Source organism: Pongo pygmaeus, chromosome 17, assembly GCF_028885625.2.
Source record: "Pongo pygmaeus isolate AG05252 chromosome 17, NHGRI_mPonPyg2-v2.0_pri, whole genome shotgun sequence".
Lineage (NCBI taxonomy): Eukaryota > Metazoa > Chordata > Mammalia > Primates > Hominidae > Pongo > Pongo pygmaeus.
This window is the reverse complement of record NC_072390.2, coordinates 26,326,353-26,614,710: the sequence shown is the minus strand read 5'-3', so window position 1 is coordinate 26,614,710 and position 288,358 is coordinate 26,326,353. Positions and strand designations below refer to the sequence as shown.

At 44.3% G+C, this 288,358-nt stretch overlaps 2 protein-coding genes and 1 pseudogene across 10 annotated transcripts; 2 read left to right on the top strand and 1 right to left on the bottom strand.

The window, feature by feature from the left end:
• The first annotated feature begins 39,532 nt into the window (after positions 1–39,532).
• On the top strand, positions 39,533–69,392 carry RAB12 (RAB12, member RAS oncogene family). Its single transcript, XM_054460843.2, has 6 exons — positions 39,533–40,064; positions 55,010–55,070; positions 63,229–63,367; positions 65,563–65,652; positions 66,277–66,381; positions 68,184–69,392. Exons 1-6 carry the CDS (start codon positions 39,551–39,553, stop codon positions 68,295–68,297), a joined length of 1,023 nt encoding a protein of 340 aa, XP_054316818.2. The 5' UTR covers positions 39,533–39,550; the 3' UTR covers positions 68,298–69,392.
• Positions 69,393–118,149: 48,757 nt separating this feature from the next.
• On the bottom strand, positions 118,150–123,029 carry LOC129019171 (mitochondrial import receptor subunit TOM20 homolog; annotated as a pseudogene).
• An 11,177-nt stretch (positions 123,030–134,206) lies between these two features.
• On the top strand, positions 134,207–269,343 carry MTCL1 (microtubule crosslinking factor 1). Of its 9 annotated transcripts, none has more exons than XM_063653914.1 (16): positions 134,207–135,539; positions 145,886–146,110; positions 148,108–148,266; positions 174,774–174,863; positions 214,817–214,876; positions 220,508–221,821; positions 222,924–223,079; positions 229,977–230,099; positions 233,208–233,438; positions 235,076–235,270; positions 243,874–244,041; positions 250,235–250,489; positions 255,610–255,822; positions 258,031–258,062; positions 261,262–262,795; positions 268,171–269,343. In XM_063653914.1, exons 1-16 carry the CDS (start codon positions 134,487–134,489, stop codon positions 268,402–268,404), a joined length of 6,042 nt encoding a protein of 2,013 aa, XP_063509984.1. In that variant the 5' UTR covers positions 134,207–134,486; the 3' UTR covers positions 268,405–269,343. The 9 variants fall into 9 exon arrangements, with proteins under 9 accessions (XP_063509984.1, XP_054316596.1, XP_054316597.1 ...); XM_054460621.2 differs by lacking the exon at positions 174,774–174,863 and adding an exon at positions 265,470–265,526 and having other exon boundaries at positions 255,526–255,822; positions 268,171–268,258; XM_063653913.1 differs by having other exon boundaries at positions 134,351–135,539; positions 255,526–255,822.
• The last annotated feature ends 19,015 nt before the right edge of the window (positions 269,344–288,358 follow it).

Sequence of the window (288,358 nt, the reverse complement as noted above, 5' to 3'; positions counted from 1 at the left end):
GGGTGACAGAGCAAGACCTGTCTCAAAAAGAAAAGCAAAAAAAAGAGAAGATATTTGCTAAGCATAAATTTGAAAATGTTAAATCTCAATAGGAAGGCAAGGTTGATGACATCAGGCCTCAGATTAACCCACATACAAATTTTGGAAAATATAAATAAAGATGCATATTCTAGAATGCAAGCAAAAGTTATGCTTTTTAAAAATACCAACTTTCAGTTGTATTTGCTCAGTACTTATTTGGAATTATGGTTTAAGTAAAATTAATGTTATAGGCAAAGTGATGCAGTAACAAAAATTTAATGTACTAATGACCATGAAAGCATCAAAGGAATTGACAAGTTCTTTGAAGAAAAAATGCGGTAATATTTATTTTGAAAAATATGTTATTTAGGTGAAACAAATTGCAGAGTTTTCTGACACTGAAACCAACTTTTCAAAAGTAGAAAATACTAGAAAAAGGAGGAAGAGCACTCATTTTGATTACAGGTTGCACAATTTATGACCCAACATTAGATTTCAAAATTAATTATTTTTGCCGTATTAAATACAATAATATCCTTAAAAGAAAGTTGTATAATATCATAAAGCTAAATTATAGTCTTATAATTTTAAATCATACATAATTTGAAGATTATAATAAGCATTAATTTCTGCAACTAAAGTTAAGTTTACAGTTGAAATTGGTGGATAAACATGGCAAGGAATGTTAAATTAATAGAATATCAACATGAAGAACTAATTAACGTGGGCAATTTTCTTCTCTTTTTGTTTTGTTTTTTTTGTTTTGTTTTTTTTTTTTTGAGATGGAATCTCACTCTGTTGCCCAGACTAAAGGGCAGTGGTGTGATCTTGGCTCACTGCAACCTCCACCTCCTGGGTTCAAGCAATTCTCCTGCCTCAGCCTCCCGAATTGTTGGGATTTCAGGTGTGTGCCACCACACCCAGCTAATTTTTTGTATTTTTAGTAGAGATGGGGTTTCACTATGTTAGCCATGCTGGTCTCGAACTCCTGACCTCAAGTGATCCACCAGCCTCGGCCTCCCAAAATGCTGGGATTACAGGCATGAGCCACCTTGCTTGGCTGTGATTTTCCAATACTATGAACCCTGTTGAAGAATTACAATATATTTGCAGCAATAACTTACCAGGCACATTTCTGAGCATTTTTGTTTTGTTTTTAAATTTTGAAAAGTTGGACTTTACTTAAAAATAATGTATCATCATTGATTCATCCATTGTAACAAATGTGCCATATACTACTGTAAGATGTTAATGACAGAAAAGTTGGGTTTGAAGGATACCGGAAGCCAAACCAGCTTCATGACTTTTCTGTAAATCTAAAATTATTCTCACATAGAACATTTATTGAAAAGAAAAAAATAGAGAAATAGGCATGAATCCATGTTATTCTAGCACAAAATTTCCACTATTTAAACTTTTTGGTCTATTTTCTTTTCTTTTAATTGTTTTAAATGCCTCTACACACTCAAACCCATATATGTACATAATTGGGAAATTATTCTATATACAACGTTGTTTCATCATTTTGCATGTGATACTATTTTGTAAATATTTTCTTATTTTATCAATAAATCTATTAGAATATGCATATTTTATTTTAATTTAGGTGGATCTACAGGCTGGGACATGGAAATGGTATTAAGTAAAAAAGGCAAATTGAACTTTCACATCATACATTTCAGCAGTTTATGATTTATTTTTATTTTTTTTTTGAGATGGAGTCTCACTCTCTCACTCAGGCTGGAGTCAGTGATGTCATCTCTACTTACTGCAACCTCCACCTCCTGGGTTCAAGCGATTCTCCTGCCTCAGCCTCCCTAGTAGCAGGGACTACATGTGCACGCCACCACGCCCAGCTAACTTTTTGTATTTTTAGTAGAGGCGGGGTTTCACCATGTTGGTTAGGCTGCTCTAAAACTCCTGACCTCAAGTGATCCACCTACCTCGGCCTCCCAAAGTGCTGGGATTACAGGCGTGAGCCATCACACCCAGCTAGCAATGTATGATTTTTTAAACTCAACAATGTGCAGGCATTGCTTTCACATCCATTCCCGGCCCATGATGGACACTGTGGCCAGCTGTCTAGACTCCCCTTCAGGGATGAAGGCATTTCTCCCTCAGCTGCTGGGCATGGTCCCCTACAGGGATTGCCGCAGCTGAAGACAGCCACCTTGACCAAAGTCTCACTTCCTTCCTGGGATAGTCTGTTCCCTCTTGGACCACTCTAGAGGGCCTGATGCTAGTTTAAGAAGCTCCAGAGAGCTGGTGTGGCCTCCAATAAGCATTGCATCCAGTAAGCATAGCAGCTTACCTTCACCCCCTGCACAGTCCTACTTCCTTGCCTTCCTGCCACAGGTGCTGATCTCAAAAGCATACTCTAATAAAACCCCAGGCATACTCGTCTCCATTTCCCAGTCTGTTTCCTAAGAAACTCCACCTGTGTCACTGCCTTTCCCCTAATCTGCCAGCTCAGAGAAATGACTTTGGCTACTGCATTTCCCAGGCTCCCTGACTCAGGAATCTGGCCAGAATAAGCCAATGGGAAACGACGACAGAAGGCTGGAGGGCGGGAAGAAGAGAGAAATCCAAATCCAGCTCCCCTGTCCTCCCTGCCCCAGGTGGGACCCATGTGGTGGCCGCATCTCCCCAGGTTCCAGCCTCCACAGGGAAGCCCTGGCTCCCAAGCTCTGATTTCACTGTCTTTTTCTTTTGCCCTTCCTGCCCTCTTGAGCATTTTTGTAATTCACAAAATATATTTAACCCTGCCATTTTCAGTCACCTGTGGAGAACACAGCTTCTCAAAATTAAAATTTGTAAAAGATTGCTCAAAGTCTACACTGTCACTACAAAATCTAGTGAGCATTTCTAGAAATTGGTATCTCGGAGTGATTATGCATTGGAAACGCTACGCAGATTTTCAATGCAGAGATTTTTCAACCAACTCTGACTTGAAGAACCTAATTATTGTTACTGACCATTTACATTTTATGTTATCTTACGTTCATTCATTTGATGTGGATAACTTTTTTCACTTTTATTTTTCATAAAAATTATGTACTTAAGGTGGACACTATGGTGTTTGATATACATATACAGTGAGTGAATTACTACAGCTGGGGAAGCTGCCCAAAGACTGTGTGCATTAGTCCTGTCACTGAGTTGCAGCACAAATTATGCAGATTTAGGGGTCCATTGGGAGTTTACCCAAATTTTTTTTTTTTTTTTTTTTTGAGATGGAGTCTCGCTCTGTCATCCAGGCTGGAGTGCAGCAGTGTGATCTTGGCTCACTGCAACCTTCGCCTCCCAAGTTCAAGTGATTCTCTGCCTCAGTCTCTCTAGTAGCTGAGATTACAGGCACCCACCACCATGGCCAGCTAATTTTTGTATTTTTGGTAAAGATGGGGTTTCACCAAATTGGCCAGGCTGGTCTCGAACTCCTGGCCTCAAGTAATCCACCCGCCTCGGCCTCCCAAAGTGCTGGGATTACAGTCATGAGCCACCGCACCCAGCCTTTACCTAGATTTTATTAACCAGTGAGAGCCAAGGTAGCAGCCAGCCAGCAAGAAGAGATGGTCGACGCTTTCTGGAAGCATCTCTTAGGCCAAAAGAATGGTACAGATTCTTTCCCCATGGATTTCAGCACCAGAGGCCCCCAAAGACCCAAGGTATCCCTCTGCAAAGAAGCGACAGTGAGCTCCTCCCCTAACACAGATGCTCTTGCAGGAGGAGAAATTGGGTGTGGGGAGAGCCTCTGAAACTGAGTATATTACAGAGAACAAATAAACATTTCCTAAGTCGACTGGATGGAACTGAATGAAATTTTGACTCCCTCCCCTAGTACGAAAATGATGAGCTACAAACAAAATAAATGTTTATGATGGACACCTGAATGGTGGTGTGAACAGGTCTGCACCCTCTCTACACTTCCATGGACAAGGGACGCCCCACTTTCTCTGAATCAGCCTAGAAGGAGGGTCCTCCTGAGACTGACCAGTGTCCACCCTGAGAGCCACCATCAGTCAACCTGGCTGATTCATATGTCTTGATTTTCTCCCAAATATACTGAGGGATCGTGAAGATTTTCGCCACATGGGGCTGAAATAAGAAAACAGCAATGACAGAAAACTTGACTAAAAATCGATAAAACCATTTATTATTGTGAAGCTCTTTGCATTCTGTTGACCAGGACAAACTGAGTCAGCGGCTCCATATTATGATTTTTTTAATTATACTTTAAGTTTTAGGGTACATGTGCAGTGCACAACGTGCAGGTTAGTTACGTATGTATACATGTGCCATGTTGCTGTGCTGCACCCATTAACTTGTCATTTAACATTAGGTATCTCTCCTAATGCTATCCCTTCCCCCTCCCCCCACCCCACAACAGGCCCCGGTGTGTGATGTTCCCCTTCCTGTGTCCATGTGTTCTCATTGCTCAATTCCCACCTATGAGTGAGAACATGCAGTGTATGGTTTTTTGTCCTTGCGATAGTTTGCTGAGATGATGGTTTCCAGCTTCATCCATGTCCCTACAAAGGACATGAACTCATCCTTTTTTATGGCTGCATAGTATTCCATGGTGTATATGTGCCACATTTTCTTAATCCAGTCTATCATTGTTGGACATTTGGGTTGGTTCCAAGTCTTTGCTATTGTGAATATTGCCATAATAAACATGTGTGTGCACGTGTCTTTACAGCAGCATGATTTATAATCCTTTGGGTATATACCCAGTAATGGGATGGCTGGGTCAAATGGTATTTCTAGTTCTAGATCCCTGAGGAATCGCCACACTGACTTCCACAATGGTTGAACTAGTTTACAGTCCCACCAACAGTGTAAAAGTGTTCCTATTTCTGCACATCCTCTCCAGCACCTGTTGTTTCCTGACTTTTTAATGATCGCCATTGTAACTGGTGTGAGATGGTATCTCATTGTAGTTTTGATTTGCATTTCTCTGATGGCCAGTGATGATGAGCATTTTTTCATGTGTCTTTTGGCTGCATAAATGTCTTCTTTTGAGAAGTGTCTGTTCATATCCTTCACCCACTTGTTGATGGGGTTGTTTGGTTTTTTTCTTGTAAATTTGAGTTCATTGTAGATTCTGGATATTAGCCCTTTGTCAGATGAGTAGATTGCAAAAATTTTCTCCCATTCTGTAGGTTGCCTGCTCACTCTGATGGTAGTTTCTTTTGCTGTGCAGAAGCTCTTTAGTTTAATTAGATCCCATTTGTCAATTTTGGCTTTTGTTGCCATTGCTTTTGGTGTTTTAGACGTGAAGTCCTTGCCCATGCCTATGTCCTGAATGGTATTGCCTAGGTTTTCTTCTAGGGTTTTCATGGTTTTAGGTCTAACATTTAAGTCTTCAATCCATCTTGAATTAATTTTTGTATAAGGTGTAAGAAAGGGATCCAGTTTCAGCTTTCTACACATGGCTAGCCAGTTTTCCCAGCACCATTTATTAAATAGGGAATCCTTTCCCCGTTTCTTGTTTTTCTCAGGTTTGTCAAAGATCAGATAGTTGTAGATATGTGGCATTATTTCTGAGGGCTCTGTTCTGTTCCATTGGTCTATATCTCTGCTTTGGTACCAGTACCATGCTGTTTTGGTTACTGTAACCTTGTAGTATAGTTTGAAGTCAGGTAGCGGGATTCCTCCAGCTTTGTTTTTTTGGCTTAGGATTGACTTGGCAACGCGGGCTCTTTTTTGGTTCCATATGAACTTTAAAGTATTTTTTTCCAATTCTGTGAAGAAAGTCATTGGTAGCTTGATGGGGATGGCATTGAATCTATAAATTACCTTGGGCAGCATGGCCATTTTCATGATATTGATTCTTCCTACCCATGAGCATGGAATGTTCTTCCATTTGTTTGTATCCTCTTTTATTTCACTGAGCAGTGGTTTGTAGTTCTCCTTGAAGAGGTCCTTCACTTCCCTTGTAAGTTGGATTCCTAGGTGTTTTATTCTCTTTGAAGCAATTGTGAATGGGAGTTCACTCATGATTTGGCTCTCTGTTTGTCTGTTATTGGTGTATAAGAATGCTTGTGATTTTTGTACATTGATTTTGTATCCTGAGACTTTGCTGAAGTTGCTTATCAGCTTAAGGAGATTTTGGGCTGAGACGATGGGGTTTTCTATATATACAATCATGTCATCTGCAAACAGGGACAATTTGACTTCCTCTTTTCCTAATTGAATACACTTTATTTCCTTCTTCTGCCTGATTGCCCTAGCCAGAACTTCCAACACTATGTTGAATAGGAGTGGTGAGAGAGGGCATCCCTGCCTTGTGCCAGTTTTCAAATGGAATGCTTCCAGTTTTTGCCCATTCATTATGTTATTGGCTGTGGGTTTGTCATAGATAGCACTTATTATTTTGAGATATGTCCCATCAATGCCTAATTTATTGAGAGTTTTTAGCATGAAGGGTTGTTGAATTTTGTCAAAGGCCTTTTCTGCATCTATTGAGATAATCATGTGGTTTTTGTTGTTGGTTCTCTTTATATGCTGGATTACGTTTATTGATTTGCATATGTTGAACCAGCCTTGCATCCCAGGGATGAAACCCACTTGATCCTGTTGGATATGCTTTTTTGATGTGCGGCTGGATTCAGTTTCCCAGTATTTTATTGAGGATTTTTGCATCGATGTTCATCAGAGATATTTGTCTAAAATTCTCTTTTTTTATTGTGTCTCTGCCAGTCTTTGGTATCAGGATGATGCTGGTCTCATAAAATGAGTTAGGGAGGATTCCCTCTTTTTCTATTGATTGGAATCGTTTCAGAAGGAATGGTACCAGCTCCTCCTTGCACCTCTGGTAGAATTCGGCTGTGAATCCATCTGGTCCTGGACTTTTTTTGGTTGGTAAGCTATTAATTATTGCCTCAATTTCAGAGCCTGTTATTGGTCTATTCAGAGATTTAACTTCTTCCTGGTTTAGTCTTGGGAGTTTGTATGTGTCGAGGAATTTATCCATTTCTCCTAGATTTTCTAGTTTATTTGCATAGAGGTGTTTATAGTATTCTCTGATGGTAGTTTGTATTTCTGTGGGATTGGTGGTGATACCCCCTTTATCATTTTTTATTGTGTCTATTTGATTCTTCTCTCTTTTCTTCTTTATTAGTCTTGCAAGCGGTCTATCAATTTTGTTGATCTTTTCAAAAAACCAGCTCCTGGATTCATTGATTTTTTGAAGGGTTTTCTGTGTCTCTATCTCCTTCAGTTCTGCTCTGATCTTAGTTATTTCTTGCCTTCTGCTAGCTTTTGAATTTGTTTGCTCTTGCTTCTCTAGTTCTTTTAATTGTGATGTTAGGGTGTCAATTTTAGATCTTTCCTGCTTTCTCTTGCGGGCATTTAGTGCTATAAATTTCCCTCTACACATGGCTTTGAATGTGTCCCAGAGCATCTGGTATGTTGTGTCTTTGTTCTCATTGGTTTCAAAGAACATCTTTATTTCTGCCTTCATTTTGTTATGTATCCAGTAGTCATTCAGGAGCAGGTTGTTCAGTTTCCATGTAGTTGAGCGGTTTTGAGTGAGTTTCTTAATCCTGAGTTCTAGTTTGATTGCACTGTGGTCTGAGAGACAGTTTGTTATAACTTCTGTTCTTTTATATTTGCTGAGGAGTGCTTTACTTCCAACTATGTGGTCAATTTTGGAATAGGTGTGGTGTGGTGCTGAAAAAAATGTATATTCTGTTGATTTGGGGTGGAGAGTTCTGTAGATGTCTATTAGGTCTGCTTGGTGCAGAGCCGAGTTCAATTCCTGGATACCCTTGTTAACTTTCTGTCTCGTTGATCTGTCTAATGTTGACAGTGGGGTATTAAAGTCTCCCACTATTGTGTGGGAGTCTAAGTGTCTTTGTAGGTCACTGAGGACTTGCTTTATGAATCTGGGTGCTCCTGTATTGGGTGCATATATATTTAGGATAGTTAGCTCTTCTTGTTGAATTGATCCCTTTACCATTATGTAATGGCCTTCTTTGTCTCTTTTGATCTTTATTGGTTTAAAGTCTGTTTTATCCGAGACTAGGATTGCAACCCCTGCCTTTTTTGATTTCCATTTGCTTGGTAGGTCTTCCTCCATCCCTCCATCCCCTTATTTTGAGTCTACGTGTATCTCTGCAGGTGAGATGGGTTTCCTGAATACAGCACACTGATGGGTCTTGACTCTTTATCCAATTTGCCAGTCTGTGTCTTTTAATTGGAGCATTTAGCCCATTTACATTTAAGGTTAATATTGTTATGTGTGAATTTGATCCTGTCATTATGATGTTAGCTGGTTATTTTGCTCATTAGTTGATGCAGTTTCTTCCTAGCATTGATGGTCTTTACAATTTGGCATGTTTTTGCAGTGGCTGGTACCGGCTCTTCCTTTCCATGTTTAGTGCTTCCTTCAGGAGCTCTTTTAGGGCAGGCCTGGTGGTGACAAAATCTCTCAGCATTTGCTTGTCTGTAAAGGATTTTTTTTCTCCTTCACTTATGAAGCTTAGTTTGGCTGGATATGAAATTCTGGGTTGAAAATTCTTTTCTTTAAGAATGTTGAATATTGGCCCCCACTCTCTTCTGGCTAGTAGAGTTTCTGCTGAGATATCAGTTGTTAGTCTGATGGGCTTCCCTTTGTGGGTAACCCGACCTTTCTCTCTGGCTGCCCTTAACATTTTTTCCTTCATTTCAACTTTGGTGAATCTGACAATTACGTGTCTTGGAGTTGCTCTTCTCGAGGAGTATCTTTGTGGCATTCTCTGTATTTCCTGAATTTGAATGTTGGCCTGCCTTGCTAGATTAGGGAAGTTCTCCTAGATAATATCCTGCAGAGTGTTTTCCAACTTGGTTCCATTCTCCCTGTCACTTTCAGGTACACCAATCAGACATAGATTTGGTCTTTTCACATAGTCCCATATTTCTTGGAGGCTTTGTTCATTTCTTTTTATTCTTTTTTCTCTAAACTTCTCTTCTCACTTCATTTCATTCATTTGATCTTCCATCACTGATACCCTTTCTTCTAGTTGATTGAATCAGCTACTGAGGCTTGTGCATTCATTACGTAGTTCTTGTGCCATGGTTTTCAGCTCCATCAGGTCCTTTAAGGACTTCTCTGCATTGGTTATTCTAGTTAGCCATTCGTCTAATCTTTTTTCAAGGTTTTTAACTTCTTTGCCATGGGTTCAAACTTCCTCCTTTACCTCAGAGTAGTTTGATCGTCCTTCTTCTCTCAACTTGTCAAAGTCCTTCTCCATCTAGCTTTGTTCCATTGCTGGTGAGGAGCTGCGTTCCTTTGGAAGAGGAGAGGTGCTCTGATTTTTAGAATTTTCAGTTTTTCTGCTTTGTTTTTTCCCCATCTTTGTGGTTTCATCTACCTTTGGTCTTTGATGATGGTGACGTACAGATGGGGTTTTGGTGTGGATGTCCTTTCTGTTTGTTAGTTTTCCTTCTAACAGTCAGGCCCCTCAGCTGCAGGTCTGTTGGAGTTTGCTAGAGGTCCACTCCAGACCCTGTTTGCCTGGGTATCAGCAGCAGAGGCTGCAGAACAGTAGATATTGGTGAACAGCAAATGTTGCTGCCTGATTGTTCCTCTGCAAGTTTTGTCTCAGAGGAGTACCCGGGCGTGTGAGGTGTCAGTCTGCCCCTACTGGGGGGTGCCTCCCAGTTAGGCTACTTGGGGGTCAGGGACCCACTTGAGGAGGCAGTCTGTCCATTCTCAGATCCGCAGCTGCGTGCTGGGAGAACCACTACTCTCTTCAAAGCTGTCAGACAGGGACATTTAAGTCTGCACAGGTTTCTGCTGCCTTTTGTTTGGCTATGCCCTGCCCCCAGAGGTGGAGTCTACAGAGGCAGGCAGGCCACCTTGAGCTGCGGTGGGCTCCACCCAGTTCGAGTTTCCTGGCCGCTTTGTTTACCTACTCAAGCCTGGGCAATGGCAGGCGCCCCTCCCCCAGCCTCACTGCTGCCTTGCAGTTTGATCTCAGACTGCTGTGGTAGCAATGAGTGAGGCTCTGTGGGCGTAGGACCCTCTGAGCCAGGCGCGGGATACAGTCTCCTGGTGTGCCATTTGCTAAGACCATTGGAAAAGTGCAGTATTAAGGTAGGAGTGACCCGATTTTCCAGGTGCTATCTGTCACCCCTTTCCTTGGCTAGGAAAGGGAATTCCCTAACCCCTTGCACTTCCCAGGTGAGGCAATGCCTCGCTGTGCTTTGGCTCATGCTTGGTGCACTGCACCCACTGTCCTGCACCCACTTTCCAACACTCCCCAGTGAGATGAACCCAGTACCTCAGTTGGAAATGCAGAAATCATTTGTCTTCTGCATCGCTCACGCTGGGAGCTGTAGACTGGAGCTGTTCCTATACGGCCATCTTGGCTCCACCCCTCTATGATTTTTATTAAACTTATTTTAGAAACATTTATCTAAATAACATTTATTCAGAGACAGGAAATTAATCTGCGCACATTTGAAGACATACTCTTCCTCCTGAAATCCCACTAAGATGATAATAATGGGCTTGGGTTTGTTTTTAAAGAAAATAATCCCACAAGGATGGAAAAGGAGACACCAACATTTACATACTAGAAGCAGATGGAAGAGTTATACACGACCCAGTAAACCCAAGGAAATTTACTTAAGCCAGCCATAGAGAAAGCTGAGAAGCAACATGATAGACAGCATAAAAGCCACCAAAGGACCCAGGAATTGCAGCCCAGATACTGCTAGAAGCAAGAGATAAATAGGAGAATTGGTTGTTGTATGTTTCATTAAAAAAAAAAAAAAAAAAATCCCAACCTTTCTCCTGATTTTATGCAGTAGATACTCCCCCTCTTCCATCTCAACATAAGACAGGGGTTTACTCTCTAAGCTGGTAAAACGGAGGGTCTCTAAAACAGAATTGAGTGTCCAGAAGTAGAGATGTGTGTATTTGAATTTATGACAGAGGCAGCATTGGAGTACAAGCCCACTTTTTCCCATCTGATCACTGTAAAGTTGTATTTCATTGGAGGTTGAGCAGCTTTTCGTCAGATAACTGACATTTGGAATTCCTCTTTTGTAAAATGCTTGTTCAAGTATTTTGCCCATTTTTTTAGAAACTGGGTGGTCTTTTTCTTACTAATTTATGATCATTCTTTATATATTCTAGAGGGACAGAAATTCGTCATTTTAAATGTAGTCAACTTATTGCACTTTTCTGTATGACTAAAGCTCTTTGTGTCTTGTACAACAAATCATGAAGATTTTTTTCAAACAAACTTGTAAATCTTTTATAGTTTTGTCTTTTCATATAAGCCTTAATCCACCTGGAATTTATTCTGATGGATGGCGTGAGATGGGGGCCTAATTTCATTTTGTGGCCATATGGATGCCCAATTCTCCTAGAGCTGTTCTTTAAAAATATAGCCTTTGTGGCAATATTTTATATACTCTCATATTTTACTAGGGCATCTAGAGTTCTTGCCTCACTGTTGTATGGTAGACCTCTGCCACAAAACAAACGTCCACATCTATGTTTCTGGGAACTTTTTCCTGTCCTGTTTGTTAATTTATTCCTGTATCAGTACTGCACTGTTGTAATTAGTTTTAATAATTAGTTGTCTGTTATAATAATAACTTTGGTATTTGTGCAGATCAGGTCCAGGACCCTAACCCATGCCCAGTTGCTTGTGTTGCAAGCTTCCTAAGCTAATGTGGGCAAGCAGAATGCTTAGGTAAATAATGGTAGCCACCAAAATATTTGAGGTGAGTCAAGATTGCCTACAGTTAGTGCTAAACTATCATGAAAATACGTCTCACTGGGTGTGGTGGCTCACGCCTGTAATCCCAACACCTTGGGAGGCTTGAGGCAGGTGGATCATGTAAGGTCAGGAGTTTGAGACCAGCCTGGGCCAACATGGTGAAACCCCATCTCTATTAAAAATACAAAAATTATCTGGGCGTGGTGGCACATACCTGTAATCCCAGCTATTAGGGAGGCTAAGGCAAGAGAATCGCTTGAACCTAGGAGGCGGAGGTTACCGTGAGCCAAGATCGCACCATTGCACTCGAGCCTGGGTGACAAGAGTAAAACTCCATCTCAAAAAAAAAGAAAGAAAGGAAAAAAAGAAAATATGTCTCAAAAGGGATTCTTTCACATGCATAAATATTGAATAAATAAATATTTATTAATAGGCAGTTACAAAGCAGAAAATAAAATCTCTTTTGTAAGCTCTATGAAATCCCAAGTTGACAACCACCCTACAGAAAAGTGTTCCCTTGAGGCAGATGCAACAATTCTTCAGGGGCAGGAATCCGTTTTCCTGACAGTAGATATTAAGCAGCCAAATTTTCTGCTAACACACAGGCAGTTATGGCACAGGACTGTTTACAGATCAAGCCCTGGATCTCATCTCTAAGTATGCAGACCTCACCAGCTCTTATATCCTCTTTGTGCAAGTGTAAGGTATCGCTGCAATACTTTAGCCCATCTATGTATCTTGCACTTAATTTCATTAATTACATGGAGTTCAAGTCTACCAGTCACATCCCTGTCTGGCCAAGCCATTTGCCACTGCCCAGGAATCTATGGACACTTGTAACTCTGACCACTTTCCACATAGGGGAACAACTGAGAATACCACTTGCAGCTCCGCCCACTGGAAGAGTTTCTTTCAGTACCGTTTTTGTTGTTGTTGTTGTTGTTGTTGTTTGTTTTGTTTTGTTTTGTTTTTGAGACGGAGTCTCTTTCTGTTGCCCAGACTGGAGTGCAGTGGCGCTCTCTCGGCTCACTGCAAGCTCCGCCTCCTGGGTTCACACCATTCTCCTGCCTCAGTCTCCCGAGTAGCTGGGACTACAGGCACCCACCACCATACCCAGCTAATTTTTTTTGGTATTCTTAGTAGAGACAGGGTTTCATCGTGTTAGCCAGGATGGTCTCGATCTCCTCACCTCGTGATCCGCCCGCCTTGGCCTCCCAAAGTGCTGGGATTACAGTTGTGAGCCACCACACCTGCCCTTTCTTTTAGTACTGTTTTTAAGGCTACTTCAAACAGTGGCAGCAATCCATTGATGGCTAGCACCAAAATATGATAAACCATCTGTGAACCAGTCCTGAATTTTGTCTACCTCTCCCAGCTCATGAGGAACCTCTCCTCCCTCCACCAACCCCAATCCCCAATGAAGCCCCAGGGTTGAGTTGAAGCAGGGACATCATTGCCACAGAGATTGTTTCCTTGGGATTCAGGGCTGCCTGTCTATGTAATACTCAGCTCCTCTTGGCCTGCTCACGGCTAACCTCGAACACAGCATTACCTTCCCATGGCACAGCTGCATATTTCCAGCTCACGGAGGTCAGCTCTATCACAGAGGTACTTGGTGTCTCTGGAAAGGAAGTCAGTCCCTACTAGTGCCAGGAGCACACCAGGAGTTGTTCTTCAAAGGGCAAATAGTTCTCTGCTGCAGGACGGCATTACTTCAGAACACTAAGGACTTGCCATACAGCCTCCTCACCACCAAAGATACCTCCAACAGCATCACTTCTGCTTGGTAATATCACCTGAATGGAAGGGTAGTCTGGACCCACTGCAGAGCCTTCTCTTGATCTGAACCCCACTTAAAACTGGTGGCCCTAGGCTGGGCAGCGGCTTATGCCTATAACCCCAATACTTTGGGAGGCTGAGGTGGGAGAATCACTTGAACCCAGGAGTTCAAGATGAGACTGGAAAACATAGTGGGATCCCATCTCTACAAAAAGTTTTAAAAATTAACCAGGTGTGCTGGCATGCACCTGTGGTCCCAGCTACCTGGGAGGCTGAGGTGAGAGGATTGTTTGTGCCTGGGAGGTCCAGGCTGCAGTAAGCCATGATCAAGCCACTGTACTCCAGCCTGGGTGACAGAGCCAGACCCTGTCTCAAAACAAAAACAGAAACAGGAAGAGCTGGTGGCCTCAAGCCACCCTACAAATGGATGAGAGTGGCATTTCCAAGTGTCTGCACAACCCAAAGAGCCTCATGAAGTGCCTCGTCTTTTTTTTAACTGGTAGAGGATGTGAGGTGGTGCGACCATTTCCCCTTTCCCAAGGCAGCTTTCTCTTCTTTGCCCAGACCACTTGATCCCTAAAATCTTTACCAAAGTAAAGGATTCTTATATCTTCATGGTATTTATCTCTCACCCTCAGTCACTCTCATATTTTACTAGGGCATCTAGAGTTCTTGCCAGTTTATATTCAGCAAGTCCACTAAGCATGATATCATCAATAAAGTAAACTGGCATGGCGGTTGTGGAATGTCTAGATAATCAATGTTCCAATAGATTTTATGATGACAAAGAATAGGAGAGTTGACAAAGTCCTGGAGTACTTCCCTGTAAAAGCAAGCTGCTTTTGATACTTTTATTGATGACAATTTAAAAAAATGCATTTGCCAGATCAATAGCTGCATGCCTTATGCCAAAACAGGAGCCGACGTGCTCCCATAAGGACATCACATCCAGCACAGCTGGAGCCACTGGCTACCAATTGTTTATGTTTGTGTAATCCACTGGCCTCTGCCATGGTCCATCTGAGGTGTGCAGGGACCAGCCAGAGAATTTACGAGGATATGATGGGGCTCACACCCCCTACATCCTTCATCTTTGATGGTGCTGATCACTGCAGTGTCTCCCAGGATGTGGTATTACTTCTGATTTACTGTCCTGACAAAGCAATGAAAAAAGGAAGCTCTTGTCACCCACTGGCCAAGGGTGCCCCACAGGAGTTAACTCCTTCATGTGTAGGTTACACATGCACAGGTGCTAAGCAGGTGCCATGGATGGCATCCAGGAAGCCCTGGGGAGGGGAGTGAGAGGTGCTTGGCATGGGCCTGTTGGGACTCAAGGCATCACCAGGCTGCACCTTCACAAAGCCATCAGAGCCCGCACTATCTGGTGGCTGCAACTGTAGTTGGACAATGTGTGAGTGAGGCTGAGAGGATCTGAATAAGCACCAGAGTCATCTCGTACACTGAATCCTTAGCAGGCCAGTAGGCAGAGACAGAAGGAGACACATGGGATCTTCTGTGAGATTGACAGGTCTCTAAAGGCTGGAACCCTTTCCTAGGCCCCCTCTAGCAGCTGGCACAGGACTCAAAGCAGTAGAAGCACTCAACAAACATTTTTTGGATGCAAAAATTAAGAAAATAATTAAATAATAAGTCAACAATTATTGAAAGATCCAGGTCACATTAAAAGATGTGGCAAACAGGGATTTCACCATACCTTCCAAGCCTGAAATGAAAAGTGTCCCTGGGAAGCCAGGTGAGCCTGAATATACCTGGGCACGGACTGGGGGCTGTGATGGACAGCGAGAATGTCCCCCAACGCAGACCAGGAAGCAGCACAGCACTGTGGCTGAGGGGCTCTGGGTCTAAGAGGGTTCGACAGGCCCCATGTTACTCAGAGGGAAACCCATTTGCTCTGATCAAATATCTTACAGAGGTAGACAGAGCTAAGAGATGAGGTCATCAGGAGACAGGGTCTAAGGTTAGCCCACTTCCTCTTAAAGGCTGGGTGACTCCCTGGCTCTCTGCGCCTTACGCCCAGGTACAAGGAAGAACTTGGTATGGGCGGAGGAGGACTTTGGTTTCTGACTGCCAATACTTTCTCCCCAGTGGGGAAAACAGAGAGATTCAGTTGCCAGGCAAGTGCTAAGATGTCTCCTGCGCTAGTAAAGTTGGAGAGGAAGGTTTAAGTAGAGAACAAAACAGAGAGGGACGGAGGGAGAAGAGGAGAGAGGGGAAGAGGGGAAGGGGAGAGGGAGGGAGGACAGAAGGAGGAGCACCAGCAGGAGGAGCAGGAAGTGGAGAGGATTTTTAAAGTTGTCTTTTATTTTTGTGATGGAAAGCAGTAGTTCCATCATTAACAAGCCTTTATTCCGAATAAAAGGACTAGCACCAGTGTGGAGCAGTCCCGTCCCGCTCTGCAGATGAAATTAAGGCAGCAAGTCAAAAAGCAAGCGTGCATTGTCTGGGTAATGCAGTGGCTTAGGCACTGACATTCTCTGCAAATCTCTACTTGGAGAGCCCGACCTGGTCTTGGGGCTGCCTGTGGAAAGCACTGGAGAGCAGTCATTTCACACCATTCACACCAGCGAGCATAGGTTAAATCTTCCCAAGCTTGAATGCCTCTTTCCAGGGAAGAACAAGAAAAATCCAAAATGTTTTAAATAGTATGACCATCAATGAGGAAGAACATTTGAGATGAATAATAAAGCTGTCATCTTGATCGAGGTACAAATCTTCTTCCAAAGTTTTAAAATCCTTTGTGTGCTTCCTCACTTGCTTATGGATTTGGGGTAGACACAAAGGCATGCCTTATTTGTCTTATTTGTAGCTCCATTTTTTCTTAACAGTTCTTTCATGTCTCCTCATTTTGAACAATCAAGTGGTGAAATAAGCAATTTGAATGCACTCCTTTTTAAACTCTAAAGTGCTATATAAATGAAAAGTATTATCATTTCCAGTTTTAACTCTAAAGCAGTGATGTAACCCCTCCAATGCGTAATTTCTTTAAATGGATGGACTGAGAAAAAAGTACAATTGCATTGTTTAATTTTCCAAACAAAAAACAGTTTTCAAAGATGAAGTAATATTATTTTATTTAACATTAATGTATTAATAAATACAAAAATATGTATTGTATAGTAATAATTATTGCTGGGTGGGGCTGTGGGTGGCTTTCTGGGAGGCATTATATAGTACCTAATAGAATATAAAAATGGAAGTTTTGAGCCGTGTAAAGTGGCTCATGCCTGTAACCCCAGCACTTTGGGGGCCCAATGCAGGAGGATCATTTGAGCCTAGGAGCTCGAGACGAGCCTGGGCAACATAGTGAGATACGATCTCTACAAAAAATTAAACACCTAGCTGGGTATGGTGGTGCATGCCTGTGGTCCCAGCTACTCAGGAGGCTGAAGCAGGAGGATCACTTGGGTCCGGGAGTTTGAGGCTGCAGTCACAACTGTGGCAATGCACTCCAGCCTGAGCAACAGAATGAGACCCTGCGTCTACAAAAAAATAAATAAAAATAAACTTTTTTAAAATGGAAGGTTTGGCTGAGACCCCAAGATGAGAAAGATCATGTGCCAACCTGAGGTTCCAAGTAAGGAGTCCAGCTTTTAGGGTCTTTGGTGAGAAGCTTTAACCCTCACCTATATCAAAGGCCAGAATGTGTGGAGATGGGAGGGATTTGTGCAGAGACTTTTTAAGGAAAGCTGTTGATCTGTTCTAAGTCCCAGCTCCCAAGGAGGAAAAATGGAGAGGTTTGTCCTCAAGCTGCTAAGAGGAAAACTGATGGTGCCACATGGAGAGCTGCTGTGTGTCCCATGTGGTAGGGGGCCCAGGAGGCTGGTGTGTGACTCCCACTTGAGAAATCTAAAGTGAGCCATGTGGCAGCTCTGCCGATAGCTGAAGGCAGGATGCCTGCAACCCCAGGATGCTGGGGCAGAGGTGATGGGGTCATGCCTGTGAGAAAGCCATTGTGGCTTACTTTAGGTTTTGTCCAAGAGGGCCAGCTGGAGGGGCACAGAGCTGCAGGTGTTGCTGGATTCCCATGGCCATGGGGAAACCACAGTGAACCACAGGAGAAGCATCCCCCCGAGTTAGGGAACTTCCAGCGGGAAGTGCCCACCTTCGTGGGTGGCTGGAGGAAGGGCTCTGAGGAACCCACACAAACCTCCACAGGAGAAGGCATTGGCCCTGAATGTCTGTCAGGAACAGAGAGCAAGAAGGCAATTGGTGACAGCGACAGTTCCATCCTGTCAGCCCTCTCTTGTCTCCCAGTCACTCCCTATGAAACCAGCAACCCCACAGGCATCGGAAACCATGATGAGCAAACTGGAGGGTGTGTGGGAGGCGGAGAACATTGGATGGGGAGACAGAGAAGGACCCATCGTCTAGCCCCCTGGCTCACAGCAGCCTCCCCACCTGCAGCTGCCCTCGATGATGGAAGAGAGACGCCTCTTCTTACCCCAGCCTTGAGTTTAGAATATTGCAGGGGACTGGAAATGCCCATTTCTATGTGGAGACACTTCGTATCACACATCAGTGACCTGAAATGTTAAAGGACTGTCTGAGATCTTATCCAGGGACAGGGAAGAACTAGCCCTGCTGAATACATTCAAAAGAATAGTGACAGATAAAATACAATGATTTCAGGATGGCAGCCCATAAATCATGTCTGCCCAATGCACATGTTATGAGTGTTCAGAAAACAGAAATAAAACTTTGAAAACCTGATGTCTCCTGAAATTACCTCTATTTGTTTTTAAATATACGTTATTTTTTTTCAAATGATAAAAGCAGATTCATAGTAGACAATTTAGAAAACACGTTAAAATATTAAAAGGAAAACTTCAAAAATGTTCACACAATCCTACCACTATTTCTTTCTTAAAGTATAAAATCCTTCCTCCTGGGGTAAAAAGATATTCAGATATTCCAAGTGTTCTCTTTAAAGTTACAATTATGGGTTATGCCCTCTTTTCTGCCTATATGTGGAAACAGACAGTTCTTTTTATTTTTTATTTTTTATTTTTTTTTTAGAGTTTCTTTTTTTTATTTTATTATTATTATACTTTTAGTTTTAGGGTACATGTGCACAACGTGCAGGTTCGTTACATATGTATACATGTGCCATGCTGGTGTGCTGCACCCATTAACTCGTCATTTAGCATTAGGTATATCTCCTAATGCTATCCCTCCCCCCTCCCCCCCACCCCACAACAGTCCCCAGAGTGTGATGTTCCCCTTCCTGTGTCCATGTGTTCTCATTGTTCAATTCCTACCTATGAGTGAGAACATGCAGTGTTTGGTTTTTTGTCCTTGCGATAGTTTACTGAGAATGATGATTTCCAATTTCATCCATGTCCCTATAAAGGACATGAACTCATCATTTTTTATGGCTGCATAGTATTCCATGGTGTATATGTGCCACATTTTCTTAATCCAGTCTATCATTGTTGGACATTTGGGTTGGTTCCAAGTCTTTGCTATTGTGAATAGTGCTGCAATAAACATACGTGTGCATGTGTCTTTACAGCAGCATGATTTACAGTCCTAGAAGCAGACAGTTCTAATTTTGTCTCTTTGGCTCACACCCACAACCTCTCGACCACCCCTCTCCACTTTTCTGGATTCACTCCCCACATCTACTCCACCCCACCCATTAAACTGGTTAAATCAGAGCTGCCATGTTCTTTTTTTTTGAGACGGAGTTTAGCTGGGGTGCAATGGTGCAATCTTGGCTTACTGCAACCTCCAGCTCCTGGGTTCAAGCTATTCTCCTGCCTCAGCCTCCTTAGTAGCTGGGACTACAGGCGCCCACCCTCACACCCAGCTAATTTTTGTTTTTGTAGTAGAGGCAGGGTTTCACCATGTTGGCTGGGCTGGTCTTGAACTCCTGACCTCAGGTGATCCACCCGCCTCGGCCTCCCAAAGTGCTGGGATTACAGGCATGAGACACCGTGCCCAGCCTAATTTTTCCTTTTTTAAAAAAGCATATTTACTTGCTTGACTAACTTTTTTTTTCTTTGAAACTGAGTCTCGTTCTGTCTCCCAGGCTGGAGGGCAGTGGCACGATCTCGACTCACTGCAACCTCCACCTCCTAGGTTCAAGCGATTCCCCTGCCTCAGCCTCCAAGTAGCTTGTATTACAGGCACCCATCACCATGCCAACTAGTTTTTGTATTTTTAGTAGAGACGGGGTTTCACCATGTTAACCAGACTGGTCTCTAACCCCTGACCTCAAGTGATCCACCCGCCTTGGCCTCCCAAAGTGCTGGGATTACAGGCGTGAGCCTCCACGCATGGCCTAAACTTTTCCAAAGACATCAGATTAACCTTATTTCTGTGTGGGATCTGTGTCCACTCTTAGGGGACAAAGGCAGAAAAAAGTACAGTGGATATTTCCTTTTCAGTCTATTCCTATGTGTGTGCATTTTGCATGGGTTTTAAATAAATAACAGTATTAAAGAGGGAAGAAAAATCACAAAACAACAGCTGAGGATTGTGTGTGAGACACTCATTCCTCCTCTTTCCCACTGTGGTTAAAGTTATCACCGGCTTCTTAGTTGTCTAGTGGTCTCTTCACCTTTTGGAATAAGCTGCTGGAGCCTTTTCCTCCCTCTGTTACATTCTGCTATCTATTAACCAACGAAAAGGAAGAAGATACAAGAAGTTTGGTCCTGCCCAAACAGGCCATATTGTGTTAGCTTTGTCTGAGATATACTTTCTTCTTTAAGGTTTTGCTGAAAATAACTGTAGTATATCACCCCTCAAGATGCCTGCCTAGTCCCAACCTCCAGATGTGAGTCACTCATTACCAGTATCTCCTGCAGATCCAGGAGGCCAGGTCTCCATGTTTCCACCTTGGGACGCTCCTCTACCAACTGCCACAGGTCTTGTTATATCAGGAAGTCCATTTGACCCAACTGAGTTGGTCTGATTCTCTCTTCTGGGAAACTCCTACAGTAAGTTTGAGGCACTGGAGCTGACAGAGGTCACCTAGACTCAAGGCTGGAGAGACCATTTTTGTCATATGTGTTCCATGTCAGAGAAAGCTAGTTTTTAGAGAGATAGACAAATGAGCCAAGAAAGGCAGAAAAGAAGGGTCCTGGCTGCACAGAGGTAGACTTGTCATCTTGTGACCTCTGTGTACTAGTTTGCTAGGACTGCCATAACAAAGTACCACTGATATGGCAGCTTAAGCAACAGACATTTATTTTCTCATAGTGCTGAAAGCTGGAAGTCTGAGATGAAGGTGTCAACAGGGTTTCTTTCTACTGAGGCCTGTCTCCTTGGCTTGCAGGTGGCTACCTTCTCCCTGGGTGCTTATATGGTCTTCCCTCTGTGCATGTCTCTCTCCTAACCTGCCAGTCACACTGGATTAGGGCCCACCTATACGACCTCATTCTACCTTAATCAGCTCTTTAAAGGCCCACCCTCCGAATACAGTCACATTCTGAGGTTCTGCAGTTAGGACTTCAACATATGAATCTAAGGGGGCATAGCTCAGCCCATAACACTCTTCTTCTGACTCTCCAGGTCCTGATTGTTACCCCTCCTGGGGCCTGGTTACACTTCCCATCCTTGGGATATAAGATCAGTTCTATCTTTGACTTGTGATAACTTAAGCAGGTTTCCACTCCAGCCAGTCAAACAATTCCTCACAAAGATAATTACCCTTTTAGCAAAAGCTGCTCTGTGATTTTTCCAGAATATGAGGATCAGAGATGTTAATACTGTCTTTATATATATGAATGTTAAACAGCAACAGTTTCCAGCTATCTCTCGATGTTTTCATTTTGAACTGATCTCAAATTTCTCAAAGCTTCCTCTTCTTCGGTTGAAATCCATATTCAGGCTCCCATGTCACATGCCAAATTCAAAATGCTATCATTAGCATTCCCGCTCTCATGGAGGCCATCCTCACAGGTGTTTGAGGACCACCCTCTGGTTCACATTTTCTAAATTGTATGATGTTAGATGTATTTTCCTGGAAAGATACCTGACTTTTCAAGGAAAAATAGAGGATAACATTTGGATAGAAAAAAATGGACACATCTAGCAGGCAGAAAATAAATAAGGGCTTGGTTAACTCAACACCATCATCAATGAACTGGATACTATGGACATGTACAGACTACCTCATCCAGCATTAGGAGAATATATATTCTCCTTAAGCTCACACAGAACAGTCAGCAAGACAGACCACACCTGAGCCATAAAACACACCTTAATCAATTTCAAAGAATAGATATGATACAATGTCTGTTCTCAGACCACAGTGGAATTAAACTAGAAATCAGTAACAAAGATAGCTGGGAGATCTTAAAATACTTGGAGGTTAAACAGCACACTTCTAAATAATACATGGGTCAAAGAAGAAATTTCAAGAGAAATTTTAAAATAGTTTGAATTAAATGAAGATGAAAGCACAACCTACCAAAATCTGTGGGATGCAGCAGAAGCAGTGTTTAGAGGGAAATTTATAGCATTGAATACATAGATTAGAAAAGAGGAAAGATCTAAAATCAATTCTCTAAGCTTCCACCTTAGGAAACTAAGAAAAGAAGAGCAAACAAAATCCAAAGTAAATAGAAGAAAATAAATAATAAAAATTAGAGCAGAAATCAATGATATTGAAACAGAAAATCAATGGCAAAAATCAATGAAACCAAAAGCTGGTTCTTTGAAAAGATCAATAAAAATAATAAGCAGGCTAACTAAGAAAATAAGAGACAATACAAATTACTATTATAAGAAATGTAAGAGGGGAAATCACTATGAATCCCCTAGATATTAAAAGGATAACCAAGGAATACTATGAACAACTCTGTGTCCACAAATTTGATAACCTAAATGAAATAGAGCAATTCCTTGAAAGTCACAATCTGCCAAAACTCACACAAGAAGAATCTGAATAGGACTATATTTATTTTAAAAATTGAATCAATAAGTAATAACCTTCCAAAACAGAAAGCACCAGGCCTAGATGGCTGGTGAATTCTAAACACTGAAGAAAGAAATTATACCAATTCTCTACAATCTTTTTCAGAAGAGAGAACCAAAGAGAATACCTCCTACCTTATTCCCTGAGTCCAGCATTACACTAATACCAAAACCAGATAAAGACATAACAAGAATGGAAAACTACAGGCTAATATGTCTCATGAACACAGATATAAAAATGCCCAACGGCCAGGTGCGATGGCTCATGCCTGTAATCCCAGCACTTTGGGGGGCCGAGGTGGGCAGAAAACTTGAAGTCAGGAGTGCGAGACCAGCCTAACCAACATGGTGAAACCCCATCTCTACTAAAAATACAACAATTAGCCGGGCTTGATGGCGCATGCTTGTAATCTCAGCTACTCAGGAGGCTGAGGCAGGAGAATCACTTGAACCCAAGATAGCACCACTGAACTCCAGCCTGGGTGACAGAGTAGACTTTGTCTCAAAAAAAAAAAAAAATGCTCAACAAAATATTAGCAATTCAAATCCAACAATGTCTAAAAAGAATTATATCCCACAACAAAGTGGAATTTACTCCATGCATGCATAGCAACATTAAAAAATCAATTAAATGTAATCTATCACATCAACAAGCTAAAGAAGAAAAATCACATGATCATATCAAAAGATGCAGAGAAAGCATTGACAAAATCCAACACCCATTCTTGATAAAAACTGTCAGTAAACTAGATATGACATGGTGCCTATAGTTCATAACAATGTATTATATTCTTGAAAAGTACCAAGAGATTTTAAGTGTTCTCACCACAAAAAAAAAAAAATAAGTATATGAGGCAATGTTAATCAGTTAGATTCAGCCATTCCACAATTATACATATTTTACAATATGTTGTACATGAGTGTACATTATAAATATATGTAGTTTTTATTGGTCTATTTAAATACATGAATGCATACATAATAAATATATAAATAAATAACTCAATCTCAGTAAATTAGGAATAGAAGGGAACCTTCTTCAACCTGATAAAGCATATCTGCAAAAACCTTATAGCTAACATCATGGTGAGAAGCTCAAAGTTTTCCCACTGAGATCAGGAACAAGGCAAGGATGTTCCCCTCTCACCACTGCTTTTCAACTTTGTACTAGAGGTCCCAGCTAACACAGTAAGACAAGAAAGGGAAACAAAAGGCATGCTTGATTGGGAAGAAAGAAATAAAACTGCTCGTGTTCACAGATGACATAATCATCTCTACAAAATATCTGAAAGAATCAACAAAAAATAAAAACTACTGGTACTAATCAGCAATGATAGCAACATTGCAGGATATAAGTTTCATGAATTGCTTTCCTATATACCAGCAAAGAACAAGTAGAATTTGAAATTAAAAACAAGTACCATTTACATTAGCATTCCCTCCAAAAAATGAAATACTTAGATATAAATCTAACAAAATATGGATAAGATCTATATGAGGAAAACCATAAAACTCTGATGAATGAAATCAAATATTAAATTTTAAAATGGAGACATATTTCATGTTCCTGGGTAGGAAGGCTCGATATTGTCAAGACGTCAGTTCTTCCCAACTTGATCTATCAGTTCAATGCAATCCCAATCAAAATCACAGCAAGTTATTTTGTGGATATTGACAAACTGATTATAAAGTTTATAGAGAGAGGCAAATGATCCAGGATAGCCACACAGTATTAAAGGAAAACAAGGTTGGAGGACTGAAGCTACCCAATTTCAAGACTTATTATAATGCTGCAGTAATCAAGGAGTGTGGTATCAGCAAATGAATAGGCAAATAGATAAATGAACAAAACAAAGAGCCCGGAAGTAGACCCACATAAATATAGTCAACTGATCTTTAACAAAGGAGCAAAGGCAATACCATAGGAAAAGATAGTCTTTTAAACAAACGCTGCTAAAACAACTGGACATCCACATGCAAAAAAATAAATATAGACACAGGCCTTATACACTTCACAAAAATTAATTCATAATGAATCACAGACCTAAAGGTAAAATGCAAAACTATAAAAACCTTAGAAGACAGTAAAGGAGAAAAGTCTGGATGGCCTTAGATTTGGCTTTTTAGATCCAACACCAAAGGCATAATCCATGAAGATTAAAGAACGAATTGATAACCGGACTTCATTAAAATTAAAAATTCCTGCTCTGTGATATCTTATAGAATTCAAATAACCAATAACTATATGACTCACTAAAACTCACTTAAAAATCAAAGTGCAATGTCATCCTTCAGCTATCAAATTGGCAAGAATTTTCTCTTTTTTTGAGATGGAGTCTGTTGAGTGCAGTGGCGTGATCTTGGCTCACGGCAACCTCTGCCTCCCAGGTTCAAGTGATTCTCCTGCCTCAGCCTCCCAAGTAGCTGGGATTCTAGGTGCCTGCCACCATGCCCGGCTAATTTTTGTATTTTTTGTAGAGACTGGGTTTTACCATGTTGTCTTGGCAGGTCTTGAGCTCCTAAACTCAGGTGATCTGCCCACCTCGGCCTCCCAAAGTGCTGGGATTACAGGCGTGAGCCACTGCGCCCGGCCAGATTTTTTCTTATAATTCTTAGTGTTATGAGAATTGAGGAATACAGAAAATTTCGTATACACTGGTAGAATATGAATTGGTTCACTCTTAGGTAATATTTAACATGCCTTTAAAAGGTATGTAACCAAGGATTTTTAGGGCAGTGAAACTACTCTGCGGTATCCATGATACTACACTGATAGATACATGTCATTATATGTTTGTCCAAACCCATAGAAAGTACAACAGCAAGAGCAAATCCCAATGTGATAATGATGTGTTAAGGCAGGTTCATCAGTTTCAAGAAATGTTGCACTCTGATGGGGGATGCTGCTAATGGGGGAGGTTGCCCATGTGTGAGGGTGTGTGCCTTCTGCTCGGTTTTGCTGTGAACCTAAGACTGCTCTAAAATATAAAGCCTGTGGCAGGCCAGTCCTCCCTGACAATCACACAGACACGCCTGCATGACAGTCAACGCAGACAGGCCTGCGTAGCACTTCAGTTACACAGACAGATTTCCACAGAATCGCCTTAACATTGAGCAAATAGTTAAACCTAGAGAAATCAGTGCCCAGACATCAAAGCTAGAAATGAAACACATGGTCAGCAGGCACTTTTCATGGGCTTCTCTCTAACCTGGAGCAAGTCAAACAGCTGCCTCTGTTACCTCTGTTACCTTGACTTGGATTCTGACGACCTGAGATGGGTCCTGGCACGGGTCCTGGCACTTCAGTCTCTCCTCTGCCTCTGTCATCATCACGTGATGTTCTCTCCCGTGTCTCTAGGTCTCCTCCTTCTTACAAGGATGCCACTCACACTGGATTAGGGGCCCACCCTGCTGTAGTATGACCTCGTCCTAATTTAATTATATCTTCGGCAATCCTACCTTCAAATGAGGTTGCATTCTGAAGAGCCAGGGGTAAGGACTTTAACATATATTTTGAAGGACACAATTCAACCCCTAACACCCTTCTCACATTTATATTGAATTCTGCTGTCTCTTCTTTGGAATGACACATAGGGGAGGTAGCAGTGGAGGACATCCTCTTCACGACTTAGGGCTTCTCGAGGTCTTGGGTCACCCTGGGACTTCACAGACATGATAACACGATGGCTGTTGGGGGGCTTTGAGTAACCTTGACATACTCAAGGTTACTCAAGGGACCAAGGGACACACCTTGTCCCCCTTCCTTCCTTGCAAACTTACTGACAACCACCCACCACCCCTCTTTCCTCTGAGGAAAGGGGCAGCTGTCTATTTGCTCAGAGCCCTTCCATCTCTTCCAGGGTTTTGCTCTCTCAGTTCTTCCCTCAGTAGGTTTCAAACTCTTTTTCTCGCCCACATTTTTTTTTTTTTTGAGACAGGATCTCACTCTGTCACCCAGGCTGGAGTGCAGTGGTGTGGTCTCAGCTCACTGCAACCTTGACCATCCAGGCTCAGGTGGGTTTCCCACCTCAGCCTCCTAAGTAGCTGGGACTACATGGGCATATCACCATGCCCAGCTAATTTTTCCATTTTTAGTAGAGATAGGGTTTTCCCATTTTGCCCAGGCTGATCTCGAACTCCTGGGCTCAAATGATCCTCCTGCCTCGGCCTCCCAAACACAAATTCTTCTTCTTTCTTTTTTTTTTTTTTTTTTGAGATGGCATTTTGCTCTTGTTCCCAGGCTGCAGTGCAATGGTGCAATCTCAGCTCACCGCAAACTCCGCCTCCCAGGTTCAAGCGATTCTCCTGCCTCAGCCTCCCAAGTAGCTGGGATTACAAGTACGCACTACCACACCTGGCTAATTTTATATTTTGGGTTTCACCATGTTGGTCAGGCTGGTCTCAAACTCCTGACCTCAGGTGATCTGCCCATCTTGGCCTCCCAAAGTGCTGGGATTACAGGCGTGAGCCACAGTGCCCGGCCTTTTTTCTTTTTTACTTGCCCATCAAGTTTCCAACAAACATGAATTCTTATATAGATTCCCCAAATACAAAACACATTTTTTCTTAAGTATAAATACATTTTATACACTCATATTTGAAATATTTATTCACCTTAATTGTCATGAGGAGAAAAAGTTATTTTGATTTGGAATAATATACAACTGAGCTTGGCTCTATGCAGATTTATCATAAGCCATGAAGCATAAGTATCAGAGCCTTTCATTTGCAGAGGCCCCTCCAAGGCCTGGGAAAGGTCCTAGCACTGTGTCCCTGTGGTCAAGTGTTTTTGTAACATTTGGGCCAGGTGTGGTGGCTCACGCCTGTAATCCCAATACTTTCGGAGGCAAAGGCAGGTGGATCACTTGAGACCGGGAGTTTGAGACCAGCCTGGCCAACATGGTGAAACCCCGTCTCTACTAAAAATACAAAAAAATTAGCAGGCAGGCACCTGTAATCCCAGCTACTCAGGAGGCTGACGCAGGATAATTGCTTGAACCCGGGAGGCTGAGGTTGCAGTGAGCCGAGATTGCACCACTGCACTCCAGCCTGGGTAACAGAGCGAGACTCTGTCAAAAAAAGAAAGATCAAGAAAGAAAGAAGGAAGAAAGAAAGAAAAAGAAAGAAAGAAAGAAAGAAAGAGAGAGGGAGAGACAGAGAAAAGAGAGAGAGAGAAAGAAAGAGAGAAAAGAAAAGAGAGAGAAAGAGAGAGAGAGAGAGAGAGAGAGAGAGGGAGGGAGGGAGGAAGGGAGGAAGGAATTGCAGGAAAGTACCTTGACTGTGATTTGTTCAGGCCACTGTCTCATCTCATGCCTTCTCTGTCCATCACACTTCCCCTTGTGTCAGGTGGTATTTGAGTGGCCAGACCTAGGGGGAAATTAAACTGCAGGTACTTTTAGTTCAGGCTTAACGGGATCTATTTATGTGGTTCACAGTCACTTCTATGGATAGCCAAATTACTGCTAACAATTCCAGGTAAGAATGAGCTTTCTGCCCATGGTGCCAACTAACCCAAGGCCATGACACAAAGGGTCATGGTCAGAAGCTGCACTGCGATTGGAACATGTCCTACAGGTGTGCAGGCAATGGGGAAGCAGCATATGGACCTGGAAACTCATCTGTAAAATATTCTTCCAGTCACCAGACAGGAAAATGAAAGTTCAAGTGGAGAACCAGTCTTCATCAATGTCTAAGCGAAGTGGGGTTCTTCCTGGTAAGGGATGTTCTTCATGATGAAGCACAGGCAATGGTACATTTTGTTGTCTTTTGGGATGAAAATGGTGTGAAAAAAACATCTGTCATAATTCCCATAGTTGTAGACACAAGCCTAAGGCAGAGGTAATAAACAGGGAATATGTCTGAATAGGAAGTCACATAATTTACGCATTTCAACACTCAATCACACACACAAAACCCAGTCAACAATTCTAAAACAAAGACTGCATTTCAGTTATCTCTATAAAAGATTATATTACAAAATCATTGTCATATGATTAAATGCATACAGCCAATAAATGTAGTAAAAAAAATTATAGAAATGGGCTGGGCGCAATGGCTCACACCTGTAATCCTAGCATTTTGCGAGGCCAAGACAGGCAGACCACCTGAGGTCAGGAGTTTGAGACCAGCCTGGCCAACATGATGAAACCCCATCTCTACTAAAAATACAAAAATTAGCCAGGTATGGTGGCATGCACGTGTAATCACAGCACTTTGGGAGGCTGAGGCGGGTGGATCACCTGAGGTCAGGAGTTCGGATGAGTCTGGCCAACATGGTGAAACCTCATCTCTGCTAAAAATACAAAAATAAATGAGGATGGTGGCTGGTGCCTGTAATCCCAGCTACTTGGGAGGCTGAGGCAAGAGAATTGCTTGAACCCAAGAGGTGGAGGTTGCAATGAGTCAAGATCACGCCATTGCACTCCAGCCTAGGCAACAAGAGCGAAACTCCGTCTCAAAAAAAAAAAAATTATAGAAATTATCCAGGCAATTAATACAACTACCGAGTTTAAAAATTATGTTTACGGTGGCTCACGCCTGTAATCCCAGCACTTTGGGAGGCCGAGGTGGGCGGATCATGAGGCCAGGAGATCGAGACCATCCTGGCTAACACGGTGAAACCTCGTCTCTACTAAAAATACAAAAATAAGCCGGGCATGGTGGCGGGCACCTGTAGTCCCGGCTACTTGGGATGCTGAGGCAGGAGAATGGCATGAACCCAGCAGGCGGAGCTTGCAGTGAGCCGAGATCGCGCCACTGCACTCCAGCCTGGGCGACAAAGTGAGACTCTGTCTCAAAAAAAAAAAAAAAATGTGTATATATATATACGTTTAGAGCTTTTATCAGCTCTTCTAAATGTACAAATTGTTATTTACTTTATCATTTGAAATAAATATTTGCTGTATACCTAATTTTTGTTGGGAGACAATCCTCCATGGATCTCTCATGTTTCTGCACATCTTGTGAGCAGGGGCACTGACCGCTTTTGTTCCAGAGTATCTTTTTAGGAATGTTTGCATAGTAAACAACTTTGGAAGACAGAGATTGTGTCTCCATCCAGGATGGAGGGAGGAGTTGCCTGCTGAGCTGTATAATAATGTCTCCCTCTTGGGCAGTTTGGGCAAGTTAGCTGCAGTCCCTTTAAAAACTGGGGTTTCCTAAGCTTGAGGTTCCTCTGCTGTGATACAAACCTACTGTGTGTACAACATTCACCTGGGTGTAGCCCTGTGTCACTGCATGGGACTTGGGGACAAAAGGAACTGAGGCAAATATGAAGCTCATGTGGTTTGCTGTACTGTAATAAGGTAACCAGCTAAAGTAATAAACTGCATCCTGGTAAAAACGGATTGAGAGCTGCTTGCTTCCCTATGTCTCTATCTCTGACCCAGGGGTCTCATGTCTTCCGCCAGCATCTATGAAACTTTGAGAGCCTATTTAGCTTGTGGGTACAGCAAAATCTCAGATCCTTCACAGTTTTTGGCTGTTTTGCATTTGTATGTTGAAATTCCTTTCCTTGAAGAGGAACCCCCAAATTGCAAAGGCTTCAAGCCCCACAAACCTGGATCCACCCTAAGTTTATAGATGATGCTTTTTGATATCAGTTGCCATATTCACTAGATTTACTTTGACTTCCAATATTGGGAGATATATTGAACTCAGCATTCTCTAGCTGCTCCTATCTGTTGCCTTTCCCCATAACTAGTATGTAGTACAGTTTTCAACTACAGTACCATCAAACACTTGATCAGACGTAAGGCACGGCACAAGTGATTTGTTACTGATCACTAAAGTAACGACATTTGTCAATTATCTTCTTTTTAATAGATCGGGGTGATTCAAGCTTACCTCTATAACGTCATTATACTTGTAAGGATGCATTCATATATTTGTTAGAACACTTTGAGCTCCAAATAATGAAAAAGCCTAACTCAAATGCTTATCTAGGAAGAGAATTTATTATCTTGCATGGTAAGAATGTCTCTAGATGGGAGTCTTCATGGTTGATGAATTCAGTGACTTCACAACTACATCAAAATTTGAGGGCTTTTTATCTTCTTACTCTGCTGTCTACAATCTATCAACTAGTTCTCAAGATTGCAAATGGCAACAGCAACTGTAATGGTTACACCCTTCCACACAAAGATTCTGAGGCAAAAAAAAAAAAAAAAAAGGTTGGGGGTGGTGACTCTCTCTCCCTTCGGTCATTTTTCTTTGTTTTCGTTTTTTGGTTTTTTTGAAACAGGGTCTCACTCTATTGCCCAGGCTGGAGTGCACTGGTACAATAACGGCTCACTGCAGCTTCATCCACCTGGGCTCAAGTGATCCTTCCACCTCAGTCTCCCAAGTAGCTGGGACCACAGATGCATGCCACCATGCCTGGCTAATTTTTTAATTATTTGTAGAGACAAGGTCTCACTATGTTGCCCAGGCTGGTCTCAAACTCTTGGGCTCAAGGAATCCTCCTGCCTTGGCCTCCCAAAGTGCTGGGATTACAGATGTGAGCCCCTGTGCCCAGCATGGTAGTTTTAAAACTATTATTATTATTACTTTGAGATGGGGTCTTACCTGTTATCCAGGCTGTAGTGCAGTAGTGTAAACATGGCTCACTGCGGCCTCAAGCTCCCAGGCTCAGGTGATACTCCCGCTTCAGCCTCCAGAGCTGGGAGTACAGGTGTATGTAGCTGGGAGTACAGGTGTAGGATCACACTCAGCCAATTATTTTTTTTTATTTTTTGTAGAGACAGAGTCTCACTATGTTGCCCAGGTTGGTCTCAAGCGCTTGTGCTCAAGTGAGCCTCCTGTCTTGGCCTTACAAAATGGTCATTTTTAAAGAGCTAACAACATTTTATCAGAAGTCTCTAGTCTCCTAAAAATTCCCTTCATGTCTCACTAACCAGAGTGTGGTCATATGCCATTTCCTAAGCCACACTCTGGAGAACAGAATCAGAATGACTGACTTAGAAAATCAACATTCAACTTCCAGTTCTGATGCTTGAGCAAGCTCTGGCCGAAACACTTGATTTCACAGAGCAGTGTGGGTATCCGAACAAAAGTCGTGGTTCCGTTAGCACTGAAAAGAAAGAGGAAGTGGTTGTTGCGTGGATAACCAACAGTGATTGCTGTAGTTGCTCACTGGCATTCTGATGTGCTTTCTTGAGGAAGAACAAAGGGATTAAGGTATAATTAGAGCAATAGGAATGGCACATAATGCAGTATGTCTCTATGGGAATGTGTGATGAAAATGGCTAAAATGCATCTCGGCTGGAACCAGATTAAGACCTGCTTGCTTCTCTGTATCTCTGATCTTCACTTTGCATGTGTTACTCAGTCTAGTGCAATCTCACTCCCACGCTCATTGCAATGAATGCTTTAAATATGGACAGTCCTCTTTGCATGGTAGAAATTTCAGTTACCACATCTTAGTTAAATAACACCAGTTCCCCAGCATTTCAGATTTCAGTTACCATGGTATATTAACTATGAGTAATTGCAGGAAGTACAAAATTCACAGCTAGCTCTTTAGTTTACAGATCACTACATAAATAAACAACACGTACATCATAATCAGTGATCAATGATGTCTGTTGTGGACACTTTGAAGAATAGGATGAACTCCCATCAAAATTTTTGGTTTGGATGTCAAGACTGATGACACCACATACACACACCAAGAAGGTGTATGTGTTCTTTACATTGGTTTATTTTGGGAAGAATAGGGCAGCCCTCCCAAGCTGGTTTGAAAATGGCTTGAACAGAGGAAGGGAAACTGGCTGGGGGTATTTATTGTGCTCTGGGGAGTGGACTAGGATGAGGGTTCTACATGTAAGCAGGGACTTGCATGGTTTGAATCTGTCACCAAAGGAGGGAGCACACAGGCTTTCTTTTCAGCTTGCCCAGATGTGGGGCAGAAGGTGAAGAGGGTGAGGCGAGACTTCAGCTGTCAGACATCAAAAAATGGAGTTAGGCCGGGCATGGTGGCTCATGCCTGCAATCCCAGCACTTTGGGAGGCCGAAGCAAGCAGATCACAAGGTCAAGAGCTCAAGACCAGCCTGGCTAACATAGCGAAACCCTATCTCTACTAAAAATACAAAAAATTAGCTGAGTGTGGTGGCGGTCACCTGTAATTCTGGCTACTCGGGAGGCTGAGGCAGGAGAATCACTTGAACCCAGGAGGTGGAGGTTGTAGTGAGTGGAGATCACGCCACCACACTCCAGCCTGGGAGACAGTGGGAGACTCCATCTCAAAAAAAAAAAAAAAAAAATGGAGTTAGATTCTTTACTACAACACCACTTTTATCAAAATCTCTTGGTGACTGATTTCTGTGTAAGTCATTCGGTTCATACACAGACAGCAAATCATGTAGCAGTGATGCCTCCTTGTCTTTCAGTGGTAAGCCCATGTGACATTTCACAAAAATAGGCAATCAAAAGAAGAAACTGGCCAACAAAGATCAAAGTGCAGCAGCAAAGAAACAAAATGTGCCACACAGCAGCCATGGATGGAGATGCTGGTGGGGGGCTGTGCACTGGGGCCTGTGCACTAGCCCATGGTGGACAGGATTGTACTCCATTCCTAAGAAGGACAGAAACTGGAGAACCCAGGCTAGCCCATCCTAGAAGACTTTTTTGGAGTTGTGCTGAAGGGAGGAGAAAGTTCTTTAAAGGAAGCTCCAGGGCAGAAGGAGAGGAAAGAGAGAATGAGGCAGAAAAAATAGTTGAAGAACTAATGGCTGAACATTTCCCAACTTTGGTGAAAGACATATTTTCAGATTCAAGAAGCACAGTAAAACTCAAAGCAGAACTGGAAATAAAAAAACAAAAATGGTATCCCTTGGTACATCATAGTCAAACTGCTAAAAAAAGAAAGAGAAAGAGAAAATTTTGAAAGCAGCCAGAGAAAAAGAACACACTGCATACACAGAACAACATTTTCAGTGTCACTGTTTTCTCATGAAAAACAATATAGGCCAGAAGACAGTAGAACATTTTTAAAATGCTGAAAGAAAAAGTCAACTCAGAAATGCTTTTCCTGGCTGGGCACGGTGGCTCACGCCTGTAATCCCAGCACTTTTGAAGGCTGAGGTGGGCGGATTGCTTGAGCTCAGGAGTTTGAGTCCACCCTGAGCAACACAGTGAGACCCCATCTCTACAAAAAATACAAAAATTAGCCAGGCATGGTGGTGTGTGCCTGTAATCCCAGCTACTTGGGAGACTGAGGCGGGAAGATCACTTGAGCCTAGGAGGCGGAGATTGCAGTGAGCCAAGATCATGATGCACTGCGCTCCAGCCTGGGTGACAGAGCAAGACCTTGTCCTGAAAATAAATAAATAAATAAATAAACAAACAAATAGAAAAGCTTTTCCAGTGAAAGCGTTCTTCCAGAATGAAAATGAAATAAAGCTATTTTCAGATAAAAGAAAACAGATTTCGTTATCAGCAGACCTACACTATAAGAAGTCCTAAAAAAAAGTTCTTCAGAGAAAAGGGAAATGAAACCAGATGGAAGAACAGAGCTATGGGCTGGAATAAAGAGAATGGTAAATTTGTAGGTAAATACAAAATGTATTTTTCTTTTTAATGTCTTTAAAATACATCAAACTGTTTAAGGCAAAAATGGTTGTATTGTGGGGTTGGTAACATATGTAGATGTAACATATACGAAAGCTACAGCATGAAGGATGAGGGGGTAGACTCATACAGTCACAAGCGTCCTTCATGTTACCGGCAGTGCTACAATATAAACTCGGAAAGACTCAAGAGTTCAGGATGCAGACTGTAATCCCTAGAGCAACAGGTCTCCATGTGTGGTCTAGGATGACCCAGAGTCCCTAAGATCCTTTCAGGGGGTCTGTGAGTTCAAAATTATTTTCATAACAATAAAAAAAGAAACAAAAAGTGATAATGCTGGAAGTGAAACCTGAATCTACTGTAAGTGGAGTAATAAAGGAAATAGCTGACTGTGGGAAAGGTGATTTTGCTGCCACTCGGGAGGCTGTAGATGTGCGATCAGGAGTTCTGTAACAGCAAGCTCGTCGTTGTCACAAGGAGGAAAGTGGCTGTGACAAAAAGGACAAAGGTGGCCCTGAGGAAGTCACACGGGCAAAAAACCTAACATTAAAGAAATTCTCAGAGCTATTTCATGACATTGAAAGCTCAAAGGATGAAAAGTTAGAGGCCGGGTGCAGTGATTCATGCCTGTGATCTCAGCACTTTGGGAGGCCGAGGTGGACAGATCACTTGAGGTCAGGAGCTTGAGACCAGCCTGGCCAACATGGTGAAACCCCGTCTCTACTAAAAATACAAAAATTAGCTGGGCATGGTGGCACATCCCTGTAATCCCAGCTACTCAGGAGGCTGAGGTGGGAGAATCGCTTGAACCCGAGAGGCAGAGGTTGCAGTGAGACGAGATCGTGCCACTGCACTTCAGCCTGGGTGACAGAGCAAAACTCCATCTCAAAAAAAGAAAAAAAGAAAAATTAGAAGCTGATCCAGACAGAATGGAGTATGACAATTCAGCAAGGCATAAAAAAGATGTTAACTCCTTATAGTAAGTTATATGGGCTGGACACAATGGCTCGTGCCTGTAATCTCAACACTTTGAGAGGCGGAGGCAGGTGGATGGCTTGAGCTCAGGAGTTCGAGACCAGCCTGGGCAACATGATGAAACCCTGTCTCTACTAAAAACACAAAAATTAGCTAGGTGTGGTGGTGCGTTCCTGTAATCCCAGCTACTTGGGGGACTGAGGTGGAAGGATTGCTTGAGCCTGGGAGGTCGAGGCTTCAGTGAGCTGAGATCACACTATCGCACTCCAGCCTGGGAAACAGAGTGAGACCCTGTCTCAAAAAAAAATAAAGAAAGAAAAAATTAAGTTATATGGCAAGAAGAAGACAAGCACTGTTCAAACAATTATTTATAGTTTTTTTATTATAATAGAGACGAAGTCTCACTTTTTTGCCCAGGCTGGTCTCGAACTCCTGAGCTCAAGTGCCCCTCCCACCTCAGCCTCCCAAAGTGCTAGGATTATGGGTATGAGCCACCATGCATGGCCCAAACTATTCCTGATAAGTATTTAAAAAAAAAAAAACAAAACAAAAAACAAAACACTTAATTCTCAATGTTTCTGGCATTTTAAATTTCAGTGTCCTAAATAAATACTAATTTTACAATTTTTTCTTCATGTCTTTATACACATATAGCAATAGTTGGAGTGTTCGCAATGTTTTGACAAAAATTTTAAAGGCCATAAAATTATAATAATAATTTTCCCATTAGTTATTAAGATCACTTTGTACTATTCAAGCTTAAACAATGATTTTTATGGTGTCTGACTACCTTGCAAATCTGTGACTGCCTGTACTTATTTTATGTGACCATTCTGTGACACGGGGCTCTTTTGATCATTCCTGCCTTTGTGAAACACAATTGTGCCCTGTTTTTCCATGACCCCACTATCTCCAGTATCCCCTCCCTCCCACCCCAGGTTTCTTTTTAGCTTCTCTTCTCTTGCTTATCTTTTGGATGTTAGTGATCCTGGAGCTCTGTTCTTGACCTTTTGTTTCTTACTCTACATACTCTTCTGGTTCTGGCCTTTGTTATACTCGAAACTCCTTCCCTGTATTAGCCCGTTTTCATGCTGCTGATAAAGACATAACTGAGACTGGGTAATTTATAAAGAAAAAGAGGTTTAGTGGACTCACAGTTCAAAGTGGCTGGGGAGGCCTCACAATCATGGCAGAAGGCAAAAGGCACGTCTTACATGGCACCGGGCAAAAGGGAAAAATGAGAGGCAAGTGAAAGGGGAAACCCATTATAAAACCATCAGATATTGTGAGACTTATTCACTACCATGAGAACAGTGTGGGGGAAACCACCCACAGGATTCAATTATCTCCCACTGGGTCCCTCCCGCAACATGTGGGAATTATGGGCGCTACAATACAAGATGAGAACTGGGTGGGGATACAGCCAAACCACATCATCCACCTCAGGTGGTGATGATGTTGTTAAAGTGAAGACAGTGAATAAAGGGGACTTTACCAAATGATAAGAAGGAAGTTTTTTTGGGGGAAAAAGCAGGATACGGGGTGTCTAGGTTTAAGACAGAGCCCAAGGAGCCAATGAAGTTTATGGATAAACTATGAAATGTTCTATATGGATATCTATGAAAATGGATATCTATGTGTATAGATAGCTATAAAAATTTCATTATTTCATTCGCTTCACCAATATTTACTAACTTGTACCATGTGTCAGGCACAGTTCCAGGTGCTGGAGCACTGTGGACCGATACCATGTGCAGTACAATTTGATACTTTGCAAGAGAAAGAGACCACGTTCACATAACTGTTATTACAGTGTATATCTTCATAGTAATCCTACAGTTGGCTCTTGAACAATGTGATTGGTAGGAGTGCCGACAGCATGCAGTCAAAAATTTGTGTATAATTTTGACTCCCCCAAACCTTAACTACTAATAGTCTACTGTTGACCAGAAGCCTTACTGATAACATAAACAGTCGATCAAGACATATTTTGTATGCTATACACATTACTGTATTCTAATAAGAATATTATATTGTAAGTTACAAAATATGTAAGTTAGAGAAAAGAACATGTTATTAAGAAAATCATAAGGAAGAGAAAATGCATTTACTATTCACTAAGTGGAAGTGGATCATCATAAAGGTCTTCATCCTTGTCATCTTCACATTGAGTAGCTGAGCAGGAGGAGGAGGAAGCGGAGGGGTAGGTCTTACTGTCAGGGGTGGCAGAGGCAGATGAAAATCTGCATATAAACAAACCCATACAGTTCAAACCCATGTTGTTCTAGGGTCAACTGAATTTTATTATTAGTTATTGTTAATCTCTTACTGTGCCTAATTTTTAAATTAAACTTTGTCATAGGTATGTATGTATAGAAAAAAACATAGTATATAGAGGGCTCTATACTCTCTGAGGTTTCAGGTATCCACTGTGGGTCTTGGGACATATTCCCAGGGGATTAGGGGCATTATCATTATTGATTTAAAATAGTGAATATGCACTTACCTGTCCTCCAGAAGCACTGCTCAACCTCTGTCATTTAGTTCATTAATTATTCTAGTGGCAGAAACTACAGATCTACCTTATGGGGAAGAGATTTTATTTTGGGCAAGAAGGTCTTCAGCCCCACAAGCCATGCCATATGCATCTACCTATTAGGACAGGCAGTGCTATTAATCAGAATGGACCAAATTAAAAATCTTGAGATTACCTTTGCAGATGTGTCTTGTTTTGTAAAATCACAGTATTCCTGAAAAGCCATGCATAAATCAGTTTCTTTAATTCCTTACATTTATATAGTGCCTTATGGTTGCAGCAGACTGCAGAGATTGTTAGTTGTTTTTTTCCTAACAATGCTAGAGGAAAGGAGGGGTCACTACTCTCATTCTCATAGAACAGAAGAAAAACCCACAGCTAAGAAATGTTCTGCGGGGGAGCACAGCGGCTCATGCCTGTAATCACAGCACTTTGGAAGGCTGAGGTGGGAGGATCACTTGAGGCCAGTTCAGGTTCTCACACCGTTGACTAGCCTGGTTAACAAACCAAAACCCCAACTCTACAAAAAAATTTAAATTAGCCAGGCGTGGTGGCACGTGCCTGTGGTCTCAGCAGCTCAGGAGGCTAAGGAAGGAGAATCACTTGGGCCCAGGAGTTCCAGGGTGCCCTGAGCTGTGATCGCACCACTGCACTCCAGCCTGGGCAACAGAGCAAGGCTGTCTCCAAAGCAAAACAAAACAAAATGAAAGAAAAAGAAAGAAAGAAGGAAAGAAAGAAAGTAAATTCCGTGATGGTAAGTGATGGATCTGTGTTTCAAATAATATAGAGGGATCATATTTTACATATTCTCAGAATTCATATTATAAAGATCCCTACAGTGATTGCATAGTTAAGAATGCTCTCATAGATGTAAACTTCCAATCTACACTGTGGGCAACGTTAGATTTTTACAAATCAGGTTTGCTGTGTAACATACGCGTGTACTGTGCATTACTAAACCTAGTTCTAAATACAGTACAGCTGAAATTTGGTGGGTAACGTGATCATTCGGCAAACGTTGCCAGCCCCTATCATATTCAGAACCCTGTGTTCTGAGGTGCTCAAGTTCAAGCTGAGGAATTTGCTAAACAAATCTCTGGCAAGGAATCAGCAGTGATTTTCTGTATCTTTAAATCTTTCCAAATAGAAATGGCAAAACATACGACCCGAGTCCATAATTCCTAAAGTTTCAATCTTCTCGCACTCTTTGAGTTTTAACTCGCTTATTCCCCCAAAGGAGTATGCCATTTACTTAATTTAAAAATTAAACAGCATAAAAACTTCTGAACTCTGAGTGACACAGCAATCACAGTTAAAAATAACTGATTTCGCGCGTTTCCGTGGAAAATGGGAGACAGACGTGACGGAGAGAGACCAAGCAGTGCCACGGCCCGGTAGAGGGTGCGGGGGCTTGCACCCGCTGGTGTTTGTGCGAGAGCGCGGGTGTAGACGCGAACGCAGCGCAGGCGGCCGGGCGGCGTGGCCTGAGGTCGGGGCCTTTCCAGCGTTCCAGCTACACCGAGCGCGCGGGGGCGAAAAGATGTGCATGGTGTTTGGGGACTGTGCGCATGGGAGTGTTTTCACTGTCAACCAGGGTTCTTTTTCTTATTTTGAACCCATTTTCATGATGCACTGGAATGCTGAAGTTTAAAATTGCCTACGGAGAATTTTAAGACTAAAACCACACTAAGTTTCTTGTGTTAATTATAAATGCGGGTCAGAGTGAAAGCCGAGTAGGGAGGAGTGAAAAGGGGGAAAAGGGAAGAGGTAAGAGGAAGAAAAGATGAAAGAGCCGGCGGAAGAGGGAGGGAAGCGGAGGTGGGCAGGCGAGCAGAGGCAGGAAAAGAGCAGCGCCGGTTGCGGGAAAGCTCCGCGCGCAGCACCCAGCCGAGGCCTGGGCGCGCGGTCCTCCCGCCGGCAGGGGGCGCCCACCCGCCCGCCCGCCTCCGGCCCCTCGCGGCCCGCCGCCCCGCCCGCGCCTGCGCTTCCTGCCCCTCCTCGTCCGGGATGCTGCTGCCGCTACTGCGGAGTAGCTGCTTCCCTTCCTCCTCTCCCGGCGGCGGCGGCGGCAGCGGCGGAGGAGGAGGAGGAGGGGACCCGGGCGCAGAGAGCCGGCCGGCGGCGCAGTTGCAGCGCGGAGCCCACGGGCCGCCGGGGCCGCTCGAGCGGGCGGAAGCCGAGCCTGGGCCCGACCCCCCGCGCGCGGCGGAGGCCAAGGGGGCGCCGGGGCCCGGGGCGCGCAGCCGGGGGGCGGGCGGCGGCGGGCGGCGGGCCGAGCGGGAGCCGCATGCGTGCATGGATCCGGGCGCCGCGCTGCAGAGGCGGGCCGGGGGCGGCGGCGGTCTGGGCGCGGGCTCCCCGGCGCTGTCGGGCGGTCAGGGCCGCCGGAGGAAGCAGCCCCCCAGGCCGGCCGACTTCAAGTTGCAGGTCATCATTATCGGCTCCCGCGGCGTGGGCAAGACCAGCCTGATGGAGCGCTTCACCGACGACACCTTCTGCGAGGCCTGCAAGTCCACCGTGGGTAAGGGCGCCACGGCGACCCTGGGCCGGGCCTCCTGGCGCCCAGGCCGGTGCCCTTCGCCCCGTGGGCTTCGAGTCTCATCGAGCCTGGGAGTCTTTCGGGGATGGGCTTCTCGGTGAAACTAGGGGCGGGGGTCTCCGTGGAGCGCCCTGCATCCCAATCCCAAAGCCTGGCAGAGGTTTTCGTGCCGCCTCCGGGCAGACCTGCGCTTGGCCCCCGGCCCTGCCTCAGAGGTTCTGGCAGCCCCCGGGGCCTGTGGGGGCGGCTCTCCACGGAAACTTCGGCCCTTAGCATACTCGCCCAAGAAAAAGCTGGGTTCGAGTGGGGCGCAGGCAGGCAGGAGAGTGAACGCCGAAGGCCGCTGTCGCCCGGGCCGCCCCGGCCCGCCAAGGCCAGCGCGCGCCGTCTGCTGCGGGTGTGATCCCTGCGCAACCAGGGCAGTTTTCTTATTTTGAACCCATTTTCAAGAAATGAAGAAGTTTAAAGTCACCTTTGGAGAATGTTAAAACTAAAACTACAGTAAGTTTCTCGTGCTAGCCGTACGTACGGGGCAGAGGAACTTCAGCTGTATTTATCCATGACCTCAAACAACCCGGTGACTGGCGGGCGTGGGGTTGATTCCTCCAGTACGGCTCTTTTCGGTGAAGGACAGGAGTGAAGTAAATACAGGAACGCTCCAGGGTCAAGGAGGAAAATAGCCGCGGATCTGAAATGGAAACTGCGGGGGAAATTTTTTTAATGAAGTCATGCTTAGAGGACTTGACATTGAGATTTGTCAGTTGGATGTGGGTAGCAGTTGTTTCTATGGAAAAACCCCTTAAAAGATGTCCAAACTAGGAGAACCCCGTTCTTTAAAATAAAGGGCAGTCACTTCCGTGATAGGAAGTGAGAGATTTCCCCAGGGGCGGTCCAAGAAACTGAGTAGTCAGGAGATTTGATAGAATTAAAGACATAATTTAACGTAATTCTATTAATAGTGTTATAACCAGTGGTAGTTCCAAGGCTGTCGGTACGATTTTGAGATGACTTGGTTTGAAATTGTCATGTAACAAAACAGTACTACATTTAAAGTGTCTTATCGGAAAATGAAACCTCCAATTTTTGTATTGTGTTTCTTGGTTTGTTTTCAAGAACTTACTTCCCTTAATGCTTTTTTGGAATAGATCATTTTGGAAATATTTGTGATGTCTGTACCATATGTGTTTAAAATGTTGTCGTTGGGGACATTATATTAAAATGAGTAGCGTAACTATACCTGTTTCAAGTATCCAGTCTTGGATCATACAGAGTACAGGGAGTTGTTAAACCATCAAATGAGGGTTAGGCTGTTGTTTTAGTACCTGACATAAATAAAGTAGGGTTAAATTCAATTCAGAATTGTCAATATTTTATGGCTCTGTACTTCAGTATATAAAAATGAGGGATAATAGAGTTGCACTGTGTGATGAAGAGAAATCAGGTACCCATAGGTGGGTAACTGAGGGCTTGAGTGGATGGAGGGTGAGATGGATGAGCAAAGGTGTGCTTTAGAATGCAGAAGAGGAGAGAGGAAGAAGGATTTTCTAAGCCTGGCAGCAGTGGAGAAGCCCCCACCTCTGGGGAGGGTTCCTTAGGGGACTTAGGAATGGATGCTGCGAGACCTTGACCGCCATGCTAAGGAGAGTGGACCCTATCCTATGGGCACCTGGAACCAAAAGACTCCTTAGTAAGGCATTGGCACGAAAACAGTGAAACTAGTTTGGCAGAGTTGCATAGGATGTTTGGGAATAAGGAAGAAACCAGGAGGCAAGGAGGCGAAGCAGTTTGTTTCTGTGTCCCTTAACAAACATGCACTTACCCGAGCACATACTCCCTACTCTGAGTGTGGTTGAATTTCTGTCCTGCTCATTTTTGTTTGCTTCACATGTAGCCTATAATACTTGGAGTACTGGAGTACTTTAGTACTCAGTGCATGCTTCTAACTGTGGGATGTTCAGAGAATGATCATGGCCCCTGGCCTGCTGCAGAGCGCGAAGACACTGTGAGAAAGCCAGCCAGCTCCACTTCAGTTTCTGCTTCAGAGTTGCTTTTCCCCTCCACTCATCAGATCGTTTGTTGAGCACCTACTGTGTGTTGGGTGTTATGCTACCCAGTGGGGATTCAGTGGTAAACAGGACATGCGCTCTGTCCAGAAGTGGATCGGAGCTTCTGGGAGCTGCATGACTGCTTGTCAGGGCAGTGACAGATGTGTATGGGTATTTGGGAGCACAGTGAAAGCGCCTCCAGTCGAGGCTAGTGATGAGGCCTGGTCAGAGAAGGCTTCCTCGTCATTGGAATGTTTGAAGATAAGTTTGTTCCTCTAGTTCCTTTAGAAAAATGCAAATTAAATATGGTACTGGGTGTGGTGTAGAATTGTGGTTGCCTTACCTGAACGGTTACCATTTGAGCAGTTAGCTCACGGGGTTCTTCCCAGGCTGGTTTTTCTAGTTTCATCTTCATGTAGTGCAGTGAATTCCATATAGAGCAAGAGTCTCTTTCACAGTAGGAGTTTTTCCCTACCCTGTCAGGACTTATGGATGTGTGCTGCTCACAACAGCCGTCAGGGAAAGATCGTGAGCCTCACAGCATGGCCCAGGGAAGAGTCCCTGAGTGTGCCTGGACCAAGATGGGTCACTAGAGTGGCAGTATTGTGTAATTCCGAGGCTAGGAGAGTGTTTCCATTAAGAGCCTTTTCATTTTTATTTATTTATTTATTTTTGAGACAGGGTCTTGCTCTGTCACCCAGGCTGGAGTGCAGTGGTACCATCATGGCTCACTGCAGCCTCGACCTGCCAGGCTCACACAGTCGTCCTGCTGCAGCCTCCTGAGTAGCTGGGACTGCAGGTGCACGCCACCAAGCCCTTTTTTGATTTTTAGTAGAGACAAAGTCTTGCTGTGTTGTCCAGGCTGGTCTCAAACTCCTAGTCTCAAGCACTTGGCCTCCCAAAGTGCTCAGATTACAGGCATAAGCCACTGCTTCTGACCAGTAAGTTCCCTTTTAAAGTAAATGGGATTCACTTGAACTTTCTATAAAACATCCGTAGTGGAAGTCCTTAGGATTTGAGATGGTGAACTATTATGTAAAATTATAAATAAGCAAAATGTTAATTTTTTTGTATTGTTAATCACATCAGAAACTGGTTTAAAAGATACACAAAATTCACAAGGATATGAAAAACTTGAGAGGTTGTATTTACTAATTGGTCTGTTTAATGGAAATTGTCTAATGGAATTGTCTCATATTTTCAAATGGGATTTTGTTTTCATGGAATTTAGTTAGTCTGGTTATAATTTACAAGTTCTTTTAAAAAGTACAGGAGCAGCTTTTTAAAGTTTGAGAAACAGAAAAAAGTAATTGACTAAAAAAATTTACAACTAACACGCCTGGTCCACTATTTTTCTCATAGCAGTGCCTGTATCACAAGCATACTTATCCACCATGAATCTGTGCGTGCTTTTGCAAGTTGACGTTATTACTTCCTGAGTGAAGCTGTAGAAACCATTTCTATCTAGCAATGCCGAATTCTTGATCTTGGTTCCTTCTGTTTGACTCTTACTAGTTTTAGCATAAACAGGTAAATGTGCTTTTTTAAAAGTATATTTCAAAAAACTACTCCATAAAATTACATATCTGTCAATCTTTGTTTTATTTTTATGTTACTGTTGGAAGCTAGCTGTTAATTTTGTTTAGGTTGAAATGGTTTTACCTTTTAAAAACCTACCCCCGCCCTTGCTCCAACAGCATTGCATGCTGGAAAAAACACTAGAGTAAGAATAAGAAATGTGGGTTCTTGCTCCAGGCTCTGCGACTAACTAGTTTGTGACTTTGGATAAGTAATGTAGTTGTCTGTGCCTATAAATAGAAGAAGTAGTAGTAGTAGTAGTAGTCACTGCTATATGGTGAGCACTTACTACACCAGCAGAAGGCCTCATCACAGCCCTGAAAGTTATCCCCGTTTTACAGAGAGGATGCGAAGTCTCAGAGAGGTAGAAATTTACCTGCTGCGGCACAGCTGCTCAGCAAGTGGTCAGGGCCAGGGCTGCAAGTGAATTCTTTTTAACTATCTTTCTGTCTGTTCCTTAGCTTACTTTCAGGTTTAGATTGACTTTGCTTTCTTGAAAATACTAATGGCTCACACACATAAAGGTCAGACATGATGGAGCCCTTTCCTCATTTTAGAATTTGGTCCTTGTTACAGCCCTGTGAAGATAGTGACATAATTATCCTATGGTATTAGTGAAACTGATTTTCTTTAAGTGTGTCCCTGTCATTACTTGTCACTTGCCTTTTGGATTAAAATAATGCTACAAGAACTGCTTTTTAATCTATATATTCCATCATTCAAATTCAAATGTCTTAAGCCTTTTACATACCAAAATAGGTATATTTGAATACAGGGGAAGTCAAAGAAAGGCAATCTGGACCAGAATTCTGATTTTTCTGGGTAGTAAAGTTTCCTTCAAAATGCTGGAGGCCAGCATAGGATTGCCAGTTCTTTATTTTGCCAAGTAAGAACATTAAAAAAAAAAAAAAAAGAAAAGAAAGACTTAAAAAAATTAGGGAAGATACCACAGTTTAAAAGTTTTTTTATTTTATTTTTTATTTTTATTTTTGAGACAGAGTCTCACCCTGTCACCCAGGCTGGAGTGCAGTGGTGCGATCTCTGCTCACTGCAAACCTCCGCCTCCCAGGTTCAAGCAGTTCTCCTGCCTCAGCCTCCCAAGCAGCTGGGGTTACAGGCACTCACCACCACGCCTGGCTAATTTTTGTATTTTTAGTAGAGACAGGGTTTCACCATGTTGGCCAGGCTGGTCTCGAAATCCTGACCTCGTGATCCACCCTCCTCAGCCTCCCAAAGAGCTAGGATTACAGGTGTGAGCCATCACCCCCAGCCAAAAGTTCTTTAAATTTATCTTCATTTTTCTCATTGTGCAGCAGTGCTCTAAACTTCACAGCCTGGCCCCCTTAAAGGATGGCAGCCCTTTGGTGAAGCTCTTTAACTCCGCAGCAGGCCGCAGTCCTGTGTGCTTTCTGCCTGACTCCCCTCTAGCCTGTGTTGACATAGCGCTGCACTCAGGATACTCACTGGTGGGGCCTCGGCCTGAGACTGCTTACGCTGGGGAAGTAGGGTAGTGCGAGTGACTCCATTTCTTTGGACCTGCGGTTGAGCTGGCAACAGAATGGAGGGGTCCGAGAAACGGGTGAGTGTGAATCCCCTGCAGAAATGCTCTCTGGGGGTCTGCCCTTGAATGTTAGGAGGCATGACAAGTCAAATGCAGTCCACCAGGGTCTTCACCTGGAAATTGACTACTGTACTTTATTCTGGAAACTTAGGGCAGAGATTTTTGTTAGAAAACCCAGAATGAGCATCTCATACTGGATTTAAATGCTTAACTGTGTATTTTATTTTGCTATGCTGTATTTGTACGCAGTCTTCTAAGCCATGACCGATCTGCCCGTGTTTCACTTAAGAGAGAATTAAGGGAAATCATCCAGAATTCCCACTGCAAAAGCCCAAGCTCTGCAGCCCTGCAGTGTGGTTTCACTCCATCTGGAGAGAACCTCACACAGACTCCCCTGCCAAAATGATGTAACATGATGACTCAGGGATGTGAGCGTGAGAGGAACCAACATTTAGTTCTTATACCCACATATGCTGTGTGTTGTGTGATTAGGTTTATTTAATGAACTTAATGCAAGCTGAGAGGCTTGACAAAACGTCCCCTTTTGTGGACTAAAGTAGCTATCTTTCAGAGAAAGCATGCAGATTTAGTTGGTGTTAGGTTGTTTATGTTGAATAAAAATCTATTTAAAGACCTGGCTGAAGTGCATTCAGCCTTTCTCTCACTGTCTGCACTTACACTAAAGAAGAAAGATTTTATTATGCATGACAGAGATCCAGATTCTTAGAGATTGCCTCTTTCCCTCTGGTCTGTGGAATCTGCCAGAAGCCATCTGTTAATGGATCTTGGAACTGGCTGTAGAAGGCAGAGTAGGTTCCTTTGAGAACTGATAGGTCCAAATTATTCTCTATCCTTGGGTGCCAGATACATTGTTCCAAATAAGCATTAGTTTGAATTTGTAAAGAAAACAGCTTTGTACAGTAGTCATTCTACAAATAGTTTTAAGAAGCATTTTCTATTTATGTGAGACACCATCCTGCTCGACCTCCCCCTGGGCACAAAGCTCACACCTGGTTTACCCTTTTCAGAGAGGAGGTGAGTCACCGAGGTAGCCATAATAAGTGTTAGAAAAGAGTGCCTCCTGCTTCAGCTGAGGAAGACATTTATCATCCTCCTTTTGTCCTTTAATTCACATCTTTAACATTTGGAAAGTATTTGGAAAGCCAAAACTACAGACCAAAAATTGTGCCCTTAATTGAGTGTGATTGTTAAAGAAAAAAAAAAAACAACTTTTGAAACTTGGAAGCACAGCACAAGCTGAACAGAGCACTGGATTCCATAGAAAACGTTTTCCCTCCAACTCTGACAAACTCCACCCTTTGGTTTCTGGTGCCTAGTTAACAAAACAACCTGCAATTCCAACTCCACGTCAGCACTTGGGTGAAGGGATAGGCCCCTGTAAGTGAGGAGCTGTGTGTTTTTCACGTGCCTCCTCTCACCTCTTCAAGCCTTGTGTGTGGTAGGGCCTCAACACACCTGTCGAGTGGCTAAAGAATCACACACCTGCAGTCAGATTTTCACTTTTAATTTTTTACTTAAAAAGAAAAAACAGCAGCCTGGGCTACATGGCGAAACCCCATCTCCAGAAAAAAAAATACAAAAATTAGCCTGGCGTGGTGGTGCACACCTGTGGTCCCAGCTACTTGGGAGGCTGAGGCGGGAGGATCACTGGAGCCAGGGAGATCTAGGCTGCAGTGAGCAGTGATGGTGCCACTGTACTCCAGCCTGGGTGACAGAGTGAGACCTTGTCTCAAAAAGGAAGAAACACTCCACCTTCTCCTTGGCCACCACTATCTTCCCAAGCCGTGGTGTTAGTGGAAAGAGATTTTGGAGGCAGGCATACAGTCCTGCATGTAAGTTTCAGCTCCACGACAGGCTGCCAGCTGTCCTTAGGCAAGCAACTTACCTCAGTGTCTTCACTCATAAGAAGAAAAACAAAGCGGGATTTACACTTTCTTCACATCTCACAGTATAGGCATAAATGAAGTTAAAATATCTTACATGTCTGGCATAGAAAAGACAATTTATAATTCTCTTTTCCTAATTTATCCTGTAGATCCGAAAACTCTGAAACACTCCATAAAAAAATCCTTACCCTTTAATGATACACACTGATATATACAGATGATATAAATTTCAAAATGTAATCACATGTCCTGGGTAAAAGATAATCTGTTTGACAGTCCCTGTGTTTTCATGGATCCATTCTGAGTAGTAGTGAAGTTCAATTTTTTTGCATATGAAGAAAATGTTAATAATCCACTGTTTGATCATGGGTTTTGTTTTTTTTTTTCTCTTTAAATATTCTCCTCCTCTTTTGACCAGGAACTCAAAATAACATGGTAGCATTTCAGATGGGGGTTTGTCTGAAGCCAAGGAGTAGAGAAGGCCTCCTGGTGCAGGGATGGAGTCTGTCCCAGCCAACCAGCCATCCGCCCTGTCTTATTGTTAATTTTATATACTTGCCTAGCAATGCAAAGCTCTTTTTCAGCCTTAAATATATGTTCTTAGCTCCCTTCCAGCCTCTGCCTTTTGTTCATCAGGTGGGGCTGTACAGTGCACAGGGAGGAGCACAGCCGGGAGCCAGGCAGCCCAGGTTCAAATCTGTGCCCTCATGCTCACCAGCTTGGTTACCTTAGGCAGTCTACCAGCTTCCCTGACTTCTGTTTTTTCATCTATAAAATATAGACAGTAATATCTACCTCATAATATTGTTAATGAATATACACTGCAATAAGTTAATGTAGATAAGGCCCTTAGAATATTATCTGAAATATAGCAAACACCACAAAAGTTAGTTCTTAATCTTTTCATTTGTGAAGAGAACATACACCTTTCTGTGGAATTCTCATACGTGTATACTTCCATGAGAGGAACTGTCCACTCACTCTGCTGGGCTCCAGCCACACCTCTCCTTGGAGGCCCAGGACCTCCAACTGTCCCTCTGTCCTCCCCTCCCTGATGGAGTCCGTGGTATCATTGTTTGTTCCAGTCAAGTGCAAGGCTGTCTTCTTGTGCTTCTGTGTACAGGGTGGGCTTTATTTTCTGGGTGGGAGCATGCCAACCTTGGAGTGCAAGCGAGGACAGGTCTTATACCTGGATGCAATTTGACATCCTCTGGCCTGGATAAACATTTTTTTAATGACGCATAGTAACATTAGGATTTTAATAGTACCTGCTTCTGAGTTGATCAAAATATTTTATAGTTATAGTACTTAGTTTCTGTTTAAATCCTTACCACACAGGTTAGATAGGAAAAGCCAGATAATATTAAATAGTAGGATGTCACAAGACAGGTCTACTAGCAGTGAGTTTGCATCCCCTTTTCCTCTTTTTTTTTGAGACAGAGCCTTGCTCTGTCCCCCAGGCTGGAATACAGTGGCGCGATATTGGCTCACTGCAAGCTCCGCCTCCCGGGTTCACGCCATTCTCCTGCCTCAGCCTCCCAAGCAGCTGGGACCACAGGCACCCACCACCACACCCGGCTAATTTTTTGTATTTTTGGTAGAGACGCGGTTTCACCATGTTAGCCAGAATGATCTTGATCTCCTGATCTCGTGATCCGCCTGCCTTGGCCTCCCAAAGTGCTGGGATTACAGGCGTAAGCCACCGCGCCCAGCCACATTCTCTTTTCCTTATATGGGACGAGAATTCATTTTGAACTGTTCCCTGGTAGGTGGTAGAGTTTGGGCAGAAGACTGGCCTTATGCCCACATGACTTGATTTTAATGCTAGATTTGCCTCTCTCTGTAACCTTACCATGTTCCTTAATTTATTTTCTCACAACTCACTGAAAATGCTTACAATCCAATCCCTTAGTAGAATATTATATCCAATTTTAGATAACATTATGTAAGATACATCCTTGGAAGAAAAGCCACTATATAAAACTTAAGGTCATTATTATAAATTGGCAGTGACATCACAACCACTGTTTGTATTGAGACTTACTTCCAAGTCTATGGAAATTCTTCAACTTCTTGAAAGTATTAAGTAAAATCTATGGTCTGGTCCAAACTCCAGATCTTTGGTGGAATGAGGAGAAGTGACCTGGGCATGGAAGAAGAGGGCACGGTCTGCTCAGCCATAGTCCTAGATTTGGACCACAGTGGTGGTTAGTCTTTTTCCTGGAAAGGATTGTAAAGAAGAAGTTTCCGTGTGTTTTTGCTGTTTTCACTTTTGTAACTTCTTATGGCCCAGCAAAAAGAAACAGTAATGTGCAAATGTTTTGCTTTAAGGGGAACATAGAAATCTTACAAGCACTAAGTCCAGGGATTCCTCCTGCTGTTGCTAAGACATGTGAAAGACAGCCAGCAAGAAAGCAGAGCGCAGAGTCAGGCCTTGTCTTAACAGCTTGGCTGTGGGAGCTGTGAGCCACTTTAGAACATCTCACGATTTTCTCTTTTTTTCACCCATCTGACTTTTATTATAATAACCTTTCATTGTGGGCAGTGGTGTAAATTTGAGTCTTGGTTCTGCTGCTTCTCTGTCCTGTGGTTTGACTGTAGGCAAATTACCCTGTCCTCTCTCTGCTCATCATGATGTCTTCCTTTATAAAATGGGGGTAATAGTTTCCCCGTCACTGGGCTGCTGTGAGGCTTGGATGTGTTGGGTATTAGACATGGAGTATTTGACAGATGTCCACTGTCATTAGGACTAAAGGAAATTAAGGTCAAGAATAAGACACCGGCACAGTTGCTCATGCCTATAAACCCAGCACTTTGAGAGGCTGAGGTAGGAGGATCACTTGAGTTTGAGACCAGCCTGGGCAACATAGTGAGATGCTATCTCTACAAAAACCAAAATCAGTTAGTGACAGTGGTGCACTTCTGTAGACCCAGGTACTCGGGAGGCTGAGGTGGGAGGATCACCCAGGAGTTGGAGGCTGTAGTGAGCTATGATCCTGCCACGGCGTTCCAGCCTGGGTGACAAAGCCTTCTTTTTTTTTTTGCTTCAAAAAAAAGAAAAGACTGACTTAAATAGAGCAGTCTTAAGACTTTTGATAATACTGTATCTCTGTAGCCTACGTGCTTTTTGAAAGCATTGTTAAAATACTTTTAGAAAGACTTCCACAAAATTGGTAAGCCTAAAGAAAAGCAAGCTCCTCTCACCAGAATAATTCACCTGGTAGACCAGTTCTCTATCGAAGGGACTGGATGGAGAAACTGTTACTGTAATCCTCTGAGATTAGTGTGTGTAGGGAGAGGCTGTGAGCAAGGACGGCTGCCCCATCCTGTGAGGAACTAGGAGAAATGAGAGGTTATGTTGCTGCACACACTCATATTTCTCCTGTGTGCTGGGCACCCCTGCGTTCACTGCTTCCATTCCACACCTGCTACTCAGATGCCTTTTTTTTTTTTTAACTAATCAGTCCTGAATTTCCCTATTTTTTTCCAAAAATAATTCGCATTTCTTCTTACACATACAGCATTTGATGGAGAAGAGGGAGCAGTTTCCAGCCATCAAATTTATTGAGTTGCTGTTGTATGCCAGGCAGTGTCCTAGACTTTAGGGGGCTGAAGATGACTACATCCTCAGAGGGCAGGCACATAGCCTGTCGGGGAGGCCAGCAAAGAAGGAACGATATGATATGGGCTAGAAGAGAGTTCAGGGCCAAGAACTGGAACATAGATAAAGACAAGGGTAAAGGCGGGTGCAGTCAGAAGAGTTCAGATGGGAAATCTAGGGCTTCAAAGTGTTCTGGGCAGACAAGGAGGTTCTCTAAGAAGAGACAACAGCAAAGACAGACGCTTTGCCAAGTGCATGATGTGTTAATTTAGGTCAGTATGACTGAGGTTTTCAAAGGCAGGGACTGTCCCCATCAACTGAGTGGTGGGGGCTCGTTACTTCCTCCCTTAGTCAAGATAACCTGTAGGAAACCGGTTTTCAACAGGGTTGTAGACAGTAGTGAAGTCGCCACCCTCTTTGTCCCTTGGTTGTTTGTAAACATTTCCTCTTCTGTGACAGGAACACTGTTGACTTTTCCTAAATAATCTGCCAGATATTTGAGGTTATTCATGACTTTTTTCCTTTTATTGAGGATCATTATCACTTCTATGACATCCCAGTATTAAAAATAGACAACATTAAGGGATATTTTTGACTTTTAATATAAGAAAGTTTTTAGAAATGTTTAGTTGTGTACTTTGATACAGGTATATGTTTCTAAGCCAAAAATTGGATTAAGTTTCCAGTCATTGCAGGCTACTTAATGGCTGTTAGATATGGTATGGGTATAGGATATTTTGTTTAAGAACGAGGACTGTTTTAAGGAACTGATTTTACTCATGGAACCGTAGATCTGGCCACTGGGTATTTTTCTGTTGTGTTGTTAATTGTCATTCATCTACTCACTATAAGATAGTCTTCATTTTGGCTAAACAGATTCTTTTTTTCTTTTGTTTTTTTCCTTTCCAACTTTTATTTTAGGTTCAGGGGGTACATGTGCAGGTTTGTTACATGGGTGAATTGCGTGTCATGGGGGTTTGGTGTACAGATGATTTTGTCACCCAGGCAGTGAGCATACGACCCAATAGGTAGTTTTTCAGTCCTCTCCTTCCTCCTGCCCATCACCCTCAGGTAGGCCCCAGTGTCTGTTCCCTTCTTTTTGTCTGTGAGTACCCAATGCTAAAACAGGTTCTTAGCCCTGTTTACTGTCAGGTAATCTTTGCTTTGTTTTCCTATTAGAACTAATAATGTGTTTATAATTACATAGTGATAATGTTACCACTTATTTCCTGATTTTGAATATTAATATCCTAGCCTTTTATTTTTATTCATTAAATGTTGTGGTTACAAAATAGTCCTAGTGTAGGACTGCTGGAGTTGGGTAAGTTGTTCAAGTTGGTTGGGAAAGGCAGTCTGACATATTCAGACTCCATTGTTAGCAGAGAAAACTGGAGTCAAAACAAAGATTATCTGCTCTAGCTGTTTCAGGGACTCTTAATCAATTTGAAGCAGAGCTCAAAAGAAATATCATCTGCCAGTTCTTTTCAATAAAGTCGCAGCCACTGCCACAAGGTTTACAAAAGTTACAGCTCCTTTAATTACATTTTAAAAACAAACTTACTTGAAGAAATTGGAAACAAAAGTAAAATAGAATATTGGGGAACCTGCCCCAATAGTCACGTAGGTTCTTTTCTATTTTCCCTAAGCGTCGGCCGGTTTGAGAAATAAAGGGACAGAGTACAAAAGAGAGAAATTTTAAAGTTGGGCGTCCGGGGGAGACGTCACATGTCGGTAGGTTCCGTGATGCCCCACAAGCCACAAAACCAGCAAGTTTTTGTTAGGGATTTTCAAAAGGGGAGGGAGTGTGCGAATAGGTGTGGGTCACAGACATCACGTACTTCACAAGGTAATGGAATATCACAGGGCAAATGGAGGCAGGGCGAGATCACAGGACCACAGGACCGGGGCGAAATTAAAATTGCTAATGAAGTTTCAGGCACCGTTGTCATTGATAACATCTTATCAGGAGACAGGGTTTTGAGAGCAACCGGTCTGACCAAAATTTATTAGGCGGGAATTTCCTCTTCCTAATAAGCCTGGGAGTGCTATGGGAGACTGGGGTCTATTCCACCCCTACAGCCTCGACCGTAGAAGACGGCCACGCCCAGGGGGGCCGTCTGTAGACCTACCCCCAGGCGCATATTCTCTTTCCCAGGGATGTTCCTTGCTGAGAAAAGGAATTCAGCGATATTTCTCCCATTTGCTTTTGAAGGAGGAGAAATATGGCTCTGTTCCGCCTGGCTCACCGGCGGTCAGAGTTTAAGGTGATCTCTCTTGTTTCCTAAACATTGCTGTTATCCTGTTCTTTTTTCAAGGTGCCCAGATTTCATATTGTTTAAACACACATGCTCTACAATTTGTGCAGTTAACACAATTATCACATGGTCCTGACGCGACATACATCCTCCTTGGCTTAGGAGATGACAGGATTAAGAGATTAAAGTAAAGACAGACATAGGAAATCACAAGGGTATTGATTGGGGAAGTGATAAGTGTCCATGAAATCTTCACAATTTATGTTTAGAGATTGCAGTAAAGACAGGCATAAGAAATTATAAAAGTATTAATTTGGGGAACTAATAAATGTCCATGAAATCTTCACAATCCACGTTCTTCTGCCATGGCTTCAGCTGGTCCCTCCGTTTGGGGTCCCTGACTTCCCGCAACAATAGAAGTTGCGGGAATACAATACAATAGTAGTCATCACAGATTATGCATTTGATTAGTAAATTCCATCACAGAGTAGCATGGCAGCAGTGAAATCCTAACTCTACATTAATATGAAGACAGCGTTTTGTCATTAAACTGTGCTGCTTTAAACCAGATAGCAAATATCTGCGCTATTTTGTGTGTCTTGTGTAGTATCACTTGAAATTGCGGTTTCCTTGCAGCTGAGTGGTAAGCCACTCTCTTCAAGGTTCTCCATCATGCAGAATCTGCTTCCTGGGTCAAGGCAGTGTCTAAGCTTCCTTTGACTTTGGAAAGCAAATCATTTCCAGAACTGAAAGTGAAATTGAATTAAGTAGCTTTCCTTCAGGGACATCTGAAATTATGTGTTATGTGAGAGGTTAAGAATTGACATGGAGTAGTGCTCTCTAGCTTTGTTTTCTTGTGACATTTTATATTCATGCAACTTCTCTCCTAGGGCAGGAGGGCTGCCTCCCTGGCCACACCCTGCCCCAGAGCTGTAAACGTGCCTTTTGTGTGGCATTGGTGTCCACAGTGTTACTAATTATAAAAATCGGTCACATGTCTTCCACTTCCCCTCAAGAGCCTCATCTGACTGCAGCATCTCATCAGTGCCCAGAGATGGGCAGTCAGGGGCATGGCCAGGGCCTTGTCCTCTGTGGCCACCATACCACTCACAAACGTGGGCACCTGCTGGCCCAGGGAGCTGGGATCGTCTACACCCTGGGTCCCAAGGAAGCTGTCAGGAAGTCGTTCCTGTAGGGAAGGTGCCTCTAGTTCTAAATTCAGCCAGCATCCCTTTTGTTTCCCTTGGTTATGAAAATTGTGTAATATTGTTGTGAAATATTTACATTTTGTATAACTGGAAGGCATATAAGGTAGCATACAGAAATGAAAACTTGGTTTTAAAAATATATCTGAAGCTTTACAGGCTAAATTGAAAAGGAAATATATGTGATGGTTTGCTTAGTAATATTAAAATGAATAAAAATTAAAGTTGGGTATGTTAATTGTGTAAATTTTAAAATCTTCTCACTGTTGATAATATAATGTTATGTTTATATTTACCTAAAATTTTCATGAGTACTGAAATTTTTAGTACAATAATTTCTAAATTCAGGCTAAGGCTATTTGACTAAAGTTGATTGTTTGATTAAGTTTCCAGTGTTCCATATAAGAATTTTCCCTGAGAAAACATCATTTTAAAGCCACTTATTTGTTGATGTAGTTATTAAATGTAATTTTAAACTGGTTTCTGTGCTGAACTGTGGTAGTTATAAGTTGTGTTATGAACAGCAAATACTAGACCGATCACTCAGGATAAGACATAACATGGGCTGACCTTCCCAGTGTGGACTGAAGCGTGAGAGATGGGAGGTTATACATACCGGTGCAGATATTGCTTTTCCTTGGAATTAAGTGATGTCAGGTTTTGTGGGGTTTTCTTTTTTTCTGATAATGATAACAAAATACACAAATAGGATTATTTTGTATGACAGATTGCATCTTTGTTGTTTTTGCTTCACATTTATTTGTTTTATTTACAGGTGTTGACTTCAAAATCAAAACTGTAGAGCTAAGAGGAAAGAAAATTAGATTACAGATCTGGTAAGTGGGAGAGTGTGCACCCAGTAATGTGCTGTGTGTGTTTAACAGTCCATGTACTTGTCTAATAAAATGAACTGTTTGAGCTGATTTGCCTCTCCTACTTTTCTCCTCTTTTGCTCATTTTAAAATTAAATGGACAGTGTTTCCATCAAGAGAGAGAATTTAGATAAGGCTGTTATGTTATATGCCACTTGCACATGGGGAGTAGTTGTGGACAGAAGAATGTTACTTTAATGGTAGCTAGTTTGGAACCTTTTTGCCTCTATTTTCAAATCATTTACGTGATATCAAAACTGTCACCACTAAAATGATTGCTCAAATGTTTGTCTTCATGTCTTTATTTTGTATGATAGTATTCAAAGAAAGCCCAATATGTTCATAACCAGATTTGCACAATCTGAAGGCAGGTCCCCTGCAGACAGTTCCAGAGCTTCTTGGTGGCACAGTGTGACTATTACTGCGGGTGGGCATACTCCTTCCGGCTGTACTGCTGATTCCACGGGATGTGAGCCCCCACTAATGCCTACTAGAAATGAATCCAGGCCCCTTTCTCAAATCACAATTGGAATGAAAGACTCAACCAGCTGTGTTATAACTGCACTCAGCACTAAGAGCTTTCTGTTAGCTATTAACCTGTTAACAGCCCACAGGTGCTAGCGACCTATCTGTGGAAGAAGGGATAAGATCTGGTCTGGTGGTCTGGTGGTGGCTTAAAAGAGCCCCATTGAGGTGCTCTGAGAATGCCGTTTTGTTTTGAATGCTACAGCTGCGGTGTACTCAGCTTACTAACTCCTCTTGGCAGGTCACCCTCAGCTCTGATTGTTTGTCCACCATATGTGTGTTTGCTTTCATCTGCGTTAATTGCTGCTTCATCTGTGGCATCATCGGTCACCTAATGCTTGAATGTTAGTGCCATGTCTTCATTCTTCATCCGTGTCCCTGTCTGGGCCACAGCTGCAGCCAAGCCGCAGTGCCTGCCTTCTGGAGGTGTCTGAGGTAATATCTTCATTTGGTCACGCTTCACTGTATAACACACTTCAGAGATTTTTTTATTTGGGTTTTTGTTCGTTTTCTGTTGTGCATTTGGTCAGCATATTTTCGTTTTTGGCTTGATTATGAAACATTGTCTTGTCTAAATACTTGAATAAACAACAAATAGATATTTCTTCCTGTACTAGTCCTGCAGACTTTTTGTGCATTGTTGCCCAGCTTTTAAACGCTGGAAATGACAACAAAGTGTTTGGCACACAAGCTGCTGTTTCTAATTATAAGCTCTATAAGGTAAAGACCATCTTCAAAAGGATTTGGGATATGCCTCTTTCTGTTCCTAGTACCTGTGTGAGGTACTTTCTGATGAGAATATTGCCCCACAAAAGTGATGTAAACATTATTAGAATGTGTGACACCTGCCTTAGTGGGTGACAGCCATGCCTGATGACTGTGGCACGTCTTAATTAATGCATTAATACTTCCATCTTCATCTTTGGCGGCAGTATTCTGATTTATAAAGTATGTCCAAATATCCTGGTGCCTCCCGGGAGCTCTGCCCACTAAGTCTGTGCCGGTGACATTGGACACTCCTGGAATCTGACTACAATGTCCTTGACTCTGAGCTAAGAGGGCCCTACCTGATGGAATCCCCCCCCAAGGAGAAAGTGAGGTACTGTGGCTCCGCGAAGAGCAGCGGGCACTCAGAAACCATTTTTCTCTTGTATATAAAAGCATTCTCCAAATGACCCCTCTCCCTCTCCTGATTCTCTCTTGACTCTTTACTGCTTTTTCATTCTCTAAATCTGTGCAGCTGTACAGCACGGGCAAAGAGCGTAACTAAGGGAGGAAGAATGAAATGGATTGGACTATGGAATGGTTGATTGCAAGTTTTCTACATGGAATATTCCAGTGACTCTTTTCCTGCAGGAAGGTTTTGAACAGTGACTCATATATCTACTACAGGCCAGCCATTTTGTTGATCACATAATACTCAAAATAAGATTTTTATCTTCTGAAATATTTTATTTAAAAGATGAAAACCTTTTCCTTCATTATTGCTATGCAGCAGGTAAAAAGGAAGTGTTAGAATCATGATTGTAATTTGTATTACTGTTTTAAAGTAATGCGTGGCTTCTTTAGAAGTGAGGCGCAGCTCTTGTGCTACTGCTGTTGTAATCTGCTTTGTTGTGGGCGTGTTGTCGTCGTTTCACTCTCATCCATTGAGGGCATAGAAGGCGCCTGTGTAGCTGGAAACGGTCCCTCAAGGAGGCGCAGTGGATTGTGCTATGCTAATAATAGATAGCTCTCCTCCGATTTTCTAGACTGGCATGAAAGCATTACCATTCGGTTTTCATAGGAGGATCTTGTTGGAAGAAGTGCATTATTTACTATAGATTCCTAAAAGCTAAAAGTACCAAAAGCTGCAGGTGTCTGTTACATTTTTACGTCACGTTTTATGTCATTGCCACATATTTCAGTTCGTTGATTACCTGTGGTCAGAAAAAGGACCATTTTTCTCTTCTCTGTACTTTATAAAGTATTTCTACATGAATGTTAGAACTTTATGTAAGTAGCTAAAATAAAACGTGTTGACCAGGATGTAGTTTGATGAATTTATATCCAAATGGTGTCCTGGAAATTATTTACAATGAACTTGGAGTTGTGTTGAAATGGACTTGAAGCCATGAAATTTGCCTCTTACCTTTAGGCAAAGACAGAATTGAAATGCTTCATATAAGGGCCCTTTGTTCTGCCTGTCGGACCAGTCCACTGTTGGGGGACTTTGTTTTAACCAGCCTTCTTAGGTTGGCATCATTCCTTTTGTTCTCTGCTTGGAAGGGGGGAATATTTCATACCCTAAATTGGTGTATGCCCTGAAAATTAGTAATTAAATAATTTAAGTGGCTATATTAAATACAGCAAATAAGAGGCTTTGAATTCTCCAAGCATTGTTGTATTACCAAACTGGGAAAACAGAATTGCAGGAATTTTTCAATTGCACAAAAAGCAGATGGAAAAATCAGAATAAGGTGGCATGCTAACTGTAGTAAACGATGATTGAGCTGACGTTCATAACTTGCAAACCTCTAGAAATCCGCACCTTATCATTACAGTGACAACTCAAGTTCATGGGGAAAAAGAGGAAAATATTAGGATTCTGCCTTTTCATAGAAAGGTGAAAGCATGATCAGTGCACTGATGTAATCTAATTTTCTGAAAAGTAGAGATTTGTGTTGGATTTTTATGGTGCTGGCACATAGTAGATATTTAAGAAATACTTGCTGAATGGAATCAACATTTCATTTATTATTCTTTGGCCGTACATGATAGCAGATAATTTAGTATGTAAGGGAAATAAATCAAGCAAAGGCACTTTTGAGAGGAATAGAAAATAAAAGCTTTCTCAACCCAAATATTTTGGGAGTGTGGAATCGCCTCTCAAAGAAACATGCTTTTCTACCCCCAGCCTTCAGAGCCAGGCCCAAACAGTGGCATTTAAGGAATGGGCTTAAATGGGGAGTGCTGAACTAGTTCATGTTTCCTCATTGGGATTTTTGTCAGCTAAATCAGTTTGCTCATTTGCGTTAGAACGATTGCCTCAGGTTTTGAATTTTGAGGTTTCTATCCTCTTTCTTTACATTGGACTTAAAGTCAGTAGAGGCAGCTAACTTCTTAATGGTGAGCTTCTTAATGTTTCTAAGATTCCTAAGTATGCTATTCATGCAAAAACATTTTAAGCTACATCAAAATTGCCTTTTACTATCCCTGTTCTTTGATTGTTTTTATTAAGACTTCTATTATCTGCAATTTCTCTGGTTTTGTGCCTCCAGTTTCTGGATTCTTAAGTCATTGAATGTGTCTGGAAGTGCATGTGAGTTGACTTATACTGAAAACCAGATGAAAATTACCTAGAATAAAAGTTTATTGAAGTATGTAATTCCTAAAATGCTTATCGAAGACCTTAAATCTGATTGTTATTTAAATTTGTGGTTCAGCGATATTGTGTTAACCACTGATTTCAGAGTAGAAAAAATGCTTATTATTTTTAACTTTTTAAAGAAATGCGGTGTTTCGTAACAGTACTCAAATAGCACAGAATGTTTTTCAACATTAAAAGCATTTGATCGAATCCTAATTTAGACAAGCCATAACTTGTGAGGATGGTAAACCATCCTCTGAAAGATTTAACTCTTTATTGGTTTGGAAGTAGTAAAGTATACCCTAAATGTCTAGGATTAGAGAAATAATTTTATTCATTGACTCTTTATGGAAACCAAATGGTATCTAACTCTGTTCCTTCTCAGCCACCTTGAAGATGACTATTAGTGCGGTCTTTAAGTTGCTTTTAGAAATCCTGAAGAATTCAGTCTCCGTCTATCATATTCTTCAGATTTCCTTTTTTGTTTTTGCAGTTCTGAGGCCAAAATGTGAAGTTTCTTTGCCTTGCCTGACATGGCATCAACTGTCTAATTTTTAAACATGTTACCAGCACATGTCTACTGATGGTGTACTGCAGGACCTGGGTGGACAGAAACATACCCACCTCTGCCCTCCTCACCTTCCACTCAGGGCAGCAGGGGATCCTCATATCCTCTCAGGCAAAGCAAATGGCTTTGCTTTATGTGGAAATGAATTTGCCAGTGAGCTTTTCTGCTTGTTTGACAATAAGACATCACTGATGTGAACTAATTTGGTGGCAGCTCTCCTCTGAAGGAAGCCATAAATTATAACAACATAGCCAAGGGGTGTTTTTAGGGACCCAGTCCCACAGGTGCCTAAGGGAAGTGTTCTCCTCCCCTTTGAGGAACTCCCTGCTGTGTGGTGAGAGGCTCTGATGGCCTTGCATGGAAGAGCCTGTTGCCCGCCAGCTTACTCCACTGTGGCGCACTTGGTTGGGGTTCTTTCGGTAAAGCTAAATCATAGATGGTCTTTAAAGAAATCGCTTTGCAAGTGTTAGTCCTTCCTGATTGGAATCCTTCTCCATTGAGCCTTATTGGAATTAGAAATTTGCAGAGGTTCTCAAACAGTTTCTAAGCTTATCATAATACAAGATATAAACCAAAAAGTATCTGAGACAGGTCTCAGTCAATTTAGAGAGTTTATTTTGCCAGGGCTAAGGACACATCTATGACACAGCATCAGGTGGTCCTGACAACCTGTGCCCAAAGTGGTCAAGAGTACAGCTTGCTTTTGTACATTTTAGGGAGACATAATACATTAATCAATACATGTAAGATTTACACTGGTTTGATCTGGACAGGTGAGACAGCTCAAAGGGGCTGGGGCTTCCAGGTCATAGGTAGATTTAAACATATTCTGATTAGCAGTTGGTTGAAAGAGTTATTATCTATAGAAAGCAATGTCTGGGTTACTATAAGGGGTTGTGGAGACCTAGGTTTTATCATGTAGATGAAGCCTCTAAGTAGCTGGCTTCAGAGAGAAGAGACTAAACGTTTCTTACCAGACTTAAAGTATGTGTTCATGTTCATGCTGGAGGGTAGAGTGAGGAATGTCTGACCCCCACTGCCCATCATGGCCAGCACCAGCCTTTCAGGTTAAATTTTAGAGTGCCCTGGCCGAAGGGGAGGTCCGTTCAGATGGTTGTGGGAGGCCTTCAAATTTTATATTTGGTTTAAAAAGGAGAAACAGGGCTCAGCTGGCATCCGTACTGATTGATGTGCTTACGTTCTTCTTGTGGATGTGGCAAGTGTCAGCCTGGAAAAAAAAGAATGCTTTTAGATTTCAAATGAGCAGTTGGGTATTAATGAACTTTACTGTATTTGCAAACCTATCTGGTATTTCTCCTCCCTTTTCCTTTGACCACCTATTCTGTCTAGGGTTAAGAAAATAACAAAGCCAATTCTGGTTTGTTTTTTGTTTTTGTTTTTGTTTTTTTGATATGGAGTCTTGCTCTCTGTCCCCTAGGCTGGAGTGCAGTGGTGCAATCGCAGTTAACTGCAACCTCTGCCTCCTGGGCTCAAGCAATTCTCCTGCCTCAGGCTTGTGAGTAGCTGGGATTACAGGCATCTGCCATCGTGCCCAGCTAAGTTTTATATTTTTAGTAGAGACGGGGGTTTCACCATGTTGGCCAGGCTGGTCTTGAACTCATGGCCTCAGGTGACTTGCCCACCTCAACCTCACAAATTGCTGGGATTACAGGCATGAGCCACCGCACCCGGCCTAACAAGGCTAATTCTACAGCATTTTTCATCAGTGTGGGACTATTGGTCATCTTTTCAACAAAACCAGATATTAACAATCCATGTCAGTTAAAGGAGAGTTGTAGACTTAAGTAGTGTCAATTGTTCTACATTTTCATGTTGTTGATAACTGCCTACCATAGAGGTGTTACAGCTTCCACCATTTTACACAGGAGGAAACAGAGCTCAGCTCAGAGAGGTTGAGTTTTCCAAGAAGCCAAGTCATGGGGCCAAGAATAGTGCCTGGGTGCCATGAGACTCTGCCCACTCCTGCCCTGCTGACAGCAGAGCGACTCAGATACGGCTGTCATCCAAGCCAGGGAGCCTTTGAGCCAGTGCTGCTGAGAAAATTGGGAAAAAGCAGCCTACTGCCCAGTTCCCAGCACATCTTCACTGTTCCTCGGGCTCCCTCCATGTCCATTTCCCTCTGAGTGTAGTAGATTGGGGACTCAGAACCTTCTAGAACAGAAGTTATGGTTTTGTAAGGGGAAGAAATATGGTCAAGTGCACATCTATAATTTAGAGTATTAAATTTCCTTGTACCCTTATGATTTATTCTAGAAGGTCAGCACATTGATTACAAAGCTAATGTTGGCTAACATTAATCCTTCAGGTATGAGGTAAGAAATTAAAAATTACTTTTATGCTTCATTTCTGCACAAAATTTCACTCTGGAAAGATATTTCATTTGAAAAAAAATTAGAAGTTTTACTTCGTACAGGATTTTTGGATCTTTTTTGCTATGAAAATTCTTGTTTTCTAATTTTCAAAATCTTGGTTTGAAAGTAATTGGAGGCTGGGCTGGTAGCTTACACCTATAATTCCAGCACTTTGGGAGGCCAAGGCAGGTGGATCAGGAGTTTGAGACCAGCCTGGCCGACATGGTGAAACCCCGTCTCTACTAAAAATACAGTATCAGCCAGGCGTGGTGGTGCATGCCTGTAATCCCAGCTTGTCAGGAGGCTGAGGCAGGAGAATCGCTTGAACTTGGGAGACGGAGGTTGCAGTGAACCAAGATCATGTCATTGCACTCCAGCCTGGGTGACAGAGCTAGACTCTGTCTCCAAAAAAAAAAAAAAAAAGTAATTGGGACTTATTGATGTTTTGTTTGAGTGTAACTTGTTCAGAAAAGCTACTGTGGCTGACAGTAGTGGCTGTGCACAGTTGTCAGTGCAGACTTGAGGAGCTTCCAGTTGCCAGACCCAGATAGAGGCGTTCTCAAGAGCTGGCCCTGCTTGTCTCCACAGACTCAGTGCTGCTGGCCTGACTGTGCCTGCTAGGGTTGTAACTGTGGATCTTCTTTTCTCATCTGAAGTGGTCATCGTAAGCTGCCACATGTGCCCCACACCTGCCCCCAGCACTCTAGGTGGTGGTTAGTGAGCTCTGAGAAATGAATTCTTTGTGGCTTGGAGGGCATTCATTTTCACAATCCTAGGATGCCCACCATTTATTGTGTGTGTGAGCTTGGAGTGGGTCATGCATGTGTATCAAGTGTGTGTTTCTTGTGTGGCATTATTGCTCTTGGGTATGACAAATGGTTTTGTAAATCACCTACAATGTGAATTCTTAGGGATTGATTGTTTGGAAATTCTGTATTTTAAAAACTTTTCCCCCATTTTATTTTAGAAAAACATCATATATTTTGATGTTATATTAGCATTCCTGTTGCTGATTTTCTGTCTCGAGGGAAAAAGTTATTCAGGAGAGTATGTTGATCTTGGTTCATAATCCATCTCCATTAATCTAATTTAGTTGTTAAATACAAAGGTAATTTTCTATGTCATAGTTTTAGTCAACCTAAATTTTTCCTACTTTCTTTAAGTGTGGTCATCAGGTCTAAGAGAAATAGGGGTTACTCTCGTTCCTTTTTCGCAGAAAAACTGCCGCATAATCTATGTTTGCATTGGAATGTGGTGGTGCTCACTTCGGGCATTGTTTGGGAACTGACTTTGGCTGCTTTTTCTTAGGGACACAGCAGGTCAGGAGAGATTCAACAGCATTACCTCAGCTTATTACAGAAGTGCCAAGGGGATCATATTAGTATATGATATCACTAAGAAGGAGACGTTTGATGATTTGCCGAAATGGATGAAGATGATTGATAAGGTAAATGTTGCATTTTTCTGTCCAGTGTGAACTCTCTGCTTGTGAGTCTTAATCATTATTAAAAGAAGGAGGGGAAACACATGTATTGAGCATGTTTTCATACAGACTAAACATCATTTAGCCCACATATAGCCTTCGGGATAGGGATGTAGTCCTGTATTGTGGATGAGGCAAAGAAGAATTAAATTTATCCAGAATCAGGATTTTTCTTCTGGTAGCATGGACTGTCTCGACTACAGAGGCCAAACATGCTCATTCCACTACATCCAGCTGCTTTCATGGAATAGATATAAGACATTTCATTTCTGCAGAAAGGTCACTTGGACACTCATCTCATGCACGTCCCCTGAGTGACAACCTTGAGGAGATGGCCTTCTCCACGGTGCCTGTGGATGTCCCACATGCCTCCATCACCCACTGGACATCTGTCCTCACAATTATAGATGCCCTTTAGCTCCTCATTTTGAACAAGAGGAGCTTAAGTTCTCCTTTGGCTCGTGATTGAATCATACAGATAGGCTTGTGTCCCTGTGGTTAATGTAAACCGTGGGTTCTCCTCTAAGAAACATGTTCCCAAATACACATTTAGAAGGCAGAGCAGTTGGGAGTGGGATGTGATGATATACCATTGACCACATTTTGAGTTTTCTTCCCCTCGTGCAGTAATTTCATGTTTAGTTCTTCTGCATAACAAGCATATGCAATATAAATTGGATTTTATCTACACATTGTATTTAAACCTGTCTGCTAGATAACATTGGAGAATGTTTGCCAGCTTTACCAAGCATGTCATTGATGATGTATGCCTCTTTAAAATGTGTTAGGATTGGTGGCCGGGCATGGTGACTCACACCTGTAATCCCAGCACTTTGGGAGGCCAAAGCAAGAGGATCACTTGAACCCAGGAGGTCGAGACCAGCCTGGGCAACATAGTGGGACTCCATCTCTCTCTCTCTCTTTTTTTTTTTTTTTTTAATTAAAAAAAAAATTGTTAGGATCAGGGTTGCAAGATTGGATCAGACCTGAGGCGGGGCCCCTGCCCCGGCCTGCTCTGCACTGGGCATCAGTCATACCAGGCCCTCCATTGGCACATCAGTGGATACTGATGTTCCCTGATATGGAAGTCACAGAGTGCAATCCTGTGGAAATTAGAAGCGGACAGTCCTCATAGTCTAAAACCTTTAGAACTAATAGGATGAATACAAAATCAAAAGAAATGGCCTAAATCCTACCCCATTTGGTACTTGAGTTTGTGAGTCTGTGCCCAGGTCTTGAGGTCTGATGCTGTCTTCCTTTTGTCATCAACTGCTGCTTTTCACCTTACTTGAGTGAGAGCATCATTTCCTGAGTGCGGGGCCCATTGCCCCAGCCCTGCAGCGGGTGCTGTCACTATTACCCACACCTCCCTGATAAGGGGCCAGCACTCCTCACCTGGCTGCATGACTGGCCCACGGCCACACCATTCAGGTTCCTTTTGTTGCAATCTGTTTCAAATAACTTTTTAGAACAAGTTAGTTGCTCAAGAGATTTTAACCTCATTTTTAAAGAGAAATCTTATTGTGCCTATATGTATTTTTAAACTTAGAAATGTAGCTTAACTTTTTTCCTGGTTATAAAATTAATGATACCTTCATTATAGAAATTTGGAAAATGAAGAAAAGCACAAAAGTAAATAAGAAATCTGTACCTCTGGCATCCTGAAAAACCAAATTGGCTTCACTGTATTTAGCTTTACATCTTGCTTATTTTGTGAATATTCTGTCACGGAGTCCTTCCTGTGTCACTCTGTGTTCTTCTGAAGCGTGTGTTTTTTTAAATGCCTGTGTTTTTAAAATAACTTGATTCTTGAGCCATTTTGTTTGACTTGTAGGTTTTATTCAGTTGATAACCATTTTGAGTGTGGAGCTTTGCCTGTATGTTCAATCATTTCCTTAGAAAGAGGTCTTGGGAATTGTTGGGTCAACAGCCAAGAGCATTGTGGTTCTTAATGCCTGTGCCCCAGTTCTTCCTAAGACGCAGTGAGCCCTGCCTCGCACCACTGCCCAGTCCTGCCTGGGACCTGGTAGAACCTCAAAGACAGTGGAAGTGAATGGACAAATGTAAATTAGCGAAAAATACTGTATCGGTTTATATTTCCGCTGTCAGTATATGGCGATGCCCATCTTTGAAATGTGGCTTCTTTTAAAATTCCACAGTATGCTTCAGAAGATGCAGAGCTTCTCTTAGTTGGAAATAAGTTGGACTGTGAAACGGACAGAGAAATCACCAGGCAGCAGGGGGAAAAGGTGAGAGGGCGTGGGAGGCACGGTTGCTACACACTGTGCTTAGCGCTTGAGGTACTGTTTCTTTTAATAAATTACTTATTTCAAAGATTACAAAGAAATTATCAATACAGTGATAACTCAGTCACATCCTCCTAATTTGTTTGCACTTTTTTGACTTCCTGCTCCTTTAAATTCATTCTGAAATGGAGGGAGAAAAAAACACATTAGTGTATACAGCATTATTATCTAACCTGACATTTTATACAGAGAAACATATTTTAAGCCATAAAGTTGCTTTTATAATTTACTTTAACGTACTTTAAACTTCCTTGGTTTTTGCTAAGGATTGAATCATGGAGAAACGATGCTATTCACATTTTAAATGTCAGATATGTTACACTTTTAGAAACTTAGGCAACTGATTTCACTGGAAGGTCCTGGCATCACCTTAAGGATTTTTATTGTCTTTTGTTTTGCTTATAATGTAAGAATTTGCTACACTTGTGAACCTTATCTTTGAGCATCAGTGGGACTTTCTACCCCTTAATCCCAGCCCTTCCTTTGAAGCTGAGCCCAGAGGCCTCATGCTCACACGCTGGTCTGTGAGGCCCCACACAGAGGAAATAGGTGTGTGTTTCTTCTCAGTTTGCACAGCAAATCACTGGGATGCGGTTCTGTGAAGCAAGTGCCAAGGATAACTTCAATGTGGATGAGATATTTCTGAAACTTGTCGATGACATTCTGAAAAAGGTAAAAAAAAAAAAAAGAATCTACATTATGAAAGTACATCATCTGAAACCTGTTGTTTCTTTTATTGCTTTTTTATTGAGAATTTTGTATTTAGAACCCAAAATACAGTAGTCGTGCTCAGGTGCAAGAACCAGGTATGGTTGTTAACTCGGCCACAGGCACCCGGCCTGCTGTAGTCGTTTCCCACCCATGGGCTTCTGCTGTCCTTGGGGTTGGTATATGGCATACTCGCTTCACCTTAAGGTACGGCAGGGTAGACTTCACAGGGTATAGCAATGTGCTGTGTTTATTTGACATTTGCTCTTTTTCCCACCCCCATTTTTCTGTGAGAATTCAGATGGAGACCTAGCCAAGTCTGCAGGTGTCTTAGCGGAAAAGAGAGCCCTGTGGTGCTGCGCTTGCATCCCTTCCTATTCTGCTCCCTGGTGGGAGCCACTTCCTTACAGAGACCTTTCCATGATGCTGAGTTGCAAGAAAATTGCTAGACAGCTTCATTGAGCAGCAGCAGTGTCTTCAGGCATCTTTAGGCTTACATTCAAAAATTGTAAATAAGAACTGAAGTTTATGTTATTAAGTGAAATTTGCTCAGTTCAAACATAATTCAAAAGCTTCTAATAAAGTAATTGTTTAGGCTGGGTGTGGTGGCTCACACCTATAATCCCAGCACTTTGGAAGGTCAAGGTGGGAAGATCACTTGAGGCCAGGAGTTCAAGACCAGACTGGGCAACATAGTGAAACCCCATCTCTGCAAAAAAAAATAAAAAATTAGCCAGGTGTAGTGGCATGTAACTGGTTGTAGTAGTCCCAGCTACCCAGGCTGATGCAGGAGGATTGCTTGAGCCCAGGAATTTGAGGAATTTGATACAGTGAGCTATGATCGTATCTGCACTCCAGCCTGGGTGACAGAATGAGACACTGTCTCTATTTAAAAAAAAAAAAAAAAAAAGTTTATATAATTGCCAAGGTAGGTTATGTCTTTCTTTAGTAAGTATACAACTCCTTGGAATGCAGACCATTTAAAAAATTTATTAATGTATTTTTATTTTACCTGGTTCTGTGAAAATATATGTTTATGAGGTTGATCTGGTCTCTTCTACCATAGGGTATTAAGTAGGCTGGGCATTGTTCATGTTGTGATATGAAGTGTCTTGAACATGGCTTTTTTTTGGCTTAATATTTTAATGTCTAATTGATCTTTAATGATCAGAGACTTTCAATAACAATACTTTGTTTTTTTGTATAATTGTGTAATTTGGAAAGCATTTACAGTTGACCCTTGAACAACAAGGGGGCTAGAGGTGCTGAGCCCCTAAACAGTCAGAAATCTGAGTATAACTTGACTCCCTAAAAACTTAACGACGAAAGGCCCATCATTGACTGGAAGCCTGACTGATAACATAAACAGTCACTTAACACATAGGTTGTATGTTATATGTATTTTATACCATATTCTTAAAGTAAGCTAGAGAAAAGAAAATGTTATTAAGAAAATCATAAGGAAGAGAAAATATATTTACCATTCGTTAAGTGGGAGTGGATCATCATAAAGGTCTTCATCTGTGTCATCTTCACATTGAGTAGGTTGAGGAGGAGGAGGAGGAGGAGGGTTGGTCTTGCTGTCTCTTCCGGGTGGCAGAGGCAGAGGAGAACGCGAGTGGGGAGGCAGGAGAGGCAGGTGAAACTTGTATTGAAAAGCAGCCATGTATGAGTGGATCTGTGCAGTTGAAACCCATGTTCAAGGGTCAGCTGTATGTGTACCTTGTAAGGTTAAAATGGATTTGTCTTTTTTGTTTATCCTTTAGATGCCTCTGGATATTTTAAGGAATGAGTTGTCCAATAGTATCCTCTCGTTACAACCAGAGCCTGAGATACCGCCAGAACTGCCTCCACCAAGACCACATGTCCGATGCTGTTGATTTCCTACTTTGGAGACAAAGTGGAAATGATTCCTGGAAAGGGGAAAAAACGTTCTATTCTGCACTACAATCATTTTGACAATTTCCTTTCGCACTTTGTAATCCAAGTCAGAGCTATACACTAACTTGTAAATATGCATATATGCAATCCTGGGTAAGTTTTGGTTATAAGTTACCTATTTCCCTCCAAATTATTATATTTCATTCATTGCCCCAGTGTCTAGTGTACATACACTGGGAAACCTAGTACTTCTAATATGAAGAATGGGAGAAATGAAAGGTATAATGTTTCTTGAAATAAATAATATAATTGTCCTTGTTAATTATATTATGAGGACAGAAGATATTCTGATAAGAAGAGAGAATGTGGTGCTTTGCTTACTGTTTTAAAGAAAATTTGTAAAACTAAAGACTTTTTGAAAAAAAGCTATCTTAAGTGCTTTTTCTTTATTTACAAGACATTTCCCCCAGTGGTAGCATCTGCAGTATTGGAGTGTTTCTGCCACGAAGCAAAGCTCCATTCATGGCCGTCATTGAAGGTTATTTATTAATGTTACATAACGGTAGAGTGTTACTAGTTAGAGGGTTGGATTTGACTTGGTCCTAAGGCCGCAGAATCTCTCTCATGGCTTCCTAAGGGACGTACCTTTATGCTTTTAAGAACTACAAAGATTCAATAAAGAAAGAAATGTTTTTGAAACTATAGAAAAAGATTTTAAAACACGCTGCTGTCCTAAACAAATCCTGTTTAAAGGAATTTTAAAGAGATGCATTTTACTATATCAAAGAACATATGTGTATTTGCCTAAACACTCTGTACCTTTGTAATGATAAAACTTCCCCCTTTACGGTGAAGCTTATTCCGATTAAGCCTAGACTGTGTTCTTTTTTTTTTTTTTTTTTTGGTCTGATAATGAATTTGTGAACTCTATCTTTGGTATATCTTTTATTAAACTGCACTGTTTTGTTTAGTCAAGGTAAATAAGTAATTATGTATTTGAATAACTTGGTGTGTCTTGAGTGTTGTGGTATGAAAAGCATTGTGGTCTTTCTACACTAATGAAGTGCAAATAAAATTTTGTATTTATGAATGAAGTTGAGTTGCCATATTTATTTATCCAATTATAAATTGGGTACATGACAGTATTCTCCATGAGCTCCACAGCTTAATCCGTGTTTAAACAGGAAAAGCATAGTCCTCCACTGGGGAAAAGAGTTTGATGGTTTCTCAAAGGGCTGAACATAGAGCTACCATATGACCCAGCAATTTTTATATCCAAAAGATCGAAAGCAGAGACTCAAACAGGTACTTGTACACCAGTGCCCACGGCAGCATTGTTCACAAGAGCCGAAAGGTGGAAACCGCCCCAATGTCCATCAGCAAAATAATGGATAAACAAAATGTGTGTTTTACAAACAATGGGATAGTCATCCTTAAAAAGGAAGGAAATCCTGTCACATGTGCAGCGCGGATGAACCTTGAAGACATTATGCTGAGTGAAATAAGCAGGCCCAGAAGGACTGATACTGCCTGATTCCACTTACATAAGGTATATGGAGCACCCAGATTCATAGAGATGACGTGGGGCGGGAGAGGGGATGAGGCATTGTTTCTGGGTGCAGAGTTTCAGCTGGGGAAGATGGACAGTGGCGATGGCAGCACAGCAGTGTGCAGGGACTTTAGTGCCACTGAACTGTAGCAAACTGTGGATTGTCGTGTCCTCCAGAAGAGATTTTTAGTTCGTGTATATGCCTTTATCAGCCACAGTTGATTACGACTGCTGGTGATTTACCTACCCTCACCTCCCAGCCTGCCCTTCTGTGTTCTGCTCTGTGATGCTGGGGTTGGGGGTCCCAACTATATTTGCCAAACCCTCTTGCTCTTCCTGTTAAAATCTGCTGGTGGAGAGCTAGAAGTTGGCAGGAGGGAAGAAGGGGCTTGCTTGCCATTTTTCCGTTCGCATCAGCCTCCCTGGAGCAACAACAGACCACTGGCTCTAGCCTCCAGCTTCCTGCGGGACCCCTGGCTCCAACCTCACTATGCCCTGTCAGAGGTACCAGTGGCATCTGGGCTTCTCGGTGTCCTGCCAGCTGGGTCATTCCAGCCCCTGCTGGACTGTACCCTCAGCAGTCCCTCTGCCCCCCAGGGTCCTGCTCCTCCAAGTCTGCACTCCCCTCCTCAGAAGCTTGGACCCAGTCTTGCAGGGGTCTTTCCTCTGAGCTCCTGAGTTGTGGCAGTGCCCTTCCCTTTTTGCCCCCAGGGCCCTAGGGTTGGTAGCTGCTTCCTTCACTTCTTCATTGGTTTAGCATTTGAACAACCATGTAGTCCCCCGTATTAAATCCTTCTGTTTAGATATCCCGCATTGGTGTCTGTCTTCCTGACTGATAGAGGACCTGGAACCAGGAGTGATCTCAAGAAACAGATCCTCAAAGACAAGTTCAACAAAAAAAGAGGTGGTGTTTGGCATGGGCATTTGTAGCTAATTTAGCAATCTGTGGTCTATTTTATGTTTACAACTCAATCTTAGTTTCTGCATTTTCAGTCTGTCAACTGTAGTATTAACAAAAGTGCTATCCTTGTTTAGTCGGATAGTTTGGGGATTAAAGTTGGACTTTGCAGGAAGGCAGTGTGGTTTATAGCTCTTGAGTTTAATTTTTTTTTCTGAGTTTCGCTCTTGTTGCCCAGGCTGGAGTGCAATGGCGTGATGTCAGCTCACTGCAACCTCCACCTCCCAGGTTCAAGCAATTCTCCTGCCTCAGCCTCCCAAGTAGCTGGGATTACAGGTGCACGCCACGACACCCAGCTAATTTTGTATTTTTAGTAGAGACAGGGTTTCACCATGTTGACCAGGCTGGTCTCAAACTCCTGACCTCAGGTGATCCACCCACCTTGGCCTCTCAAATTACTGGGATTACAGGTGTGAACCACTGGCCCAGACTGATTAAATTTTTATTCTTAGGTTTTCCAGTAAGTATACTTTTGGGTTTTTCTTCCAATGAATACGATTTGTGAGCGTGGGACTAGGGCTAAATTTTCTAGACTGTTAATCCCCACATTGTCTTAGGGGCTGGTTATTCAGTATCTGTTTGGCTAGTGGTTCTCATGCTGTCAGTGGCCTGTCTCACCTTTGGACAGTCCAACAGTCCGTTGTCTGATCAGCTGAAACGCAGTTTGATCCCTCTAGATTTTTGTTTTGTTTTTTGAGACACACTCTCATCCAGGCTGGTGCAGTGGTGCGATCTCCGCTGACTGCAACCTCTTCCTCCCAGGTTCAAGCAGTGCTTCACCCTCAGCCACTCAAGTAGCTGGGATTGTAGGTGCCTTCCACCACGACCGGCTAATTTTTGTATTTTTAGTGGAGACGGGTTTCACCATGTTGGCCAGGCTGGTTTTGAACTCCTGACCTCAAGTGATCTGTCTGCCTTGGCCTCCCAAAGTGCTGGGATTACAGGTGTGAGCTACTGTGCCCAGCCATTCCTCTAGATTTTTTAAGGGAACTGTCCTATTTTTTTTTTTTTTTTTTTTTGAGAGAAGGTCTCTGTCACCCAGGCTGGAGCGCACTCGTGTGATCATGGCTCACTGTAGCCTCGACCTTCCCAGGCTCAGGTGAGCCTCCCGTCTCAGCCTCCTGAGTAGCTGGGACTACAGGTGCATGCACACCACCGTGCCCAGCTAACTTTTCTATTTTTTGTAGAGATGGGGGTCTCACTATGTTGCCCAGGCTGGTCTCAAACTCAGGCTCAAGCAATCTGCCTGCCTCCACCTCCCAGAGTGCTGGGATTACAGGTATGAGCCACCATGCCCAGCTAGGAACTGTCTTTTTGTGGAACAGTCGCAAGTAATATTTTATACGTTTATAGCTCATTGTCCTAGGTTAGTGTCTTATTTGGTTCTCACAGAGACTCTGAAGTAAATAGAGCCAGATATATATAAAAGGAATTTTCAGTCATCCATGTAGATGGAGAGGAACATAATCTAAGAAAGAACAAAAACCATCCAAGACCACAAGATCTGCAGATTTTGTTATGGCCACAAAGTTGTATTTCTGGTCTGTGAACTGGATGCTAAACATCCTGGAGTTGAGCGGCTTTGTGGAGAATTACAGTGGATTTCTTGTAAAGCAGTGGGGAAACAACAGGTTCATTCTCTGTACACTCATCTCCAGCTGGTTCTCTTTCTATCTCCTGGGGCTTCAAAATGGAGTCACTAGTGGGCAGCTGGTTTAATTTAACTAATTGCTTAAAGTCTTTAAAATGAAATGTGAGGGGTGAATATTAGTTGATGACAACAGAAGAGATTTGCCTCGCGTGTCTCCAGCTCTCAAACAAGCTTCCTCAAATTAGTCTTTTTCCATAAGTGACTTACGTTACCAGGGAGAGGGAAAGTCCTTGTGTATAGATAACGCATTGCCTAGAATTTGTAACTCGACTTACAAGCTGCATAAGAGTGATAACAGTGGGTCAGGATGTGATAGAAGGAACCCATTATTTCTGTTGTGACACTGTAGTAACAGTTGAAATTTGCTGTGAGGTTGCTTTGCACAAGGCCTAGATCAATACAACGACCCTTGAGTTTCAGGTGCAAGGGATGGCAGATCCATAACTAGAACACGTGGCAGAGCAGCCTCTGTGAATCCACGGAAGACACACCAAGTCCTGGGGAAGCTCAGAGTAGAGAGAGGTCAGGGCCCAACTGTCAGTGTACAGTGGCCCAGCCTCTACCCGTACACCGATGACTTCCAAGACGAGTGAAGACTACTCCTGAACTCCAAATACACCCATCAAACTACCTACTGGCATCTCCGCCTTGGTTTTATGGACACCTCTAAATCAACTGACATTAAAACTGATATTACCTTCTATTTATAAACCAGCCCCCTCCAACTTGTCCTCTTATATTTCATACCTCAGTGAAAGTAACCACTATTTACCTAGCTTCCCAAATCTGAAACTTGGGAGTGGTCCTTGACTTCTTTTCTATTCCCTACATCCGATTGGTCTTCAAGCCCCATTGAATTAAATCCTCTTCTCCAACCTTCTGCATTAGTTGAAGTCCCTAGTTTCTCATTTGCATCCTTGCAGCAGTCAGTGGTCTATACATATATTCTAATTATTCTCCCTGTACACAAAAATACTCCCAAGCTTACTGTGACAAGTCATCAAACAGATTCAGAAATTCCATTTGTCATCCAGATTCAGAAATTCCATTTTCTCTGGACTTTCCCAAATGGAGAGATTTTTTTTAGCTCAACTGCACCCAAGATTTAGAGATAGTTCCTCTAATTGCTTGTAGACGGTATTGTTTTGTCTATTTAACTGAGTCTCAGGAAGATTAGGCAACTTGCCCAGATCTCTATAGCTAGCAAGGGGTAGAGCCGGGTCAGAGCCCCAGGTCTTTAGACTCCTTGCTGTCTTCTCACAGTCTAAACAGATTTACTAACGTTTTGGCTTAAGTATATAGTAGCATGTTCCTTATTTATTTGTAATAACCATCCAAGCAGGCTTTTGACTTCCCACCAACTAGAAGATGGCCCAAATGGCTTATGTTCTTAGTGTCATTTTAATTTGCTAGAAATCACTATACGCACAAATCATTACAAGATGAGCACTGACTTTAAATGTCTATAGAAAACAACTAGCAACATGCTGATTTTTTCTTTTCTCCTTTTTTAAGACAGGGTCTCGCTCTGTTGCTGAGGCTGGAGTGCAGTGGCATGATCACAGCTCACTGCAACCTTGACCTCTCTGGTCTCTGGTGATTCTCCCACCTTAGCCTCTCGAGTAGCTAGGACTATAAGCATGTGCCACCATGCCCAGCTTTTTTTTTTTTTTTTTTCCTGTAGAAATGGGGTTTCACCATGTTGCCTAGGCTGGTCTTGAACTGGGCTCAAGTGATCTGCCCACCTTGGCCTCCCAAGTGCTGGGATTATAGGCATGAGCTGCCACACCCAGCCAAGATGGTGAATTTAATCCAACTATATTAACAATTACATTAACTATAAACAGTTTAAACTTACAAATTGAAAGAAGAAATTTGTTATACAGTTTTGTTGGTTTTGTTTTGTTTTTGTTTTTTTGAGAAAGAGTCTTGCTCTGTCACCCAAGCTGGAGTGCGGTGGCATGATCTCATCTCACTGCAACCTCCGCCTCCTGGGTTCAAGCCATTCTCCTGGCTCAGCTGCCCCAGTAACTGGGATTACAGGCGCACACCACCATGCCCAGCTAATTTTTGTATTTTTAGTAGAGACGGGGTTCACCATATTGGCCAGTCCGGTCTCGAACTCCTGACCTCGTGATCCACCCGCCTCAGCCTCCCAAAGTGCTGGGATTACAGATGGGAACCACTGCGCCTGGCTGTATTTTTTTTTTTTTTTTAAAGACCTAATTATTTGCTGTCTACAATAAACCCACTTTAAGGATGAGTTAAAAGGATGGAAAAAGAAGTATCATGAAAACACTAATCAAAAGAAAGCTGAAGTGGTTCTATTGCTATCAGACAAAGTAGACCTTAGAACAGGAAATATTTCCAGGAAAAAGTGGAGCATTATATAATAATAAAGGAGTCAATTCACTAATACGACAGTAATCTTAAATGTACATGCACCTAACAGAGTTTCAAAAGACATGAAACAAAAATTGATAAAACTACAAGTAATCGACAGATTCAGAATTACAGTTGGAGATTTCAATGCTCCTTTCTCAGTCAACAGAACAAGTCAATAGAAAATCAGTGAGGCTATAGAAGACCTATTTGACATATGTGGCCTAATTAAACTCAACCTAATTGAACACTATCAAAAGAAAAATTTGTATTTTCAAATATACATGAAACATTCACCAAGATAGATTATATTCTGGGCCATAAATTTTTTAAAAAAAATATAAAGTATGTATTATGCCACAGCTGAATTAAACTGGAATAATAATAACAAAATATTTGGAAAATCTCCAAATATGTGGAAGATAAACAATACACTTTCAAATAATCCATATGTAAAAAAGAAGTCAAAAGGGAAATTTTAAAGTATTTCTAATGGAACAAAAACACAAATTCAATATATTAAAATTTGTATGATGACCAGCCTGGCCAACAAGGTGAAACTCAGTCTCTACTAAAAATACAAAAATTAGCTGGGAATGGTGGCAGGCACCTGTAATTCCAGCTACTTGGGAAGCTAAGGCAGGAGAATCGCTTGAACCCAGGAGGCAGAGGTTTCAGTGAGCCGAGATTGCGCCACTGCACTCCAGCTGGGCGATAAGAGTGAAACTCTGTCTCAAAAAAAAAAAAAAAAAAAAATTTGTATGATGTAGCTGAAGTCGTGCACAGAGGAAATTTATAACATTAAGTGCTTATATTAGAAAAGAAAAAAGTCTTGGATAACTTATCTAAATTTTCACTTTAAGAAACTAGGAAAAGAAGCAGTAATTAAACCCAATGCAAGCCGAAGAAAAGAAATAATAAAGATGAAGCATAACTCAATGAAATTAAGAACATAATAATAGAGAAAAAGCAAAACTATCCAAAGAACTCAACAGCAACAAAAACCCCAATTAACGAATGTGCAAGGACTTGATAGACATTTCTCCGAAGAAAATATGCAAATAGCCAACAGCACATGGAAAGATGCTCAATGTCACTCATCATTAGGAAAATGCAGATTGAAACCACAAGATTCCACTTCACACCCATTAGGATGGCTATTATATGTGAAAAAATAACAAGTGTTGGTGAAGATGTAGAGAATTTGGAACTCTTACGTATTGCTAAGTGGGATATAAAATAGTGTAGCCACTGTGGAAATTGTATGGTGATTCCTCAAAAAATGAGGTATAGAATTACCATATGACCCAGCAATGCCACTTCTGGATATATACCGAAAAGAACTGAAAACAGGTACTCAAACAGATATTTATACATTCATGTTCATAGCAGCATTGTTCAAAATAGCCAAAAGGTGGAAACAAAGAAAGTGTCGATTGGTGGATGAATGGGTAAACAAAATCTGGCATGTACATACATGTACGATAATTAATGGAATATTAATTATTCAGCCTTAAAAAGAAGAAACTTTTCTTTTTTTTTTTTAATTTTATTTATTGGGTGGCTCACGAGATGGCTGAATAGGAACAGCTCCAGTCTGCAGCTATGAATGAGATCAATGCAGGAGGCAGGTGATATCTGCATTTCCATCTGAGGAACCCGGCTCATCTCACTGGGACTGGTTAGACAGTGGGTGCAGCCCCTGGAGGGCAAGCAGAAGCAGGGTGGGGTGTTGCCTCACTCTGGAAGCACAAGGGGTCGGGGAGCTCCCTCCCCTAGCCAAGGGAAGCCATGAGGGACTCTGCCGTGAGGAACAGTGCATTCCGGCCCAGATACTATGCTATTCCCATGGTCTTTGCAACCCGCAGACCAGGAGATTCCCTTGGGTGCCTACACCACCGGGGCCCTGGGTTTCAAGCGCAAAACTGGGTGGCTGTTTGGGCAGACACTGAGCTAGCTGCAGTTTTCTTTCATACTCCGGGGGAGCCTGGAATGCCAGTGAGACACAACCGTTCACTCCTGTGGAAAGGGGGCTGAAGCCAGGGAGCCAAGTGGTCTAGCTCAGCAGATCCCACCCCCACGGAGCCCAGCAAGCTAAGATCCGCTGGCTTGAAATTCTTGCTGCCAGCGCAGCAGTCTGAAGTCGACCTGGGGCATTAGAGCTTGGTGGGGGGAGGGGTGTCCACCATTACTGAGGCTTGAGTAGGCGGTTTTCCCCTCACAGTGTAAACAAAGCCGCTGGGACGTTTGGACTGGGCGGAGCCCACCACAGCGCTGCAAAGTCACTGTAGCCAGACTGCCTCTCTAGATTCCTCCTCAATGGGCAGGGCATCTCTGAAAGAAAGGCAGCAGCCCCAGTCAGGGGCTTATAGATAAAACTCTCATCTCCCTGGGACAGAGCACCTGGGAGAAGGGGCGGCTGTGGGCTCATCTTCAGCAGACTTAAACGTTCCTGCCTGCTGGCTCTGAAAAGAGCAGCAGATCTCCCAGCACAGTGCTCAAGATTTGCTAAGGGACAGACTACCTCCTCAAGTGAGTCCCTGACCCCCATGACTCCTGACTGGGAGACACCTCCCAGCAGGAGTTGACAGACACCTTATACAAGAGAGTTCCAGCTAGCATCTGGCAGGTGCCCCTCTGGGAGGAAGCTTCCAGAAGAAGGAACATGCAGCAATCTTTGCTGTTCTGCAGCCTCTGCTAGTGATACTCAGGCAAACAGGGTCTGGAGTTGAGCTCTAGCAAACTCCAGCAGACCTGTAGCAGCGGGGCCTGTTAGAAGGAAAACCAACAAACAGAAAGGAATAGCATCAACAGCAACAAAAAGGACATCCACAAAAAAAACCCATCCAGAGGTCACCAGCATCAAAGACCAAAGGTAGATAAATCCACGAAGATGAGGAAAAACCAGCGCAAAAAGGCTGAAAATTTCAAACACAAGAATACCTCTTCTCCAAAGGATCACAACTCCTCACCAGCAAAGGAACAAAACTGGATGGAGAATGAGTTTGATGAATTGACAGAAGTAGGCTTCAGAAGGTGGGTAATAACAAACTCCTCCGAGCTAAAGGAGCATGTTCTAACCCAATGCAACGAAGCTAAGAACCTTGGAAAAAGGTTAAAAGAATTGCTAACTAGAATAACCAGTTTAGAGAAGAACATAAATGACCTGATGGAGCTGAAAAATACAGCACAAGAACTTTGTGAAGCATACACAAGTATCAATAGCCAAATCAATCAAGCAGAAGAAAGGATATCAGAGATTGAAGATTGACTTAATGGAGTAAAGCATGAAGACAGATTAGAGAAAAAAGAATGAAAAGGAACAAACAAAGCCTCCAAGAAATATGGGACTATGTGAAAAGACCAAACCTACGTTTGATTGGTGTAGCTGAAAGTGACAGGGAGAATGGAACCAAGTTGCAAAATGCTCTTCAGGATATCTAGGAGAACTTCCCCAACCTAGCAAGAGAGGCCAACATTCAAATTCAGGAAATACAGAGAACGCCACAAAGATACTCCTCGAGAAGAGCAACCCCAAGACACATAATCATCAGATTCAGCAAGGTTGAAATGAAGGAAAAAATGTTAAGGGCAGCCAGAGAGAAAGGTCGGGTTACCCACAAAGGGAAGCCCATCAGACTAACAGCAGATCTCTCTGCAGAAACCATACAAGCCAGAAGAAAGTGGGGGCCAATATTCAACATTCTTAAAGAATTTTCAACTCAGAATTTCATATCCAGCCAAACTAAGCTTCATAAGCGAAGGAGAAATAAAATCCTTTACAGACAAGGAAATGCTGAGAGATTTTGTCACCACCAGGCCTGCCTTACAAGAGCTCCTGCAGGAAGCACTAAATATGGAAAAGAAAAACTGGTACCAGCCACTGCAAAAACATTCCAAATTGTAAAGACCATCAACACTATGAAGAAACTGCATCAATTAATGGGCAAAATAACCAGCTAGCATCATAATGATAGGATCAAATTCACACATAACAATATTAACCTTAAATGTAAATGGGCTAAATGCCCCAATTAAAAGACACAGAGTGGGCCAGGCACAGTGGCTCACACCTGTAATCCCAGCACTTTGGGAGGCTGAGGTGGGTGAATCATCTGAGTTCAGGAGTTCGAGACCACCCTGGGCAATATGGCGAAACCCCGTCTCACTAAAAATACAAAAAATTAGCTGGGCGTGGTGGCAGGCACCTGTAATCCCAGCTACTCGGGAGGCTGAGGCAGGAGAATCACTTGAACCTGGGAGGCAGAGGTTGCAGTGAGCCAAGATCACACCACTGTACTCCAGCCTGGTGACAGAGCAAGACTCCATCTCAAAAAAAAAAAAAAAAAAAGCAAACAAGCAAGCAAGCAGTGGGGAAGAGCCCCACAGGCAGCAACCCCAACAATAGGTGAGAGGAGGTGAGGGCTATGGGCTGGGAGACAAGAGCGAAACTCCGTCTAAAAAAAAAAAAAAGACACACACTGGCAAATTGGATAAACAGTCAAGACTCATCAGTGTGCTGTATTCAGGAGACCCATCTCATGTGCAAAGACACACATAGGCTCAAAATAAAGGGATGGAGGAATATTTACTAAGCAAATGGAAAGCCAAAAAAAAGCAAGGGTTGTGATCCTAGTCTCTGATAAAAAGACTTTAAACCAACAAAGATCAAAAAGATAAAGAAGGGCATTACATAATGGTAAAGGGATCAATGCAACAAGAAAAGCTACCTATCCTGAATATATATGCACCCAACACAGGATTACCTAGATTCATAAAGCAAGTTCTCAGAGACCTACAAAGAGACTTAGACTCCCACACAATAATAGTGGGAGACTTTAACACCCCACTGTCAATATTAGACAGATCAACAAGACAGAAAATTAACAAGAACCAATGACAAAAACCACATGATTATCTCAATAGATGCAGAAAAGGCCTTCGATAAAATTCAACACCACTTCATGCTAAAAACTCTCAATAAACTAGGTATTGATGGAACATATCTCAAAATAATAAGAACTATTTATGACACACCCACAGCCAATATCATACTGAATGGGCAAAAGCTGGAAGCATTCCTTTTGAAAACCGGCACAAGACAAGGGTGCCCTCTCTCACCACTCCTATTCAACATAGCATTGGAAGTTCTGGCCAGGGCAATCAGGCAAGAGAAATAAATAAAGGGTATTCAATTAAGAAAAGAGGAAGTCAAATTGTCTGTTGTATATTTAGAAAACCCCATCACCTCAGCCCAAAATCTCCTTAAGCTGATAAGCAACTTCAGCAAAGTCTCAGGATACAAAATCAATGTGCAAAAACCACAAGCATTCCTATACACCAATAATAGACAAACAGAGCCAAATCATGAGTGAACTCCCATTCACAATTGCTACAAAGTGAATAAAATACCTAGGAATCCAACTTACAATGGATGTGAAGGACCTCTTCAAGGAGAACTACAAACCACTGTTCAAAGAAATAAGAGAAGACACAAACAAATGGAAAAATATTCCATGCTCATGGATAGGAAGAATCAATATCGTGAAAATGGCCATACTGCCCAAAGTAATTTATAGATTCAATGCTATCCCCATCAAGCTACCATTGACTTTCTTCACAGAATTAGAAAAAACTACTTTAAATTTCATATGAACCAAAAAAGGGCCCGTATAGGCAAGACAATCCTAAGCAAAAAGAACAAATCTGGAGGCATCACACTACCTGACTTCAAACTATACTACAAGCCTGCAGTAACCAAAACAGCATGGTACTGGTACCAAAACAGATATATAGATTGGTGGAACAGAACAGAGGTCTCAGAAATAACACCACACATATACAACCATCTTATCTTTGACAAACCTGACAAAAACAAGCAACGGGGAAAGGATTCCCTATTTAATAAATGGTGTTCGGAAAACTGGCTAGCCAAATGCAGAAAACTGAAACTGGACCCCTTCCTTGCACCTTATACAAAAATTGGATGGATTAAAGACTTAAACATAAGACTTAAAGCCAAAAAACCCTAGAAGAAAACCTAGGCAATACCATTCAGGACATAGGCATGGGCAAAGACTTCATGACTAAAACACCAAAAGCAATGTCAACAAGAGCCAAAATTGACAAATGAGATCTAATTAAATTAATGAGCTTCTGCACAGCAAAAGAAACTATCATCAGAGTGAACAGGCAACCTACAGAATGGAAGAAAATTTTTGCAATCTACCCATCTGACAAAGGGCTATTATCCAGAATCTACAAGGAACTTAAACAAATTTACAAGAAAAAAACAACCCCATCAAAAATAGGTGAAGGATATGAATAGACACTTCTCAAAAGAAGACAATTTATGTGATCAACAAACACATGAAAAAAATAGCTCACCATCACTAGTCATTAGAAAAATGCAAATCAAAACCACAATGAAATATCATCTCATGCCAGTTAGAAGGGTGATCATTAAAAAGTCAGGAAACAACAGATGCTGGAGAGGATGTGAAGGAATAGAAATGCTTTTACACTGTTTGTAGGAGTGTAAATTAGTTCAACCATTGTGGAAGACAGTGTGGTGATTCCTCGAGGATCTAGAACCAGAAATACCATTTTACCCAGCAATCCCATTATTGGGTATATACCCAAAGGATTGTAAATCATTCTACTATAAAGACACATGCACATATATGTTTATTGCAGCACTATTCACAATAGCAAAGACTTGGAACCAGCCCAAATGTCCATCAATGATAGACTGGCTAAAGAAAATGTGGCACATATATACCATGGAATACTATACAGCCATAAAAAACGATGAGTTCATGTCCTTTGCAGGGACATGGATGAAGCTGGAAACCATCATTCTTAACAAACTAACACAGGAACAGAAAACCAAACACCACATGTTCTCACTCATAAGTGGGAGTTGAACAATGAGAACACATAAACACAGGGGTGGGAACATCAAACACCAGGGCCTGCCACAGGGCGGCGAGCTAGGGGAGGGGTAGCATTAGGAGAAATACCTAATGTAAATGAGGGGTTGATAGGTGCAGCAAACCGCCATGGCATGTGTATACCTATGTAACAAACCTGCACGTTCTACACATGTACTGCAGAACTTAAAGTATAATAAAAAAATTTTAAATTAATTAAAATTAAATAATGTGTTTTAATTTATTAAATAAAACTTGAACTTCAAAAAAATTATTTTTATTTATTTATTTATTTATTGAGAAGGAGTCTCAGTGGGTTGCCCAGGCTGGTCTTGAACTCCTGGCCTCAAGTGATCCTCCCACCTCGGCCTCCCAAAATGCTTGTTACAGGTGTGAACCATCATGCCCAGCGAAATTAACACAACTGATAAGCCTCTAGCCACACTCACCAAGAAATATAGAGAGAAGACGATTATCCATAACTGAAATGGAAGAGGAGAAATCATTACAGGCACTAAAGAATAATAAGGAGGCCGGGTGCAGTGACTCATGCCTGTAATCCCAGCACTTTGGGAGGCTGAGGCAGGCAGATCACGAGGTCAGGAGATCGAGACCATCCTGACCAACATGGTGAAACTCCATCTCTCAAAAATTAGCTGGGCGTGGTGGCACATGCCTGTAATCCCAGCTACTCGGGAGGCTGAGACAGGAGAATCGCTTGAACCAGGGAGTCAGAGGCTGCAGTGAGCTGAGTTTGTGCCACTGCACTCCAGCCTGGCAAAAGAGTGAGACTCTGTCTCAAAAAAATAATAAATAATAATAATAAGGAAACAGCACAAACTATCCTAAGCCTATAAACTTAACAACTTAGATTAAATGGACAAATTTCCTAAAGAACACAAATTGCCAAAGCTATTTAAAAAAAAAAAAAAAAAAAACATAGGGAACTTTCTCAACCTGGTAAATGTTACCTACAAAACAACAGCTAGCCTCATCCTTGATGGTGGAAGACTTGTCTTAATTCTAAGAATAGGAAGAATACAAGGATTTTTTTAAAAAATTAAACATCATACTAAAAGTTATAGCCTACAATAAGGCAAGAAGAAGAAATTAAGGGAAACAAACAAATAAAACAAATAAAACTATTCGCATGATTGTCTGCATAGAAATTCACAAAGAATTTACAGCAAAGCTGTTAGAACTAATAAGTGCGTTTAGCTAGGTCACAGGATACAAGGTCAATATACAAAAATTAATTGTATTTTTATTTACTATCAATAAACACTTGAAGGTTGGATTTTTTTCAAAGTACTATTTAAACAGCACGCACACACCTACACACACAACAAATTATATATGTAAGATCTACATGCTGAAAACTACAAAATTCTGATTAAAAAAATCAAAGACCTACATAAGTGGAGAGATATACACCAATCCAATCAAAATCCCTACAGGATTTTTTGTAGAAATCAACAAGCTAATTCTAAACTTTATATATAAAAACAAATAAACTGGAAAGGCTAAAGCAATTTTGAAGAACAACAAAGCTGGAAGATCCACACTATCTAATTTCAAGACTTAACTATAAATCGACAGTAATCAAGGCATAAGGGATAAGCCAGGGATGGTGGTGCGTGCATGTACCACAGCCTATTTGACAAAAGCCAATGGAAGTATCAAGTGATTGTGAATAAATTGAATACTAAGACCCGGCTGGTCATCTCGTGAGTCTAGCATTTTCATCAGGTTCTTAATTTTCAACCAGAAATGACAGCAGTCCTACCATCTGTTTGGTGCCTTTAAAACATACGGATTGCTCTTAATCAGCTACACAAATTGCCCACACTCCAGCTACTCAGGAGGTTGAGGCAGAAGGATGGCCTGGAGTTCAAGACCAGTCTGAGCAACATAGTGAGACCCTGTCTCAAAAAAAAAAAAGAAAAGAAAAGAAAAGAAAAAATATAGTGGAGAAGAAAGGATAGACATACAGATGACTGGAACAGAATAGAGTCAAGAAGTAGATTCATACATGTATGGTGAATTGATTTTCAACAAGTTTGGAAAGAGGCAATTCAATGGAGAAAGGACAGATTTTTCAGTGAATAGTGCTGGAACAATTAGATATTCATATGTAAAAAAAAAATGTACCTCAATCTACACCTTGCACTCTCTACAGAAAAGATCATAGACCTAAGCATGACACCTACAGCTAAAAATCCTTTAGAAGAAAACAGGGAGAAATCTTTCTTTCAGCAAAGTCCTAACCCCGCTTGGCTTTGTGAAGTAGGTTGATAGAATCGTTGTGACGATAAGTGAGATAGCAAAACGAAGGTGACTGACATAGTCCCTGCTCTTTTAAATATCTGTTGCTTTGTCAGTTTCCTTCTCTTTCCCCCCATGACTGATCCCAAAATAACTTACCACAGCCTATTTGACAAAAGCCAATGGAAGTATCAAGTGATTGTGAATAAATTGAATACTAAGACCCGGCTGGTCATCTCGTGAGTCTAGCATTTTCATTAGGTTCTTAATTTTCCACCAGAAATGACAGCAGTCCTACCATCTGTTTGGTGCCTTTAAAACATATGGATTGCTCTTAATCAGCTACACAAATTGCCCACACTCCAAGCTGTTGAAATTGAATACCAGCTTCAAATATCTGCTGCTCAACTTCATCGAAAATCCTGTGGAGCATAGTTTGAAAGTCATACTCTCTGTTCCTTTCTTTTAGCATTATTTCCCAGGGCAAGACAGCTCAGACACAGCTGCCTGAGGAAACCCATGGTCTTGACTCCAGGAATTGTCTTCTGACTTGGTGTCATGCCTTCATCTAAAATGAAACAACTTTAGGAAACCTCTCATGGAATTCATTATTGCCTTTAGTGAATACACTGTAAACCTGCATTTCAACTTATTTAGTTTACTTTTTTATAGTGTGTATGTTCATTAAGCCACTTCAAATCTCTTGGGAAACTATACGGACTCCAAATAATCCTGGTGCTATAACAATCGCTGAAGAGTTAGTGCAATTATACAAAACTTCCACTAGAAGGAGGCAGAGCACGAATGATAAAAATTCAGGTTAGACTATCATTTATACGTTGTACAATTATTTCTAAATTAGAATCTTTATTATTTTAAAAAACATACATAATTAAAATAGATCATTTGAATATGTGGATGTGGTATAATTTAGAAGAGGAATGTAAATTTTAAAAATTATTCCCTACATTTTAGCTGCAATTTGAACAGTCATAATGAATTCAGTTGGAACTCAGGGGAATTTCGCTAATTAGAAGGCTGAAGACTTTTAAGCACAAAGAAATGTTAAATGTAGACAGTGTACAATAATTTTTAAAGGTAACTCTTTTGATAACATTTATTGTTTGCTTTTTCTTTCTAGGTGCCATTTAAGGAAGACAAAACTGTATTTTATTCACTAAATCTACTTGGCATTTGCTTTTTAAACTTTAGTCATGGACTACACCCAAAGATTGTGACTCATGACCTCGGCATATATCACAGGACCTGCTGAGGACAGGAGTGGGGGTCTGTCAGTGACACAGCAGGGAGGGTCATAGATAAGGAATCCACAAAAGACAGGGGTAGCCAAGGGCCAATTTCCACAAAGAGGCACTGTCCTCTCAAGACTGGTAAAGTGTTTAAAGAAGACTCAGCCAGGCATGGTGCCTCATGCCTGTAATCCCAGCTCTTTGGGAAGCCAAGGAGGGCGGATCACCTGAGGTTAGGAGTTCGAGACCAGCTTGGCCAACACAGCGGAACCGTGTCTCTACAAAAAATACAAAACTTAGCTGGGTGGGGTGGCGGGCACCTGTAGTCCCAGCTACTTGGGAGGCTGAGGCAGGAGAATCACTTGAACCTGGGAGGTGGAGTTGCAGTGAGCCAAGATCGCACCACTGCACTCCAACCTGGGCAACAGAGCGAGACTCCATCTCAAAAAAGAAGAAGAAGAAGATTCAGCACTCTCAAGTGCAGTGTCAGCAGCAAAGAAGCAGGGAGTATCAAAAAGTCTCTGCAAAGGAAAAAGGGGGAGAATCGAGTAGATGCTCTGATGAATTCTGTACGTAGGTAGCCTGGGCAAGGATACCATAGAGTTGGGATCTAACTAACACCAGCTAGAAGAGAGCATGATTTCTCTTGCTATCTGATGATAGGCAAGTAATGAATAGGTTTAGGAAGTCAGGAAAGGATACTAACTTTGCTCCAGTTCTCTCCTGGGCAATGGAGATTAGGCAGAGGGTGTACTTGGAGAGGCCTTTGTGGGGTGAGCAGGAACAGGTGGTAAGAAATAAGAGGTGAGAAAAAGACAGTTCTCTCCTGGCCTCTTAGTGGGGAACAATCAGGGAAGACAGTTGTGGCTCCCAGGGGCCCAGGGTCCTCTGGACTGGGGGAACCAGGGCTTCTCAAGGGCAAGTTACCCCGGGGGGTTTTGGTTTGGTTCTGTTTTGTATTGGTAAGCTGTCGTTGCAGTATAACATACATAAAGAAAAGAACGCAAATCATGAGTTGTTCAACTGATAGATTTTCCTCACAATGACTGTATTCACGCCCGGGACAAGAAAAGGATCAGAACCTCAAGAGTGACCTTGCACGCCCTTCTAACCCCCTGGATTAGGTTGCTGGGTTGTGAACTTGACAGAAATGAATCATACATGGAGTGCTCTTTCAGGCCGGCTTCTTTTGCTCAGCACAATGTTTGTGGGAGTCACCCGTGTTGTTGCAGGAAGCTGTGGCATGCTCAGCCTCCTTCCTTGGCAGCTGGGCTTCCCTGGACAGTCATTGGAAGAGAGTAGCAGATGCCAACACCATTGCTAGGATCAATTCCAAGAATCAAAGGTTCAAGTTAATCTCAATCCAATGAATATGTGACTTTGTGTTTTACCGGACAACTGTTTGCAGTATCTTCCAATAGAGTGTTCCTTCAGATTGTGGTCTAAATGATTGATTGGCATAATAAGAATGATTCCTTTGGGAGGCCAATGTGGGCAGATCGCTTGGATCAGAAACTAGCTTGGCCAACATGGTAAAACCCCGTCTTTACTAAAAATACAAAAAAATTTAGCTAGACATGGTGTCATGTGCCTGTAATCCCAGCTACTCTGGAGGCTGAGGCAGGAGGATCGCTTGGACCTGGGTGGCAGAGGTTGCAGTGAGCTGAGATTGTGCCACTGCACTCCAGCCTGGGCGACAGAGTCTCTCTCAAAAGAAAAAAAAAAAAAGAAGAACAATTCATATATGGCTAATGATTTGATACCAAATGAGCCCAGACAGGCACTACACAGCACCTCGGCCTTGTTTTCACTGTTTTGGAAATAATAACATTGATTCTGCTCACTTTCTGCTCGGATGAATTCACAGAGAAAGTTAACACTGGCTGTGGTCACTGAGAAGTTAGGGCTTTTCAGTTAGCCCCTGTGAGATCGTCAGGAAGGCTAGAGACTATCTTGGTCGTGGCCCCTCTGACTCAAGTTATAATGTGTGTTCACACTGCTGGCAGGCTGTCCACACATCCTCCTAATCACTTCACAGTGAGGGTCCAGGGCAAGGTGATGACTCACCCCCAATGGCCCTCTGAAGATCTCATCTCCGACGAGGTGGGCGACAGCAGGCACTTAGGAGCAGATTTCCTGAGAGCCAGGAGCACCTGCCGACTGGCCTAATCCAACTGGCTCTAATCTGCCCACTCAGAACCAGCCTGATGCTTTTTTGCACTTTGTGCCTGGCATCACTTGTGACTACTACTTGAAACTGCTACTTAAATCCATTTTCCCATTACAGGAAAGGTCTGATTTCACAGGAAGAATTGCTTTAAATTCAAGGCAGAGCAAAATCTCTAGCCACCATCAGCACTGAATATAAAACTGTTGGTGTGCTCCTGGCTGCGGAGGGCAGCTGCCGCTATTCCATTTCTGACACAAGTCTGGCTTTGTCATCTCCAAGGCCACTCCCTGGCCCTCCCTGGACACACACTGCCCCAGGCTGCAGGCACAGGGGACCTTTGTAGATGCTTTCATTTCTTTTCTCTCTCGGCTCCAAAGATCAGGTTGCTGCTTGCTTTCTTCCTTTACCTTTTCTCCTTGGCAAGATTTTAAACTCCACCAAGATATTGTTTTCTCACTGTCCCTTGCCTTCATTTGGTTGTTTTCTAGCATTTATGGTGACCTTTTCCTTTCTCCATTATCATGCAGCTCTTCATCATCACCATTTATGGTTTTTTCCTTCACTAGAAAAAAAAATGCTGTAAGGTCCTACATACACTTGAAGCTCCTTCCAGAACCCCCGAGCCCACCATACCCCCATGCAATAGCTTAGCTGCCTGCCAGGCCTTCCTCCTTTCTGGCCCCATCCTGCCCATCTCTGGAGGTTGCTGTGTTGCCATGGCAACTAGCAACCTGCCAAGTCAGCAAGCTCAGGGTGTGCTTGCCTGGCCTTGGGCGCTGGTCCAGCAGCCGACCTCCCTTAGCACTGTATGAAACGACCCCCTTCGGTAGCGCCTTCATCGTCCTAGAAGGATCCTGCCAGCTCTCAGTTCTCACCAGTCCTGACTCAGTTACATGTGGGGGTGAGGATCACCCCAGGTGAAGAGCAGCAGAAAGTTTTCTGTATTTTCTCTGCAGAGAAATCTGTCATCACTCTGTCCTCAGAGTAGGTTTATTGGAATGTCAAGAATGAGATTGGGTGTGGTGGCTTATGCCTATAATCCCAGTAATTTGAGAGGCTGAGGTGGGAGGATCGCGTGAGCCCAGGAATCTGAAACCAGCCTGGGCAACATAGTGAGACCCCGTCTCTACAAAAAAAATGTTTTAATTAGCCAGGCATGGAGATGCACGCCTGTCACCCCAGCTGCTTGGGAGGCTAAGGCAGGAGGATCACTTGAGCCCAAAAGGCTGAGGCTACAGTGAGCCATGATTATGCCATTGCTCTCTGGCCTCGGTGACAGAAGTGAGACCCTGTCTTTTTTTTTTTTAAAAAAAAAAAAAAAAGAATGAATGTCTTTTGAGCTGAAATGATGGTCTTCGTGTCTTCATAAGGAATCTAGTTGGGGACAGGAAACAGAAAAGCTCTAAGAAATTTAGAGCAGGGAGGACCCACACAGATTTTATGACATTTGCAAGGGTAGTTTTTATTATGTTTTCAACATCTTGCCGTTCTTAAACTATAGGAGTAGCTGGTTGTCCTAGGGAAGGGTTTCTATGGCGCCACAGTGGAATTTCTCTCTCGAAAGCTTCTCCGTAAAGTAGCTTGAACACATCATGCACAGGCTCAATCATGTATGAACCACTTTGTAACAAAGGCTCTCGGGCAGCGTGGCCAGGAGAGAAGCGCCACAGAGAAGGGGCAGAGAGAGCAGTAGGAAGAGAGGCGCCGTCACAGCAGCATGTGGGTCCTGGATGACTCAGCCAGGGGTGGCCACCAGCCTGACCTCCCCAGAAAACCCCCCCACCTGATGAGACAGTCGTCTGGGGACCTGCAGATGATGAAGTTAAAAGGACTTATTCTTTGCCTCATGTATCTTCACGACTCGTGGTGCTGATATCAATAACCACGCTCATCAGATGGAAACTCGGCTTCCTCCCAGGCCGTCCACGACAGAATTGGCAGCTGAAGACGGGCTGGCCTGAGAGGCAGCCCCCCGCGCAGAACGCCCGTGCCTGGGAAGAGGCCTGCACTCCAGCAGACTTCCATGTTCGTTGGAAGCCTGCCCTTCCTGACTGTGAATTGGGACAATGCGCTGGATTTTCTGAAACCTCAGTTCCTCCGTCTGTAAGATGAGATTGTGGGGAGGAGGGTGGACCTGTAAGTGCCCAGCCACCAGGGCTGAGAGGTTCTAACTCCTTTGCTGCCGCGAAGAAGGGCCTGTTCCCCCGAGGCCAGGTGGGCTCCAGGCCAAGCTCGCAGAGGGGCCAGGTGTGCTCTGGCTGTGAGGAGGCCGCACGTCCTCTCCCTGCACAGACCCCGCCCATTTCAGCACCCTCTCCACCCTACTCAGATGACCAGAGAAATCCAAGCAGGCCCTTGGCTTTCAAGACTTAGCTTTAGCCATGCATAAGTCCTTCACTGAAGTGTCAGAGGAAGGACAAGCGGCTTTGTTGGATTGGGGCTGGAGCCCCGTGCCCGGCTGTGGGTGCTCCTGGGAGAGCGTCGCCTGGCCCTGCGCTTCCCGAGAGTTCGCCGGGAGCACAAGCCCTGGAGAGCCCATGGGTAGAGCTCACCAGCCCCACCTCATAGAGAGGGAAACTCCGAAGTGGCCGTGGATTTGCCCAGGGTCACCCAGTGACAGACAGCTCAGACTCCTTTCCCAGCTCCAGTCACCGAAGCTTGCAGGCGCGTCCGTTCCAGCTCAGACAAGCACCTCCACCACGCTTTCCTCACGCCTTCATCTGATCTGGTGTTTCCCAGCCTGAGGTTTGGTTTTAGCACGCAGCAAGCACTTCTGTTGAAGGGTTAATTGTGTTTTATTTTGACTAGCTCTTCCCTCTCTTCCAAAGATACCTCCTGACCTCTACCACCACACGCCAGTTTTGCAGTTGTTGAATATTACACAGGTGGACTCACAAGGTATCCCATTGCTGGACTTTTATAAAACACTCACTGGCTGTGTTCCTATCAGCTCTGGTATCGGTGGCCTGTGAGCTACTCACTCACAGAGCTTAATCTTCCTGCAGGTACCAGTCAGGACTAACTTCTGGAAAGAGAAGCCTTAATTTAAAAACATAAAAAATAAATTTAAAAAAAAGCTTTCCTACCAAATTCCTGATTGGTAACTGTAGTAGCAAATTCAGGTCGGCTTCCCTGACCTTGGCTGCTGACAGTCTGGGATTCGACATAGCTTCCTGGATGAGTCTCTAGAATGTTTTAAAATATTTTTAATTTTCATGGGTACATAGAGTCTCTAGAATATTATGAGACCTGTATACAAAAATTCCAAGCCTGGGCAAAATAGTGAGACCCTGTCTCTACAAAAAATAAAACCATTTAGTCAGGCTTGGTGACACAGGCCTGTAGTCCCTGCTACTCAGGAGGCTGAGGCAGGAGGATCGCTTGAGCCCAGGAGTTCAAGGCTACAGTGAGCTGTGATCACACTATTGCACTCAGTCTGGGTTCACACAGTAAGACCCTGTCTCTAACAAAAAGAAAACGAAAAATCCATATGTGATAATCCATGCCAAATAAAGTTAATCATGATCATTACAAAATGAAAGTAATTTCTGTGCTTTACAAAATGATTCACTATTAAGTTACTTTAAATAGTAAGCTCTCTTCCTGTGTTTTAAAATAGATGATCTAAGTGAATTGAACCAATTTTCAGGAATATATTCATACCTATATCAAGGCATACCTGATTGGACCTTATATAATTTTTGTGCATTTATTTATTTGTCCCTCGATTTGTCCAGCCTGCCTTATTGATCAGCCGCCCCGGAGGGGAGGGGACTTGGGAGTGAGGTCCTGTGGAGGAGGAGGGGGTGAGAATGGAAACTGTGGGTTGTCTACGTTAATGTGATTTTCCTGACTCAGTTGTCTGGCGAAGACTGCTTGGCATTTGAGACATAGCTACTTCTTGGTCTGTCTCCCAACTAGATTGTGAAGTACTTGAGGACAGGGGACATTTCAGTCTGAATGTGTCTGCCGAGAAAAAGAGCAGGAGAGAGGAAGGAAAGAAGAGAAAAAGGGAGGGAGGGAAGAAGGGAGGGAAGAAGGAAGGGAAGGAAGGAAGAAAGTTGTATATAATAGCCTTGATGTCTGTGTAGGTACATAAATGGATACATAGATACATTTAAACCACAACCTTACAGTTATTCAAGTATTGCTACTTCTTTATAATCTGAGACAGAGAAACAGCAGTCATTACTCTCTCATACAAGCTTCTTTTTCGTATTGTAACCTGAGAATTTAGCATTAATTGCTACATAGGAAGCAAATAAAACTCACTTGTGAAAACATAAATTGCCCTGCTGCCTTTTGCTTTTTTTGCCTATTGATATAAATTGAAAAATACACTAGGAACAATCAAACTTGCAGTGGATGGCATTGACTGGAAGAAGGATTAGAAAGTGAGAGAACAGGTTAAAATGTGGTCCACAATTCTCAGCGATGGCTGGAGATCAGGCTTCACCAGGGAGGAGGGTTAGCTCAAGGCTCAGGCTCATTTAAATATTTTCCCCTTCCTCTCCTTCCTGTGAATTTAACCAGGAAAACAGTACAGTCTGTCACCTAGGTAACTGGCTCTCCCGCTGACTGGTGGAGATTGGAAACCGCACCCTTTCTCATTGCAAATTTGCATTCGCAGCTGGGCTTCGGGTGACCTCGCAAGAGGACAGAAAGCTAATCCAATCCTGCTGCTGAATGAGGGTGCCCGGTCCTACCCGGTCCACCTGATAGGCATCTGCCTCTGTGAGGAGCCTGTTTAAGGGTCACGCGTGCCCATTGCTTTCCTTCAGAAGGAGGCTGGAAAATGCTTTTGATTTGAAAATGATGAAAATGAAAATAGTCCTTGGATTGTCACTTTGTGCAAAACCCTGTATTTCTAATTGGGAGAACATCGCTTCTCCCAACCATGTTCCCGAAGAGCCTGCAGGTTAGGCTGGCTGAGATGAGGACAAAGACCTTGGGTGCCCAGTTTAGTCATGTTAATTAAAATAAAAAATTGAAGTGGGGAGGCGTGAGGAGAATGTGCCTGGACAATAGGAACCCCAGGCCGTGGTCGCCAGCTCAGTCTTTGTTCACAGCCGCTCCTTTCTTTGCCCCATTGTGCTGTCAGCTCGGTGACTTCTGAGAGGGGCTGGGCGCCAGCTGTATGCAAAGTGCAGAGGCCCTGGGGCGGGTGCCTGGGGAGAGGGGCTGCCTGCATCACTTCTGTATTACTCGTTTTCTCTTCTCTTCATGGAATAACAGCTAATTCACACCTTTATGTAATATCAGCGAAGTCACACCTTTATGTGATAACGGCTAACTCACACCTTCATGTGATAATAACAGCTAACTCACGCCTTTAGTTGTGGTTATTCTCAGGACTTCCGTGTCTAAAATGACTTCACCCTGACCATAACCTAGGAGATGGGCACTGTTCATGCTGATTTGAGAAACGGGCAATCCCAGATGCAGAAAGGGGAAGTGATTTGTGCAGGCCTCATGGCCAGTAACTGACTCCTGACACCCTTGGCACCGGCCGCCCCCCAACTCGCCCCTACATGCAGGTGGGTTCAGCTCAGCAGGAGAGGGCACTCAATGCCCTTGAGAGCAGGTGCGGGACCCAGGCTGCAACTGGCCGTGCTAACTTGTCCCTGGCGTCCTCACTCACTGTCTGGCCTGGCAAGCCCGCGGTGAGCTCCCATCTGGCCCCTGTCATCTGCAGGCTGCGCTATGGAACTGATCTGAAGGGCCATCCTCCTCCCCTCCACCCACGCTCCCCGACCTTGACTGCTCCCTTAGTGATCCCTGCAGGACAGGTGGAAGCCAAAGGAAAGGAAAAGAGAGGCTGCATGGGTACCTAGGAAAACGTCTAGTTAATGATTGTTAAGAGGCATTATCTGAGCTCCTTCCAAGTGCCAGTCCCACCTTGGAATGGGGAGATGCACTGCCAGTGAGGTAGGCAGGGTCCCGGTCCTCCAGGCTGACCTGCTGACCCGCAGGGGACACAGACAGGAGGTGCAAGGGAGCAGCAGGGCCTGAGGGGATGCACATGTGGCCACAGGATCGAGAGTGAAGAAGCCGAGGTGAGGGCTGTGACTTCCCTAGGTGCTCAGAGAATGCTCCCAAGGCTGAGGCCTGCCCGCCAAGACATTAGGGGAAGGGCAGCCTCAAGGTGACCTGGGGACAGGCCCCCAGCAGGGATCAGGAGCAGAAACTGGCCAGATGCACCCAGCAAGCAGAGGACAGCGGCCAAGGGAGGTGAGTGGCTCACATGACTCGCAGGCCTTGGAGAGGGATCTGCACTTCATTCTAACTGCAATTTTTCCCCCAAGAGAAAGGAAGGTAGCCTCGGGTTGGGAGGGACCCATTGTGCAGTTTGTTGTAAGGTCAATACACACCTGAGGTGAGCAAAGACCCACCGTGAGTGATCGGAAGAGGGATCATATCCTTCCAATATCTGTGATCAATCCCATCTAACCCTCCCTTTTATGCATGGGGCCTGATGTGGATGCTACTTCCCCAGATCTACATGTTCAGTACACAGCAGAGCCTAAACTGGAGGTCAGTCTGGTGGGGGTTCTGGTTTGCCCCACAGAGATGTGGGGTGAATGAGAGAGTGATGGCATCAGGCTCATTTGCTGACCAGAACCCTGGGCTGACCTAGAGAATGGTAACAAAAGCACAGGATAGATGAAGAAGTGGGAGAAATGGGGCTGTGTATGTGTGTGTGTGTGTGTGTGTGTTCTAATATTGGAATGTGCTTGCAATATTACAATACAAAATGACAAGTGGAAAAGAAAGGAGACTAAAGAAAATATAAGGATTTGGAAAGTTCAGTATTTTGACAAAGAGAGAGAACTAAAGACAGAAAAGAAGAAACTGTTCAACAAATAAAGAGATCAGGGTTTTATTTGTTTTTACTGTGAAAAGGAATCATTTGCTACCTGCCTCAAAGATAATGAGCCCAAGTCCCTGCTCTGAAATTCAAGCACATTTGTCAAAAATCTGAAACAATTTTCATTCAGTAATAGATACTCAAGTCTTTGGTAAAGATAGGATGTCTGGAATAAAACCAGTCCCCCAACCTCACATAATACACATAAATTAGGTCAAAATAGGTCCAACTAAAACTCTTAGAATAAAACTTAGGAATAAATCTTCATGACTTTGGGTAATGTCTTCTTAAATATGGCACCAATTGCACAAAACAACAAAAGGAAAAAACGGATATATTAGACTTCATCAAAATGATAAACTTTCATCAGGAATTCGAAACCAGCCTGGGCAACATAGCAAGACCCTGTCTCTATAAAAAATTAAAAATTAAAAACTTTTGTGCTACAAACTATCATCAAGAAAGTGGAAAAACAATGCACAAAAAATGTCGTCTATATCAAAATATTTGCAAATCATGTCTCTGACAAAGGACTTATATCCAGAATATATAAAGAATTCTTACAATTCAATAATGAAAACACAACCTAATTTTAAAAATGGGCAAATAATTTGAATAGACATTTATCCAAAGCAGGTATACCAATGGCCAAAGCATATGGAAAGATGCTCAACATCGCTAGTCATTAGGGAAATGCAAACCAAAACCAGAATGAAAGTCTTCTTAATACCCACAAGGATGGCTATTATCAGAAACATACACACTACCAAGTGTTGGTGAGGATGTAGTGAAATTGGAACTCTCTTACATTGATGGTGGGAATATTGAAGGGTGCAGCCACTTTGGGAAAAAAAATGGTAGTTCTTCTGTTACTGGTGGAGGGTCTTGACTGCAAGTTGTCCAGTTTCTAGGCATTTTAAACAAAGACTTGGACAAAATGCACAGCAAAGCAAGGAAAGAATGAAGCAACGAAAGCAGAGATTTATTGAAAATGAAAGTGTGCTCCATAGTGTGGGAGCGGCCAGAGCAGCAGCTCAAGGGCCCCGAATACAGAATCTTCTTGGATCCAAATACCCTCTAGAGGTTTCCCATTGGCCACTTGGTGTTCATCCCATGTAAATGAAGTGGTGGCCCGCAATCAGTCTGATTAGTTGGGGAAAGCAACCGATGGGAAGCTAAAGTGAAGTTACAAAGATTCACTCCTATGCAAATGAAGACTTGGCCCACAATCAGAGACTGAAGTTACAAAGTTACCTTCCTATGCAAACGTCTGGTTGCAGAAAGCATCCAATTAGAGGTACTTTCAATTTTCCATCTGCCTTGCAGAAAAGGTGGGAGTTTGCAAAGGGAGTAGCCTCTGGTCCTTTTGGTACTTAGGCATGGAAAGTTGGGATTTTTCTTTTGATTTAGTTCTAGGAAGTCAGGGTGAATCAGCCTTAGGTTTCCTGCCTCCAGATCCTATTCTCCCTCACTTCAAAAAGTTAAACATTTTACCATATGACCCAGCATATGACTCACCATATGACTCAGCCCCTTCTACTCTCTTGGATATATATTCGATAGAAACAAAGACATATATCACATACACACTTGTACTTGGATGTTCAGAGCAGCATTATTCATAAAAGCCAAAACCCAGAAACAATGCAAATGTCCATCAACAGATAAACGGAGAAGCAAAATGTGGTCTATACCTACAATGAAATATTAATTGGCTGGGTGCCATGGCTCACGCCTGTAATCCCAGCACTCTGGGAGGCAGAGGCAGGTGGATCACCTGAGGTCAGGAGTTTGAGACCAGCCTGGCCAACATGGTGAAACCCCGTCTCTACTAAAAATACAAAAATCAGCTGGGCATGGTGGTGCACGCCTGTAATCCCACCTACTCAGGAGGCTGAGGCAGAAGAATCACTTGAACTTGGGAGGCAGAGGTTGCAGTGAGCTGAGATCACACCACTGCACTCCAGCCTGGGTGACAGAGTGAGACTCTGTCTCAAAAAAAAAAAAAAAAAAGAAAGAAAAGAAAAAGAAATATTACTTTACACAGCTATAACACTACATCATGGATGAACCTTGAAGTGGTTCCGGTGGTTTCACTTATGCTAAGTGAAAGAAGCCAGTGAAAAAATACCATACACTGTGTGATTCCATTTATGTGGTGTGTCAGAAACTCCCCCATCTCTGCAAGTCACCCCACCATCTCTGAAAGTGTGTTCATCTCAAACTTCATGCCCTGCCCTCTAGGCTCTGGTCACACTGGGGTCCTCACCACTCCTCAAATATGTTACCATCCCATCTCCTATGTCCACACCTTTATTTCTCATGTTCCCTTGAGTGGGAGATTCCCACACATCCTTCAAAGGTCCTGGTCAGCCGGGAAGTCTACTGGTCTCACTCTATTCCCTGAGCACTTCTGCTTCTAAAATAACACACAAGCAGGTGGAGAGAATGATCTACATCACATTCAAGCAAAAGTCATCAGAATAGTGCTTAGTCCTTTGCAGACGTGCATGCACACCGTGGGCAAAAAGGAGGGTCTCACAGGTGTGAGTGGACTTCACAGAGGTGGGGATGAAGGAGATGGATGAGCAGATGGGGAATAGTAATGCTAGCTGGTACTGTTTGCACACTCACTCTGCCCTATGCACTGTGTGTAAACTGTATTCATTTAGTCTTGTCAACCTAAATAACAGACAGGGAGATGCTCTAAAAGAAAATGATTAATTGGGAATAGGCACTATAATGGTAGTATGTATGTCATAGTAAACTATGTGTGTATTCAGGGAGGTAAAGGAAGACTAAGATTTTTAAAGGGAAAATTAGGAGGATCATATCATTGTTGAGTCAGATAATTATCTGACTTATAAGGATCAATTAACAAGGGTGGTGCTAATTCAGGGTTGAACAGGCAGTGGCTGGGCAGATGTCTTTGAAGAGGTAGTTTTTGTTTTTTGGGTGCAATAGCTTTGGGGTAAGATGTCGGGTATTGTAGAACCTCTTGTGATAGTTCCTGTTATCAGACATTTATGCATGAGAACCTTCCCTTCAGGGCCTTCCCTAGATCTGTTTGTCAAGGTTTCCAACACAAGTGATCCCTCTTTGAGTCTGACAATTTTCACACTTTCCCCTGTTGATCAAAATCTTTCTCCAAAAGCACTGCTGATCAGTCGTCATGTAGTTAGGTTGTTGTTGTTTGGAGATGAGGGTCTCGCTATGTTACTAAGGATGGCCTTAAACTCCTGGGCTCAAGTGATTCTCCTGTCTCAGCCTCCTGAGGCGCTGAGACTACAGGCACATGCCACTGTGCCTGGATTGTGGTTAGATTTCGATTGTCTTTTTGTGCTGGGACAGACCTGTCCCAGTTTGGTCTGGTCTGGTCCCTGTTGGAAGGAAGTGATTAGTAACCAGGAGTCAGCATCAAAACCCTTCTAGCCACATTTGAGCAACAAAAGAGGTTGGAGGGAGTGGATCTCATGCTAGGCCCACAGTGGACCTGGAGTCCACTGTGAAGCTCAATTTTGTCTGTTCTGTAGGTGTTAGCTTCATCTCAAAGTGTTGGGCCAGCATTACTCTGTTGTACTTATGCAGAAATTTAACAAGTAACAAGTACAAAGTTTAAAAAAGGAAATATGAAGTAAAATGATAATCTCAATTCGTATAATAGTTTTGAGCCATAAACCCAGGCTTAAAGACAACCAAATTGAATAAGTCAAATGACCACAGGGAATTAAGTGAGATTTGTAGTAAACATGTAGTCCGTTTTCTTATTTTGTGTATGTGGGTCTCAACTTTCCCAGAGGAATTTATCCTGGTACAGCATGTAGCATTAGCAATAGTGCAGGCATTTCCTTACTTAACCAACACATAACTGTAGAGCAATTTTATTTAATTAATTAATTAATTAATTTTTTAGACAGTTTCGCTCTTGGTGCCCAGGTCAGAGTGCAGTGGTGTGATATTGGCTCACTGCAACCTCTGTCTCCCAGGTTCAAGTGATTCTCCTGCCTCAGCCTCCCGAGTAGCTGGGATTACAGGCACGTACCCCCACGCCTGACTAATTTTTGTATTTTCAGTAGAGACAGGGTTTCACCATGTTGGCTAGGCTGGTCTCAAACTCCTGACCTCAGGTGATCCTCCCCGCTTGGCCTCCCAAAGTTTTGGGATTACAGGTATGAGCCACCGCACCTGGCCTATCGAGTAATTTTAGCATCTAGTATCCTATGGCTGGATTGAATTAAAGCAGAGTAAGCAACAGTTGTGTTAGGAATGTTGCCAAGGTCACCCACTAGGCGGACTAAAGGATCTCTTAGGCCAGGTTCTGTCAAGTTACCAGCAGAAGATACCATTATCCTGCCAAGTGAGCAAGGTAGGCATTAAGAGTGGTAAGAGTCTCATTATAATATGGAGTCATTAAGTTCAGGCATCTTGGGAAAAGCTGTTTACAGTGTGAAGCTATCAACTTCTTGCCCTGGCTTGCAGTTTGAATGTTTCTGGTTATGGCATCAGGCAGTTTGGTGAACTTTCTGTGTGATCCATACATCAGGCCCTAGACTTATTCATTAAAATTCATCTAATTTCAGTTTATAATGCTCCAGGAAAGAACAGTTCCTGTTTTTAGTAATTCCATGGAAGAAAGTTGGATTGGAGGAATCTAGAAGAATTCAGGATCTAGTTTAGTCTATAGGTAAATAATGAGAACTCAGAAACAGTGTTCAGGGCTACAATCTAATTACAGTTGTACCATAGCTTTTATTTAGAAACATAATTTTTTCTTTCTACGTTGATCACAAAAGAATCTCAGACTTCAAATTTCAAAGGCTCTTGAGGCTAGAAAGCCAAACCAAGGTAGATTTCAGATTTTACATACAGTCTTAAGATTCCTGGGCCTGCCAGGAAGTGACAATTTTTACTCACTTGCTGCAATGCTGGGAACCCTTGAAGCCAGGTATGTATGCTACATACATTCTCGAATATAACATGCCAGTCAAAGCCTTGGTAATACAACCAATATTTCCAACTGTATCCTATTATAAAAAGAGAGCAAATTCTTACTGAATGAATTCAAATAACCATATTGCCATAAGAATACTCATAAATAGTTTCCAAATTCTGGTGAGATCAAGTAGGAAAAAAAAGTAAATGCTTCTGTCTGTGTTCACAAAAGTATATTTTACCAGTTACTATAAACTGTAGATAGCTTAAGAGAAAAAAATTATTAAATCTGGAAAGCAAAACATTTAAGTAACAAGTCAACGTCTTTAAACAGAGTATAAAAACATTTTCTTCATCAGTTGTTTAATCTTATGTAATTATTTCTGTTCTTCTTGATTTCCTGAATGATCAAAAAATTTAATACAGGCAGCACAGGAAATCATCTTAATGAGTCAGAAAATATTTTTTTCTTAGGAAAGTTACCAAGTAGGTAAAGAAAAACCTCCTGCAGTGTGATTGCTTCTTCTTATGGGGTGCCTGTTTGGGTAACCTAGAAGTCAAACCTGATTACAAAGATATGTGAATTTAGTCAGACACAGGAAGAATACATGTCCAAAGTTTATGAGTGTATGCCACATTATAGACAAATGTAAACAAGAAAGCTAGCAGGTTGAGCAGGGGAATACAGGACTCTTAATAAAAGCATGGGAAATTTTCAGGTTATATGGAACAATTCTGAAACATCAAGAAAAGCCAAGAGTAAGACTCGGCCGGGCATTGTGGCTCATGCCTGTAACTTTGGGAGGATGAGGTGGGTGGATGATTTGAGGTCAGGAGTCCGAGACCAGCTTGGCCAACATGGTGAAACCCGTCACTACTGAAAACACAAAAATTAGCTGGGTGTGGTGGCAGGCGCCTGTAGTCTTAGCTACTCAGGAGGCTGAGGCAGGAGAATTGCTTGAACCTGGGAGGTGGAGGTTGCAGTGAGCCAAGATCACGCCACTGCACTCCAGCATGAGCGACAGAGAGAGACTCTGTCTCAAAAAAAAAAAAAAAAAAAAGCCAAGAGTAAGACTCAAATTATACTAGAGAAAGACAGTGAGTGCTCCAAACTGTAAAGCTACAGTTTGGAAGGTGGTTGAAAATTTATTTTAAAAAACAGGTTTCAGAATTAAATCAAAACCTTTCGCAAATTTTACTAAAAGCAGTTCAATAGTTCAAGAAAGCCTTATTGTTCTAGCATACGGAACCAAATTTTTATGTTTGTGTTAGTGTATTCTTAATATCAAAGCCAAAATTTAGAAAGGCTTATAAATGGCCAAGCATGGTGGCTCACGCCTGTTATCCCAGAACTTTGGGAGGCCGAGGCAGGCAGATCACTTGAGGTCAGGAATTCAAGAACAGCTTGGCCAACATGGCTAACCCCCTTCTCTACTAAAAATACAACAATTAGCCAGGCATGGTGGCACATGCCTGTAGTCCCAGCTATTTGGGAGGCTGAAGTGGGAGAATCACTTGAACCCAGGAGGTGGAGGTTGCAGTGAGCTGAGATTGTGCCACTATACTCCAGCCTGGGCAACAGAGTGAGAGCCTGTCTCAAAAAAAAAAAAAAGAAAGAAAGAAAGAAAGACTTATAAACAATTTCCTTCTAATTGTAGCCAACTTGATCACATGCAAAAATTTCTCTCATAAATTCATCCTACACAGAACTTTTATAAACAGGTCTTCTTCTTTTATTTAACAGACCTTCCACAACATTCTTAGAATTTTAGTTTTGTCCTATACTTCCTCTTTCTTAAATAACTAACCATTTTACTTTAGGACAAAAATTTACTATATAATATTCTTTATCATACACAATTATTCTCTTTCTAATATTCTTTACCAATAATATATCTTTATACCTGTAACTTTCTTCACATCTCTCTCCTACTTTCTATCTTGTTTCTATTGTGTTTTCTTCCTAAGTGCATATTTTGAGACAACCATTAATAACTTCTTAATTTAGACAAAATTATTCCTTTTTCTCAATAAAGAACATATATTATGCTTTCCTTATCATTTTTATCACCAAAAACATTTTTGTACACTTTGTATACAGAATCATGTATATTAATTAGAATTTTTAACTGGTAGTAACACTAATTTCCAGTGAAAACCAAGGAAGCAAGAAATGTTAGACTGTCACATATTTTATAGATATGAACCATTTTGTAATTTTAGAAACATGTTTCCCCAAAATATAGTTGTTATGTATATTAATAGGACAAAATATATTTAGTCTTTTTTATGAAATTCTAAAAGTCAAGAAGAAACGTTTATGGGCAGCAACTTATGCAACTTATGCTTTAGTGTTTTATTTTGTTTGGAAATGACTCAGACATTTAATAAGTATCATTTAATTTAATATAACATAACTCTTAAGGTTTTAAGTGACATGAAAAGTTCATTTATAAATGTTTATCCCATTTACATTTACCTAAGTTATTTGTTTTTAACAATTCTACCTACATTGCTTATGAAAACGGAAATATTAGACAAAGTTAATCATCATTTCAAGCTATTTCTCTGTTAAATGTCTTTATAGCCTGTGAATACCAGGTGTTCACCTAAGAAAAAACCTGAAAGTGAAATATATGGATATTTTTTCAAAAACTCAGGAAATACAGCTGTTTTTATGAAATGAGTAATATTTAATTGGTCTTATTTATCAAAGAGTTACACAAAAATCATCCTGTTTTTAGGCTGGGTTTATAGTTTTGTGATCGTTAAACATGTAGCAGAGACAAATATAGTCCTGTCTGACCAGTAAAACCAGGCAAAAACGTACGCTGACAATTCTGAAAACATTCCATTTTCACCTTATCAACAAATTTATAACTAGGTCAAAGATTTACCTAAGTCAAGTGAACTAAAAGTCATTTGGGTTAATTACTGTGTATTTTATATGAGTGCTCATTTAAGCTAATCGGAGTAGAATTCCTTAACAGATTTCTGGCTGACTATGCCAGATTTTGCCAAGTAAACACATGTGTAAACACACTCACACACACACATAAGATCTTATACCTTTAATTTTAGAATTTTCATCATGAGACAGTAAAACTTAATAATACAAATACATCAGTTTATAAAAGACAGTCAGATCTAAATTATATTTCTGACAAAGTGGGACCTGTTCACATGGCTAAATTTTATTTTTCCTGATAAGTAGTCTAACAAAGGCTGTGGACAAAAATTTTGGATTTTTTATTAAAAAATACCTCTTTTATCCTTTTTTTCCAGTTCCAAGTGAGTTTAGGGTTAAATATTTAAATGTTTATATTTCAGCTAGGACTAGCTGAATTATATACAAAAAACAAAATCTGCAAGTGGCCTTGAATTAATCTATCTTTTGTTTCTAGTCTGGTTTGCTTGACTAGTCAATGTAGGTGGAGAAACATTCGCCATGTAGCCCCTAATGGCAGACAAAGCAATTTGTATGCCGGACAAAGATAGCTTATGTGATTGCTCTGAACTCAAGATTTTGACCCGTTTGATCTAAGACAGCCCAACTTTTACAAACATGTATCTAATTATTTTATTTTAGAGTATCAATCCTTCAATTAACTATTCACGCTAAGCAACTGTGAGTCAGGCAAACCTAAATTAACATCTCCAAAAGGTATCTAGTTTGTTGGTTACCATACAGCTGTTGTAATTTGTAAAGCCATTAATTTGAAAGCCCTTTAAGACATTAAAAAAGAAATTTGGCTGGAATGACATAAGCAGTGAAATTATCTCAACACCAGCAAAAAAGTCAGCAGATTCAAAGTAGGCAGAAAAAAATAGAGGGAGAGAACTTAGAAGGCTCTACATGTTGACTCTATAGTCGGTTGCAGTTTTTAAATTCAGTTCTAAGGGAAAAACAAGTTTGGGGAACTTGAATGAGCCCCATGATGGCCACTGACTTAAAAACATGCACAAGGGAAGCCTTGTAGCCAGCTGGAGTCCTAGAAAGTTGGCATTCCTTAATGTTTGAGGAACCCATTTCATTTATTATTAATCTCTTGAGAGGAAAGAAAATCTTATCAAGGAATTTGGATCAGTATCTCAGATGGCAGCAACCACCCTAGTGGCTTTTAATTAACCATCTCATGCCCACCATTTAAAATGTTTTTTTGAGCCAAGTATGGTAGGCCACAACTATAGCCCCAGCAACTGGAAAGGCTGAGGCAGGAAGATCACTTGAGCCCAGGAGTTCAAGTCCAGCCTGGGTGACATAGCAAGACCATGTCTCAAAAATAAATAAATAAATACATAAGAAAGAATGTTTATTTTTGTTCTCAGAAGATGTTCAGAAACAGGCAAGGGAAAAAAAGAGTCAATTCGTTTCTGGACATGTGTAACCCAAACCAACCAAACCAAAATGAAACCAAAATCAGAGTGCTCACACAAATTTTAGCCCAACTGTGCAGATGAAACCAAGTATTAAACTAGGTACACAGAACCAGAAGTGAAGTCACCCCGAAAGACATGCCTCACAGACAGAATGTAAATTCTGTAGAAAGCAGAGTATTTAAACCAGACAGACGTTGCCCTTATACCAGAAAGGGCTCGCCAACAAACAAACAAAAACCTTTTATAGTCCCAGGAGGGACCCAAGATTCTTTATGAAAGGAGGCCTTATAATAAAATCAGATCTTGAATGAAGTCAAAAGGAATCCATCGAACAGAAGTAGTCCAAGAATCCAAGAGGAGATTCACCAGGACAGAAAGAGCAACTCACGAAGGTGGAGAGCACCAAGGGCTCAGCTGGTACCACATTCAATTCCAGGGCTGCTGACTCACCCCAGGTGAGCTCACTTCTGTCCCACTTCTGACACCATTATGTCAACATAAATAACAAACAGAGAGAGAAGCTGCCTAAAAGAAAATGGTGTTTATTTGGGAATAGGCATTGTGATGGGAATATGCATGCCTTGGGTAAACTATGTGTGGATTCAGGGAGGTGAAGAAAGACAAATGTTTTTAAAGGGAAAATGAGGATTACATAATTGTTTTGAGAGGATTTTCCTTGGCTATAAGGACCAATAACCAGGGTAGTGACAGTCCAAGTTTGAACAGGCAGTTCCTGGGCAGATGTCCTCACAGAATAATTTTTTTTGGTAAGGTTGCGATGACCTTTGTGCAAGGTTGTGGGTTTTGCAGAGTCTTTTGTGATAGTTTTTGTTATCAGGACTTTAGGCATGAAAATCCTTCCTCTGTGGCCTTCCCTGGCTCTATTTGCCAGGATTTTTAATACAAGTGACTCCATATTGATTCTGACAACTTTCACAGTTTTCACAGCCCTTTTGGGATTAAATGCACTGATATTCATTGTGTCTACCTCAGGGTCCTGATCCTGAATGCTATATAATTGTTTGTCAAATCAAATACACACATAAAATGGAAACAGATAGATACCATTATTATCCCCATTTTACAATGGAAGAACTCAGGCACTGAGGCACAGAGAGAGTTAATAAGTTGCCCAAAAGTTCACACTAGTAAGGGACAGAAGCAAGTAGTGTAGTGCAATCTTATGCTAGGAAAATGGAAGAAAATAAAGAAAATAAGAAAGAACCTAGTTATTATAGTTAACAACATGGTGTTGTGCACTCAAAAACTTCTTGAGAGAGGTAGATCTCATGCTAAAGTATTCTCACCAAAAGAAATAGGAAGGAAGAAAGAAGAAAAGAAAAGAGGAGAAAAGAAAGAAAAGCAAGAAGACACAAGAAATTTTGGAGGGGATGGATATATCTATTACCTTATTCGTGGTGATGGTATCAAGGGCATATGCATTTAAAATTTAAGCACAATTTAAAACAATATTTTCAAGCTATATAGTAGCCAGTCAAATCACTTATGTTAGAATTTAAGAGGAAAAGCAGAAAACTTAATTAACATAATGTGATAATTACAAATTTGGGAAAAAAGCGAGTCAAATGAATAGAGAAAAATTGAAGGTGACTATGGTTAATGATCATGTTTCTTTTGGCAGATTTTTAGTTTCTTTAGTTATTTAAAATTATATGGAGTAATGTATATTCTCAAAGTTGCTTTTTGTTGAGTATGCATTATTTTAATGACAAAGAAAACAAACACTAAGGGTTTTTTTTGTTTTTGTTTTGTTTTGTTTCGTTTTTTTGAGGACTCTTGCTCTGTTACCCAGGCTGGAGTGCAGCGGCATGATTTCGACTCACTGCAACCTCCGCCTCCAGGTTCAAGTGATTCTCCTGATTCAGCCTCCGAGTAGCTGGGATTACAGGCACCTGCCACCATGCCTGGCTAATTTTTGTACTTTTAGTAGAGACGGGGTTTTGCTATATTGGCCAGGCTGGTTTTGAACTCCTGACCTCAAGTGATCCACCACTTCAGGCTCCCAAAGTGCTGGGATTACAGGCATGAGCCACTGCGCCTGGGGCAATACTAAGGATTTAATGTTTTAAAGAGAAGAAATTAAATCAGCCAGTGCGAGGGTGAGGACCTCATTTTTGTCTCTCGCTGCTGGCTAGCAGGGAGTATAGATGGAATGTGGAGAGGGCCTACTAGCTCCAAGTACTCTGAACTTAACAGGGCACTGCAGAGCAATCTTTTCTAAGTTTTGCAGAAATGTCTTCCATCCCCTTATACTTTTTCACATAAAGATGGCACTCCTACACATTTGGAGAAAACATTTTTTACATTGTTTGCCTGTCTGTAGCTCTTGGCATATACAACATTCCCTGAGCATCAGAAGAGTTACCGGAGAAAACTTAAAATACACCAACATTTGACCCCTGTCCCAAGACACTGATTTAATCTGATGGAGTGGGGGCCAGGCATCTGTATTCTGGGTGATTCTAACAGGCAGCCAGGGTGCGGGACCCATGGTACTCTGCACCACCTGACCCTCCCGCTGGCTCAGGAGTTCCAGCCAATTCGATTTTTCCCCTGGAAATGTGGAAATTGGGGGATGATAGTTCCTTCTTGGAAATGTGGAGATGGGAGAGACTGAGCCAGTGGCTGGAGGGTGGGTAGCCACGACAGATTCGTATGAGTTGGCATCATAGGCAATAGCAGCTACGTGAGCAGAGCAGAGGTTCCTGGGCAAAGGAGGAGGGGCAGTGAGATGCCGCCAGGGAATGAGCTCAGCTCAGACGCCCTCCAACCCCTTGGAACAACAGCATGCAGGAGCTGACCCTCCGCTCCTTGAAATGAGGCTAACCCTTTCAAATTCAGAAGTTGGGGCTTTCCTCCATTGAAAATAAGGGGGAGATTAAAAAGCAGGAAACAGCCCTGGAAGTCCCCTTGAGAGGAATCTGCTCAGGTCTGTGCCTCATGACAGAGTCCTTAATCTGGGGTCTGAGCTTCTGAGTCTCTATGGTTGCTGGGGTAGAATTCTATGGGCATTTGTGCATATGTGCATTTTATAGAGGAGAAAGTCTATCTGTTTTATTCTGAAAAGAGTCCATGAACCTTATAATTAAAAACAACTGCTCTATGAGAACAGAGAATTTTAAGAACATCTCTCCTTCTAAACCCATGTAGGAATTTAACAGTTTTAGAAAACAAATACTGTGTTAATATTAGAGAGAAAGGCAGAGAGATCACCAGTATGTTCAGTGCAAATTCTAAACGTATGTATATTTTGTGTGTATGTGTGTATTTATTGGAACTGAGGCTGGTTTTACAATTTATCTAGAAGAATAATTCCATATGTTGGAGGATAGTAAGTCTCATACAATTTGATGGGAGTAGATTGTGGTACAGCCATCATTTTGGAAAACTTCTTTTGTATTATCTACTAAAATTATAGCCAACAGAACTGCATGCACAGGTGAATCAGCACTTTTAAAATTTTTTTTGAGGTGGAGTCTCGCTCTGTCACCCAGGCTGGAGTGCAATGGCATGATCTTGGCTCACTGCAACCTCTGCCTCCTGGGTTCAAGTGATTCTCCTGTCTCAGCCTCCTAAGTTGCTGGGACTACAGGCGTGCACCACAGCGCCCAGCTAATTTTTGTATTTTTAGTAGAGACAGGGTTTCTCCATGTTGGTCGGGCTGGTCTCGAACTCTGGACTTCAGGTGATCCACCCGCCTTGGCGTCCCAAAGTGCCGGGATTACAGACGTGAGCCACCACGCCCGGCCCCACAGTAGCATTTTTAAATTGACGAATAATAGTTGTCTATATTTATTGGGGCAGCATTATTAATAGCCCCCAAATGCAAGCAATTGAAACAACCATGAACAGTGGAATGGATAAATTGTGGCAGTTGCAATGGAACTCCATAAAGCAATGAAAAAGAATGAAATAGAGTTATATAAAACAATACGTGTGTATGAAACTCATAATACTGAGCAAAAGAAACAAGACACGAAAGAAAAAACTCTAAACTATTTCATTTCTGTAACGCTCAAGACAGGCAAACCTAACCTATGGCGCTGGAGGTCAGGAGAGTGGCCATTCTAGTAGAGGCACAAGGAGGCTTCTGGGGTGCTAGTGATGATCTATTGCTTGGTGACACTTGGGTGTGTGCACTTTGTGGTAATTCATCAAGTTTTACACTTATGGCTTATATACTTTTATTTCTAAATATTACGCACTTTAAAAATGTTCTGCTTATTATCTGCAAACACATGCATACTGCGTTACATTTAAATAATGAAGGACTTATATGCACAATATATAAGGAATTGTCACAGATATAAAATGTAGAAAACTGGCAAAATAAGCGAAAAGGGGTTTCACAAAAGAGTGACAAGCAGTCAGGTGGGTCCTAAACCGCAGCAGTGGGAGCTGCCAGGCTGACTTGCTACCTTTCCATAGATTTGGCCAGTAAGAAAACCATGATCTGTATGGATGCAGACAACCTATTTTGAATTGGTTCCTCTTACCCTCCTAATCCCACGGGGGCTCTGTGGAGGCAGGCGTCGGGGAGGCTGCACAGACAGGGGATCTGTGCACAGCTGAGGACCCCTGAGTCTAGGAGACCCCCAGTCTCAGAAGGGGCTGCTGGCAGCCTAGTGACCCTCCTCTCCAGAGACATTGTCATTGTCACCCTGGAGTGCAAGCAAGTCTCTAGGGATAATTTTTGCTGTCTCTTTTTAATTTAAAAATAAATTATGAGCTGAGCATGGTGGCTCACGCCTGTAATCCCAGGACTTGGAGAGGCCGAGGCTGGTGGATCACTTGAGGTCGGGAGTTGGAGACCAGCCTGGCCAACATGGCGAAACCCCGTCTCTACTAAAAATACAAAAAATTCGCTGGGTATGGAGGCGGGCGTCTGCAGTCCCAGCTAGTCAGGAGACTGAGGCAGGAGAATCGCTTGAACCTGGGAGGCGGAGGTTGCAGTGAGTTGAGATTGCACCACTGCACTCCAGCCTGGGCAACAGAGCAAGACTCCGTCTCTAAATAAATATAAAATAAAATAAATTATGAATTTTTGTTTTTTTTTCATATACTCAGACTAAATAAAGGCATTTTTACTGGTGCATTCCTCAACTGACTTTTCTTCTATGTGTTTGTAATCTGTAGCAGAAAAGATAACCTTGCTCACATTGTTCTTTCATTTCTGAGCTAAGGAAATTTGTAATGCTGCACATTTTCACTGGTTAATTAACTGTCTCATCTTTGGGTGGTTACATTTTAATCCAAAAGGTGTTAGTGATAAAGTTCTCAACTTTAATAAGGTTAAAAGAGTACCCTTTTTCCCTTATAAATGATAAATGTCTTACCAGGTCCTCCAGCTAATATAAGAGTGTGAAATATTTCCTTAAATTAATGGTTGACCAAACTTCATTTAGTTAGGAAAAGAATTGACTTATGAAATTTTTTAGTCCTTCATTTGCACAACTGCCATTTTCTTTTTATAAAATTTAAGCAGACATTTACAAAAAGTATCTCAATTCTGGAGGCCACACCTCTAGTTTTCATCCCTCCTTGAAATTTTCACCTGGAGTTACATGCCCTTAAGTGGCACAGTCCGTGGGGCTTGACAGTGAATACTTTACTTCTTTAGGAATTTCCCAGTGCTTAGAAGAGAGAACTCCTTAAAGTAAGACTTAACTTGTTTTTGTAAATAAATGAGAGATAGCAAGGTGCAGTGACAAGAAAATTGCACAGAGGCCAGGAAACTTGCAGTGAGGATTTTGAAATATTAAACCTATCGAAGCGGCACTTAATGATGAACAAAATCTTTTTATATTTTTTTCTATAATTGAATGAGAGTGTTTGTAAGTTATAGAAAGGTGAGTTTACCTATGAGATTTGTTTCTCTCTCTCTCTCTCTCTCTCTCTCTCTCTCTCTCTCTTTTCCCTAGAGACAGGGTCTCACTCTATTACCCAGGCTGGAGTGCAGTGTCACAATTAGGGCTCACTGCAGCCTCCAACCCCTGGTCTCAAGCAATCCTCCCGCCTCAGCCTCCTGAGTAGCTGGGACTGTAGGCGCATGCCACCATGCCTGGCTAATTTTTTTATTTTTTGTAGCGATGAGGTCTTGCTATGTCTTTGCCCAGGCTGGTCTTGAACTCCTGAGCTCAAGTGATCCTCCCACCCTGACTTCCCAAAGCGCTGTGATTACAGGTGAGAACCATCGCATCCTGCCATGTTTTGTATTAAGATATCTGACTTGAGACTTCTGCTCACCCTCTCCAGAGACCCACAGAGCCAAATCTTAGAAGGGTGAAAGGGACTCAGGAAGGGGGCAGGGAGTGAAGTAGCAGTCGGGGAGCAAAGGCCAATTTAACTGCTACCTTCTCTCTATCTAAACCAGTGGTTCTCAAAGGACAGTTCCTGGACCAGCATCTGAGATCTTGTTAGAAATGTGAGTTCTTCCTGGACTTGCTAAAGCAGAAACTCCGGCAATGGGCTCCTGCAATCTGTGTTTAGACAAACCCTCAGGGTGATTCTGATGCACGCGAAAGTCTGAGAACCATTGCCCCATATTTCCAACATCAAAATTATTTTTAAGTTCAGAAGACTCTATAAATAGCTTCAGATGACAGTTCAGAGCAGAAAAACAAAATATAATAGAGAATAATGCTGGATAAACTATTTTCTTCCCAAAATATAAGAGAATTGATAAATAAGGAGAGGAGGTTACAAAAAGTGCACACATGTTTAACTCTAACTAGTGATAAAATATTCTTTTCCATAATATGGTCAAACAATTTGAAAAACTATAGTTAATCTGAAAGAGAAAGTACGACTTTTTAGTTAGAACTTTTCTCTTTGAAGTTTCCTTGTCTAAATTCTTTTGGGAATCACTGGTGAAAATGTAGGAAACTACCAAAGAAGTATAAACACAGTGAAATTTATCTTCAGGATTTTCTTTCTTCCCAAAATGAACATGATTAAAAACAGTAGTCAGAATTCCCAAAGGAGATGTTTCAATATGTTCCTTCTTACAGCGCCTAATTAATCAATGGCTGACCTGATATATAGCAAATAATAGTAGTGTACTCATAGCTAAAAAAAAGCTGAGGAAGGGCTGGGGAGGTAGCTCACACCTGTAATCCCAGCACATTGGGAGGCCGAGGCAGGTGGATCACATGAGGTCGGGAGATCAAGACCAGCCTGGCCAACATGGTGAAACCCCGTTTCTACAAAAAATACAAAAATTAGCTGGGCGTGGTGGTGGGCGCCTGTAATCCTAGCTACTTGGGAGGTGGAGGCAGGAGAATCGTTTGAGCTTGGGAGGCGGAGGTTGCTGTGAGCCGAGGTCGCGCCACTGCACTTCCACCGGGCAACAGAGCAAGACTGCATCTCAACAAAAACCCCAAAAAACAAAAAAAAACCAGAAAACTGAGGGAGAAGTTTTTTGTTTGTTTGTTTGTTTTTGAGACGGGGTCTTACTCTGTTACCCAGGCTAGAGTGCAGTGGCGTGATCATAGTTCACTGCAGGCTCAACCTCCAGGGCTCAAGTGATCTTCCCACCTCAGTGCCCCATGTAGCTGAGACTACAAGCATATGCTTCCACACTCAGCTAATTTTTAATTTTTTTGTAAAGACAGGGATCTCTCTATGTTACCCAGGCTGGTCTCCAACTCCTGGGTTCAAACAATCCTCCTGCCTCGGCCTCCCAACGTGCTGGGATTAGAGATGTGAGCCACTGTGCCTGTATTTTCTTTTGTTAACTTTGGGAAATAACAAATGCTAAACCAATGTATGGCTTATTGTGCTCTAGGTAGAAATGTAAGTGCTTTGAAATGAAAGTAAAACTGGTAGCTTCTCCCCATAGAGACTGGCCCCTGCCACAGTGAAGTCAAGGGTGCTCGTGAACTTTGCAGGTGCTCTGAAACCCTGGTTGACACTGTCTTATTGCAGACTTAAAGTGAGTGGCCACAAGTCCATGCAGAAGGTGACCTTTGATTGTGGCACCCAGTTCCTATCTTGTCTTTCAGCATAACATTGTGTTGAGTCAAAAATGCAGCCAACAAAAATGCAAATTCTATTGACAGAAAGTCCTAGAAGTGTTGATAAAATTAAAATTTAAAAACAAATAGGCCAGGCACAGTGGCCTGTAAACCCAGCACTTTGGGGGGCCGAAGTGGGAGGATTGCTTACGGCCAGGAGTTTCAGACCAGCCTAGGCCGCATAGCAAGACTGCGTCTCTACAAAAAATATAAAAATTAGCTGGATGTGGTGGTGTGCGCCTGTAGTCCCAGCTACTAAGGCGACTGAGGCAGGAGGATTGCCTGAATCCAGGAGTTTGAAGTTACAGGGAGCTGTGATCTGCACTCCAGCCTGGACTACAGAGTAAGCCCCAGTCTCTTAAAAAAAAAAAAAAAAAAAGTCGGGGCACAGTGGCTCATGCCTGTAATCCCAGCATTTTGGGAGGCTGAGGTGGGGTGGATCACCTAAGGTCAGGAGTTTGAGACAAGCCTGATCAAAATGGTGAAACTCTGTCTCTACTAAAAATACAAAAATTAGTTGGGCGTGGTGGCGGGGGCCTGTAATCCCAGCTATTCAGGAGGCTGAGGCAGGAGAATCGCTTGAACCCAGGAGGCAGAGGTTGCAGTGAGCCGAGATCGTGCCTCTGCACTCCAGCCTGGGCAACAAGAGTGAAACTCCGTCTCAAAAAAAAAAAAAGGGGTGGGGGGCAGCGCGGTGGCCCACTTATGTAATCCCAGCACTTTGGGAGGCCAAGGCAGGCAAATCACTTGAGGTCAGGCGTTCGAGACCAGCCTGACCAACAATGGCGAAACCCCGTCTGTACTAAAAATACAAAAATTCGCTGGGCATGGTGGGGGGCGCCTGTAATTCTAGGGAGGCCGAGGCACGATAATCACTTGAACTTGGGAGGCAGAGGTTGCAATGAGCCGAGATTGTGCCACTGCACTCCAGTCTGGGTGATAAAGTGAGACTGTGTCTCAAAAAAACAAAACAAGACCAGAAGTAAAGAGGGGAAGAAAGTAGAGGGGACAGGAGGAAAGGAAAGAAATCTCCCTGAAGTGAATAAATCCACATATTCAAGCATTTGGATTACAGTTAACGGCGTGGTTTGGACCCTTGAGATCAAGGCGCAATTTTACACATCTGTAATTTTTCTGTCACTTTTTCTGTAAAAAAGAAAATCTTTGACCAAATGGTTACACTTCTGAGGAGTGTGAAGAAGGAGAAGTGTGTCACTACTCCCTGGTGTCCTGGGCTCGCAGCCCTGAGGTCCCACCTGCTCTGTGGGGCAGAGACTGTGCTGGCTGTGCAGCCTCTCAGTTCAGAAGAGCATCCTAGGCAGACTGTACTATCCCACTGGACACGGTGGACCAGAACCCGTGACTTGATTTCCTAAACTCCTGATGGGAGAAGAAAGAGGTGAAGAAGAAACTAATTTTTGTTTTGCTTTGTTTTTGAGACAGAGTCTCACTCTGTCGCCCCCGTTGGAGTGCAGTGGTGTGATCTCGGCTCACTGCATCCTCCGCCTGGTGTCCACTGTCTGTCTTACAATGTGTCCGGTGTCTTACACATGGTCCTACATAAGACAATAAGACAAAGGCCGAGGGACACACAGCTGTCATTGCTTCCCATCCACTCCCACCCTCTCCTCCACCAGTTGGGCTGGGGGCAGACACCTGGCCCAGGCTGGGTCAGTTGGATTTTCTCTCTCAGGAGCTTTGGAACACAGGTCCTGAGAAAAGGAGCTGATGTGCTGCAGGCAACAAAGCTGCAGTGTCATATATGGTCATAGCTTGAGCTATTATTGCAGTAGACCAAAGCCATGTGCAGAGAAATTACAGGAGGCAAGAGAAGCCACGAGTGGGCCAGGCTACATCGCTTGGGGAGACAAGCAGACACAAGGAACTCCACAGTGCAGAGAAGACAGAGGTCTCTGATTTTCCAGCGTGATATGGCTGCACGCTGTTTCATTTCTCAGAGACCTGAGGGAGTAACTGGTGTATTAGTAAAACCATCTTTTACTTAATGTTGACTCAAGTGGGCTTGTGTTCTTGGTGTAAAAAGGTGAAAAGTGTATGTCCCAAATCTAATCTAGGGACAGAACCTAATTTTGTGTGATGTAATCCCCAAACTTCTGGGAAGAAACTGACTTTTTTTTACTGAAAAATTTTTTTTTCATTTTTCTTTTACCATGCAAGACTTCATCACAAGAAATCAACATTTTTGATTTTGAAAAATTAAGGCAATTTAATATTAAACTTTAATGGGGTTAAGACTTGTTCTGGGAAACCTGTTACTGACCCAGTCAAGCAAGACAAGGGTGACCTTTAATCAAACATCCTTTTCAGGTTGTATCTGGCCCCTTGATGATCATCTGATAACCACCTTTTTTTTCCCCTGTAAAATGTCCCTGCCAAGAGGAAATTGTATTCTTCTTTTTTTTTTTTTTTTGAGATGGAGTCTCGCTCTGTCACCCAGGCTGGAGTACAATGGCACGATCTCAGCTCACTGCAACCTCTGCCTCCCGGGTTCAAGTGATTCTCCTGCCTCAGCCTCCCAAGTAGCTGGGATTACAGGTACTCACCACCACTCCTGGCTAATTTTTGTATTTTTAGTAGAGACGGGGTTTCACCGTGTTGGCCAGGCTGGTCTCGAACTCCTGCCTCAGGTGATCCACCTGTCTCGGCCTCCCAAAGTGCCAAGATTACAGGCATGAGCCACCATGCCCAGCCGGAAATTGTATTATTCTAACAGGGGCCTTTTCCTTTGAATACAAGATTGTACTAATCTCATATACAAACTGAAAGTTTGCACAGGCAAGGACAGTGAGGCAAGCTCTGAGGCAGCAGATGTCTCAATGTTCTCTTCAGCAGTGGTCTTACCTGGGAACTTGCTAGAAATGCAAATTCTCTGTTCACAATCGAACTACTGAATAGGAAACTCTGTAGGTGGGACCCCACAGTATGAGATCCAGGTGATGTTGACATGCACGACATTTAAGAACCTCTGTGCTCAGGACACTGAAGCTCATACAGTGCTTGTTGGATTCCTCTAAAGACTGAGCTTGGGTTGGGTTGTACAGGAGTGAAGGGTATAACCAGAACAGGCTCCTCGTGCGATGCACACAGCACGTCAATCTGCACACAGCACATCAATCTCCTAAGACCACCAGGTTGCAGTAGAGAAAGAGGTTGAATCATAGGGTCACTGAACAAGGAGATGGGAGGGAACCTCAAATCCATTTCCCCAAGGAGTTTGGGGCCAGGGTTTTTAAGGGTTTGGAGTGCGCCAAGACGTGGAGCTCATTGGTGGGATAGTGCAGGGTGAAGTCGTGGGACAGGGAGAGGAAGAAGCTGTGTTTTCAGGCTGATCCCTTCCTCTGTGGGGTCTTCAAACTGGGTGCTGGAATTCAGGGTCTGAAAAACATCTTAGGTGATCGTCAAACAAAGTCCTTATGCTTCTAATGTCAGCGATCCTGTCTATAAGAACAATGGGGAGGCAAATTAATTCTTACACAGTCTTCTGACCCTGATGTCAGAAATCTCAGAAACAATAGGGAGGCCGATGGTCAGGGTCTAGGGCTCCATGACTTTCAGCAACAAGGCAGTAGGCCAGAGTGTAGCCTGCCTGATGCTGATTATAACTATATTTCTGTCCAGAACCCAGCACGCAATTTTTGTTAATCCTGTGGGGACATATCCACATGCCAGTTTTCCATATTCTTCTTGGCTCAAAGTGGCCTCTCTTCAATAAATAAATGATCCCCTTGAGAGGTGCTTAGACAGTGACCCAGTGAAAAGCTTCCCACTGTTTCCACTGTGGACTGTGGAGCTTTGTTCAGACAACAGGCCCAACTGTGGCCCCACTGGCCCTGCGATAACCCTACACTGTTGGCTGGCCTGGTTCCCCGTCCAGAAGGAGTTTAATGAGGAGGTGAACATGAGCACTCCTCACAGGGAACGTGCCCGAGCAAGTCAGCAGGACTCAGATTTGCTAGCAGTTGTTAGCCAAGCCGATCTCCTACTGACACATTTAGCTTGGGGACAATGTCCTGTCCCCAGACAAGAGGACTGAAAACTTGACAGATGGCAAGAGCTAGCATCTTTCTTTAGGATGAGAAGCAGGGAAGAAGCCGTCATAATTGGAGAAACACACATTTTGAGAAGGAAAAAATGGCCACTCCTTACTAGATCATTCCTCACCAGCCCCTCCCATCTTCCTCAGGGGAAAACTGCTTTCGCTTTCCTCTGTGCCCCAGGGCGGCTCCAACTCCCAACTCCCCTGACGCAGCACGATACTGTTATCCTTGCTTCTAGACTGGCTCCTTAATGAGACTCTTTGAGGGCCAAAGCAATGATTAGTCATCTTTGTGTTCTCTGTGTTTGGCAAAATGTATTTGCTGGATGAATGAACTTTAACTAGGGCTGGTGCAGATGTTTGGGTGGCAAGGGGTGTTGGCTAGCAGATCCTAAAACCCAGGCAATCAGCCCTTCCTGACTGTAGATTCCCGCTGGCCTCGCGTGCACACACACATACACACATCTTAATGGTGATTTCAGGACACTTAAAATTCCCTTTCAGTTTAAAAAACCTTTAAATGGGCCGGGTGCGGTGGCTCACGCCTATAATCCCAGAACTTTGGGAGGCCAAGGTGGGTGGCTCACCTGAGGTTAGGAGTTCAAGACCAGCCTGACCAACATGATGAAACCCTGTCTCTACTAAAAATTCAAAATTAGCTGGGTGTGGTGGCACTTGCCTGTAATCCCAGCTACTCGGGAGGCTGAGGCAGGAGAATCACTTGAACCCGGGAGGTGGAGGTTGGAGGCTGCAGTGAGCTGAGATCACGCCATTGCTCCAGCCTGGGTAAAAGAGCAAAATTCCATTTCAAAAAAAAAAAAAAAAGAAAAAGCTTTAAATGGGCTATGGTGGCTAGTTGCAATGGTCCATTCAAATAGAAGAATTAGTTTCCACTGCCTTACTTCCAAAGAACACGCACATCTTACAGAAAGGTGAGATACTACTCACGTGTAGGGTCATTTCGGTTCCCATCACAGAATGCAAAGAAAAGCACTGGAAATTCAAACTGCATTGTGTCAACCTTATTGGTTCCTTCGGGGCTGCTGAGAAGTGTACTTTTGTGTTCTCAGTGCACAGGGGTTTGCTAAGGAAATGTCGAGTGTCAACAAGACCAGAGACACTGTTTTTTTAGTTGAGCGAAGTGGCTTCATTCAGGGACTTTGACATTTGCATATCAACCCCATGATTGCAGGGACAGCAGGAGCTGGCATGAATTAGGCTGGTACTTGATATGCTAATTACAATTCTCTATAATCTTTGAAGGCTGTTTGGAAAGAGAATTTAGAATTGGAGAGAATGGAAGCGCAGTTAGATTAAATGACATGCCGAAAGGTCTCAGAGCTAATCAATGGGAAATTTGCTATGTGTTTCCAATGTGCAAAGAATACTACATGCAATACCTCCTTTAATCCTCTCAGCAATTCTCTGGTGAGTATTTTATTACTATTATTGCCATGCAGTAAGGGAAGCCACACAGAGCTGCCACTTGCCCAGACTTACTCTGCTAATGAGTGGAGGAGTCAAATGAGGTTTGTTGAGATTTCGGCTGAGGTCAGTCTGGTCCCAGAAAAGAACATTTGAAGGTCATTCTTTGCTTACCGGGAACAGAGCTAAGATTGTCTCAATTTTTTTTTTTATCACTCAAAGATTTTAATGCTCAATTTTTACAAACACATTCAAGTTTCCATCCAATTTTCTGATTCATAGCAAAATGTACTAGCTTTAAAAATGTGCATTCTTCAGCTTTCTCCTACACTTTTTTGCCTATTTTTCAAAACTGAGCACTGGGTATTTTTAACATAAGTGATATTATGTTATATGTGCATTTTAATTGCATGTTTTTTGGAAGAAATGAAATCCATGATATTTTGGGTAACTCATAGTGTACTTATAAAATGAAAAGCTTGCTATCAAAATATACTTTTCACTGGGAAAAAGAAATAAAACAAACAAATGGATCTACATGAATTAAACATTGCCTTTGATAGATTTCAGTGCAGGACAGTCCAGAACAAACATATTTGCTCTTATTTCCCCACAGATGCTCAACTTCTTAGCCAAATATTTCAATAATTTTTTTTTTTTTTTTGAGACAGAGTCTTGCTCTGTCGCCCAGGCTAAAGTGCAGTGACGTGATTTCGGCTCACTGCAATCTCCACTTCCCAGATTCAAGTGATTCTCCTGCCTCAGCCTCCCGAGTAGCTGGGATTACAGGCATTGGTCACCACACCCAGCTAATTTTTGTATTTTTAGTAGAGACAGGGTTTCGCCGTGTTGGCCAGGCTGGTCTCAAACTCCTGACCTCAGGTGATCCGCCCGCCTTGGCCTCCCAAAATGCTGGGATTACAGGTGTGAGCCACCGTGCCTGGCCTATTTCACTAATATTTTTAACTGAGATTTTATTGTCTTGGCATTTGTTTATCATTCCACATCTTTAGCCAAGCTCTGAGTGCTTACAATTTTCTGATAATTGTTGGGAGTTTACTCAGGAGCATTGGACCACTGGACACTTGCAGTAACTGTCCACATCCAGCACTCCCTGTCATCAGATGCTCCATGTCCTTCTCACACTCACCTTGAGCTAGTAACTCTTCTCTGAGCTGTATTTCTTCAAAGAAGATTTCTGAACAGCTTCAGCAACTTTAAGGTCAGGTCACTTGCAAAGCTTAGCTCTCTCCTTGGCAAGCTTCTGTTTCTTTCTTTGTTCTCACAGCCTGTTCTTGAAGTTAGGGTCACTCCGTCTCTTGTGGTCTAAGTAAATGCAGTACCCAATGAAAAGGGCCCTGCGTACCCTGGCTATGACGGCACTGTTCTGGCCCAGCGTCTTTTGTAGACTGTGGCGTCAGGGTCTCAATTCCTAAATCAGCAATGAACATCTGCTGCTTAGTTCCTATTATTACTGAACATAAAAGGCTGCATTTCTTAAATTGGAAAAAAAAATGGGCATTTTGTACATTCAAGTTAGCCTTCTAGTTAGTTCCCGACCAAATTAACTATTATCAAGATGTTTATATTTCACTGAATTCACAAGCTGTCTGACAGCAACAAAGGTCATATGAACATTGTGAAATCAGGAGCGAAAACATGGATGTGTCTTTTTTCTATTTCCCCCCTCATTTGAGATTTGCAGCGTACCTAACAGCAACTGAGGTGGTATATTCTGTCCTTAAATTTAAAAATTAAAAAAGTAAACACTCAGGTTGACTATTTGGAGGGAAACATGGATACTTTTGCGCAGCAAAAATAAATACATATATTTCTCCTTTATTCAAGAAATCTCTCAGCAACCGGAAGTGCTGCTGAGAGACTGAAATCTGCACACGCTCTGCTGGGACTTGTCCTGAAATCTGCACGCGCTCTGCTGTGAGACTTGTCCCGAAATCTGCACACGCTCTGCTGGTTCGTGCAGGATAAATGTGGGAATGTGTCAGTTCCTACGGCAAAGGCCCTGTTTGGGGTTTCTCCCTCCCAAGCTGTGCGGCGACGCCAGCCACACATGCAAGGACAGCAAATTGGAAGTTGGTCATCACTGAGGCCTTAGGAGAGCTTGGGTGGGTGTGCGGGGTAGATCTGAGGGGCTAAGGAAGGGGCACAATGACAGGGATGGGTGCTGGCTGTACCAGGCATGCAGTAGCTGCTCAACAAAGGTGGAGTCTCTAGACAGAAGGCTTAGAAGTCTTCGGGAAAGGGGAAGGAGAAGGAGTTCAAAGATGAACCTTTGGAGCCCAGTGTCAATTTAAAGGAGCAGAAAAGCAGTGCAGACAAGGAGGCTTCTCATCTCTAAGCATCTGCCTGTTCCTCTGCCTTCTAAAAGACACTTCCTGTTAGAATTTCAGGCTCATGCTCCTGGCCTTCCCTCTTCTCCCTGCTTGGATTAGAGTCTTGATCAGAACATAGCTCCTGGGAGACCCCACTGGCCTCCAAGACAGACAAACAGGAATAGGGGGATTGCAGCAAGTCTTTTCCCACTAAGTAATGTGGAGAAACTGCCATGGGAGATAAGCAGCTGAAAATGTTTCCATCTATGACCTAATAAGCCAAGTCAATTTCACACACACACACACACACACACACACACACACACACACACGCCCCATCAAAAACATCATGAATCCTGATGACATCACTTTTGCATCTGCAATGCTATTACTATTGTCAAGGGCCTTCCTAAAGTACCTTGTTAAATCAGCATTTGATCCAATCACACTGCCTGCACTCAAATCAGCGTCTGAGACTGCGACAGGCCATGCTTCTTCTTCACCGCACTGCATATAAGCACAACCTAAGCACATACTTGGGTTGCTGACGCTTGGCCACTGCGTGTTTCCCCACGTAGCACAAAGGGATGCTGGGCCACGCACGGTCGTGTTGTTGAATGGAAGCTGAAATGTCACAAGCAGGTTTCCTTGAGCCTTATGGGTTTCGTTTTCCCAAAGTCTCAAAGAATAGAACCGCTTGCCCCTTTTCCTCAGTCTTCTCAGAACACTCTCCCAGGACTGAATTTAAACTTCTGGAGGGATCAAAAATCAACTCGTTAATCAGGAGCTCAAAGCCAGCCTCTTCCTGGATCAGCGTATGGGTGTTGTGCTCCTCCACACTCACGGCCCTATTTAATGTTTTAATCAAAAAATTTCTTCCTCATCTTTTCCATTTTTAACTTGTACAGAACTCGTTTGAGTGGAACTCATTCTTTCTGTGGGCTCCATGCACTCCCGAAGGCCTCCGATTCCTGATGAGCATAAAACCCTCTTTCCACCATCATCTCACTTGCAAATGGAAATTCCCGAGCTGCTCCTGGCTCTGAGAACCCCAGGGCAGGCATCTAGTGGGAACTTTCCATGAGGAAGCAAGACATCTCGGCGTGTCTGACTGTTGTCTGAGGACCCTTAGCTCTTTCCTTCCAGCCCCTTCTCTGGCATCTCTTTCCTCTGTGCATCCTGCAAAGTCGGCCCGTCTTACTCTTGGGAAAGACCCCAGCTCTGATGGTGGCCTGGTCCCTGCGGGGAGTAGAGAGTGTATGAGAGGAGCACCCAGTGGGCAGGAGTGTGTGCACCGCCAGGCACTTCGGAGTTCAAAGCCCGGCCCTGCCACTTAACAGTGTTATGGTGTGGGGTGGGTGGCTTATTCGCCTTGTGTCTTGGTTTCTTCATCCGCAGCACTGAGAGAAAAATAATATCTGCCTTCCCCACCTTAGGACCCATTACTGCATTGACAAGGCTCATTTGCTACCTTCACCATAAAGCCTTGCCAAACCTAATTACTTCCCTTGTAGGTTTTTGTTCTTGTTTTTGAAATTTGCAAAACAGAAAACCTATTTATTTTCCAATGAGAAATGGAACTATCAAGCACATTGTTTGCCTGTAAGCAGATTTATACAGGAAGCTAAATTATTGTCAGGATGTTGGCTGCGCACGGCTCAGAGGCGCCGGTGTTGTGAAGCAATGATGGCTTCACACATTCATCTCCACTAATAATAGCTCATCCTTATTCAGATGGTGCTAGATGTCAGGTGATGTGACTCTAAATGTTTATTTATTAAATTTTAATCCTCACTATAACTTACGAGTTAAGAACTGTTATAAGCTCCCTTTCACAAACAAGAAAAGTGAGGCATGAAGAGAGTAAGTCACTTATCGAAGGAAACACAGCCGGCAATGCTGGGGTCTGCCCCAGAGCCCAAGCTCTCGGCACTGTGCTGTCTCTCTAGGGAGAAGACTGCCGCGCAGACTCCACACTGCTTTCCTCTGTGCCTCTTACCACGCACATCTGTACTGCTGGGCTAACTTCCCGGGGAATATGACCTGCATGATCTCACAGGATCTGTGCTTAGAAGAGTTTCATCCTGGGCCAGGTGCTGTGGCTCATGCCTGTAATTCCAGCACTTTGGGAGGCTGAGGCAGACAGATCACGAGGTCAGGAGTTCAAGACCAGCCTGGCCAACAGGGTGAAAAACCATCTCTACTAAAAATACAAAAATTAGCTGGGTGTGGTGGCAGGCACCTGTAATCCCAGCTATTTGGGAGGCTGAGGCAGGAGAATCCGCTTGAAACTGGAAGGCAGAGATTGCAGTGAGCCGAGATCACGTCACCGCACTCCAGCCTGGGTGAAAGAGCAAAACTCTGTCTTGAAGAAAAAAAAAAGGAAGAGTTTCATCCTTAGTTTAATACTCTGCTGTTGCACTAAACTTGAAATTCTTAGCCCATTGATCTCTGAACCTGTGTTTCTTAAAAGAAATCCAGTGGGACAATGGAGTGTATGGATGAACAGAGCAGACACATGCAAGATACATGTCTGCTGTTCCTTGCCATCTGATTTGCACACTGCATTCATGTGGCCCCTGAGCACAGCATTCCAGTGGGCCACGACATATGGAATTCAGCAAGGCTCAACGCAAATACAAGGTAAGGTAAGGGTGTCGTGTCCATGACCAAGTAGGCAGAGGCACTGGAGCTCTGAGAGGCTATCCTTTCCTTTGGACCAGGAACTGACCAGAACTGGCGTTTGAACGCAGAAAGGAGACAGACAGTAGTGTTCAAAGATGCACAGATGGCCAAGAAACCCTATCACATCCTTTCTTACTCATGCAGTTTCCCTCTACTAGCCAACCCCCTGTTCCTTTTTCTTCCAATTCTTCCTTACTCTTTAGTAAGCTGAAGGAAGAGTGTTTGTAAAATACACGAATATCAAGAAGCAAAACAAAAATAGTTGAGTTAGTTTGGGACAGGGTTTCTGCAGTTCTAGTAAGAACAAAATATGTAAGTATACGAGATTCAAAATATAAATTGTGTAATATCTGTGATCCAACGTGAGCTAAAAGCTCATGTTTTTTGCATTTAAAAGTGGCATTGCACAACAGAAAGATTTATGGTCTTGTTTTTGTCTTGATCCATCACGGTCTTAGAGTGCCCTTGTGCAATGCTAAGGTTCTGTGAAATGGTTTATATTGAGCAGGAGAACACAGGGCCTCGCTTGGATGGCCAGGTGAGGTCCTAGGAACACAAATGCCTGGGTGACCATGGGGACCAGCTCCAGATGTCGGCCACAGCTTTTCTCTTTCTTGTGACATTTCCTGTGTGAGATTATGTGCCCCATCAAGGCAGGTACCATGTTTTTTTTCATCCCTGCTGTTCCCAATATCTATACATGGCCTAGCATTTTTGAAGGTGTTCAATAAAGAATCTTCAAATGAATGAGTGTATACACGAGTGAGCAGATGAACAGGCTATGAGGATTCTTCATCTTCTATCCCAGTTGGATTCAATTTGGAGATGTTCTTACCTGTGGGAATGTGCATTAGTCATGGCTGACCATGCAGGCTGAGCTGCCCGGCCTGGGCCAGTTCACCCCTGTTGTCCCCTGTAATTACTATCTCCTTTCACTCTCAAATGTTCTATGATCCAGATGATAAACTATATGACCACCCTAATTACAGAAGGTAGAAAGGCTTCAGAACAAGAATAATAACCAGAAGATACCAGTCACGGGACTTCCTAAAGATAGGTGTTGATGAAGGAGGGGACAGCAAATGCTTTCTAAAGCCTCTTTCTTTTTCTTTAGATGGGATCTTGCTCTATTATCCAGACTGGAATGCAGTAGTGCAATCACGGCTCACTGCAGCCTCAAACTCCCAGGCTCAAATAATCGTCCCACCTCACCCTCCTTAGTAGCTGGGACCACTGGCACATGCCACCATGACCTGCTAATTTTTTTTGGGGGGGGTGGGAAAGATGGGGTCTTGCCATGTTGCCCAGGCTGGTCTTGAACTCCTGGGCTCAAGCAATTCTCCTGCCTCAGCCTCCCAAAGTGCTGGGATTACAGGCATGGGCCACCACACCTGGGATCTAAGGGCTCTTTCTGCTCTCAGATTCTTAGATCCTGTGAGATATATTATATATACACATATGTATTATATCATATATATTATATTTTATGTGTTATTATATATATAATTTTTTCTTTATTTACAGGCATACCTCATTTTATTGTGCTTTGTTTTATCGCACTTTGTAGATATTGTGTTTTTTACAAATTGAGGCTTTGTGGCAACCCAGCATTGAGTGCGTCTACTGGCACTATTTTTCCAACAGCATGTGTCACTGTGTCCCATTGTGGTAATTCTCACAATACTTCACAATTTATCCTATTATGACCATTATCTGTCATGGTGATCTTTGATCAGTGATCTTTGATGTTACTATTGTCATTGTTTTGGGGTGCACTCATATGAGATGACAGAGTTAATTGATCAATGTTGTGTGTGTTCTGACTGCTCTGTGGGCAATATTTAAAGGAGGAAATACAAAATTTACTTATTCCAAATCCACAGTATTGAAAAACACAAAACCATGGCTAACACTGAACATTCTACCCCAATAAGGTCATCAGGAATATGTAGAACTAACTGTGATATTGTGAAATATGTATTTGGTCTTCCTCCCCTCTCCTGGTATATAGCTCCTAAAATCCTTGGACTATTCAAAGTGATAAATGCCTTTCTGTAGCTTCAGGATGGGGGCTGTCACTGGAAAAACCAAGACAGGATTAGAAAGTTGGGACTTTCAACCCCACCTCCCAATCTCCAGGGAGCGGGGAGGGGCTGAAGGTTAAGCTGATCAGCAATGGCCAATGGTTTAATCACTCATGCCTACTTAATGAAGCCTCCATAAAAACCCAAAAGGACTGGGTTCAGGGAGCTTCTGGATCGCTGAACTCGTGGAGGTTCCTGGAGGCTGGTATGCCCATGGAAGCTCCATGTCGCTTTCCCCATACTTCACCCTATGCATCTTTTCTTCTGTGTCCTTTGTAATATCCTTTATAACAGTAAACATGTTTCCCTGGGTTCTGTGAGCTGCTCCAGCGAATCAATCAAAGCCAAGGAGAGGGTCATGGGAATTCTGATTTATAGCCAGATTGGAAGCACAAGTCACAGCCTGGGGCTTTTGATGAGCATCAGAAGTATGGTGGGTGGCCTTATGGGGCTGGGGCCTCAACTTGTGTAATCTGAGGCCATCTCTAGGTAGACAGTGTCAGAATTGAATTGAACTAGAGGACACCCAGCTGATGTCCACTGCAGAATTAATTGCTTGTTTGCTGGGGAAAAATTCCTGCACATCTGGCATCAGAATTGTGTTGTGAGGGTAGAGTGGGAGACAACTGAGTTTGTTTTTTTGACTCACCAGCATTTGTTATATTAATTCCATCACATTAACCTTCCTAATTATGCTTTTCTATTAAAATTAGTTAACATCCTTCGAGTATATTTTGTCTGAGAATGAACAGAGGTGATGATATGGTTTGGATGTTTCGTCCCCTCCAAATCTCACGTTAAATGGTGACCTCCAATGTTGGAAGCGGGCCTGGCGGGAGGTGTTTGGATCATGGGGGTGGATTCTTCATGAGTGGCTTGGCACCATCCCCTTGGTGATGAGTGAGTTCTCACTCTGAGTTCACATGAGATCTGGTTATTTAGAAGTGTGTGGCACCTCCCCCAACCCTTGTTCCTATTCTCACCACGTGGTGCCTGTTCCCTGCCCCCTTAAACCATGATTGGAAGCTCCCTGAGGCCCTCCCCAGAAGCAGATGCTGGAGCCCGGCTGGCGCAGCCTGCAGAACCATTAGCCAATTAAACCTCTTATCTTTATAAATTACTTAGCCTCAGGTATTTCTTTATGGTGACACAAAAATGGCTGAACACAGGTGACCTACAGTTTATTGTGAATAATCCCATACTGATAATTATTAGGTTGGTGCAAAAGCAATTGTGGTTTTTGCCATTAAAAGTAATGTAAAAAGGGGTGGGGCACGGTGGCTCACACCTGTAATCCCAGCACTTTGGGAGGCTGAGGGGGGGTGGATCACCTGAGGTCAGGAGTTTGAGACCAGCCTGGCCAACATGGAGAAACCCCGTCTCTACTAAAAATACAAAAAATTAGCCAGGCATGGTGGCGTGCGCCTGTGATCCCAGCTACTCAGGAGGCTGAGGCAGGAGAATCACTTGAACCCAGGAGGAGGAGGATGCAGTGAGCCAATATCATGACACTGCACTCCAGCCTGGGTGACAAGAGCGAAACTCCATTTCAAAAAAAAAAGGAATGTAAAAAGTAATAAAAATAGCACTTTTAAGTCAACCTTAACTCTCAGATTCATAAAGCTGGGAATAATATTAAAGCTTATTTAAATTCAACTCCTTAATTTTATAGACAAGGCCTCTAAGGCCCAGGAAGACTGAGCCTATTTTGTGCAAGGTCACTAAACAAATCATTGTGTCCAGGCATAGAACCCACATTGTTCTATCTCTTCATTGGTAAAGTATGCCTGACAATAATTTTACACAGGAATAATACTTAAAATGTTTATTTCATAAGCACTGTTATTTGCTGCTATGGAACCTTCTGTAAATCCATGGTTCTATTTTTGCTTTCCATGTAAACATACCCTTATTTTGTATGTAAAGATGAGCTTAGAGTTGGGCTGGAAAGCCAGACTTCCTTCCAGACAGCAGGAGGAAATGGGAACTGGCATCCTCTATTTCAAATCTCTACTGTGCTGCGACAGGTAATAATGTTGCCAGATGCCAGGGGTTCAGGCCAGGTCCGGTTGTCACCGTAGAGAAAGCCAATCACTGAGACGATGAGTATTGCTGGGGAAGAAAGGCTTTAATGCAGGTGATGTCAGCTGGGACATGGGAGACCAGTCTCAAATCTATCTCCCTAACTAACTAAAGTTAGGGGTTTATATAGCAGGGGGTTAGGGAGAGGTAAACAAGAGGAATTGGTCAACAGGCAGCAGGTGCATCTCATGACTGGATGCCATCATCTGAAAAGTTTCAGTTCCCTGATACTATTTTGGAGGCCTGATGGTTGGTTTCCCGAGAAAGAAACTCAGACAAAACAAATGTAAGTTCCTCAGGCTTCAGTTCTATGGGAAAATCAAGCCCGGTTCAGCAACTCTGTAGGTAGAGAAATCAGCAATGGTGAATTATGGTAAGAGCAAACATGGTGAGATGTAGAATGTTCTCAATTAACCCGTTAATTTCTCTTAAATTTTTTGGAAACACATGCTGCTGACCAGGAAAGGTAGAGAACTTTGATTAGTTTTCCTTACATAACAACGTATTTTCCCTGTGCAACAAGCTTAGAATCCCACGATAATTTTTGAAAGTTTAGCAGTTATGTTTTAAGAGAAAAAGAGTTCAAATGTTCAATTTCAAGACAATATGCCAAAAGGTTGCAAACATGTAGCAAACATGCCAAAAGGTTGTATAAGGGAATTCTGCCTCCCCTGATGAAAGAAGATTCTTAGAACCACCTGGAGGCTGTTTTAAATTATACACACACCCATTACCGTGGGGCTGACCATTCCAAAATAGATTCTATTTTATCCCAGTGGGGAAGGGTGCCATCCCAAAAGCCACCACAAGGCGGCACCCTCCAGGACATCGCGGCTCTCCCTGGGCGGGAGCTGTCTCTTTCTCAACCCTGCCAGCCCCAGAGCCCCACCTGCTTTTTTTTTTTTTTTTTTTTTTTTTTTTTTTTTTTTTACAAATGCCATTTAATTTCTTGAAATGAGAATCACTACTTGTGGTTGTCACTCCCCTAACCATATATTTTAAAAAACTGATATACTTCTCTAACGGTAATACAAAAAAGAAATAATAAGAAAGCAACTTATAACAAAATAATTTCTATTTCAACATATAAAGCTTAGGTACATATATACTACAAAATATATAATAAAGTAGTCAGATGCTCTACATAGAAGCAACTGCTAAAACATGGACAAATACAGGTGGGTTCTATTCATGACTCCAATCCCTTGAGTGGCACTGCCTCAATGAAATGACCAAAGATAAAAAATGCATTGAAAATCTCCAAATAAAATGCAGTCTTTATATTATTTTTATTTTTTTTTTGTTTTGTTTTGAGACAGACTCTCCCTGTGTCACCCAGTGCAGTGGTGCGATCTCAGCTCACTGCAACCTCCACCTCCTGGGTTCAAGTGATTCTCCTGCCTCACCCTCCCGAGTAGCTGGAATTACAGGCATGTGCCACCACGTCTGGCTAATTTGTTGTATTTTCAGTAGAGATGGGGTTTCACTATGTTGGGAAGGCTGGTCTCAAACTCCTGACCTCAAATGATCCTCTGCCCTCGGCCTCCCAAAGTGCTGGGATTACAGGCGTGAGCCACTGTGCCCAGCCCAGTCTTGATTTCTATTGTGGTTTCATTCCTAAAAAAAAATTCAGGTGATATTAAAACAACCCTAAAAACATACTGCTTTAGTATACATATATCAAAACAACACGGTGCACTCTGTCAATGTAATTATGATTTGTCAATTAATAGTTATATTAATTTTTAAAAAATGTTTTAAAAGCTTAAAAAATACTGCTTTATATGTAAAAGTATTGTGTTTATGTGTAAAACATGTACTTCTAGCCTTAGATAATGATAAACAGATTTTTTTAATCCACGTGAATGTTTCAGGGGACACTTCGAAGTCCTGTAGTAGGAGAGATGACTCTTTTTTTTTTTTCCTTTTCTGAGATGGAGTCTCACTCCATCGCCCAGGCTGGAGTGCAGTGGCGAGATCTCAGCTCACTGCAACCTCTGCCTCCTGGGTTCAAGCAATTCTCCCACCTCAGCCTCCCAAGTAGCTGGGATTACAGGCACATGCCACCATGCCCGGCTAATTTTTGTATTTTTAGTAGAGACAGGGTTTCATCATGTTGGCCAGGCTGGTCTCAAACTCCTGGACTCAAGTGATCCACCACCTCAGCCACCCAAAGTGCTAGGATTACAAGTGTGAGCCACCTCATCCCGCCTGGGATCACCCTTTTCTGGGTACATTGCAACATGTCTAGCCACCCTGACTACTCCCCTGCCCTCACTTAAATGCCAGTAGTCCCCTCCAATCCAGTTGTTGTGACAACAGAAAACACCCCAATATACGTCTAGAATGCTCCCTGTGGGTGCTTCCACCCCCATGAAGAACCACTGGTCAGGAGGGAAAGGGCCTCCTTACACCTTCACCTCTCTACTTCCTCTGGTTCTCATGTCACAGGGAGACTCCCCTGTTCTCCCAGCAGACTCTAGAGCACGCCTTAGGTTGGGACTCTCTAGTTCAGGTTTAAGTGAGCAAATATCCATCACCCAGCATCTCACATGCATAGAGGTGGGTCATCCAGCACAGTATTGGAAGGAGTTTTGAACAGAAATAGGAAGAACGCAAATGACAAGCCATGTGACACTTGGACCTGTGTAGAAACACTAACACATGTGCCTGTGGTCCCAGCTACTTGGCAAGCTGAGGTGGGAGGATCACTGGAGCCCAGGATTTGGAGTCTGCAGTGAGCTGTGATTGCACACTCTGCTCCAGCCTGGGTGACCAAGCAAAACCTTGTCTTTTTTTAAAAAAAAAAAAAAAAAAAAGAAGGAAGACAGAAAAAAGAAACACTAACACAGTGTTTTTCAATGGGAAGTAACATAATTACTTGCATCAAAAGTATTTGTTAAAAATACAGCCTTCCGGCTGGGTGTAGTGGCTCACACCTGTAATTCCAGCACTTTGGGACTCCGAGGCAGGCGGATCTTTTGAGGTCAGGAGTTTGAGACCAGCCTGCCCAACATGGCGAAACCCCATCTCTACTGAAAATACAAAAAATTAGCTGGGTGTGGTGGCAGATACCTGTAATCTCAGCTACTCAGGAGGCTAAGGCAGAAGAGTCGCTTGAGTCCAGGAGGCAGAGGTTGCAGTGAGCCAAGATCACGCCACTGCACTTTAGCCTGGGCAACAGAACAAGTTTCCACCTCAAAATAATAATAATAGTAATAACAATAATAAAAATACAGTTTTCCAGGCTCATATCTCTTAAATCAGATCCCTGGGGATGTGGCCAGATAATTTGCATTTTTGACAGTCTCACCAGGAGATTTTAATGTCCTCAAGGTTTAAGAACCTCTTAAGTTATTGTCATTGTCACCATCAACACCATGCACAGCTGCCAATGTGGCCATGAAGCCTTTTTCAGGTCCCATGTGGCATTCTGGCAATCACCCCTGCAAAGAGAGCTGGGAGGTCCCCACAGACCCCAGTGTTGGATGCAGACTTCAGCTTCAACCTTGGCAGGTGGTGGGGAGGCGGAGGGATCAGGCATTATTAGGTTGTCTCTTTTTAAAGGTAACTTTCTTGCAGTGCCCAAAAAGCCACTCACTCTGAAAAATTCCCTCTTCTTTCCGTTCTTTTCAAAGAGGATGATTTCATGATTTCTCATGACTTCAACCAGGAATGCTTTCATATTTTAAATGTGCCTTTCTGTTAAAATAAGGGGAAAAACTGGAAGATACATATATGCCTGGGTTTGGACAATGTATTAAAGGTATAGAAATTCTGCATATAATTCTGCCTGGGAGTATAGAGTGAAGTATGGTCCTGAGTAAGTCACATTTTTTTTTTTGTCTATGAGTCAAACCAAGTAAAAAAAGAATTCATTTCTCTTTATATAACTGTATAGACACAGAACAGATTTCTAACTCTCTGAGTGAGACTTTGGAATCTGAGTGAAAAATCTGGTTTGCTCATATTTTAAGAGTTTTGAAGATTATTTCACTGGTGTTAAATAATGGTGATGATTTTGAAGATTATTTCACTGGTATTAAATGATGATGATGACATTGATAATAATACCTTACCCAAGGCCACACAGACAGCAAATGACTTGGGCAGGATTTGAACCCAGATTTACCTGGTGTCAAAGCCTCAGGTCTTGTCACCATACCACACCGTTCTTGGACAAAGAGGTTGTGAACACGGCCACACAAACATTACTCATCACACCACTGCTGCACGCAGCTCCCCAGGACGGTACTTGGGCCTCTGCAGAGGAATGAGACGATGGGGCCCTGGGCCTTGTGCCAGCATTTACAATCCAGGGTTGCAATGCAGGGAATCAGCCACAGTGAAGCAACCCAGAGATCTGCAAGCACAGGAAGGCACTACCACCCTTGACACGAGGCAGTGGAGGACAAAAAGCTACCAGGAGGAGCAGTCCATCCAGTGATGGCTGGAACCTCAGAAATCCACTCCTCATGGAGACCCAGCCATTGCCAGAGAAGCCGCCTGCGGCAGAGAGAGTAAGAAATAACCTGGTTTCTTCCTTCTGGGTCCACTCCCATCTCCTGACGGCACCTGCACTGGCCAAACCCAATCAGCAAACCCGGCGGCCTGGAAACCCATGCTTCCACTCACATCAGAGTAGCAGAAGGGCAAGACTGGATCTGAGTGCACACAGATGAAAACAGGCACGCCCATGCTGGGTTTTGTCATTTCACAGAATAAGCACTTTACGGTTCCCTTAAATAGTAAATCCCCTATTACCTTTAGATTAATTTGATTTAACAGAAAAAGAATTTAAAGTCAAGTATTTCCTTTCTTTGCTCCCTCATTCCCTTCCTCCCTTCCCTTCCCTTCCTTCCCTCCCTTCCTTCCTTCTTTCCTTCCTTCCCATTTTTTTGAGACAGGGTTTCACTCCCATCACCCAGGCTGGAGTGCAGTGGCGTGATCATGGCTCACTGCAACCTTCCCTCCTGGGCTTGAGGGAGCCTCCTGCCTCAGCCTCCCAAGTAGCTGGAACTACAGGTGTAGGCCACCATGCCCAGCTTATTTTTGTATTTTTGTTTTTTTTGGTAGAGACAGGATTTTGCCATGTCGCCCAGGCTGATCTCAAACTCCTGAGCTCAAGCTATCTGCCCACCTTGGCCGCCCAAAATGCTGGGATTACAGGCGTGAGCCACCACGCCTGGGCCATTTTTTTTTTTTTTTTTGAGTGACTTTTAAAAACATCTATTATGCAAGCAGATATCTCTTTATACCTGTAACTCACTGAATACTGGAAAACAAAGAAAGCATTATTGGCCGGGCTGGGTGGTGCATGCCTGTAGTCCCAGCTACTTGGGAGGCTGAGGTGAGAGGATGGCTTAAGCCCAGGAAGTTTGACTTCAGTCTGGGCAACATAGCAAGACCCCATCTCTTAAAAAAAAAAGGAAGAAAAAAAAAAAAGGGAAAGAATTGATTGAATACTTCCTTACAAAGGGCTAGTAGTCCCATTTGCCAGGCTAATAATAAGTAATAAGGAGGATGAATTTTATCTGACTTATTACCTGAAAGAAAGAGAAGCTGGCTGCAAATCCTATAGTCATCAAGCTACTGTCTTTAGAAGACTAACGTATTGAAACTTTTTTGGGGGGCCCTTTCTTTGAGTGTATATGGTATGAGAAGCTGGCAAGCTTGTGCTGAGAGTCCTGGCCATAATTCTTCGGAAATGTGAGGGTGTGGGAGTCTTCAGGGCTTCTGGAGGAAGTTCTAGGCAGAGGTCAGCTGTGCTCTGGCCCGACCGCGGGCCCCCTCCCACGGAAGGGGAGAGCTAGAGCGCCCTCTGTGGACAGCAGGCCCGGCGCGCGCGGTGGCCAACACCTCTCAAGCCTTTCGAGGTGTGCCGTCATCCACGCCCACCGTGGAGCCAACAGTGTCTTTCTCCCAACGCTGGAGAAACGGCTAGGGCATTAGCCTCAAAGGAGATTAAGGAATTGGATTTCGTAGAGATTGGATTTCGTGCGTGCTGTCTCACATTCAGAGGCATTCTCAGAAAAACGACTCACAAAGACCACAACAGCAGCAGAGCAGGCGAAGTCTCAGTGCCCCCAGAGCTCAGCCAGGGCGAGGCAGGACGACTTCGGGGCAGGGCTCTCCTGACTTACAGGATTACAAAAAAAGGGTTCATCCTGCATTTTTTGAAGGAGATGGCTAAGTAAGGTAAATCTGTGGTTAAGACCACAGACTTTGGAGTCGATTTTTTCCTCCTATTTTTGCGAGTCGGCCCCCTCTTCTCTGTCTCTGCTCCCACGGCCCCCTCACCGCGCATACTGCCACAGCCGCTGGCAGCTCCCGTGGCCCACCTCCCTCTCCTCCAGGTTGCTGCCCCCGGGATCTTTCTGAGCACATCAGATCATCTTGCTCAGAATACCCCGTGGCAACCGCCTCTAGGATAATGCCCAACGGCCTTGGTAGGATATTTGGTGCCAGACACCCTCCAGTCTCCCCTCTAATCCCTAACCTACCTGTCTCCCCGCCTAGGGCCCCTGCTCTCTGCAGGCTCTACTGTGTCCTGGGCCCTCAGCTGAGACCAACCCGTCCTTCCAGGAAAATGCAAGCCTCACCAGGCGGGGTTACGCTCCCGCCCTCCACCTTGTAATTATTACCTGACCTGGCCTCCTGCAACGCCGGGGCTGGAGGACAGACTGGCCCTTATTCCTATGGGCACTGGCCAACATCCAACGCCTGGGACATAAACTGCACCCAATGGTATGTGAACTGTACTTCACAGTTTGCACGGTGTGTTCTGGTATTTGCCAAATCTTCACACACACTCAGGTGGCAGTACGTTTTAATGATACAGACGAGGGAACTGGGGCTCAGAAAGGTCTAGTGCCTAGCGCATGGGAGACTCAAGTGGTAGAACCGGTGGCCGGGCTCCGGGCTCTCCGAGCGGAAAGCCTGCAGGACTCGGAATCCTGAGGACCTGGGTTTAAACCCGCTCAGCTAGGGACTAGGTGAGGCATCGCAGGCAAGTGACTTAACCTCCCAGCGCCGGTGCCCTAGTCTTCACCGAAGACAGCAATTCCAATCCGGGACTGTGGTGAGGCTTAAATAAAACACTGCTCAGTAAGCGGCCAGCAGGCCTGGCTCGCAGCCGGAACTATAAATGTGAGTTCCCTTTCTGACCCCCAGCTTGGCGAGGGCTCCTCCTGTTTGAGCAGCAGCTCCTCCTCTTCTGAGCTCCCGAGGCCACGGGGGTGCCAACTGTGGAGCGCCCGCCGTGCCGTTTTGACGCGAGAGCTACGTCGGGTACCAGCGATCCTTACAGGAGCTCGGGGACCAGGGGCACAGCTTGGAGAGGACAGCGAGGGAGGTGACGGGCCTCGGGGAGGCGGGTGGCGGATGGAGAGGCATGAGGAGGGCGTTGTCAGCCGTGGCACACGCCTTCCCCAAGTGGCCGGTGCCGCCCCTTGCCCCCACTTCACCTCCGCCTCTTCCCTTCCTCCCTAGCTCCTGGCAGCGTCTCTAGGGCCTCAAAAAGCAAGGAGGGTCCCTCGGCGGCGAGGCCCCATGGACCCAGCCTGCGCCTGCTCCCAAGGGCGCGCAGGCCCCGCCCCGCCCCTGCCGGGCGCCCTCGCCCCGGGGAGCGCAAGCCCCGCCCCTTCCCTCGCCCCTCCCCCGCACGGCGCCGGCTGGCTGGAGGCGGGGCATGCGCACGGGCCTTGGGCGAGGGCGCTGGGCGGCGGGGAGGTAGGGCGCGCGCGTGCGGCTTCTCTCAGCCGGGAGCGGCGGGGGCGGGCACGGGCAGCAGCGGGCCGGCGGTGGGCGGGGAGCGGGACACGGGAGACGGGCGCGCGCCGGGAGCGCAGCCGCGGCACCGGTGACCGCGAGCCCGGAGCGCGAGGTCCGGGGATGCGAGCGGCCGGGAGCCGCCGCGCTGCTGAGCCGGGAGAACTCGATCCGCGGTGACCTCAAGGGGCGAGCGCGGCGGCAGTGAGCCCCGCGGGAATCCTCGGGGCCGGGGTGCGGGGGGCGGAGACGGCGGGAGCGCGGGGCGCAGCCCGGGCGGGGCTGGGACAGTGATGAGCGAGCGCGCGGGGAGGCTGCACGCCGCCGCCGCCGCCGTCCGGAGCATCTGCCGCCTGAGCTGCTGCCCGCGGACCCGGCCATGGAGACGCTGAACGGCCCCGCGGGCGGAGGTGCCCCGGACGCGAAGCTGCAGCCGCCCGGCCAGCACCACCGCCACCACCACCTCCACCCGGTGGCCGAGAGGCGGCGGCTGCACCGTGCGCCCTCGCCCGCCAGACCCTTCCTCAAGGACCTGCACGCCCGGCCCGCCGCGCCCGGCCCGGCCGTCCCCTCCTCGGGCCGAGGCCCGGCGCCCGCCGCCCCGCGCTCGCCCAACCTCGCGGGCAAAGCGCCGCCCTCGCCGGGGTCCCTGGCCGCGCCCGGCCGCCTCTCTCGGCGCAGTGGCGGCGTCCCGGGCGCGAAGGACAAGCCCCCGCCGGGCGCCGGGGCCAGAGCGGCGGGCGGTGCCAAGGCTACCCTGGGAAGCAGGAGGGCGGCGCGCGTGGCGCCCGCGGAGCCGCTGTCCCGGGCTGGGAAGCCTCCCGGAGCCGAGCCGCCGTCTGCCGCTGCCAAGGGCCGCAAAGCCAAGCGCGGCTCCCGGGCGCCACCCGCCCGCACCATCGGCCCCCCGACCCCGGCCGCCCGGATCCCTGCCGTGACCCTCGCGGTGACCTCGGTGGCCGGGTCCCCGGCCCGCTGCTCGCGCATCAGCCACACGGACAGCAGCTCCGACCTCTCTGACTGCCCCTCCGAACCCCTGTCCGACGAGCAGCGCCTGCTCCCTGCCGCCAGCAGCGACGCCGAATCCGGCACGGGCTCCAGCGACCGTGAACCCCCACGAGGAGCGCCGACGCCGAGCCCCGCAGCCCGGGGAGCGCCGCCGGGCAGCCCAGAGCCCCCAGCGCTCCTCGCCGCGCCTCTCGCCGCGGGCGCCTGTACCGGGGGCCGGAGCATCCCGGGCGGGGTTTCGGGGGGTTTCGCGGGGCCCGGCGTGGCGGAGGATGTCCGGGGGCGCTCGCCGCCAGAGCGACCAGTCCCCGGGACCCCCAAGGAGCCCAGCCTGGGCGAGCAGCCTCGGCTCGTGCCAGCGGCGGAGGAAGAAGAGCTGCTGCGGGAGATGGAGGAGCTGCGCTCGGAGAACGACTATCTCAAGGTGAGCCGCGCCTCGGCCGCAGGTGTCCCGGGGCGCCCCGGGAGGGCCTGGCTGCGGCGGGGACCCGCCAACCCCTCCTTCCCGGGCCTGTCCAGCACCTTCTCCCTTCTGCCTTCCACGGTCCTACCCCCGCATTGTCAGGCACTGGGAACTTAAGCCCAAACTTCTGGAAGGAGAAGCAAGACCTGTGGGTCCCCGCCAGTTCGCAACCCACTTCTTTTTTCTCGCGTCTAGAACTCTTGCGTCTCTTCGCTGATACTTTTACTTTTGTTGACCTGTTGAGGCAGAGGAGGCTGTAATCGTTTTGGAGACATCAGCCGACGCCCCCATCCCCGCTCAGAACGTGCCAGCCTCACCTGTAGGAACAGGTGATCCTTCGCCAGGGAGTTCTAGCCCGGCCACGTGCGGGCGTGGCTGTTCAGGACAATGCCACTGGGGGGCCCCTGGTACGGACCCGCTTGCCCCTTCTCCTGCAATTACAGAAAGAGCTGGGGACTCTCACGGTCTCCTGGGCTCCGACATCCCGGGTAGAGGGGGCCGCGCCGTTTTCGGTGAGCAAGCTGAAGCTCAGTAGAGGTCCTTGGAGTGTGGCCCGGGTTGAAGAGCAACGGTGTTGCGCGGGCCAGTCCTTTGTAAGCATCCACGAGCCGGCTTTCTGTGTCAGGAGAGGCCACGCCAGCACTTTCCAAGGAATCGCGGCGCCTGCTTGCACTCTCTGGGTATTTTCCGGCAGGGCCTGCGGGCAGTGGCCTCTTAGTCGCCTTAGCACTGGGTGCTTAATTCGGCTCCATCTTTTCTCCACGGAGGGGGCCTGGCGCTGCAGACGGGGTTCCCGGGGTCAGGACGATCCAGGTGACTTGAGAGAAAATAAGGGGAGTTGTATTGATAGCAATTGTTTTATTTATTGTAATCTTAAGGTTAGTAAACAACTCCAGTGGCATAAATCTGTGTATCTGTTAAGTCTTAATGAGCAGCCAACCAAACCCAGAGGTGTGGCCCTGCATCTTCGGTGGGTTATGTGATTTGAGCTGTTTTCTCAGCAGATGATGAGCTAACCAATACGGGCCCAGTTTTTGGCTAGTGGGATTGAGGATTGGGCTTTAAGGTGAATGGTGGTGAAGTCTGCAGTTCACACGGAAATCAGAGCACATTAACTGCTGGGTGATCTCAAGCCTAAATTTCTTATGGAGCTGCTCCAACCAACTGAGCCTTGTGGTTATTTTACTTTGTGCAAGAAGTAACAGTGAGGCAGAGAAAGAGAGGTGATAAAAGAAAGATTGGGACTTAAAGCAAGATGTTTCAGATAGTATGTTTGCTTTTGTCACTTACTCTTAGGTAACAGACAACAGAGTGAAGTTCAAAGGCAACTATGTTGCGGGTGACTCCATCATGAAAGCAGCTCTTTTGTAAATCTTCGACAAATGTAAGCTCCCTGAGGGTGACCAAGATATCTTGTTGTTTTTGTATCCCTGGCTCTTAGCATAACCCCAGACTTACTTTCTGATTGAATGGTGTTTATCCAAATGACTGCTATGCAAGGGAAAATTGTATTTCTTTAAAGAAGTTTCTCGTTACAGCTTTGATCTTAAGGTAGGCTATCCATCATTTTGAAGTTCATTCTTTGTGCAACTGGTTATTTGTTTTATTTTTCCCCAATGAATGAAATGTGTCTGAGCCTGGAGTCTGATATAGTGTATTTTATATTTCACTGTATCTTCCCAACAGCATAGGGTGGTGGTGGTATCATGATCATAACTATTATTTCACAGATGGAGATGCTGAGAACCTAAAACAGAAATGACTTGGCCAAGGTCATAGAGTGAGTAAGTGGTGGCACCTGCGTTTCCCCAGAGCCTCTGCCCATTTTACTGCACCTGGATGCAGCCCTGTTTCCAGCGAGGCTGCTTTCCTCCGAGCACACTGCTTCTGAGTTGTTTTCGTAGCTCAAAATGTTCCTTGTGGTGAGCTTTTCTAGGGGCCCTCTGTTTTCTTTTCAGGTGAGAGGGCCGTCATGCCCGTCTCTCCACTAGCCTGTGTACGAATGGTCACATAAATCCCACTGCCAGTGTTTCAATTGTGGGGACTGTTCAGTTGCCATTTACCGTGGAGAAGGTGTCACTTGCATCCGTTTACTCTGCCTGAGCCCACCTCCCCACTGTTCCTCCGACAGCAGGGGAGAGAAGAGGGTTCTGAAGGAGGCTAGCAAACCAGATGATTGCGTGTATGCATGTGAGGTACTCGCTTGGCCACTCAGAAGCTTAAATGACGATAGTTCAATTCGGGAAAGAAACGCAAGGATCCTAATGGACTTTTCTACAGGTCATGGAGCCTGCCCACCTGTGCAAAATTGGGCCCAGAGCTTCAGGGACCCCCTGGGGCAGAGGCAGTAGTCATGCCTTTGCAGTGGTGGTTAGCGTGTGCCCTTTATAAATCAAAATTTCTCTTTTTGTTATTTTCAGGGGTACTTTTTTTCTGTTTTTTGTGGTTTTTTTTTTTTTTTTGAAGGGACGGCCTTGCTCCGTGGCCCAGGCTGGAGTGCAGCGGCATGATCATAGCTCACTACAACCTTGAACCCGTGGGCTCAAGTGATCTTCCTGCCTCATCCTGATAAGTAGCTGGGACCACAGGCACACACCACCAAGCTGGGCTAATTTTTAAATTTTTTATAGAGACAGGGTCTGGCTATGTTGTCCAGGCTTGTCTTGAACTCTTGGCTTCAAGTGATCCTCCCTCCTTGCCCTCCCAAAGTGCTAGGATTACAAGTTTGAGCCTCTGTGCCCCGTAGGGGTACTTTTTAAAGAGAATAGATAAAAGTACATCCTTGACCTGCTGCTTTGTTAGGGAGCTGCACAGAACTAACTCTCAGGATTAGATATAGCATCCATCTATTCCAATGTATCTGACAAGAGGCTCAGCCCACAAATTTTATGTTGCTGTGTTCTGGAGGATTCCAAGTAAGTGCTGTCATCATTGTTGTACCAGACTGTCACAGTAATGAGCAAAGCCCAGTTCAACAGAAAAATAAGTCCAGCAAAACCTTAGGAGGATGTCCTTTGGATCAGGACATTTAAGTGGAATTATTGGCTTTTAGCCAGGCTGCTGTATTTTTTATTTTATTTTATTTTATTTTTATTTATTTTTTTGAGACAGAGTCTTGCTTTGTCACCCAGGCTGGAGTGCAGTGGCGTGATCTCGGCTCACTGCACCCTCCGCCTCCCAGGTTCAAGCAGTTCTCCTGCCTCAGCCTCCCGAGTAGCTGGGATTACAAGTGCCTGCCACCATGCCCAGCTAGTTTTTGAATTTTTGGTAGAGACGGGATTTCACCATGTTGGCCAGGCTGGTCTTGAACTCCTAACTTGAGGTGATCTGCTCGCCTCGGCTTCTCAAAGTGCTGGAATTACAGGCATGAGCCACCGCGCCCGGCCTGGCCTGTATTTTTTAAAATAGTCAGTGTCAACAGAGACGCGGACACCTTGTGTTGTGCTGTAACAGAGCAAATTTGGTCGTCCCTGACTCTGCTTTCTGTTCCTTCTCCACCTTCATCAAATGGTGCCTGGGTGACTAGGTGAAAAATGCAAAATCAATCCAGGTAGCTGGCTTTTGTGTGAAAACACAGACAGAAAAGCACTCTTGTCGTCCTTTGACCTCTGATAAACTCAAATACATTTGGAAGTATTCAGAAATTCAGGTGAGCACTTCAGTTATCCAAAGGCCTGGGCTTCTCATAAAACCCAGGCACTTTCTTAATGCTGAGGACTTTGGTAAAGCGCTGCTGGTGTGTTCCTTCCCTGCCAGGCTGCCAGGACTGTGTTTTGCTCGAGTGCTCGGAGACAATCAGACAAGCCGGAGTGCTCGTTGTCAACATATTAATTATGTTCTCTGTTTCCACAGGCTTAAAAGGAGGATTTAATCAGTTGGCATTTATGAGCCTATTTTGAAACTGCTTTTAGGAGCCATAACCCCACACCTCCCCCACCCCCAAATAGTGTCCTCTTGCCATGCTGACCTCCTGCAGGGTGGGTGAGGATTGGGATGGGAAGAGCTGTTTTTTTTTTGCTTTGCTTTCTCAGTTATTTCATAGGAATTATTTTTTTGTTAAAAGAAAACAAGTTGGTGCTAGATACAAGGGCATAGAAAATTGGCTTCTTGGAGAGGAATGATTTCCTAAGGGAGAGGTTGAGCTTTGGTTTTATAGGTTGCAGTGTCTCACTGCTGATCCAAGCTTACCATCCTGCTTCTCATTGGAGTTAGCCTTTTGAGTTTCAGGCCCTGACCTGGTTTGTGACATTTGGCTGCCGGGCTGCCCAGATGCCGGGCGCTCAGTGTGGCCTGGGGGTGGAGGGGCACTTGGAGAGGAGCGCAAGCAGTGCTCTGCAGCTGAGGTGTCTCAGCGCCTCCTTGCTCCCCGCCTCCTCCTCCTTTCTCTTTCAGAAGGGTTAACATGGACAGTATTCCCCATTCTTTGCTGACATTCGCTGTCCATACCCACTCTGTATTCAGCCAGTGAAAGAGTGGCTATGATCATTTTCAGTGGCAGCTAATGTAGACGAGGGCTGCAGCCACCAGCTGCTGGCTGGACCATCACCTGGTAGACAGTGGGAGTGGCCCTGCACCTCCTTAGTTACAGCTGGGACTCCTGGAGAACATTTCCCTTGTCTGGAGGGAAATGAGGTGGATTATTCGTATGTCACAAAAGACAGTAGTTTCTGTCTGCCCAGAAGATAGAATTATTGCAGCAGTAGCCAGATGACTGCTTCTACCATCCAAACTGGGTCTATTTAAAGAGGAGGTGCTAAAATAGAGATAGTTACTGATTTTGGGTATTTAAAAGAGATTAAGATTTTCATATAGTTATTAACATGATTAAGAGTTTTCATCACTTATACTAAGAAGCCATGGATTTGGTTTTTATTATATATTAATGGATAAAACTGTCCTCTTAGAGGTTTTCATCAAAACATGTAATTTTAATCTTCGTTTACTCTAGTGCACACCCGGTACCTCATTATTCCTCTAATTTGAGACACATGATAAGGCTTGATTTGTCAGCCACCAGCAAAGGGGAATAGTCGACTGGACTTCACAGTACTTCAAGATTTCGTTTTATATACAAAACTTAAAAAAGATATTTAATTAAAACTAGCTTTTCAATGAGATAATGATTTAATACTTAAGTATCCTCCAGACTTGATGTTAATTCAGTAAAAAACTATTAAGGACAGTTTTTTTCTTATTTCCGTGTTTAAAAAGACAACAGCGATTTTCCAATTTTATGTACTATCTCTAAATTACACCTGTCAGAAACATCATATGCTCTGCTTGATTTGGTTTACTTAAATTTTTAGTTGGCAGATGTCGTTAAGGTTCTGCAATACAGTTTTCTAAATTGGAGCATGCCGTCAGAAAATTAATGTTAGTTTGAAAATCACTATCCATCATGACCCTAATTCCAATAATCATAGTTTTTGCTTTCAAATGGCTGCTGCCAGCTTACATGGTTTATAATTTGCTTCTCTTTAACTTCTTTTCACTGAACCTGAAAATTACTTTTTTCTGGGCTCTCTGGGAAGAGTTGAAACACTGGCCCTGGTCCTATTGCTGCAACAGACCAATAATGGTGGAAAGCCATTTATACTTTTAGAATCTCGGTTTCCTCATTTTAAGGATGGGAGTATTAGCCAGGCATGGTGGCATGTGCTTGTAATCCCAGCTACTCAGGAGGCTGAGGGAGGAAGATCACTTGAGCCCAGGAGCTCAAAGTGGCAGTGAGCCATGGCTGCACCACTGCGCTCCAGGTTGGGTCACAGAGTGAGACCCTGTCTCTTTAAAAAAAGCGGGGAAGGGGCACGAATATCTTTGCTGCACATTGTAGTGTCTTCCTAAGAACCAGTTACCCTAATGCATATGCTTTCTGTTGTCACTTGTCAAGCTGTAAATGTTAGGCTCCTTTTTTTGGTTTACACTGATGGTAGACTTTTAAAAGTACAATTGAAGGTCTATTATTATTTCATTTGTCCAGGTTGAAGCAAATAATTTATAGTATTTACTCGAAAGAGTGTGTGATTGAAAGCAGACAGGCCTGGGTTTGCAGTGTGGCTTCAATTTACTAGATGTGAAGCTTTGGACACAGGTAACTAGCCTCGGTTTTGTTTTTTTGTCTATAAACTGTGTAATGTGTTCCTGACAGGGTTATCGTAGGGTTAGTAATGAGGGTGAGGTGCTTAATAAACGATGACTGTTCTGTAAATTTAGATAAAATATGAATTATAAGAGCAGTGATTTAAATACATGCAGTTATGGTGCATTCGTCCACTTTTATACTTCTGTGAAACACTAGACTGGGTAATTTATAAAGAAAAAAGGGTTTAATGGACTCACAGTTCTGGGGAGGCCTCACAATCATGGTGGAAGACAAAGGAGGAGCAAAGACACATATTACATGGAGGCATGTAAGAACGTGTGCAGGGAAGCTGCCGTTTATAAAACCGTCAGATCTCTTTTGAGACTTATTCACTGTCACAAGAGCAGCACAGGAGAAACCTGCCCCCATGATTCAGCTACCTCCCACTGGGTCCCTCCCATGACACGTGAGGATTATGGGAGCTACAGTTCAAGATGAGATTTGAGTGGGGACACAGCCAAACCATGTCATGTGGTCTCTCCCGAATTTTCTTTTCTCTCTTTTTTTTTTTTTTTTTTTGAGATGGAGTCTCACTCTGTCGCCCAGGCTGGAGTCTCACTCTGTCGCCCAGGCTGGAGTCTCACTCTGTCACCCAGGCTGGAGTGCAGTGGCGCAGTTTCCGTTCACTGCAAGCTTCACCTCCCGGGTTCACGCCATTCTTCTGCCTTAGCCTCCCGAGTAGCTGGGACTACAGGCACCCGCCACCACGCCTGGCTAATTTTTTTTATTTTTAGTAGAGACGGGGTTTCACCATGTTAGCCAGGATGGTCTTGATCTCCTGACCTTGTGATCCGCCCGCCTCAGCCTCCCATAGTGCTGGGATTACAGGCGTGAGCCACCACACCCAGTCCCTAATTTTATTTTCAGTACAACTAATGTTGGTGATTATTTGTGCCAAAAAGTATTGCTATTTACGTCTGGCCTGCTCAATGATGTGGAGGTGTGGGTGCATCTAGCCCTTGAACAGTTTTCTAGCCTGTAACATCTGTATGAAAATGCAGCATTTAACATTAGGGTGGATGTGGGCTCTCCTGTTGGAAAGTCTGAAAGCTAGAGACCTTTTATACCTGGAAGCTGTATCTTGCATCTTAGGGCTATATTGCATTTTAAAAACTTTTGTCTTAGTTGCAGATAATCCCAGGCATTAATGACTTTGGCAGACTTTCTGGAAAGAAAAGCAATCACAAACCATTCTTTCCATGAACAGAATGGCCAGAGTCACTGTATATTTGTATGTATGGATATACATGTACATATACATATACATATATTGACTTAGTGTTGAACATTTAGTGATTATTGCTTGTATTGAACTGATTTGTATTAATGACTCAGTGAAACAATTACCTCTTTACTCAGAAACAAGCATTGCGATTAGGTTCTTTCTCAAAGTGTGATCCATTAGTTTCATGGATGGGGTGTGAATCAAACTTGACGTTGATTTTTGAAGATTCAGAACTAACTTCCCACTCTATCGAAAGAGTGACAACCATAAGGCTCATTTTAAAGCTTTCAGTCTGCAGTTGACCTCCTCTAGGAGTGGGTAGTGCAGGGGCACAGCTCCTATAGGGCGTCTTCAAAGCCTCAGTGATCAGGCATCAGTAACAACCTCCTGTTTGTGGAAGGTTTGCGGAAGGTTGTCAAGCACTGTCCTGAAAGAGCTGTGTTCTCTGGTCCCCTGAAGAGCCCAAACCACCCATTCTGTTTATGTGTGTTCAGCTGATCAGCTCCTATGCTCAGTCCAATAACTTCCAGTTCCAGCAGATCTTCCCACAAGGACCAGGATTTACCAGGAGAGATTTCCATGGAGGAAAAAAGAAATGAAACTTGGTTAGAGTTCACAACATTTTCAGTGTTAAGATTGATCTTTCTTAAGACACATTAGGACATCTTAATACTTTTAATATTTTCATCATTGGTATAGAAATTCTGTAGGAACACTTAGGAGCCAAGAAGAAGAACATTTTATGCATTTGACTACTGGGAAGTTGGTGAAGCTTTCTTCTTTAACATCTGTTCTCCTTGGTAGCCTGTTGAAACAGGCTCCAGATGAGTCCTGGTCAAGTGAGTAGCTCATTCTCTTGATGGGATAGTGTAGGCAGAGTGGAGAGAACCTACAGGCTGGATTGGGGGATGAGTTGCCATATCTGTGCCCTGTTCAGTAGACCATTGTGTGCAGGTAGGTTTGACTGAAGCGTCATCATCACCCCATTTTGTGCCAACCCTTATTTTTCCATAAGGATTCCCAATTTTATTTGTTGTGTTTCTTGTACTTAATTTTACCTAGGATAAACACATCTTCAGGAGATTTCTTTTTGTTCATTTTTCTTTTTGTCTGAGGCTCGGATGTTGGGCACCTTGTTCTTTATTGTTAGTCAATCGCTGGTTTTAAGAATAAATACAAGATTAGCATGAGTGGTAAGAATCCAGGAACAAACTTAATAGCAGGACGAGAATGGACAATTAGGGTGTCTAAGTGTAGGAGAGATTTTTTTTTCTTGAACCTTAATATTAGTTGAATAAAGTAAATGGGAATAACTGAGTGCATGGTATTCTGGAGGCATCTGAAACTATCAATTATGAAACTAGTCAAGAAAATTCCTAGAATGTTTCCTTAATCTTCCTCCTTCCAAATTGTTCCTCCTTTAAATCTTGTGTAACACTTCAGTAGAGTGAATATCTCATACCTGCAGCTACATCTGTGGGTTTGGGAAGAAGCTTTCATCATTGGGCTGCAAGACTGGAACAAAGCAAGCGTGCAGTTGTGTCTGATGTTAGTTGCCTTTCTGACTTGGTGTTTGTAAGTGTTCACTGGCGCACCTGTGTATTCATTCAGCAATATTTATTGAGGACCTACCGTGTGCTCCATGCTGCTCCGGATGCAGAGAGGAGCAAGACAGACAAGCTTGCTCCCCTCTGAAGCTTACCTTGTTAGTGTAGGTGACAGACAGTAAGTAGGAAAAAATACCAATACTATTAGATGGTGCTCAGAGGTGGGAAGAAAATAGAGCCAGCAAGGGACTAGAGACTCAGGGGCTGATGAGGGTGGCCAGGGGAGGCTTTGCGTGACCTCAGATTATATGGTGGAATGAGCTCTGCAGAGATCTGGAGCAGGGAGTGTTTTCAGAAGTGGAAATAGCAGGTGAGGTCTTGAGGCCTGAAGAAGCAAAGGTGCGAGCAGTCTCAGACCCTGTGAGGCCAGTCATGGGCAGGGAGGGAGTGTGGCCAGGAGGCCTGGAAAGAAGGAAGCCCCTGGAGGGTTTCAGTAGGTAGTGAGGTGGTCTGATTTGCACCTTAAAAGGATCACTCTGCTGGGTGGGGGACAGACTATAGGAGGATTAGAGGGCCAGCTGGGCAGTGGGCACCTGTGTGTCTCCACTTACATCTGTGTGTGGCTCCCCTCCCCCAGGGATGGAGGCCTGGACCAGGGTGATCCATCCGGAAGGGGCACAGCTCTGGCTGAGGGCTTGGCCGAAGAATGGGAGGGGAGGGGAGCCAGGAATGACTCCTTGGGTTCTCCTGTATTCAGGGTGCATTCCTATGGACAGCAAAGAGTGGAGGTGTGGGAAATACAGGATAGGTGAATGGGAAAAAGCAGATTCAGTGTGTATTTAAAATAATGGAAAATGTCTCATTTGTGGATAGCGTCACTTAGTCAATGCTGAGATGCGTCTTGTGGAACAGAATTTTTGGGACATTTGCAGGTATGTTATAGTTCCAGGGCAATTAGCACTTGTTATCCTACTGAAGTTTATGTTCTTTGAAGGCAGGGTCCGTATGATTCATCTTAGTACCTAGATTATGCCTTAGAGATAAAGGCTTAGGTCAATGTTTGGTTTGAATCGAAAGGTTCAATTATCTGCAGAGTTGATTTTATCTGATTGTGTAGGGAGATGTAGGGAGTGCGATAAGTTCTGAGAGGCCACAATGAATAATCCAGTTTTTTAGCTTCTGGTTACATAGGATTTGAATAGATACTCAATTATATTATCTCATATGCAAATTTCCAGAGGTTCTGGTGCCTGTCACCCAGGCGTGGCCGTGAGCTGATGGGTAAGCGTGCAGGTATTCAATATTTAGTATTGAGGAGCAGGTATAAAGGAGAGACATGCCACCCTTTTTTGATGTACTTGGCTCATAAATCTTCTCTGTCTGATTTGCATAGGATGAGTTAGATGAACTCCGTGCTGAGATGGAAGAGATGAGAGACAGTTATTTAGAGGAAGATGTTTACCAGCTGCAGGAACTTCGGCGAGAACTGGACCGTGCTAATAAAAACTGCCGAATCCTGCAGTACCGTCTTCGGAAAGCCGAGCAGAAAAGCCTGAAAGTGGCTGAGACGGGTCAGGTGGATGGCGAGCTTATTCGAAGCCTGGAGCAGGACTTGAAGGTGAGTGAGAGGGGTGGTGTGTGCACCCCCCAAGGCTGCTGTGGACCGGCTGGCCACGTGCACATTGCCCTGGTGTTTTTCCCCTGCTTGTGTGTGTCTCTACAGATTGCAGCATAAACGGTCTTGGTTTGCTTTATGGCTTATAGAGTGTGTGTAGTTGTATGACTTTGACAGCCCAAGGTTTACATTTGTCATAATATGAACTTTAAAAAAATGATGATAATCTAGGCCGGGCGCGGTGGCTCACGCCTGTAATCCCAGCACTCTGGGAGGCCGAGGCAGGCGGATCACAAGGTCAGGAGATCGAGACCATCCGGGCTAACACGGTGAAACACCGTCTCCACTAAAAAATCCAAAAAATTAGCCGGGCATAGTGGCGGGCGCTTGTAGTCCCAGCTACTGGGGAGGCTGAGGCAGGAGAATGGCGTGAACCTGGGAGGCGGAGCTTGCAATGAGCTGAGATTGCACCACTGCACTCCAGCCTGGGCGACAGAGCGAGACTCCGTCTCAAAAAAACAAAAAAAAACATGATAATCTGCGATAACAAAGAATTAATAACCAGCCAATGGGTCTGACAATTGGATAGAAATTCTGCAGAAGCTCTGAAAGAGCTGAAATATTTTTTTAAAAAATCTATTGATTATCAGTGTAGTCAAAGGCCACTCTTAAAAGTTGACCACATCACTTAACTTTTTTTTATTGTTATTTAGGTTTCTAGGATGTAGAAATCCTGACATTCCTATAACTCAAGCGAGACTTGTGTAGTGAGGATCTAACGCCAGGAGAAGTAATCGCAAATTGTCTAAGGTGTCTTTGAGAACCACTGAGAGAAGTGGGAATAATGGGAAGAAATCCCAGACTTTAAGCCGTTTTCTCTCCGTGGGCAGCGAGGCCCTCGTGACCTGATTATCAAATCATTTATCTAGAGATGAATTATGCATACTGTTCTCTTTATTGCCTGAGTACTTGTGAAATCTCATCTAGCCTTTCAGTGTGATAACAGGAAAAGAACCTTTGTAATTCTACCAAAGTTATAAATGACTAACAAAATGTCATTCAGTGTGATAAAGGGTGATTTATATTTCTCTTACAAGGCCTCTTTCCTCATTTGCTTTTAGGAAGTAAACATGTTTAACCGCTTTGCTCATTCAAATGGTTTACCACACCAGAGCCACAGTACAAAATTTAAAACTTGACTACATTGAACATCTTATGCATACAGAATTTTTTTTATTATTATTTTAGAGATAGGATCTTGCTCTGTCACCCAGGCTGGAGTGCAGAGGCACTATCATAGCTCACTGTTACCTCGAACTCCTGGGCTCAAGCGATCCTCCCATCTTCACCTCTCAAGTAGCTGGGACTATAGGCATGCACCACCATGCCTGGATTATTTTTTATTTTTTTAATTTTTTTAGAGACAGGGTCTCACTGTGTTTCCCAGGCTGGTCTCAAACTCCTGACCTCAAGTGATTCTCCTTTCTTTACCTCCCAAAGTGCTGGGATTATAGGCAACTTACTTGTTTTGTTAGCAGATGGGTTCAGTATTACTTTAGCGAATAGAAATGTTTATTTGTTTATTATTATTTGAATTTCTCGCTTAAAGCATGGGAGCCTGGGCAGAATTGGCATGGTTGGTGATCATCTGTGAGGGAGGAGGGTTATCCAAAGTGGGCTTTAAAAACTATTTATTTTAAAGCCATTTAAATTTAGCAGTTGGGGGGGGTTGTATACCAACTTCAGTGACACTAAGGTTAGCACGTTCTGATAATGCACCACCATCAGACCAGCCAGAGTGGCCTTTTAGCCCAGATGTTGATTTCATTTTTAAATGAATCTCCTCCTTCTTTTAAAAATAAGTCAATTATATATTGCCAGGGTCTTTGCTATGTGGTGTAATATATTACTTAATGATTTTGCCTCTGATGTTGTCTGATAGTACCCTTAGCACACAAAAAGCCTCATATCCTGATAATGATCTCTGTGGGTCGATGCAGGTAGCCAAAGATGTATCTGTCAGATTGCACCACGAACTTAAGACGGTGGAGGAAAAGCGCACTAAAGCTGAGGATGAAAACGAAACTCTCCGACAGCAGATGATTGAAGTGGAAATATCCAGACAGGCCCTCCAGAATGAGCTGGAGAGACTGAAAGAGGTAATCCAGAACTGTGGGGGTCCTGCCCCCTTGGATTTAATAAGGAGGAGCTTGGAACTCCAAGTGCCCCCTTCTCATTGTGGTCGAAAGCTGGGGTTGGCAAACCATGGCCTGTTTGTTTGGCTTGTAAGTTAGATTGTTTTTACATTTTTTTCCTAACGTGGTAAACAAACAAGCAAACAAGCAAAACTCACAGGAAAGAAAGCCCCCAAAAGCAAAGAAGACTATGGATTCAATACTGTGTGATGCTTGCAAAGCCTAAAATATTTTCTATCTGGCCCTTTACAGAAAACGCTTATTGGGCCCTGGTCTAAAGCTAGTTTTTGTAATTACCACTCCGATGAGCTGACCATTAATTGCTTTGATGTGTCCAAGTGGAGCCTATTATTGCTAGAATACAGAATTAAGAAGTAGCTTTTTTCTCCAGAGTCTTCTCCAGTGAGCTGGAAAGTATGTTATGGTTGTCTGTTAAAGCTGTGTAAACAGACAATGTATGTAACACCACCTGTGTAGCTAAAATGAGTTAAATATAGACATTTTTAAATTTTAGGGAGTGATTTTTCTAGCAAAGTAGTCTGGAAAATGAATATATATATTTTTCATTTGCATACAGCAATGCAAATCCTGTTTTGTATTGACTTCCATTATAAGATTAAAGCTGAGTGTTTTCTTGGAAAATGTCCTGCATATGTTGAAATTGAAAGCCTTTGGCGAAGGCTTTAAGCTCACAGTGAATTCTGGCATGTTACCTGCACCTGCCAACATCCTTGCTTAGTGGCTCATTTTTCCTTTGGAACAGTTTCCTGATTCACACAGTTCTTCCCTATCCATACCCCCTCCCATCCGCCGCACCTGGTTCCCGCCTGCGCGGGCTCTGGGTGGAGTTGTGCATGTTTGGTGCAGGCCCTGCTTTCAAGGCGCCTCCAGTTCAATCAGGCCCATAGATAACAAAACAAATCACAGCAAAGTAGCAGGCGTGCCCCTCTCTGCTTCTGCCCCCACCCCTCTGCTTCTGCCCCCACCCCTCTGCTCACAGCTGCCTCGGCCTCCCTGCTCTTCCCACGCATGCCCTCGCCGGAATGTTCTTTCTCCAGGCACTCACCTGTGGTTCATTCCCTTATCTCTTTCGGGTCCTTGCTGAGATTCACTCAGCCCCTCCCCTCAACACTCATGAAAGTTGTCCCCATCTCCACCCTGGCCAGCCCTGTTCACCTTCCCATCTGACATATGTGTTCTGGGACATTATTTGTCTATTGTCACCGCTCATCTGACAATGCTGTGTGTTTTCTTTCTCTGTCTTTTATATCTCCCCTCCTTTACCGGTGCCCCTTCGGGTCACAAGCTCTGTGGGGCAGGGACAGGGGCTTTGTCTGTCTGGCTCACTGTGGGGCCCTCATGCCTGGAACAGTGCCTGGCACATGCTGGGTGGAGGAGTGAATGACGCGGGCAGAGCATAGAGCTGTGTGATCAGAGCATGCCTGGGAGATGAGGTGGCCTCCCAGAGGAAGAGGTTAGCTTCTGGGAGCTTGTTTTCATCACAGGTAACCGTCACCCCTTAACTTACACTTGTGTCTGCTCCCAGGACTCGAGGAATTTGTCCTCTAATTAAGGATCTCTGCTTCAATTAAAGTACCAGTTGCTGGCACTTTGCTTCCCTCCTGTTCCTTTGTTCTAAGTTTGCTGGAATAATTTCCTTTCTCAGTTTGAGGCTGACCTCAACAGTTAGAGGGTATAGAAAATAGTTTACAGTTGACTCTGGAACAACGTGGGGATTGGGGGTGCGGGGACCTCCTGTGCAGTTGAAAATCTGTGCATGTCTTGTAGTCCTAGATACTAGGGAGGCTGAGGCGGGAGGATTACTTGTGCCCAGGACTTTGAGGCCAGCTTGGGCAACACAGCAAGACCCTGTTTCGTAAAGAAAAAAAGAGAAAATAATGTATATAGCTTTTGACTCCCCCAAAACTTAACTAATAATAGCCTACTGTAGACTGGAAGCCTTATTGATAACATAAAACAGCCAATCAACACATATTTTGCATGTTGTATGTATTATGTACTGTATTCTTATAATAAAGCTAGAGAAAAGAAAATGTTGTTAAAATCATAAGGAAGAGAAAATATATTTACTATTCATTAAGTGGAAGTGGATCACCGTAAAGGTCTTCATGCTCATAGTCTTCACGTTGAGTAGATGGAGGAGGAAGAGGAGGGTTTGGTCTTGCTGTCTCCGGGTGGCATAGGTGGAAGAAGATTTGAGTATAAGTGGACTTTCACAGTTCAAACATATGTTGTTCAAGAGTCAACTGTAGAAGTATATTTTATAAAATTTTATATGTGTATACATTTGTGTATAACTATATAAACATAAATATATATTTTAAGTAGGTGAAGATTCTTTTGCATACATTTAAATGGATTTGTGTAGGATTTGGCACCTCTTTGGAGGAAGAAACCATTATTGTTACTCTTGACATTCAAAAGCAAGGCCAGGGTGAGACAAGTATCTTCAGAGAACCTGATGCTGGCTCAGGGTGGATGTGAGGAGAGAACGGAGAGGGATCAGCCCTCCCTTTGTGGGTTAGAATTACTGAGAGGAATTGTTCCATTGGGATGAAATAAGTATTTTACTTCCAGAGTTGCAGTCAGGGTGGTGGGACCGCATATTTACACCAAACTTCTAAATGAATCATAGAACTGACAGGAGTCCCAGGAGGGTTAGATGCTGGTAGATTAAACTGGAAGCAGAGAACGATGGTATCTCGTGATACAAGGTTCAGAGGTGGTGGAGGAAATATTTATTGGAAAATGCCAGCTGCTGTCTTTGTGAATGGGTTCTTTTTGCAGAAGCCAGTACAAACAGGCTGAGCTTTGCTCTGGGTTGAGGATAATATTTTTTCTATCCTGAGCCTCACTTTTTGTTGTTCACCTCTGGAGTTTTGTAAATGGATGTGTGACCTCCTGAAAAAGGCAAGGACAGTTCATGTGTTATGTGTGTCTGAGCAGCAGCAGTTGTCGCAGGTATGTGTGTGTCCCCTCAGCCTCAGGGGTCCATGAGACAGCATCTCCATGCCTTTTCTCTGGAGCCACCACTCCCTTCTCTCTGAAGCCCTAGACTGTTTTCAGCTGCCTGCTGGACATCTCCAGTATGAGTTTTTTCTAGCACTTTAGACTCTGTCCAGAACAAACTCATCACCTCTTGCCCCACCCTGCACCTTCTCTGTCTCCTATTTGTGAAATGATCCCTGAGTCCTTTCAGTCCCCAAGGCTGACGATGGTGTTACCCTTAACCCTCTTCTCCCTTCTTCAGCCGCTTGCTCAGTGCTGTAGGTTCGGCTTTTGTAGGCTTTAGACATTTCTTTCTCACTGATACCTGATGGGACATGGATGAACCTTGAAAATCTGCTAAGTAACAGAAGCCAGACATACTGTTCGATTCCATTGATAAGAAATATCCAGAGTAGATAAATTCATGTAGATGGAAAACAGATTTGTGGTTTCCTGGGGCTGGGGAGAGGGGAGAAGCGGGACGAACTGCTTAATGGGTAGGCGGTTTCCTTTTGGGATGATGAAAATGTTTTAGAACGAGATAGAGGTGGTGGCTGCACAACACGCGAATGTACTCAATGCCACTGAGTTGTGCACTTGAAAATGGTTTGTTTTCTGTTACGTGAATTTTAACCTCAGCACTTTGGGAGGCCGAGGTGGGTGGAACACCTGAGGTCAGGAGTTCGAGACCAGCCTGGCTAACATGATGAAATCCTGTTTCTACTAAAAATACAAAAAATTAGCCAGATGTGGTGGCACGCACCTGTAATCCCAGCTACTCGGGAGGCTGAGGCAGGAGAATCGCTTGAACCCAGGAGGCAGAGGTTGCAGTGAGCCGAGGTCGCACCATTGCACTCCAACTTGGGCAACGAGAACAAAACTCCATCTCAAAAAACAAAACAAAACAAAAACATTTTTCTTTCTCCAGTCTATCCATACTTTTACCAGTCCCTCACCTCAGACGAGTATTTGAGAGCTGACAGTGTGGGCTGACCATGCACATTGAATGTGTACACGATTTCTAGTCCTTTCCTTTTGTTTTCTCTCCTCTACATGCCAAAATTCTGAACATGTCACTCTGCTTAAACAGACAGACTTGCCTTGGCTTGTCTTAACTCTTTTGCATGACACAGCGGCCTATAACCCCCGACCCGTCCCCTGCTCCCTGTTGGGTTTCCCACTCCAGGGCTGTAAAGGTTGGCCTGAAATGGAAGACGAGTTTAGAATGATGACTAGGACTGTGTGCTCTGATTCTTTTTGAACTACTAGAGGTGTATCTTTGAAAAGTTACTTTCTCTGTTGATAAAAAAGGGCTGATCTGGCTAGAATTGTCCATTCCCACTAGCCAGCTTGCTTGCTGGCATCCTGTGCCTATTCACTCTTAAGAGTCTGTGACCCTAGGCACCCACACGCCCTCTGCTTGTACAAAGCTCAAACAATTTTCATCTTTTTTTTTTTCTGATATGTTTCTTCTAGTATTCAATTCTACCTATAGCGGAATCTCTCAAAAGGTAGAAAATGGTTAACCTTAGCTTAGTTTCCACTTCTTAAAGATTGCCCTAATTCTTTCACTGAACAGTATTTCATTCTACTCCCAATTTTTAGAGTTCTGTTACATGCTAGACACAAATAACAACTAGCCAGGTTAGCCAGCACTTACACGGGACCATATACATGTTCTAGATCATTCCAGTGAGCTCAGGTTATTGAAAAGAGCCCAGGAAACCAACTAAGAGACGACTTCTTGCGGCCACCTTTCCTCAAGCTCAGAAAGTGACTTAGATTCCCTGGGTTTGGTTGAGACTTCTTTTGTGCATAGTAAATCATCAGATTTTGTAATGATTCCTGTGTGCTTGAGACGAATGTGTTTTGGGGTGCAGACTTTGATTTAAATCTGTTAGATTGAAGACTTCAGTTGTAACCCACAGCAAAAAGGGCATCATCACTCAATATACAACTATACAAAGGTTTTGCAAATACACAAAGGTTTAATAAAGTAATGCTTAACTTTGTCATTTGGGGTGCACTCTGTTATTTTCCATTCAGCTAAAAAAATTTTTTAATGGTGGTTATAAGATCGATTTATAGTTCATTAGTCTGTTGTTGCAATTTGGAAAAATGTATTGACTCATTTGTTCACTGTATTCAAATTTTCTATATCCTTTGTAGCTTTTTGTCCCATTATAATTGTGCATTTTAATTTTATTCTTGTAATTTGTCAAACTTTGCCTTATGTATTTTGATGCCATTTTTTTTTTTTTTTTTGAGATGGAGTCTCGCTCTGTTGCCCACGCTGGAGTGCAGTGGCGCGATCTCGGCTCACTGCAAGCTCCGCCTCCTGGGTTCATGCCATTCTCCTGCCTCAGCCTCTGGAGTAGCTGGGACTACAGACGCCCGCCACCACGCCCGGCTAATTTTTTTGCATTTTTTGTAGAGACAGGGTTTCACCATGTTAGCCAGGATGGTCTCGATCTCCTGACCTCGTGATCTGCCCGCCTCGGCCTCCCAAAGTACTGGCATTACAGGCGTGAGCCACCGTGCCCGGCCTTGATGCCATATTTTTAAGTGAAAACAGATTTAGGACTCTTTCTTGTGATGAGTTATTCCCTTTATCAGTTGGTAATGACCTCTTTATTCTAATGTATTGCTTTGTGCTGTAAAGTCTTTTTTATCTGCTTTCATCGTCTATACCAAATTTCTTTTGGGTAGTATTGGCTTGGGATAGCTTTTTTTCCTGTTTTTTTTTTTTTTCTTAAACAACAGACATTTATTTCTGACAGTTCTGGAGGCTGGGAATTTGAAAATCAAAATGCTCCTCAGTTTGGTTCCTGGTGAGAGCCCTCTTCTTTGAGCTGCCTTCTTGCTGTGTTTTCGCATGGCAGAGAGCATGAGAGTGAGAATAAGAGAAGAGAGAGAGTGCGCGTGCGCGCGCGCAACAAGCACGTGTTCTGGTTTTCTTCCTCTTTTCATAAAGATATTAACCCCATCATGGGGCCAAGGCCCCACCTCCATAGAACATCATGCTGAGGGTCAGGGCTTCCACATATGAATTTGGGGGAGGGCATAAACATTCAGTCCATAATAAGGGGAAGAGTGGAGGAGGCAAGTTAGGAGGCTTCTCCAGTAAATCCTTGAGAGAGATGGTGGTGGTCTGAACCCCAGGGTTTTGGTAATTCTTTTAAAAATTCCTTTAAATTTTAGATTCGGAGGCATGTGTGCAGGTTTGCTGCATGAGTATCTTGTATAATAGTGAGGTTTGGGCTTCTAGTGCACCTACCACCCAAACAGTGAACACTGTACTCAGTAGATAATTTGTTTAAACCCTCACCACCATCCCACCCATTCTCCCCGCTTAAGGACTCCCCAGTGTCTATTATTTACATTTTTGTGTCTATGTTTACCCATTGTTTAGCTCTCACTTGTAAGTGAGAACATGCAGTATTGGATTTTCTCTGTCTGAGTTATTTGACTTAGGATAATGGCTTCCAGCTCCATCCATGTTGTTGCAAAAGACAGGGTTTCATTCTTTTTTGTTGCTGCATAGTATTCCCTGGTGTATATATACCACACTTTCTTTATCTTACCGTCTGTTGATGCATACTTAGGTTGATTCCATGATTTTGCTGTTGTGAATATTGCTTCAATAAACACATGAGCATTAGGAGTCTTTTTTATGTAATGATTTCTTTTGGGTAGATACACATTAATGAGATTGCTGGGTTGAATGGTAGTTCTATTTTTACTACTTTGAGAATTCCCTATACTGTTTTCCATAGAGTTGTACTAATTTACATTCTCACTAACAGTGTATAAGAGTTCCTTTTTCTCCATATCCATGCCAACATCTGCTGTTTTTTGATGTTTTAATAACAGCTATTCTGACTGGTGTTTGATGATATCTCATTGTGGTTTGAATTTGCATTTCTCTGATGATTAGTGATGTGGAGCATTTCTTCATGTTTCTTGGCCACTTATATGTCTTCAGTTGAGAAATGTCTGTTTATGTCTTTTGCATGGCCTGGGATAGCTTTTCTATGGTTTCTTTAGTTTCATTTTTCTATGTCATTATGTTTTCAGTGTATTTCTTCTGAACAGAATATAGCTACATTTTTTTAAAATGGAATCTGAGACTCTCTCTTTTTTAAACTGATAAATTTAATCCATGTATATGCATTGTGGCTACTGATGGTTTGAGTTTATTTCTGTCATTGCTTTTTATGTTCTTTATTTTCCCTGCTTGCCCCTTCTTTCTCTCTCTCTGTCTCTCTCCCCCTTCCCTCCCTTGCTTCCTTCTTTCCCTTCCTTCCCTCCCTCCCTCCCTCTCTTTCTTTCTTTGACTTTTCTTTGAGTTTTTAATTCTGTGTCTTAGTTGGGAAGTTATACATTCTATTTCTGTTATTTTAATGATTACTCACATGTTTAACATGCATGTTTGAATTGAAATTTAAAACTAATCATTAGCTGTATTCTCCTCCTGAAGAATACAGCCATCTTAGAAAGCTTCAACTTTAATCAAATCTTGTCTTTCATATGTTTTAGTATCATTTTAGTTTCATCTTTTCAAAATGACCTTTTAAAAACTTATTTAATAGCTAATGCTTGTTGAGATTAATTTACAGTTAATTTAATTACCTATTTGTTTACTTATCATTGCTTCTTGAGTGTTACTCCTCTGAGTCCAGTTTCCTTCTTGCTGATCTTTTAATACATCCTTCAGCAGTTTTTTCAGTTAGCAGTATTGCCTGAAATGCTTTCATTTCATATTGTCTTGAAATCTATTTAGTTGGGTGTGGAATTCCAACACTTGGAAGATAATATTTTATTATCTTTGGCTCATTTTGCTATAGAGAGGTCTGCTGTCAGCATAATTTTTATTTTGAAGTTAATCTGTCTTTACTTCCTGATGACTCTTATACTTTTCTTTTTGTGTTTGGTATTCTATAATTTCAGTCCACTTTATCTAGATTTATTCTTATTTTGCTCAACATTCACCGTCAGTCTGATTAAGTCTGTCATGAAATCTGGAGAATTCTCACTCTGAATAGTGTTTGATAGTGAAATTTTCTCTGAATCGTATTTCCTTTCATCACCTATATTCTTTCTAAAACTTCTGCTAGTCCCATGTGGGGCCTTCTTATGTTGTCCATTCTTTTTTTTTTTTTTTTTTGAGATGGAGTCTCACTCTGTCGCCCAGCCTGGAGTGCAGTGGCGTGATCTCGGCTCACTGCAACCTCCGCCTCCCGAGTTCAAGCGATTCTCCTGCCTCAGCCTCCTGAGTAGCTGGGATTACAGGTGTGGGCCACCATGCCCAGCTATTTTTTTTTTATTTTAGCAGAAACAAGGGTTTCACCATGTTGGCCAGGCTGGTCTCAAACTCCTGACCTCAGGTGATCCACCCACCTCAGCCTCCCAAAGTGCTGGGATTATAGACGTGAGCCACCACACCCAGCTGGATTGCTTGCTTATTGTACTGTTTTTTTGAGACAAGTTCTTGCTGTCGCCCAGGCTGGAGTCCAGTGGTGTGATCACAGCTCTCTGCAGCCTGGACCTCCTTGGGCTCAAGCAGTCCTCTCGCCTAAGCGCCTTCAACCCCCAACCCCCGCCCCGAGTAGCTAGGCTAGTGCCACCATGCCCAACTAATTTCCATATTTTTTGGAGAGACAGGGTTTTGCCATTTTGCTCAGTCTGGTCTCAAACTCCTGGCCTCAAGGGGTCCTTCTGCCTTAGCCTCCCAAAGTGCTGGGATTACAGGCGTAAGGCCTGCCTGTTATATATTTTTTTCATTGTTGAGTTTTGAGAGTTCTTTGTACGTTAAATTAATTAATTAAAATTTTTTTAGAGACAGGGTCTCCCTCTGTCACCCAGATTGGAGTACAGTGGTATAATTGTGGTGTCCTGCCACCTTGAACTCCGGGGCTCAAGGGATCCTCTGCCTCAGCCTTCTGAGTAACTAGGACTAGAGTTACACGCCACCGCACCCAGATGACTGTAGAAAATCTTTTGTAGAGATGGGGTCTCACAATGTTGCTCAGGCTGTCTCAAACTCCTGGACTCAAGTGATCCTCTCACTTTGGCTTCCCAAAGTGTTGGGACTATAGGTGTGAGCCACTGAGCTTGGCGTATCTTAGATACAAGTCCTCTGTCGGATATATGGTTTGCAAATATTTTCTCTTACTCCATAGCTTGTCTTCTCATCCTCTTACAGGATTTTCTCAGGGCAAAAGTTTTTAGTTTATGAAGCCTAACTTATGAATGATTCCTTTTGTGGTATCAATTTTAAGAGCTCTGTGCCTAACCCTACATCCTGAATATTTTCTCCTATGTATTTTTTGGAAAGTTTTATTGTTTTACATTGCACATGTATGTCTGTGATCCATTTTGAATTAATTTTTGTATATGGTATGAAACTTAGGTCAAGCTTCATTTTTTTGGCCTGTGAACATCCAGTTACTCTGGCACCGTTTGTTGAAAAGACCACCTTTCCTCCATTGAATTACTTTTGCATTGTTGTCAAAAATCAGTTGGGCACATGTGTTTGGGTCTATTTCTGGGTTCTCTGCTCTGTTCCATTGATCTCTGCCAGAGATCACCACCCAGCCTTGATCACTTAGCCATATATGTCCTGTAAGTGCTTTCTGGGTGCGGAGTCCGTGCCAGCCGGCAGTTCCGAATCTCATTTGATCCCTCAGTGGCATTTTGGCCCACTCACCTCTTTGCCTTTTGGTATGTCTGTGTCTCTCTACACAGCCCCGTCCTTAGGAAACACTGGATAAATATTTGTTCCATAGGTGAAGGTTTTGTCATCTTTATTTTCCCTTGAGAAAGAGCCAAAACATTATTTAAAAATCTCTTCCTGAGAAATTTCTGATTCTTTATATCATTACCTCAGGATAGTTAATAAAGGCCAGTAATTCCCCTGTAGGTCAAGTGTTTTGACAATGCCTGTGAGCCATGAAATTGCCCTGTTTGGTTAGTGATAAGCGAAGCCGCTTCTGTTCATCAACTTCCTGAACGTCAGCCAGGCTCCTCACTGGGCTTGGACAACGCCGGCTTGTCCCCTGTGTGCTGTACAGCTGCCTTCTTTTTATTTCCTGTGCAGTCTCACCCACAGCACTGCAGGCTCCGGGGGACCTTTTAGGGCAGATTGTGGCACCCTTGGGATGACTACCTTGGATGCAGCGATGCTGTGTGAACATTACTTTGCAGACTTCCCGAGAGATTGAAGATCCATCTATTTCTCTTCTTCTCTGAGCCAGCCTTTCTTGGAAGATGGGAATCTCTGATAATGTGCAGGCATTTCAACATTTTACCTACACGTTAGAATGGAACCTCTGACTTGTAGTGAAATGGACACTGTGCTTGCTGCTTTTCTTAAAAATAATTGGCTGGGTGCGGTGGCTCACGTCTGTTTTCCCAGCACTTTGGGGAGGCCGAGGTGGGCGGATCACGAGGTCAGGAGATCAAGACCATCCTGGCTAACACAGTGAAACCCCGTCTCTACTAAAAATACAAAAAATTAGCCAGGCGTGGTGGCGGGCGCCTGTAGTCACAGCTACTCCAGAGGCTGAGGCAGGAGAATGGCATGAACCCGGGAGGCGGAGCTTGCAGTGAGCCGAGATCATGCCACTGCACTCCAACCTGGGCGACAAAGCGAGACTCCATCTCAAAAAAAATAAAAAAATAATAATGATAATTAAAATAGGCTGGGCCTGATGGCTCACGCCTGTAATCCCAACACTTTAGGAGGCCGAGGCGGGCAGATCACCTGAGGTCAGGAGTTCAAGACTAGCCTAGCCAACATGGTGAAACCCCGTCTCTACTAAAAATACAAAAATTAGCCGGGCGTGGTGGCAGGCGTCTGTAATCCCAGCTACTCAGGAGGCCGAGGCAAGAGAATCACTTGAACCTGGGAGGCAGAGGTTGCAATGAGCTGAGATGGCGTCATTGCACTCCAGCCTGGGGGGCAAGAGCAAGACTTTGTCTCAAGAAAAAAAATAATAATTAAAATATAGACAGCACATATTTCTGAATAATTTAGACTTTCACTAGGCAGTAAACTGCATCAAATTTGTAGCATTGTCTGTGCTATGGGAAAAATAGAAACTACTGCTCTTCTCAAAAAAAAAAAAATTTTTTTTGAGACAGAGTCCCACCCTGTCACCCAGGCTGGAGTGCAGTAGTGTGATCTCAGCTCACTGCAACCTCTGCCTCCCAGGTTCAAGCGATTCTCCTGCCTCAGTCTCCGGAGTAGCTGGGATTACAGATGCGCACCACCACACCTGGCTAATTTTTGTATTTTCAGTAGAGACGGGGTTTCATTATGTTGCCCAGGCTGGTCTTGAACTCCTGACCTCAAGTGATCCACCTGTCTCAGCCTCCCAAAGTGCTGGGATTCAGGCGTGAGCCACTGTGTCCCGTCTCAAAATTCATGTTTGATTCTCTTGGGGTCTGTTGAATTTATATGCTACAAGTCATGTTACTGATATAATATAATTTAGGTAACTTTATTTTTTTAATCTTCATTTTTTTTGAGACAGGGTCTCGCTCTGTTGCCCAGGGATCATGGCTCACTGCAGCCTTGACCTCTTGGGCTCAAGGGATCTTCCCGCCTCACCCTCCTGAGTAGCTGAGACTACAGGCGTGTGCCACCACACCCGGCTAATTTTTTTTATTTTTAAAATATATTTATTTATTTATTTTTTAGTAGAGACTGGATCTCACCATGTTGCCCAGGCTAGTCTCAAACTCCTGAGCTCAAGAGATCCTCCCACCTCAGCTTCCCAAAGTTTTGGGATTACAGGGGTGAGCTACCGTGTTTGGCTAATTTAGGTAACTTTTATCCTTAAGTGCAGAATCAAGAGTCAGAGAAATAGAAATGCTTAGAAAATACTCCATAGGATTCTCTATGGCCTGAGTGCTCTTTCTGGGTGTTGCTCAGACTCAAGTGAGCCATGGTACATTGAAGTGGTATGATTATGAGCCAAATAAGCAGTTGTGGTTTTTTTTTCTCCTTAGTAATAAAAAATCATTCAGCATTGAAAAGATGCCGAGTTACCCATATATAGTTACACAGCCCAACTGAATGTCTCCCTGTCGGGCAGGTGATCAGGCAGCACTTGAATTCTGACCTGAGAATAAGCCCCAGAGAGAGGATGGACCCCAGGTGCTGGCAGGGCGCCACTCCCCATGGCTGTTTGTACAGGGTGGTTATTCTCCCCTGAAAGAATGCTGGGGGTGGGGGCAGTTAGGTGCGTGTTTGTTCCTTGCATCGTAGATATGCTTTTGTGTGACCTTCAGCAGTGTTCCTGGGACAAAGGAAGCAGGAAATGGGGAGGGCATTTATCCGGCAGTTGGCATTTGAACATAGACACTGTTCATCTTTGGGTGTGGATGTGCTCTGGTTGCCCAGGCAAAGCCGTGTTCATTTATCAGACATCTATCTGTGTACTGTTTAGCGCTCAACAGTTGCGGGTAGACCTTTGCCAGTTGTTTTCCCATCACACGTGGCTCATCTCTCCTGGCGGGGGGAGGAAGGTGAGAGCTGAGGACGCAGTGCCTGGGAGCCAGGGCACAGGGCAGCCCTCGGGACTGTCAGACCACCTGGGGGGCTGAGGTGAGACAAGGCTGGGGAGTGTTTGATCCTCTGTGTTTATTCATGGGCATTAGTAAAGCTTTTTTTCATAAACGAGAGAAACAAAATCACTGCTGAAAAATCCTCCATGTATTGTTTCTGTAAACTATAGGAAACATTAAAATTTGAAGATGATATAGTTTTTCACAAGTGCCTATCTGTATCTGTGTTGGCCTTGTTTTTTGTTTGTTTGTTTTTGAGAGGGAGTCTTTGTCACTCAGGCTGGAGTGAAGTGGCATGATCTTGCCTCACTGCAACACTTGCCTCCTGAGTTCAAGCGATTCTCCTGCCTCGGCCTCCCCAGTAGCTGAGATTACAGATGCCTGCCACCACACCTGGCTAATTTTTGTATTTTTAGTAGAGACAGGGTTTCACCATGTTGGCCAGGCTGGTCTTGAACTCCTGACTTCAAGTGATCCACCCACCTCGGCCTCTCAAAGTGCTGGGATTACAGGCGTGAGCCTCTGTGCTTGGCCGTTAGCATCCTGTTAATGATTGAGAACCTCAAGCACTGGCACCGAGGAGGCTACAGGAGCGTCTTCACAGGTGGGAGTGGGCCGGCCAGCTGGCTGGGTCAGTGTTGGGGCTTGGCCAGGCCGTTTTTACTTTTCAATTTTGAAGTAACACTCAGAGTTTCTTGTTTGTTTCCAAGGGTTCTCATGTGTAGGAATCTAGGTTTTGGATGTGTCATTTTTATCTTCCCTTGAGAAAGAGCCATAAACGTTATTTTGAACTTATTTGTAAACAAGGTTACTCACAGGGTCACCTAAGTAATAAGGCCCAGTTGTCATCTAACCCTTGTGGAAACATCACAGGTGAGGGTTGCTAGAGGAATCACTTGAGTAATCTGCTTGGAGCAGGGTTTCTCTGCTGCCGTTTTAGACTGGGTCCTGCTTCGTTGTGGGGACTGTCCTGTGGACTGCAGGATGCTTAATGGTGTTCCTAGCCTCTGCCCACTAGATGCTGGTAGCACCCTCCCTCCCCAATTTGTGACAATCAAGAACTCTTTTCCCCTCCAACTCCGTTGAAGCTTTGAAGGGAAGAGTCGTCACTTGACCCTGAGTACTTTGCGTTGAAGGATTTCAACTGTCTTGAAGGATTTGTTTGACAAGATTGTGTGTTGGCTGCACAAGGTTTGTTCTAGCACATTAGGAAAACTCTCTGTCTCCCTTCTTTCTGTCTCGGGTCACACCCTGCCCCGGAGCCATCCCCATGAAGTCTCCAGCTTGGCTCATTATGTATTTTCTGAAGGGTACCCTGCATTTTCTAGCTGATTGATGAGATGGGTAGAAGGTGACACCCATGTTCACCTTTGCTCTCAACCTTTTGCAAAACACCTTTTTAAGTGACTCTGTAGATGTTTGGGCCCTTCTCTGTGGGAAGATTAGAGGGCGGCAGTGCCAGGAATAGGTTTGGACAAGTGGTTTCTTGTGCCGTCACTTTTATTGAGGTGGTGAAAGATTGTAGAGTGCGTGGCCGGGATCAAGCCCTTTAGCCAGTGATGCCAGGCCCTGGCTGCACGGTAGCATCCCTGGGGAGCTTTTAAGAATCCTGCTGCCCAAGCTACACCCTGGCCCTTACATCAGACCCTGGGGGTGGTGACCCAGGCATCTGTGGTTTTTAGAACTTCCCCGGTGGTTTCAGGTCAGCAGCAGTGTGCCTACAGCATCTCCTTCACAGAAACTAACAATTTTCCACCAGGAGAGGGGCTGGGAGTTGGTCAGATTAATGAAGGGTAAATGTAGGAGTTTCCCAAACTGGCATTTTGTGAACATGAGGCTTCGGAGTCACTTGTTTGGACAAATGACCTCTTTCCATCAAAGCCAAGGTCCCAGACAATTTAGCTATGATATATAATTACTCTAATGAGTTAATAAGTTCACAGTCATGAGTTTTATATTTCCAGGACTACAGAAGTTGTAAAGGACAATAACTATACAGTTTCCTGTTACAGTTTTCCTAAAGCAAATCCGAGGTCAGATTCTAGCATATGCATGAAGGTGGCCTTTGTCTATGGTGGATTTGAACCTGCCACTCATCAGTTCTACTCCGCTCCTCTGCCACCTTCAGTTTCTCTTCTCCTCTGTCCTTTTCCCCTTTAGCTCAGCTAAAGAGCACACTGTTCTGGCTGTTGTGAAAGATGGCACTGAATCTGTGTGGCTCTGTCCTCTGGGTCACTGGCAGATAGAATCTAACAGGACAGGAACCCTTGCTGGAATGTGGGTGGTCTCTGACCTGTCCTTCCTGGCTGCTTTTTTCAAGCCATCCCCTTCAAAGGCTGGGTTTCGTTTGATCCCTGCTGCTCTAGGGGTGGTAGAACACATTTTCTCTAAAGGAGGAGGTTCAGGGGAGTTTGCCAGCCTGGGCAGGCTTACTCTGTGCATTACTTCTGGAAGTTCCTCTAGTTGCGGGGTGGGAATGGAGGTAGGGGTGGGAGTTGAATGAAAGCAGGAGATGGAGCGTGTGAGCTGAATGAGTGAAGGCCCGTTGAGAGCCATGGGCTGAGTGTTTCCCAACGCTCAAAGCAACCCAGTGTCAGGGCACACCTCCCCTTGAGAAACTCAAAGCTCAGGGAGAGTAAGTGGCATGCCCCAGGTCATACAACTTGTGAATGGCAGACAGGACCTTGTGCCAGTAGGAGCCATTGACTGTAGGGGACAGAACAAATACTTTATATATATTTTTTTAACCAAAATATCTTTTCCTTTTCTGGAAAGAAGTGGGGAAATTCAGCAGTAAATACTGCGTGAAATGTATAAATTTGCCTACTATCATATATTAAGGCTGTGTGTGTACGAAATAAAGAAGACAAATAATTAAGTCCTTCTCCTCACTTTTTAATCCTGTGTCACATAAGCAGCCAGGGTATAGCTGCTTCTGTGGACAAATCGTATTTCACCTGCTCTGCCATTGATTGAAAGGTACACCATTAGGAGAAAGTAAAACATGCTGCCAATTACATGATGACATGCCATAGATCATAACATGCAGCCTGATTTCAGAGATGTTAAAATGTGACACCATGCATCCGGATATGGTATGTGTAGATGCTCCTTGACTTATCATGGGGTTACATCCCGATAAGCCCATTGTAAGTTGAAACTATAGTAAGTCAAAAATGCATTTAATACACTTAGCCTACTGAATGTCATAGCTCAGCCTCGCCTGCCTTAAACATACTCAATACTTACATTAGCCTACAGTTGGGCAAAATCTTCTAACACAAACCCTGTTTTATAATAAAGTGTTGAGTGTCTCATGTATTTATTGCAATACCATACTGAAAGTGAAAAACAGAATGATTGTACAGGTATTTGAAGTCGGGTTTCTACCAGTAACATTGAAAAGTTATACCTGGAACCATCATACATTGGGGGCCTTCTATATCCATGTCTTTTTTTTTTTTTTTTTTTTTGAGATGGAGTCTCGCTCTGTCGCCCAGGCTGGAGTGCAGTGGCTGGATCTCGGCTCACTGCAAGCTCCGCCTCCCAGGTTCACGCCATTTTCCTGCCTCAGCCTCCCGAGTAGCTGGGACTATAGGTGCCCACCACCATGCCTGGTTAATTTTTTTGTATTTTTTTAGTAGAGACAGGGTTTCACCATGTTAGCCAGGATGGTCTCGATCTCCTGACCTCGTGATCTACCTGCCTCGGCCTCCCAAAGTGCTAGGATTACAGGCGTGAGCCACCGCGCCCGGCCTATCCATGTATTTTTAAAGTTACCTTGAATAAGCCCTATTATGCAAATATTCCTACCTGAGTTTATTATGCAAATAAACCTCAGGAGGCATGAGGGGATTTAAAGAGCTGTTTGCCGCTATGTCTGACTCCAGAAGTCTCCAGAAGACACCTTTTTGGAGTATTCCTATGAGCTGCACTGGATATTGCCTGTAACTCTGTATGTTCGCTTCTACTGTGCAGGAAAGTTCTGGATGGGACATTCACACGCAGGACGCTGGCATCACCCTTCACTTTCATCTTCAAAGCAATGAACCAAACTAAGAGAGTTGCTGATGTTCATGATAAAGTTTTCTTGAGCTCTTGCACTAGGCTCTGTTTTGACATTTAGCAAATAGCTTAAACAGAGACAGGGAAGTTTAAAGAGTTTTAAGGATGGGTTTAGAGAAAGCATTGAGAAGCTTCCTGTAGTAATCTCACTTCGTACCTGTATTTAAAATTCACAGCTGGTTCCAACAGCTTCTTATATCTTTAACAAACCCTGGGCCGGGCAGTGAGGGGCATGTCACGGCCGTGGGGTCTGGGCTGGCCATCAGGATGCATGTTCTTGAAACTCTTCTCAGAACCTGATTGACAGCAAGTGAAATGAGCAGAAACCATCGAAGATGCCAAGCCAGTGACCAACGCGAGGGCAGCCAGGCGTCTGGGATCTCCCTCAGTTTCCTCAGGACGGAGACGATGACTGAGGGAATGCTTTATAAATGATGCAGGCTAAGGATTGAGCACTGGGTTCGAGTCCCATGACATACACATGGAGGGAAAGTAGCCGTTGACTACTTTCAGAACTGTTCCAAGAACTGGGGTCGTGCAGGGTTCCATAACCAACTGCGGGACAGAATCTGCTACTAAACCAAGGTCATGGTCCATCTGACCCATGACTCCAGTTGGCCGGTGGGCCGGCTTTCCTATCTGTTGCTTTACGGGGCCATGTCAGCATGATGAGAAAAAGTGAGTTTGGTTTAGGCAGCCATCATGTCAGTCTCACTGGAGTGTGTTGGTCTCAAAGAATCAACATATGTTTTCATTTTTCTTATTTCTCCTTCAATAGTATTTAAGAAGCAACAGTTTAGTCAATAATTTCATAGCTAATATCATTTCCTTCCAAAAGAGTTTTGCCTGGTCTCACATTTCCAAACCAGAAGGCCTCTCCTTTCTGTTGGGTAGCTATGCAGTGGGGTGGGCCTCCTCTCACCACAAAGCTTAGGGGCCCATTCCCACCTGGGATTTGAGGTTATTGGTGCAGTTTTTAAAAATAATTGTATGCATTAATCATTTGCTAGAAGGCAGTATTTGTTATTCTTGTTAAGTTACTCTATATACTAATATTCTTTGGATTTATGGGTATTACACATGTGTTTACATATAGTAATTCCCAGTTTACGTGTGGTGGGAAACTCATGAGTAAGGGGGTGGTTTCTGTATTCGTTTGTAAAATCATTTTTATAGGTACTTTTAATATGAAGCCCTGTGGGTTTATAGCATGATTTTGAGGTGGTGCTCTTTCATATTTTGAGACAGAGATGTTGGCCAATGGACACCAATAATTTAAAAATGACCTTGGGAGAGATTTGGAGGTCCAGTTGACCTCATATGATTAGCAGAGAACAAAGATGTGGCATTTCTTTTGTTTCAGAATAGAGAATAGAGACACTTCTTTTGAGTTTCTATTCCTTTTCCTCCCCACAACACAGTTTTGCCCAATAACTGCCTTTTAAAGTCAGGTTAGACCTACCTGGTGCATTGATAAGGACGCACTGCTTTGAGAGTGGATAGGGAGGCTCACAGAGTCCTTCTTGGCTAACTTCTACTCTGCAGCATCTATGACATCTGAAAACTAGGCTCAACAGAGTAAGAAACCACAAATTAAAACCTTGGGCAGCCAGTACTATGTTGAAGCGAGAGTCCACTTAACTCATAGGTGACATCCCTGAAGTCTGGACTTAGTATATTTTGGTGCATGTCACTTGTTCATCTAAAAAAAATCACCCTGGCCAGGCATGGTGGAGCACGCCTGTAATCCCAGGCACTTGGGGAGGCCAAAGTGGGAGGGTTGCTTGAGGCCAGAAGTTTGAGACAAGCTTGGGCAACATAGCAAGACCTTGCCTCTACAAAAATTAAAATTAAAAAAATTAGCCAGGTGTGGTGACATGTACCTGTAGTCTCAGCTACTTGGGAGCCTGAGGCAGAAGGATCTCTTGAGCCCAGGAGTTCCAGGCGGTGGTGAGCTTTGATGATACCACTGCACTCCAGACTGGGCAACAGAGTGAGACCCTGTCTCTAAAAAAATTAAAAATTAAAAAACACCCTGAAATATGGGATGCTCAGGGGTGAGGATACTAGTCAGGAGCAGGCAGGGGGCTATTTCACCAGAAAGCACACCCTCCAAGCACGTTTGGGGTGGGCGTACATGCGCGGTGGAAGAAAAGCAATACACAAAGGTTTTCTGCTAGAATATGAATGCGCTTCCCCCTAAGAGTTCCTGTGCATATCTGTAGTGTTTATGAGACACCCTACACTGCCTAGGATTCTTTTTTTCATGTTAATAATAAGACTGCATCTTTCAGAGATCACCAACAACATCTTTCATATTCAGAGAGGTCAGAGTAATTGAGAAACTGGCAAGTTCAGGGAGAACACTGTGAAACAGCACTGTCTGATCATACAGCCTTCTGCTCAAAGGGGAGGTCTGTGTGTGGGTTTTAGTGCTGATACCAAGAGGGCTGCCACAAATATCTGTGTTAAGGAGATTGTTTTGTTTGTTTGTTTGTTCGTTTGTTTTTTTGAGATGGAGTCTTGCTCTGTCACCAGGCTGGAGTGCAGTGGCCTGATCTCGGCTCACTGCAACCTCTGCCTCCCAGGTTCAAGCAATCCTCCTGCCTCAGCCTCCCGAGTAGCTGGGACTAAAGGCGCACACCACCACGCCCAGCTAATTTTTTGTATTTTTAGTAGAGGTAGGGTTTCACCATGTTGGCCAGGATGTTCTCAATCTCTTGACCTCGTGATCTGCCCACCTCCGCCTCCCAAAGTGATGGGATTACAGGCGTGAGCCACCTTGCCCGGCCAAGGAGATTGTAAAGAGGAAATGAGAGTGACATTTCTTTTCTGGCTGTAATTGAAACAATTGCTTTGTCCTTGTAAAAGATGTTAATGTCTCCTGCAGCCCATCCTGCTGAGTGAATTTGGAGGCAGGCATCATAGTAATTGGTTTGTCAAGAATAGTCGTATATTGCTCTTTTTACTCACTTATCTGTAACCTGTTTTTAAAGCAGGTTGTTTTCCCTTTAATCAAAATCCAGTCTTTAGAGCTCTCTTACTCATATGTGTTTAGAGAAGCAGGAACCCTCTGAAGCATCCAGAAGTCCTTGAGAAACAAGACAATGGCCAAACATCAGTTTTGTTTGTATGTTACAGCCCTGTGAGGCAGGTGGATTATTTTATCACCCTCATGGGACAGATACCATGCAGCCCAAGGAAATGAAAGAACTCCATTTTTTATTTTAGTTAATTAATTAATTTTTTGAGGCAGAGTCTCGCTCTGTCACCCAGGCTGGAGTGCAATAGCACAATCCCAGCTCACTGCAACCTCCACCTCCTGGGTTCAAGCGATTTTCCTGCCTCAGCCTCCCAACTAGCTGGAATTACAGGTGCCCGCCATCACACCTGGCTAATTTTTGTATTTTTATTAGAGACAGGATTTCACCATGTTGGCCAGACTGGTCTCTAACTCCTGACTTAAGGTGATCTGCCTGCCTCGGCTTCCCAAAGTGCTGAGATTACAGGGGTGAGCCACCGCACCCAGCTGAAAGAACTCAATTTTAGATTACTCCTTTTATGAAGCTGTGGGACTCTAGGCTTCCTGAGGGCAGGGGCTGTGTGGTCTTCCTTGTGGAATCCACAGCCATAGCCTAAGGCAGCACCTGGGATGTCCTAGTTGCCCTTACATTTGTTGAGTTGTATTGAAAAGTGAACACCAGATCAGATCTTTTGCCTCTTAGGTCTTCTCACCACAGACTCTGTGTTCTTTCCACAAAGCAACCCTAAATTGTCCCCTTTTACATAGGACAGTACCAGAGCCCAGAATGGTGAAGGGACATGGCCAGGATTTTCTTGAGTCCCCATCGAATGTTCTTACTGCACAGCTTCATGCATGCAGGTACTTGGGGATGGGGAACACTTTGAAGTGGGATGGGTGGAAGGAGTTTGAAGATTGTCTGCATGAAGTTAGATGTCTGGACTGCAGGACCCTGGTTCATTACAGTGTGTTAATTACTCAGGAATAATTATGTCTGGCTGCCTGGCTGTCCTTTTCCCTGCCATCCATGTGGAATTAATGAGAACACTTTCGTTTCAGTCATTCATCAATGTTCTTTGTTCAGCTTCTGCTTTCCTAACTGCAAATAAATTGCTTATAATAGCAAGTACCTTTTATTCTATTGTTAACACTTGAGAATGTTTAAAGGATGGGTTTCAATTGGATTCCTTAATAGAAGGAACTGGCTGCTTTTCCAGCGCAAAAATTTCCTGAATGGCAATAGCAAACTGTGCAACTAAGTAAAAGATTATGGGATGGGAAACATGAAAAGGATATGACAACTAAATGGAAAACTGTGACTGAGCACCAACTCATGCACACCCAAACCGGGAAGGACAGGAAGGAAATAAGAAAACAAAAATGATTTACTTTTGTGCCAAGCAGCACAGACTCGCAAATCAGTTAATGGGTACGGTAAATGATGATGTGCTTGCTGTTCGGGAGTTTATTTCTCAGTGGACTTGGTGGCCATCCAGGAACTCATCAAATCAACTTAATGGAGAGTTAAATGGCTCTTGAAACAAGCTGGCTTGAAGCAGCTGGGAGCCAGGGCCTGTGTTCGCTTGGCTTAGTGTGGCTCCGCCGCAGGGTGGGCATCCTCTGGCAGAAGAGCTTGTTTTTTGCAAGGAAGAGTGGGTCTGAGGGGAAGCTGCTGGAAAACAGTTGCCTGTGTCTCCAAGAAAACACCTGCTTCCTTGATCCTATTCAGACCTGTCCTGGTGTCCTCAGGAGCTCTAATGCAGGGCAAAAAACAAAGCACTGTGCTATGGAGCCAAGCCTAATGATCTTCAGACAGGCAGAAGCCAGTTCTAGATAGGACAAAAAAAAAATCCCAGTTTGGTGAGAGTATGTAGGCAGGTGGGACACATACCTAGTTAAGAATTTTTGTTTATTATGGAGAGTTTCAAACATATACAGAGAATAATGTAAGGATGCGTGAGATACCTGTCTCCGACCTTTCCACAGACTGCTTTTATCTGTTCCCTCTCCTGCTCTCCCTCTCTCCCTCTGTATTAGTGCGTTCTCATGCTGCTAATAAGGACGCACCTGAGACTGGGTAATGTATAAAGGAGAGAGGTTTAATTGACTCACAGTTCCACATGGCTGGGGAGGCCTTAGGAAACTTACAATCATGGCAGAAGCGGAGGCAAGTCCTTCTTCACATGGTGGCAGGAAGGAGAAGTGAGAGCCGAGCAAAGGGGGAAGCCCCTTATAAAACCATCAGATCTCCTGAGAACTCACTCACTATCACAAGAACAGTATGGAGGAAACCACCCTCATGATTCTGCTACCTCCACCTGGTCCCACCCTTGACACGTGGGGATCATTGCAATTCAAGGTGAGGTTTGGGTGGGGACACAGCCAAACCACATCACCTTCTTTTCCTTTATGCTATTTTAAAGCAAGTCTCAGATACCTACACACATGTTATTTAGTACTTCTGAATTTCTTATTTTTGTGTGGAAAACGTAAAGCATATAACAAACGGAAGGAGTCCATGGTTTATACAGTTTTCCCTTAACAAAGCTCACCTTTAGGGAGGAAGTGTGACACCAATAATATGACTACAATAATAGTGTGGACTTTGAAAACACATGCACTACTCATGGACCTGTATGCCTTTGACTTTCACTTTGAGGTTGGCAATGGAAGTTATTACTGTTACTTTTCTACTTATCACAATTAAAACTGTATCACCTTATTAAAACTATCGAATGAAAATTTGAATGAGTTACTTTAACTACTTGGGAAAATTGAGTAATTTACTTTAAACTGCTTTTGGTGGAGCTGTAGATGGAGAAGTCCTGTGTGGAGGAGCTAGAGAAGATAGTCAAATTGTGATTCATTGATAGTTTCCTGTTCCTTAGTACAGGACATTGTTCTAGCAGGCTAGTAAGACTGAACAATTTTTAAATGACATATGCACGTGCAAATATATAACATACATAAATGAATTGATAAGTGTAATCACATGTTACATATTGGCATTTTATATTTTCCTTTTCTTTACTTTTCCTTTTACTTGCATGATTCTGTCTTTGCCAGCATAGTATAGGTCCAGTCCTAATACAGATATATAAATATATTAGTTTACTAGTGATACTGTAACAAATTATCACAAATGTAGTGGTTTAAAACAACACAAACTTATTGTCTCATAGTATTGTTGTTCAGATGTCTGAAATGGGCCTGCACTAAAATGAAGTTTTCTGCAAGACTGCGTTCCTTCTGGAGGCTCTAGGGAAGAATCCATTTGCTTGCTCACTCCAGTCTCCAGAGGCCATCTACATTTCTTGGCTCATGCCCTCTTTCTTCATCTTCAAAGCCAGCAGTGGTGGGCTGAGAGCTTTCCCTGCCATTTGTCTGGTGCTCTCTCCTGACTCCCTCTTTCATTTTTAAAAACCCTATGATGGCATTGGGTCCACCTACATAATCCAGGATAATCTCCCCATTTCAAGGTCAGCTGATTAGCAACCTCCACTGCCTTTGCCATGTAGCATGATACAGTCACATATTCTGTGGATCAAGGATATGGACATTTGAGGGGCATTATTCTGGCTACTATGGTAGGAAAGCAAAACTTTAGAGCTGGTGAGGCTGGAGTTCATTTATTCTGTCTTACATTTGCATAGTTGAGAAACTGAGGCCCAGGGCATACCATTTATTGTGCATAACTGGATGCTTCCAAATCTTCATCTAATCTTAGGACAGCCCTTTGAAGTGGGCATTTTTATATTTCATTTTTTATATGTCTTTAAGATAAGAAAACTGAGGCTTGGAATAGCTAGCAAACCTGCCCTAGGTCCCATAGCTAGCAAGTGACAAAGAGCTGAGTCTCACAGCTGTGACTGGCAGCTGCCCGGGCCCACTGGCGCCCTTTCTGCCGCTAGCTAGGTGCATGCGGTTAGCTGCCAGGTCTCCGGTGTCCCGGCTGACATTCTTCTCCTGTTCTCCCATTCTGCTCACTCACATTTTCCTCCAGTGACATGAGTAACAATACATTTTCCAGAACTTCCTCTTTGAAAGATTGAAGTATCATCGGTGTTATCAAACCTTTTCAATTTTTGTAGCTTCTGACTTCCTTCTTTAATGGACACTGTATTTTCTTCATCCCCTTGGAACATTAATTTTATTGTAAGTTACTCAGTTCAAACACATCAGATTTTTCTGGAAATTCTGAGATAAAAACTTCTCCTGGTTTTTATTTCTCACTCTGCTTCCTGCTGCTTCTTGTGACTACATCCCGTTTTTTTTTTATATTTTTATCTTCTTTCTGTTTTTAATTCTTTTCTTTTCACAGGTTTGGATACTTTTTTTAGAGTGTATGAACCTGATTTGTAACTGTCCCATTTAAAGCATGGTATGGTTTTTTTTGAGTAGCATCTGTTAGATTTTTCAAGTAGCATCCGTTAGGTTTTTTGAGTAACCACCACAGCCCGCTTTATTCAAGACGGGGGCACTCACCTGGTGGTTTTCTTCTGTCCCTTCTACTTGTTGCAAGGATGTGGGTTACACCAAACTTCTCTACAAGAGTCCTCCGTCCCGCCCCCCACCCCCCGGAATTTCCCTGGCTCTGACGACTAGAGGCTTATGCAGGGAGTGTTTGGGAGGGGGTGGCCCTGAGCAGGGCAGCCAGCCTCCCTGAGCTGTCCGGCTGTGGCCTTCTGTGGTCTCCACAAATCCCATGATCTGCAAATACATTATAGCTGCCAATGGAGGATCAGAACAGTGAGTTCACCTCCTACCTCCTGATTTTGAGAGGCTTTGGGAATTGGAGATTTTCAATTATAAGTAAAGTTCATGACCTCATTATTTTTATGATTAAAAAGTAATCATTATATATAAAAAGAATGTATATTTTATATAAACTGTATAATTTAAAGAATAGTAAAAAGAATACCCATCTTAGGAAATAGAGCATTTTCAATTGGTTGCCAGATTCAAGTATGTCTGTCCCCCATTAATGGTGTTAATTTTTTTCTTGCTCTCCTTTACAGTTTGCCAACAATGTGTGTATCCCTCGGATGTATATTGTTTAGTTTTCCTTATTTTTGAATAAGCCAAGAGACGGAGTCGCACTGTAGCCATCCATCTGCGGCATACTTCTGTCACTTGGCAGTATGCTTGTGACATTCTTACATACTGATGCTGGCAGCTGGAGTTCATTCATTTTTACTGTTCTTTATCACTCCGTTGTCTGGATATACCACACATTATTAGTCTCTTCTCTTGTGTTTTGGGTTGTTTGGGAGCTTCCAGGTTTTTGTTATTACAAAACATGTGTCTGTGAACATGCGTCACTGTTCGTTTCCCGGTGCCCACGTGCAGCAAGTTCTCTAATGTGTGTTCCCGGGAGTAGATGTGCAGGGCCATAGGGCGTGCATATGTTCAACTTTTATCTTTTTATTTTTAATTGTGGTAAAACACATATGACATAAAATTTATCACTTTAACCATCTTTAAGTTGCAGTGCAGTGGCATTAAGTACATTGACATTGTTGTGCAACCACCATCCATCTCCAGAACTTCTTTCATCTTGCAGAAGTAAAACTCTGTACCCATTAAACAACAATTCTCCATTCTTCCCTCCTCCCAGCCCCTGGCAACCACCATTCTATTTTCTACCTCTATGAAACTGCTATTCTCTGTACCTCATGTAATTGGAATCATACAGTTTTTGTCTTTTTGTGTGTTTGGCTTATTTCACTTAGCATAATGTCCTGAATCCATGCTTGATCCATGTTGCAGCATGTGTCAGAATTTCCATCCCTTTTAAGGCTAAATAATATTCCATGATACTCCACATTGAGTTGATCTGTTTATCCATCAATAAACACTTAGGTTGCCCTCACCTTTGTCTGTTGTGAATGAGCTGCTATTGAACGTGAGCATACAAATGTCTGTTCAAGTCTCACTCTCAGTTCTTTTGGGTGTGTACTCAGAAGTGGGTTTGCTGGATCAGATGATACCTCTGCTTTGAATTTTTTAAGGAACCGCCCCACTGTTTTCCATGTGGCAGCACCATTTTACACTACCATCAGCAGTGCACAAGGCTTCCAATTTCTCCACATCCTTGCCAACTCTGGTTATTTTTTGGTTGGTTGTGAGGACTTGAGGTGAAATATCTAAAGTGCTGAGGCTACTTAAACAGGGGCTGTCACTCTTATCAGCATTGTCATTCTTTGAAGTGTGGAGAGGGGGAATCCCATGGATTTGAATCTAGAAAACCCTGGATATGTTAAAGTGGGCACTTTCTTGTCCTATGTGGAGTAAAAATAAGATTGAGGATACATTGGTTTTCCTTCTTGCGCTTAAGCCTTCTCTCGAGCTGTACTGTGGTGTTTGCAAACCCTGCTGACAGGGGTCCCTGCACTGCTCCCCATCTCCTGCCCATGTTGGTGCAGAAGAGAGGGGGTCTCCACAATGTGCCAGAGCTGGGCCTGGGCAGTGATGGATGTGGGTTGTGGATGTGGGTTATGGATGTGGGATTATTAAACGGATAATAATCTCATTATATCAAACAACAGTCATGAATATATACCTGAGGACCGCGTGTACCTACAATAAATGCAAAAAGTGTGGTGGTGGAGGGGGGTGCAGTTCTATTCTCAGAGAAAGGAGACAAAAGTGGAATGGGACAGGGAAGCCCATTTAAGATTTAGCTGGAGAACCTGGACTGCCAGTTCCGTCTCTCCACCCACACTGAGCATCGTCACCTGGGGCCTGGGTATCGCGACGATGCTCACCCTTCTGGTGTCCTGTGTTGGCCCGGCTCTTCCAGGTGGAAATCAGAGATGGTCAGCCTTTTGGAGAGACAGATCCAGAGCCCACAACATGCCTCTTGCGGTCTGGACACCACTGGTCCACACAGGTACTGACTCTGTCTTTTCTAGTACGGCTGCAACCAAGGGGCCACTCACTGAACGGCTTCAGAACCTGAAGCTTATTCTTTCACAGCAGTGGGAACTGCAGTCCAAGATCAGGGTGCCTACAGGGCACGCTATCTGGAAAGGCCCTAGGGGAGAGTCTGTTCCATGCCTGGTGCTTGGCTCTCTGGCCTGTGGTGGGGGCTGCAGTCCAAGATCAAGGTGCCTGCAGGGCACGCTGTCTTGAAAGGCCCTAGGGGAGAGTCTGTTCCATGCCTTATGCTTTGCTCCCTGGCTTGTGGCTGAGCCACCCAAATCTCTGCCTCTGCCTTTGTCATCACACAGCCTCTTCCCTGTGTGTCTGAGTCTCAGCTGCCTTCTCTGTGTGTGTGTCTCGTCCTCGGCTTATAAGGACACCAGTTATCTTGGATCTGGCCCATGCAGTCTAGTAGGTCCTCCTCTTAACGTGCAAAGACTCTATTTCCAAATAAGGCCATATTCCCCAGCACTGGGGGTAGCACTTGAACATATCTTCTTGGGGAAATAGTTCAGCCCACAATGCACAAGAAAGCACAGAAGCTGAGTAAGCCCTAAGGAAGTCTCGCAGGAATCTGACACTGCCCTGCCCTGCCAGGACAGGATCAGTGGGCTCGCATTTTCTATTTTTTATTAATAATTATCTGCATTGTGTTTTTCCTGAGTGGCTCCAGATGGATAGCCTCAGCAGCCCTGCGCAGGCTCCTGTCCTCATTGTGTCCTCCTTGTGTGCCCCATGCTGGAGTCCCACTGGCAGGTTGTGAGGAGAGCTGCCTGGTTGTCACCCACACACCTAAGCTCTGTGTCCTCCCTCCAGGTCATGTTGGTGCCCCTGGTCTTCCGTCCCCAGACCATACCCCTCAGAACTGCTTGTGGCCGCCTCTCTTGGGGCCGTGCACCCCTGTCAGCTCTCTCCCTCACACAGTTTCCTGGTTCTGCCCTGTTGCTTTCTAGTCTCTCTGCCTCCACTGAACCGAGGCGCCCAGACCTCACACCAAGCCAGACCCCTGCCCCCATCCCTCCTCTGCAGTCAGTTTTGCACAAAGCTGCCAGGTAGGTCTTCTTGAAGAGGCCTCACAACACTAAATGTATTAATATATTAGTTAGGTGCCAAGGCAGGAGGATCGCTTGAGCCCCCAGGAATTGGAGACCAGCCTGGACAACATAGTGAGACACCATCTCTACAAAAATTTAAAACTTAGCCAGGCATGGTGGCGTGCATCTGTGGTCCCAGCTACTTGGGAGGCTGAGATGGGAGGATCATTTGAGCCCAGCAGATAATGTGCCACTGCATTCTAGCCTGGGTGGGTGACAAAGCAAGACCCTGTCTCCAAAAAAATATGCATACATGTATATATGTATATATGCACACACACACATATGTACACACATGTATATATTCTGAATATATATATTCGTGACTCCCCGAAATAAATTCAGTTTATATATATGTAAATAAATTCTGAAGACTCTACGTGTGTGTATATATACATATATATTTTTGTATTAACGTTAATAGTAATATTAACGTGAGTTCAGGGTATCAGCCAGTTCTGTCTTTCGGGATGGAGTCACTGGATCGAGGCAAGACTTCAATGAAGGAAGCCATGTGGTTTGTAAAATGAAACTGACGGGACCTTTGTATCTTACATTCAGGTGATCACAGCTCCTTCTTGGGAGTCATCACAGTCACCTAAGAGATTGAGTTCCTTCAAAGCAGTTTCTTGTGCACAAGGACAGATGGGGTGTCCTCTGTTCACTCTGCCAGCACATGATGCTGCTGTCAAAATGGCACGCATCATCTCTACTTTTAGTTCTGTTATAAATGGAGACCCTGGACTTGCCTCAGATGACCTTGTGAGATATTTGTTTGGCAGCATTAAAAGGTGGAGGCTTCGATCAGCCAGCAGCATTTTCCATTCCTGGGACATCCCTTCTTATGCAGCATCTGCAAGCTCATTTCATAAAGGCATGGGAGAGCAATTGGAGAATGACAGGTGTGTTGTGGCACCCCCAAATGCAGTTGCCACTGCCTCAGGCCTTACCAGTAATGACACTAACTATATCAGGGTGGGGAGGACAGTAGGGACAGGTTAAGAGTTGGCCAGCCTGGGGCTGCAAGCCATGCTGTCATCATAGCAAGGGACAAGGTGTATGGAGAGGCCAGGCTGGCTGCGGACGGACCACATGGATCTAGGGTCCTGGTTCAGGGTGTTTGATGCACTCTGAAGGCAGCGGGTGCTGTGGTTGAAAAACCACAGGAGGTTTTTCAAGGGAGAATGGCGTGGGCAGTTATATCTTTGGAAGGTAAGCGGAGGAAGAGTGAAGTGAGAAGACAGAGCCAGTGGAGAGGCTGTGGCCATGGCCTAAGTGAGAAGAAAGCAGAGCCTGAGCTCGGGCAGATCCAATGGTGGGCCCGAGAGAGTGACAAGAGCACAGGGATGGGGTTTGGCCACCTGTAAATACCTGTAAGCACAGTGCCTCCCACTGGCCCTGGCACTGGACCCCAACGAACAGGGCTTAGGGCATGATCCTGGATCATGCAGACATGGGGGCCTATTCTTTACTTGGCAACTATGGGACTTTGGGCAGGTTGCTTAATGGCTTGAACTTCAGTGTCTGCAACTGTAAAACAGTTGTTGGGACCCAGCTATAAACTTGTTTCGATGTTTCAGTAAAACAAAGCTTTGCTCTAAGAGTAATTTTACTACTAAGACTAACATAAAACTGTATTTTCAGTTTGTTTCTGTTAACCCATAGGGAATATTAAAGTTGCTGTTAGCCAGATGGTAATGTCATTTTATTTTTTTATTTGTTTTTATTTTTATTTATATTATTTTGAGACAGAGTCTCATTCCATCACCCAGGCTGCAGTGCAGTGGTGCGATCTTGGCTCACTGCAACCTTTGCCTCCTGGGTTCAAGTGATCCTCCCACCTCAGCCTCCTACTGAGAAGCTGGGATTACAGGCTCATGCCACCACACTGGCTAATTTTTGTATTTTTAGTAGAGACAGGGTTTCACCATGTTGGCCAGGCTGGTCTTGAACTCCTGACCTCAAGTGATCTGCCCACCTCAGCCTCCCAAAATGCTGGGATTACAGACGTGAGCCTCTGTGCCTGGCCAGTAATGTCATTTTATGTCTTTCCCTGGTGTGACTGCCTAAGCCAGATATGCCTGGAGAGAGCCCAGTCTTGGAGGGTGCCCCTCCTCCAGGGTGGGGCCCCACCTGCTGCTCTCTGTGCCCTGGGCACCATGCAGAAAAGGCTGGGCAGCTCGGGCCAGTGCAGTCTGCGCTTGTCTCCTGGCTGGCTGGAGGTGCAAAGGAAGGAAGGAAGTTTCTATCCTCTAATCAGGTGGAGGGCAGGGAGGAGGTGTTGAATGCTACCAGTTCTTCCTTGGGGTTACAAACCTGGACCCCAAATGCCTATATCCAGAGGACACTGCCCTGCAACGGTCTTGAGAACATTTTTCTAGGCATGGGAAAAGTTGTAACAAGATTATGAACATGCTTTCTGAATGCATTGCAATTATAATCAGATTATGTGTCTGATTTAAGGGAGTCTTGGCTTGTAAGAGTGCTTTATCTTCATTACAGGGAAATGACTTGCTGGTAAAACTGAATTTATTTCCGGGAGTCCCAAGCTGGTCCCCCTTTGGCATGGCTGGGAGTGAGGCCCGCAGTTGCCTTCTCTGGATGCATTGATAAAGCTACTGGCAAGCCGGCCTGAGTGCTGGGTGGGGTGGACAGATGCAATGTGCACCGTGGCCAGGCCCTCTCGTGCTCCAAGGAGGAGGAGGATGGGGTGGACAGTGCCCTGGGCAGTGGGCCCCCAGAAGGACCAGTGGGTGTGGGCATCTGACTGCATGTGTGCATGACTCATGCACACATCTTATCCGCACATGGACTGTGTCTGGATTCTGTTGAGAACAAAATATTTATGCAAAAAAGGTCTGTAAGACTCAGGCTGCTGATGACTTTGCACTTTCACTTGGATGTTTATGTAGAATTTTCGACATGTTTGGACATAGCTTGTGTGTGTTCTGTCAAAAGAAGGCTCCAGAAGGATATCTCACCAGGCCCTCAGTTGTCTGTTTTAAGTTTTGCATGCGTAGACATTAAACATGCCTCTTTTGGTGACCACCCAGGAGTGAAACGTGATGCTTGATCTGTGCTTCTGAGGATGTAAGTGATGTTGCTGCTACTGTTACTGCTCAAAAGTGGGCCACCTAAATCCTTCCAGAATAGAATGGTGTTGTTTTGGGACAAGATAACTGACATTTTGCGCTATAGTTTCTCCCTGGGCTGCTATTTTTGACACTCATGTCATCAACACTCTAAAAACAAATGCTTTTTGATTTTGAGGGTTTTAGCTCCATTCCCTTCAACAGTCAAGGAAATCTGAAGTGAATTTTCTCATTGGTCTGAGTCACCTGGGTCCAGTGCGGGACGGGGTAGGTGTGAGGCAGATGGGGGGGGTACAGTTGAAGTGAGATTGGCTGCTGTTGCAGAAGAGGGGGACGTCACAATAAAAAAAAAATCTTTTTTTGCTGTTATGAAGACTAGATGAGGTTAGAAATGCTCTGAGTTGGGGCAGATGGAGCCAGTGGGATTTGCTTGTGAAAGTTGTTTCATTGACCTGTGCATGAGGTGTTGAAGACTTAGGTTAGGGCAGTGGTGACGTGGAAAAGAGATTCGTAAGGCCAAGCTGCTGCAGACTGCACTTTCACTTGGATGTTTATTCAGAATTTTAGCATATTTGGACATAGCTGGTGTGTGTTCTGTCAAAAGAAGGCCCCCGAGGGATATTTGAAAGGAGGTTGTTGATAAATCTATAAGGCTGAAAGGTAAAGAAGGAGCGGGATGGAAAGGACCCCAGAGCTTTGACTCTAGGACGTCCCGATGGCAGAAATAGAGAGGGCTTATTTGGGGAGAAGAGGACCAGGTCAGCATTGACTTGCTGAGTATGAGATAAAACTAAATATAATCCAGTGTTTTAAGTTAGAACATTAAAAAGTTTTATTTTGAGTAAGATGTGTAAATATTGTGACTGTTTATAGAAAGTCGTCTGCCTATCCGAAGTACCGAGCAGTGGTTTTGAAAAATTTGTTAAATTTTTCTCTTTTACTATTTAAACTTCCATGTACTAGTTGAATAGGAACTGATAGTTGTTAACATAACTTTTAAATAGATTTTTTTTTTGTTTTATTGCTTTCTTTAGCAACTGTGCCTCTTTTTTTAATGTTTGATTTGAAGGAAAGTTTTAAGAAGGCCTGGCCTGGCACTTGTCCCGGAGGAATGCATGTGGCATAGCAAGTTAAAGAGTGCAAATGTCTGCTGTCTTAGAGGGCTGAGTTTGTATGCTACAGACACACAGTATTTCCAAGGTTCTTGGGGGGTAACTATTTAAAAATCTTACTTGTTACCATCCCAATTGTTAAACACAATAGAATGATATTGAAAAATATTGTCATAAAGACAGTCTAGAAATGATGAAAAATCAATTCAGCCACTTATCAGATGTTACCAGTTGCTCCTGGGGTTCAGGCACCTATTGCTGGGTGTGTAGGCTATTTCTACAAACAACATATCCCCTGCCTCCAAGAGGAGTGACACAAGGTGGCTCTGGGCTTTGGACAGTGCACAGTGAGCCATAATGAGGCCTGAGTACAGTGCCACAAAGAGCTGGACATGAGCAACCTCAGAAAATACGGTGGGCAAACAGCCAGATGCGTGGAGACGTCGCCCTATTGAACATGGCCATCCTGACCTGCTCCTGTATAAAGAGGATGGTTTTTACCATAGACCCCGAGGCTATAAGACCAGGTGGCCCCAAGCAGAGCCACAGGAGCCCACAGAAAGAGATGAGAGTAGAACAAATAAGCCCGAACTTCTGGCACAGACAGAAGTCTTCATGCACCTTCATACCTGGACCCAGGGAAGCCCAACATGGGTGAGAACATTTTCATAAAATGCTGAAATCATTGTTTAAAATAGCCAGTGCTACATTCCACTGTTAGAGGCATGGCCTTCTAATCCAGTTGTTTACCTATGAATCAACTATAATGTCAATTTTTTAAAAAATGGGAGACACTTATTGTTTGAAATAAAGGCATTGACAGATCTGGGATTTGATTTTACTCTACTCACAAGCTAACAAGCTAGCCTCCTGCCATTCCATGGATGCTGGCAGAAGACACGAGACTCCTTGGTCAGAGACAAAGGACTTCATTACTCAGGGCACAGCAGGCAGCATCAGCACAGTCAGTTTTCCTTGTCCCCACGTCCAATAAGCATGACCCAATGGGCCCAGATGGATGCCTTTAAAAGACAGTCCAGCTCTGCCCTGACTCCCTGGTCCTTTTTACCTGGTGACATCAGAGAGCCCCTGATGTGAGCTGTGGTGTCACAGCTGGGGAACACTGAGCCTGGAGAACCCACCATGTTATAGCCATTTTATAGTAAGCAAGCCTGCTCTTTGTTGCAAGGGAGACATCACCTCAGCCATCAAGGTTTCTCACTGCAAACACAGTCCTGAGAAATAGTCCAGGTAGTGTATGGTTCCAGCCTTGCATTCACAACACACCCAGCAAGCTGTGTAGGAGTGTAAGAGGCCCATGAAGACTGTCTCCTAATGACATAAATATATGAAAATAATGATACCGTAGGTAAAAATCTGAGAGGACTGTTACAATTTGTGACTGTTAATATGGGACCATTTCATACCATTTGGTGATATACTTCAAATTTAAAATATGTATTAATTCTTATTTCAAACTGAAAATTTTATTGCTTTTCATACAGACTTACGTGACAAGCAACTGGTTGAAATTTTTCCCCTACTTCCTATTTATTTATTTATTTTGAGACACAGTCTTGCTCTTTTGCCCAGGCTGGAGTGCAGTGGCACTGTCTTGGCTCACTGCAACCTTCACCTCCTGAGTTCAAGCAATTCTGGTGTCTCAGCCTCCTGCATAGCTGGGATCACAGGCGTGCACCACCACGCCTGGCTAATTTTTGTAATTTTAGTAGAGACGGGGTTTCACCGTGTTGCCCATGCTGGTCTCGAACTCCTGGCCTCAAGCGATCCGCCACTTGGCTTCCCAAAGTGCTGAGATTATAGGCGTGAGCCACCATGCCTGGCCTCTCCTTTATTTTTAAGCAAGCATCTATAAAATAACCCCATGTGTATAAGTGTATAATACTCTACCAGGAGCTTTTGGGAATATGGAAGAAGTAAATGGTTCAGTTCTTGCCCTTGGCTTTATAACATGTTAGAATGATGAGACAGCATTACAGGAAACAAGCAAAGTAAATCCATCAAGTGCCTGGTAATGAGACACCAGTAATGTCAGAGAGAAAAGGGAACCAAGTCGTTTTGTAAGATTTTGATAGACTCTTATGATAGATGCAGAGTTTTAAATTTGTATTTCTGCAGCCATAGCCACCCAGGTTCCTAGTAGCTTTAGTATAGATGCGTGCACTTCTGCAAAATGCCTGCTATCTAATGTTGCCTTTTTCTTCCCAATTCTGTTTTATATTCTCTCTTGTTCTCCATTTCTTGGTCTCTGTCTCTCTGATGTATGAAGTAAGTATTAGTGGAAAGAGGGCTTAGCTCTTCAAGCTTTTTGGTGGGAAGAACATAACTTGCAGGTGGAGTACACCTGAGAGTCTCCAGCTCTGCCCTGACTCCCTGGTCCTTTTTACCTGGTGGCATCAGAGAGCCCCTGATGTGAGCAGCCTGGTGCATTTGGTCCTGCAGGGGTTATCTTGAATCACTGATAATACCTGGGAGTCCTTCGGTCACTTTTTTGTGAAAGTGGCTACATTAGCGACACGGCGCATTTGAGTAACACCACCTGTTGCACCAAATGCCCCCGTGCCACGGCTGCTCTTGCTGCCGCTCTGAGTTAAATGGTAACTTCTTAATGCGTGGGACGACTGTGGCTCAGGGCCACCAAAGGACTTGCCCAGGGTCACACGTGACAGGACGAGGTGCAGGACCTAGGCCTTCTCCTGTGGAGGTCGCAGGTGCTATTTGGGGTGTTGTTTGTTACTTTTGTTGTTTTAACCGGGATTGGTTTGAGATGAAAATGACCACATCAGCACAAAGCACCGTGTTTAGTCCTTGACTCTCTCCTCAACAGGCTGGAGTTTAACAAGGGATTGGGTGGTGGCGAGGTCGTTCTTTGGCCCCAGTCTTGCAGCGTGTGTGAGTGTTACTCTTTATGAAATGCTGATGAACCAAGCCAGCTGTCATTTCTCCCAGGAGCACTTCAAGGACATCTCACACGCTTCTCCTCACTCTCCCTGGGACCAGGTCTGTCCCAGAAAACCTTCCTGAGGCCATGCAGCTTCTGAGTTCCAGGACATCTCTCGGGGGGCCCCAGGAGAACCTGACCTATTTTGTGGCAGATCATGACTATTTTTAGAGTCTAAGCCACCCTTAAAAGACAGACCATCGTCCTCTTTCAGAGAATACAGGCCAATCAAGTCAACAGAATGTCTGTTCACAGGGAGTGGGACACGGAGGAGGATGTGGTTATGGAGGTTATACAGTAAGTTATGAAGCGTGACACAGATGTGATTCTTTTCATCTATTTTGTTAGGTCTGTATTCAGAGTAAGAATTATTAGCCAGGCATGGTGGCTCATGCCTGTAATCCCTGCACTTTGGGAGGCCAAGGCAGGAAGATCACTTGAGCCCAGGAGTTCAAAACCAGCCTGGTCACCATAGCGAGACCTTGTCTCTATAAATAAAAACATTAGTTAGGTGTGGTGGTGCACACCTGTAATCCCAGCTACTCAGGAGGCTGAGGTGGGAGGATTTCTTGAGTGCAGGAGTTTGAAGCTACAGTAAGCCAAGATCGCACCACTGCACTCCAGCCTGGGAGACAGAGCAGGACCCTCTCTAAAAAAATAAAGAATAACCATTCACAAGATTTAGCACGTTCATACTGGGGTCTCTCTTGTAGGGTCAGGGCCTTTCTGGAGGTCATCAGACCATGCGATGACTTCTAACCCATGTCACATTTCCACTACAGAACAGTGTGAGATTTCAGCTTTAGCTAGCCATGAAAAAGAAGTATATATATATATATCAAAGGTAAGAGATCCAAATTCTCACTTAGGTGGAGTTTCAGGAATATTGAAGGAGAGAGGCATACTTGTTGGAGAAAAGAAAAATTTAGAGCCTTTACAGGCGAGGAAGAAAGAAAAAATAGGAGTGTTTTTGTCACTATGCAGTGATGTCCAGAATCCAGGCATCATCAGTTCTGAGCATCTGGGATGTGGCCAAACCGCAGGGTGCTTCAAAAAGCCTCTGAGTTCCCAAAGAAGTTGCAGTGAATCCCAAGGAATATATTTAGTGGGCAAGGTCTCCTCTTAGAGCCCTTCCCTGTGAAGTTAGCTGGATTTCTATCATCTTCTAGTGGCTGTGGTTGTCTAAGGCCCCAGTTCCTAGTGGATTTGACACTTGCAAAGCAAAGGGCACTGCAGACACCCTAGTGATGAGTGAGGGGAGCAGCATTAGCACCGTGGAACTGTCAGCCAGAGAGCTACAAGGTAGGGTCCCCAAAGACTGGTAAGGGGACCCCAGACACAAGGAAGATGTTGACCTGCATTGTATCAATTTCATATAAGAAGGCAGGAGACAGCCTGCGCCTCTTCGGAAAGAGTACCTGGGAATGAGAAATACTGGCTCTCCCACTGCTGAATGCCATGGGCAGCCGTGGTGTTTTCATCCCAGGTTCAGAATTTCCAGGAGTCTAGAACTTCACAGCCATCTATAATGCTTGACTCTGTGTATTTAATTCTTGCTTTAAGTTTTAGCTTCTACAGGAGAAAGCTTCATTTCCCTGGAAACATAGGAAACCTCTTTTCCTGAGGTTGCCAGATCAGGAGCAGTCGCTGTAGGATAAAAGATGTGTGTCCTGGCAACCAAGGAGACCCCCCAGACTTTGTAACAGGTGATTCACCTCCAAAAAGGTTCTTCCTTTAAGAAAGTTTCCATAAAGTTTTTATAGAAAATACAGGTTAAAAACAAAAATAGAAGAGGCTGGGGAGCAGGGAGACCTGTCATACGTGTGAGCATCTGCTGTCACTGACAATCAGTCAGCAGTGAGGAGACCCCGGCAGGGATCTAGAACAGGAAGGGGGCATGTGTGCAAGGGCCGTGTCCCCTTGCAGAAGCACATCTATGGCAAATGCCAGGGCATGTTTGGAGACACATTTGCATTTTTGAGATTTTTTTTTCAGGAATATTGTCATCTAATAAAGGTGATCTGATAAAGTTTCACAGTTCTTTGAAAGCAATAGGTTTTTACTATGAGTGTTAAATGCTATCATATTGTTATTGCTGTCAATAAAATATATGGTTCTTTTGACGTAATTTTTCTTCCTTTGGTTTTAGAACCTTGAACTTGGCTGGAAAAGGTTTTAAAGACTGACTTGTCAGCTTTTTTATCCAAGAAAGATAAAAGGAAATAGCACAAGCTGCTCCTTTGTGAAGTGTTTTCAATAATGACTCAAAGTTGATCCACTCTTTTGTTTTTTTTTTTGAGACAGAGTTTTACTCTTGTTGCCCAGGCTGGAGAGTGCAATGGCGCGATCTCGGCTCACGGCAACCTCCACCTCCCGGGTTCAAGCGATTCTCCTGTCTCAGCCTCCGAGTAGCTGGGATTACAGGCATGCACCACCATGCCTGGCTAATTTTGTATTTTTAGTGGAGACGGGGTTTCTCCATGTTGGTCAGGCTGGTCTCAAACTCCTGACCTTAGGTGATCCGCCTGCCTTGGCCTCCCAAAATGCTGGGATTACAGGCGTGAGCCACCGTGCCCAGCCACACCCACTCTTCTAATCCCTCAGGAGTTATGCCAGACCTACCACCAGGAGATCTTTCCACTCATCTAGTCATGGCTCACTCCTTGTTTCCTAGGTGGAAATAATTTCACACATTTTCTTCTTCTATGGATTTCAGCAGTGTCCTTCACCTGGGGTTTCCTTCTTCCATAGGATTTGGGGTAATTAAAGGCAAAGGATACATTCTTTCAGGTTGATTAATCTCACCTGTGATAAGCATAGTGCTTCTGCTTTAGGATTCTAGGTAGGCTCCAGGACTTGATAAATCTAACATAGCCTGGTCTTGCATAAGTTGTGTGACTGCGTTCCTTTGTGCTGAAGCTTTCCTGAGAAAGGTTTGTGCTTATCCCATGTTTGGGCACTTTCTCATCTCCCAAGGGCCCCGGGGACTTCGGTAATTGTAAATTCTTGGTTATCAGGAGTTTGCGATCAGACAATAATGGGTGGCAAAAGGAAACAAAACTATTGTTGCAAATTCTGCTGATACCTGGGGAAACCAGATGACAAGATTCAAAATAGAGATGAGAGGACCAAATATACCTATCTTGCAGATTTCTCTAAAAAATTCCTCCCTTTCCCCCTCCACTTACTGGAGCTAGTGAAATCCAGTTGAAACACCTCCTCCGAAGTTTCAGTCTCAGATAGGGACAGTAGAGGGGCAGAAGGACAAGAGGACAGCAGGGGGTGTGGAGAGCATGTTGAAGGAAAACGGGGATGTTGTTAACTGTTTGTAATTCTGCATTTGCGATCACACTTTGAAGAAAATTGCCTGTGAGCAAAGTCTTCGTGTGGAAAGACTTAAGTAGCAGATCACATGCACGATGACGCTGAATGCTTCTAAACTTACTGATGTCTTAACGGGCCACCAAGCATGCCCTCTGCAGAGATCATCTGTATGACTTAGGTCTGAAAGTAAATGCTTGTTCTTCTCAAAACAGAAAAACATTGTGAAGTATTTTCAGCATCTTTGCTGGGGCTCAATACTTTGTTCATTCTTGGTCACTAGCTGGTATCTGAGCTGAGTTCAGGAGGAATTTGGAAAGAATCCTGTTGATTTCAAAGACTGCTGGAACATTGACTCTTTGAGGGTGAAGAGTTGACTATGATTTCTTCTGTACAGCTAGGAATATACAACCTTAATCCTTTCCCTCTGTGCTTAGATCATTTTGAGACTGCTTTTTCCCAAGGGCACTCTGAGACCCTTCTAGCAGGAGAGTTGGAGAGGTTCTCATTTGTCACAACCCAAAAACAATCTTATGGGAAGAAAACTTTTCAAAGAGCCGAAGGCCATAATGAGGCTGTTATTACAAGGGAGTTGGCCTGCCAAGCCCAGGATTTTTAAAGAAGCGTGTAATTGGCATAAATTTCCAGAAAAAAGTGTGATGGCCACAAATGTCAACATGTTATTATAATAGATTTCCTGTTTCTACTAGTAATCTAGAAAATGCCAGATCTGGGTCTGCGGGGGGTCCCAGAGCTTGAAGCGGGATAGAGGTGGCACCCATCAGTGAGAGGTGCACGTCCTGGCCAAGGAAGGGTGGCGTGGTTTGCGATTCCCGGTTTCTCCAGGGGGCCCCAGGGGCTCATGCTCATGGGGCCTTGGTGTCCTGAGGATGGGTCTGCTCCACCACAGCACATCGGGGCCATGCTGTAAATTAGGTCAGAAGTGACTCCAGCTGTATGAGAAGTGCTTAGATCCCTATTTGCCCCCTTTGGGAGTCACCAAAATCCCAAAGCCACAGCACATTCCTTGTCGTACCTTCTTCTGGAACATGGGCTCGCCTCATGTCCATCTGGAACGTGAGAGCGGTCAGCAGGAGGTGGACAGTCCTTCAGTGATTCCAACCTGCCTCTTTGTAAGTCCCTTCTCCGAGACGCAGTGCTGGGCTGTGGAGGGTCTCAGGCTGTGGGGAAGGAGAACGGGTTGAAATCCTGGCGGTGTGGTGGGCAAGTTACTTCATCTGAGCCTGTTCCCTCACACAGGAAATGAGAACAAGAGTCCCCACCTCATATTGGTGGTATTAGGATTTGGGATCTCGAATATAAAGTGTTGGCTGTCTAAACTTGTTAGACGCAGATGCAAGCGCCATGTTTGCTAACGCCCCTGACGTTCTCTAGGACAGTGCCTTGGGGGGTGTGTTGTCATCTCAGCGGAATGGCCCCACTTACCTGCTAGGAAGCAAATGTTAGGATTTTGACTTCTCAGTCAATACAGAGGGTCAGCTAGAGCTATATCAGGAATAGAAAGTAATGCTTGCAGTGTTTTCCTTTTTTTCATTCCTTTTTTCCTTACCTCCATTATTTCCAACTTTCTTTGCTGCTTTCTTTCTTTTTTCTTCCCATATTTTCGTAAGAAACCATGTGTGTGTGTGTCTGCATGTGTGTATGTGTGCATTTACATAAAGCAAAGATAGGGTGTTGTAGAAGGCATTCCTCCATTATTTGCAACAAATTTTAAGATTTTACAACTCCGTTAGAAAATCAAAATTTCTCCCTCTAGTATTTTCTGGTACATTTTAGAAATATTTTTCCACAAATAAATTAAGGATTGAGAAATGATGACTTCTTATGAAGAAACCGTGCATGTTGATTAAAATATACTGCCTTGAAATGTCCAGAGAGAAGAAACTGCCTTTAGAGCTATAATAATATAAAAATTTTAAATGTATGTCATCATTTTTTTAAAAAGTAAGGTCTTTGGAGTAAAAACTTGCTAAAGCTTTGGTCACTGTTTAAAGGCTGCCCTCACAAAATTTATAAACAGTCTGGGTCCATCTGGATGTGTATTTTACAGATTAAAGGCAGTACTCGCCTGTCTTAGCTTCTTGGCCATAAAAGGAGAGAAAAGAGAATGTATAGGGCTGTTCACATGGAAGGTGCAATAAATCACAGATTGCACAGTGATGCCCAAAATGTAAGCCAGGTTGAGTCACATGTAGATCTTTGTTTGGGGTGCTTATGACAGAAAATTTTTGATGTAATTAGTATTTTTTATTGTGATAAATATACATAACATAAAAGTTACCATTTTAACCTTTTTAAAGCACCAATTTGGTGGCATTAAGTACATTCACAGTGTTGGGCAACCATCACCATTATCTATTTCAAGAACTTCATCATCATCTCAGACAGAAGCTCATACCTATTAAGCAATAATCCCTCACTCCCCTCCTGCCCTTCACCCTGGTGACCTCTGTTCTTTCTGTCTCTATGAATTTGTCTTTTCTGGGTATCTCATATGTATTAGTCCATTTTTGTGCTGCCGATAAAGACACACACAAGACTGGACAATTTACAAAAGAAACAGCTTTAATGGACCTACAGTTCCACATGGCTGGGGAGACCTTACAATCATGGTGGAAGGTGAAAGGCACATCTTACATGGCGGCAGACAAGAGAAGAGAGCTTGTGCAGGGAAACTCCCCTTTATAAAACCATCACATCTCATGAGACTTATTCATTATCACGAGAACAGCACAGGAAAGACCTGCCCCCATGATTCAATTACCTCCCTCTGGGTCCCTCCCACAACATGTGGGAATTTAAGATGAGATTTGGGTGGGGACACAGCCAAACCATATCTTCATATAAGTGGAGCCGTACAGTATTTGTTCATATTTTGTCTGGTTTATTTCACTTAGCATAATGTTTTCAAGGTTTATTCATATATCAGAATTTCATTCCTTTCTATGTCTGAATAGAATTCCATGGTACATACTGATCATGTTTTGTTTATCCATCCATGTGTTGATGAACACATGGGTTATTTCCACCTTTTGATGATTGTGAATTGTGCTGCTGTGAGTATTGGTGTTCAGGTATAGGTTTGAGTCCCTGATAATTAGTGTCTTAAAAGGTGTCTTTTTGTAAGCTGAGATTTTCCAAGAGAAGGTTCAAGGACACCTCACTGAATGGCATCCTCTTGCTGTCATGAGGGCAGGCACCTGGCATGTTGCTGTGCTGTCTCCACGGTAAAGCTGCACCCCTGCCTGTGAATGTGCACAATGCAGAACCCATGCATCAGCCGAGAAGCAGCCACGTGGTGTGCACTGGGACATTTAAACTAGGGTAGCTGCCACGACTGCTCTCAGCCCAAACATTATTCAATGTTCAGGATTGATTAAGGAGAGCAACCCTTGAGGGACACCCCCACTAAGGAGGCTCTCAAATGAACAGTCGGGGTGATGGAGTCTTCCTTGGCCATGTAGAAGAATGGATAGAAAAGATGCTGTCCCACAGAAGGCAGTGTCCTACGTGGAGTGAGGAAGGACGGAACTCGATGATGACTTCGTGGCGGACAGAGCCGCTGCCAGAACCCCCACAGGGGTGGCAACAGGAGCGATCACGCTGATAGCTGGAAGGGAGGTACAAGAAGACATCGGCACGCGCAGCACGGGGTGTGCAGGAAGGAAGCAAGTGGGGAGCCCCTCTCGGTGAGGGGCAGGAAAAGCAGGAGGTCTGAGGCTCTGCGGGATAGGGCGGGAAGGAGGAGATGAGCGTGAGAGCACAGGGGGAAGGGGGCGAGTGTGGTGCCCGGCTCAGGCTTGGGAAGCAGTGTCTGCACCCATCTGTTGTCACAGTGGCTGTTTCTGGGCTGAGTTATGTTTCCGTTTCTGTGTATTCTTTCTCCTCTTTGTTAATTTCATTCTTAATTATTGTTTGGTAGCTTCTATAAAGTCTTCTATATAGTCTACAGGCTGAAATGACCTGCCAGCTGCACAAAGAAATTCTTCTCCCCATAGAATGGTAGTTCACAACCAAGCCCGCTCAATACATCCTCATTGATAACATGTCCCATGTCTGTCTGGAGGAAGCAGGCCTGTGACAAGACGTGCCGAGTTGTTCTGCCTGGCTTCAGTTATGTGCAAAAAAACAGAACTGAAACCAGGAGTTACCAGGGGGTTAGAAATCAAGGAGGAGGAAAGCGATGTCCAAGAAAGGGACAGCTGTGGACGTGGCCATCCTGGAGCAGGAATGAGGCCGGCTGGCTGGGGCTTCCCTGAGGGGCCCGCCCAGACCCCAGGGTCCAACCTGCTGTAAAGCCAGCACGGAACAGAATCGAAGTCTCCCCTCATTTTTCCAGTTGGATGCCAGCTCACTTCCAAAGAGACGCCACGTGCCTGCGCATCTGGCTCAGGCCACCACCAAGGCGGAGAGTCTCCAGCCCAGCTTGTGTCACACTCTATCAGTGTCTCAATTTCCATCGAAACCCAAAGCTCTTGTATGGAAGAGGTTTCCTAACTTCTTTTCCTTTTATTTGCCTTTGCTTCACGCTTCTACGTATCCTTTGGTTCAGCGGTCTCTCTCAGCCTTATTGCTCATTTGATTTTAATATGTTGACAAAAAGTCTTGTCATTTCCAAAGAGGAGTGTCTGTCCTTTGCTAATTAGGCCCTAATAGCAGGGGAGAGGACACACATCATCGGTTTTCTCCTGGTGGTTTGACTCATCCTATAAATCGTGTGTGAAATCACTTTTGCCATTGGCTCTTGGCATATCTAATTGCATTGTGGAAAATCTGACCCACTTATCTCCCTGAAATGATAGAAATAATGCCCTCTTACTGTGGGAGTGAATTTTGTTGTTAAAATTTTTCCTATGAATTAACAGATTGGGATTTTTATTTCAGAATTTAATATACTTGTGAGGTTAGGGTTCTAAATTCTGTTCTATATGTAGAATACGTAGAAATCACACAGTTGAAAAAGTTCATACTTCAAATACACATTTTCCATGCAGAGTGAAAAAGCCTGTTTTCTATACATGATTTTTGTCCTAGAGAGAGAAGAAAGCCAAAATGATTAATAGTGGGTCTTTTTCTCTACTTTGAAAAAAAGGAGGGGGTGACTAGCACTTGAAAATATTAAACAAGAAGAGAATCATAATTGTCAGGGTAATATTGCTTTTTATGGTTATCACTTGTTAAGCGAATTACTTCATTTGATCTTTAAAAGAATGCTTTATATAAGGAAGGTATTATTCTCACTTCCCACCCCCCCACCGCCCCAAGACGGAGTTTCGTTCTTATTGCCCAGGCTGAAGTGCGGTGGTGCAGTCTCGGCTCACTGCAACCTCTGCCTCCCGGGTTCAAGTGATTCTCCTGCCTCAGCCTCCCAAGTAGCTGGGATTACAGGTGTGCACCACCACACCCGGATAATTTTTTGTATTTTTAGTAGAGACAGGGTTTCACCATGTTGGCCAGGCTGGTCTCGAACTCTTTTTTTTTTTTTTTTTTGCCTTCAAACATCTGTTTAACAAAGCACATCTTGCACCGCCCGTAATCCATTTAACCCTGAGTTGACACAGCACATGTTTCAGAGAGCACAGGGCTGGGGGAAAGGCCATAGATCAACAGCATCTCAAGGCAGAAGAATTTCTCCTAGTCAGAACAAAATGGAGTCTCCTATGCCCACCTCTTTCTACACAGACACAGCAACAATCTGATCTCTCCTTCCTTTCCCCACACTTCCCCCCCTTCTTTTCAACAAAACCGCCATCGTCCTCATGGCCCGCTCCTGATGGTCGCTGTCTCTTCGGAGCTGTTGGGTACACCTCCCAGACAGGGCGGCGGGGCAGAGGCGCTCCTCACCTCCCAGACAGGGCGGCCGGGCAGAGGCGCTCCTCACCTCCCAGACAGGGTGGCCGGGCAGAGGCGCTCCTCACTTCCCAGACGGTGTGGCGGCTGGGCAGAGGTGCTCCTCACTTCCCAGATGGGGCAGCCAGGCAGGGGCGCTCCTCACTTCCTCCCAGACGGGGTGGCGGCCAGGCAGAGGCGCTCCTCACTTCCTCCCAGACGGGGTGGCAGCCAGGCAGAGGCGCTCCTCACTTCCCAGACGGTGTGGCGGCTGGGCAGAGGCGCTCCTCACTTCCCAGACGGGGCAGCCAGGCAGAGGCGCTCCTCACTTCCTCCCAGACGGGGTGGCGGCCAGGCAGAGGCACTCCTCACTTCCCAGACGGGGTGGCCGGGCAGAGGCGCTCCTCACTTCCTCCCAGACGGGGTGGCGGCTAGGCAGAGGCACTCCTCACTTCCCAGACGGGGTGGCCAGGCAGAGGCGCTCCTCACTTCCCAGATGGGGCGGCCGGGCAGAGGTGCTCCTCACTTCCTCCCAGACGGGGTGGCGGCCAGGCAGAGGCACTCCTCACTTCCCAGACGGGGTGGCCGGGCAGAGGCGCTCCTCACTTCCCAGACGGGGCGGCCGGGCAGAGGTGCTCCTCACTTCCTCCCAGACGGGGTGGCGGCCAGGCAGAGGCACTCCTCACTTCCCAGACGGGGTGGCCGGGCAGAGGCGCTCCTCACCTCCCAGACGGGGTTGCCGGGCAGAGGCCCTCCTCACTTCCCAGACGGTGTGGCGGCTGGGCAGAGGCGCTCCTCACTTCCCAGACGGGGCAGCCGGGCAGAGGCGCTCCTCACTTCCTCCCAGACGGGGTGGCGGCCGGGCAGACGCGCTCCTCACCTCCCAGACGGGGCAGCCGGGCAGAGGTGCTCCTCATCTCCCAGATGGGGCAGCCGGGCAGAGGTGCTCCTCACTTCCTCCCAGACAGGGTGGCAGCCGGGCAGAGGCACTCCTCACCTCCCAGACGGGGCGGCCGGGCAGAGGTGCTCCTCACTTCCCAGACGGGGCAGCCGGGCAGAGGCACTCCTCACCTCCCAGACGGGGCGGCCGGGCAGAGGCGCTCCTCACCTCCCAGATGGGGTGGCTGGGCAGGGGCACTCCTCACTTCCTATACGGGGTGGCGGCTGGGCAGAGGCGCTCCTCACTTCCCAGATGGGGCAGCCGGGCAGAGGCGCTCCTCACTTCCTCCCAGACGGGGTGGCGGCCAGGCAGAGGCGCTCCTCACTTCCCAGATGGGGCGGCCGGGCGGAGGTGCTCCTCATCTCCCAGACGGGGCAGCCTGGCAGAGGTGCTCCTCACTTCCTCCCAGACGGGGTGGCAGCCGGGCAGAGGCGCTCCTCACCTCCCAGACGGGGTGGCCGGGCAGAGGCGCTCCTCACTTCCCAGACGTTGGGCGACTGGGCAGAGGCGCTCCTCACTTCCCAGACGGGGCAGCCGGGCAGAGGCGCTCCTCACATCCCAGACGATGGGCGGCCGGGCAGAGGCGCTCCTCACTTCCCAGATGGGGCGGCCGGGCAGAGGCGCTCCTCACTTCCCAGATGGGGAGGCCGGGCAGAGGGGCTCCTCACATCCCAGACGATGGGCGGCCAGGCAGAGACGCTCCTCACTTCCTAGACGGGGTGGCGGCGGGGCAGAGGCTGTACTCTTAGCACTTTAAGAGGCCAAGGCAGGAGGCTGGTAGGTGGAGGTTGTAGTGAGCCGAGATCACGCCACTGCACTCCAGCCTGAGCACCATTGAGCACTGAGTGAGCGAGACTCCGTCTGCAATCCCAGCACCTCGGGAGGCGGAGGCAGGCAGATCACTCGAGGCCAGGAGCTGGAGACCAGCCCGGTCAACTCAGGGAAACCCCGTCTCCACCAAAAATACAAAAACCATTCAGGCGTGGCGGCGCACGCCTGCAATCCCAGGCACTCGGCAGGCCGAGGCAGGAGAGTCACAGGAGCCCGAGGCAGGAGAGTCACAGGAGCCCGAGGCAGGGAGGTTGCAGCGAGCCGAGATCACGGCAGTACAGTCCAGCTTCAGCAACAGAGGGAGACCGAAAAAAGGAGGAGAGGGAGACCGAAGAAAGGGGAGGGGGAGGGGGAGGGGGAGAGGGAGAGGGAGAGGGAGAGCTGGTCTCGAACTCTTAACCTCGGGTGACCCACCTGCCTCGGCCTCTCAAAGTGCTGGGATTACAGACATGAGCCACTGGGCCTGGCCCCTGCCCCCGCCCCCCACTTTTAAATAAGGAAATTGAGACCACAGGCTGGCTTGATGTGCCTGGATTTGGATGTGAGCATCCATGTCCTTAATTCACCTTTCCCTTTTACCCACGTAGCCTGGGCACTTTCATTCACATGGTTGCTGGACAATTGAGACTTTGTAAAGATGTTGGGTCAACTTTGGAGTAAAGTTCATTATCCAATGCAAAACAAACTATACTTTGAATTTTCAAAGTTTTTCTAAAGGCATTATCATGGAGGCTTTTAAAAACCAGTTAAAATTACACAGTTAACTCTGAGAGGCACTGACAGGTGCAATTACTCCCAATGATAAAAAGAGAAGAAATAAAATGCCCAGAAGAGTCAAAACAAAATAGTGGCCTATGTGGGTATGTGACTAGGGCACCGTGGGGCTGCCTCAAAGCTTGAACTTGTGGCAAGAAGAACAAGTGAGTTGATACCCGGTGGCATGGAGGAAGGTTCTTCCCCTGGCCTTCGCCTACCTGCAGGCCATTTGCTGCTTGATCTCCAAGTGGCTCCTTCTCTGAACACCAGTTAGTTTTCTGAAGCACATTTGCACCTCAGGATAGATGTCGTGGCAGCAGGCCTGTGTGCCCTAGGAAGGTTGATGCAGCCTGTGAGCGGGGTGGAGGTAGGAGGAAGATGGAAAGCTGGGGCAACTATGCCAGAGACACACTCACACTCTGCCCCAGTGAACCCAAGGGGCAAGAAATGACTGGCTGAACAGACGACTGATTGAAAGAGCAAAAGTACCTCCACGCCAAGTCTCTGCACTGTTGGTGACCTGGTTGTGTGCGCGCCAGAGGCAGCTGTGATATGGGCAAGCAGAGCACCCTAGAGCGAGAGCCTCTTCCCCCACAAGTCCTTGGGCAAGTCACTTAACCTTCGCACGCCTCCATTTTCTCCTGGGTTAGTGACTCACACTGCCCGTCCTCGGGTAGAAGTGGACCCAACCACACAAGGGATGGAAATGCCAACAGGAGGGTGCTGTAGCTACTTGGGCAAGCCACTCCTCCCATGCTTCCTCCAAGGAAGCTTCTCTCTTCTCCTTTGGGTGGGAGTGATTCTGTTGAATAATAAAATCAGAGAACCTAAGCATTAGAAGGACCCGGGACATGTACTTTCATCCTTGGAACAGTGATAGAACAGAAGTAGTCATGTGGGCTCCTGGGAGATGTGAGGTCTGTCCCAGCGGGGAGCAGCCACATCAAAGAAGGAAGCAGGCAGAGCTTCCAGCAAACAGAGCTCCCTGACTGGGCCTCTTTCCTTCTGTCCACTCAGAAACCATTAGAGTCCAGCCTGATTGCACAAATGGATCTAGACAGCCCCAGGAGGAGCCATCCCGACACAATGCTGCCACAAGTCTGAATAATGCACACATTCGCCTTTGTGTACCCACAGGAGGTCTTCCGGATTTTTATAGCTTGCAGATAAAGATCCAACAACATCTGGATTTTCTCAGATGTGAGAAGCTGGTCATAGATTGGTGTCATTTAGAAGACAAAACATGAGATTGATGTGTTTTTAAAAGCATGCAGCGGATGCTGCACACAAGAAAGGCGTGGTTAATGAGCACTCAAGGCCTGCATTTCAGCAGGGGTGTGCCAAAGAATGATGCCTCATGAGGCCTCCTCCATCATCCTCCATGTAGCGCCTGTTGTGTGAGCTGATCCACCGAGCTCCCCCCTAGGTGAAGCATGAGTTGTCGGAGTTCTGGGAGGAAGGAGCAGCTGTCTCTGCAGTGGCTGCTGCCGGGACACTGTGTAGGCTCTGTGCCCTGGTCTGCATCAGAGGCTGGGGCCTGGGATGCCCCATTGGGGACTTGCAGACGATGGCTTTAGCTGTTGAAAGGCTGCAGTGAAAACACCATCTCTGGCAACTGATCCTGCTTTTCAACACTGTCTGCAATGTTGTGTCTCATAAATATTATATACTAGCACAGATATTCACAGTTGGGGGTGTTAACCTTCTTAGCCTGTGTGTTCATTCCAGACAGCACCGGAGATAATCAAACTGACTTCTTTGGTTTTCATCACATGAAACCATGGCTGTTTTATTTTTCTGCCGAATGCCTGCTCCCAGCTGTAGCCCTGGCCCAGCCAGCTGGGCAGGACAGAGCTGAGGGTGGGCAGGTGCAGCTGGGACATCCTTCCCTCTGTTCTGCTCTATGCCCGTCCTTAGTCCAAGGGCTGGGTATTGTTCTTTGATGATTTTTTTCTGTTTCCAGGTTGCCTTTTAGGGGAAGCTTGTTCACTCCCAGCCCTCACTGGCTGACCCACCTCAAAGACCAGGGCTGGCCAGCCCCTTCCGCAGCGTCAGAGCAGCTCTCTAGCCTCCAGGGCTTTGTCCTGTTGTAGGAGCAGGTTGCATCCTGTGCCTCTCCCTGCGGCTTTCACTGCTCTTGCCTAATTAAATCATCTGTAGTTTCCAGGACAGTGGCAGAGGCTGATGGAGGAGGGAGGGGTTTTGCTCCTTAAGAATCATGAGATCACAGAGCAGAAAGTTACCCCCTCCTCTTGAATCACTTAAAGTATTGTGCCCTGGGGCTTAGAGCTAGGGATCCAAGCTGCCAGTGCTTGGAGATGAGAATTGCTCAAGATTTGCCCAAGGGGCATCAATAGCTTTTGTGCAGTAATGCTAGCCAGTGATGCTTTTGATATTTCAGCACAGTTTAGTAGATGATTTATGGAACCAAGCAGTGGCTCCGGATAACAAGGATCCTAGGCAGATATGCGTCAGTAAGTCGGACAGTGTGTTATTAGGCCTCCCTAGTGGGAGAGTCTCTTGGATAGGAAGCCTTCAGCCTGGGAAGGCAATTAGGGTTTCAGAGTTTCATTTACTGTCCTCAGATATACATTAAGCCCTACTTTGTCCTCTGCACAAAGATGTATTTGATGATCCCCAGTGGCACAGAGCTAATCCTGCCTGGGGGTTAATCCTGCAGTTTAATCTCCTGTTCATTTCTGTCTGGCTTAAGTACCCAGGGTCCATCAGTCTTGTCCATCATTTCCAGGTGAGGCAGAGCAGAGGTTTAATGGAGGTGTGGGATGTTTGCATTACACTAGGTCAATTCCATTGTCCTTAAAAAATAAGAACCTTTCTGATTTGGAAAAAAAATATTAATCTTGACTATTTGGGGGAATGGAAAAAAATCTATAAACAAAAACATAAAGTCATCCATAATTCTATTCCCCATTGATAAGACCTGTTAGCATTTTAGTGTATTTGTTTCCAAACATTTCCAAGACAAAAATATTTAATCTTGTTGAGATGACATTAAGTATATATTTTTAATCCTACATTTAAAAGGTGAATGTTTTATGAAAAATTTTCTGTCATTAAAATTTTTTAGTAATCATGATTTTTAATGGCTACAAAATATTATATTATATTAACTTTTAGTGCAAATGAAAATTTATGTGCCTGATTTCTTTCTTCCCAACATTTTATTATGAAAATTTTCAAACAGATAGCAAAAAGAGTTTTGTAGTGAACACACCTGTTATCCCCACCCATTCACACTGTATGTTAACATTGTACTATACTTGGTTTATCCACCCATCTTTTTATTCATTCACCCATCTTATTTTTTGGTGCATTTGAAAATAAATTGTAGATGCCGATTCACTTTCTCCAAAATACATGTTGTTAACTAGAGCTAAATTTTTGTTTATATCTTTTTTGAGTAAACTCATGTGGACAGAAATGCACGGATCTTAGTTCACATTCACTGAGTTTTGACAACTGTATACACAAAGTTTTACTACTGTAATGGTGTACTCTATAATTAGAACGATACTTAAAGTCAAATCAGAGGGTCTGTAGGGTATGTTGGCAGATTAATGTAAAATAGTATCAGGAGTAACTCAGAACTTTCCTGTGTGCTCTTTGACAGTTAAATATTTTTTCATATTACATGCATCTGAAAAACCGATGATGGGTTTTCTCTGAAAAGAGGGCAGCATTTTAATGTATCATTTATTTGTATGATTTTTCAGCTTTGTTTTGTTTTCAAAGTAGTTCTAACTCTCTTGCTTTGTTTCATGGCACTAGGAAATAATTTGCTTCTCTTGATGGACTGGTAGATTTCCTTCCATTAGACCAATGGCAGAGGTGGGAACAGATTATTTTCTTTTTTTTTTTTTTTTTGAGATGGAGTCTCGCTCTGTCACCCAGGCCGGAGTGCAGTGGTGTGATCTTGGCTCACTGCAACCTCCATCTCCCAGGTTCAAGCAATTCTCCTGCCTCGGCCTCCCGAGTAGCTGGGATTACAGGTGTGCATCAGCACGTGGGCCCAGCTAATTTTTGTATTTTAGCAGAGATGGGGTTTCACCATGTTGGCCTGGCTAGTCTCGAGCTCCTGACCTCAGGTGATCCAACCGCCTTGGCCTCCCAAAGTGCAGGGAATACAGGCATGAGCCAGCGCGCCTGGCTAGGAACAGATTATTTTCTAAAAGACACAGCCTTATACTCAGTCTGACAGGCAAATGTCATGTTTCTACAGACTTTCAACTTTTATCAATGCCCAAGGGCCCATCTGTAGGGGTTTCTCAAATGTAGGATTCTGATTCCATATTTCCTACTGTGCTCCATGGTATTGCTGAGTGCCTGCATGGATGTGCAGAGAGTTGGGATTCTTGCAGTTTGGGGGAAGGATACTATGTTTTTGGTGCAGTCATCATTATGGTTTTGTCATGGTCATCAGTTAACAATTTTTCTTTGCACTGTAATTATAATTTACAGTTTTACTTTATTACCTTTGGTTTAGTTTATTTTGCAATGTTTGGTTCAGAGTACTATGTGATAGTATGTTTTAGCCAAAACATACCTAGTTTTTTTTCCAAAAACTAGGCTTTAAGGTACATATCACAAAGGTTAAAATGAGCCAACTAGCTCATATTGCAAAGCAATGTATGTCATGTTCCTGAGTTTGCATGTGCAGTGTTCTTCCTCCAGGAGAAAGTGGCATTTGCTAGGGGGTGTACTGGGCATCTGTGTTCATCCCAGGTGGCCTGGTGACCCTGACCTTCCACTTGCTGGCCAGGCTGTTGCCTTTGGGGCCTTCCCAAACTCTTTGACTTGGATGCTGGGAATCCTGAACCGTGCTCTGGCTCATGGCCCCACTCTTCTTTAGCCAAAGTATCTCAATGTAATTTTCCTCTTCTTTCCCTCATTTACTTATAACATTTGTCCTCTAATAATAGTTTTCTGTCTTACTTTTCCAAATAAGGAATTCTGCCGTCTGCAGCCTCAGATCCTTTGAGAAATCATCAGTGCCAACAAATATTATTTCATAGCCATGCAGCACCTGCGAATGTAGCAACTTGTAACCATTCCTATAATAGTCCTTTGTGCTCTTTTGCTAAAGAAAGGCAAAGATTTTTTGGATGAGAAAAATTGGTAATTTGGGGCTAAGAAACCAGAAAACAGCCCAAATATGGGCGATTGGGCTATGAGAGGCCTGGAAGGTAGCTCTGAGGGTCTGAGGGCTGTGACCTTGAATGTAGGCTTATGGTTGGGCCCAGGTTGGTGGCCCATCTCCAAGTTTAGGGGATCTTGAAACATTACCCAACTTTTGACTGTGTTTTAGTTTTCTTGTCTGTTACTCAGTGGTAATAGCATATGCCTCCCCAGACTCTTGTCAGGATTGAATTAGATTAGATATTGTCTTAGCTTGGGCTGCTGTAACAAAATATCACAGGCTGGGGGCTTAAAGAACATTTATTTCTCACAGTTCTGGAGGCCACAGAGTCCAAGGTCGGGTTGGGTTCTGGTGAGGACCTTCTTTCTGGCTTGCAGAAAGCTGCCTTCTCGATGAATCCTCCCGTGGCAGAGAGAGGAAGCTCTGATGCCTCTTCCTCGTCTTATAAGGACGCTAATCCCATTGTAGGGGGTTCTACCTTCATGACCTCATCGGAACCTAGTTATGTCCCAAAGGCCTCACTTCCTAATACCAGCACGTTGAGAATTAGGGCTTCCACATAGGAATTTGGGGAGACACAAACATTTAGTCCATAACAGATGTGTAAAGAGAGTTTAGCATTGTGCCTGGCGTGAGTGAGTGCCCAACACATATGGTAGTTGTTAATATCATTAAGATCACTGTGCTCTTAAAAAGGACTAGGAGAAAGGGTTTCCTTTGCATTATGGCTAAGGAGGGTTTTCCACTGGATCTGAGAAGGGGTTTTGTTTTTATTGGATCCTGCTGTGTAATTCCAGTGCAAGGTGAAGCAAGCAGCTCCATGGTGTGAAAGGAAGCAGGCTCCCCGGAACTATTAAAGGGATAGGTGAAAACATAAATAAATAAATAATACCTCTTATGGCATAATATTTAGAATAAAAACAAATAAAGGGATAAGTGAAGAGGAGGAAGGGTGGGGAGGCATCTTCCAGCCAGGAGGATGTACTGCTTCTAGCTGAACGAGAGGCTAATTATTTCACATCCTTCACATCTTCTGGCACTTAAATGACAACTTTAATATGGGTAAAATAATCTTTTTTTAAAAATTATTTTATATGATAGAGATGGGGTCTCGCAGTGTTGCTCAGGCTACTCTTGAACTCCTGGCCTCAAATGATTCCCCCCTACCTCAGCCTCCCAAAGTGCTGGGATTACAGGCATGAGCTCCCATGACCAATTTAATATGAGTAAAGGAATCTTAATAACTTCCTTCTAAAAGGGAGAAGAAGACCTCTGCACCTTCAGTTCCTTAATCTGGTTTTATATCTGTGTGTGCTATAAACTACCCCCCAAAAACCTACAAACTTTCTGAATAATAAGAATCTGGGGGGGAGGAGCCAAGATGGCCGAATAGGAACAGCTCCGGTCTACAGCTCCCAGCGCGAGCGACGCAGAAGACGGGTGATTTCTGCATTTCCATCTGAGGTACCGTGTTCATCTCACTAGGGAGTGCCAGACAGTGGGCGCAGGTCAGTGGGTGAGCGCACCGTGTGCCAGCCGAAGCAGGGGCAAGGCATTGCCTCACTCGGGAAGCACAAGGGGTCAGGGAGTTCCCCTTCCAGGGGTGACAGACGGCACCTGGAAAATCGGGCCACTCCCACCCGAATACTGTGCTTTTCCGACGGGCTTAGGAAACGGTGCCCCAGGAGAGTATAGCCCGCACCTGGCTCAGAGGGTCCTACGCCCACGGAGTCTCGCTGATTGCTAGCACAGCAGTCTGAGATCAAACAGCAAGTCGGCAGCGAGGCTGGGGGAGGGGCGCCCGCCATTGCCCAGGCTCGCTTAGGTAAACAAAGCAGCCTGGAAGCTTGAACTGGGTGGAGCCCACCACAGCTCAAGGAGGCCTGCCTGCCTCTGTAGGCTCCACCTCTGGGGGCAGGACACAGACAAACAAAAAGACAGCAGTAACCTCTGCAGACTTAAATGTCCCTGTCTGACAGATTTGAGGAGAGCAGTGGTTCTCCCAGCACGCAGCTGGAGATCTGAGAACGGGCTCACTGCCTCCTCAAGTGGGTCCCTGACCCCTGACCCCCGAGCAGCCTAACTGGGAGGCACCCCCCAGCAGGGGCAGACTGACACCTCACACGGCCGGACAGGTACTCCAACAGACCTGCAGCTGAGGGTTCTGTCTGTTAGAAGGAAAACTAACAGAAAGGACATCCACACCAAAAACCCATCTGTACATCACCATCATCAAAGACCAAAAGTAGATAAAACCACAAAGATGGGGAAAAAACAGAGCAGAAAAACTGGAAACTCTAAAAACCAGAGTACCTCTCCTCCTCCAAAGGAACGCAGTTCCTCACCAGCAACGGAACAAAGCTGGACGGAGAATGACTTTGACGAGCTGAGAGAAGAAGGCTTCAGACGATCAAATTACTCCGAGCTACGGGAGGATATTCAAACCAAAGGCAAAGAAGTTGAAAACTTTGAAAAAAATTTAGAAGAATGTATAACTAGAATAACCAATACAGAGAAGTGCTTAAAGGAGCTGATGGAGCTGAAAACCAAGGCTCGAGAACTACGTGAAGAATGCAGAAGCCTCAGGAGCCGATGCGATCAAATGGAAGAAAGGGTATCAGCCCTGGAAGATGAAATGAATGAAATGAAGCGAGAAGGGAAGTTTAGAGAAAAAAGAATAAAAAGAAACGAGCAAAGCCTCCAAGAAATGTGGGACTATGTGAAAAGACCAAATCTACGTCTGATTGGCGTACCTGAAAGTGACGGGGAGAATGGAACCAAGTTGGAAAACACTCTGCAGGATATTATCCAGGAGAACTTCCCCAATCTAGCAAGGCAGGCCAACATTCAGATTCAGGAAATACAGAGAACGCCACAAAGATACTCCTCGAGAAGAGCAACTCCAAGACACATAATTGTCAGATTCACCAAAGTTGAAATGAAGGAAAAAATGTTAAGGGCAGCCAGAGAGAAAGGTCGGGTTACCATCAAAGGGAAGCCCATCAGACTAACAGCGGATCTCTCGGCAGAAACCCTACAAGCCAGAAGAGAGTGGGGGCCAATATTCAACATTCTTAAAGAAAAGAATTTTCAACCCAGAATTTCATATCCTGCCAAACTAAGCTTCATAAGTGAAGGAGAAATAAAATACTTTACAGACAAGCAAATGCTGAGAGATTTTGTCACCACCAGGCCTGCCCTAAAAGAGCTCCTGAAGGAAGTGCTAAACATGGAAAGGCACAACCGGTACCAGCCACTGCAAAATCATACCGAAATGTAAAGAACATCGAGACTAGGAAGAGACTGCATCAACTAACGAGCAAAATATCCAGCTAACATCATAATGACAGGATCAAATTCACACATAACAATATTAACTTTAAATGTAAATGGACTAAATGCTCCAATTAAAAGACACAGACTGGCAAACTGGATAAAGACTCAAGACCCATCAGTGTGCTGTATTCAGGAAACCCATCTCACGTGCAGAGACACACATAGGCTCAAAATAAAAGGATGGAGGAAGATCTACCAAGCAAATGGAAAACAAAAAAAGGCAGGGGTTGCAATCCTAGTCTCTGATAAAACAGACTTTAAACCAACAAAGATCAAAAGAGACAAAGAAGGCCATTACATAATGGTAAAGGGATTAATTCAACAAGAAGAGCTAACTATCCTAAATATATATGCACCCAATACAGGAGCACCCAGATTCATAAAGCAAGTCCTGAGTGACCTACAAAGAGACTTAGACTCCCACACATTAATAATGGGAGACTTTAACACCCCACTGTCAACATTAGACAGATCAACGAGACAGAAAGTCAACAAGGATACCCAGGAATTGAACTCAGCTCTGCACCAAGCGGACCTAATAGACATCTACAGAACTCTCCACCCCAAATCAACAGAATATACATTTTTTTCAGCACCACACCACACCTATTCCAAAATTGACCATATACTTGGAAGTAAAGCTCTCCTCAATAAATGTAAAAGAACAGAAATTGTAACAAACTGTCTCTCAGATCACAGTGCAATCAAGCTAGAACTCAGGATTAAGAATCTCACTCAAAACCGCTCAACTACGTGGAAACTGAACAACCTGCTCCTGAATGACTACTGGGTACATAACGAAATGAAGGCAGAAATAAAGATGTTCTTTGAAACCAACGAGAACCAAGACACAACATACCAGAATCTCTGGGATGCATTCAAAGCAGTGTGTAGAGGGAAATTTATAGCACTAAATGCCCACAAGAGAAAGCAGGAAAGATCCAAAATTGACACCCTAACATCACAATTAAAAGAACTAGAAAAGCAAGAGCAAACACATTCAAAAGCTAGCAGAAGGCAAGAAATAACTAAAATCAGAGCAGAACTGAAGGAAATAGAGACACAAAAAACCCTTCAAAAAATAAATGAATCCAGGAGCTGGTTTTTTGAAAGGATCAACAAAATTGATAGACCGCTAGCAAGATTAATAAAGAAAAAAAGAGAGAAGAATCAAATAGATGCAATAAAAAATGATAAAGGGGATATCACCACCGATCCCACAGAAATACAAACTACCATCAGAGAATATTACAAACACCTCTATGCAAATAAACTAGAAAATCTAGAAGAAATGGATAAATTCCTCAACACATACACCCTCCCAAGACTAAACCAGGAAGAAGTTGAATCTCTGAATAGACCAATAACAGGAGCTGAAATTGTGGCAATAATCAATAGCTTACCAACCAAAAAAAGTCCAGGTCCAGATGGATTCACAGCCGAATTCTACCAGAGGTACAAGGAGGAGCTGGTACCATTCCTTCTGAAACTATTCCAATCAATAGAAAAAGAGGGAATCCTCCCTAACTCATTTTATGAGGCCAGCATCATCCTGATACCAAAGCCTGGCAGAGACACAACAAAAAAAGAGAATTTTAGACCAATATCCTTGATGAACATTGATGCAAAAATCCTCAATAAAATACTGGCAAATCGAATCCAGCAGCACATCAAAAAGCTTATCCACCATGATCAAGTGGGCTTCATCCCTGGGATGCAAGGCTGGTTCAATATACGCAAATCAATAAATGTAATCCAGCATATAAACAGAACGAAAGACAAAAACCACATGATTATCTCAATAGATGCAGAAAAGGCCTTTGACAAAATTCAACAACCCTTCATGCTAAAAACTCTCAATAAATTAGGAATTGATGGGACGTATCTCAAAATAATAAGAGCTATTTATGACAAACCCACAGCCAATATCATACTGAATGGGCAAAAACTGGAAGCATTCCCTTTGAAAACTGGCACAAGACAGGGATGCCCTCTCTCACCTCTTCTATTCAACATAGTGTTGGAAGTTCTGGCCAGGGCAATTAGGCAGGAGAAGGAAATCAAGGGTATTCAATTAGGAAAAGAGGAAGTCAAATTGTCCCTGTTTGCAGATGACATGATAGTATATCTAGAAAACCCCATTGTCTCAGCCCAAAATCTCCTTAAGCTGATAAGCAACTTCAGCAAAGTCTCAGGATACAAAATCAATGTGCAAAAATCACAAGCATTCTTATACATCAATAACAGACAAACAGAGAGCCAAATCATGAGTGAACTCCCATTCACAATTGCTTCAAAGAGAATAAAATACCTAGGAATCCAACTTACAAGGGATGTGAAAGACCTCTTCAAGGAGAACTACAAACCACTGCTCAAGGAAATAAAAGAGGATACAAACAAATGGAAGAACATTCCATGCTCATGGGTAGGAAGAATCAATATCATGAAAATGGCCATCCTTCCCAAGGTAATTTACAGATTCAATGCCATCCCCATCAAACTACCAATGACTTTCTTCACAGAATTGGAAAAAACTACTTTAAAGTTCATATGGAACCAAAAAAGAGCCCGCATCACCAAGTCAATCCTAAGCCAAAACAAAGCTGGAGGCATCACACTACCTGACTTCAAACTATACTACAAGGCTACAGTAACCAAAACAGCATGGTACTGGTACCAAAACAGAGATATAGATCAATGGAACAGAACAGAGCCGTCAGAAATAATGCCACATATCTACAAGTATCTGATCTTTGACAAACCTGACAAAAACAAGAAATGGGGAAAGGATTCCCTATTTAATAAATGGTGCTGGGAAAACTGGCTAGCCATATGTAGAAAGCTGAAACTGGATCCCTTCCTTACACCTTATACAAAAATCAATTCAAGATGGATTAAAGACTTAAATGTTAGACCTAAAACCATAAAAACCCTAGAAGAAAACCTAGGCATTACCATTCAGGACATAGGCATGGGCAAGGACTTCATGTCTAAAACACCAAAAGCAATGGCAACAAAAGCCAAAATTGACAAATGGGATCTAATTAAACTCAAGAGCTTCTGCACAGCAAAAGAAACTACCATCAGAGTGAACAGGCAACCTACAAAATGGGAGAAAATTTTTGCAACCTACTCATCTGACAAAGGGCTAATATCCAGAATCTACAATGAACTCCAACAAATTTACAAGAAAAAAACAAACAACCCCATCAAAAAGTGGGCAAAGGACATGAACAGACACTTCTCAAAAGAAGACATTGATGCAGCCAAAAAACACATGAAAAAATGCTCACCATCACTGGCTATCAGAGAAATGCAAATCAAAACCACAATGAGATACCATCTCACACCAGTTAGAATGGCAATCATTAAAAAGTCAGGAAACAACAGGTGCTGGAGAGGATGTGGAGAAATAGGAACACTTTTACACTGTTGGTGGGACTGTAAACTAGTTCAACCCTTGTGGAAGTCAGTGTGGCGATTCCTCAGGGATCTAGAACTAGAAATTCCATTCGACCCAGCCATCCCATTACTGGGTATATACCCAAAGGACTATAAATCATGCTGCTATAAAGACACATGCACACGTATGTTTATTGCGGCATTATTCACAATAGCAAAGACTTGGAACCAACCCAAATGTCCAACAATGATAGACTGGATTAAGAAAATGTGGCACATATACACCATGGAATACTATGCAGCCATAAAAAATGATGAGTTCACGTCCTTTGTAGGGACATGGATGAAATTGGAAATCATCATTCTCAGTAAACTATCGCAAGAACAAAAAACCAAACACCGCACATTCTCACTCATAGGTGGGAATTGAACAATGAGAACACATGGACACAGGAAGGGGAACATCACACTCTGGGGACTGTTGTGGGGTGGGGGGAGGGGGGAGGGATAGCATTGGGAGATATACCTAATGCTAGATGACGAGTTGGTGGGTGCAGCGCACCAGCATGGCACATGTATACATATGTAACTTACCTGCACATTGTGCACATGTACCATAAAACCTAAAGTATAATAATAATAATAATAATAATAAAAGAAAAAAAAAATGTAAAAAAAAAAAAAAAAAAAAAAAAAAAGAATCTGTAAGAATTCTGAAAATTATCAGTCTGCGTCTACATCCTCGTTCCCATACTTATAATTTACAGCATCCTAATTTTTATTTGTCTCCTTTTATTACCAATCTAAATTTTTTAAAAATTTAGACTTTCAAAGTCTGTCTCTGACACACTTTAGCAATTGAGAGCTTATTAATTTTTCTGAAATTGTGTGGAAGAAATTGGCCAACTTAAAATAGGAAGCATTAAGAATGGACATGAAAGTCCAAATAATTGTCTAACTTCATATTTTATTTAATCATTTTCAATACTCAGCAAAGCATCAGCCTTAGATGGATTCAGTTTGGATTCACAAACTTAATTTTTTTTTCTTTTCAGTAGGAATATGCAATTGATTTGCTGGCAATTGATCAGGCTAAAAGGAGGGAGTAGAATTAGTCACCAGGCAAAGCCCCCACTGGCGGGGGTTCATGTTATTTAATAGTCTGCATTTACCTGTTCCCTTCATTGTTCCTTGGAAGACACTCTCCATTGGATCTCTGAGGCATCCAGAGGAATAAACTGGGCATGACTAATGTGCACACAAATTGTCCTACACCCGTGGTCACTTCACCCAGGGTCCAGTGGCATCTGGTACGCTACACTGGACAAGACCCTGGCAGGTGGCCATTGAGGAGCCTGTGCGGCTCTGTGCTGGAGGCACAGTGATTGTTCCTCATGACTGCTTGGCACTTGGCCAGGGGACCATATGCCTGGAGATGTGTAATGCATGGGGTACCTGGCCAGTTTCCCCAACCCTCAGGGGGCTTCCTGGTCTTTTTAACCAACCACATATGCATAGGCTATATTCGAAGGACCGAGCTGATGAAAACAATATCAGCTTATGGGAAGAGACCCCAGAAATTGGTGAATAACTTCCATTGAATTGTCATTGCAATCCCACATAGGAGATCCATGATAGTCTCTTTTCTCTGACATCTTTAAAACGCAAGTTTTATTTTTCTGACCTTTTTTTTTCCATTTTAAAGGAAATAGTACTTACTGTAGATCATTTATGAAAGCCACAAAAGAAAGAAAATGAAAATCACTAATAATCCTGTCACCTGAACATGATGACCGTTAACATTTGGGGGTGTACTGCTGCAGGCCACTTTCCTTATATATATATGCTCTACTGCTGCAGGCCACTTTCCTTATATATGTATGCTATACTGCTGCAGGCCACTTTCCTTATATATATATGCTATACTGCTGCAGGCCACTTTCCTTATATATATATGCTATACTGCTCCAGGCCACTTTCCTTATATATATATGCTATACTGCTGCAGGCCACTTTCCTTATATATATATGCTATACTGCTCCAGGCCACTTTCCTTATATATATATGCTATACTGCTCCAGGCCACTTTCCTTATATATATATGCTATACTGCTCCAGGCCACTTTCCTTATATATATATGCTCTACTGCTGCAGGCCACTTTCCTTATATATATATGCTATACTGCTCCAGGCCACTTTCCTTATATATATATGCTATACTGCTGCAGGCCACTTTCCTTATATATGTATGCTATACTGCTCCAGGCCACTTTCCTTATATATATATGCTATACTGCTGCAGGCCACTTTCCTTATATATATATGCTCTACTGCTCCAGGCCACTTTCCTTATATATATATGCTCTACTGCTCCAGGCCACTTTCCTTATATATATATGCTATACTGCTCCAGGCCACTTTCCTTATATATATATGCTATACTGCTGCAGGCCACTTTCCTTATATATATATGCTATACTGCTCCAGGCCACTTTCCTTATATATATATGCTATACTGCTGCAGGCCACTTTCCTTATATATGTATGCTATACTGCTCCAGGCCACTTTCCTTATATATATATGCTATACTGCTGCAGGCCACTTTCCTTATATATATATGCTCTACTGCTCCAGGCCACTTTCCTTATATATATATGCTCTACTGCTCCAGGCCACTTTCCTTATATATATATGCTATACTGCTGCAGGCCACTTTCCTTATATATATATGCTCTACTGCTCCAGGCCACTTTCCTTATATATATATGCTATACTGCTGCAGGCCACTTTCCTTATATATATATGCTCTACTGCTCCAGGCCACTTTCCTTATATATATATGCTATACTGCTGCAGGCCACTTTCCTTATATATATATGCTATACTGCTGCAGGCCACTTTCCTTATATATATATCCTATACTGCTGCAGGCCACTTTCCTTATATATATATGCTATATATTATTATGTTATATATATGTGTTATATATTACTATTTAATATGTTATATATTAAATATAAATATATTTTAAGCATTTTGAGGTCACTAAATATATGCTGTCTATAACCTGTATTTTCTTTATAGTGTATTATGAGCATTTCCTATATCCTTAAATAGTCTTCAAAAGCATGACTGTATCTAGAAATCTAGTATACAACATGAGGATGATGAGTCCTATTGTATTGTGTACTAGTGATTTGTCAAGAGCATAGCTTTTAGGGATGCTAACCACAAAAAATGATAAGAAAGAAAGGTAACTGTATGAGATGATGGTTATGTTGATTTGCCTAACTGTAGCAATCGTTTCACTATGTGTATTCTGAGATGAGCATATCAAAACATCATGTTGTATATCTTAAATATATACAATAAAATAAAAGGAAAAAATTGTAATACCTCCATAGTATTCACTCACGATGATAGAAGGTGCTGTGAAGAGTATTCTCATTTATAAATCTTGGTGCATGTCTCTTGTGCTTAGGGTATGTTCTCAGAGGTGGAATTACACCTCTCAACCTATGCCTTTGTAAGGCCAAGTTGCACCACCATCCCCCCACACCCCCCGCCATGCTGCAGGTTTCTCACGCCCCTTCATGTGCACAGAAGTGCCCGTCTCCCTGGGTTCATGCTAACACTGAGTGCCCTGCTTTTTTGAGTCTATAAATCTCTAAGTGAAAAAAAAACTTGTTTTAATTGTCAGTAATTGTGTTTATTGGCCGTTTGTTTATTTTATTAAGATGTGTTTTCCGTTGCTTGCAAGATGCTACTCTTTTGTCTGTCATGTGTTAGAAAAATCTTTTTTCCAGTTTGTCATTTGCCTTTTAATACTATAAGTGGTTTCTTTTGATATATTCTTTTTAAAAGTGAAAAATCTTACCAATCTATCAATCTTTTCTCTGGATGTTTCTGCTTTTGTTTCTGTGTTTATAAAGATCACACATCAATTGATCTTTTTTTTCTTGTTCCTTTATGATTTTTTTGCATCTAAAATTTTAATTCATCTAAGATTTATCTCTATATAGTATGTGTCTCACCTTTTTTGATCTCACAGTGTGTTTAGTTGTTTCCCCAACACATACCAAGTAGTTCATCCTTTCCTCACTAGTTCAAAATATGACCTGTATCAATTATCAAAATCTCATATATTCTTTAATCTATTTCTGAGCCTTCTGTTTAGTTTCATTAATCTGTCTATCTTATACTAGCACCGAACCATTGTATTGAATTTTTATATCTAATAGCACAAATACTGACATTATTTTTCCTTTTCAAAGTGTTCTTGGCAATTTTCACCAACTTATTTTTCTAAATTGGGGTCAGCAAAGTAGTTTGAGGCTTTGCAGGCCTTAACAGTTTTTCACTAGTGCTCTACTCTGCCCTTGCCGTGCAGAGCAGCCATAGACAGTGATAAATGAGGCTGTATTCTAATTAAAGTTTGTTTACAAAACAGGCTGTGGGTTGATTTGTCCTGAGGGCCATGGTTCGCCAACTTCTGTTCTTGATGAGTTTTTGAATTACTTTGTCCATTCTTACCACGCTCACAAACACATAAACACACTCTTTTCGAATATGTGTGTGTGTGTGTGTGTGTGTGTGTATTTTTTTAAGGAATTTGGTTAAAATGACATCATGCTTACAAAATGGTTTGGAAGAAACATGGTGTCTGTATTACAAGGTCTTCCCATTAGGCAGCATTAAGCATTATTTTATGTTGATCTTCAGTGTTCTGTGGTTTCTTTCATATAGGTTCTGAAAATTTCTGGTCTTTCTTTCTTTTCTTTCTCTTCTTTTTCTTTCTTTTCTTCTTTGTTTCCTTTCTTTCCTTCTCCTTACTCTGTTGCCCAGGCTGGAGTGCAATGGCGCGATCTCAGCTCACTGCAACCTCCACCTCCTGGGTTCAAGCGATTCTCCTGCCTTTGTCTCCCGAGTAGCTGGGATTACAGGCATAAGCCACGAAGCCCAGCTAATTTTTGTATTTTTAGTAAAGACAGAGTATCACCATGTTGGCCAGGCCAATCTCAAACTCCTGACCTCAAGTAATCTGCCCACTTCGGCCTCCCAAAATGCTGGGATTGCAAGCATGAGCCACCGCCCCTGGCCTCTGATTAACTTTAAAACTTTAACCCTTGCAGTGTTTTTCATTCTAATTGCCACTGTGAATGGAGTCTGTGAATGGAGGAGGAGTGTCCCATGACTCCCTGCCTGTTCTGTGATTTGCTAGGATGGCAGGACTCAGGGCTACAGTTGACAGCCCATCAGCAAGGGGAAGGGACACATGGGGTAGGGGTGGCTAGAAGAGTCCATCCAAGGGCTCCCACCCAGAATGTGCTCCAGCCACCAGCCTCAAATGCAGCAGCCCATGATTCTGCGTAGATTTTGTCTCCAGTTCTAGCTTTCATTTTACTTCATTTAGTTTTCTTTCAGTGCGTACACTGGGAGAATGTGATGAAAGCCAGGGACAGCAGGCTCTGCCCTCACTGTGGGCCCTGATTGCTATTACAGCCCTGGAATTAAGTCCTTTAGGTTAAAGCTTGGGAGAGAGCCTGCTGATTCATCAGGATTTATCTCACTCAGCTCATTCAAATAAAAGAAACTTCTGGCCGGGCACGGTGGCTCATGCCTGTAATCCCAGCACTTTAGGAGGCCGAGGCAGGTGGATCACCTGAGTCAGGAGTTCGAGACCAGCCTGGCCAACATGGTGAAACCTCGTCTCTACTAAAAAAAAAAAATTAGCTGTGCATGGTGGTGCACACCTGTAATCCTAGCTGCTTGGGAGGCTGAGCCAGGAGAATCGCTTGAACCGGAGAGGCAGAGGTTGCAGTGAGCCGGGATTGCACCAGTGCACTCCAGCCTGGGTGACAGAGTAAGATTCTGTCTCAAAACAAAACAAAACAAACAAAAGAAACTTCTTAACTGAAGCATGAAGGTAGAAATCTTGGGGAACTTCCTTATTAAGGGTGGAGAAACTCAAGCTGTCCTTAAGACAGGCTTACCTTTACCTGTTGGAGGATACTGGTTCTCTTTGTAGTGTGACCCACTTTACCAAAAAGACTAAAGGAAATAAAGCCTTCTGCAGCTGGGGTTCCTTCCACCTTTGTTAGTCAGGGAGCCTGCTGCCCCTGCTCCATAATGATTCTGTGACTCTTCCGCCCTCTGCTCTGAGGGCCTTCTCTCAATTATCTATTTTATATTTTCCGGGTCTCCAGCCTCCTAGAGGCTCAGGGGCAGTTAGAATTTTAACTCTTTCTTAACCTAGGATTCTTCCCATAAATGGCAAGGGCTGGCATTCTGAGAGTGAGGCACTTAAAATGTGAACAGTGCTGAGTCAATGAACTTAAGTTCTAACTGCAATGTAAGTGACTTGCATAGAGCCTCCTTTGCAAACTCTTCTGATATAGGGTGGGCACCCAGGAATAAAGCCGAGAGAGTCAGGGCTCTGAGCAGACCTCAGATGAGGCCCTGGACCCCGAGGTGGAGCTGCAGAGGGGAGGGAGGTGGGCGTTGGGGACAGTCTCTTTCCTTTTGCAGGCTTGCCTTGATAGGTCTGGGGCCGGCAGAGCTCTGCTTCCCCACCTGCTTCCTTCTAGCTTTCCTCAGGGTTAACTTAATCTTTGCAGATTAAGAGGCTACAAATCCCTTCATATTCCTCTAGGATGCTTCTCACTCCTCATTTCTTTCTGCCTTCACACTTTCCCTTTGCAGGAGCTGGCATATCTCCCAGTTAGTCTGTTGCAGACACCTCTAGGCCCCTTTACTCATACTCCTGTTTGTATTTTCAGATGTATTTGCAATTTCTTGCCTGGAGTCTATAATGTAAAACTAGGCAGGGCTCCCAGGCACTGAAGGACACAGCCAAGGCCTTCATTTCACATAGGAATTAGTTAGGAGCTTTGTAAGATCTTTAAGATGGAGGTTTAGCCATGAATTGGAGTGGGTTTCCTGAGAATTTCACAACCTAGTTAGGTTTTCTCTGTAAACAAGGGCCGCTCTTCTCTTCCTTCACACCACTTTTTATCTGGCCACTCAGGAAACACTAGTTATTTATTTATTTATTTTTTGAGACAAGGTCTTGCTCTGTTGCCCAGGCTAAAGTACAGGGCTACAGGCCTGATCATAGCTCATTGCAGCCTCGAACTCCTGGACTCAAACAATCTTCCCGCCTCAGTCGCACTAGTAGCTGAGACTTACAGGCACATGACTCCACACCCAGCTAAGTTTTTAAAAATTATTTTTTGTGTGGCTGGGCGCGGTGGCTCATACCTGCAATCCCAGCACTTCGGGAGGCCGAGGCAGGTGGATCACGACGTCAGGAGATTGAGACCATCCTGGCTAACACAGTGAAACCCTGTCTCTACTAAAAATACAAAAAAATTAGCTGGGCGCGGTGGCGGGTGCCTGTAGTCCCAGCTACTCGGGAGGCTGAGGCGGGAGAATGGCATGAACCCAGGAGGCAGAGCTTGCAGTGAGCCGAGATCACGCCACTGCACTCTAGCCTGGGCAACAGAGTAGTGAGACTCCATCTCAAAAAAAAAAAAAAAAAAAAAAATTCTTTTTTGTGGAGACAAGTTCTTATTACTGTGTTGTTCAGGCTGGTCTCAAACTCCCAAGTGATCCTCCCGCATTGGGATTATAGGCATGAGCCACTGCTCCTGGCCAGGAAACACCAATTAATTCTCATATTAGCCCAAACAAAACATGATTTGGAAAGTGAACCAGCTCCAGAAATATGAGTTATCTGTTTCCCAAACTTCCTGCCTTTCTCCTCTTCTTCTTGCCTTGTCTGCACTGTTAAAGTTATCCCAGCCACTTTCCTTTTTCATTAAACTGAACACTTAAGGAATACCCCAAATACAATAATTAGGATTTTAAGAATCTTAAGATTCAAAGACCTCATCTAACTTCTCCAACTGCATTTACACATTGATGCTAAGTTGTTTCTTGATTCTGGTGGGAAACAGCCTCCGTTCAGTGTGTGTGTGTCCCCATCCGTGGGGACGATGTTCGCAAATGCTGGCTGTCACATGTGAGCCCTTGGTCACAGAATGTCACTTGGATCTATTTCAGAGTTCCCTAAAAAGAAGAAGCACCCGGGAAATGTACAAGGAGAAGAAAACCTTTAACCAGGTAAGCAGAGGTTTTCATTCTAATGTTACATCTCCTATAAGTGAAGTCGACTCATTTTGAATTTTTTTCAGTAAGTGTTAGCTTTGTCTTTAAAACATTCAAAGAAACATTACCTGCCCAAACACGTGGACTCATTCCTAACCTCCACAGTGTGAACATTTTCTTTGCAAACCCACAGCTCCTCCCTCTTGTTTCTCCCTCACACTGACAAGCTGGTGATTTCTTCAGGAAAAAGAACTGGCTTCGTGTGAAACAGAATTAAGTATAGTTTGGGGGCCTGACAGTACTTATAAATGGTAAAAAGTGTTTTGACCTTCAAAGTCATCCACACAGTGGAATAAAACAGCCACTGTGGTGTCGAGTCGTTCATAAGACATTGTTTTGAATGTTGTTGTTGTTTTTTAAATGCCCAAGCTGAACAATATCTTCAGTGGTCCTAATTGAAGGTAAAATATTCTCAGCCCTTTCTAGATGCACAGTATGTATTCTTCAAAACTTTCTTAGCTTTTCTGTAAAGCTGTTTTACTGGATTCTGTTTTTAAATTGCTGCTAGCATTAGGTGGTGGAGAGAACAAAGGTGTCATTGGGATATCAGCTCACTGCACTCTGAGAGCAAGTAGTAATTAGAGAGACACAATGAGTCGGGGTAACTAAGAGCTCAGCAACCTCCACCGACCTCCTGCAGCCCTGTCCCTGTGAATTCCCCTCTTAAGGATCCCCTGGGTTTCTCCATTCTCCAAACTCACTGATCCCCAGGGCATCATTCAAGGCGGGGCAGGCCCCTGCAGCAGCAGAAAGCTCAACTGTTCCCTTCCACCCTCCCCATCCTCCCAGTCTCACTTTGGAATCCATTAATAACAGGGAAATTAAAGTCTGCCATCCTGTTGCTGGGTGCTTATACTCTTCTGGGCTGAGAGTGTTTTCAATTAACTGTCTCTTGCCCAGGGAAGATCTTTTCCTTAAAAGGGGAAATTCTGCCCCATTGTGAAATGAACAGCATGGAGTTGCATTCGCTCTGTGGGTAAAACGGGCCAAGAACAGGAGCTGCTGCTCCTTAGGCGTGTGTCAGAAACCCTGGTACCTGGGATGTGTTGAGCTGCCCGCCCAGCCTGTGGGATGATTGAGGAAGGAGTTTCTGTTCAGCAGAATGGTGGAATGGAGCGCCCTGGGAACTGCAGGCCCGCAGCCAAAACCCAAAGGAAGCTGGTGCCCCGGTGCAAGGTAGGCACGCGGGCAGTCACCCGGTCAGGGTGCTGGCTGGACGGCTGACTTGCAAGCCAAAGAATATATACAGAGAGCGATATATTTCTGTTGCTTGACAAGGCCTTTTCTGCTGGTGGTGTTGGTGGTGGGCCCCTGGGTGTCTCCCCTCCTGGCCACGCCTGCCCTCTGCCTGCAACAGGAATCGTGTGTCATATGGAAAGTTGGACTTGACCTACTTTCATACCACATTCCTGGGGCTATCCAATGATCTCTTGAAACCAGAAATGATATCCTTCAGTTTAGACTTGGCCTTGACCCCCTGCCTCCGCTAGACTCTTGGCAGAGTTTTAAGAAGTCTACGGTTACAAGATAAGATGGGCATCCAGCCTCCCACTGCCTGAGCTGAAGCTGTGATTCCCCATCTTATGAGAAGGAGTGGCTTCCCCTACTCAGAACAGGCCGAGCTCAGCTTCCCTCAGGCCGCCCCTTTCTTGCACACAACACCCAGCAGGTGCAGTGGGCCCTGCTCCAGCTGCCTCGACCTCACGGAAGACGTCTGACTCCTTCATTTAATACACACTCTCCCATGACTTCCAGAACAGTCTTTCTTTCAAACCCTGCTTTAGTCTTGGTGGCAGGCCTCATAGTGCATATGTGGTTGTTAAGTAGAAATGACAGCATGCTGTCATGCTGACAGCTTTTTTCTTTAAGGAAGGAGAAGACGTTTTGGACATTGTATCAATCCTCAGGTAATCTACAAATTGACATTTGTTAGAGTATGTCATAGGATCTTGCTGCTTTAACTGACCTGGGTTTAGGTTCATGGAGATGGAGGAGAATTGTTCTATGATAGATTTGTAGTGGACGGTGGACAGAGGGGAATGGTGTGAGGTTGAAGGTTTCCAGAAATCAAGGTGATTTGAGGGCTCTGTGGGGACCTTCTGCCTGCATGAGGGGGTGCAGATAAACACGTATAACCTTCAGCATGTTTCAGGACCCTTCAGAGATCTTACCTCCTTCCCCAATTTTTCAGTTCAACTTGTTGGGGAAGACCCCCAGGAGTTGGTCATAGGTACTTCCCTGAGCCTTCCTTGTTATATCATTTTTCCCCTTCCGTGGGGTTTATGGTGAGCAAGGAGGGATCAGGCAGAGTGGAATTGCCTGAGTCCCTGGTCCACACGCCTGTTTGAGCCAAAAGCTTCCCGCACCATGCAGGCAACTCTGCCCCTCGCCTGCACCTCCTGGACTGGCTCCACCACATCAAGGCCTCACCAGCTGCAAGTTTCCACGGATGCTGGTCACAGCAGGCGGCCCTGCCCCCACTTTGTCCAGCCCAGTCTCGAGTCCCAGGCTCAAGAAGGGTGGAGAGTGGGGCTGAGTTTCCTTGCAGCTGGACAATGCTGCCCTCTGTGATCTCTGCTGCTATGGATTTCTCTGCTTTAGAGGTGGAGATGGGATCATTTAGATGATTTTTGACAATGGACAGACACTGGCTCTCAAGTTAACAATGGGGCATGGGGCTGAGGGCACTCCCCTGTTTTCTGGTCCCAAGCTTTTAAGTATTTACAATCCATTTCCATTGATAGGTATTTTAGCTTAAACTCCATTCCTTCATGGGAACAACAAAGACCTGTCTATGTATTTGGATTTCTTACAAATCTGTGTTTAACAAAAATTGAAAAGGTGCTTGTGTTTGCTCTACTTTTGACAGTTCTAAGAAGCTGGGGTTGTTTAAAAGTAACATGCCAACTTCTGGTACATAGTAGGTACTTAATAAATATTTCCTGAAAGAATGAATGAACAAGGCCAGGTGTGGTGGCTCATACCTGTAATCCCAGCACTTTGGGAGGCTGAGGTGGTGGATCACCTGAGGTCAGGAGTTTGAGGCCAGCCTGGCCAACATAGCGAAACCTCATCTCTACCAAAAATACAAAAATTAGCTGGGCATGGTGGCACGCTCCTGTAGTCCCAGCTACTCGGGAGGCAGAGGCAGAGGGCAGGAGAATTGCTTGAACCTAGGAGGCAGCGGTTACAGTGAGCCAAGATTGCGCCATTGCACTCCAGCCAGAGTGCAGACTCCAGAGCAAGACTCCATCTCAAAAAAAAAGAATGAATGAACAGATAAACAAGCATGCTTTTCCTCTAGTATTAGTATTAAATACAACGTATGCCTTTTACAGCCCATGTATTCTGTGTAGGTTCTTTCAAAAAATACGTCATTACCCCAGCGGCGATGATAGCATAGCCCATTTGCCTCAGTAGTTGTGAGTAGGGCAGGCGGCCTTACTTCAGGTTAGTCACAGGATTGCTTTTTATGTCTACCTAACCCAAACCCAACCAAATCCTTCATGTGATAAGTTCTCAGAACTCAAAGACGATGTGACATTTATATGTTACTCTCCTAACATGCAAAGAAGGAAAAAAACTCTTTACCGGCTCCTTTACCCAATACTAATTGTGTTTCAGACAAATAAGAAAATTAATTTCAGGGAGCTAGAGCATGGTGATTTATCATATACAAACCAGTTTATATGTAATAAATACACTTTTTAGGTTTATGATTTATCATATACAGACCATTATTTCATTTGACCCTCACAACGATGTTGTGGTTAAGTGAGCATTCCTGCTTTAGATACAAAGAAACAGGTTCACCGGGGCTCTGTCATGAGCCCAGGTCCCTTAGACAGTAGGAGGGGCAAAGCTAGGACTCCGGGCAGCATGTTTGACCCCAAGTCCAGCAGGCCTGGTTTTGTCTTCAGCTAAGAGATGACAGTGGGCGTGTCATCCTCCCGAGGGCGCACAGATAGCGCCAGGGCAAGCTTTCCCTGTGGCAGTGGCTGCACACTTGGTCGTAGGTGTTGGGCTGAGCCTTCTTGGTCATATCGTTTTCCCCCTTTCCATGGGGTTTGTGGTGAGCAAGGAGGGACCAGGCAGAGTGGAAGGAAGAAAGTTGGGAGGCGCCGAGGGAGGCATTTCTCTTTCTGCCACATGATGAGTGTGCGACCAGACTGCGGCAGAGAACGAGCCATGCTCTCTGAGTGTAAAAGCTGCATTGTGAGCGCACCTGACAATCCGAAGGAGTTAATTCTCCCCCGGGGGCTGACTTGTTCCAGAGAAGGGGCGACAGGCCTGGAGAGCAGTTTGAAGCCTTTTCCTCCACTAGGGCTGTGGGATTTGACTCCCGCAGAGCTGTTGTTGACAGTTTCTCTGTGTGATGGGGGAAACCTTTGCTGAAGCCTTTTGAAACTTTTGATGGCTGATCAAAGAGGAGTGATTTGTGAAATCGGTTATTTTTCCCATTTGCTGAATGTGAACAGTAAAACGTTTTTGCAAAACCAAAACGGGGAGTTCATCTGGCTTCAAAACAAGGAGACCAGCCCTGCAAAGCAGAGTTGACTTTCCACTGGATCCAAAAAGTGCCGTTTTGACCTCAGCCAAGCATTGCAGGCTGTGAACAGCAGAGTCAGCTTTGAGGATCCTCCAGAACCCTCTGGAAGCCCTATGAGGACACTTCTCAGGTTTTGATACACTTGACTCCCAACACTTAACTCCTTGCCTTGGGTCTCTGAGTTTAATTTCCTGCTGTGTTATGGCAACTAAAGGGAAAGGAACATAAGTAAAGGCTCTGAAGTTGCACTTGCATGGCAAGAGGCTGCAAGGAGCTCAGGTGTCTGGGTCTGCAGTACCCAGTGTGTACCCAGAGCTCGGTATTGACTCAGCACGTGCCTGGACTTCCAAACACCCTGATGCTCATACCTCATGTTTTTGTCATGTCATTCTTGTGGGACATTAGGGCTGGGGAGACCGGGATGGGGAGAAGCGAATTGCCCTGTCTCAGGTACCTTAGGAAACCAGGGGAAAGCTGAGCTCTCATTTGGGAGGGCCTGACTTCCCCATCCTGGTCAGACCTTGTGGATTGCGGGCCACTTTGAAAGAGGGAGGTCTGCACGTTGGAGGTGGTTGAGTGCAGCAGGGTGGAACCCTGTCCGCCTGCACCAGACCTTGGTGAGGGGTCCTGCTGTCTCTCACTGGTGCTGGTGAGTAACCAAGTGGGATCCAGAGAGCAAGGAGGGGTTGCACATTCCCGCTGGGTTTTGGGCCTCATTTCGTCTTCCCTTCTTTGCTCATAACTTATATGATGGTTTCCATGTGCACTTTTTTTTTTCCAAACTAATTTTTTTTGGTTTCTTTTGTTTCTGTGGCAAAGCAACAAACTGTAGGCCTTTCACAGGCCCCCTCCACAAAGCCCCCGGGCCCACCTCTGCTTTGTCTTGGCTCTTTCTCTATGTAACTCAACGGCACCGACGGGAAGATCGGTGTTTGATGTTTGTGTGCGTTGGGGGCGAGGTGTGAGGGGAATCATGAAAAACACGAACATTTGGTATTTTCAAATAACCCTTCTCCCGGGCTGTTCTCTCCTGGCAGGATGACAGTGCCGATTTGAGGTGCCAGCTCCAGTTTGCCAAAGAGGAAGCCTTCCTGATGCGCAAAAAGATGGCCAAGCTAGGAAGGGAGAAGGACGAGCTGGAGCAGGAGCTCCAGAAGTACAAGTCCCTCTATGGGGATGTGGACAGTCCCCTGCCCACGGGGGAAGCAGGCGGGCCCCCCAGCACCCGGGAGGCCGAGCTGAAGTTGCGGCTGAAGCTGGTGGAGGAGGAAGCCAACATCTTGGGCCGGAAGATCGTGGAGCTGGAGGTGGAGAACCGTGGCCTCAAGGCAGAGATGGAGGACATGCGGGGCCAGCAGGAGCGGGAGGGCCCGGGTCGGGACCACGCACCCAGCATTCCTACCTCACCCTTCGGTGACTCCCTGGAGTCCTCCACCGAGCTCCGCCGCCACCTGCAGTTTGTGGAAGAGGAAGCGGAGTTGCTCCGGAGGTCCATCTCCGAGATCGAAGACCACAACCGGCAGCTGACCCACGAGCTCAGCAAGTTTAAGTTTGAGCCTCCCCGGGAGCCGGGCTGGCTCGGGGAGGGTGCAAGTCCTGGTGCCGGGGGTGGGGCCCCCCTGCAGGAGGAGCTGAAGTCAGCCAGGCTGCAGATCAGCGAGCTCAGTGGCAAGGTGCTCAAACTGCAGCACGAGAACCACGCGCTGCTGTCCAACATCCAGCGCTGCGACCTAGCAGCCCACCTGGGGCTGCGTGCCCCCAGTCCCCGGGACAGCGATGCCGAGAGTGATGCAGGCAAGAAGGAGAGTGATGGGGAGGAGAGCCGCCTGCCCCAGCCCAAGCGGGAAGGGCCTGTTGGTGGGGAGAGTGACTCGGAGGAGATGTTTGAGAAGACGTCGGGCTTCGGGAGCGGGAAGCCATCGGAGGCCAGCGAGCCGTGCCCCACGGAGCTCCTGAAGGCCCGGGAGGACTCTGAGTGCCTAGTGACCCTAAAACACGAGGCCCAGCGGCTAGAGCGGACGGTGGAGCGCCTCATCACGGACACTGACAGCTTCCTCCATGATGCGGGGCTGCGGGATGGTGCGCCCTTGCCAGGGCCTGGCCTCCAGGGCGAAGAGGAGCGGGGTGAGGGGGACCAGCAGGAGCCCCACCTGCTGGGGAACATCAACGCCAAGATGAAGGCTTTCAAGAAAGAGCTGCAGGCCTTCCTGGAGCAGGTGAACCGCATTGGGGATGGCCTATCCCCCTTGCCCCACCTCACAGAGTCCTCTAGCTTCCTCTCCACTGTGACTTCCGTGTCCCGGGACTCCCCCATCGGGAACCTGGGGAAGGAGCTGGGCCCAGACTTGCAGGTAAGGGGGCTCGTGGCTTCGCCTCCCTGCTCCGCCTTGCTCTTCCTCCTTCTCGCTGGCATTGCTGCACTCGGGCTCACGCTGCTCACGGCTGCTTGGTTATGATTTCAAACCTGCATTGTACTAAAGCCTCCGGGGCAACCGGATCCTCTCTCTTGGTTGGGCTCCGTTTTTGTTTTTTTTTTTTTTGGTTTTTTTTTTTTTTAAGCTCTCTTGTATTGCCTTGTTTCTTTTTCCTTTCTCCTGTCTTATTTTTACCTGCGCCGCGGCTCATGGTTTAGAGGCCCTCCCAGACACGAGGCTAAGCCCAGTGGAAGCGATAGGGCTCGACGCAGGCCGGCCTTGCTCCTCTCTTTGTATCTCAACCAACCAGCCACCCGCTGAAGAAGCCGTGAGGAGGCTAAGACAAACGCATGTTACAGTCAGGATAATTAGCAGACTCGCTAACGAGCACGTCCCTTCCTGGGTGTGTTTCAAGGGACACAGTGCAGTCCAAGGCCCTAGGCAGCCCAGGCCCCCACTCCCCCTGGAGGATCAGTCAAAGCGGGCGAGGAGCACGGTGCTGAGAAGGATGGTTTTGGTGGAAAAGCTCTGCTGGCTCCTGCCGCCCTGCCGCCGCTGGGGAGGGCGCGGAGGGCCTCCGAGGACTGCTGTCCTAGCCTCGCCTGAGTGCATGGCCCAGCTGCCGCCCTGGACTGTGGCTTTGGCTGCTCGACCCACAAGTAAGGAAGGAAGAGCCTCGTTTTCCGTTTCCTTCATGGGTAGCGTGCTTGCAGTTGAGTTCTGGATTCACGCATCGCCATCGCATGTGCCCCGTAACCAGTGTTTTGCACCCCCACTTTCTCTTTGTGCTTTTCAGATGTTTCCACCCGCCCCTTTGCTCATTCTCATCTCGGGTCTGTTTTCTTCACTTTCTTACACCACTGTCTTTAAGCCTATGTTTCTATTCATGCTGTCCTTTGGTCGTTTTCTCAGTCGTCTCCCTTGTCCATTTTTGTTTTCTTTATCCCCCCTCCCTGCCTCCACCCTTGTCCTTTTTTTTTTTTTTTTTTTTTTAATTTTAAAAAACAACAACAACAAATTCCTCCCGTGCACCTAACAGTCCAGACTGAAAGAGCAGCTGGAGTGGCAGCTCGGGCCGGCCCGAGGGGACGAGCGGGAGAGCCTGCGCCTCCGAGCTGCGCGGGAGCTGCACCGCCGCGCAGATGGGGACGCCGGGAGCCACGGGCTGGGAGGCCAGACCTGCTTCAGCCTGGAGGTCAGCGTGGGCAAGCAATCCCCCCCGCACCCCCCCCCCCCCGCTCCTTTTTCTGTGTGGCTGGCTGTGTGACGTTTTCTGTCCCGGATGAGGCCCTGAGGGAACATGGCAGGAGAAGGTGGAACTAGGCGGAACTCACTTGGCAGCAAACCCATTTTGTGGCACTGGGACAGGCAGGTGTGCGCAGGTGCCTGCGGTGAACTGCTGTGCTTGTCAGACAGAGGGACAGCTCACTGCAGGCGCTGTCCACCTCCTGTTTCCGCAGACTGGGAGCACCTGGAAGTAGGCTGATTGGTGAGTGCGCAGTGGCTTCTTGTCCAGAGAAAGAAGGGATGAAAACCCAGCACGGGCTTCCCTGCTCTGGAGGAAACTCCCCTTAGAGTTCCCCTTTTCAGCTCTTTGTTGCCTGTGTCTCGTGTGACCATCCCGTGGTCTCGAGTGACACTGCTGGCCGGTTGGTAGAATCAGGGAGGCTCACTCCTGACCTGTGGGCACCCTTAGCAGTCTCTGTCACCACAGTAACCCGGTGTACACAAGGCTCCAGCCACCACAGGGACCATGGTTGGAACTGTTGTCAGCAGCCTGGAAGAGTGAAAGCTCTTAGACGCGGGCCACCCTACCCGGGACAGAAAGAGGGGATTCTCGAGGAGCTGTTGAATGAGGAAGCACCTTTTAAAGTCCAAATGCTGTGTCAGTGTAAAGTATGATTAATAATAAAGAGAGAATGCCATGTCCTGCCATTGGGGACTGTCAAGGGGGAAAGCATGTCACAGCTCCCCTAGTCAGGGGCCCGGTTTTCCCTTCCCACTGTAGCTCTTTCTTCTTTGCCATGGGCTGTTTCTGGAACCACAGCTCTGGCTACACAGGGCGGCCCCCTTCCCTTTGATGGCTGGTTTTACAGGAACTGCATCTCCTTTCCCGAGTGTTCCGTCCTTCAAGGTGTGTCACACATAGCTGTGTGCAGTTAGAGCCTGTGTCAGAGAGCTCTCCTCCTGGATTCTTCCTAGGTCCTTATTGTGTAACCTGGAGCAGTGATAAGTTGTCACCATCATGAATGCATCACATAGCTTCAGAAACTGGGAGTGATTTGGGAGAGAGAAGCATACTTAGTTGAAGCAAACCAAATACTGAGGAACAATAAAGCTTCACAAGAAGTAGATTAGCAGAGTGAGCTGGTGCCATTTGGGAGCACAGGATCTCCAAACAATGCAACTCAGAAGGGAACAGCAGGTCTTCAGATGAAGTCTCTCATTCTGCGGATGAGAAAAATGAGGCCCAAGAAGTGAAGCGGCTTGCCAGTAAACCCTCCTCCTGGTTGGTGGCAGAACTGGGTCTAGAACAGCCTCCAGCCAGCTGCAGCCCCCGCTCCCCAGCACGTCCCCGGAGGGGCCTGATCTGTAGTGGTGGGAGGGCTCTGCACTGACCCCTGGGTGTGTTTCTGAAGAGTCACTCTAACGACTAATTGTACAGACGCTGTCTTGCCATGGAATGGCACCTTTTTTAAACATCCATCTGGCTTCTTTTAATTTTGTATATTTTAACAAGAAAGCTAAAAATCTCCATAGTGAAAGGCCAGGTCTAGGGAGCATCATTTCCTAGAAGGGGAAGCAGTGTGAATCAGGAGTTTTAAACAAACATCCCTCATTCTGATGTTTTTTATTCACAAAGACATTTCACACAGAAGAGAAAACTCAATTATGTTGCAAACACATCCTATTTTATTTTATTTTTTAATAAGGCATGTTCTGGAGCCACTTTGAATCTCCACAGTGTTTCCTTTTATTAGAGAAGCTGGATGTGGATCTGTCGCAGAGCCTGGGTCGGGAGAGGCCGCCCTGTCCCTGGTGTGAATGTCACTCTGACAGCCTTGTTAGTTTGGTCTTTGAATATGACATTGTGTTAAAGAATTGTACAATGGATAATTCTGGGGAGCAGAACTCTTAAAAGCCTTTTAATGAGAATATCCCTGAATTTGCTGCCAACAATTGCTTTCCCATGAGGCTCTAATGGAAACAGTACACAAAGCTCCCATAAGTCAGCCCAGCAGCCCGGCCAGAGACTCACGCAGACCCCGCCAGAGTAACTGGGGGAAAGACAACATGGACGCCTTCATGCAGACTGAGGCAGGGCTGGAGCCGGAGGTCCTGCCGGCAGCTTTCTTTGCTCCCTTCTACATTTCCCTTGAAATAACCACCAATTTTGCCCTCAGGCCAACCACGACTGTACCTGTGTGGATCCCCTTTAGCTCTCTGCCCGTAGCTCCTCAGGGGTGTGGGAGGGGGCCCAATAGCACACCTAGTATCAGCCACATCGAAGAATAAACTTTCCAGATTTAAGCAGAAAAAGGATTTGTTCCTCAAGCTGCACTTACAAAATGCCTCTGTGTCTTCTGCCTTATGGATTTTTATATTTGGGGAAAGAGGAAAGAAGATAAGTTATTATTTTGAAAGATTGAGGCATTTTGGCCCGACCAAAACTGTGACTACTACTCATAGTTGTACCAGCAACAGCAGTTGTAACAATAAAGAGGAGAAAAAGAAGTGCATTCTTACACATGACACATTTTAGCAGATTGCAAATCTGGGCAGTGGAGGAGCCCTGCTGCTCAGACGCCACCATTCACTAAACCTGGGAAAGGGGCGGCCTCTCCAAGGCCAGCATTCTTATAAACAGCCACAGCCAGAGCAAACTGAAGTCAGAACCCACGGACACCCACTGACACATCAATGCAACCATGCAAAAATGAACTGCTAAAAAAAAACACACTTCAGGACGAGTGTTTCTGCTGCCTGCTCTTCTCAGGAGGTATTAGCGAGGTGCTCACACTGTGCACTGGACTCTTCCCTGACTGATGGCGCTCCCTGGGGTTCCCATCAAACGTGAGACATTCGCATTTGTTAAGAGAGAGTGGTGTGTAGAATGGTTTGGAATGTGCAAGGCACCTTAAAAATAGTCCTGAATGAGAAGTAGCCATGCACGGATGCTGGTCAGATTTCAGATACAGAGGAGACCAGGCCTATGCCCAGAGGATTGAGTTTCTGGGTCAGAAATCTCAAAGAGCTCTTCTCCTCAGTGCCTGCTTTTATCCTTCAATCAAGGAAGCACAGAAAGCACTCACAATCCCACGTGCCTCAGCTGTGAAATGCCAGCCACAAGGAAGTTACGTGGGGTTTTTATGCCAAGTATTTGCACACATGTGTTGGCCTCCTGTACTGCTTTTGAAAGAAGTGGTTGCAAAACTAGCCAGGACAAAATGGAACCCTCCAGAAAATGAAGCCATGATCGTGGTGATGGAATTGTCCTAACAGAGGAGTAGCATTGCTAGGCACTCTAGTGATGGCCATGAAGAGCCTTCCTTTTCTGTTTGTGTTTGAGATTGTGAAGTTATCTTAAGTGTGGGAAGTAATTTGTAAGCCACTTTCTCTGGAGGTGGGGAAGTTAGCCTTTGTCAATCAGTGTGGGATGCAGCTCTATTGGTGAAGACATGGATGGGAGTTCCAGAACACTGACGTGGGGAGAATGGTTACAATTGTCAAGACTAGTGTCTCAGCAGCCTCGGAAACAAGTGAGGGTGGTGTTGGTTTAGATAAGCTGCTTTAATAGGGAGATCAAAATGAATTTGATGTATAATCAGAATCCTAGGTAAGTGAACAAAAAAAGGGTTTTTTTAGAATCACACCTTTGGGGATTGGGTGGTAAAGGGAAATATTTATTTTTTTAGAAGACATTTATGTGTCATGTGAAACTTTTCTCCAAATGTATGTGGTTGTATGCAGTTGTGTGGCAGTAGAGTAATTCTAGGCTGAACCTTTTGCCATAGCACGTTTGTATGTTGTTTTTTGTAACACTGGAGTGACGTTGGCATCCCGGCTAGGGGCAGTTGTCCGTGGGAGTTTTAATATTGCATTAGCAAAAATGGACAATAAAGGAAAATGAAACTTCTAATAGATCAGGAGGATCTAAACGTGTCTGCTGTTGAGCAGGCAGCAGTCTCCAGAGACAACAGTGGAGCCATCGTAGGTGAGTCCGACTTCTCCAGTGAACAGACTCAAGGACCTCCCTTTCTGTGACTCTTCAAAGGTGTGGTTCAAACAGAAGAGCACGTTTTAAATCCAATGACACTGAAGTATGAGCTTCATATATTGTTTCAGATAAATATGGTTTCTTAACATATATATTATTTATTAAAATTAAAACCAAACTAAATAGTTCATGCAACGTATAGAAACTAAACTAATAGATCTTTGCTTTTCTTAAATAAGCTTGATTAGGATGTCTGTTTTTACACCTAATAAAGCTTTTGGCTAGCACCTAATGCATTAAATAAGGAGGATTTTTACATTTTGAGTTTATAGAGTAATGTGTAGCTGGAAAGTAAAGCTGGCAGGAGAGCAGCCTAGGTGACCTGGAAACAGTCCTGCACAGAACACCTGAGACAGGAGGGAAGCCCCAAGGGCAGGTGTGGCCGCTGTGTTTACTGCTCTATCCCCCACGCTTTAGATGGTGTCTAGCACTGGAGGTGCTCAATAAATATTGAATAAAACACTGCATAAAATACAAAGTATCCTCTTAAATAGATTGCTGAATTCCCAGGAAATTTAGGGGAATCTTTAAGAGTTGGAATTGATTTTAGAATTGAGACCCAGAAGGCCAGGCACGGTGGCTCATGCTTGTAATCTCAGCACTTTGGGAGGCTGAGGCGGGCGGATCACTTGAGATCAGGAGTTCGAGACCAGCCTGACCAACATGGTGAAACCCTATCTCTACTAAAAATACAAAAATTAGCTGGGTGTCATGGTGGGTACCTGTAATCCCAGCTGCTCCGGAGGCTGAGGCAGGAGAATCGCTTGAACCCGGGAGGTGGAGGTTGCAGTGAGCCGACACCATGCCACTGTACTCCAGTCTGGGCGACAGAGCGAGACCCTGTCTCAAAACAAAAACGAACAAGAATTGAGAACCAGAGAGATCTCTGTGGCCCTTGGGTTGGTGGATTAGAGAGATTGTTGCCAGAACTGGTAACTGGGAGCCTTGGGTTTCAGCAGCTCCAAGGGAACAGGAGATGGGGCCTGGGCCCGACATTGCAGGGAAAGAAAGGAAATGAACAAACAAGAGAAGCATCTGCCTGCTGGCCCCAGGGCAGGGAGGCGGGGATGCAGTGCAGATACTTGCTTCCCCAGCAAGAGCTCTGGATCAGGAGAGGGAGGGCTAGAGCTGGCCTCACCCAGGGTCAGGCTTTGAATTGATGTTACCAGTTTGGTCCGGGAATCCCCAAAGAAAGGGATTTATGTTATATTGCTAGCCCCAGAAAACAGGAAACCAATCTGGAGGCACATCCTCCACCCAGATCCATACTAGATCCATAGGTAAGTGCCCCTGGGAGATGAAGTCACACAAACCAGTAACGTCCAGCAGGGACACGAGTTGGCAGACACGGCAAATAGCAGGATTCAACCCTAAGACTGCAGATAATAGAATTATCAGATGGACGCTATCAGATAAGTGTGTTCACAGTTATTAAAGGCAAGCAAACAGGAGAAGAGTATGTCACCATCATAAAAGACCACACATTTTCTAAATAATAGAACTTTTAGAAATGCAAAATTAGTCATTGAGGTCAATTCAACATGTAGGGAAATGCATCTTTTCAGAGAACCCCAAACAATGCTTAATATGTATAAGAGACTATGATAGTCTTGAACAACTAGCAAAGAAGCATTTAATGCTCTCAGAAGTTACTGAGCTTTTTGAAAATAGGATGTTTAAATCTCTAGCTTTCAAAATTTTATGCCGAACTTGGTGAATCCCCAGTGTCTGATTTTCTGTCTCCGTTCTTCTTTCCTTAATACCCCTTTCTCATATCCCCAGTGCTAAGGGAAGTGCTCTGCTCTTTTATTTTTTGCATTTTCTGTTCTTGGGGTATGATCTTCACTCTTGACTACCAAGGTACCGATTAGTAGGAGCAAACAGTATCCTCAGGAAGAAGTAGTAGATGAGTTAAAGGGACTCAGAATGAACCAGTGAAACAGCACATATTTTATTGCAACAATCTACTCTAATTCCCAGTTGTATAAATCACCTGTCTTCAAGTAGCATAATCCAGTGGGTAAAATGTCATGCTTACATTTTGATGATGCCTGAGATTTTTAGCATAACAGTGTTTCCATCCCTAAAAAGCACATTTCATGTGCCTGACTCCTCTATCATGGCATTAGAACATAAAAGGTAGACTTTACCAATAAAAATCATGATACAGATTCCACCACCTGTCTTTAAATGTAGTAAGTACATCTTTGTGTGATTCCCCTTAGACAACATGTGCCACTGGGAGGCCTGAAGCCGTGCATCTCTGCTCATTGATGAACCCCCACCCTATTGCCCTGAGCATCAGGGTCAGACCACCTCGATAAAGACACCCTCGGTTGAGAAGGAGAAACTCTAATAAAGCATATGAAAAAATTAATTATGCAACACAGAAAGACCCCATGACTTAGGGAATCCAAGAGGCTGACATGTAATAGGTGGTCATGCTTGCCTCGGTCATAGTCAGCTCTGACCATCCCGGCGTCCAGAAGCCACTGTGGGAGCAAGGACACCTGGTGTACTTTGGCTTCCTTCTCAGTCTGGTTTGTGGTTACGGTGGTGGGTGAAGCTGCCCACTCCCCTCCTGGGTAAGAGATGCAGGGCAGGTGGAACTGTCCCTCCCCAGGTAACGCAGGGAGCTGTGGAGTTTAGAGGGAAGCCCCAGCGGAGCTGCCACAGTCACTCCACTGCTGCAGCGCCCACACATGCTGTGTCGCTCCGTGTGTGTCCCCAGCTTGTGCAGATGTCTGTCCTGCGTCGTCACCTCAGGCAGAGTTCTCATTTCCACTAAACCCCTTCCTTTATCCCACCGATCAGCTCAGGGGCCCCCCTGTTTTACCTGAGCAGAGTGTATCCATAGAGGAGCTACAGGGTCAGCTCATACAGGCGGCCAGACTGCATCAAGAGGAGACAGAGACATTTACAAACAAGATCCATAAGGTAAATATTTAACACGGATTCAGCACAACCGCTTTGTGAACTGCACAGCCCCAAAGGAGAAATGCCACGATGCATTTTCAAAGAAGGCTGTATGTTGCATACAGGCTGCTAGACTCCCAGGCACCTATGGAAAGGTCACCCAGTCGAGCTGTCCCCTCTCAGACACCCCTAAAGATAACTCTACCTTTCTGCTCTGGCACATGCTTTTCAGCATCTACACTGTGGTCTCAGCAAGGTCTTCCTCATACCTAATCTAAACTTTCCTGCAGCAATACCAGCCTAACATCAAGTAAGGGCCTAAATGCAACTGGACAGAAAAGTGTGTCTGTCACCTCTGCTGATGTTGGGTGAATTTTCTGATAGAAAAATCAGCAACCTCACCCTAAACCATTGCCTTCAGAAAACTGCCACAACTTGAGCTGTGGCCTGATTAACCTCTGTTACTCTCGAATAACCTGGTACTGGCTAATTATCTTTTATCTGCAAATCCTTCCCCAGAGTTCCGAGTAGAAGGGATTTGCAGATGTGGGCACTCATCGCCCTGGACATCCATGAGAACGGCCCAATCCCGGCCACCCCAAATCTAATTAAGTTGTGAACAGATATCTAGGTTCAGAATTGCTGCAGCTGCTCTTCCCCCGTGTATTTGTTCTTGAAAGATAGCTGTGTCTTCGAAACAAAGCAAAGCAGTTGATCTTGAATAGAGCACGTTGGTGTTTTAAAATGCATATCCTATCCAAATAAGGTCCTGGTGTATCTAAGAACTTATTTTGGCAAGGAATGTGTGCTACACATAAGCCCCCATGTTGACTGAGGCCATGTGATTTAAATGGGTCACAAACTGATTAAGGGAGTGAGCTCTTTCTCTGCACCTTGCAGCTTAGGGAAGGCAGGGCCGAGTGCCAAGATCTAAATACTTTCTGCCAACTTCTACCACTACATGTGTGACTCTTTTTAAGTGTTTCATTTAGGGGTCAAGTTGCACATCTTATTATCAGAGGAGAATAATTCCATATTACTCGAAAGATAGATTCCTAAGTAATTAAAAAAATGTTTGCATGGCACCAAAAATTGTTTGAAAAGTGAGTTTATCACTGAAGATGCTGCTAGCACAGTGTGCATGGCCCACATGTTTCTAGTATGTGGGTTAATGATGAAGGAGTATTGCGGAAGAGGCTTCGGATGGTAGGAGATGTCCTCCAGGCTTGTTCAGAAGGGAAGGGAAAGTGTCCCCCAAGGTACCCAGGGGGCAGAAGACTGAGCTTTGAGAATTAGGAAGTTCATGGAGCCATGGAACAGAAGGAGCTGGAAAGGGCAGTGGAGATGTGAGGGAGATAAAAGAAGGCGCTCCAGGAGGGCCTAGGCGCGGTGCTGCTGATGCTGCCTCCCGTGGTGTGGGTCTGGGTGTCTCAGCGCCTCTCCACAGCCAGGCGGGGAAGGGTCTCACGTTATCTTCACATTGCCCCTGAGGCCAGTGAAGCTTGCCCAGCATGAGTCAGTTGGCTAAGACATGTAAAAGAAAATAAAACTACAGGACTCTTTAAATTGGTTATGTCAAGGGCAAAGTTAAGTCCTGGAGGCTGAGTCATGAACATGTTTGCAGTTTTGTTTCTTGGATTATAGATGAACTCTCTTCCTCATTGTTTTTGTTCTGTAAACGACTAAGAGACCAGAGACCAGACCTCCCTTCTTTTTAATTACTGATCTTTGTTATAGATTAACTGCCTCTTTTATTGTCATGTACCTAACTCAAACCAGATGGTGCAAAAGATCCCATGACCGTTACATCTTCAGTGTGAAATGTTAAATACACTTCCCCTACCCAAAAAAAGACCACGTTGATTTATCAATAGGAAATTGCAGATGCTGGGTGTCTGGTATTCTAGGCTGCCCTGGTGTCCACAGGGGAGAATCAGTGGAATGCTGAGGGCTGCTGAGATGATGAATAAGATCACCTGTTTTCTGTTAGTTCAGCCAAAACTACAATAAAGGTCAGGTATTAGGTGAGCGGCCACGCAAGTCGTGATCTAGATCTACGGACCTTTCCAGAGCTGCCTCTGACTCTTCACTGGCCTTTAGCACATTGGCCTCAGGCAGCTGTGGTTCTATTCCCATGGCCTCTGAGAATTAATCTAGTACTTTAAGGAGAAAAACAAATCCCTTACTTGATTTTTGGCATAAGAGGGAGTGTTAAGAGAGGACAGCTGATAACCTTAAGGCTGGCATTCGAACCTTTTATTGGCCTATGGAACACATAGCTTTGATCCCATAGTATCACTTTAGCTACTGTAAATATTTATAGATGTTATTCTTGTGCCTTATGTGCAAAGTGATATTTTATTCACTCTTGCTTTTTAGTATTGATACACAATAGTTGTTGCTTAAAAAAGTGTCTATACCGGGGGTGTTTAAAAAATAGGAATTTAATGTGGAGATGCAAGATATTTCTTTCTCAGTGACACTTTTCTTTTTCTAAGAGATATGCACATCTAATAGGAATGTCAAGTCTTTCAGCATGGAAATAGGCTATCAGACTCACTTTTCTGTTTCCTGGCTGTTGTATGCAGTTGAGGCCTGCATATTCGGAAGAATTCCTTCCACCCAGCCCGCTGTGCTCTCCACCAGCTGGGGTTCTCATCTGCGGGGCTGTGGGGAGTCAGGGGGCTCAGGAAGTAGAGGGAAAGGATTTCCACTTGTTTTCTCCTTTACAATTGTAATGTGCGTTTGAGTGCCCAGCTCATGTACAGAGGGGAAATGGAATCTGCTTACATGGGATTCAAGTCAGTGGTAAGCCGCGCTTCCAAGACACGGTTTTCCTAAAGGAGTTTAGAGACATCTAAAAACACCATGAGAGACTTGGCAATGAAAAATGATCATAATACCTTATTTTGAAATAGCACTTGATTCTGAATTACAAGACTCATGGGGTTTTATAAACAGGAGATGTCTGAAGCCCTTTATTAAACTAAACTTCTGGGGGCTCCTGTGTTTCACATCTCATATGCAGCATGACAGAGACTGAGTGGCAGTTTGCAGGGACTCTTGGTTTGGTTTGGGTGGCGGATTGGATTAGCCGCTTGTCACAGTGTCTCTTTTGTTCCATTCAAGATGGAGGAGGAGCACCTCTATGCCTTGAGGTGGAAAGAACTGGAAATGCACAGCCTGGCTTTGCAAAACACCCTCCATGAGCGAACCTGGAGTGATGAGAAGAATCTGATGCAGCAGGAGCTCCGGTCCTTGAAGCAGAACATTTTCCTCTTCTACGTCAAACTCAGGTGGCTGCTGAAACACTGGCGGCAAGGGAAGCAGATGGAGGAGGAAGGAGAGGAGTTCGCTGAGGTAACTCCACTGTCAAATTCCTTTTATTTGCATGTTTTGTTCTTGACCCCAGACACTGCTTTCTCCCCACCCACCCTACACACAGTCATGTTCTATTATTTTATTTCTCAATATTTGATTAACATCTAATATTGCTGCAAAAAAAGATGTAGAGCAATTCATACAGACACTTAGATAAGAGAAAATTGAACACAGGTGACTGAAACATCAATCATTTTCCTATACACAAGCAAATATAACAGAAGTAACATTACAGTAGCAAGAGCAGGTATGCAGTGCTAGGCATAAACTTACTGAGAATAGTGCAGGAATGACATGAAGAAAACCACAGACTTCCCTATGAAACCTGCATGATGTTCATGAGTGAGGGACTGGCAGAGGCAGGTGCTGTTGGTTGCCTACTCAATGTCTACTCTCTCTTTTTTTGTTTGTACATATTCATGGGATACAATTGCAGTTTTCCACATGGATATTTTGCATTGTGGTGAAGTCATTATTATTTTAAATTATTTCATCAATTTTGGTCCAAGAAATGGAAATGGCAGCAGCTTGTCCAGTTATATATGAAACCAAGAATTCTGTGCTATGCTCTGACCTAGTGTTAAGAGTGCCCTGGTCCATAACTCCATGCTTTAGCAAAGTTCCGCTCCTGTCTCCTTTGCTGCTCATTTATGAAATTCATTGACGTTATCACCCTGAGGTCCTGCACCATCTCATTCAACCTTGCTGGTTTGTAAAAGCTGGTTTCTAAAACTTTTGCTCTTCTTTCTATTTGAGCTTTGTTCCTAGATGTGAAAGCCCGTCCTGCCCACACAGTTTTAAAAGGATCTTTTCTAAGCTTCAGCTGAGTCACTTTGCCACCTCTGGAATTTGTATATGTTCTTGCTGTTATGCCTCAATTCCCAGGTTTATAATAGAAACAGAACAGAGATCTTTGCCTTCTGTTTGCTTTTGTATTGATTAAGTCAGAGTGACCGTTTGCACTGCAGGCTCCTTCCTGGCCTTGCTTCCTGGCGCACCCGGGGCTGGAGCCACTGGTGTTCTGTGTATTCTGTACATCCCTGACCCCGGCTCCTTGGCCAGCTGCTTCGAGGCATTGTGAATAGTTGGTTTCTTTTTAGCTCCCAAAGACCTTTTGTCTGGTTTTCACTGTGAGGAACAGTGTATGTAATTTTAAGTTCTCATCCTAGGAATGGGAAAATACAGTGATTCTCTTTCCTCAGAGTGAAGAAAGTCTTGAAAAACTAATTCCACCAGCTTCCAACTATCTATGACATAGAAAACCATTATTAAGCAAAGCCTAGAAATCATTTTAAAGTTTCCTGTTGATCAGTGCTCTGGAGTTCCTCCTCCTTTAACTTATAAAACCATAGCTATTAGCAATACTAATTTAAAAGTAGTAGAATTAAAATTTCTCCCTAATGTCTTCTAATAAGTTGAGCATCCACCCTGTGCTCTTTAAATGCAGCAAGTGCCAATGAGTGAAATGGCCAAAATGAGCATTTTAGGGGTAAGGACTGAGAAGTATAGGCATTGATAATCCATAAAGTAGATCGTTATCCTCAAACAGTGAAAATCAGGCTGTACAGCAAAAGAATTTGGCTGAAGCTGTGATCATCACCTCCTGCCTGTTTCAGGGTGAGCATCCAGAGACCCTCTCCGGGCTCGGGGAACTTGGAGTCCAGGGGGGTCACCAGGCGGATGGCCCAGACCACGACAGTGACCGAGGCTGTGGCTTTCCAGTGGGGGAGCACTCCCCACACTCCCGGGTGCAGATCGGAGACCACAGCTTGCGGCTGCAGACTGCGGACAGGGGACAGCCCCACAAGCAGGTGGGTACCTCAACCCGAGACCATCGCCCTGCCCACACCAGGGAGAGGAGACTCCTAAGCTGCATTTGTATCGTTTTGTTTCCAATGTTGGCGTTCAGGTAGCAGAAAATTCCACTGCCTGACTGCGGTCACCTGTTGTCATTTGTGATGCTGGGTTTTTCCTAGAAATCACCTCATCAAGCCTTTTTCATCTTAATGTCAGCCCACTCTTTCATTTGAGTTGCCATATAAATAAGGACTGTAGTAAGGGCAGATCAATGGTGTGTGTCCGTGCTGGGGCCAGTGAATTTACCTCAGAGGGTCTGCCATTGGCAACATCATTCGTTTGGCAGCATAACATACAAGGAGCAAAGGACAAGTTTAAAAAAAAAATCCAACATGGACGAAATATTTCAAGTTCTCTTTGGCCCACTTGAAACATAATGCTCCCAAATAAAAGTATTTGCTGACACTTTGAAAAAAATTAATGTATAAAGAGAGGTGAGACTTCAGTGTTATTAGGTAGCTGTTATTGTTGCCAAAGACCACAGAAATAGACTCTACTTAATAAAGCAAAAGATACTACTGATAACATCCAAACTGCTTGCATTTTTATACTGAAATGGCAGTGATGGAGGGTTTGGAGTAAGGAGCTCCTGAGCAGGACCCTGTGTTAATGCTGTCTCACTCCCAGGCTTCTGAGTCCCCTCTAACCCAACTTTATTATGTATTAATAATAATAAAGCTTCTCAGGAGGCTCCTGGAGTGCAGCTGGATGCTCCTGCCCTAGGAGGCCTGCGTTCTGGGCTGAGGGCGCAGGGCCAGGTGGCCACGGGTTGCGGCAGTCGTATGGGTGCGGCTCCAGCCTCTCAGCCATGGACACTCCGGGGCACTCCCTCTGCACTGGACGCCACAACTGGCCCAGGCTCCCGGAGCCCAGAGCCGCTGGGAGCTCTAATGGGAGCGGGCTGTCGCCAGAACGCTGGCTCAGATCCAGATGAGGACAGGCGGCGACCTTCTGAGTGCAGGCTGAGGGGAATTTGGGTTCCCCCTGCTCCCTCTCTATACAATCAGATTTTCACACCTAAACAGCTGTTTCCTATGTGCACCGTCCCCACTTCATTCTCCCTGGATAACATGACTCAAGGAGGAGATGATACTTTCAAAGGAACTTTTATTCATGGCCATCAGAAGGTATGCCTTTATGCCAGTGTCTGTGGGGAGAATTTAGGTCATGGAATGAGTTTTCCAGCAATAATCTAGTTAGAAATGAAAATGCTACTTTGCAAATAATGCTTTACAATCTACTAATTTTACTTTTTTAAAAGAAATGTCGTTCAATCCCATAAAGCATCTGTGCTTACCTCCCATACTATTGCCACTGATGGCCACTGTTCCCACTTCGCCACAAACCTGCTACATCTGAGAAAACGTGTTTCCCACGCACTCACGCAGATGCTCTGGACAAGGAGAAAACCTCGCACATCTGGTTTTCTAAACAACAGTCATGAAAAATGTTACTGTCAGGGTGGAAAATAATGTGAAGTCACTCAGCTGGAACCTTACATTCAGCATATTTTAATGTCATTTCCCTTTGCCTCCTGCTTCTTCCAACACTAGTTTTTAGCGATTACCCACGAAAGTGGAGATGGACCCGTGAGCTTCCACTGCGGGCCATGTGTAATAGAAGCACGTGGCGGGGTGGGGTCCAGACACTCAGACCCAGATCTGCCAAGTGGGCCAGTGTCCACAGTAGTGAGTAAGGAGCTCACTACTGCATGCACAACACTGTTTCTGTCCAAGGACAGAAGATGGACGAGCTCTACTGTAACGACAGCTGGTTCTCTGGGAGGGAACATTCCCGGTTAGAGGATTTGCCTCTCTGTGACTGGCATGAGTATTAGCCAGGCAGCTGGGATGCAAGAGCCAGGGTACGTGTCTCACAGAGCTGCACAGAGCCGGGCCATTCCAGAAACACCGAGCACCTTGCAAGGCGATTAGTAGCATGGGAAACCTAGCCAAGCCGTTTTCCCAAGGACAAGTTCTCAGTCATAATATTCCTCAGGCCTTGGTCTTTGCTTTGTGACGTATGGAACGTTCTCACAATTGAACTCAAGTAGATGGCAACATTTATCATGGCCACAGAGGTTTAAAAAAAACTGCATATACTGATCAACCTTGGGATGGCTCATAACAAATCATCAGGTTGGCAAACATTTGGCTCCGCAGACATTCCCTGTTTCCCAGTCTTCAGCCACAGGAGCTCGCGGTCATGACCTGGGTGCTCTAGAGCCACAGTGAATGCTTTCAGTTTCCCCAGCCATCCTGAAGAGCAGAGGCTGCACACACGCAAGAGGGGCACACGCAAGAGGGAATCGTATAGTTTTCCTTGAGCTCCAAGACTCGCGCCACTGTGTTAAGCATTTGAGGCCAGCATTCCTAAGGCTGTTTATGCATTTCATGCTGATTAGTAATTCCTGGAATCCAGCGACTTCACACAAGGTGATTAATGGTGTGGGAATGATGGCCCTGGGGTGCCAACAGCTTGTTTTCCCTGCTTGGATTAACAGATATAAAAAGAAGTTACTTTTTCATTCAGGGATGTGACCTAATTCTCTTTATCATTTAGTAAAACAACTAAGTAAAAAAAAAAAAAGTGTGAAGAACTTAATATAAAATTCATAGCAAGAGCTGAAGGAATTGTATTTCATATTTAAGTCTTCACCTGCTACAGGCCACTGAAGAGCCTCATCCAGTCCAGCCTCAGGACTGAGTAGACTCCACTTCCCTGGACCTCTGCTCCTTGTCGGGGCTTCTGTGCTGTGTTAGGGCCTTCAGGGGCTGCCTGAAAAGTCACCCTTTCTCCTGCAGACAGAGAGCCCTTGGCTCCCTGGGCTTCTGGGGCTGTGGCTCTCCCAGGCCCCAGCAGTCTTCCTTTCTGGCCATGCAGGCTGCCCACCTTTGCTTGCCCAAGATGAAAAACTTCCAGAAAGAGCACCCTTGCCAGAGGAGGCCTCACATCAGAACTGTGATCTGCCTGACTTTTTTTTTTTTTTTAAATAAGAAAGTTATCTTGAGCCTAGATGGTATTTACATTTCAATCTTGTACGTTATACTGTGATTCATTCTTCAGTTTATCCTGCAACTGGGAGGCCTCCCCTATAAGGCGTGCTACTCTTTCTGTAAGAGGAACCAGACCAGAGCTTAAGATCAGAAGCATTTTATCTTTGCCGTGTACTTGTGGTGGCAGTTGTTCTGTCACTCTTTAAGTAGCCCCTCCATGAGGTAAAAATTCACATGTGCAGATGGGTGCTTGGTGAAAGGACTCTCCTTGCCCCATCCTACTTCCCAGAGTTAACCATGGCCGGCAGTTTGCCACAGGCCTTGCAAAGTGCATAACTAAGCCTGGGACCTCACAAATAAGTTTCTTCCCTAATGGCCACCTGATTTTCATCAGACTTGCCCTGGTTTCCTAAGCCTTTGGGCTGATAACTGTGTTTACAGCTTATTAAATATGTGCCTCATTTATTCTTTCCCGGATCCACATTCATTCTTGGGAAGCTCTCAGTGACATTTGTGGAGACCCCAGCCCAGAGCCCTCCTGGACAGGATCACCGGGCAGACTCTTGGCCAGAGGGCAGAGGACTTCTGTGTGTAAATAACTCTAATTCCCATGATATTAATATATTATATTTTCAGGGTCTGTCTTCAGTGGCCCATTCTCTGTAGGGGATAATGGTTTTTAGAAAAGAACTTTTCTGGATGTAACAATGAAGGTTACATTGAGGAGAACGACAAATGGCTCATTTATAAAAATGTTGCTGGCTGTGTGAATGTATCAATTCTAGCTAATCTCACAGTAAAGAATTTGTCCAGGGACTCCTGCTGGTGGAGGAGTTGCCTGTGTTGAATGCTAAGTGAGGTCTCAAAAAGGAGCTGTGCCTGCCTTGTGGGGGTCTGGGCAGCTACTGCATCATTCTGGAATGCCCCTGCCTCCGTCAAGGAGCCTAAATAAACGTGGATGCTATCACCTCTATTTTGTGACTGGCATTTTGTGGGTTAACCCATAGCGGCAGGTCAGTATGTCTGTTCCAGCTTTAGATTAATCCTATCTCCAAAGTTAATGGCTGTGATGCAAGCAAAGTAGTCGGTGGTGGTTTAGCTCTTTTGTGGAGCTGTGATTTCACCTGCTGAAATCTTAGAAATCTTAGAAATCTTAGGCAAGAACAATTTTGAAAATTAGCCAGCATTGCATCACAGATACCTTGATACGTTACCTTATCTACAAACTTCCATTTCACTTTCTATTAGTAATACTTATAAATAGACTTGGATATTAGACTTGGATAGATAGACTTGGGTAACAGTCTGATGGACCAAAGACCAATTCTGAACCTGTTAAAAAGTTTGACATATTATAGCACATTGTAAGTCTCACTCAAGAGAGCTGAGCTAGGTGAGGCTGTAATGCCCTTAGGCGGAGGAGAAGGCAATAATTGGAAGCTTTTTATCCTGCTGCTTTGCTAGAAAATCAGCCAGCTGATCTCTGAATGAAAAGCCAGATTTTTGAGTTGAAACTGACCTACACTCAACAAATGTACAAGCTAAAAGGTTGCATGGCTAGACCCCGGCACAAAAGGTTCAGAAAGCCTATCGTCCAAGAAGACTTGCATCATAAAGACCTCTCAATGGACCCGAGTCTTAATTTGATTCTTGACTTGATTTGGGTCATCTTTTTACCCAAAAGGTAACCCAGCAAGGGGTACCACCAGGGGAAAAAAATAACAGAAGTTAACTTTTAGGTATTCTCTCAGGATGACTCACTATCATTAATTTCCCTTGATATGGGAAATGGAATTAGCATCATGGGGATTAGATGGCTTCTGCAAGGTAAAGTTTAAAAAAAAAAAAAAAAGAAGAAAAAGAAAAAAGGCTTGGCAGGGTATAACGTCAGAATTCGAATATTCCTGGCTCGGTTTGTTGGCCTTGGAACGGGACAACCTGGACTGCAGTCCAGGATCTCACTTCCTTGACAGTGGGACCTTGGCCCTCAGCCACTCCAAGCCATAGTTCCTCCTCTGTAAAATGGGAAACATAGCATATGCACTCAAAATTGATGTGACATATAAATAAGGTCATGTTGGCGAATAATTTAGTACACCCCCTGGCCATAGGAAACACCTATAACATTAGTAATTATCGTTACTATTTTTTTTTGCGTGTGTGTGAAAGTCAGGAAAATCATGCCTATCTACGGCTCATTCTGGGTCTTCAGAAATGTTGACATGGACATCCACTTTTGCTGTTGTGTGCTAATGGCAGGAGCTGGCCTGGCTTCCTGCTGTGCCACATGCTGCTGCTCTTGGGGAATGATGATAACAGGTACCAATAGCATTGAGCTGGGCTCTCTTGCTCCCTTTGGCTACCTTCACCCCAAAGCAATTCTGGAGCTCATTCCGTGATGATTAATATTATCCTGGTTGAATAGAGCACTGTTTTGATTACTCTGATGCAAATGTGCATAAATCATTAAGGCTTAAATTTTATTGAATTCAGTATCTGTTAAAGCCAAAAAGTACTTGCTTCCAGAGAAACCAAGTTTCCAATCTGCAAGAGGACTGTACAGTTCTGATTCTAATGTCATGTGGTGTATGGGCCAAGAACATCATAGGCTGATACCATATGTAACTTGGCATTCATAGAAAACTATCGATTACATATAAGAATGTATTATATGGTTTTCTGCTTTCTCCTCAGTGAAAATTAAATGACTACTCCAAAATCTGGATCAAAATTATTACAATTATTTTCTGCTTGAAATACTCTTGACTCAAAAAGCAGTGATTTTTAATTTAAAATCTAAAGATGAAACTCCCAAACAAATCTACCACAAATGTATGTGATTATTCAGCAAATTCTATATGAAGATGTATATTTCTGAAAAGATTGTTATGACACCTCTTGTCACCCAACTGTACTTATATAATTTCTAGAATTTTTTTTTTTTTTTTTGAAACAGGGTCTTGCTCTGTCACCTAGACTGGAGGGCAGTGGTGTAATCATAGCTCACTGTAACCTTGAACTCCTGGGTTCAAGCGATCCTCCCATCTCAGCCTCCTGAGTAGTTGGGACTACAGGCAAGAGCCGCAACGCTAATTTTTAGGTACTTTTTGACGTGGAGTTTTAAAAACTGTTCTGTGTTTGTTACAGCTTCACATATTTGGTGAGCATGTCTTTGAGTACAGTGGTAATTTATTTCTATTCAGATGGTTGGTAACAATGTATAAGACTCATAGATGGTTCTCTATCTGCCTAGTTCTTCAAATGTTAACTGACTTGTACTCTTAATGCCTTTTGTCACAGAGTTATTAAAGTAAAAATTGTTCCCTGTGAGAAAAAGAGCAATAAATATGAACAAACTGGCCTTTCTATTCCATCAAAAGTCCATTGTAGCTGGGCACGGTAGCTCATGCCTACAATCCCATTTTCTGAGGCTGAGGCAGGTGGATCAGTTGAGGCCAGAGTTTGAGACCAGCCTGAGCAACATGATGAAACCTTGTTTCTACAAAAAATACAAAAATTAGCTGGGCATGGCGGCATACGCCTATAGTCCCAGCTACTTGGGAGGCTGAGGTGGGAGGACTGCTTGAGCCCAGAAGGTTGAGGCTGCAGTGAGCTGTGATCCACTGCATTCTAGCCTGGGTGACAGAGCGAGACCTTGTCTCAAAAAAAAAAGTCCACTTGATTAAATGCTGGGGACAACTATGGAGATCTCTATAATAAATCTACTCATATTAAAGAATTTCTCTTTTTAATACAACTTTATTTTTGAATGTATATATATATATATAAAAAATTTTAGGTTCAGGGGGTACATGTGCAGGTTTATTACACGGCATATTGCATGATGCTGAGGTGTGGGCTTCTAATGACCCCGTCACCTAAGTAGTGAACATAGTACCCAATAGGTAGTTTTTCAACCCTTGCCCCTCTCCTCGCAACCCCTTTTGGAATCCCCAGTGTCTGTTGTTCCCATCTCTGTCCGAGTATACCCAATGTTTCGCTCCCACATATAAGTGAGAACATGCGATATTTGGTTTTCTGTTCCTGCATTAACTTGCTTAGGATAATGGCCTCCAGCTGCATCCATGTTGCTGCAAAAGCCATGATTTCATTCTTTTTTGTGGCTGCCCAATTTTATGTAAATACAAACATCCATCCAAAGTATCTTAAATTCCTCCCATATATATTTAACCATTTTTGTGTATGTTTAGTGGATCAACTAGATGGATTTAGAAGCATGACTGCGGAGTGAAGGCCAGTGTGTGTGCAGAACCTGAAGGAGGGGTCCCAGTGTACTTGCTGAACCAGGGAGGAGAGGTTTATCAAGTTTGGGGGATGAGGAATTCTGAGAGGGTGGGGCTCTGTTTTTCCATAATAGAGCTTATCTATATCCAGTGGGACTTAGAGAGCTTTTATAACTCTTGCTTCATAAATGCACCAAAAAAGAATGCCCTGAGACCGCCCTGAGACCTTGTGATGTGCTTTCAGTGCTGGTTGGAAGAGATGGGCTCACGAGGCTTTTATTATCAAGGTACCATAATTGATTCAGCATGTTTCATTCATTTGGCCAAACCTTTCTGATATAATGCCCTTGCTGAAATGTACTAAGACAGAAATCATGGCTTTGAAATTTGACTTCAAAGGGCTGGTCAGGTTTCAGAACGTATAAACCATTTTAAGTTAGATATAAGCAGATTAGTAATAAAAATCCACTCTTCATTTACCAGACACATTTGCATGCTTAACATGAGCCAAGGATTGTGCCAAATACTGAAAATGTGAGGGTGGGTCTGGCTTGTCCTTTCCCAGAGGCAGAAAAGTGGGGGCTGGTAGTTCCATCTCAAGGGACCACAATAAAGCCTTCATGAACAGGTTATGCATTTCACCTTTGGCTTTAATTATTAAACATCAAAATGGTTAATAATTAAACCCACCCACCGACAGTGGCCATTGTGTGTCATATCTATGACCTTTTAGTAACCACCAATCAGAGTCTGATTACCCTACATGCATAGGAGTCCTCGGTCTTTATTAATTCTCCTCTCGTACAACATCTGGCACTAGAATGGCAGCATATATGTAGGTGAGTGTGTAGGTCTTGTCATATCTGCACTCTCATGACTGTCTTGTCAGCCCAACTCAGTGTTCTGGACATCTAAAGTCACAGTGACTGGCAGCCCTGGCTTTGGGGTTCTCTGTGGCCTCCTGCAGTTTCCTTGCTCCTGCTCCTCAGGGCCCACAGCACCTCTGTGGCAGGTTCCCACAGTGCCAGCCCAGGTTCCAGCATCTGAACACAGCTGCCAGGTCACCAGGGCAGCCTTCCTTCTACCTTCCTCCTGATGAAACAGGCCCTCAGTCTCAGGCCCAGGAGGCCGATGGCCAGCAACAGGGGGACCCTTTCCTCCCTGGCTAACTGCAGACTCCCCACCCACCCTGCACCCACTGCCAACAGCACCTGGGAAACAGCCCCCACACTACCTTGATGGCCAGATCCGCTCCTCTTCTGACCTAAAAAATACACTTAAAGGAGGTGGTGGAGCCTGACTCCAGTGTTCCCACAGGTGGTGGAAAACCAGCAGCTGTTCAGCGCCTTCAAGGCCTTGCTGGAGGACTTCCGTGCAGAGCTGCGGGAGGACGAGCGTGCCCGACTACGGCTGCAGCAGCAATATGCCAGCGACAAGGCGGCCTGGGACGTGGAGTGGGCCGTGCTCAAGTGCCGTCTGGAACAGGTACCACCCTCCCAGGTCTCCCTGGATCCTGACTGTGTGTCTCTGCTGTCCAGGATATGTGGGGGGGGAGTGGGCACAGAGAGATTCAGAACCATGGGCTTCTTGTCCGGGAAAAAAGAGAGGAGTGGCTGCTCGTGTCTCTTCTTAAAGTGCAGAGGCCCCATTTTCCCTGATGTCCCCTCTCCCAAGTATGCAGTACGGCCTCCACCAAGCAGCATTTTCAGAGCAGCATGTATTCTCCCATTCTGCGTTAAACAAGCTTGTATTTAGCTCCATCAGAGGATGGCCAAGCTGAAGATGTCATCACACTGAGCTGACATAACTCTAGACAGGAGCAAAGCAAAAGCAGTCTGTGGTTTAGTTGTCTTTGAAAAAGGTAAATGAATGTTTTCATAGAGATTTTTCAAAATATCAAAAGAACTTGGAGACCTCCCACTGCATGCCCAAGAATTCCAATACATTTCAGTCTCCTTATTTATATCAAAGGAAACTGAGGCCCAGAAGAAACAGCTCAGCTCAGATCACAGAGCCGTGTAGTGCTAGGGCAGGAAGAGAGCCTGGGTTTCCTGCCTCCACCACACACCACAGAGGGAAGCCCCCTCTGAAGTCTTACACCACAGCCATAGGAGTTAAGATCAGACATAACAAGAAACATCCTTTCCTAAGTGTTTCTTCCTTGGAAACCATTGAATGTCATGTGACTTCCTACATGGTATCTGCTGCTGAGAGCGTCTCTCGAGGTTTCTTCCAGCCCCTTTATCATGAGGAGAGAGGGAAGGTCTGTGTATCCTTGGTAATCTATTTCCTAGACTCTATTTTGAGGCAAACCATAAAGTAAGTAAAATTTTTATAGGGATTGGCCTGGTCATGAAAGAAAAAGAATTGCCTGGAAAGGAGACCCCTGTCACATGGTCTTGATAAAAGATGAAAAAGGCTTGATGTGTCAAACAACAACAACAACAACAAAAAAAACCAAAACTCCAGCTCTCCTGGTACCCACAAGTTCCCCTGCATTTCCACCTGGCCGCAGCAAGCAGTGATGCTGAGCTGATAGCCCTGGGTGGGGCAGGGAAACAGCCTTGCAGGCCTGGGCATCAAGTGAGAGAGCAGCTGGCCTGATTGTGGCTCCTGCCTGCTGCCCGCGGGGGATTTGACCTAGATGCTCTGTTTGTCTTAGTCCCCGGCCTGCGGCGTCAGCAGCGGAGGAGAAATGACTAAGGACAGTCTCCGATGAGCTGCCTTTAACCCTATTTTAAAAAATATGTTTATAGGGGGAGTTAAGTGTTTTCAAAGCCCGAACTGTAGCTAAGGAAGGGAGGTGTAATCTTCCATGCAAGCCAGTTTCAAAACATTTCATCTTTGTTTTATAGGAACGAAGTATCCACCCACAGGTTTGCTACAAATAAACCCTCAGGGAGAGTCCCTAAATACCAAAAAATAAAGCTAGAACTTCAAACCCAGAAACCAGGTGGTAATAGGTAGAGAGTTTATCTTCTGCCCAAATCATTTAGGAAGTTTCTTAAACATTTGCAACCCAGGAAGCAATGAATATGGGATGATGCTAGCCCATTTGTAATAATCCCATATTTACCCTCTTCTGCTTAAATGCAAAACAGTTTAACTCTGCTACAAGTTACCTTCTTTCAATGGAGCCCACATTGATGACACTTCCCAAGTCCACAATTCCTTCAGCAGACTCCTAAGTCAGAACTTGCTTTAAACGTTGAAGATCCAGCAACAAATCAGATGTTCCTTGAAGGGGTTCTCAGTGCAGTGGGGGACCTAGACAAGTGCTGTCCTTTATAACAGTGTGGAAAGTGCCCACCAGGCTTGTGCACATAGGCTGTCAGGGAACAGGAACGTGCAAGGCACATGCCTTGGCTTGAGAATTCAGGGAAGGCTGTGAAAGTCCTGCTAAGAAAAATCTCAAAGGTTGGACAAGAACTGGAACGTGGAAAAGGGGAGAAAGGAAGTTTCAGGCAAAAGAAAAAAAAGAGTATTGTGAAGAAAGGAGCATGGCTCATTTGAGAAGCTTAGATATGAGGGAAAAGAATAATATTTAAGGAATTGATACTTTAATCCTGATTTTATCATGAAAGTTTAAGATTCCCTTTTTGAAAAGATTATTCTGGCTTCAAAATAGAGAATGGATTAGGAGCCATTAGAATTGAATGGATTAACCTGGGGTTAATGGTCTATAGACTGAAATCAGGGAACTGCCGAACTAGAATAGGAAAGAGATGCATCTTTATGGTCACTAACTTTCCACTAAAATTTAGCGTGTCCTCCGGTTATAAACATAGGCAACAAGCCCAACAGAAATCACGGATCTTTTTGAAAGGAAGTATGGAATGAAAGAATAAAAAGTAATCACGCATCTCTCCATTTCCCGTTACAATTGTTGTGGATATCCCAGAATTAACATTGAGGAGGAGACTTTTGGCTTCACCAAGCTGCCACCTGGGTCCACAGTAAAAACGTTGAAGAGGCTTGGGTTGCAGAGATTGGAGGTGAGAGGGGTAACTCTGAAGTAAAGCAGCAGCAGTGGAGAAGGAGTGGAGGGCACACACCTGAAAAAAGTGGAGCGAGGAGAGAGTGGCCGGGCCTGGTGGCCGGTTCATGAGACGCCGTGGAGCAGCAGGCACCTCGCACGGCTGTCAGGTTTCTAGTACGGGTGCCTGGGCGATGGGCCGTCACTAAGACGGGAACACAGAGAGAGAACCAGTTGGGATGGAAAGGGGACAGATTGGATTTGAGGTGTGTGTCATCACAGGCACTGGGACTTGAAAAGGGCTGGGCTGAAGACGTATATACCTGGGTGTGAATGAGGGGGTGGGAGGCAGGGCCATGGAGGACCCTCCAGGACTGTGCATAGAATGAAAGGAACTCATAGAAGGAACCAAAATATTCATTTTCCAGAAATTAGTGGAGGGAGAAGAGATTGGAAAGGAGCAGCCAGAGAAATTTATGAAAATCCAAAGCAAATGCTGTCCCAGAAGCCAAAGGGAGAGACACCATGGCGTTCCAAGTGGAGTTCAGCGATATCAGATGCTTTGAAGAGGACAGGACAGATGAAGGATAAAAAGTTTTGTTGAACTTGGCAGTGAGGAGGTCACTGGAAAACTTGACAAGAACAGTTGCCGTCAGGTGTGCGGGGCTGAAACACTGTGCACTGTGCCGAGGGACAGAAGTTGAGTTTGGCGGTGAAGGGGAAAGAAGGAGCACAGACAGTGCAGTAATAGGAGCCGCGGGGTCACAGGGGCGCCTGTCGGGTGAGACCTGACAGCGTAGGGCCACTGATGACACGAGGTCCCTCAGTAGGCGGGGGAATTGGGCTCTAAGCATTGAGGGGAGGGGGTGACCCTGACCATGAGAGACCTGAGAGGTGTGGACACAGAGGAGTTTGTGGGCAGAAGGAATGTCCCTTCACTGTCTTCACAAAGCAGGTGAGCAGAGGTGATGTGGGGCCCAGGAAGGGGTACGCTGCATGAGGAGATTCTAAAGAGAGGACCTGTTGGTGGCTGGAAGCATCTACAGGTGAACAGACATACCTGCGAGGGGCTCAGCAGCCTCTTTCATTCTGGGTTACGTGGACTTCCAGCAGCTCTTTTAAACTGGGATTTTGTGGTGCTTGGTGCTTTTCTGGTAGTCTTCTGGTCAACACTGGAGGTTTCTCCCCTCTTTTGTTCCTGCATTCTTTCTACTTAAAAAAAGTTTTATTTTCCCCAGATTTTCATTTTATAAATAATTGATCAAGAAGCGTCACCACTGACCTGCGCCCGTGGCTATCATCTGCTTCCTCAAGCCTCTCCCTGCTTTCTCTCCAAGAAGGCCTGAGTTCCACTCAGATTCAGGGACAAAACAGTGTGCTCTCCCCGCTTAATGAAGGGTTTGCCTTTATTACAGAGGCGAGATTCGATGTTAGCTCTCTCCCAGTGAGTCCCTTGTGGGCAAAAACTTTCAGTTTAACTGAGCACACCACCCAGCAGCCTGTCTTAGTCCATTTACTGTTGCTATAAAGGAATACCTGAGGCTGGGTGATTTATTTAACAACAAGGTTTATTTAGCTTACAGTTCTGCAAGCTGCACAAGAAGCATGGTGCCAGCATCTGCTGCTGGAGAGGGCCGGGCTGCTTCCACTCAGCAAAAGGCAAAGGGGAGCCAATGTGTGCAGATCACATGGCAAGAAAGGAAGTACAGGTGGGCGGAGGTGCCAGGCTCTTTTAAACAACCAGCTCTTAAAGAAATAATAGAGGGAGAAGTTACTCACTCCCCGCCTCAGGGCATGAATCTATTCATGAACAGTCCACCCCCATGACCCAGACACCTCCCACTAGGCCCCATCTCCGACACTGGGGATCAGATTTCAACGTGAAGTTTGGGGGACAAACATCCAAACTACAGCACTGACACAGATGTCTTTCTAAATATAATAATACTGGGTGGTTTAAGTCATTAATCTTTTTATATATCTATATAATTTATATATATTTATATATTTTATATATATTATAATTTATATTTTATATATCTTTATATATAAATATATATCTTTATATATCTAAATATATATCTTTATATATATCTAAATATATATCTTTATATATATCTAAATATATATCTTTATATATATCATTGTATATATCTAAATATATATCTTTATATATATCTAAATATATATCTTTATATATATCTTTATATATATCTAAATATATATCTTTATATATATATGTATCTTTGTATATATGGTCTCAAAAGTTAAAAGAATCTGTTCAGACATGGATAATCAGCTATGAATTATTTTAGTGTGTCTTGAAGTAACTCATTTTAAGAAAGTTAATTGAACTCTACATATGAATAATGGTTACTGACTTACCATGTCCCTTAGGCAAGTCCCTAAAGCACTGAGCTGCCATTTCTTCACAAATAAACTGGGAATAAGGATACCTATACATATTTACAGGATTGCAGTAGACACCAAATGAGGCAATCTATGTGAAAGGCCTTCCTTTGAAAAGTATACAATTTGTTAAAATTGTGCACTTAATGAAATATAAGAGATTGCTTATGAGGATAAAAACAAGACACTGAACAGCAAGCTGTTGTGCAGTTTTAGTGTTTGCCGTGCAGTTTTAGTGTTTGCCCTAAGGTTTATAATATACATATTTAATTAATCAGAGTCTACCTTGAAATCCTATTAGGCTACTTTTCATGCTGCCTGAGGAAACTGCAACAGTATATTCCCAGTTCCTTCCCATCCTCTGTGCTATTGCTGTCATAGTTTACCTCTACATATTCTATAAACACACAACACATTGTAACAATTTTTGCTTTAGATAATCAAATATTAAAAACAAAACAGAAATAATGAGTTTTATATTTACATAGATGTCATTTCCAGTGTTTATTTTCTGTATAGATCAAAGTGGCTGTTGGTATATTCCTTCTGCCTAAAGAACTTCCTTTTTCATTTCCTGAAGTGCAGTTCTGTTGGCAATGGTTTTTTTTGTTTTTTTCAGTTTTCATTTGTTGAAAAGTGTTTTCCTTCTTTTTTGAAAGATACTGTTTCTGTGTACAGAATTGTGTCTAGGTTGAGATCTTCTTTCTTGAACACTTTAGATGCCACTCCATCATCTTCTGACTTGCAAAGTTGCTGATGAGAAGTCTCCTGGAATTCTCGTCTTTGTGCCTCTATGACATGTGTCATTTTTCCCTGTCTTTAAGGTCTTCTCTTTGGTTTTCACGAGTTTGAGTACATAAGATGTAGAGTCTTGTTTGGTTTTGATATTTAACCTCCTGGGTATTTGACAAATATTTACTGAAAACTATTAGGTTCTGTCACTGTCCCATCCGTAGGTTCCATATAGGAGCTAAGGATATAGGGACGGACATGGTACCTGCCCACAAGGAGTTACACAGAAGTACAGGCAAGAGATAGTGGTGACTTACACTAGGAGAGTGGAGCAGGAAAGCTGGCCATGGGAAGCTCAGTTTACTCACCGCTTAACATTCTTTGTGACTGTGTCCAACGCTCTTAATTAGGACTTTAAAAATAAAATTTGTTTATACTATGGGATTGGTCAAATCTTGGTTTAAACATATTTCCAGGGATCACATGTAAATGTGCTGAGACTTCATCCTTGAATGCAAGACTTGTCAGAGAGGGAATTCCTAAGTCTCTTCTCCTTGACAGCTGGAAGAGGAGACTGAGAACAAGTTGGGAGAACTAGGCTCCTCCGCTGAGAGCAAGGGGGCCTTGAAGAAGGAGAGAGAGGTGCACCAGAAGCTCCTGGCCGACAGTCACAGCCTGGTCATGGACTTGCGCTGGCAGATCCATCACAGCGAGAAGAACTGGCACCGGGAGAAGGTGGAACTTCTCGACCGCCTGGACAGAGATCGGCAGGAGTGGGAGCGGCAGAAGAAGGAACTCTTGTGGAGGATAGAGCAGGTAAGGAGGCACCCCGGGGCCCTGGAGCATAGGCACAGAGTGTAGACTACTCAGTGGACCCAGAAAGCAAAAACACTAGGCTGCTTCGTGGTCCTTGCAGTATCAGGATGCATGGGCTTCCAAAGGAAGAGAGAGAAATACTAGAATTGCTTGTGTTGGAGACCTAGGCTCATGCCTCTTCATGACACAGATCTTTTCATTGCAAAGTTCATAGGTAACTCTCCTATGTGTACATGTGGTAGTGGCAGAGCGGGGTGGGTGGGGGTTGTGGGAGCGGGGGATAACTTTTTAAAGGAATTTAAAGACTAAACTAGAAAGAGGAGGTTATTTCAGGTCTTATTCAGTTGAAAACAAACTATAACTTTTAAGTTTGCCACTAAAGATGTGGTCACAGTGACTGCTCCACCTTGAATGGAATTGTTGTCATTAGAAAAGAAATTGCTGAATTCAGGTGGAAGTCAGGCTGTTTGCTGGTGATGTTCCTGCTGTGGATATTGCTGAGCTGTGATTAGATGGACCATAGTTGAGAGGTAGCTGGTAGCTCATCATCTTCAGCTAAACAAACAATTCAGAAACTCAGATGAATTTGGGTAGGAGGGGGGTAGTCATTTTTCTGCCAATATAACCATTTTCTGCATTGCATCAGACTTAGAACAGTTTGCATAGTTGCAGTAGTTCCTGAGGGATACACATTAAATTGATGAAGACTTGGAATTCTTCCCTGGCTGGATTTTTACATAGTATACATTTTGTGTATTTCAGCCAGTCCCACACTTATAAATTTATGAGGTCTCAAGGAAATGTATTAATCAGTAAGAAATTGAGCTCAGGAAAAATCACCTCATTACTCTATTTTAAATACCCATAGAGCCTTTTGAAAAATGTGCTCTATTATCCATAGACATGGTGCCTGTGTTACGCAGGTACAATGACAAAGGTGAGTGTATGCATATTGGATAGGGAGGGAGGCAGAATGAACTAAATGGTAAAAAAGACCAAGAGCCTTTGGCTTGGAAACCACTAAGAAGAATAAAATACACTGCAGGTGAGCTATGATCCCCACTGCATTCCAGCCTGGGTGACAGACCGAGACCCCGTCTCCAAAAAAACAAAAGAAGGAAAGTGCACTGCAGATAGAAAAGCTGAAACTCTTCATAGGTTTGACCACTTACACAAATGAGTCACCTTACTAATCTTTGATATTCCCCAAATCCTATCAAGAGGAATGCTGGCCATTTCCTTTCTGGCTTGGAAATGCAGCACTTGTGAAGAGTCTCCTGTATTAAATCTCCTGTATGTCTGTGCTCTATGGTTAGGTGGAAATTTTAGGGATAGAAGTGGCATATATTCTTTAAAAATGGCCACTAATTTATTATATCCAACTTAGTTGACCGGTGTCACAGTAACTCCAGGCAACTTGTCGCCAGGGAGCTTCATTCTTGGCCCGTGCTCTAGGGCCACTCACTTTTTATGTCCCTCCTGTACCCCAGTGAGGCCATCATGATCCCTGCCATGCCCCCTTTAGGGTGCCCTTTGCCTGTTAGCCATGGTGGCTTGTTGGACTTGTCACAGGTTTCATTTCTTTGGGAAGTCACACCTTGGATATAAATTAAGCAAGTCTTTTAGGTTTTTATTTTTACTTTTGGGAATGAAGAATTTCTAGTAAAGGAAAAATTAGATACATGTGGTGATACTCAACTTTTGAAAAGTCGGTGACTTAAAGATGAGCCACAGCCTCATTTTGAGAGTATATTTTGGAAAGGTAGTAGTGGTCAGGAGCTGACCTCCAATTCCAAGTTATCAGTATTGAAACAGTTCAGCCAAACTGACAGCCTCAGAACCCAGTCCTCAAGGTGGACATCTTTGAGCATCATAGATCTGAAACACGTGAGTTTCAGGCATGCATCTGTTCCTGAAATCTGTGTGATGGATCCCACAGTTTTTGTACAATGATGTCATTGCTGTTTTTAGAAGAGGATTGGTTACAAATGAACTGATGCTTCAGACATGCAATTGTGGCTTTCAAAAATAAACCTGGCCTTTTCCCCAAAATATTAAACATTTTTAAAGAAGATTTCTTAAATCTCAGTGCCCCGTCCTGAAATGAGGTAAAGCAATTATAGGCATTAACCAGACTTCCTGAAAAGAGGATATTGGTTCAAGAGTGTATGGGTGTATATAGATTTTGTTCATTTATCAGTTATTGGGTTGCTTGTTCATTTAACTTTTAGCTACATACTCCGTAGATAAATGAGAGATGTAACTGAACATTCTTCACAATGTATACTCTCAACATTTGACTACTTGGTAAGCCATATAATATAACCTTGACTGTGATAACCTAATACAGATGGTGAAAGCAGTAACACTAAATCCATTTTCCACTTTCAGAACACATGCTTCATACTTGTCCGGTGTCATTAAATTCCTACATAATTTCTGCACCACATGAGGCATGTTATGTGATGTATGACTGTGGGAATGTGGCTAAGGTCATATAACACATTTTCTCTCTCTTATCAGCGTCTCTTGTCTCAATCCAGGTTTGATTGTGGGGTGGGGGTAGGAGACTTTAATGGAGTCACACTACATTTCTCCTTAGAATTGTTGAGTTCCCAGTTAACATGCAGATGATGTAAAACTTGCTGTTACATTTGCTGTACTTATCAAGCTAAAAAGTGTCATCCATTCATTCTCCTTCCAGTAACTTTCTTAAATCAGCTGCCATTCTTTTAAAAAATCCATTCTTTTAAAACCTGTTTGCAAAGTGGCCTTTTTTCTTTCTACCAGTCTGGGGAAGGTGACACTCTCGAGGGTTTATTGTTTCCTGTATTAAAATACAAATCTTCAAAGTGTTTGACTTGCATTAAAAGTTGTTTTACTTCAAGATTGCAAGTAGGTGCTGATGCTGGCTGAAATGACTCCTATAGGAAACCTTCCCCCTCTGAGGACTCGTTCTATTACAACACCCCAGAGGCATCTTAGCAGCAGATATCTCCACCACAACCACTCCAGTTCATTTTTAGGAAACCTAACACTTAGCAGCTTGAGTACAAGTTGCTCCTGGCTGCCTGGGTTTATTTTTGAAATCCTGCTTTACTGAGTTAGAAGGTGCTTGTTCATAGCTCTCCTCTTTAGTCATTCTTTTCCCCCTTCACTCACACCCTCAGTGCACATTTGCAACTTCAGATGGGATTCTTGCATTTTAATTTCTTGCCCAAAATAGCTTAGAGATGATCACGTGTTGAAACTAAATTGTGCCGACATGCATTAACTGAACATATAAAAAGCCTTCCTTTTTTTTTTTTTTTAAAGAAAGCAGTTAGCATCTTTAAGAAAACTGCAAAGAACTGTCATCATCATCATCAGGGAAGAGGAGGAGAGAGCAGAGGGGCAGAGCTAAAACGTAGAGTTTTTAGGTTTTCCTGGGTCCCTAATTTGACTGTGAACTGCCTCAGATGCTAACATGTAAGCTTTGGCTAAATGAGACTCCATCTTTCTCAAAGGTAAAGATAAATCTCTGTTCTGCCACCTTAGAAATTACTAACAATGAGCAAACGTCCTTTTGTCTTTACTGTCTCATATGGCTTTCTTCCTGACTATACAGAAACCATATTTACGTCCAACTTGTGGATGAATGCTCAAATTAGGACACAGAGATGCAGTTTGTAGTGATGCTTAAAAAAAAATGAATTGATCTGCATTCAAGGAGGTTTTAGAATTTCCTGGAACAGTCTCAGCGCTTGAGGACTTCAAATCATTATTTGGCCGCTCCTTCAGGTCAAATCCAAATGTCACTTTCATCGTTCAGATACTTTACTTATTCAAAAGAGCAGTCAATCCAGTAGTGTGAGCTTGTCATCCAATAAAGGCACCATTAAAGATTCATAGGCGGAAATAGCTTCAGGTCTCAGTTGTGCTTTCTGTGGCTGTTTTAGAAAGGGAAGCAATGAGGAGGGATCAGGAGAATGGAGTGGAAGCTGGTGAGGGCTCCTCTGGGGAGGGAGGCCGTGCGCCCTGCAAGCCATTTGCCTACCTGCCTCAGCAGTTCCTTGTGATTTCATATGGGCTCCCTTCCTGAGCCACCTCCACAAAATCTCCATCTAGTGCCGCAAAACAGCCCAGAAAGGCATAATGCCTTTATGTGGGCTGGGCTCCCACTAGACGGCATGACTCAGGTGAGCCCACGTTCACAACCCATCTTACAGATAAGGAAACTGTGAGCTCAGGAGAGTCGGGAACTTGCACCTGCCTGCGAATCAGCAAGCCACACATTAATGGTTCCAACTCAGGTCTTCTAGCTCCAGGTGGCCCTGTGCTTGCCCACTACCGCTTCTTGAGTTCAACCAAGTCAGGGAAAAAAGTATGACTCTAACGTAATGTGGCTTTTTTTTTCTTCACTCAGTCATACCAGATCTTTACTTGCCTTTATAGCTAAGTTTTTATCCTCTCAAATAAAGTGTAAGTTACATTTAACACCAAATGGTTGCAAACTCAAGTTTGCTCACTTGAATTACTGATAGGACCTGTTCCACATGCCCTGGGGCTAGTTAGGAAAATCAGATTCACACTCAGAAGTTTGCTGTCACTGATAGTATTCCACTGAGTATGTCTTCACTTCTGAAGGAAGTTCCAAAGAGAGTTTTAAACATGTTCTTTAGATTAAAAAATTATTAATTTTTAATTATTAATTAAAAGTATTAGATTAAAAAATAGTAATAAATGTAGAATTTCCCATGAGCACAACACTCAGAGTTATGTACAATAACACATATATTGGTGTCAGAAAGAGTTCACCATACTTGTATGTGGTTAATGCAGATTTTCTGGGCCAGATAAAATTGTGGGTTTCATAAAGCATCTGTAATGTTGTGTTACATTTTGAAATTAAGATCAGAACTTTAAGAACATTTGCTTCTCACAATATTTTTCGAACTGACCTATGTGTAATTGCAAATTGTGGAGAAACGATGTTCTTAGGGAGACCATCAGACAGAAAAGTGAGGCTAATTATTTTCATTTTTAAAATTCTCAAGTTGCAGAAAGAGAACAGTCCCCGGAGAGGTGGCAGTTTCCTCTGTGATCAAAAAGACGGCAACGTTCGCCCCTTTCCCCACCAGGGAAGCCTCCACATGCCCCGTCCTGTGGCCATGTGGCCTTGTGCAGACGCCGACTCCATCCCGTTTGAAGACCGGCCACTGTCCAAGCTGAAGGAGTCGGACAGGTGCTCGGCCAGTGAGAATCTCTACCTGGATGCCTTGTCCCTGGATGATGAGCCAGAAGAGCCACCAGCCCACAGGCCCGAGAGGGAGTTCAGGAACAGCCTCACTGAGGTCAGCCAGGTTTTGTCCATCCTAGTTAACTACTGTGGAATGAGGGAGCTGCCATGAAACCTAAGAGGCATCTGCCAGATTCCTCTCCTGGCAGGCTCCAGCACTTTTGCATACAGCAACCTCCGAATTGAGTAAAAATGAAATCTTCACAACACCAAGGGTTTTGCTTCACCCTAAATTAGCATGCTTTGCTGTCAGTTTAACTTTGCCCCCTTGTCTCAGGTTTAAAAATACTGGACTAGAGTCCTATACAAAAGGAAGGTCTCACAAATAAGTGTGTCCCATAAAACACACAAGAGGAAGTAAATAATTCTGGGAAGTGTATATGCTCAACTTTTTCTTCTTTCTTTTGATTTTTTTGGAGATGGAGGTCTCACTCTCTTGCCCAGGGTGGAGTGTAGTGTCCGATAACGGCTCACCACAGCCTTGACCTCCTGGGCTCAATTGATCCTTCCCCCTCAGCCTCCTGAGTAGCTGGGACCACAGGCACATGCTACCATGCCCGGCTATTTTATTTTATTTTATTTTTTAAGTAAAGACAGGGTCTCCCTATGTTGCCCAAGCTGGTCTCGAACTCCTGGGCTCAAGTGATCTGTCTGCCTTGGCTTCCCAAAGTGCCGGGATTACACTTGGCTTCCCAAAGTGCCTCAGCTTTTCTTGAAATAATAGTACAGTCTTCTGATTCTAGAAAACTAATAACCAAAAATATTCTGGGCAAAGGGGAAAAAAATCCAACACTTAGAAACCTTACATAACTTAGACCACCAAATGGGTGAGCTAAGCTGTAGACATTTCTATGGCACAGCATTAGTTATGTTTTTCTGGTTTTAATAGTTTTAAAACCTTGTTTTAAAAGTTGTTCTAGGGCTGGACGTGGTGGCTCATGCCTGTAATCCCAGCACTTTGGGAGGCCGAGGCAGGTGGATCACGAGGTCAGGAGATCGAGACCATCCTGGCTAACATGGTGAAAGCCCGTCTCTACTGAAAATACAAAAAAATTAGCCAGGCGTGGTGGCGGGTGCCTGTAGTCCCAGCTACTTGGGAGGCTGAGGCAGGAGAATGGCATGAACCCAGGAGGCGGAGCTTGTGGTGAGCCAAGATCGCGCCACTGCACTCCAGCCTGGGCAACAGAGCAAGACTCCATCCAGAAAAAAAAGTTGATTCTAGGACTCATTACCTGTGAAGCAGTTCAACAGTTGCTGCACCTATCATTTGGTCTCCTAAACACTTAAGACTTAGAAGAGTTCATATCAAATAGTGTTATTGAAATATGCAGAAATTATATTTCACTCACATCAGTAAGGTCAAATGCCTTATCCTCAGCAATGTGTATCAGGTTGATAGGACATTGCCACAGTCCCACCCTATCTGATCTATTGGCAATCTTATACAGTCCAATTACATAGTAGAGGTAACATGGGGTGGGGTCAGGAGCCTGTGCGTGGGTTCCAGCCCACTGGAACCTGCATGGCAGAGACAAGGGGCATGCTCATTAAGGGGAAGGGTACCCCTTGCTATTTACTGTCTTGAAAAATATGCTTCCATTACTATTAGTCAGAGGCTTGCTGCTTCAAAACCACATCAGCACAAGAGTGTTTTCTTAGTAGACAACCTTGTGTTTATGTTGTTCTCTACAAACACAGCTATCATTCTTCTTAAAGGGGAAGGCACTGTAGCTTTGCCTCTGATTCTAAATGGGAATGTTTAAAACCAACCAAGTGCCCGAGTCTAAGGATGTCACGCCAACTTCTACAGCAAGATTGGGACCACTAATGTTACTCTATCACCTTCCATCTTCCTCTCTAACATAACACACACTCTCTCTCTCTCTCTCTCAGTCTCACTCTCACTCTCACACTTAGGTTGTTACAAATCCCGTTTTGAAATTCATGTAGTCGGTGAGGTCCTTTGAGGAAGCACAGAAGAGCCACCTCCTCCATGACAAAGTTTATAGCCAGTTGTTCTCACTCATGTGGGCTTCTCCCTGGACTGCAGAAGCTCCAGCCCCTCATCATGCTGTGGACTCGCTTTGATGATTGTACTTCAAAGGCCTCAGGGCAGTAGCACTCCTAACCAGAGCTTGGCCTCAGTGCACATTTTAAATGATGTTTTCCTTGGGGTGCAGAGCAAACGAATCACTTAAGTACATTCAGGGCTTCTAGGCAACCAAAATTAACCGATTCAGATGAAGTTATTTCTTCTTTATAGGAAGAAGAAAATCACAAAGGAAATCTTCAAAGGTAAGTAAGATTGATGAAAATAATAGATTACTAGAATAAAAATGTCTTGGTCTTAAAATTTTGTTTTGTCAGTGCAGTCTATTTTACCACTCTCTTCAAAATGACTTAAAATTATGCCACTTCTAAAGAAGTGGCTGCTTTATTATTCATTTCATAAACGTGGTATTTTTGATTATTAACAAAGAAGTTAGACATGCCGTATCACACATGTATAAGTTTTATGGTAAGGACTTGGTTGTCGTGTTATGTATACAAAGGAATGCTTGTGTTTAGTGGTTTTTGAAAGGTCCATGGAAACCTCTCTTTTCTCATTTAAAGTCTGGGAAAACTCTCTTTTGTATGCTGTGAGACGCTTTATACACTGTATTTAAAAGCTCCACTAAGAGAATTTATTAAAATATTTTCTGGCAGTAGTCCTTGAAGAAGATATATAGTGGTTGATGTGGTTGTTAGTTACACACCAGTTTTTTCCTCCCCAGTTTAATTTTCTCCAGTTTTACTTTTTCTTCATTCTCCAAATGAATACATACCGTTTCTACTACAGGAAATTTCTTCTCGGGCAATTCAACATTTCCAGATCGCCTCATCCTTGATTTTCCTCTGAACTTTGAGTCTGTGAATGACTGTCCTCTTCCCATTTGCTCTCTGCCGTATCTCTGCAGCACCTAGCCGTGCCTGTGGCACACTTCTGTCCTTCACGCTGTCTTCTCTGGTCTTTCTTGGGTGGTACAGGACAGTACTTGAGAGCTCAGGCTCTAGAGCCAAACTGCCTGGGTTGGTTGGTTGGTTGGTTGGTTGGTTGATTTATTTATTTTTGAAATGGAGTCTCGCTCTGTCTCCAGGCTGGAGTGCAGTGGCACAGTCTTGGCTCACTGCAACCTCTGCCCCCTGGGTTCAAGCAATTCTGCATCAGCCTCCCAAGTGGCTAGGATTACAGGCAAACCCCACCATACCTGGCTAATTTTTGTCTTTTAATAGAGACAGAGTTTCGCCACGTTGGCCAGGCTGGTCTCGAATTCCTGACCTCAGGTGATCCACCCGCCTCAGCCTCCCAAAGTGCTGGGATTACAGGCGTGAGCCACTGTGCCCAGCCCAAACTGCCTGGGTTTAAATCGCTTCTGCCTCCTTGGGTAGGTTACTCAACTGCTTTGTGCCTCAGTTTCCTCATCTGTATCCAGGAGGTATTTTGATTATCTTTTTTTTTTTTTTTTTTTTTTTGCAGCTTATGTATGTTAATACACATAATGAAAGCAGCACATGGCACAAAACAAACAGTAAACAGAGTTTAGTCATTACACCCTCCCACCTTCCCCATTCACTGCAGCAGCCACATCAGTGTTTCCGGTTAGGCTTTGGAGCAACTGTACTTCACCACTCAAGCCATCAACCTTTATGCTTTCAAAAGTAACACATGCTTGTTATAAAATGTAAATATTGGCTGAGGCAGGAAAATTGCCTGAACCCGGGAGGCGGAGGTTGCAGTGAACCGAGATTGCGCCACTGCACTACATCCTGGGTGACAGAGTGAGACTCCATCTCAAAAAAAAAAAAATAGATAGATAGATAGATACCTCGAAATATCCAAAGTGAAAACTGGATGTGCCCTCCCCACCGTCCCCTTTTCCTCTGATTCCGACTGCCCGGTATGTTTCCACCATACTCTTTTCGATGTAACTGCAAGCGTCTACACACGCTCCAGATGTGCTCTGGGCTTTCTCATCATGGTTTTGTTTGCTTTGGCCACTGCTGAGGTTAATGCCTCTGCTTTCTCTGTCTTTCCACCATATCCATCCATGCCCCAGAGGCACTGAGTTCCCACCCAGATAGGTGCCACTGATTTAACTCTGAGACAGTTCCTCTGTGGGCAGAAGTGGGAGTTAGATGAGCTATGTCCACAGAAATGTGGAAAGGACCAGGGTGTTGGCATGTGTTCGGCACTTACAGTCCCCAGCGAACAGTGTTCTGAAACTCATTATTAATTTAGCAATTCCTTGAATTGAGAAGAAGGAAATTCATACTTGCTGGAAAGCTCATGACCTTGGAACAAATCAACCCATCCCTACCATTGCCCTTCCTTTCCGGCACTGGATATAGCCAGCTTGCAGTTATTCAGAGCACCACTGGACAGTTTGTAGATTATTTCTCATGACAAAAAGATAACAAGATGGAACGCCTAACAGTGTCACTTTTAGCCTGCTGTTTTACCCCACGGTGCTGACCACATGGATGGGTGCCTTGCCCGCAAGGTGAAGCCAGCTGTCAGCAAAGCTGCCCAGAGCTTTGCTGGTTCTGTGTACCAGTGCACACGGTACAGGGGCTTGCTCAGAGCAGACCCCAATTCTGGCCTCATCATCATTAATAGGTCCTATGGAGGAGTGGTCCATACACTCAATCTGGGACCCCTTCCACAGGGCTGGCACTAGTCTAGATCCCTAGGTTTAAGCCTGTGCTTTGTGGCGTGAAAGGAATATCACTATGTCCTATAAGAATCTGGACATTGAGTCTACAGACACCTCATCTCCCCATCCCACCCCAGCTGGAGGGATTCCAGGCCAAAGAGGTTCTGTTGCCTGAGCCAGCAGGCACAGCCAGCCCCAGCCCCATTCCTGACCACCACTTCTTTGCCCTGGTGGTAGTTGTGCCCGAGCACTCCGGCCACTTTCTGTCTTAGCCTGGAAGCATTGCTGGCACCCCTGCAGCACCTGCCGGGCATGTGAGAGGCATTCAGCGAACTCATGGCAAATTGAAAGTGCTAACACATGGAAGAATCCACACCAAATCTATGTCCATCAGGTGGCAGCTTGCCAAAACCTGGCCATCGCCATGGCTCACCGTCTTCACCCTTCAGTTGTGGTCCGATTGAGTCTCCTGAGAATTCTCACAGAGGCACTGAGGCCTCAAGTGATTCTCCTGTCTTGGCCTCCCAAAGTGTTGGGATTACAGGTGCGAGCCAGAGTTGGTTATATTAAATTCTAACCAACGCAAGGCTTCAGGAACAATTCCAGAGCCACACAGAGTCCAATAAATGCCCACAGGGTAAGTCTGTGAGTGCAGCACATGAGCAGCTGAAAGTGTTCTCCTGGTGTGGGTGGAAGCGGGTGCCTTCACTGACACTTCTCATGCAGGGCAGGACATGGGTGCTGTGGTGTGTCAGAGGCTCCCTGGCAGGTACTGACACCATCTTTTCTGCTTTTCCCAGGGCGGTGTCCGTGTCCTCCATGTCTGAGTTCCAGCGTCTAATGGACATCTCCCCCTTCCTGCCTGAGAAGGGCCTGCCATCCACCAGCAGCAAGGAGGACGTCACCCCACCCCTGTCTCCAGACGACCTCAAGTACATTGAGGAGTTCAACAAGAGCTGGGACTACACACCCAACAGGGGCCACAATGGTGGGGGGCCGGACCTTTGGGCCGACAGGACCGAGGTGGGGCGGGCAGGGCACGAAGACAGCACAGAGCCTTTCCCCGACTCCTCCTGGTACCTGACCACAAGTGTCACCATGACCACGGACACCATGACCAGCCCAGAGCACTGCCAGAAGCAGCCGCTGCGGAGCCACGTCCTCACCGAGCAGTCGGGGGTGCGCGTGTTACACAGCCCACCTGCCGTGCGCAGGGTCGACAGCATCACGGCGGCGGGTGGCGAGGGTCCCTTTCCCACAAGCAGAGCCAGAGGGAGCCTGGGAGACACCAAGGGGGGCCCTCCAGAACCCATGCTCAGCAGGTGGCCTTGCACCTCTCCTAGGCACTCCCGGGACTATGTGGAGGGGGCACGGCGCCCCCTTGATAGTCCCCTCTGTACCTCCCTGGGGTTTGCCTCCCCACTGCACAGCCTGGAGATGTCCAAGAACTTGAGTGATGACATGAAGGAGGTGGCCTTCTCTGTCAGGAATGCCATCTGCTCTGGCCCTGGCGAGCTGCAAGTCAAGGACATGGCCTGCCAGACCAATGGGTCCCGGACGATGGGGACCCAGACTGTTCAGACCATCAGTGTGGGCTTGCAGACTGAAGCCCTGCGTGGCAGCGGTGTCACCAGCAGCCCCCACAAGTGTCTCACGCCAAAGGCTGGGGGCGGTGCTACACCCGTGTCGTCTCCTTCCCGGAGCCTTAGGAGCAGACAGGTGGCCCCTGCTATCGAGAAGGTGCAGGCCAAGTTTGAACGCACATGCTGCTCCCCCAAGTATGGTTCTCCCAAGCTGCAGAGGAAGCCCCTCCCCAAAGCTGACCAGCCAAATAACAGGACGTCACCAGGGATGGCCCAGAAAGGGTACAGTGAGTCAGCCTGGGCCCGTTCCACCACCACAAGGGAGAGCCCCGTGCACACCACCATTAATGATGGCCTCTCCAGCCTCTTCAACATCATTGACCACAGCCCCGTGGTGCAGGACCCCTTCCAGAAGGGGCTGCGGGCCGCCAGTCGGTCTCGCTCAGCAGAGCCCCAACCAGAGCTGGGCCCAGGCCAGGAAACAGGCACCAATTCCCGAGGAAGGTCGCCTAGCCCCATTGGGGTGGGCTCAGAGATGTGCAGGGAGGAAGGGGGAGAGGGCACGCCAGTGAGGCAGGACTTATCTGCTCCCCCTGGCTACACCCTCACTGAGAACGTGGCCCGGATCCTCAACAAGAAGCTGCTGGAACATGCCTTAAAGGAGGAGAGGAGGCAGGCTGCCCACGGGCCCCCGGGTCTCCACAGCGACAGCCACTCGCTGGGGGACACAGCCGAGCCAGGGCCCATGGAGGTAATGAATGCTGAGTGCCCCACACCCTTCCCCACCAGCTCTTCCCTTTAGCTGTGGGTCAGGTTGGGACTTGGGATTATGCTCTGTCATTTGATCTCAGGAATCGTCCATGATTGGTTGTTGGGAGCTGGGGAGGTGTTAGGTTTATGGGAGAATAGAATAGGCGGAAAAATCCTGAGCAACTTTTTTAAAGAAAATGTTATTTTATTGTCCTTGGGAAATCATATAGTACATGGTTTGATTTGGGTTCTGTCACCAGTCTAAGTGATTGATCCTTATTTATCAGGGTGTTTTATTTGGGGTCCGTTTGCCTTCTTTCTGTGTGAATTTGTGCACATGTACAAACTATGGGATAGTTGTGTCAGGCTTTCTGCATACTGCAGACCTTCATATGTGACAACATGAGGTGAGCTGGAGAGGGTCTGGACCACATGAGCACGAGCACATCTCATCAGCAGCTACAAGATCTCGATTCCTGGGCTGGCTTCCTTACAAAACAGCCATCTGGCAGCTCACAAATCACTTACCCTCTGTGGCCATGAGCCCCCCTAGCAGTAAAACCAAGTGAAACAAATAGACAAAATCAAAATCCTGCCCTAATACAATATGATTATCATTATTGCCCTTGATATTACTCACAAATCAATCCACTGTGAATTGGGTTCTGGTTGCATATCCACATGTGGTGTTTTTTGTACACCACTTTACAAAACGCTTCCCATTTCCACTTCAACAGTGAGCAAAATGAAAGCCTGATGATGATGATGCTGGTGGTGATGGCTATGGTGATGCCACTTTGTGGTTCATGCAGCACAGAGAGGACGTGTCTGTCCAGTGAGTGATTCCAACTCGCCAGGAGTCTGGATGAACAGGCTCCACACTGGGAACACCTGGCCCCATGAGCACTCTCCGAGCCAGGCTGCTCCCGCAGATGGCAGGGGTCAGAGGAGGAGGAGGACGGCAGCTTGCTCCTGGTCTGCCCGCTGCTTTCTCGCCAGGACCCGAGCAGCCCTGGCTTCATGGGCAGGGAGAGGAGGAAGGTGTATTGCCTGTTTCACCTGGCCCACGTTTCCCACAAGAGGGTAAAAGATGGCTAGCTTCCCAGTCTGGCCCACCGGTGAATGTTTAACTCAGAATGCAGGCTTGAAATCTGAATAGGTCAGACCTGTGGAACTGCCAATGGCTTGCAGAAATGGCAATTCCATATGGTTCACACCTAATACAAATATTGATACTACATGGCCTACATGCTCCAAGATCTGAGTCTTGGTGATAAAGTTGTTTGCATGCTCTGAGGACAAACTGCTGGTTGAATGTTCTCAGGTGACAAATGGTGTCTTCTTTGGGCTACTGTTACCCCATCCTTCTGGGGTCCTCAGGTAAGTCCTCCTAACATGGAAGGGTCTGTTTATATGTGAGTGGCCTGCCTTCTTAGGGCTCTGAATCTCATTTGAAATTGGGGCTGTGTCACAAAGCATTAACCGGCTGTCTGTATTGTCTATTTATATTACACACTAAATAGAAAGTATCCTTTAGGAACCAAAAAAATGCTTTGAATTACGAATAGTGAATCCTGCAAGCAAAAATAGGTTCTTGATGGAATCCCAGCATTATGGCATGAAAACGGTTTTATCAGTACAAAGTGGCGCCCAACCCCTTTTGTCCTCCGTAAAGTATTCATTTAGATTTTCTCTTCACTTGGTGTGTTTGCCACCAAAAGAGATGATGTGAAGGGAGCACAGTTGCAGGGACTCAGAGTGGGCATGGAGCACTCATCGGCAGCATCTAAATGCCACGGGCTCTTTTTTCCATTTCTGTTGGAATTTTGCTTGTTCTAGATTCCAGTGGGATTGTTCCTGAATTGATGTAATATATTCAGGCCATTGCAGCCCCTTCCCATTGCTCCATAAATTATGCAGTAGTTCTAGGTATGCATTCCCAAATCCCCAGGACTACTCTGATTCCAAGCCCACCCAGTACCCTGTTGCGGAATCTTTCCCTGAATGTTCACTTAGGCATCCACACCCAGGAGTGATGCAGGTGACAAGAAATCTCCCTTTCTCACTGCACTATCATCCCGTAAGCCATTCAGGCCTCTTTTTCTCTCAACTCTATGGCACTAGTTCAGCAGTGCAGAGAGAAGCCGTGAGGAGTTCCGGTGTGAAGAGAAAGAATCTGAAAATGGAATGCTATTCCTCCCTCCCCTAAGTGGAAAATGTGAGGGGAACTTTTTAGAGTAAGTGGCAGTAGCTTGGCTGTTGTGACCAAAACAAACGCAGGCGTATAATAGTCTCTGTTTTAGATACCAGTCATGCAATTTCCATATCTCTGTTTGCCAAAATGCTGTTTGAAATGTTAAATGCTAAAGGGTGACTCGGAAGCATAGAAACTAGAGGGAGGTCTGTGGCTCCTCCATGGAGTTTCCTTCTCCTCTCTGGGCAGATGGCAGAGGGCAGGCCTGTGTTCCCAGCGCCTGGCCACTTCCCCACACCTGCCTTGGAATGAATGTGCTAGATCTGAGAGCCCGCAAGTCTCTCCTGGTGGCTATCCCTGAGTGAGAGGGACGGTCCTCTACCTCCAGGCTTGCTGACTTTAAACCTTTATTGTTCTCCTGTTTAAAAAACACTTTCCAACCTTCTTGCTTTTCTTTTCTTTCTCTGTCTGTTCTGTCCAGAATCAAACTGTCTTACTAACTGCCCCCTGGGGACTCTAGCCCTGCCTGCCTCACGCTGTAAGTGCTTTCTTCCTTGTTTCCCAACTGTCTGGAGAGGTCGTGTTGTGTAACTCGCAATTGGCACCTGACACTCATCACCTGAGGGAGTTCTGCCCAGTGGAGGCACCCTCGCTCACCCCAAGTTCCAGGAGGTTCGCCTAAACCCAGAAACAGATTGACAAGGCCAGAGACTCATCTGCCCTGCTAGAGGGTTGACCACTCAATGCAAAGAAGGGTTTTTAGGTTATAGAGATTCTGCTGAGATTTCTCCGCTTTTGTACATTTGCAGCCAATATGCTTTCAGAGAATTGAGTAGATACTGGCCAGGAGGAGACATCCTAGGCACAGGGGTCTTGCCTGAGGGGGTCTTTGGGCCCAGCCACCCAGGACTAGTCAACATTTTGGTTACATATGTGCACTGGCATGTGCTGAAATGAGGTGTGACCCTAATGTGATAAGGCTTTTTTTTCATTTTTCAACAACCATACCACAAGGAATGAACCCAAATATATCTTGTCCTTCCAAGTGAGCACCATAGGTGACAGAGTAAATGCTCAATAAATATTTGTTGAATGAATAAACAACAAAATCATCCCCACTCCAAATATCTTGAGAACTTCTCTCAGAATTGCTTTCAGAGTCTGAGTCAAAGCACATGAGAAAAGATATACTTTTTGATCAAGGATATAGTCATCCACCCACCTCATCCACTGGCCTTAATTCAAAGTGTTAAGTACAATAGTATCTGTTGTCAAATACAACAGACGTATCCCCGTGAAAAGATGACAGGGAACACGGGGAGCGCCATTTCCCAGAAGCGTGCTACAGGGGCAGCATCCCAGGACACCATGCCATGCAGTGACCGCAGTAGCTTCTCGGGAAAGCACAGCGTCATTTGCTTGTACATGCTGGTGTGTTACTAAGGAAAAGGTTCATTCCCTTGAATGCAGACTCACAATGATTCTTCCTTTACAAGCAGAGGCTGGCAAAGAGGGGGTACTGAATGGTCTCATAAAAAGCCTGCTCTTCAGCACCAGCCAGGCGGAACGGGATACAGTGGTGTCAGATAAACCTATGACAGTAGCTTCACCGACACACAACACACACAGAACAGATACACAATACACAACACACACACTACTCTTACAAGGGGAGCACAGACACAAAACACACAGATTTCCCAAACCATGTGTCCCAGCCAAGCACTGTGGGCTGCAGTGAGATGAGGACACAGGAGCACCTTGGGTTAGTCTGCATCCTGGTGGCTGGTGGCGCTGGTGGAGTTTTAACTGGAGAGGTATTTCTGGTTGTCACGGTACTGTTAGCATAATGCTTTGGGAACAGAAGCTTCTCCCTGTGGCCGTATGAAGTTCCAGCCACAAAAGCAGCAGGGAGCATGGAGCATAGTCTCCAGGGCCACTGTTCCTTTTCTGCTGACCCCAGAGGGAGGCAGGGAAACCGCTTGCCCCATTGCTCTTCTGGAAGCCTGTGGCTCCCACGCTGTCCTCGGGCCATGCTGTCTCTGCCGTGTTCCATCTTCTCCCGAGTGACACTGCCCATTCCGTGCAGCCGTCTGTCCTTCCCCCGCTGCTGCTCCCCTGCACCACTGGCTGGGCTGTCCTCATCCTGGTCTTTTCAGTTGCTTGTCACATCTTTTTAAATCCTCCAACTCACTTCCTTTCTTTGAGGGTCCTTGTTCTCTGTCATCCTTCCTGTGCCTTCCATTCAGTTCACCTCGGCTTCCAGTGTCTGAGTGTCACTCCAGCCAGCGGGCTCCACGCTGGGCAACTCAGTTTCCTCATGCCACAGCTTTTTATGTTTCTGTGTATCAGCAAATTCCAAATTTGGGTGTCCTGGTTGCGTAACATGTAAGGACAAGGAGCTCAACATTCTTTAAAAACAAAGTAGCTTGAGAATAAGGATTCTAGGTTATTTGCACATGGTTGAGTGTGTCTTGCATCACCTGTTCTCAGAACATGAGGATGTCTGAAACAAAACCACCAGTACATTCTGATTCTACCTTTTTAAAATGCTGCTGTAATTGAACAGTCATTAAAGAAAACTAGACCCAAATTAAAATTTCTGCCTGCAGCATTTTTGCCATGTTGTGGGAGTTTGTTTAATCTACTCCCAGTCAATTTCAAATAAACAGTAGCAGAGTTCGTTTAAGACGACTGCCATTGCTAACACAACTGAATGAAATCAGAGGTCTCTTTGTGGGCTCCCAGTAGATCCAGGCCCTATAGGACCAGTTCACTTGTCCACTGTAGCTAAATAGATCATACAAAAGGGCCAAATGAAGAGAGCTACCAGTTAGGAATATGATGAAGTGGCCTGTGGAGACCGCTGCCACAGTCACTCTGTAATGTCTTCTGTATACCCCAACCCAATTCTAAAGGAGCTTTGCAAGCTGATTCATCTCACAGTATTGCTGTGTTTAATCATAATTGGTCTCTTCCCATTCATGTCACTGATCATTTGTGTTGAATTCTTTATTATTTTAAGTTATTCTGCATGAGCATAGAAAGTAGTTAATATTCACGAGTTGCCTGTGGTGTATACTTCATCTCACTTGAGTCTGTTGAGAAGTGTGTTTGGGGGAATCATCCACTGGTGACACTGCCGGTCTGAGTAACCCTGTCTCCCTTTCTCGGCTCTGAAGGAACTACCTTGTTCTGCACTAGCTCCGTCCCTAGAGCCCTGCTTCTCCAGGCCCGAGAGACCAGCAAACCGTCGCCCTCCGTCCCGTTGGGCCCCACATTCCCCCACTGCCTCACAGCCTCAGTCACCCGGAGACCCGACGTCCTTGGAGGAGCATGGTGGCGAGGAGCCGCCCGAGGAGCAGCCACACCGAGATGCAAGCTTGCATGGATTATTACAGTATAATTCACTGTAATTTGCATAACCACACCATCACCATGAACAAAACTCTGCCCAAAAGGAGAGATCTAGTTTTCTCAAGGTCAAAGAATGTTTTTTAAAAACACACAGCTGCTGAATGTTCAACCTGTGAAACTGAGATGTTTCTACAATGAAACAGTAAATGTGCCTGTAATAACTTAATTTTTTTCATAGCTCAGAAAACTATTTTTGTCTCCATCTTTTTTACACACAGTATATTAAACGAAAAGGTAAATAAGGTATAAATAGATTTAAAAAAAAACGTTTTAAAAAATGTACATTTGAAGAGATTCTGAACAGCCTCGCTGTCAATACCTGACTGCCTGTCTGTTAAATTTGCACTGTTATATTTTGGTTCAGTTTATTTCCATGTTGAATTAGAGTGGATTAAGTTAATTTTATTTTGTCAGTGTTACTGTTTTTTAAGAATTTTTTAATGCTTCAGACCGTCTGATTCAGTGAACTTTTTGTAGTGAAAAAGCCATGAAGCCAGTAGACAAGACAGATATTCTGTATACTGGAGGGGATACAGGATGATTTTGAAAAGGTACAAAGTCCTCAGTGGGCTTAGAAAATTCACTGTATGATCCTTATATTATCCTACTTGGCTTGCACGTCTTCGGGTGCATGTATATACCGCTACTGTGTCCTCGCCATCACCTAAATGTGACTCAGTCTGTTCCACTGTAATATGTTGTGAATTTCCTTGTACTGTACTTTTATTGTTGGTCTTCTTGCATCGATGATCCAACAGCAACAACATTTTTAAATTATTGTGAAAAGATTAACTGGCAATGTACAGAGTTTACTCAAAGTTTTCTTAAGGGAAAACACTACAAAAAGTCACGAGGATACCAAATGGAAACACATGATGGTGCCTCTGAGTCTGTGTGAGACCGTGATGAAGTAGAAATAAAGCCCTTCTGAGATGGCAGCATGTCTCGGTCTGTCATTTCACACACCCTCCGTCTTTTCCTAAGGACTCAGATGGAAAGTTTTCTGTAGCTAGGGGAATGAGGGAGAGGAGATCATGTAAAGAGGCAACAGCTGCTAATATATCTTGCTGGGAATGCACTCTTTGGGTACGTGATCATGTTGCAGTTTTACTGTTCCCCATAAGAGAGTCCTAGGATAGAGAGACAGCTTTATTGTTGAAAAGCCAAAACTGTGGTGTGGGCAGGGATGTGAGGAAACTGGTTACCTACAAGTCAGAGTGTGCCCGGCCTCTCCTCCCACTGTGCTCATTAGGAGAGAGGGAGTGGCCAATAACTCTAGAAGAGGCCTTTCCATCTCTGATCCTGAGATGAGCCCGCCTCTTGGTGTTTGGTGGAGTAGAAAAAAGTGATGCTACTGAAGAGCCCAAAAAGAATGATTTCAGGCTGAAGCTTGTGGCTTTAATATTTCATTTAATGCTTCATTAACCCAACAATTTTCTTCTTATCTAGGTGAGCTGCTAATGTAATAGGCTATCCTAGCATTACCACAGCTTCATCCTTAAACTGAAATATTTTCAAAAAATAACCAACAAGTATTGGCAAGGATGTGGAGAAATTGGAACCCTGGAGCACAGTTGGTGGGAAAGTAAAATGGCCCAGCTGCTGTGGAAGACAGTATGGCTTCCTCCAAGAGTTAAACATAAAATTACCATAGGATCCAGGGATTCCACTTCTGGGTATACACCCAAAAGGACCAAAACTAGGGACTCAAACAGGTGTTTGCATACCCATGTTTATAGCGGCATTATTCATAATAGCCAAAAGGTGGAAACACTTCAGTTGACCATTGACAGATGAATGGATCAACAAAATGTGGTATATACATATAAAGGGATACTACTCAGCCCTAAAAAAGGTAAATTCTGACATACTACAACATGGATGAACCTTGAGGACATTATTCTAAGTGAAATAAGCCAGTCGCAAAATGGCAATTATTGTTTGGTTCCATGTATCTCGTTTATGTATCAAGAGTAGTCACAGTCAAAGACAAAGTAAAACGGTGGTTATCAAGGGTTGAGGAGGGAATGGGGAATTGCTGTGTAACGGGTACAGTGTCAGTTCAGGATGATGAAAAAGTCCTGGAAATGGGCAGTGGTGATGGTGCACAGTGAATATACTTGATGCCACTGAGTTGTACACTTAAAAATGGTTAAAATGATAAATGGCCTATAGATTTCACCACAATAAAAACTTTTTTTTTCTTTTTTGAGGCACAGTCTCACTCTGTCGCCCAGGCTGGAGTGCAGTGGCGCCATCTCGGCTCACTGCAAGCTCCACCTCCCAGGTTCAAACTATTCTCCTGCCTCAGCCTCCCGAGTAGCTGGGACTACAGGCGCCCGCCACCACGCCTGGCTAATTTTTTGTATTTTTTTTTTTAGTAGAGACGGAGTTTCACCCTGTTAGCCAGGATAGTCTTGATCTCCTGACCTCGTGATCCACCCACCTCCGCCTCCCAAAGTGCTGGGATTACAGGCATGAGCCACCGCGCCCAGCCTAAAAACTTTTTTTTGAGATGGAGTTTCGCTCTTGTTGCCCCAACTGGAATGCAATGGCCTGATCTCAGCTCACCACAACCTCCGCCTCCTGGGTTCAAGAGATTCTCCTGCCTCAGCCTCCCAAGTAGCTGGGATTACAGGCATGTGCCACCATGCCGAGCTAATTTTATATTTTTAGTAGAGATGGGGTTTCTCCATGTTGGTCAGGCTGGTCTCAAACTCCCGATCTCAGAGGATCCATCCGCTTCGGCCTCCCAAAGTGCAGGGATTACAGGCATGAGCAACTGTGGCCAGCCAATAAAAACTTCCAATAAATGCAAAATATAAATATTTCACTTTACCTGCAAACAAACAATCAGCAGGTCAGTAAATATTATTTGCCTATTCTGTGCAGATTGCAAATGCTGAGAGGTACGCTGGTATTCCTTCAATTGAAAGCAACCAGCCACCAACAAGAAAGGAAGTTGTGGCTCTCATGACTGAGAGCCTCAAACCATGCCATCGGGACTTTGCTCAGTCTCCTAACTCTGTCTACTCTGTGTGGCTTTATTCTCAGACAAGCATCACAAAAATTGGCAATGATGGTCCCCAGCTGCTCCTATTAGTTTAGCAACTCCTAGAGAAAGGGGATCTCTTACCAGGAGCTCCAGTGAAAGCCCAGGACCGATGATTCTCATTTGGTAGGGATTAAGTCTCATGTCTGGCTCTGAGCCAATCATGGTGACAGGAAGACCCAGCAAAGGAAAATCAGGGTGCAATTAGAATAGAGGGTGTCAGAAAGGCAGTTAAGGCGTATACCACTGTGGGACACTCCAAAATTGCAAGGAAAAAGCTCTGATCGCCACAGAACTTGCCAACTGGTTGGAAGAGATAAAATTCCCAGGCACAAAAATAATAAAATGCAAAAATGATGTGGTAGAAATTCTAAGTACAGTAGGGCTTGAGTTGGGCTTGGCAGTACGGGAAGCATTTCAATGTGCAGGAGGAGAAGCAAGTGGGAGATGGGAGGAGCAGAGGTGTGAGGGGCAGGAATAGACACAGGTCGCATTGGGCAGTGATGCAGAAACCAAGCTGGGAGCAGAACTTTCATCAAAAAAGCCACATCTGGCAGCACCAGTGCCTTGAAAAGCCATCTGGGAACTTCTCCTCACATCTTATTTTCTAAAAGTTGGGCACATGTATTCTTAAGTCTAGGGTGGAAGCACTCCAACTGTTAAAGGCCAGGCAAGACAGTAGGATGAAATCATTTTCCACACCACTGTCCAGATGAATGCCAAGGCTGCTATGTGGGTCACACATGGCTGTGAAAAGGGAGCAGCTGCCTGAAGGGAATGGCTCCATGAGCTGCCATGAATGTGCCAGTTGCTTTTATGCCCTAAAGAAAGCAGCAGCAGATTCCTCAAACATAGCCACAGACCACACGCCAGGCGTGCCCTGCCCCCTGGGTAACAGCCAGCACCAGCAGCAGCCCAGAGACATTTCTTGTCCAACTGCAGCCAAATTGGGCAATAGTGGCCACATTTCACCCTCTCTTCTTATCAGGAGGTGACATGTTAGCGTTTTCAGTATTATGCATCTATTTTTTACATCTGTGTACATCATAATTCTATTTCTTAAACACATTTGCTTCAACCTTTTTTCCTCTAGAAAGGCTGTAATTCTTATGTAATACGTTTGTTTCACCCTTTTTGTTCCTGTATAATGAATGTAAAGTTTACAAGCTCCTTATTTTTAAAATTTAATTTGTTTTTAATTGTATATATTTAAGGTGTACATGATGTTTTGATATGCATATACAAAGTAAAATTACTTTAGTCAAGGCAATTAATATATTAACATCTCACATAGTTATGGCAAGAGCACCTAAAATTTACTCTTTTAGCAAAAATCCCAAATACAATATTATTAGCTATAGTCCTTATGTTGTACATTAGATCTCTGCACTTAAGCATGATAGAGTTATGCTTATTTATTTTGTTTAAAAAGCAACTAAAAAGTACAAAGTACAACTACCATTTTCTATTTTCCAGTTCACTGTTTTAAACTGTGGTAAAATACCCATAACATTTATCATTCTTGCCATTTCAAAGTGTACAATTCAGTGGCATTTAGTATATTCACAATGTTGTGCAATCGCTACCACTATCTACTTACAGAATATTGTCATCACCTGAAAGGAAACCCCATATGCATTAAGTAGTCACTGCACCCAGCCCCTGGCACCCACTCCTCTAATTTTGTCTCCATGGATTTGCCTATTCAGGATAGTTCATGTAAGTGGAATCATGTACCATGTGGCCTTTTGTGTCTGGCTTCTTTCAATTAGCATAAAGTTTTGTGTTTTTTTTTGTTTTTTGTTTTTGAGATGGAGTCTCACTCTGTTGCCCAGGCTGGAGTGCAGTGGTGCGATCTTGGCTCACTGCGACCTCTGCCCTCTGAGTTCAAGCGGTTCTCCTGCCTCAGCCTCCCAAGTAGCTGGGATTACAGGCACCTGCCACCATGCCCAGCTAATTTTTTGTATTTTTAGTAGAGACGGGGTTTCACCATCTTGGCCAGGCTGGTCTTGAACTCCTGACCTCATGATCCACCTGCCTCAGCCTCCAAAAGTGCTGGGATTACAGGCGTGAGCCACCGCGCCCAGCCTCAGTTAGCATAAAGTTATCAAGGTTCATCTGACACAGGATTTTTCTCAGCCACTTTGCCAACCAGGGACCTCCATGGCCAGAGATGGCCCCCTGCTGCCCGGGCCTCATTCAGCCCCAGGCTTGCCACTGGAGGTACCCCACCCACTAAGCCCACCTGTGTTATAGCTTATACCCATGTTTGGCAGTTCCCAAACTCTTGTCCCACGTCCAAGAAGAATAAAGATACACTGACAATTTGAAGGGTAAGGAGGGCGGAGAATAATTTTATTGAGTGATGGAACAGCTCTCAGCAGAGAGGGGACGTGGGGATGGTCCCCCACCTCCATGGTTAGATGGCTTCTCTCTTAGTGTGGCTGGTTCCAGGACTTTCATGGGCTCAGAATAGGGACTGTGTGCTGACTGGTTTGTGAGTATGCAAAAAATATCAAAACGAAAACATCGCTCAAAGGTGGGCATGACAGTGTAGAAAATCAATTAGGAAAGGGTAGGTATATGTCAAATAGGTGAAAGGTGGGGATCAATCAAAGGAAAGCACGCCAAATGGGAAGACAGGTTCTCAATCCGGTTCATGGATTTGACTTTTAGCTTGACTTTCAGGCTTAAACTGTCTTTGGCTTGGAGGTGGGATTTCACCAGGGACCTGTCCCATCTGCCCGGGCATTTGCCTGCCTCCTGCCACTATCACATCCATGTTTTAACATGTATCATTCATTCCATAAGGCTGCATAATATTCCACTGTGTAGATATTATCACATTTTATTTATCCATTCATTGGTAATGGTATGTGTCTATTTTTAAAACAAAACCTTTGATTACCTTATTTTATTTATTTTTAGAGACAGTCTCACTCTGTCACCCAGGCTGGAGTCCAGTGGCACCATCACAGCTCTCAGGCTCAAGTGACACACTGCCACAACAAACTAACTTTAAAAAAAATGTATTGTGTGGGCAGGGGTGGTAGAGGAGGAGGGTTGTTTCAGCAGGGGGAGGATGTCTCACTATGTTGCCCAGGCTCGTCTCCTACCTTGGCCTCCCAAAGCATTGGGATTACAGGTGTGACCCATTGTACCTGGCTGGTTACCTTAAACATCTTTAAGCATTCCCCCCAAAGGAGGTAATTCACAGTGAATCATTGGAACCCTCAACAATCAGTTTACATGATTAAGGCACTTTGATGTCTTTAATCTTAAATCTTTCATCTTAGTTGTTTCAAGAGACCACCAGTAGATATTTTATACTTGTCATGCTCTTCTTTGATTGCATTTAGTCCTTTCAGCATCATCCTTTGAATGCAGTGTGTATCAGAATCCAGTATAGCAGGAAATTAGGCTCTGAGTCATAAACAAACTGGTCACTTGAGTGAATTTGATGACCGTGGGTCTTTAGTACACTCTGGTTCACTAAAATCAAATGGCACTGAGAGTGACAAATCTGGATTTGAATCCTGGTTCACACACTTAAAGTAATGCAACCTCAGGCCATCTCTTTAATACTTAGTTGTTTTTGTTTTTGTTTTGTTTTGTTTTGTTTGAGATGGAGTTTTTCTCTTGTTGCCTAGGCTGGAGTACAATGGCGCAATCTCGGTTCACTGCAACCTCCACCTCCAGGTTTAAGCAATGATTCTCCTGCCTCAGCCTCCCGAGTAGCTGGCATTATAGGCATGCACCACTATGCCCAGCTAATTTTTGTATTTTTAGTAGAGACAGGGTTTCACCATGTTGGCCAGGTTGGTCTTGAACTCCTGACCTCAGGTGATCCACCCGCCTCGGCCTCCCAAAGTGCTGGGATTACAGGCATGAGCCACCACGCCCAGCCAAGACTTATTTGAAAAACAGCAACAATAATACTTCCCAGGGCTATTGTAGGGATTAAAGTTTGTTGTTTACCTATTGTGTGCAAGATACCATTCTAAGAATTGCAAACACCAGAGATAAACAGAAAAGACAAGCTCCCTGCCTTGTGGAGCTTAGTTATGAGAAACACATAGCAAACAGGGCTAAGTGGGATAGAGAACTAAGAGGCTTCCCTGGGTAGGTGCCGTTTGCTCTGAGGCCTGTGAACAAGAATCTGTCTGCCAGGTAGAGGGAAGAGCCGATGCAAAGTCGAGGTGGGTTGGAGGCATGAACTTCGTGTGTTCCAGGAAGTGGACGAAGACCACTGTGATCACAGCAAGGTGGGCAAGGGCACCAGAGAGGGGCAGGAGGAGGGGTCAAGGGGCTTAAAAGAGGCCTAGTGGTCCACGGTAAAGGGTTTACATTTTGTTCTAGGTGAGGGGGAAAAAAAGCCATCGGAAGATAAAAAGCAAGGAGTTACATGATGTGATTTGCAGTTTTAGATTACTGTGTTAAGGATTAGAAGTGGATGAGATTGGAAGGCTTCCAGATGCAAGGCTGTGGTGTTGACCCAGGGAAGCACCAATGATGGCTTGAACAGGTTTTCTGCTGCTGTTATCAGCCTCACCACCACCAGGCCGCCGCGTGCTGCTTGGCGGGAACCACGCTCCAGCAGGCCCTGCTGCCAAACTCCAGAATCTACCCCAGCTGTTCAGCTAGAAACTGAAGGAAGCCCTTGGTTATTCTTCTGCTGCCTCTCAGTCCAGGCCAGTCTTCCTGCAAATGGCCTTGGGCCAAGAAGAACCTTCCAAACCCCATTCTCTTTAGGGCACAGGATTACACAGCAAGGTTCACAGGCCTTTCTGCCTTGTTTCTTTAAGGTGCGACCCACTTCTCCAACTTTTAGGTTGGTGCTTCCAAACTATTATCAGTCATTTATAATTTGGTAAAAATGAGTTCCTTCTCTTTACATTTTTTTTTTCATCAGGGGACAACTGAGGTCTCTGGGTGTGGGGCTGGTAGGGTAGGGCTAGGTAGGCACAGCTCTCGGTGCTACTGCACAGTCTAATCTGAGAGAATAGAAAAGGAACACAAAGAAAGCTGACTGCTTCTTTTTCCTAGGCCCAGTTCTGTCTATTAGATTGAAAGGCCCCAGTTCTGTCTATTAGATTGAAAAAACCCACCCCACTTCAAAGACAGAGGATTTTTTAACTTCCCAGTGAGCTAATAAACTTCAACAGGGGTCCAGGAATCCAAATAAAAGTTCATAATTCTCATGGTAATCCCAGAATGAATTCATCAATCATCAGTGGCCCCAGGTCTACAGGCCAATCCCAGCCCATGTGGTCCCCTATAAATATCATTTTAAATTGGTTAAAATAAAAACAAAGCACTGAGGACACGATGATAAAATCAGTGCACCTAAAAGTAGCTGTTGGAATGATAAATTCCAAATTTCTGGAGAGTGATGTAAGCAATTAACTATAAAACTGCTTATATTTCTTGAGTCATTTCATTTAAGGGAATTTACCCCAAATAACCCCAATGAAATCAAACTAATTTACAGAATATATTTGTAGCAGTACAATACCGTTAAATTTGGAAACAGGCTAATCAAGTTATGGTCCATCAACAGGTTTCACTACTGTGCTTGTTCACCTAATAAACACTCCTGATGGCCAAGTACTGGGCTAGCCTGGTGAGGAAACAAAGCTAACCATGACCTATCTGCTCCCCAGGGGCTCCTGACCTAGTTGAGGGAGTTCAATTACCTGGGCTCCAATCCTGCTCCAGTGCTTTCTCACTGAATGGCCTTGTGGAAAGTACCTACTCCTGAGCCTGAGTTGTCTCATATGCAAAATGGAAGTAATAACAGTAATCACTGTTAGGCAGGTTATGAGGACTAAACAAGATAATACTGGTTAAGCACTTAGAATAGTACCTGGTACTAAATTTTGTTAAGAGAAGTAATTGTATAAATGGCAAATTATAACACAATATGATAAGTGCTATAACAGTATATGTAAGTATACAGTGAGGACATAAGTATACAGTGAGGCTTCATTCTGTCTGGGAGGATGGTCTAGGAAGACCTCACACTGACCTGTTTGGTAAGAGTCCTTTGTAGAATGCATAAGATTTCTACAGGTAGAAATGGGGAGGAAACGGAAAGACTGAGAGAGAAAATTTCAAAATGTACTACATAGGTTATGCATGTAATACTCCTTTCGGGTTTTGCAAGATAAATATAAAACCCAAGTGGGGAAAAGGAGCTCAGCCCTCCTGATACCCAGGACCCTGCCATCCATCCTAACATAGTAATCCCTTAGTAACAGCTGACAGCATGCAGTGCATGCCCTAGCAGAACACCAGTTTACTCCTTTCCAGGCATACCATCTTCTATGGCATTTTGTAGGAAGAGTCACCTTTCATCCTATTCCCGTAAAAAACTCTCCCTCCTTACACCCCATCAGTTCATGTCAACTTCCTCCAGTGTGTCCTACTGACATGGGCAGCAACATCCATACTGTCTTGTGGGTTTGTGGCTGTTTACTTGTGAGATACACTCTAGACAGCTGCCAAAGTTCTCAGGGTAGTGCTAACAAAAAGGAGATATATATAAATTTTGTTGTGTTAGTCATTAGAGCTGTTCAAAATATTCTATTTGCTCCCTCTGAAGACATAATAAAATCACACTTTTCCACTGCCCTTTGAAGTGAGGTACAGTTCTTTGGCCAATAAAATGTGAACAGTAGCCACATGTGTGACTTCCTGCAGGAAGTTTTTAGAGCCAATGCCCACTTACCATGTTCCTTTTTTCTGCTTCAGCAATTGTAGAAGCATCACATGAGGGGATCCCTCAGTGATCAGGATACATGGACCCACTTTATGAAGCATGAGTGAAAAATGAGCTCTTACTACGTTACACCACTGAGATTTGGGGAATTGTTCATTAATGCGGCGTAACTTGGCCAATCCTGACTGAATAACTGTCTAAAAAAATGGAAATACATATATAAGCAACATCAGGGAAAGAAATCAAAACAGAAGATAGAATTTTCACAACATATAAAAATGTCACTTCACATTAACAGAGGTAAAAGAATTTCAAGCTCTCCAAAGTTTTTTTCTCCCTTATTCAACTCTCTGACTTCATAATAAAATAAACTTTCAGTTCCTTTGGCTAAGAGGGTAGATGAAAGTAGAATTGAGCTCACTAGTGAACTAACTACGCATATGAGGCACAAGAGACTGGACTAAATATTCCCAGGATGCTGCTCCTACACTCATTCCTTTTTCCTCCAAACACTTGTTGAAGAAGTACAGGTTGCATTCCTCCCTTGAGCCAGCACACTGAGACAAAGGTGAATAGTAATTTTCCTAGGGAATTACAAATGCAAGTGGGAAGGGACCTTAAGAACATCTTAACCAAACCTTCATTTTATACATACTTTCAATAACCGCCCACATTCTCTAGCTGCTTACTGGTGCCAGGTGCTTTCCCTATAACGTGGCACAGCAGTCTCTACCTGGCTGCATCTTAGAATCATCCAGAGTGACTTAAGGCTCCACCCCAGACCAAGCAAATCAGAATCTCTTGGATGTGGCTTTTGGTAATATTTTAAATGTTTCCCCTGGTGACTCTAATGAGCAGCTAGGATCAACAGCCAACAGTAGAGGGGAATTTCTTAAGCTAGTGGTTCCTAAACTATAATGCACACTGGATCACCAGGGGAGTTTCAAAAACCCTGATGCCTGGCCAGGCACAGTGGCTCATGCCTGTAATCCTAGTACTTCGGGAGGATCCCTTGAGGCCAGGAGTTTGAGACCAGCCTGGTCAATATAGTGAGACTCCATCTCTACAAAAAATAAAACAATTAGCCAGTTGTGGTGATGCATAGCTGTAGTTCCAGCTACTCTAGAGGCTGAGGCGGGAGGATCACTCGAGCCCAGGAGTTTGAGGCTGCAGTGAGCAATGACCACACTATCACACTACCAGCCTAGGTGACAGACCAAGACCTTGTCTAAAAAAAAAAAAAAAAAAAATCAATGCCTGGCCCCACCCGAGACCTCCTGATGTAACTGGTCTGGGGTGAGATCTGAGCATCAGAACTTTTTAAAGTTCCCTAGGTAATTCCACCTTGCAGCAACATTTGGGAGCCATGCTGGTAAGCAGATTTCAGAGTCTGAGGTCTGGTCAGACAGACATGGGTGCGAATTCTCTCTACCATACTGTGTGATCTTGGGCATGTTCCTTGCCCTCTCTGGAGTTCAGTTTTCTCATGTTGTCAAGTGGGAGAATGACAGCACCTTTCCAAGGTGGCTCTGAGGGACTAATGAGGCTGTGAGTGAGTGCAGGGCCTGTCACATGAGAACTGCTCAACAAGTGCAAGTTGCTGTTGTCTCATTGAATTCTCCCAGTCAACCTGCCAATCAAGGTGACTGCCCTACTTTTATAGCTACAGGAACTGAGGATCAGAAAGGTGTTTGGCTGTCTCAAGATTACACAGTAATAACTGGCAAAGCAGGCTTTCACACCAATGCTATACTGACCAGGTGCTTGCAAGCTGACCCCAAACCCACTGCACTAACCACCACTCTGGGAAAGCAAACGGAGCCAGGCTGCACGTTGTTGAACTGGCCTCACTAAAGGACACAATGTAGGCTGTCACGGTGGACCTGGGCCCATCTCAGCCCACCAGCTTCTGCCCTGGAGCTTAATAGACTAAATTACATCTTGAATTTCACTGACTTTATTTCATCTCTTTTCAAGGTTGCAAAATAGCCTCAAATGACCTATTTGACCAGAATCCTTTCCTCAGTGTATTCTAGAAAAGCAATAGCTACTGATGACTGTTTCTTTTATTAATGTGGTACCATTTCTAAAGGGATCATGGCCTGTTAAATCCTCACATAACTCATGACAGAAGGATGAACTCAGACACTACTGACACATTATTATATTTGCTGAATGGCTTATGGAGAAGATAGGAAATTTGCCTAAAGCACTTCTACACCCTGAAGTATATATAATACTTTGACCCAATGTGTGAAAAAAGTATACAACCACAGTACTAGATGGGGTACCCAGCACCCTTAGGACCACAGGTTTACTTTGTTTACTGAAAACGTGTGTTCATCACTAAGAAGATGCCATCAGTGCACCGCCCCAGGTACCCCCACCAAGGCCCCGCCCTGTGAGAGGCTGAAACCTTGGGGAAAGGAAGACAAGTGTTCAGCTCATCTTCTCTCATCTCCATCATCCTCTTACTCCTATATGTGGACATAAACAATTGACTTTTCCCTGCTGTGTAAAGTGACACAACCATTTCCAGAAATTCCCTCATCCCCATTCAATTAGAATGAAACCCCTACCTGCCCCTACATAGGAACTCTGGAACAGCCACAACTGTGCTAAGGCAAAATTTCCCCTGCAAAGACGAGGAGCTACAGGGTTGCAGGACTAACGGCCTGTGCTGGTAATTTTGATGCCCCCAAGAATGCAGAAGGGATTTCTGCAGGTGAAAAGCCACCATCCTCTTGGCCATAGAAAGGACCTACCAGTCACTTCTTGCCTTGTTGGCTCCACCATGAACGTGAACAAGGTCACTCCTAGACCATACTGGCTGCAAACACTCCAAATAACAAAGCAAAAGCATCATCCCCCTGAGAACACTGTGTCCCTAAAAGTCAAATCTAAATTGAACTGAATTCTCAGAGCCATGACAGGTCTTGTCTAATTTTACCCTGCCCCACTTAGGGGAGGAGCCAGAACCAAGCTGATGTTTTAAAAATGAAATTTGGGACACTGTACTCAAGGCACAAATGCCTCATAAAGCAGCCTCAAAACCGATACTTTCAAGGTTCAATCCAATGATTAACTTGCCGTCTGTGAGATCAGACAGGCAGCAAAGTGCATCCATGGCAGTCAAGGCAAGGGCTGCAGTTAAACCTAAGCACAACATCCGCGCCCAGGGGGCTGCAGGCGGGGCAGTGACGCGAGTGGCCCAGTGAGGTGCAGAAGCCCGCCTTGTTGCCTAGCAATGCCAGGCAGACGTCACTCTTTGGAGCATCAGTAGCCACAACCGGTTAACACATTACTCTGGCATTTCAACAAAGCAGAAAATGAGCTTTCAATCACTGCTCCAGGTGGCAGATAAAATGCAGCGGATGGGGCATGTGCGTCAGAGGCAAGAACCCCTACCTCTGCCTCTGCATTTAAGATGACAAGATCTTCTTCCCCAGGGCGGAAGCGCACCTTGTGTGTGTCTAGCCAGGTGGTGCAGCCCAGCAGGCTGCTGTGCGCTTGCCAGGGAAGGCTGGTTTCTGCTTCCGGCTTCCGCAGGCTAATGCCGCTCTGCCATGTGCAGTGGGAGGAAAGCTAAGGCATCTTACTGTCCTTGCTGGAACCATGAATTAACAAATTATGGCTTCATGGGCACACTGGCTTGTAGGCCCCATGGAAACGGGAGAGATCTCTTCCTTGTGACCTCACAGTGCTCTGCGTAAGTTTAGGAGACCTTCAATAAATGCTTGTTGGATCCAATACTCTCATTTATGATTCTGGGGGGAGTAGGTGCATTAAAATTTAAGGAATACGTAAAAAAGCACACCCTGTCATTTGAGACATGGATGAACCTGGTGCATTATTTTAAGTGAAATAAGCCAGGCCCAGAAAGACAAATACTACATGATCTCACTTATATGTAGAATCTAAAAAAGTTGAACTCATAGAAGCAGAGAATAGAGGTCACCAGGGGCTGCAGGGGTGGGGGTAGGTTGAGGAGATGTTGATCAAAGTATAACATCAGGAGAAATTAGTCAGGAGGAATATGTTCAGGACATCTGCTATACAACATGGTAACTGTGGTTAAGAACAATGTATGGTATAATCGAAAACTGCTAGGAGAATTGATTTTAAATGTTCTCATCACACCAAAAAAGATAAGTATGTGAGGTAAATGATATGTTAATTAGCTTGATTTAGTCATTCCACAATATATACATATATCAAAATATCACGGCCGGATGCGGTGGCTCATGCCTGTAATCCTAGCACTTTGGGAGGCTGACGCGGGCAGATCACTTGAGCTCAGGAGTTCAAAACCAACCTGGGCAACATGGTGAAACCCCATCTCTACAAAAAAAAAAAAAACGGAAAATTAGCCAGGCATGGTGTGGTATACCTGTAGTCTCAGCTACTTGGGAGGCTGAGGTGGGAGGATCACTTGAGCCTGGGAGGCAGGGGTTGTAGTGAACTGAGATGGCACCACTGCACTCCAGCCTGGGTGGCAGAGCCAGACCCTGTCAAAAAAAACAAAAAACAAAAAACAAAAACCATCATGCTGTACAACATAAATATGTGTAATTTTTACTTGTCAATTTAAAAATAAAAAATATAGGCTGGGCATAGTGGCTCATGCTTATAATCCCAGCACTTCAAGAGGCTGAGGTGGGAGAATTGCTTGAGCCCCAGTTGAAGACCAGCCTGGGCAACATAGTAAGAACCCGTCTCTACAAAAAACATTTTAAAAATTAGCCAGGTGTGGTGTTGTGTGCCTGTAGTCCCAGCTACTCAGGAGGCTGAGGCAGGAGGACTGCCTGAGCCAAGGAGTTTGAGGCTGTGGTGAGCTATGATCATGCCCCTGTACTCCAGCCTGGGTGACAGAGAGACCCCGTCTCTAAAAAATAATTAAAGAAAGAAAAAGTAAAACATAAAAACAAAAAATTATAAAATGTAAAGAACATAGCCTAAGCCATATAACCTGAAAGACTCATTGCCTAGCACAAACACACACGATAATAAGCACATTGTAATGCCAACAACTACAGTGCGTGTGCTAATTGATGGTTTCAAAGTGCTGTTATACACATCATTCCTTGACTGTTCAGGACTTGGGGACCTGAATGAAGCACGTTTTCACACTCAGTCACCTTCTCAACCCTGTCTACAACTCTCCCTTGCTTAGGTCTTCTCCTTGTCACTGAGGTGCTCACGAAGCTACTAACTGCTCTCCCTGGGAGGCTCTCAGAGGGCCCCGCTCCCCTCAGATTCCCCTTGAGGGGCTTCCAGAAGACATCAAAACAGGTCCTGAGCTATTCCAGACTCAAGGGAAAGGAGAGACAGGAAAAAGAGGTGTCAGAAACCTCACCTCTCCTCTCTACCTCCAGTAAACCGCCTCCACTTAGTCCCCAGAATTATTGGCTGGGCCAAATGTGTCTCAGTCTTTTAATCAATAATAAACATGATAACAATTACTTATTAAGCACTTGACCATGTGCCACGTATTATCTCATATAACACAACAATCCTAAGCATCTTTTTTTTTCCCCCCTAAGCACCTTGTAGATGAGGAAATGGAGACTCAGAGAGGTGAGGTCATTTATAGGGAGTAAGAGTGGAACCAGCAATTCAGATCCTGGACCATCAGACCTAAAACCCATGCTTGTAGCCAAGCCAGCTCATGCTCCTTCCGTGCGACTCAGCCTCTCTGCCCTGACTCCATACTGAAATCTCCCAGCAGCACTTCTGAATATCTCCAGAAATGCATCATTACTACTATTGTTCCCTACCCATGCCCCACTTGGGGACCATCAGTGAAAGGTAGCAGAGAGGTTTCACGTCCCTGTATTCATTCACTCAGCAAACATTTCAGGAGTACCCACCCTTACTGGCCACTCTTCTACACTCTGGGCACAAAGTCAAAGAAAACCTAGTTCCTGCACTCAAGAGAAGGAGACACATATCCAAGCAAATACATTCAGAAGAGCATGTTAGACAAGGCGGGGAGAGGCCCGAGAGGCTTGGGGAAAGGCATAGCCACTCTACTGGTAGCTCAGCAATGACATCACAGAGTAGATGAGACATTCAAATCCTGTCATCATCTTCAAGTAAGACTGATTAAGCCCCATGGGTGGTATGTCAAGGGTTCATACCCAGAGACTTTATAAACAGACACCTCCCTTAGTCCTGGAGAGACAAATCCTATCCCAGCCCTTGCACAGTGGCCCCTTGTCTGCAATCATTTGGCAAATATTTCAGCTCTACCTTGTGCTTGGTGCTCTGCAAGGGGCTGGACACACTGCAGGAACCAGAGGAGACCAGGTTCCTAGCTTCACGGAGCTAACGGCTTTGTCACCAGACCTGTCACACACCGAAAAACTGCCCAGGCATTTGTTAAAGCATTGACTTTTAACAGGAATTTTTTGTGGTGCAATTTGAAAAGCTGGCACATGCACGGTTGCAAACAAACTAGTTTAAGTCAGAGCTCTTGCACCAGATGCTGTGGTGATGTGAGGACAGAGGCATGGCCAGTATCTGCAGCGGCCCAGGGCCAAGAGCCTTAACATGTTGTTGTTTGCCAAGCAATGTGCTTCTGTAAGGTGACATTTTGTTAAAAATAGGTGATCTGTGTGAGAAATGTGCCCATTTCTCAAAGTCTTCCAGGAAATACGATATGCATATATTTCATTCCCATCCTCATCACTACCCTCCAATATCCATTCTTCCATTAATTGTGCAGGTAAAGCTATCATGAAGAGTTTACAATGAGTGGATAATAAATGAGCAGGGCTTGGAGTAGGGTGTGCATAAAATCCCAACTGTATTTGAAACTACTGTTGGACTCTGATAACTCTAGTGTCTATCCTGCCAGCCAAGCGAGATGATAAAGAGATGTTCAATGTCTCTGCCTCAATTCTCAGTTTCACTCTTATTATTACTATTTCTTCCTGTTTGTTCAGTCATCTTTCTGTCCAGCCCCAACCTCACATCCATCCATCCATCCATCCTCCATTCACATCATTCTCTCATTCATTCCAGGGCACTGGTTATTAAGAGATCCCTAGTGCATCCTCCTGGCTCAGAATAAGAGATGATTCTGCAGAGAAAGAAAGAAGGCTATAGTGAGGAAGCTTGTATGAGTAATAAAATAACAGCAGCGAGGCTTGTGAGAAGATATTTTCTGGAAAGCTCTGTCTGATAATAGATTCATGGCTCCCACAGGGAAGAGCTGCTTGGTAAGCCTCCAGCTGGGTGTTACAGTTATACCCACATAAGATGCCCCCAAGGAATCCTGCCACCCCTAAAGCCATACTTCCTTCCCAAGCAGACCAGCCCCAACCCTGAGGGAGTCACAGCTCTGGGCCAGGTGGCTACCCTCCATGAAGCAGGTAGGGGAAATCTTTCTCCTCCTCCTTCTAAGGCAGCTCCTGTTCATGCACTGTACACCAAGATCTCCTAGGGCAAGGAGTGATGCTATTTCATACCACTTGCTATTTCTTACCCGTATGAAGTATAACAGAGTGAGTTAAGAGTACAGCTCATGCAGGCCTTTTGTGCCAACCTATCAGTCATGATATGATTCTACATAGAACCCAAATCCAACAACAATACTACCTTCCTTCCAACTTCTGATCATACGCTGCTGCTAAATTACCCCCAGGAAGCTTGCATTGCACCGTGCATCCACCTTGTGTGTGTGCAGTCTCCCAGTGTACTCTATTATTATGTGACTATATGTCCAGTTTAAAGTCTGATTACGGATCCATACTGTAGTCAGGATTCTTTCACTCAGTTAATCAACAAAGATTAACTCTCCACCATCTCTCTATCTCGGAGCCAGAGATGCAGAAATGAGCATGTAGAGAAGTGGTTCAAGGGACTCCTCAGAGTCCAGTGGAGGAGAAAGGCATAAATCCACTTTACTATAGCACAAGGTACTATGGTGATGGACAGGGTGGACCTAATTCTACCTTGGGGGTAGCAAACACAAACAAAAGGTAACTCCATGAATGTCACTTTCTGAGAGATAACTAGTTTCACCTACTTAGGGATGAGACTCTTGACTTAGATAGGGCTTGCCTTTCTCATTCATGTTTCCTATATGAAAAATATCCAGCTAGGTTCTTTAATTCAGAACTTTATGGGTGTGACAAATGACAATGTAGCATCCACATTAGAGTCAATGAGTGAATCACGAACTCTGATTGTGGCTTGCAGCTTCCTTCTCATTAAGGAGGCAGTGATGCCTGCTAACTAATGTGGCCAGGGGAAGTATGGTATGTAGGCTCATCTCATGCTCTGCAGTGCCTTCCTGCCTGGGCTGCCAGGTCTGATTCATCTGAGCCTTCTGCTGACACAACCACTAAGAGAACCATCTTCATGCACTGGCCTCTCTGAATGGGCATGTGTCCCTTCAGTGAGCTCTATGAGGTGCTGTCTCCAAAGCTGCAGCCTCAACTCTCAAACCTGAGTGCTCTGCTTGGTGTCACTGCTCCATCTGCAGAGTCAGGGGTCTTGGTAAAATTGTTGTCCTCCTGGGCTATAGCTGCTGTGATGAGAGAAACTGGGCTTCCCTTTGAAATATGATCTGCAAAAATATGATTGCATAGACACAAAGACACAAACAATTTCTGTGTAGCCCATGGAATGACAGGTCACCATGTAACTCTGAATCACTTCATGATGTATATTGCATGGGCTATGGAGGGTGGAAAGAAGTATGGATAAAGAAGGAAATTATACCAAGATAGAATTCAGAAGAAGCAGGACTGAGGTCTCAAGGAGGTTGAAATACAAACAAAATGGAGAAAAGATAGTTTAACAGGAGTTTGTGGCTGTAGACATTAGGACTGAAAATGGCTAGCAGGACAGAAAACTCAAAAGAAGAGTGACTTAAACAAGATTGAGGCTTATTTCTTCCTCATAGAAATGTAGGCAACACAGGGCTGTTACAGAGTGCCATGATCATAAGGGAACCCAGGCTCCTTCTACATTGTATCTCCCTCACCCTTAACGTGATAGCTTCCAACTCATGGTCCAAAATGGCTGCTCAAGACCCAGTCATCACATCCTTATTCCACCTCACAAGAAGCAAGAAGAAGTAAAGAATAGATTGCCCCTTTTCTATGGAGACAGTTCTCAGAAGTTGCATACACCACTTCTGCTCGCATCCCATTGAGCTAGAATTTAGTCAGATCACCACACCCACCTAGTAGGGAGGCTGGAAAATACAGGCTTTATTCTGAACAACTTTGTGCCCTTCAATGGCAAATGAAGGCTTTATAGCAGTCTCTGCAAAAGGCCTGTGTAAACACTCAAGTTTAAGATCTCAGAGATGGAGCACTTCCAGGTAAAGACACAATGAAGAATATGACCCCAGGAATAGGTGGTTGAAAGGCAGTCAAATTGAAGGTCATTGACATATTAAAGTCAAGGGACAGTGAGGTTTATTTATGGGATGGATCATTAACAACACAGAAGATGAAGCCACATAGGTTAACTGAAGAGTTGGGGTGAAGAGGAAGATTCGGAGGCCACTGATGATATTGTAGCTATATGGCAGACCTTGCAACCACATGAACCACTGACTTAAGTTTATTCTATAATTATTTCAACTTAAAGAATCAGGAACATTCTCTGCTATTTCACTTTTGATTTCCCATAGTACTGGAGACATTGAACACACTTAATACAAGTTGCACAAAAGAGTCACAAACCCTCACTAGACCCTAGAAAGATAACCAAACATGTTCTATCCCCCAAAAGCTCTTGCTGACTCAGGCATTAGGAAAATGACAAATATTCTTTCTGTTGTATTGCAGCATTTTGGTAAACTGCCCAGTTTAACAAGCAGCATATTTGAAATATACTACCTGTTCTTTGAAGATTGAAAATAGTCTAGGGAAAAAATATATAAAACAAGAAAAAATAAGGAAGTTATATGTGTGCTGTGTTACTATAGGAGACTGAGAATAGACTTAAGATTGAGTGCAGCATCTGTTTCCAAAACAGCCAGACAGAAGGGAATTCTCTTCCTATCCTCATTACTGAATACTCAAAAGAATCACTGATTTGGGGAGTAAGGGACAGAGCAACTTCTTTCTCCTTCCTGTGAAGATGAAAAGCCAGCCTGTTGGCTTCCATATGAACTATGCACTTAAAAGGCAACCATCTAAGCAGCTTGGAGGGACTG

Coding starts and splice junctions, on each gene's coding strand:
- RAB12 (XM_054460843.2), top strand. CDS start 39,551: ATGCTGCTGCCGCTACTGCGGAGTAGCTGCTTCCCTTCCTCCTCTCCC. Junction 65,653..66,276: donor CCAGGCAGCAGGGGGAAAAG/GTGAGAGGGCGT, acceptor GTTTCTTCTCAG/TTTGCACAGCAAATCACTGG. Junction 66,382..68,183: donor TCGATGACATTCTGAAAAAG/GTAAAAAAAAAA, acceptor TTTATCCTTTAG/ATGCCTCTGGATATTTTAAG.
- MTCL1 (XM_063653913.1), top strand. CDS start 134,487: ATGGAGACGCTGAACGGCCCCGCGGGCGGAGGTGCCCCGGACGCGAAG. Junction 214,877..220,507: donor AGAAGAAAACCTTTAACCAG/GTAAGCAGAGGT, acceptor CTCTCCTGGCAG/GATGACAGTGCCGATTTGAG. Junction 223,080..229,976: donor AGACCTGCTTCAGCCTGGAG/GTCAGCGTGGGC, acceptor CCCACCGATCAG/CTCAGGGGCCCCCCTGTTTT.